The sequence below is a fragment of the Polyergus mexicanus genome, unplaced genomic scaffold, assembly GCF_030449975.1.
Source record: "Polyergus mexicanus isolate NDT 795.1 unplaced genomic scaffold, iyPolMexi1.0 SCAF_19, whole genome shotgun sequence".
Taxonomy (NCBI): Eukaryota; Metazoa; Arthropoda; class Insecta; order Hymenoptera; family Formicidae; genus Polyergus; species Polyergus mexicanus.
The window spans coordinates 5155512-5443869 of NW_027223339.1; the positions used below are offsets into that span (position 1 = coordinate 5155512).

General features: G+C 31.9%; 6 protein-coding genes across 14 annotated transcripts; 3 read left to right on the plus strand and 3 right to left on the minus strand.

The window, feature by feature from the left end:
• The first annotated feature begins 627 nt into the window (after positions 1 to 627).
• Fkbp14 (peptidyl-prolyl cis-trans isomerase Fkb14) lies at positions 628 to 62347 on the plus strand. 2 transcript variants are annotated; one of them, XM_070311108.1, is made up of 4 exons: positions 628 to 1060; positions 55262 to 55425; positions 59682 to 59806; positions 60420 to 62347. In XM_070311108.1, exons 1-4 carry the CDS (start codon positions 825 to 827, stop codon positions 60606 to 60608), a joined length of 714 nt encoding a protein of 237 aa, XP_070167209.1. In that variant the 5' UTR covers positions 628 to 824; the 3' UTR covers positions 60609 to 62347. The 2 variants fall into 2 exon arrangements, with proteins under 2 accessions (XP_070167209.1, XP_070167210.1); XM_070311109.1 differs by having other exon boundaries at positions 785 to 1060; positions 59682 to 59794.
• A 552-nt stretch (positions 62348 to 62899) lies between these two features.
• On the minus strand, positions 62900 to 196780 carry Fhos (Formin homology 2 domain containing). Of its 4 annotated transcripts, XM_070311408.1 has the most exons (20): positions 196537 to 196780; positions 154870 to 154985; positions 106667 to 106725; positions 98385 to 98452; positions 96118 to 96223; positions 91997 to 92507; positions 91184 to 91446; positions 89809 to 89940; positions 89070 to 89406; positions 87187 to 87812; positions 82248 to 82408; positions 81522 to 81704; positions 80214 to 80333; positions 79159 to 79293; positions 78109 to 78251; positions 77266 to 77533; positions 76740 to 76863; positions 72674 to 72835; positions 70046 to 70206; positions 62900 to 64954 (listed from the first exon to the last, which is right to left on the minus strand). In XM_070311408.1, the coding sequence occupies exons 1-20, from the start codon at positions 196708 to 196710 to the stop codon at positions 64940 to 64942; spliced, it is 3864 nt and encodes a 1287-aa protein (XP_070167509.1). In that variant the 5' UTR covers positions 196711 to 196780; the 3' UTR covers positions 62900 to 64939. The 4 variants fall into 4 exon arrangements, with proteins under 4 accessions (XP_070167509.1, XP_070167512.1, XP_070167511.1 ...); XM_070311411.1 differs by lacking the exon at positions 70046 to 70206 and having other exon boundaries at positions 72665 to 72835; positions 82248 to 82406; positions 87188 to 87812; XM_070311410.1 differs by lacking the exon at positions 196537 to 196780 and having other exon boundaries at positions 154877 to 154980.
• A 4155-nt stretch (positions 196781 to 200935) lies between these two features.
• Positions 200936 to 222759, minus strand: LOC138941614 (serine-rich adhesin for platelets). The gene is given in 10 exon segments (XM_070311441.1): positions 200936 to 201120; positions 203530 to 203570; positions 203706 to 203805; positions 204169 to 204388; positions 205004 to 205590; positions 205874 to 207180; positions 207764 to 209069; positions 209341 to 209772; positions 209988 to 210207; positions 222216 to 222759. Coding segments are annotated over 10 exon segments (4419 nt in total). The 5' UTR covers positions 222237 to 222759.
• An 8438-nt stretch (positions 222760 to 231197) lies between these two features.
• LOC138941459 (paramyosin, long form) lies at positions 231198 to 247666 on the plus strand. The gene is made up of 16 exons (XM_070311144.1): positions 231198 to 231603; positions 233034 to 233090; positions 235276 to 235362; positions 235482 to 235648; positions 238340 to 238577; positions 238667 to 238786; positions 238998 to 239147; positions 239286 to 239432; positions 239559 to 239775; positions 240064 to 240191; positions 240521 to 240633; positions 245147 to 245342; positions 245421 to 245549; positions 245751 to 246122; positions 246390 to 246841; positions 247036 to 247666. The coding sequence occupies exons 1-15, from the start codon at positions 231487 to 231489 to the stop codon at positions 246783 to 246785; spliced, it is 2634 nt and encodes an 877-aa protein (XP_070167245.1). The 5' UTR covers positions 231198 to 231486; the 3' UTR covers positions 246786 to 246841; positions 247036 to 247666.
• LOC138941462 (paramyosin, short form) lies at positions 241767 to 245138 on the plus strand. Its single transcript, XM_070311149.1, has 2 exons — positions 241767 to 242489; positions 243988 to 245138. The coding sequence occupies exons 1-2, from the start codon at positions 242172 to 242174 to the stop codon at positions 244576 to 244578; spliced, it is 909 nt and encodes a 302-aa protein (XP_070167250.1). The 5' UTR covers positions 241767 to 242171; the 3' UTR covers positions 244579 to 245138.
• A 263-nt stretch (positions 247667 to 247929) lies between the features above and the next one.
• On the minus strand, positions 247930 to 288012 carry Babo (TGF-beta receptor type-1 babo). 5 transcript variants are annotated; one of them, XR_011448170.1, is made up of 9 exons: positions 286861 to 288012; positions 276663 to 276777; positions 264408 to 264616; positions 258493 to 258726; positions 257405 to 257638; positions 256774 to 257114; positions 255993 to 256232; positions 255541 to 255717; positions 247930 to 255326 (listed from the first exon to the last, which is right to left on the minus strand). XR_011448170.1 is itself a non-coding variant. In XM_070311146.1 (8 exons), exons 1-8 carry the CDS (start codon positions 286943 to 286945, stop codon positions 255595 to 255597), a joined length of 1578 nt encoding a protein of 525 aa, XP_070167247.1. In that variant the 5' UTR covers positions 286946 to 288012; the 3' UTR covers positions 247930 to 255594. The 5 variants fall into 5 exon arrangements, 4 of the variants coding, with proteins under 4 accessions (XP_070167247.1, XP_070167248.1, XP_070167246.1 ...); XM_070311146.1 differs by having other exon boundaries at positions 247930 to 255717; positions 257405 to 257635; XM_070311147.1 differs by lacking the exon at positions 264408 to 264616 and adding an exon at positions 272394 to 272551 and having other exon boundaries at positions 247930 to 255717.
• Between the last annotated feature and the right edge of the window lie 346 nt (positions 288013 to 288358).

Consider the following 288358-nt stretch of genomic DNA (forward strand, 5'->3'; position numbering starts at 1 on the left):
ATTTAATTTACCATCGACACGAATCGGTATGTTTCCTCGATGAACATTCGCTTACACGATAAATCTGTGGAATCTTATCAAAATCGGAGCGTGAGTCGTATTCCTCGTATTGGTAATCGTGCGAGAAAGGGTGAAGAGGGAAAACGGAAGAGAAACGAAAGACGTAACGACGCGCGGAGACAGGGTTGAAGGGATGAAAGGAAACACCCGATCTGATGGGCCAGCGAGGAGGGTACAGCGAGAGGGGGGTGCACAAGCCGCAGACTCTGTGATATGTACCACCGATGGAAGAAAGACAAAGACATCAGGAACGATAAGAACGCGAGAAGGACAAAGCGGTGCAACGTGGCGGCGAGAGAGAAAGCAGGAGGAAAATCAGGTCGGAGCAAGACACGCGACTCCGGGATACAACCGTGAAAGAGAGATGTGGAGCACGCAGCTGGAGAGGAGAGACGGGAGAGAGCGCGATGCGAGATGAAACGAACGAGGAAGGATGATCAAGTGGGAGCTCTCTCTCTCTCTCTCTCTCTCTCTCTCTCTCTCTCTCTCTCTGCGAGCGAGAAGTCGCTAGCGGTACCCAGAGGTGCGGAGAGAGGGAAAAGGACTTTCCCGAGAGGTAGAGACCTACATATTCCGCGAGGCCATTGAGACGGCGCAATGTGACGGCACGGACTCTCCGTCCTCCTCTGGTCCCGCTGCTTCCGTCTCCGTCCTAACCACGGCGCCAGCGCTCGGGGACGGCGGGATGAACGGGGGGAACCGAAGGCGGCTCGCCGGCGTAAAACGCTCCGAGAATTCAGTTGCTCACGAGCATCCGTCGACTGATGAACATGGCCTCTTACACATCGAACAGCGCGAGTGTCGTGCTCGCGATGTGCCGTAACGCTCTTCTCCTCGTGGTAGCGATTGTCGCCCTTAGCGGGGCCGACAATCCCGAAAATGGCCTGAAGGTGGACAAGTTGTACATGCCCGAGGTATGCGATGTCAGATCGAAAAAGGGCGACCAGCTGACCATGCACTACACTGGCACGCTACAGGACGGCAGCAAGTTCGATTCAAGGTCAGTGATATCTGAGCAAAAGCGCGAGCGAATACCTCGTGAGGGGACCGTGAAATCCGAAAAGATTGGTGATTGTGTAATAAGGGATGTGCAAAATAAAACAATTTTTATTTCAATTACGACATTTTTTTATTAACAAGACGCGTTAGTAGTGGATTTGTAGCACAATTAGTGAGAATTGTGGATATCTGTGTTTGGAGAACACGATGATGATGACGTCGAACTAAGCTAAAGTCGTTAATAGCTATGACAAGCCTTTTTACTGTTAATACAATATTCTGCGTGTAATGCAATTTTTTTAACATACATTTTTTCTTTGATAAATTATATTTGCAGATTAATCAGTTTTTAAATGAAACGAATTGCTTATCGCAACAACCGCATAAATAAGCTAAAAATAGATTAATGGAAACAGCTGATGTCACGAGGTATTTAAAACAAAGCGATTAATTTTAATAAGAGCTAGAATTTAATGCTGACAATGAGTATAATATACTCTGATTGTATAGTCAAATATTTAAATTTCATATCTAGTTTTTGAACGATAAAAATAATTCAAAGTAACGAAATTTTCGAAAAATTATTTAATATATTTAACATCTATGAGAAAAATCTTTGTGTTGTGTATAATTAAATTAATAAAAAAATTAGATGGAGTACTTAATAAAAAATATTATCGATAGTAAAAATAATCTAGCAATTCTAACAATTTTATTAAAGTCACTTATTAGTGATGCAATATTCTACCGAATGTGCTTTATTCTTTCTCTATCTAATTATTTTTCAATCTGACTTTTTGCAAAAGTTGATTTGAAGAGTAATTGTTTAAAGTAGCGTTCGCGAAAAAGATCGAATTGACTATTGCAGAATTAACAAAATTTAATTAAAGAAAATTAATTAAAAAGAAATCTTTTATCGTTTTAATACAGTTGATCTATTTCTGATATTTAAATTTAATGGTAATTGTTTTATTATATATTTTATTGGAGTTGAAAAAGAAAGAAAATACAAAAGAGAGTTTAAAAAAAAAAAAAAAAAAAAAAGACAAATTTATTTTTAATTCTTTTTGAATGTATTCTAAACTAGATAAAAAAAGAGTATTCTCAAATGCACAAAGCAGCGTATTCTTGACGACGTCAACAGTGCATAAAGAGAAAGAAAGGAAGAAAGGAAAGAGAAATAGTATGCGAGGCAATTTTTGGGTTAAAGTTTTCAACGTGGACAAGTCTCATTGAAGAACAGGATGATGACGTGTATCATTTCGAGTTTGCGAGTGAGAGCTCTCTCGCCGCGCGAAAGTAACTTCTTAGCATATAATAAGAAGATGTTAGACTGCTCCCAGTTGCCCTGAAGTCATTACTTTCACGGGGAAGTATGCGTGACCGACATAACAAACGCGACGAAATAATATTCGCGTGGTAAGAGGATCGAAATGTGGATAATCGGAAATTTATCACGCCTTATTCACTGGTTAAACAAAGACTTCTGAGAAATACATATTTCAGATAAAGATGTGTGTGTGTGCGTATTTAATTAAAATATAGAATTTTTTTTTTTTTTTTTTTTATGGGAGAAGAAATATTGTTTTTTATCTCGAAGATTTAAAGCGAGTGTATAAGAAGTGGCACGTTAATCCGGTTTGAAAGCAATTCGTCAATAGTACGATAACTCTCACCGATAACTTATCTCTTGAACTTTTTTTAGCCACGTCGATTGTGCTCTAGATCGGATTTGGCATGAGACCTGCTTACGTTCTATACTCGCATTCTGCGAGCTTCTTTTTACGATTAACTACTTGTAGATCTTGAAGCGACAACTCACTGCTTTTGAAAGCGTCGGTGCGGATGAATAAGATATACAATTAAGGAATTACGAAAAGTAGAGAATATTTTATATATCTGAATTTTCTTTGTAAATGTTTGAACATTTTTCAAATAATATTTTTGTAACATACATATTTGGTCGCAAAATATTAAGTTTAGAATGATTCAGAGATATTAATTATCTCTAGACGAATTATCTATTCATATTTTATACAAGAATTAAATTAATGATAATAAACAGTTCTTCTAAATTAATAAAATTAAATAAAATTTAAATTAATCTCATCTTACGTCGCCTTTTGTGTAACAATAATTATAGTCTCAACATTTCTTGCTATCGATTAAAATATTGACACAATAATCTATCTTTTATGATTTTTGTAAGCAAATAAAATCTGTTAGTTGATTAAATTTATTTAGCAAAATATATTTTTAAGATATCGCAGGTCATTCTGTGCTTGATGTCGCGCCGATGCCGATAGAACTATCTGTAACGATAATTGAGATAATGATTAATTCTGAAGCTAAAAATAACGCTAATACCTATAGCAAAAATATGATAAAAGATTAGGCAAATATATTTTTCCAATTAATCTCGATGCAAAGAAAAAAAGATCATGCAGATATCTTTTGCTTTATCAACTGACCGCTTTAAAATTATTTTAATCACAGAGTACATTTTTTTTCTCTTCTTCTTCTCTTTTTTCCCTCTTCTATAACGGATATTAATACAGTAGTGTAATGAATAATGCTTTGTTAAATACGATTTGCACGCCATATTATACTCTTTTTATATAAGCCTGTTTAAAAATATTTCCTGTTCCAAAGAATATCATAATTACATTAAGCAATACTTTGTTAAATATTCTAAAATATTAATATTTCATGCCGTATTCTCATCTCGCATTCCCATATTTTAACATTACTATGACATTTTATACCGAAAGATAATACAATGGAAATATGCATACGTTATTTTAATTATTTTCAATTCGTACGGTTTAATGTGGCATAATGTCACTTTGTTTCAAACGATAAATGCAACGTAACGTAACATAATGTATTATCGATCTATGCACCGACAAGATTCATTACCGATCTTGCACAAAGTCCCCGTTAATGAAACTATCGAGCTAGCAATGGGATCAATTCAACAACGCGTTTACTTTGAAATTGAAAGACTTTCCAAGTATCCATATACATCCACTTCTCAAGTAACTAAATATGGATATTTTTACGATGCATCACAATATATACAATAACCTCCATTCCATAATTCTCCATCTTTCCGAAGAATTAAATATATGGAGAATTAAATACGTATTTATTGAAAATTAACCAAACGATTCATGGATACTAGTGTCAAGTTGACCTCTTTGCAGCGTCTAAATTATTTCTCAACCCGTTATAAATACCGTTAATCGGACAACAGACACCTCGAATCTACAAAATTTGCTGTCTGCAGTCATATGAAAGACAGATGAAAATATCGACAAAATAAAATTAAAAAGTATATTTTCTCTTTTTTAAATGTTGATTTCCATTTTTTAATTGTAAGATATCACTAAATATTAAATTTTTTTTTATTAGCAATGGATTGATAATTATTTAATTTTTTATCTTTCAGAAAGTTACAGAGTAATTTTTTTTCTTGAAAATTATAAATATAAATATATTATAAATTAATTTAATTCTTCCAGTCGCATGTGTTTAACGTTGCCACTCGATATCTTCAATTATAATATATATACATTATATATAAATATGTAATAATATGATGTCCGATATATTTCTTTGACGTTGTTTTTACATCTTTTTATGTAATTTTTTGAAAAACAGATTTTCTCCGGTAACACAAGATGTAAAAATAGTCGAAGAGTTATATCACTTTAATCGCCGGTCCATCGAAAATACCTCTACCGTTTATCGAGATTCTACGTCGATTCGACTGTTTCTTATCGAGGAATTATCGCAATTATTTGTTTATCGCTTTGCATTCCATCCGATCCCATTATTATCTTTTTTACTCGAGGACGCCTTCTACCGCGAGAAAGAGAAGCGTCGTTGGCGAAAACGTTGACTCCATTTGGCACAAGTCTAGTTTGTCCCCAAGGCGGATTCTGCGGTGCCGGAATTTTCCATCGGATCCACTTCCGTGGACGCGAACCGAGTCCTTGCTCGAGTGAATTTTGCGCCCGAAACCATCCCGACGAGACTTTAATGCACTTCGCGAAATTCCTACACCAATTCTACTTCGTCTCGTATCGTATTCTTTTTCCTTCACGATGCGCGAAGTCACGTGCCTCGAAAAAATTTTGTAACCATCTCGTTGCGGATGATGAAAAAAAAAAAAAATACAATTTAATCTAATTTAATTGATGGATTTGAATAATGTTTCATTTATATCTACATAGTTTTAAATAAACTTATTGCGTACATGAGATTGAGAAATAAGAAAAGGTCGATAGAATATATATATAAAAAATAAAGAGTGATTATTTAAATAAAGAGAATATAAAATCGTTAAAAGATTACTGATGATTAAAAATGTACCTACGTCATGTATGAATAAATTATTTTGTACTTGTATTTTTTTTTTTTAAATATGGTTACAAAACAAAGTTAAAAAGTGCTGAAATCTAAATTAAAGGAAAATTTTTTAAATAATTATATTTCTTTTTGAAAATATCAGACTCTAATGCGCAAGAAAGTATGCATTTTTATTGATACAAATACATTTTTCGCTTATAGCGCTCGACATAGTAACCTTAGTCTGTTTTTGAAATATAGTCCTACACAACAGAATATTGCAATTGAGTTTCATCGACAGACGAAAATAAAAGTACTTGTGTTAAAAATGCGAAAAAAAAAACAGTTTCGCAAGTGCACACGCGAATACTATCGGCTGTAGAGAACAGAGACATTTAAACTCGTCGTAGTGAATCGTGCAAACAGCACAAAATGTCAAAATCCATATTTATTTATGACCCGCGCGGGTAAAGAGTGATGCTACATGAAAATATTACGCCATCTTAAAAGACACGTACAACAGGCACATATGCGGGTTTTTTCTAGATTACGTTCTTTTGCACTGCACGAAACGAATGCGGAAATTATACATGCTTGTTGTCGACCAGCATTGAAGATATTACAATAAATTATGATGCGGATATCAAAAAAATATTTATTAATAAATTAGTTATTTGTAGGAACACATGTGCTCTCTCTTTGTGGTTTATACATTATTATTTTTATTTACTTAGATTGATTTAAAGATATATTTGAATTGTAGAGAAAAATAATTAGTCTTCATTAATCAAAAATAGTTATCTCTTCATTAGTCTATTAGTTAATTTTTAAAATCTAGTTACTGTCTTCTTTCTCTCTCTCTCTCTCTCTGTCTTTTTTTATACATATATTATTTGTTTCTGAGTTATGAAGAAATTAATATAAAAATAAAATAATTTCTTTTTGTCATTCTGTTTTCGTGATTTTAATTTTGCTATAGTAATCATATGTTATTGCAAATGTCATTCATAAATTGTTATTTATAAATTGAAGTTGATTTACAATGTATGTAATTATATTGAGAAGTTTTTTTATTTACCATGTATTGTATAGGGTATTCTATGGGAAATTGCTGAAACTAATCAGCTGTCATTTTTAAATGCCTATAGAGAGAGAGCAGGAAATATAAAATATCTTTTAATAGAAAATAGTTGATAATTTTATTTACATTTGAACTGAAGACAGTTGGAGATATCTTTATTATATAATAAATGTTTAATAAAATGCCCAATATTGACAATCTTAATAATATAGTATATTTTAAAGTGCGTACAGAATGGAAACAGAAACCAATCTTTTTTGGAACTGTAACGAACTTCATGTAATATTTCTTTTGTGTTCATTTGTCATTCATCACAAAATAGACTCTATTTTTCAATTATGCATATACAGCATATTTTTAAAATATATATCAAATTGTCGATATTTGGCTTCTTTTATAACTTTATATTAAATGATAAAAATATCTCTGATTGTTTTTAATGTTCCATATGTAAATAAAATTGTCAAATATCTTCTATTAAAAGATGTGATTGAAGAATTGTAGTTTCATTTTCCCTGATTTCTATGTGTTTAAAAATAACAATTAATTGGTCTCTGCAACTTCCTGTGAGACATCGTCATAAAGAAATTTCCTAATATATCTTAGTATACATTAAAATTTTTAGAATTAAATACAAACACACACACACACTTGATTCGATGCATTTGCATTACTTTCCAAAAACTTGTATAAATTTTTATATCTCCGAAAACGGAACATTAGAAACGATTTATGTGTTTATCGCACAATAAATATACGATAACGTTATCAACTATCAAGTATATCTCTATAATTTTAAGAACGATAACTTGTTTGCTTCCGGTATTATATCAGTACTTTATACAATTCGCAATTACGAGAATATATGGAAAATTTAGCATGTTGGCAGAAGCACACAGATACTAGCATATCATGTTCGTTAAAAATACGCTCTCTCTTAAATAAGTGTATTATCACTGATAGCCCGGGAATTTCAGTTATAAGTATAATACTGCAAACAATGAAATCTCACTGTATTTAATAAATAATACGTGGACTGCGGGTCATTGAAGATGTCGAAATTGTGGAGATTCAAAAGAATGATGAATGTGATTAGAAATCGAGACGAAATGTGTTTCCCGAGCTTTATTGTACAATATAACGGTTTCAAGACGACTACTGACTTCGACAAACACATAGTACATAGATTTCAAAATCGCGGTAGCTAAAGATTTGAGTGTGGGAATACCGTTTAATATGTACGCGTATAAATACAAGTGTGTGTGTATATGTAAATGACATCGATGTCAGCAGTTGAAAAAACTAGCGCGAATCCAGATGCTGTCGAAGGCCGTTTAAAGGGAATATAATATAGAAAATTGAGATAAACCGAAGTTTAAAATTCTGACACATACGATAACAATTAAATCTTTCTAGAAATTATTCTAACTGAAACGTGAGAATTATTAAATTATTATAAATTAGAATTTTGTTTAAACACACTAAAAATTATTAATTAGTAGTAGTGACAGATTTTTTAAAATGTTATTGACATAGTTAGTGAATCATAAGATTGAAAAGTAAAGTGTCAATATTTTATTAATTTTTGATAAAATCTTGTCACTGCCTTAATCGATGATATTTTTACTGATTTATTTTAAGAGAATTTTTATTATTTTTATAGAAAATATACAGAATCTCCTAATTTTACAATATATTAATATCAACTTTTTTTTTAATGGGAATCAAAAAGCTTCTCTATCATAATTCTTAAATTTACTATCAATTCTCTTATTTAATTTGCATTAATTAACTTTCAAATAAAATTACGGCGAGATTAAAATAAAAATAAACCGTTGCTGGTATATATATATATATGTCATATTTTTTCAAAGAACAGTTTTTAAAACTTGCCTTTCATAATTTATAAGCTGTCGTACAAAACGTGCGTTTTTAATTAACACTACTGATTAAAGTTTATTCGCGCAAAATTAATTATCAAAGACCGGCAAACAATGTTGCAACAAATGACTTAGCTTTATAGTTGTCAGTCCACCTTAGTCCACCTTAAATTATAATTATAAAAAGATCTCGTACCATTTATTAGTTATTTGTGATAACGACGAAAGTTTAGCATCCAATGAATGAACTTTCCGCGAGAACGAGTCTTTTTGTCTTACGATTACATAACTTCGAGTATTGATCGAATATACGACGCGTACGACACGTTAGCGCTATGAAATACAGACACTTGCTTGCAGACACGTCTCGTGAAGTCAACATTGTGATCAGTGCAACTGATGAATGAGGATGTTTCGAATTGCTTCTACATAACTTCCAGTCGCATTGAAGTTCCTGCTAGATTAACTTTAGAACAAAGTGAGAAAAACTTAACACATTTAACAAGTTGTGACTTGAATGATTAGAAACTTTTCCTTGCTTCCTTGCTTGGTTTTATTATTTTTTTTTTTTTTTTGTATAAAAAATACCACGATGTAACTTTAACAAATAGAATTTAATTGATATATATCTTCCTGTAAAATCATTTTTTTAATAAATTACCTTCTTTTTTAAAACAACTTGCTTTTCTAAAATTTTTTAAATAATACATATTTTAAAATGTTGTATAAATATTATAATAATGTACGTATTATTTATTTGTTACATTTGTAAATAGGAATTAAAAGTAATTTTATTTCTACTTATTAAATGCAAATTGATTAAGTTTATTTATTATAAGTATAAAATGGATGAAATTTTTTGGCTTTTGTTAGATGGGCATTGTTTCTATTTTGTGTGTAATTTTTACTTAAATTTAATTTATATCTTCATTAATCAAATGATACAACTCGATTTTATACGATCAAAATTGACATAAAGTTTATGGAAATTTATTTTGTATTCTCCGGTAGTGTAATATATTGTACGATGTTCTCTCGTAACGCATTTTTAATATGCATACATGTGGTATAGGCTACATCCATATGCGGTTTCCACATATGAAGTAAATGCAAATTACTTGCAATGCCAATATCCGCGTCCGCGATCCGCATTTATGCGCTTTCACCTGGAATTAGAAACCCGTATACGTGTTTTTTTATTGCGACAATTTTTATATTCTGTGAGGGTTCTTTCTAGGAAACATCAACGAGATGGACATATCAACGATATTGTAAATCGAATACATATTATACAGGGTAGTCCCGAACGTTCCAGTCAGACTTTGAGATCTTATAGGAAATTTAATACTGAACAAAAAATTTCCGAACTTGGGTCGAAAGATGCTTCCTTAAGAAGCTATCGCTCAAAAACCTCTGATGCAAAGGAAGAGCGAAAGATGAAAAGAAAATGGAATAAAAAAAAAAAAAAAAAAATGAACCAATAAATTTCTTGAAAAAAACGATAAAAATAAAAAATAAAAATCTTTTTCTTTTATGAATATAAAATAAATTTTTTTAAACTAAAGACGTGAAAAAACTAACTGTTCTCAAAATGTCCCCCCCTACTCAAATACATTTTCGGCATCGAGTAATGACCGATCTAGTCGCTTTACGGATTTTCTCCTGATTCAACTTTAATCGATCTAACAATAAGTAACAAAAGCACTTTTTGTACATTTAAAACTGATTATATCAAAATCTATGGAAGCTACAACAATCATTTTGATCTCATTTGAAAGATAATTTAATTTTCTATAACTTTTGTTTCGGTACTTTTTGTTAAACGACGTACATTTTTCATGATATTTGGAAAAATGTGTAAAATAATTAACGATTTCAGAGGTTTTTGAGCGATAACTTCTTAAGAAAGCTGAAAATTTTTTGTTCAGAATTAAATTTCCTATAAGATCTCAAAGTCTGGCTGGAACGTTCGGGGCCACCCTGTATATAGTTATAGTGTTATTTCTACTGTCTGTTTTTACTACTATTATATATATGCAATATTTTGCAATATCTATCAACGTTAATAAGTAACGCTGTTGTGTAGTGTATATGAATTATCGTTTATCTATGATTATTAATATTGTCGTAAAATTCTTTTGAATAGAATCCTGTTACTGGATTCTTTGGCGGATCAGATTATAACATGTTTCAGATAGATATAAATACTACAATTAAGATACTCTAAGTGTGCAACGCGGTGTGAACACCACATTTCGCGGAGAGATTATCCACTTAAATGGGCAAAGTTGCAATTGCAAAATGACTGTTATAATTACTCTGGACATCGGAGCAATGGCCTTCGAAGGGCCGCGTAGTAGTTAGCGTGCAGAACGAAAGCTTGCGAGAAGGTCGATTGCCTTAGAAGTTGGCCCGTAAGGGCATCGCCTCCGGGGTGCGATAACGATGAAGGTACGATAACGTTATCGTCTTTAACGTCGCTTGTACAACGTGGACAGCCAATCTATCGTCTGTTATTTCCGTTCACGCGCACTCCTAGTATGAGTCGAAATGTCGAAGTGTCGAACGTTCTTTTTTTGCATTTATCGATGATTTCTTTTAGCGATGATGTCATAAACAATCATAAACAGTTATTCTGAATGGACATCGAAGTGAGCCTCGATACTGAACGCTAACATAACTGCAGATAAATGCAAATGTGATTAGCTAATGCTAATCTAGAAAGAAAGCAAATTTTAAGATAAATTATTAGTTACAAAAAATTATAAACGAAAGTAACAATAAAAATAATCGACTTTTTATTTGTTATAAAATTCTTTATAACATATATATCATACGAGTTACCAGAAACGAATTAATAAACAATTTATTTACATATGTATTAACGAAATATGTATTAATAAGTTATTTTCTATAAAAAAAAAGTAATCATATTATTAGTAAAGCTTTTGATATCAAACGCAAATTGAGAATGTTTTATTCTTTAATTGAGAAAGTAATATATGTAACAGAATAATATAAAATCTTAACGCATATTATCTGATCACAATATCAGATGATTAAAAGATGATGTTATATTAACATCGTAGCAATGTGTACAAGATTATATTTCAACCTATAATGTACAATATATTGAAGTATCAATCATAATTATAATTGCTAATTATCTGTTATATTGAAGTGTAAATTGTGTAAAGTATTATTATCGAGCCTGTGACATTTAAATGGTCACAATGAATTCATTATTCAAGCTATAATAACCGGCTTAAAGAGGCAATTTGTGGTCCGAAATGTAGATGTGATATTATACATTTCTATTACTGTCGTATGTACAATATTTATCTACAAACTTTTCGTTACATTATACGTAACCTGTGATACTATCACATCTTTCTCTCTCTCTCTTTAATATTTTTTTCTTTATCTCGTATTTGACATCTTTTCGTTTCATTATTCTTTTCGCATTATTAATCCGTATCATTCGACCGTAGATTTTATGTATTTTAGTTACTAATTATCAATTACATTTTCCATTAAATTATAATCATCATATAAATATGAACTCCAATATAATAATATAGTATTTCGTTACACTCTAATTGCGTACAATAAACGATATTTATTTATGTAAACAATGCAATTGAAAACTAAGATGCAATACTTGAAAATTAATGTATAATATGTTTGAAGATAAATATTTGTTTGAAACCTCAATACGATGCAATAATGCAAAATTAATTAATAATTAAATGATATAATTATATCATGACAAATGTATATTTTACAAAGTTTTAATATGCAAAATTTTACATTTTTTATATTCACATATTATAAATAAATAGCAATATATTATAAATAAATGAGCAATTTTACATTAATTTGAATTAATGTTATAAGAATTTATATTGTTACTTATTCAGATATTAAAAATTTAAATATAATTAAAAATTATTAACAAAAAGATCAACTATTCTATATTTCTATTTACAATAATTATATACAATATGTTACAATATAAAAAAACAAAATAATATAAAACTCAATGTTAAATTTTTATAATACAACCTATATCTATACTATATTATATTTTATTTAAAAAAAGTGTATATATATATATATATATAAAAGTATATATACATATTATGTACATCGTGACAGTTTAATAATGCATTTTAATCGCAAGAAGAGTAAGCCTCGGTTTACACACACATGTATGGAATACAGGATTCATACATAATTTAATAAATGGGTCTTTCTTCGTGGCTGTCCAGCTATTACGCTTTCTCTAGCGCGCGTAAACGGGATTTGTAAATATATAATTTGCCGGTGTGCCAGTGTCTCGGCCGTGACCGAGTTGCTTTTTTCGTTATTAACGGCATCGGAAAGTACTCGATAATGAGTGTGAAATAGCGGATCTCGTTCACGCTCAGGTAGCGCCCACTTGCAACGGCATATCGTGCACATCGCGCGTAATTAGTAAGGTATTTTAGCCGGTAACTGCTCTTTGATGGTGCTCATTTTTTTTTTCTTAAATTTGTTTTTTCTTATTTCAAGAATTTTATCGTATCTATGAGAGATTGTTTCCGTATTGCCGGATTACAAAAGTATTTGCATTTATTGGAACGCGTAACAGCGCGCTGTTTCTTGCTCTTCTATTTTTTGTATTGATTATATCATTCACATATAATGATATTATGCATCTATTTAAGTATATTAAATATTGTCTAAAATATTAATTCTGATATTCATATATCAACAATTATCTTTTACGAACGGATTGAAACGCTTGCAGAATCGGATTAAAAAAAAAAAAAGTAAACACGCAGTCAGAAGATAAAAAGTATATATTCGGCAAGAATATGATGCTAACGGTTTTCGAATGTGATAAGCTGAATGAAAGATATCCGAAATAGAATTCAGATCAAAGCAGAAAAGCAACAACTTCCTCTAGCGTGAAAGATCAAGGGATAATGTACCATAACTCTCTCTCTCTCCCTCTCTCTCTCTCTCTCTCTCTCTCTCTCTCTCTCTCTCTCTCTCTCTCGCTCTTTTTTCTCGTATCGCAACATTGAATAATTTAGAATGTTTCAAATTCTTTTATTCACGATCTAACGCCTTTACTCTCGTCCATTTACTACATTTCAGTTGACTCATAGTATTTTTTGTTGAATCTTTTATTCGGACATGTGACTCAATTTCGGTCCCACAGGAGTCAACTCTAGGTACGAGATGGCTTCCAGGACGATTGCCGAGGGGTATCTGCTATCCTTTTGACAGAAGCGAACGAATATAGTCCTTAATAATTGATATACGACGGCGACCGATTTCGCAAATCAATCGTCGGGTCCTGGCTCGTGAAAAGAAAGATTTATGGAAGGTTACGAGAATGCTTGGTTAACTGTAACTTTATGAAATAATTTTTGAAAAAATTTAATATAATTAGATGTACGGTTTTCATTAAACAAATCAAAGAATGAAAATATTGATGTTTGCTAAAATGCTCTTAATCTACAATAAAATTTATCATAAAAAATAGATTAATGAACATTTTGATACAATAATGACAAAATTACAAAAGAAAAGGAATAATAAATCCTTTACAACAGTATTAGATAATTGTTTATTAAAACAGAAAAAGTGAATGAACAGACAACAATATGGAGCTATCCTGTTTTTTTTTAAACAACATTTAATTAGCGCCAACATCTCGCTCTTCGTTTTGCGAAGTGAGTAGTTTGTGAAAGTCGAGAACCATTGGGAGATGGATAAAAGGGGCAGAAGGACACTGGGGTAACATGGCTACTGGTAGTAAATGTTTTTTCTTTGCGGAAAAACATGCCTAAAGGGATAGCCTGATGTTCCTAAAAACCGCGAAACGAGGGTGAAGCGAAGCGCGTTTCAGCAGGTCATGTTTCTTCTGCGCATACACAAGGGTTCTTGATGAAAATCATATAAAACATAAATTAACCGGTCGATGACGAGCTTACGGCGTGTTACTTTAATATATAATGCAGATGAACTGAAACAGCAAGAACAGTTATTTTCCTGACAAAAGCTTTCTTTGCTCATTATAAAACGATATATTATGAATTATTAAATGCTGCATACAAAAGCGGAAATTAGCTTGTAAATTAACTCACATGTTAATTGTTTATTTACCAATCTACAATAAATATGTTCAAATAGCAAATATTATAATAAATGGAAAGAATTATTTATTGTGCATTTTTTTTTTAGCGCAGAAGATATAAAATGAGTTGTATTACACGACATAAATAATACGAAGTAGCTTAATTAAACACTTAACTATAGATTGTCGAAAAATTATTATTTCCACTCTGCAAATCGTTTTAAGGGGGAACATTAATTATTTGAAAATATTATATGCATTTGTCGTGTAAGAATTTCATATTACAAAATATTACGCACTGCAAAAATGAAAGATATTTTATTTAATTTTTTTTTTGTTTTGTTTACTTTTCTTTATTCTTGTCTTCAGGTTATATGTTTTTATTTTTAATGATTAAAATGACAGAATATATAAATTTCTTGCCTTACAAACAATTAAAATGATAAAAATGTAAAAATTTCTCGCCTTATAAATGACAGTTTGATGAATTTATTATATATTTTTTAAAAAACAATGAAGAGAGAGAAAGAGTGAGAGAGAAAGAGAAATTTTTCTGACTCGACGCTGTTTTTCCACTCATTGTCAATTCAATTTGATCTCGCGTATGTTTGCTTGTAATAATAAATTAAACTCACACATATGTACATAGTTCCTGAATATACAAAAATTAATTGATATTTGAGTTAATTGAAATTTAACGTACAACATTACTTCAAAATACAATATTGATAGTTGACAAAGTCTAAATTTTTTCTCTGGCATATGAAATTTTGAGTATGTGTGTGTGTCAGTGTATATAAATCATTAAATTCAAATTATAACGTTTTATAAATCTCTGACATATTTCTGTGTGATATTCTTTAATCTCATATATTGCGTATGCTGAATAATATTGTATATCACAAAGTTGATGATGTATTCGTGAGAGTAAAAAATAAAACGTACAAAATAAAAAAACTATTGTACTAAAATAAAATTATTCTAGAATATTTCAAAATTTTACAGAATATTGATAAATTTATAAAACTCTCCGGTGAGCTAATAAAATAATATTTAATGCATATTATTTTATCAGAACACACATCCATAGGTTTTAATCTGTATGTTATTATTAAGATACATATTAATTTTTATGCATGCTTTTTTTATGAAAAGAACATTTTATATAAGAAAGCATATGCTGTATTAATAATAACTAATGGTTATAAAAATTGTACAAATATAAGAAAGCCGCTTTACATTTAAAAAATATATTAAAAGTTTGTCGTGTTTCGGAATGCTCTGCATAAAAGCTACTTCAGAGTCATAACATTTTTAATTACCGCGACTTGTTTTCCCGAAACGTAACGTTTCTCCTGTTTTATACAACATTCATTTGCCATCTATGATATATGGCTTATGTTTTTAGACGTCCAATATCGTTTGTCGCATAAACCGCAACAGCGACTTTGATTAATTACGCGCGTTCATTAATTAATGTGCACTTGATGCCGTGGCGTAAGTCAATTAATTAAGTTAACGAGAGAGAACGTAATAAACCGGCTGTATTTGGGGGATGTTTTCGATTAGGATACCTTGTACTGCGTGACAATTGAACGTACGATTAGCATAATGCATGGTCCACTTTTGTATAGTGAAATTGCAATAAGGAGTAAGTAAATGCAAAGTTGTGTTCTAACAAAATTTAAATTTTGTATGTAATTGTTAATAAAATATTTTTTTTACATTTATATAATTTTAATGTATAAATGTATATAATATTTGCGCGCGGACGCGTTTAAAAATAGCATATTATTTAAAAAAATATAAATAAAATAATCTGAATTGTTGTGTTAAATTTAATCTTGTATAAAAGTTATAAAAAATTATAAAATGGAAATGAAACTATTTTTATCTATTTTTTTTTATTATTACCTTTATTTTTACTAATTTTATACTTACGCTTTAAGCATATCACTATTTCTATTTTTACGTCGCTATTTTCTTGCCACTTCTCTCGTTGTATCCCTGTTTATCCCGCAGTCAATTTTGATATTAATAATTTTTATGTGGACGCATGTTCTATTTCATAGAGTTAATCTTCGAGCCTTAAAACCTTTTAACCGCAACGTGCAATAAAAAAAAAAAAAAAGAAAAGATACAGCGTACCTTAAGCGAAATTCCAGAGGGGGAGTCGATGTAAATCCTCCAATACGCTTAAGTAACTCGTGCAATTTTAAAACACTTTTCCCAGGTTGGGACAACGGAAATATGTCTTAATGCCTTCGCGGTACGGCGCAGGGCTCCGAAGGAGTCTCACAAATCACTTGACCCTTCGCGTGGTCGCACGTATATCGCACCGTCGGAATCGCATAAATTTTAGACGCCCCTAGGAAGAGGTTGCACATACGAGAAAATACGGAGGACGGCTTGGAAGGAACTAGCCCCGAGATGCGCGCGTACGGGGGATACGGCTTTCAATTAAGCCGCATTGTTCCATATAAGCCTAACCGCAGTTTCCGCCATTCAACAAGTTAGCTACCGTATGTTGAAGCGGCTGGGTATATTTCTATCATCTCGAGTCTCTCGACGCCGATTTACATCCTCTACGATCTTCTCATTTCAGCTATGCTCATCTAACAAAAACCTATGCAAATCCAGCTAGTTTGCTTGAACAAGGCAATACATTGACTTGTCGAAAAGCAACTTTATCTTGATGCCTTGTCATCAATCTAATTTGTCTATTAAAAATCTGTTTTGCTAGTTTAATTATAATTGCTATCTCTTCCTGTCATGTCTCTTTTTTAAAGACCAACACTAAGATGTACGAAAATATTCCCAGAATAAATGGAAGATAATTACTATGCGCGTGGAAAAATAACCAAGATTTGTTGCAACTCGGAAGCACTTACAATGCTGAAGCATAGGTATTTAACAATAGCGTGAAAAATTATACCGCAAAATTTACAGTAGACACATAAAGAAACATGGATGTGCGAAAGACAACATTCTTGCAGCGCCAAGATATAGATGCTCGAGATCCTTGATATGCAGCACCAGACTCGAGGTACAACGTGATCTCATCACCCTGTAGCTCCCTTCACCTCGCCCAAGAAGCTTTTTCAGTCATAGGGCTGATTACGTGAGAGATACGGACATTCCTCTCTGCACTCTAAAAACAATCCATTTCCTCTCCGAATACAACATCGTATGTCTATTAAATCCCTCGAGGATCTATAATTGTAATTCGCCTCACATATGTTATATTCTACGTGTGTCGAGATCAGTTTTCATTCTGAAAATAAACAGAAAAGAATATTTCTTATATATATATATATATAATATCCTCTAATAATATACATTGAAAAAGATTAATCGCATCAGAATAAATCAATAATAATATTATTTTAGCAATTTTTATATTATTTTGAGGGATAAGATTAAACATGTCATTCAATAGCTTGAAAAACGCGTTATATATGTAATTATAATGACAGCTCTATCAAGCAAGCAATATTCTAAAATGTTTATTATATTCTAATCAAAGATACAGGTAAAAATGTTTTAAATTAATTTAAATTACATAATATATAATATATATAATATTTTATATATCAAGAGACTTTCTACAATCTTGTTTTTTTGCGATCAATAGGCTATGCTCTGTTTTAATTTTAGTAATTTAAAAATGAGTCTTATTAGAAAGATTTTAAATTAAAATAATAGAATCTTACATTATAATTATATTTAGGAGCTATCAATTTCACGAATGTCTCCGCTTATATTCTCTGCTGATCAATTAACGTCTTTTTATGGTATTTATAATTATCTGGAATTTAAGAAAATAGATTTACTAGTATCCAATGAAGAATTGAGTAATGTAATTACCGATTCGATCGATCGCGTTCTTTAAGAATTCTCTCGAGATGAAAGAAGCTCCGCGATTTGGTTTTACAATCAGCATGAGACGAGAGGATAATTCTTTTGGTTTGATCAAATTGTCTTCGTTTCTCAGAAAGATCCTTTCTCCTCCACTTACTTCTCTAGTTAAACCGTGGTCGCGCGAGGAATTTTTCGATAATCGATCGCGACGAGTCGGCGATAGAATAACCATCGAGCCGATTAAGCGGCTTGCCCGTACGCCGAAGAACGATTCTCTTCTTCAATGTTTGGAATGCGCATTGAGTAAAATATAGTTATAGAAACGAAGGAAATCAGTTTTCATTCCCGTTGAAATCATCCTTTGTCATATTGCGAAAGCTCACGGATTGTAAAGAGTTAGTCCAAGTTGTAAGAGCATGTCCGTTTATATAAAGTACACGCCATGCTCTCCGAACACGACGATTAAACTTTAAGGTTTTTCCAACTGAGGAAGTCCTCCGATTTCTGAAGGAAACACATTGTGCTGAAGTAATTTGAAACGCGTTGCACCGTCGCCTGTATACATCCAGATATGACAATGAGAAACGCGAAGATCGAGTAGAGAGAAATGTAATTAAGTAAAAATTGCGCCTTTGATTCAAAAGAGAAATATTAATTGCTTGTTAATTTTTATTGTCTTTTTTATCGTATTGCTTTATGAAATTATTATGATAATGGCATTTATTGATCGCTCAAGAGAACAAAATTGCATTAATCATTTTTTATAATATTAATAAAATAATTACACAGGATGAGATAACGCATAGCAATTAACAACCGCATAATTTAGTCTGAGAAAATTAGTTTTAGCAGTATTTTTTATAAACTCATCTTCTTTTATTATTCATATATACAATATAAGATATTTACAAGAAATTTTTTTCTCTCTACATATTGACATATTGGCACTAGTAATAATACTACCAATTTTTCTTTAGTTTAAAGAAGGACAAATATACAATATAATTGTTTCAATGCGAAAAAAGAATAGACATAAGGTCACATATGACCTTAATTACCAATCCGAAATTTGACACGATTGCATATGCGCATATAATTGAGAGAAAAAAGTTGTTAACTTGACTAAATCCGTTCAACTAATTACTATTTTTTAAATTAAAATACTTAAATATTTAAGTCAAATATACGTCATGTTAGATTCGATATACTGTATTTAACTGAAATACTTAAATAATATTTCGTTTAAAAAATGGAATTAGTTGAACGGATTTAATCAAGTTAACAACCTTTTTGTTTCTCTGTACAATCACGCCAATTTTTGTGGATTTAATTATATATGTATATATATGATTTTATATAATTACATAAGTCTATTTTATTTCCGGGATATTTATTTAATATTTTATTTCTTCTATTTTTTAAGTCCTACAACTGAAATTAATTGTCTGTCTTGTGGCGATATTTATCGTTTTAAATTTGCAATTCCAATATTATACTTTATTCCCTCTTTTCTTTTTATGAAAGGATTACTGTTTTGCCTGAGTTAAAAATGCATTTTAATTACAAGAAATTATTTAGTTTTAATTAATATAAATCGGTTCCAACCATCTCATTTCGTGTGAGATATATGTACGCTCTGCAAGGGACGTATACGAGCGCGTTATGAAAAAAACTTGGAATATTCTTCATTTTGCTAAGCTTCCGCTGCAATTTTTCACGTTGCCCCGGTGTCGAAGTGAGGAACAATGAGCGGACAAGTGGGAATTAGGAGAAAGATTCGGGATGCAAGGGCAGCAAGAAGCAGAGTAGGGAGTGGATATAGATCGATGCGACGATGGGGGCAAGGGATCGATGTTAGGATAAGGTATGGAAGGCCAGTTGAAGGTATGGAAGGAAAAATAGCTCGGATCCGCTGAGTTTGCTCCCATGAGATATCAGCCTTTCGACCTAGCCTATAATGTAATTTTCCGCAACTCATCGATCCTTTGGTGTCTTGTCTAAGTATGTCTAATATATGCCGATGATATATGCGAAACTTGCGGAAAGATTTATTAATCCCCGGTGTGACGTGGTAACATTGTACAACGACGGCTAAAATGAAGAATTATTCTCTTGGCATTGTCAATGTACGATGCAGAAAGCATCTAAAATCAAAATAGCCTTACGTTTATAAAATGAAAACACAGTCGCGTCGGTTATTATAGGAGAGCGTACTAAAAAATATTGCCTTTCATATCCTCTGATATATTTTGAGTAAATTTATTTTAGAATTTTAGAACTCTTCGTGATTTTGCATTAAACTTTGTTTTTCTCACTCGTAAAATGTATTATTTTTTAATTGTAATGAGAAAAAGTATTATTTAGACGTATGCTTTAAAAATTACATTTTTTAAATATTTTTTCACAAATTATGTATATTATTTTAACAAATTATGTATATATAAATTAATATTATATACTATTTCTCTATTTTTCCTTATTTCTCTGATACGCGTATTTATATTATAGTTTACTTTATTTAATCATATTTTTAAAGTTTTAATATTTCTACTACCTTATAATTCGACCAAAACTCACCCACTCAGCTCACCGCGGAGTAGGCATCTTCTCCAGGTGACTTCAGAACTCGCCCGAAATAATTAACGAACCTTGCAAAGAGGCAGCCCGGCCCTTCTCTTTAAGCCCCTCTCGAAATTTAAGCCCGGCACAGCGAACACTTGAAATATTTACCCTCGACGATTTTCGACAGTCTCGTGCGAGTCGTCTGGCGAAGCGGAAACGTAAACGACAAGCTGATTCCGTGGCTGGCTGCAAATGCAGTTTAAATGTTACTGGAAAATTTTGAAGAGTTTTATTCGGATTACGTGTAATGTATTATATATGTAGAACGTGATACTCGTATGGGTTTAATTTAGCTTCTATATATAGATTATTTTGAGTACGCGTTATCGCACATCCGCTATGAGACGATATCGGCGGTTTCCTGGATTGATGAAGAACGGAAAGACCAAAATACGAAATTTTTTTTAAAACATTCTGAAACAAATCAGTTTGCCGTTATATTAGAGATAAAAAAACAACCAAAGTATTCTAGATGCGAATTCGGCAATATAAAAACGAAAAACGCACGAATTTAGAAAGATTTTATTCCGATACAGAAAGAGCATTCGCATCGTCGACTTTATTTATCATTTCCGAAATTTCGCTATATTACATAAAAAAATTATTTTCTCAGAAAATCTCTTTTAAGAATTAACGTGTAATGCGGAATATATCATTTAAGGATTTATACATTTTTTTTTTTTTTTTCTAAATCATCAATTAAAATTCTTGTGAAACTGACATAATTTCCCCGAATAGAAATTTCACATGGTTTTATTTCGTAGAAGAGATAATTCTAGTCATCGGTAAAACAAATATAGGACACCAACATGGTAAATTAAGCGAAACGTATGTACATAGAAAGAATACAGTCTATCCTTCTTATTCGGAGATAATAGAGGAATGCCCCCGACGTGGCCCAAGGAAAACATGAATATCTCATTGTCTTTGTACCATGAATCTGTGAGCTGTTATTTTATCCATAAATATTAACCAATTCATGTTGCATTATGTCTTACAACGACTTTTCGATATTTTCTCTTACAATCTCATATATTGTACTTAGTGGCTGAATTTCACGCTTAGAGATATATCCAGTGTTAAAACGCTCTCATGAAATAGTTCTTTGCACAGAAAAGGCGAGCGACTCGTTTTACGAACCTTTGTGTTTTCCTTTTCTGTCTCGTCGTATTATATACCGCAACTGTTGGTACGATTCTATAAAAAGCGAGAAATGTGTTGAATTTATGTGCTATTTTAATGTAGCTTCAACAGATTACGTATACGCAAGAATTTTTATTTTTAGACAATAAAACGAAAGCATTTATCGATTAAATTTACATATCGATATAAATTATATTATATTGTATATCAGCGGTTTAAGAGAAGAAAAGTATTTTTTAAGTTAATAGCCACAGAATAAGAAAATATTTGGAGAGTTTTATATATTTTTAAGTCCAAATTTACGCATTTGTGTGTGTTTTATCTCCGTAGAAAAGATATAGAAATTATTTGATTCAATTCAATAACGCTTTTTATTTTCCGTTAATAAGGGTAATATTCAAAATAAAAATATCTCACGATTATCAGAAATTGATGATGTTGCGACAACCGTCATTCGTGTAGTCTAACGAAGTGTCTTCATAGAATAATTGCTCGTGAAATAGACACATCAAACTTCCCTCGTATTAATCTACGGGCTGTTGCCCCTTCACGTGTCTTGTAATTTACATTAGATCCATCTTTGTTTCTCCACTTCCGTCGCCGTTCTCGCACGTGCGTGCGAAAAGCACACTCGTCGATGTCTACCTGCAAACTCGGCGATGTCGCGCACCTGTCATGTCGCCGTGTTTACACGGCCGCTTATTCGGAAGTGCCGCAAGTTAGTCGGTTTATAGTCAGCAAACACAACCATCTCGCTTTTATCCGTTATCTTACCAGCGCGAGGACTTTCTCTCACGGCCCGGATGCGTCGTCGTCGACGTCGACGACGACGACGACGATCCTTTCACTCTCGGAGATCGAGCCGTAACTCTCGCGATGCTATCTGCGAAGAAACTTTGAACTTCCGGTAAGATCGGAATTCCTGATGAATCGGGAAAGACGAGACAGTGGATCGAGCGGACTCGTTATCGCGTCCGATACTGTGACGCTATTTAATTAAAAAATGTAACGCCTTGGGAATTGGTGCGCGAAAATTGTGTCTCTCTTTGGTCGCGTGTCGCCGTGCCATCTGAACTTTCTGTCTGAGAAAGGGAAAATGTGAAAGAGAGAGAAACGACAAATTAATGCAACAATTTTGCACTGGAAATTATTATATTAAAGTAGATTGAAGTAAAATCTACGCTCCTTCTTCATATTATTATTTTGTTAATTATGCGTTATTACTTTTTATATTAAAAATATATCATAAGCTTCTAGAAAGTTCATTTCGTTTGCTCGTTTCTAGGAAGTGTTCTAAGATAATATTACTTTCGAGAGAGAAAGTATAGTCATTTATTTGTAACATCTACATATATACAGATGTGCGTCAAATGATTGATTAAGTACACAGTTGCTTTTTTTAAAGTTTGAAGGCGCAATGCTAATAGTTCGATGCTTACAATGTCGAATTTCTATGATGAAAGATACTTGTGTTGGATACTTTATAGTACAGACATATCCGCATTCCGTCATACACTTTCACATTTCTTAATATATACACGTCCCAAGTGGTTCGGTGATGTCATATGCGAAATAAGATTAAGGTCGAACGAGAAAGAAATAACAAACTCTGCTTTCTTCGATTCTAATTTCTCTTTATACATATTGCATATATCTTGTGTATTTTTCGGATGATTAATATATCTGCTTCAAAGAGTACATCTAATGAATTATCACATACTTTCTAATGATTATCGCAGCAATGACAGTTTTCTCTCTCTCTCTTTCTCTTATTATGCGCGTCTTTTTTTTTAAATATATATATATATATATATATAGATTTATATAGATATTTATAAAAATAAATTACAGAAAACGTATACTTATTTTATATCTTAAAATTACGAAATTCTCGAGTGATCTCACGTCTTTTCGATGTATCTAGCAATAAAATTTCTATACGTTTGCTTTGGGCGTAAAAACCGCCGTAGATCCCGGTCGCGGCATCGTTTCGTTCGGTCGGCGTAACGGTGGCTATCTTGATTCGTATTCCAGACCGAAATTCGTACAGTCTCGACAGATCCGTTCGAGCGCACTCGCACTCGAATACGCGGCGTCTCGGTGGGCGAGCGTACGCGCGCGTGTCGGTTCGGGCTGCATATTATATTATCTGGGTCCGGTTCGCTTACTATAACTATAGTATACGACGGTACGTGAACCACAAACACGCGGCTTCATATATCTCGCCTAAGCTGCAGCGAATGCATCGGCGAGCGAAGCGCAGCTACATAGCCGACGCCGTCGCCGCAAGCGCAACGATTCAGTTGGTCGAGGAAAAATGCTGTTGCCGATAAAAAGAATTGCTCCGGATTAATGTGGATTAGTGGCCGTAATTCTTTGCGCCAGCGTCCACGGTTGCTGTATTATTGCGAGAACGCGTCCGTCTGATGGATGTTGCGAGATGGAGCCGCGACGGCTCTTTCGATAGTTTATTCAATCGATCAATTTTTATATGAAAGAAATAAAAGTGTCTTCTCATTTTGCGAAGAAATCAATTTAGATATGTTTGTGTATGTAATTTAAAGAATTGAGTATTATGTCTTATATAATAATCTTCTTAAGACCGATAAATTGTCGATATCTTGTTTACCTATGGCACAAAATACTACTCTATATTCTTTCTCTGGAAAAACTTTACAAGATGCCATCCATCAATTTTAATATTCACTAAACGCAAGTTTTTAGCATTAAAAAAATTGACACAATATAAAGTAAAACTCGATAAGACGTTCGATGTCGTTTGAAGGATTACTTCCATGTTTTACGTAAGGCGTTTAAAATCGATCTCGGACGCGGATTATCCGCTCATGACGGGCACAATGTCTCTTCTCTTCTCTCCTCTCGGCCGGATATCACGATCGAATGCGAGGAAGCGGAGAGAAGAAGAGCGAAGGATTCCAGCCGCGAGACGTCCCGAATTACGTCGCGAGACGGGTTAAATTGACGGGATAACAGGCGATCGTATCTGAAAGCTTAAAGTCTGCCACGAAGTGATTATATAGGTCGGTTATATTCCGATCCCCCTGCCTCCGTTAATAACTCGATCGAAGTTCGGAGCGCGAGGTAAAAGATCGCGCTAACGTAATCCTTAACGAATATCAAGCCAGCTAATTTCGCAAACAGATTTAGATACGCGAAATCGGAAAATTATATTTTATTTAAAACTTATTTTATTTGAAAAAGCTGTAAACATATACACACGCAACATTCAAATATTGATATAAATTTTAATTATTTCGTAAAATGAAATAATTCTTACAAAAAGAGGAGAGAGTGAGAGAAAAATAAACAATTATATGAAAAATTGAGAAATTTGAAATTATTGTACAGAAAAAAAGAGAATTATTATTAATTATATTAGAAAAGTAGCTTGAGAAGTATTACATGGTATGATACGTATAAAAGAAAAATTGTTTTTATAAATATAAAGCAACGAAAGCGAAGGATTGAGTTTTACTGAAAATTCTTACGCGCATGTAATTATCTTCAATTTTTTTATTTTAATCTTTTCCGAGAAAATCTTGGATTATTAGTTTTTCGTGCAGTTTATTCTTGCAGAAAATTACCAGTACAGAAACACAGCACAGAAAAACAGTTTCTGATATTATTTTTTAATTAAACTATTGATTATACACATCTTTTGTAAAAGAAACCCATGTTCATTTGCTTAAGAAACTTGTTTCTCTCTTTCTTTCTTTTTCTTTCTCTCCAAGACATTGTAAAGTTTGAAACTACTTTGATACATTTAACTTCTATAATACAAATCTGTATAGTTGAATTATTTGAAGTTATTATATATATATATTTATATATATTGATATGAGAGAAAGAAAAGTCGAAAGTTTATAATTATATCTTATATAATAAAATAAATAATTAAAAAAGTAAATAAACAATAAAATAAGTAATATTCCTTCATTAATTTTTATTATTATTTTATGTATGCCTCATACATACATAGATATTGTTTTATCAAATCAATTCTTAAACAATAAAAATTACAATTTTTATTCATGATTAAATGAAAAATTAAATTGTATTGAACATAAAATAAATTATGAGTGGAGCGATAAAAATATTTTCACTTCGGAAAAGGGAAATAGTATTTTTCTATTCTATCTTTCTCGGTTTTGCTTTAGAAGCGCTTGTGTTTCTCATACAGAAGAAAATAAATGTTATCGGCCATTCGCATCTCTCTTATTATATTCTCTATTTTACCGCACGCTAATATGTGCTAATATGTACAAATTCAATTTATAAAATGGCATATCTCAGCCAGTCATTTTCTCTGAGAAATCCTCGTCATTGATACGCTTCGCTGCAAAATGTGTCTGTCCTCACATGTGGCATTAAGTGTGTGCCGTTGTTATCAACAACGCAATATATTCGTATCATCTACATTTCCTCGATTTAATATGTGATTTAATGCGCGCCAAACTCGTAACAAGTTTGATCGTTCTGTACAGTTATTGCGTTTATAATATCCATATTAGGTGAATATTACTGCCGATGTCGATAGCGTGCGAAACGATGGATATAAACCGCAACGATATTGTCGCCTTTTGTTCCGATCTGCAAAACGAACGATTAATATTTCCACAAGAGAACCGCAACGAAGAATGTCACACATATCACATCGACGTGATATGTATATTTGCAAATATTCGATGTGAAACATGACGACAAAGTTGCGAAATCGCTTTTGACTATCTCTTGTTGCAGCGATTTTAAATTATTGCCTTTAAAAAGGTGATTAAATATTTTATCTCTTTTTACCTATATGACGTACTATATTTTTTAATGTAATTTGAAAAATTTTATTTTTAACTTATATTCGAGAAAAAGAGAATGTATAAAATTTTTTTATTAATATAATATACGCTTGTAATATAATATTTGCGATTTTTAAATAAACTACGCAATTTTTGTGATGCACGTTTTGTAGAAAAATTTTAATACAATTTATTTTATGAAGAATGCGAATTAGTTAATCTAATAATTTTTATCGTTTTTATTTGCAGGTAAGCATTTCGCAGTTTCAACCAAAACTTTGCTGCGCGAATATATACGTATGTACAATATGTTGAATATTTCAATTCTATATAATTAGCGAAGTAAGAGAATTAGTAAAATTGGCCGGTATTATTAATGTCAACAATGTGATATTTAGCTCTATTACATCGCATATATTACAATGCCGACTACTCTGTGATTCGAATATACATATAATGATTATATATCATTATTGCATATATAATTCTTTCTAAAGATTTGTACAATTTAATTACATTCCAATATTTAACGCACAGTTTATGCACGTGCATCTGCTACTCGTTCATATAAAACATAATGAATACGTTTATATTTATCTTATCCTCTGAGATATTTTTTTTATTTATTATTCTATGTTTCTATATTTTTCGTCGAAAATTTATTTTTTTGTATTTTTAAACACAATTTATAAAAACTATTTTATAAAATATATTTCTAATCTTTTAATTATCGAATTATCGTTAACAGTTATCTAGATTAGCTATAATTATGCAATTGCTTTTTTATAATATATATAAATATTTATATATTTTCTTTAATACGTTATTTACATATATGCCTACAAGGTTCGTATAAAACATAATCCTTTTTTTAATTTCTTTTGTTTAACGATATTTTATGTACCATATACTATACGCTATTTTTATACCATATATTTCTAAAAATTAATTGATTTTCATCTGTGATCATCGAATATCATCGAAGGCTTTTACTTTATAGAAACGTACGCGATATATTTGGTGTTCATCGACGTTTATATAGATGATATAATACTTCATTCTAGTAACGCGTAGATGCGAGATGAAATGGTGCGAGGCATATATCGATCGGTAGAAGAGGTATACCTATATTAGACGATAAACTTCCGTAATAGCATCCGCGCATATGGCGTTATAACTCGAACTTGTTACGTCCGTGTATCGCACGCCGTAGTCGCATCGAAATCTGCAATAGTCAGATACGGAAATAACCCTTCAAACTGGAAACTCGAGTTCGGATTCGATATGTATAAATCTTCTTTGATAATGAATGATAAATATTTAGTTAATATTAATTCTCTTAGAGAAGTGCGACATATTATTGCCTATTATTTGATGGATTTCTTTTCACGTAGTTTTGAAATATTTAATTCTTATTTGTAAGGTTTTATTTGTTTGCGAATATCTTCTCTGCTTCGAGAATATTTTTATGAATCAAAATTGTTTTTTGCCGCTAATGACTTTTAACTTTGTTATTATAATAATATTTTTAATTTGATACGTATCTCAATACAATTTGAAAATCATATATTTTAATAGCTTGTTTTACAAGTTTCACAAAGAACATTTTATCATTTGTAATAATGTTAATTAATATAATTATTTTCAATTATTTTGACACAGGAATTAATTGAGAGATACCATAAAGGATAACGAATATGAAAGATAAAACAAAAAGTACAGTTACTGAATATAATTGTATATACATTAAGGACAAAAAGGGCATTTATGGTCAAACAAAGGCCGCGATTGCGAATGACAAACTCCGCGATACCATCGCCTTCGGCGAAGTTTTCGCGAGCGGCGAAAGATGTAAATGGGATTATTATAGGGCGGAGAAAAGCCGCGAGAAAAGCGAGGATCGAGGAACTGTATATAAAAGCTTTCTGTCATAAATTTTCACGGCATATTATCATGCGCCTTTTCGACGGCTGTCAGTTTACAAGAGCTCGTATCCGCAATGTTTAGCTTTCGAATGTGTGGGCTTGTTATCACGATAGTATCGACAATCCGACGGAATATGATTGAACGAATCCCTCAACTGTCAAAATTCTGTAACTTCTATCTCTGTCTAATAGCGATAAACAATTTTTTTTTTTTTTTTTTTTAAGTTGCTTTTTACGTCACATAATATGAAATTACGTAATAATTTGTTATCTTGAGACGAGAACTAGAAAATGTGATAAAATAAAAATTAATGAAGTGGACTATTCTAAATATTTTTACAAATATTTAATAATGTTCAAGAGATTAGTCAATAGCGAGAAATAGTCTTTTCATAGATTAAATTGGAAATTGTATTTCGATACAGACAGACCGAACTAATCTCATTTAAACTCATCGGAATCGCGGGTACCGGCAGAAACAAAATCAAATTGCCTATTCAGCCGTATCGAATTGTTCCATGCACGGTCGAACGAATTATTATATAGAATAAAACGCCTCAAGTCCCGTACATCGGCGTGGCGTGACGCGTTTTAGTTTCACGTTTCGCAACAAGATAGACGACTGCAAGACGGAAGTAGCTCGTTACGCTCAGCTGATTCCTTAGGTCGGCCTTTGGTCTCAAAGGAAAATCGACTGATCTTCATCATCCTGCTAGTAGACGAACTCGACCAACGATTAATCTCGCGATGAGAAAACTCTTTTCTCAAAGGATACGCAAACGGAGGGGATGAATTGAGAGGTTACTCCGAGGTTTTAAAGGATATGGGATAGAAGTTGCGAAAATGGTTGCATGGTGACGAAAGGAAGTCTGGGAAGGAGCCAACGAGCCGTGGAGAGGTTCGGAAATTATTTTATGAACGCATCGCCAAGCCTGGATTGCTGCCCTCAGGCTCGCGCCCTTGCAACAATGTCGATTATTGGACGCTGATAGGAATAAATTGAAAGAAAACGTTATTATACGCTCGCAACCGGACTTCGCGATTGCATGGCTGCCGATAACTTTGCTTGCTTGCGGTGATTGGAGTCAATCCCGATGTCATCGCGCCAGAAAATTGTAGTGTAAACTTGATAACGTGCATTTAACGTGGAAAGGCTTTGCTATTTTGATTTCACAAAATGTTTCATGTAATCTCAATTTTTTGGTATTTCATGAACACAATCATATTCGCTACAAATTATATAATTAATTTAATGCCGATCTCTTTTTCTTATTGTTAAAAAGACATAAGAAATAGAATGGCATTTTTCAACAATTTTTTAATATTTAATTTTAGAGACATTTATAACACTAATTAACTTAGAGGAAATTGAAATAATCTACCCAAAATTAAATGATGCAGCATTATTATTTTTCGCTGAAACGAAAAATTTGCATATTGGTTAAAACGCAATTCAACGAAAAATTAATATATCAATTTTTTTCGTTATACATTCCAATCACAAGCTATATTTTTATATTTTATGACATGTATAATATACATATGTATGCATACGTATGAATATATTATCGAGAGAGAGGGGCAAGTTGTTTCACTATTTTATATACCTATATATTAAATTAAAAAATAATAATTATTAATGAGATGATTAATAATCAATATTATTATTATTGAGAAATAAAAATTTACAATTTTCTGTCGCAATATAAAAGATTAAAAAGATAAATATCAACATGATAATACCTTCCATTTCTCTTATTCTCAAATTTTAAAAGATTTTAAAAGTATTTTTAAATTCACTTATTTCAAATATGCGCATATTTTACTGTACAGAAAACGCTTTCGTTGCATTTGATTCGATTTCGATTTCGTAATTGAATGCGCGTTGAATATGAAACAAAATATCACTGCTTTCGTATAATTAGGAATTATTGCTTTAATGTCAGCACTATTTCTTGCAAACACGAAGCATATTATTACATGTCTGTATTCCTTAATTGTCTGTTTTGCGATTAATTAAAACAAAATTGATTTGTTAGTAACTTACATTTTTAGCGAAGTAAATTGAATTTTACCCTGACATTAAGATGAATTTTTTATTCTTCTTTTCTAATTGTAACTAAAAATGTAGAAGAAATTGATTTTTTGTTATGCTATCTCTTTTTGATACGCGCGATAGCTATTACTGACGCAATTATTTTCTATTTTTCGACAACAATCTATGATTGTCAAGAACGGTTTTGATATTTAATTAGAACATTGGCTGATATAATCGCATTATTTTTAGAAAAATTGTCTTATTTATTATTTAATGGAGTAACATTTAATTAATATTTGATTAATGATTAACTGCTATTATTAGATAATGCTAGTTATATAATATATAATTGTAGAAACTTTTAAATAATTAAGTATGTGTGATTTTCAATATTAATATAAATAGTCTATTATTTAGCTGGGATAAATTTGGAGCTAAAGCGAATTTTCTCTCTCTCTCTCTCTCTCTCTCTCTCTCCCTCTCCCTTTCTCTCTTGCTCTCTTTCTGCATGAATCGAATCGCGTCGACGAGAAAGCGCAAGAGAAAGTCACAACCTCGACATTGAAGGGCAAGTTGAATTGACATCCTGACACCAATATCACGCGAAGCATATGAACACGATATTATCTTTTGAAGCGTATTTTTAATTTATATATATATGTATATATATATATATATTTTTTTTCTTTATCGGAATTGTAAATGTATATATTTATTTTGAAAAATTTCTTCTATTTAAATATATATTTTTTTTCTAATTGACAAAACTATAAACGTCATATTTATATATTTATTGTAGAATAAAAAAGTATATGTTTTTAATATTGCAACACACAAAAAATATAATAATTATAATAAATATAAGTTTATCGAGTTAATCACAACTCAAATATTAATATCAATTCTTTAACTACAAATAAATATGCATTTATGTTATATTCAGATATAATTCATTCATGTATATATACATATACATATATATAACTGATGGCTTATCGTATGGATCTACTTGCCTCACAATATCTAACTAAATTATCTTTTTTTTTTTTTTTCATATATCACGTTTGTTCGCAATTTCTGTTAAGTTTCGAATTCTTTTCGTTTCTTCGCTACGTAGAAAATTTAGATTTAACATTAACACAATCTTGTTTAGCACAATATACGCTATTGAAAAAATTTTGTTTGAATCCGTCGTCAAAGTTTGTTTAACTAATATAATATATAATATAAAATATTTGTAAAATTTATATAAATATTTTTTGATTAATTTATACACGTGGTATTTACTTGTTGTTAGTAAAAGTTTAATCAAACATGCTTAGCTTCTGTTGAAGTGTTTGAATTTTTATCATTAATTACATTCTATATTTGACAATAAATTTTTACTCTCTACTTCGAACTCTCTCAATTGTCTCAAGCTTTTAATATAGTTTTATCATAATAAAAAAATAATAGTTTACAAATATACATATACAAATCATAAAATATTTTAGTTTTATTTCCCTTATATATATAGGAGAAGGTAGAGTAAAACCGGGTATTTCTGTTTCTTCGTGATAAGTGCTATTGTCCTTGGCCAACTCGTGTTATTGGTTATAGATTGCCATCATTATCTTGAGATGAATCGTGCCCACGTGCAAAACGATATTTCTTTTTTGAAAAAAGTCCAAAACTTTTGGGCCAAAAAATATCGATATCGGGGAAACAATCAAGTCGTCGTGGACTTTTTCTACACAGAGCATCTGTTTCGGTAAATGCAGCATCGTATTCTGTACGTATTAGAGAGTATGTCGCATTAGTTTTGATTGTCACTTTGCCGGAATATACAACCGCTGTGTGTTTGTTACTTTTCTCATATTGGGGCAAAACCGAGTATCTACACATCTCGTATAATAAAAAGAGGAAAAACTGTCATCCTGACTTTGTCTCTTTATGTAAAGCAGTTGGAAATGGAGACTGCCACTCAGAAAAAAAAATCACTAAAAAAAAGATTTTTAAAGTTCCTAAAGTTAAAAAATTATATAAGAAAGTTCTGCAGCAATGTGTAGAGCAAGAAGATATCTTTGTTTGTGATTTTTGTTTATAGAATACATTTTTGTATTGTATTTTGATTAAAATAAATCAAGATTTTGTAATTGCTCGGTGTTTCACATATTTTCAAATGGGTATCCGATTTTATTTTACTGGTGGGACAAAACCGATATTTTGACTTCTTCAAAAAATTCTGTTATCCTTGGTAATTAAATAGTTTTTTCCAACAACTAGCCTTATTTTCTCATAGTTCAAGATCCATTAAGGACTACTAACGGTCAGCAAAATTTTTTGCTCTCTGATTTTTTGTAGAAGGATAAATCCAAAAAGGTTTTACCCTACTTCTCCCTATATAGAATCGTGAATTTAGTATATCTATTTCTCCCTAATTGTTACACGATTGCTAAATTTAGTTGCAGAGTAACATTTCTGGTTCGACGGTCGCAAGCCCCAAGCGATGTGTATACTAACCGCCATCGAATCGAAATTAATTGCGCAAATATAGGCAATACGATATTCACTAGCAAATATAATCAATTTGCTGTGAGACCGCAATGTTCTGACTTGCAGTTTATCGCATCGCAATATCTGGAGTTGGCATGCGGCGCAGCTAGCTATTCTGCGTTTAATCACCGGCAACTTCAAGTCCTTTATACAATTACTATATATTACGAAGCACGCGTACGCTTCTTAACTAAATACTTTAGGTTTAATCAAAGGACATTGTGTCGCGCCCGATAAATGAAAGAACGCCGGGTCGCTTACGAGCGTGATCTAATAAGCTGTATCGCCGGATCGATCTTATATCACATATGCATATTTATTACGTTTATCGCTTAATTATCTACTGTACGTTCATCAATAAAGTCGTTATTGGTATTTTGATTTCCGTTACACGAACATATTTTATAGACTACAATACCTAATTTTAAAGAAGAATAGAATAGAATAAAATAACAATAATGAAATAAAGCAGCAGTGATAGGGTAGTTTATTCGATTCTCGTATCGTACTCTGTACAAAAGAATAAAAATATTTCTTTAAAAAGATATTATTTTTCAGTGCTTAAATATTATAAAGAAAAGCGTAAATATTATAAAAAGAAGAAATGTATGTAAACAAGATATATATGTATAATAGCCTAGTATTAAGATAAATCGCGCGAAAAATATATAATTTGTAATATAATTTATATATAACACGAGTGTGTATTTTATTTTATGTAATTATAAAAAAAACTTTTTTAACACATTATACATATGTAGCTATAATATGATAAAATACATTAAAATAGCACATTTTTGCAACTTCAACTACTCAAAATTGTGGCATTTGCATTAGAATTATATTTAGTATCAAATATTTATTGGAAACAATTTTTTTTTGTTAAATTCTAAATTTACAAGGAATAGGGTCATAGCGTTTTGAGTAGAATGTGACTTTAAAAATTTCAAGCTATCAAGAACAGTTGCAAAGATAATAGCCGATAGCAATTAATAAACAGAAGATAATATTGTATTTATACGGACACTCTATTGATTCGATGTAACGTCATTTGTTCGTGAAAAAGTCAACAGAAAAATGATTTTCAATACTATTTCCAATTATTTTTCAAATAATTTATTTTCAATTATTTTTCAAATTTTCAACCTCGTATTTTTGATTATAGTGCAGTATATACCAAATATGAATATAAATGGTTAAGGAATGAAAAATGTCCTGAAATGTATTTCTTGAGGAAACATCAGCAGGATTCGGTAATGTCCTCCTCTTCTTCAACCTTCCGCTGCTGCAGTTATAGAGTGCAATTCTCGCAAGAAGGAAGAAAAGTAGTAGGACGAAAAGTATGCCGGTCCCGATGCAACTTCTTTCTCAAACTCTTTCGAAATTGCTCGCTTCTGGGATTTACAAAGTTTAAGTCAAATTGACTAAATTATCCGCCGGGAATATTCAACTAAAACATATGAACTGTAGTATAAATTAATACGAGGGTGTGTATCAAAATATTTCTATAAAATTGTTATCATTATGACTAAATTAGAGATTGCAATGTGGATAAGGTAATAAAATATATTCTGATAATATTATTAATAGTTACTGCAATAATTTGAAAAACTTTTTTTCGTTTTGATTTATTAATTAGTGACATTTTGTTTTTGCTAAAAAAGAACGAGGAAAACATTTTTCTATTTATCAAATGTGTCAATAAACGAATATTGTGGTGACGTGTAAATGAAGTTATATTAAGAGAAATCGATTTTTTCACCTTGAGAGATTGCTATCATAGTCGTATCGTTGTACCGTCATGTGTCAGAGTGAATAATGTGCCCGCCCATTGTCTTCTCGTAGATAATCCACGGTCTCGCACCTTCTTTGCAGAGAAACGACGGCAGGTTGGTTAATGACCGAGAAATTATTTCCTTGCTAATTAACGGGGCTGTGAGACTCTCCGGTCTCTCTACTTTCTCTCTCTCTCTCTCTCTCTCTCTCTCTCTCTCTCTCACTGTTTTATTCCTCAGTAGATGGTAGAGCCGGCGATCATAATTAAGACGCGGTAATGCAATAATTTTCGATTCACCAACTTTTAGATACGATTTCGTCGTCGATGCACAAAATCGACATCATGAAAATTAATTTTGATTGCATATTATATTGCGATATATTTTCTCCTTTCTTCTATCACTGCTATCAGTTTTAGAAAAGTTTTTTTATTAATTTCGCTTATATTAATATACAGTTCAAACAACACTATAAATTAGTTAAATTAATTAGTTGTCAAATTTTTGTATGTAACTTTTTTTTTGTTGGTAGAGGATTTAATTTCAAGACAAAATTATAGTTTTTATCATTCTTTTCATTTTTTACAATTTTTTTTTTATTGTTATATCTTTTTTCTGATTTGAAAATTGATTTGTAAGCAAGATTCTATATCCAAGAGGAAATTTAAATTTTAAATTATTATTCTGAAAGGAAGATACTAATTTTATTCAATTTTAATGCTCTACTATCGACTAGTTGGTTATTACCAGATTTTCTTTCTATAAGACACGTGTCATAAATGACAAATTGACAAGTAGAAAAATTAAATTAGTGATAAATCAGAAAGTTGAAGAAATAAATATTAGAGAAATATCGGAACATCATCTTAAAATATCAATTGGGATTAAACTTAGTAGCGACAAATATTGGCTGCGCGAACACAATTGTCGACAGCTTGTAATTCCAGTACTTGCGAGAATTACCAAACAAATGCTATTCCGGAGTGACTCATTAGCAGGCATTAACGTTGTGTTCGTCGAGGAGACAATTGGAAACAAACGAAATCCCTTGAATATCGAGTTCTCCGTTAATGTGTTCAACCGCACCTCTTAGATACTCGAAGCATTCTCTTTTCAGAAGCAACTCTCGTAGTTCAATCGTATTGTGAGTTTAGTTTGTTATTCGTGTTACTTACTATTGCAATAATATCTCGATTTAATTACGTAGATAAAGCTTTTAAGTATATTTCGGCTTAAAAATATTTCTTCATAATTCATTATAATAATTTTTATATGTGAAATAGTATTATTTGTTATAATAAAACCAAGTAATCTTTATTTATGCCGAGCGATAGTGAAGAAACGAGAAACTATTTCTTATTCTTATTGTTACTACTTTCTTTATCTTATAAAATGTAACTTGCAAGAGAGAGAAATAGATCCAATTGATTTAAATCTATCAATCTACGTAAAGTAATTGTATTAAATATTATTTCTCCAGTTACAAATACAGTTAATATTTATAATCTTGTTGATTTATTTTGTGGCAGAAAAAAGACTGATTTAATTCGAAGCGAAATGGAAGATAATAATATATGTATTGCTATCTAATTTATATGTGGACAAAAATTTATATATTCTTCTTTAACATTTATTTTATTTTCTCGAAAATAAATATTATTCACTCGCTACATTTTACTTTCATAATATTAGGTACCAGTTCTCGATAAATGTGTTTCAATGCACTTACATTTTCAATGCACCGCAATTTATTAAAACAATAATATGCTGTAAAATATAAATGATGCTTACAATGCTCGATTAACTTTTTAACTGAATAAATAGTTAACACTGTTTAATGTAAAGAAAGTATCGTGTGTGTGTGTGTGTGTAGATATTGTAGCAATTCGTTGCTATGGTTAATTAATTATTGTACATTATATTAATTAATTGGATTTGGCTTTATTTATTAAATCTGTCAAAATACACTTTGTCATTGCGATTGCAAAGATTGGCCTGTCATGATTGACATTTTCAGCGCTGAAAATGCAAAAAGTAACAATCATAAATACAAAAAAGTAATAATATACAATTTTTTTATACATATATATAAATTCTTTTTAATTTTATATTAATCAATAATAATATAATATAAAAATTTAAAAAAAAAGTAAAGACATGTTCTAATACTGTTAATATTAATTATTTAAATTTTATATTTTTTCTATTAAAATATGTAAATATAAATTTTTTAATATAATATATATATATATATATATATATATATATATGTATATGTCAACGCATACATGTAAGATTCTAAGATCATAATTATTATGGTAAAGTAGAAAACAGATAATTGTAGCGCCTACTGTTTTTTACACGAGTGACAATTTTTTAACATCTCTGTAGGTTTGTGTTTATGCAAAATATAATAAACAATTAAGTGTCATAGAAAACCAGCCAGTAACTTAAGAGTCATTTCTGAAAGTCCGTCAGTGTCCCGAGGGACATATGAAATCTTAATATCCCTTATTACCGTGCTCTTAATTAACGATCCTCGCAAGCTCTCGGATAACATACTTCTCGTTTCAACAGACGAAGACACGGTTACCGTATAATGACACTCCAGACCTAAGTACTTGAAATTTCATGAAGATAACTGTGGATGATATTTTAATGTCTAATAGTCTGAGATAATATATACAAATCATTACATGTTCTGCTTACGTAATACTAATTTCGATTCATTTGCGAGAAAAGCTTCTCATTATCACGCATTACTTCATACATGGAAAGTCCACTTAATAAAGCGCGACTTATTATTAGTTTTCACCTGAGTAAATGTTGATATAAGAAAATACATAATTAACAATGTTTTTAAAATCTATTTTGGATGATGAAAAAATTTGATGCATATACAGTATGTACGAAGAAAAGAAAAAGAAAAAGAGAGAATATCAATAAAAGTCAGATTTTTATGATTATTACAATCGCAAAAACTGCAGTAGATGCAGCTGCGCAGCATCTTACATCCGCGAGCGAGACACTGGGATTTCATAGGGTTGCGTCACGCCCGTCGCCTGTTCCATAGGATATTCCTCGCGAATATTCTCGGGAATTGCAAATGTTTCGCTATCGCTCCTTTCACTCCTTTGAGAACGAAGCAATGCCACTTTTCGCCGAGCTCAAATATGGAAATTTCATATGCGTCAGCTGTACCGTTCCACAGGCGAGGCAAGGACCGCATCTTGTTCATCTCGTAGGATAAATTTGTTTCTCGGTTTATTTCTCGCGCGCGCGTGTATCTTTCAATCAGTCGCGGTTCCCTACGGAACGATTATTATTTCATTAATTCAATTCTCACGGATTTATTAACGTATTGATTTTCTTTCATAACTTGTTTTAAAACGGAAATTTAGAATGTATTAGAAGATAAATTGATAAAATTGTGCAAAATAGAATTATATAATTTATTGCCGCTTATTGTCATTTTATCTTGTAATATTAATTTGTTGCTGATTATATGAAGATTAATGACACGTGATAAATGAGCCAATTAACACCCCTCCCCCTTTCCCCACACACAATCTATAGCGAAAAGAAATTATTTTGAATGCATTTTACAAGTATATTTTATATAAAAATCTTGTTTATTTATAAAAATACGAATTATAAATTTATTATTTTATATATTTTATATAAAATCCATTCTCTTATTCTATTCATATTGAAGGATAATCGTGATGAGACCATTATAACTGCATAGCATGGTGAGAATCAACGGCATTGCATGAGCATTTATATCATAGCGTCTTTAAGGATGCGGAGATCTCATGCGCAGATGGGTGGAGTTTCCATAAAGCGATTTACGAGCGATGCAGATTTACCGCGCGAAATTACGTCCCATGTTTTCCGTGGTTTGCGTTGACTTACGGTGTCTGTGGAATATCATTTTTCCATTTTAAATTATGCCCCGCTATTGTTTCAGACGTACGTGTGCGAAAAATCATGGAGAAATATCACCCATGTTATAGAAATAAAATATCTTTGATACGCGTCGCACGTAAAATTAAATCCAATTAATAAGTAGCTTTTAAATTTTGTTGTATAACAAAATTGGAATCTAAATTTGTATTTTTATTATGTGTCTATGCTTTATATTCTGTTTATTATATATTTTATACTCCATATCTCACATTTCAATAAAAATATTGTTTTAAATAAATTATTTTTTTTTTTTTTTATTATTATTTTGTTGATTATGTATATTTATGATTTATTTAGTTACATATTTTTTATTTTATATACACTAAATAATTTTATAGTAAAGATAAAAGTTTATTAAAAATTATATTTATTTATATAGTTAGACGAAATTATAGTTAAAGTGTCCCTTAAAATATCAATAATAAATTTGTTTAACGAGCCAAAAAGTTATTAATGTAATTTATTGACATTAAAATTGGTAGTTTATACACGGTACGCTACAGTATCTTATCGAAAATAAAAGATTTTAATCCAATTGTCCTTTATGATTGCTGTCCTGCGTAAATAAAAGTTGACAGGATAAAGGTAAAACGAAACTTTTTTTTTACATACGCTACGTTATTACAAGTCATGGAGTATTCGACGTATATGCGCGTATAAATTTTACTTTTCATTGGGCACACGGGAGCGTAACGGCGTCGTTTTCCGGATTATAAATAGCGGCGTCTGCCGACGCGAGCCGGTGGATACCGCGAGCTGGAAAAATGGGAAACGGGAAACGCAGACTTTTGTCGAACAGGTAATAATAATGCACCTAATGGAAACTTTACGTGCTAGTGTTAAAAACAGGTACTGGCCAACGATACCGGGGCTTTTTTTTTTTTTTTTTTTCGTCCACCTTTTTCACAACGACGTCTCGCAACGGCGTGTACTTTATAATGAATGCGGCTGGTACGATGCACCGTGCGAAAGGAAATCCGATAGGGTTTGATGGTAGTTTTCATAACCGTGAAAAATATAAAAGCTGACGATGTATACACAGTCCACGATAATTTATTTTACTAAAGGATTGACCAATATTCTGCGCTATAATTTTATTAAGCTGTAAGACTCTCTTTACAAGCAAGGATTTACTCAAAAAATTTATTATTTACTGTTCAATTATCAAAAACATATATATCAATAGAAGAAGAAAATTAAAACTTTATTTTATTATTTTAAAAATATATTTTTATTTATTAGATAAATCAAATAATTTATTCAATTTTTATAATCCACATTTTGCTATATAAACGAATAAAATAATTTTTATCATTATTCTTTTTCTATTAATATTTTATCAGTTTATTATATTTGTTGTAAAAAGCAATTCAGGAGTTTTAAAGAAATTCATTAATTTTTACAACCTGTATGTAAAAAACTAGATTTTCAACGAAAGATAATAATATGCAAACGCCGAGGCCACATAAATCTCTGCTGTTTTATTCGGTAAAATTATCAACAGACTAAAAATTCTTTGCTTATTCTATTCATGACGAATTTTAAGCAAAATGTATTATTTTAATTCTATACTTGTGTATATATATATATATATGTATATAAGATCTTTGATACGTTTATTCCCCTAAAAAGTTAGTCACATTTCTTCGCGACATTTATTCGCGATTAAATAAAATCCAGAATTTCATAATAAATTTTTTACACAATGTAAAGCAGAAAATAATTTGCGCAATAGAAAGAATAAAACTAACACGAAGCATTGCTAGAATAAAAAATTTTAGTTTCCATGTTTTTAGTTCATTAATATAATATATCTGCTGTATGTAAATATATATATTTAATCTTCCATTTTTGCAATTTAATATATTTCGCATTGCAATTTGCTTGACTAAAAATAATTAACTGATAATAATGATTAACTGAAGTACCTTTAACATATAGATGACACGCGGTTTTATACGGCCGCATTGCGGCTTTCGAACAAGCGAGGCAAACTGATCTCCCTTTCTCTCTCCCCCCCCCCCCTCCTTCCCCCCCCGCCCCGTTTTATTCGCGAAAACGGCGATCGTTTACCGTCCGTTCGTGCCTCGCTCCGGTCAATCCGAGCAAATATAAATTTAATGACGAGATGTGGCGGGAAAGAGAAAATCATGATGGCCAGCGAACGTTGAAATTACGTCGCTCCGTTAGCTTCGTAAAATTGCACCGCTATGTCGTTACGCAGCGAAAAATCGCCGCGATTAGTCCGATATTCGATTGACGATCGTGAAAGTTTAAAAAAAAAATGCACCCGATATTATGGAAATTTGTACAAATTCAGCAATCAGTGTGGCAAAATGTGATATTTCAATATTCTTTCTTAAGATTGCTAATTCTTGTATTGAACATTGAATCTAATAATTATTAATAAATGTCATAATCAATATCTCTTTACGTAATAAATTCTATTTTTTATTTTATATATATATTGTGAGCGCTTTATTTTTAAGAAATTTATTTTAAGAAATTAATTTTTTTATCAGATGGTCATTGTTAGTTTTTATAAAACGTTCTTTTATAAAAAGTTACCATTTTATAAAAAATATTTTTTTCTCTTATAAAATGATTGAATTTACAAAGAGCTTGTGATATATATACAATATAAAAGTATGACCTGTTTCTAAAAATTGCAATCTATGTTCTTTATTTCTGAAACTGAATTTTACATATTTATATGATATGAAAAATATGAAATAGCAGATTATTTTTCTTAAATTATTTGGATATTAAATATAAAACTTTCAATATATTCAAACACATGTGCTCTTATGCAAAATTGCATTTAAATAGCATATAAAATTATTTCTAAATAAATATCTGTTCGTTAATCAAAATACCACTACACTTCACAGTTTTTTCATTCAATTTGGATTATTTAAAGAATTTTGATAAATTAAATTTTATCGAACGTAATCGAAAGCGAAAGAATAACAGTACAGGGTTAAATGCGCAAAACACAGTTACGAGGCATACGCAAGTGAGCTTACATACACTAACACACAATGCGCGCGCTATTGTGTACAAATTAATTTTCCGCTTTTATACCCAGATGTGTCAGATACAGTGCCCGTGGCTGTATCAATAAAAATACTCATGCTTTCAGTAATTAGCCTGTCAGTAGCAGTCGCTGGGTACAGAATAGACTTGACCCGTTTACTATCTAGTAAAATACTTTCCGCTACGTTGTGAAATAACAATCTAGTCGATTTTTCACCGACCGAACAATCGCAGCCATTGTCATCCATGCAGACATTTTTCTCGTTTTACAGTGACCCATGTAACCTATCTTCTTTTTCCTTTTTTTTAATAGACAGCTACGCGTGCATTTTTCGTCGACAATTTTTCATCTATTTTTCCTGCTTTATCCTATCATATTTTACGAATAAGAGTGATATACTCTCTACATTATACACATACGACGCATATTTAGTTATAAATGGCAAATATTCTGAACTTTCTGCATTGTTGGCAAAATTTTTGCGACAGCATTATCGGTTAAAAAATTTATCGCATTTAATGGAATATTTGGAATAGTAATATTTTTTTATCACATGTATAATTTTTAAATTATTTTCTTCTGAGAATTTTATGTGCTAATTATATTTATCATGTAACAAGCGATATAAGGAATATAAAATAGTTCAAGCAATGTTTTTTAATTATAATTTAATTTTTTTGATAAAATAAAGATACAATAGTTAAGACGAGCCTTGAGTTATGTCTTAATAAATAATAGAAATAAAAATTTTTATAACCGTGTTTTATCATACATAACATTTGCAAATTTTCATCCTGCCTTAGCTTGTCACTCGCAATATGCGTAAAAACTTTTGGTCGGTTTCACCAACAGCCTTCTCCTAAGTTTTTCTTAGGTCTCGCTTGTCTCAAGTAAGGGGAAAACTTCTTTTGTCCATTAAAACTGAAAACTTTTGGTAGTCTTATGCGAGCCTTTCAGTGAGACCTATTAGAGACCCGCTAATTCTGTGATTCGAAACTTCATATTCCCTGGCGGACGCAAAGTCCACCTCCTTCCTTATCCTTAAAGAGATAAAGTTTTCAGAAATCCATTACCTTTCTCCTCCCTTACCTAACGCCGATCTGATGCTGCTATGTCTGGATATATCTGCTTGGATGATGTTCCTGATCCCATGAAATGGAATTGCGCCTTTCTGTTTTCAGGAAGATCTCGTTGGAACTCGGACTTTACTCTTACGAGAATTCCTCGACTATGTAATATTAACCATACGTTAAAATCATATTTACTTGGATTAAACTTCGGTATAATGAAGATTATCAAACTCTCAATAATGCGAGCGGTAAGAAACAAGAATTACTTTCTTGATTATAATTTTTCGCCGTGCTCGGCAAAATAGAATTTCTTCTTCAACTGCCTTATTCTTTTATTTCTGCAAAAATTCTGCCCTAAAAATAATAATTACACTGATGGAAAAATAAAAAAGTAGATTTCAAAGAAAAATTATAGAATTATAGACTTGAAAAAGAATTATGGGATTATTCCAGTCAATTGGAATCTATTAAGGTTCCATATTAAATTATAGTTTACTAAACTTATTTTAGCATAACTTTTGAAAAGCTTGCACTTTTCCGCTAACTCGTACAAGTGAAACTTGACGTTTTGAAGTTTCAATTTCACTCAGAATCTTTAATAATTATTTAACTTTATGATTAAATATATTGTGTAAATGAACAATGACAAAATTAATGTTACATTTTATTAATTTAAATTAAGATTATAATATGCACTTTGTTATTCAAGAATTCATAGTCAGTGATAGTTCATATTTTGACCGAGCAACGTGATATGATTTGTGACAAATTTATTTGAAAATTTAATTTGGTGTAGAACCTTATTATAACAAGACATCGTTTGAATCTGACGCTTTTAATAAGTTGCGGCAGTTAGATGAAAACGGATTAAACGATTAGTATAACAGGATTATAGCTCATCGTCTTGACGCGGAAGAAAATGAATCAACACGGGAGAGGGAAAATGGATCAACATGTTGCGAGATGAATTTGTCTCGGTTGCGTGACACCGTTTTCCATGGATGAGCTTTACTCTAGTTTACACGATGCGCAACTCGGACATACGGTCGCGTTAGGATTTCCCATGCGGGGTCTGCATCGCGTTACGTATAGTGCAGCATGAAATATGCAATGCTATCTGCTGTTATCTTTACCGCAACGCCACGACCTATCTGCACTGTATTTTCGAGACCACGATCATCGATCGACGGACACTCCAATCGACTTGTGCCAATCTTAATTTACTTGTGTTTACAATTGTCGCAAGAATGTGTGTATTTTAACGTAATAAATATCGCTAAAGAATTTATTCTAGGGATTCATCGCGATCATTACAATCACATAAGTATTATAAATTTCTTAAAAAATTATAGCGATAATTATATATATATATATATATATATATATATATATTTAGATTAACTCGTGCTTTTTTGTAAATTAAAAATTATTCCTGTAACAAGTAATAAATTAATTCGTATTTTGCATATACTTAAATTTAATTTTATTACTGATTAAGGAATACTTTGCTGTGAGAGACGCGCTTATTTTTGAATCGTAGAAAAATTTTTCATATTTAATTTCTATCCATCGATTTCTCCCCTTCTACGGATCAACGAGATAGACTAAATTCCATGAAAAACATCCAGGCACACATTGCCAATTAAAAAGCCAATTTCCATCAGTGGCCATCTGCCGATCTTTTCGCCGCCAACCATAATGCATTCGTATAAAAGCTTTCGTGTGGCCACCACCAGTCCGAATAGTCAGTTTATCTACAATTCTATTCTACCGCAAGAATTTCCCGAAAAAATTCGATTGGTCCCCTATCCTCTGTATACAGTCGGTCACACAGTCAAGTACAAAGTTAACACGCGTGTACTGTCGTCTCGTCGTCTCTCGTCGTTCTCATAGTCGACTCCGACTGCGCCGGCAAGCCGAGCGATAAATTAAATCGGCGCGTGCATCGGCGCGATGCAATTAACAGCGTTCACAGGGTGCTTGAGTGATCTAACGAGCTCTAGCACATACGCTTCGCGGCACCGACATCGTCGACGACAGCGTCAGCATTGGTGCACGATGATGCATCCCGGGAATCGCCAAATGATTTTTATTTTTTATTTTTTTCTATTTATTTAATTCGTTTTTTTTTTTTTTTTTTTTTTTGGTCAGCGATCGAGAATCGCGACATAAAATGTACGAATTTTTTTTTACACATATATAGAGAGAATGCCATTTATTTCAATGACTACTTTATCAATAAAAAATCGATTTTATCGATAAACAAATATTTATTATTTTGTTTATCATGATCGTTTTATTTCAAACGAAAAATTTGATCTGCACGTTAATATTTTGATGCAATTGGCACTTTCTAAATTGATAATATGTGACAGATAAGAAGAAATCATACTTTTGCTCTCTTTAGCGTTTAAAATTTAGCTTTGATTATTCTGAATATACTCTCAACAAGGCATATTAAGTAAAAATAATATATCAAGTGTTTGATTTTTGGACTATGAGAGCATTTATATATATTTTATAGAAAAAAAAAAATATATATATATATAAATACATGTTATTTAAGAACACACATAATATACAATATATAATCTATTTGAGAAGAAAGCATTTCTCAATCTTCGAGCATAAAGTTTACAGCATCGAACATTAATAGATTAATCATCTCGATAAGACTATCTTCAATCCCAAGTGAGAACTAGATGGCTGCTCGAGCTGGATCGCACGAAAGTCATTTGCGATTCCCAGACGTGCGAGGCGACTCCCTTTTCGTCTAACTTTCGGTCGAAGTCTGGTAGGAGATTTCGGGTTTAGGCGAAGAAGGAAGAACACGTTATCGCCACGGATCTACGGTAACTAGGTTCCCTGTTGGCGCACTTAGGGCGCAACTCGCTGCAGACCACTACCCGACAGTAGTGGCTGTATAGTAGGCGCCAGCAACAGATAAGGGCGCAGTCTATAAATTAATTAGCCTGAGTCTACGGGACTTGAAAGCCGCATGCGCGCGCCAGCAACCTACCTAAATTTGCATTAAGCCACCCCATCGAGCGAACACGCGGAATTTACAGCGAAGCACGACGTCGCGCCTATGCTGCCTTGTAGACGCAACGGCTTTCTATTTAACTTATCAAGAAACCATCCAGAGCTCGCCTTAAAAATTGCATTTAATGAACAATGAAGCTAAAATGTACACATTCTCGTTTGGAAGATAATACGGAAGATAAAAAAGAACGCGGCAATATTCGTTTGAATATTTAGATTTTTATTTAAAGAGAGTATTTTTTATTGTACTTTTGATGTATTTTTATTTTCTTTTTCTTTTTAATGTTAATATATTAATTTTGAGACTTTGCTAAAAATCGAATATAAAGTGATTTGTTTATCATATTTATAAAAAAAAAAAAAAAAAAAAACAGTTTATATGAATATTTTATATTCGTTAAAATAACAAAAGAATTAAAAATATTAAGTCTCATAGATTTAATATGAATATTGCAAATGAGTGAATTTGCTTTAAAATAAATTATAATGATATAACAAGTATATAACTTTTAAAATTTACTCAGTAAAAGAGGAAAACAAAATTACCTAACTTTATTACTTTATAGTTACTCTAGGCTATAAAAAAGCTTAAGCTTTTGCAGAATTTTTTCTCGCTTTATAAGCTATTAAGAAGGGTAAAGCGGGGAAAAAGCTGAAAGCGTAATGGCATAATAAGAAGATTAACTACGAATAATGCCACAAATCTTAACGCATTATACTTTTATATTATATGAAATACTGTGCGCAGGTGTGATAGTAATGTCGAGAAAGAAAACTTTGCGACAAGACGCTCCGACCACTAAGACAATTTCGCGCTGTCTCGAGGGATGCCGTTGCCGTATGACAGTTTCAAAAACACTTCTTAACGAAGACGAGGAAAATAAACTAGTCGGGAAATTGCGCGGCGAGAAGTTGGAGATAAAGATCATTCATTGTTTTTGCGCAAGAATAATATTTCCATGGGAAGAAAAAAAAAGAAAAAGATTTTCTAATCTATTAATTAAATAATAATCCTAATAATACTTTATCGCGGTATTTTATAGGGAAGACATTACTCTCGATTTGACGTAACTGTACCCTTCTGCGTTTTCGCGCAAGTGATGAAAATAAAGAGACAGGTCGCGATAAAATTCCAACAAGAGACGATTCTTTTTCTTTCGACATGCCGAGACGCCGTGTGCGAATAAACGAGCGACGCGGTTTTAACTTAACAATCGAAACACTTTTCGGAAAGAAACTTTTTCAATCCGTACGAAAGTTCATGGTAATTTCCGTAGACGCCGCAGTTGGCGAAATTTCGTCTCGTTTTGAGGAAGCGCGATCAGGTCGTAGAGAAAGCGCCCAGAGGCGGTATCATATCTACCGTGTAACTACTGATCCTTTATGCGAGAGTCAGAATGGCCGTCGAGCCGCCCTTTTGTCGCCCGCGAGAAATTGAAGCGCCGCGGAAGAGGTCTTATGAATATCTTATGAATGCGTATAAGCCGTCGCGCCACGGTATTACACGGTGTCGCCGGTGTCCCGGATAAAGCGCCGCCACTGAAAACTAGCCCTTCTTACTTATCCCACGAGCCCTTGATGGGGCCGCGATCCCGGGGCAACGTTTCCACTTTTTCGCGCATTATACGCCCACGAACAGAAGGAAGGGGGAGTGACGGGGGGAGGGGGGGGGGGAGGGAGGCTAATCTGCATTTAACGCTGCGCCACGGTGGCGACGCTTTTTATCAGGCTGTTTATGCGATATTCCCTCGCATTACGCGAGCAATCAGGAACTAAGGAGAAGAACGATAAATCGCCGACTTAAGCTTTCCGGTTCTTGAGCTTTCAATGACAATGATTGTCGTATAATAAATGTCACAGACGAGATACTATTCTTTATTTCAAAAAATTTGAGATTATCTATTAAAATTATACAGAACATTTTTAAACGCAATCTGACGCGGAATGAAATTTTGCAGATATTTAATTGATTAGAATGCGAGATACATATGTATATCTTTAATAGAATTAAATAATTTAATTTTTTTTTGTGATGTCTCTCAAAAATGTCAATATTGAAGCGATTACTCAACGGCAATAGACGCAAAAAATTGTTTTGTATAAAAAGATTTTGCATATTAATATTTTAACAATTTTTATACAGACATAGGCTATTTAACGAGTTTCCTTTTTTAATAGATAATAGTTGATTTTAATATACGTAAAAAATATATTTTGTAAATTCTGTTACGATGTGAAACCTATAACGATGTTTCGCAGAGGCACTTCCGAATATCAGACCAAGAGCCAGCCAGTGTCGACACTTAATGGTGTAATAAATTCTTACATCGTTGCTCCTTTCTTCACGCGACACTTCAGGCAAGTCACATGAGTGATCGTTAAAATGATGTAACTAAAACCCAAGGGCTTTTGTAAATGAGATATTACACGTAATATCTCATGCATGAGTTATTTGCGATGCGTTCCTTTTTAAGAGCATCTTATTTAAAACGTACTCAAAGAATAATCTAAAAATACTTTTTACTCTAACTTTTTTATTATTTTTTTTTTTTTAATAAAAGATCAAAAATAAATAATAAAATCCTTTTTTTCCAGCGCCGCTTTTCTTTGCTTTTTCAATTATTTAATCTTAATTATTAGAATATATAATATTACAAATTAAAAAATTATAATCTTTACAACATTTACACAGAGTATATAGTCGTACATATATTATATCAATACATACACAATACGTTATTAAAGAATACCGTAATACAATAAGTGGGCGCAATCCCTGAATGAAATCACATGTTAGAAAACAATCGGGGGGAATCTTGCTATCGTCTTAAAAAATAAACTTTCTTTACGTGCACTTTATTGGTGGACAATGGGGGGAGTCGCGTATCGGTGGAAAACATTCCACGATTGCGGAAACAGGGATAAGAATGGATTCCACGAGAGAAACGGGCTTTTTTGTTCGACTACGAGAACGGACCTTTATCAAATACTGAAAGAGAGGACTTCCCCTCTCCTTCCGTTTTCCGCGAGTACACGTCTACGGTGGTGCTCGCACAACGCGGTCTCGATACGTAGAACCTCGCAAAAGTGCTACGCGCGCTACTAGAGAGGAATAAATTTAAATATCGCCGCGGCCCTTTGATATGTTAACGAGAGCCGTCGCGGCGCAAGGGGCGATATTCTTTGATAGCGATTCTTTCCGCCGGCCCTTTTCTCCCCTCTATCTTCTCTTCTGGTTAGTCTTGTCTCTCATCGTCTATACATTTCTGGTTCTCTCTCTCTCTCTCTCTCTCTCTCTCTCTCTCTCTCTATATATATATATATATATATATATATATATATATATATATGCTGTAATCTACCCACCCTATCCTCTGCCTCTCTTTCTCTTTTTTTTTTTGTCTCCTGTTTATCTCTCTATCGTTTTTCTTTTATCTTTCGTTGGAATTCTTGTGTATAGTACGATTTATGTTTTTAGAGAATACCTCGCCCCACCACAAATATATGCAAATACCATCACGAAGGAGAGTTAACTAGTTTTTAACATTCTTGTCTTTTCCTTTTTTCTTTTTGTATCATTAAAAAAAAGCCATTTGCAGCATTGCTTCACCATTTTTTTTATATCTCTATATTTTTTCTTTCAGAGTATTTAAATCGTGTTGGTATTAACTTCTTGATATATATATATATATATATATATATATATATATATATATATATATATCCTTTATATTTATTTCTCGTTATACCTCGGAAAGAAGCTATTTAAATATTTAATTATCTCACCGCGATATACATATATATATATATATATATATATATATATATATATATATATATACACAGGAAAAGCTCACGAAGCGTGCACAAGGATGTTGGGAAAAAGATAACAACGAGATTCGGTCCTGGAATTTTTTAGTTGCCAGAAGTTCTCAGAGCAATTGTTTTGCCCTTTCTTCTCCGTCCTACCATCTTGTTCCTCTTTCCTTCTTGATTTCGTTGTTTCTCTTCTTCGTGTTCGAGCGTTGTTCCTCGCTTGTGACATTTCACGACGATGTCTATTCGCTGTATGTCCAGAACTCGGACGTGCCAGACCTTTCTTCGGTTTCCTTATCCCAGTTCTTGCCTCTGATGTAATTTCAACCCGTGTAATTCATAATTTCCTTGGCACATCAATGCGTCGCCCGTAGCATCTATTTAATTACTTGTTGGGCTCTGGACGGTAGGCATACTTAAAAATGAAAAATCGAGTTACACACACAAGAAAAGAGAGATCCGTTGCTGCGAGACATCCGAAAAATAAATTGGATTCAATTTGGAATCGTGTACTTTTCGACATAAATCTTTCGAATTGAATATTTGCAGTAGTTAATTTGTAGCTTTTTTCATTGTTGCTCTTCATTTATATTATTAGTTATATTAGAATGAGTGTGTAAGATATTTTGCACATTTTATATGCTATTTCTTTATAAATCCTATATTTTTTAATAAATTATATTAAATAATATACTTTTTTTCTCTATTAAAGATACTGATGTTATATAATGATTCAGTAATTAATAAATACACATCAATGATAATCAAAGCGATAAATCTTTAAGAAAAATTTATTCATCTTGCATATACCATACATACTTTTTATAAAAATTATATATATTAGGATGTTATTATTTATTGTTAGTGAAGTCAATAACAAAGATCAGTGTAAAGAGCTATTAAAATACATAGCGATTCATACATACACGCACTCTACAGCTTTTATATTAAAATATTAGTCTATTATTTCAATTTATCGAGCAAACTAAATATGTCAATATCATAAAGCGTAATATATCCAACGGATCTTCCCTCCATCGAACCTGTCGGAATGCATTTCGCCGATGCATCACGAATTACCTTGTAAAATGCAAAAACCGTTGCTAATCCACTGTTGTTACATCGTCGGAATTATGAGCCACTTTGTATCTATGTTGAAATATAATACGATCATTTAATGCAATACTAGATTATTCGCGGTTACGGTATCTTCGAGATATAAATTGATCCAGAGACACGAGTGATATCATAAAGCTCCTATTCATGAAATAATTAATGAAATAATAAACGTGTCTACAACAGCGCGTGATGCTTATTACAACAAAGTAACTAAGTAAATGGACGCCGAGACTGATATCAGAGTCTTGAAGACTATCTCCACACACGTGCAAGATTATCTTTCTCATTTATGATATTTTCCTCAACAGTTTTATTCAGTATTATTATATTGAATAATTATAGAGAGAGAGAATCTCTCAAACAATTCTGAAAATTTATTTCTGACAACTCTGAATTTAATTGGATTCATTGAATTTATTCTATTAATTTGACTCTATTTTATTCTATTAATAAATATCTTACAGGCGAATGACTTACGAGGACATTCTTATCGAATAAAAATATATTCAATATTAAATTTTAATATAACGAAATAATATAAAACTCAGTTTTTGTTAAGATAAATTTCATAAAGAGAATTGACAGCTATTTTAAACTTTATTTGCTAAAGAATAACAATTATATTTTTGTCAAATGCATTTTTAAATGGTTTGGCTTATTCATATATAACCAATATACGGAACGTTCAATTTAATCGCTTGGAAAATGAAAACTACCTCGAAACAGTTAAATAAGCAATATTTCTGCCTGACTGAGAGTAATGTTCGATTTTCATTTCTGTGCAATTTAAACGCTTTACCATCGATACATCGTTATATTAACAATCTGTCGGGTGAAAAACATTGAAATGAAGCAGATAATTATGTTTCGTGGGGATATTTGTGCTATATACTCATTGTCAGTAGCGCGGTATATGAATAATTTGACGCTAGTGTTAATATAATGATATACAAGAAAATGCAGCGTTAACAGCATACGAATAATAATATAATTAATAGTTACGGTTGGAAACATTTTCAGGAGTTAGGAGAAAATTTACAGGAAACTAGACCCTGCACGTATGAACACGAAAAAATTCCCGAATATCTAGAATTACACTCAAATATACCGTCTTATGTAAGAAAAGGATGCTATATAGAAAGATATAATTAGCCGAAATCGACTTTAACACGCCGTTAGACTTATTTAGCAGAATAGAATATAATAGCTTGAATAATAGTAGCCTAAAACTCAATATTATTTGTTGATTTAGCTAGTAAAAATATATATTATAAATATTATATACATGTATTCGTTTGTCATAAATAAAATATAGAGAATTTATGGAGTGTTTCTATATTAATCTTAATATTTTTCAGAGATAAAACAGATACGAATGTGTCTATATCTTATTCTATTCTAAATTTTTGTCTTAAATGTATTGCACTTTATTCCCAAGATTGATCTCGGACTATTACCTGTTATTGTAAATAATTTTTAAATGATGGTTATCAAAACGGATTATTAGCGTTAAAATAAAAAAATATTTAACCTTCTCTTTTTCAAGAGGTAAAACATTATTTTAGCTACTTTCAATCAAAATATTGATGTTTTTTTGCTTAAAAAAGGTCGTATACCATTCGTAAAACAATAATGCCAGGCTGGTATCGTTTACGCTTATGTGCGCTAAAAAAAACTATCGAATTACCGGGGATAGATCCGAGGAAATGTGAAAAAATATTTTTCGACAGAGAGTCGACGCGCGCACACGCGCGTAAAACTTTGTAAAATAATAAAATAATACTGGTCATGTACAACGAGATATATTGATCAGATTGGATCGTAAAATGAAAAATCGAACAGGGTAAACTGCTTTTCGCATAAATATCAGCTATTACAGATGATAATTTTAGATTTGCGTATTGTAAATTAGAGAAAAATATTGAGAAATAAATTAATTATTAATATATTGTAAAAAATGTGCGTTATATAAAAAAAGATTGCGGGGGTCAAAGTGCTACAGAAAAATACGTTATATATATTAATACGGCGGATCACTGAAAAAGTAATCTGCTTTCATGGTGAAGAGACTCGCCTTCGTAGCAAGATAGCCGAAAACCAATAACGCTGAAAATTGACTATATCATCTGTGCTCCAGAATGGCGGGAAAAATGATCGATCCGATGATATTGCGTTCGAAATATTCAATATCGTTTTTCCTACTTGCAGTTAACATGTATCTTGATAAAGTTAAATTGAGCTATACGAAATAGAGTTCAAGAATAAAGAGCTGAATAGAAAAGATCATTCTTAAATATATTGCTAGTAATGATCAGTTTTGAAATGATGAAAACGGCTAATGATCATGATTAAGTTTTAGTGAAAGAGAGGGAGAGAGAAAAAGAGATCTTTAAGATATAAGTATTTTTCTTTTCAAATTTTTACGGTACAGAAACAAATAATAAATAAAAGAGTTACGTAGTGTGGACAATTTATTCAGAAAATATAATGCCTCTCTTTCATTCTTTACGTTCATCCCGAAATGAGAATATTGCATGTAAAGGAAAACAAATGAGCGAAATATTCTCCGCGTATACCTATATTTTTCAGTATAATTTTCTCACATTGCGCGAGCTCATTTTGCCGCAAGTATAAGTAGACGGAGATTATATCAAAGAGAATGTTTAGATTACAAAAAGAGAATCTTTCCTAACTACGTATAATTTTTATATTTTTTCTGCAGAAAGAGTATTCCCCTTAACAAAAAATTTATAATTTATACATATAGTAATGTTTATATATGAATGAAAATAAAAAATAATGAGAGCTTTTTTTATTCTTTCTTTCCTATATTTATATGTATGTATATAAATTTGCAGACACGAATATATAAGAAACGTTTTGTACGAATTCCATCTCTTTCTCCTTCGACATTGCTTATAAAATCATTTAAATTCTCCAATCGCATTCTCATCTACATCTCTTTCATTTTTAAGCTTACATCATTGTCATTTTATGTATATAATTTTTTTCACTTTCTTGAGCTCAATATGTTATCACTCTACACCTGTATTGCTTTGCGTTTATATTTACATTAGCATTCGTGCATGGAATTTTTCACCTGACTTGCATTCAACAGCCAGCGTCAACTTTATCTTACCGGTTCCGCGATATTTCACCAACGCAACGATGGGAATCGTCGATTTTCGCCAAGAACGATCGCCCGAATGTATACTTTCACTCTGTCTTTTCCTCTTTCTCTCTCTCTCTCTCTGTTTCTCTCTTCATTATAGACCTCGACAAATTGACATCTCTAATAACGACCTAAGCCTCTCGGCTTAGCGCGAAATATCGAGCGCGCAGTCGTGCGAGTTGCATTCGGCGCTGGCACAATGGCAAATTCTTGGCGAAAGTTCGCGGTACTGCGAAATGGGTCTCAATTGTTCCGCACGTTTTCCAATTAGTTCGCTGTGACAGTCTTCTCGCGCCGCGTTGCCTTTAACTCTCGACGTGAATAAGTCATCGCGAAACTCGTTTCGACGAGTTCTTTGCTTTGAAATGAGAGATTTTACTATAGTTGGTACGATGTAATTTGAAATGAAGATTAAATACGTTTTATCATGCTTAAAAAGTAACGTCTTTTTATTGCATCTGCTAAGCGTAAGTTTTACGATTACACGGGCAATAGCGCAAAATACTTTTTATTGCATCAAGTATACGTAAATTTTCTCATAATTTATTTTACTAATCTACTTTTGCGAATTTACGATTTTAATGGTATGCCATCCCCGTGATTAATAGTAAGAAATATTGTTAGAAAAATAATATTTGTCTAAGATTTTTCTGAACAGTTATTCTATAGGAGCAATATTTCTACAATTTTTTTTTTTTTTTTATTTGAAATATAAGAGATTATAATTAATACGTCTATGCAGAAAGAAAAACACGTTGACTTTTATGTGGATGGATCTTACAATGTAAGTTTAAATAAAATTGTTTCTCTTTTCTTGTTGTAGCTTGGACAGGGAACAACCATTCACCTTCCAGTTGGGTGTAGGACAAGTCATCAAAGGTTGGGACCAGGGTCTCTTGGACATGTGCGTGGGTGAGAAGAGGAAGTTGACGATACCGCCTGGACTTGGATACGGCGAGAAGGGTGCCGGAAACGTTATTCCTGGTGGTATGCAGTGACACATATTCTGTTATTTGATTTAATATTTACTATTTTAATTTAATATTTGCATGGACATACATGTGTTTATACTGAAATTTTGTGCACGCGTATATAAAATTCTATGCTCAATGTTATAAGATGATATGTGCGTTTAATACATATATCATATTGCTTCGACGAGTGCGCAATGGCCGCATTTTGCTCGAGGCATGTTACTTTCATCATTAATAAAATATTAAACGTCAAGATTATTCAAACAAAAATATATATATATATATATATATATTAGAAATGGCATTTTTTAATCATTGAAATGTCATTTATGAATTAATCCAATCTTATGATTGCTAACGAACAATCAACAATAAAATAAAATCTATTATATTTTCTTATTAATAAAAATTTGCTAAAAGTTTAAAAAAAAGATTTAAAAAATAATCTTACAAATTTTTTACATACATTTAATTAAAATTTTAAAAATTATGTAAAAACTCTTATATATATAAAAGCTATCGTAATCAATATTTGAATATTTATATAATATATGTAAATAATAAAATAATTATTAACTAATAAAACTGTTAATAAAATAATGGTTATAATATAATAACAAATAATAACATAATTGATACATAAATGCCGCGTATATAACGCGCGCTGTAAATTAGGACATGCAAAAAGTACATTTTAATTGCTTATATATAATTACGTTAAAATAATACATATACATATCAATATAATGTATTATATAAATTTTATCAATATGAAAGTTTAGCAGTTTTCAATTTTCTATAATATTTTTTGAAATAAATATAGATACAAAGAGAACATAAAGGTTGTATTGTTTATTTTCGATAAAACTTTACGAGCGGATAAATTTTAATTCAATGCGTATATGTGTATGTATGAATTTTAATTACTAATTTTATTAAAATTTTTTCAATTATTTTTTTGTTATATGAATAAAATTCTAGCGATCTTTTAATTATCTTTATAATCAAAAAAATTCTGCGGGAGAGAAATTAACATAATATTTATTTATATATACGTATATTAAAACAGTTATGAGTAAAAAAATATTTGACATTTTATTAGGAAATTAATTAAATCTTTGTATACTTTCTTTTTATATATTAATATATCATTTTCATGTACGCTATATTATTACAGTAATTTTTCTCGTTATTAAGTAGCAAAAATATAACGGAAAATTAAATTTACAATAAAAATATATAATCTATTGTAGTAATTTATGCCTTTTACTTTGAGCATTTAAATCTCTAATTATTCCCAAACAAATCATTTTGGACATACAAAATTATATAGCGATTGTTTCTTCTTAATTAAATTTTGTTCAAATTTACTCTAAGTATCCATGAATTAATGGCGGATGCTGTAATTTCTTCACATTTTCACATTTGTGACGCAGCCGTCTGTTGCCTCTCTAATTGTACGAGCTCTTCTATCAATCGAAATACGCGCCAATAGGTGTATATTCGCCAATCAACTGGACTGCAACGGTGTACATTGCGATTAAAAGGCGTCACGCTGACATGGACATTTTTCAAATTACACAAGGGATCGTTTTTACGTGCGCGATGAGAGGATTAGGGAAAAATAGAGAACTGACGGAGGAAAGAGGGGAGAAAAAAGGGGAGTACGCTGAACAATATCGGGCAGGTTGATACAAGGGTAGTCGTTAGTAGCGGAATCGAAGTCAAAAATGCAATTGCACGGAAATCCAATAAAGCATCAACCATTAAATTGAGCACTGTTACGCGGCTCTCTGCAACCGGAATCAACAGTGATGAACGATTTACCTCTTTCACAGCGTAGATAAATCGCCCGTTACGCGCCAATCTCTCTACTTATTTGTATTATTTTTTAAATACAAAATCCGCGCGAATTTATTCAAAATCGATACGAACTTTGACTGGCTGAATTGTAATTGTCTCGCAAATCCGTAATTAATGTACTTCAATTGAGGATCGCTATCTGATTATTTTTATATTAATTACACGAGTGCACACAAATATGCATGTATATTGTATATAAACATTAAAACATCTAATAATAATAATATACAAATGAAACATATAATATATAATAATAGATAAATAAAATTAAAGAATATTTAACTTAATATATATGGTAATTAACAAGAAATTATATTTAGTTTCTGTATGTAAATACAATGTAAAAATGAGAAAAAATCAATATACATCTATAAAGATCAATATAGGAAACATACCATCACATAAACGTCGTTCTATAATTTATAACCCTTGTAAAAGGGTTTGTTACATTTTAAACACATGTTACATTTTAAACGCTAACTTTATATGTGTTTCTAAACTATTTGCCGTATCATCATCGTCGAGGTATCCTTGCTTTCATGTAAATAGAAGATGATGATAAAAAAAGGACTAAAGGGGAGGGAAACGAGAATCGAAATAATCCCATTTAAATGCTATCATCTGTCTTTATTTTTCATGTTCAATTTCAACGGCGACAGCGAGCGTTACACCGTCGGTGCATTATTATTCGCCGTATTAATTTCACTCGTTTAAATAGTGAATAATTAAGCGCCATATTTCATTAGGGTCGGCTTAATCGCGACGGGACCATCCATAATTAATGGCTGGACGTGCGCGCGTATGCATTCTCTCTCGCGCCGAACACTTCGTTAGCCCTCCCTTTCCCCAGACGAATTTGCTGGTCATTGTTATTTCAGATATCTATAGATGCCGTTATTGGCGATCAAATTTCCATACGCGACGTTATTAGCGATCGGCCAAATGTATGTATACACGCGATTAATTCTGAGTCGCTTCGCAAGCTTAATCGTAACAATATATATTTTATAACTTCTTTTTGCTATTATTTTGCATGTGCTATTTTTATGATAATATTAAACAGCCAAATGTGTTCATTAATAATCAGTGGTGGAAAAATATATAAGAAGACATATCTCTTTTAAAATAATTACTCTTTAATCTATTACTTTATATGCCTTTAAATTCATCTTTTTTGGATAAAACAAAAACTTACATATAAAGTAAAAATTGTAATATTATAAAATATTCTTTTTAACATTTTGCGCGTACAATTAATTTTCTATTTGTCTTATTATCAAAATCTTTTTATTTATTAAAATTTTCGATACAGCCGTTTATTTTGAATTTGCCTATAAATGCAAAAATGTAATTCTTACATTATTTCTACGAATTATATCCAAAATATTATTGAAATTATATGTTTTGCCGTTGGCATATAACTAATTAAATATCATACGAAGGAGGCAAAAGGCAATCAAGAGCCAGCGCGGTAATTTGTGCGTATGTGTTTTATTATAATTAAATTATATTGGTTCCTTCTTTGGATCATCTTCGGCGCAATTACATAATAAATGAAATATATATTATATCAAAAATGTAATAATAATAATAATACATAGAACAAGAATATGAGTCACTCATGGTGTCAGATAAATGTGTGTGTTGTATAATGGAATTTACGATTTTATTTATAATATTATCTTCTTTTTCTGTTTATCTTTATTGTTCTTATAATTAAAAAAGAGAGCACCTTTTCTTTCAATTAGAGAGGTATTTTCATTCTCACCTTATACATATTTATTTTGCACATGTGTTTCGTACACGTCGATTTGTTCCATTTGTCGTTGCATCGTGCTTGTATTCTTCGTGTATATGAAAACGCGTGAAAAGCTTTATCGCTCGACAGCAGATCGATGCGCCCTAAAAATGATTAACGAGTGCTTGTCATAGATCGAGATTAATAGTATTTCAAAAATGAATAAATCTTTTGATTCATGAACTGGATATCTTGTCGCATCTCGAATTTGTATCACAAAGAGGATTTTCTCGGTGAATTATAGGCATTACAGGCGTGATAATAAAAAATGTTTCAAAATAAAAAAAATTAAATTTTAGTAAAGCGCGAGTAAATAAAATTTAAAAAAGAATTCCTCATATATGTGTAAATTTCGATGAAACAAATATTTTTCTTAAACTTTATAATTTTATTTTAAATCATACTAAGAATGTCACGCGCAAAACAACAGCGCTTAATAAGATATTTTAGATAAAAATATATAATAGACACAGATCTCAAAATGGATGGATTCAAACATGTCAATGATTATTATTCGCCGTCAATAAATAAGCAAGTTTTTTATTGCTACATTTTCATAATTTCTCTACATCACGCAAACTATTAATATAAAAAGTTATTGATTTCAGGTGCTACTCTTACATTCGAGGTTGAGCTCATGAACATTAGCGACTCACCGCCAACTGCTAACGTTTTCAAGGAGATCGATGCCGACAAAGACAACCAGCTGTCCCGCGAGGAGGTGAGAGTAATGGCAAGATCACTTAAAATTTTTTTTATTTGGGCCATTTGTGGTGCTGGTCGTAGAACTACACGCATCCCTCATTTCATAAGCTATTTGTTTTCATTAACTCGACTAAAGTAATATATAGAGTTTTAACGTAATTTATTTGTATTTTAATCATTTCTGTGTGGAGAAAGATAGAATTTCATATTATTGAATAAATTATATTTTCGCGTTTGCATCATATTATATATAATATACATATGATATATAAAAAAATCACAAAAGCTTTATACGATGCCTGCTGCGACACGTTACAATGATTAAAAGCCGCAAATAGTTTTTATGTAGAAATTGAAAAATAAATTGTCTCTCGTATATAAAAATTAAAAAATAAATTTGAGTTTTTTCTTTCGGATAAAACAAGACGATATTTCGTGGTTGTAAAAATAATTCATAGCACATTAATTGTATATAGATCATGATGATTCGCTTTAATTTAATTTACCGCTTATCTTAGAAAAGCTAATAATTATTCATATTAATTTATATTAATCGATATATTTTTTTATATACACTCGCACCGTTTTCAATGTAGCCATTTTAGTTAATTCGTGAATGTGGTGAATTTTTTCTTTTACAGGTAAGCGATTATCTGCGTAAACAGGTGATAGAGGCGGAGCAAGCTGGTGCCGGCGAAAACGAGGATGTAAAGAAAATGCTGGCTGAACATGATAAACTCGTTGAGGAGATCTTCCAGCATGAAGACAAGGACAAGAATGGCTTCATCTCCCACGACGAGTTCAGTGGGCCGAAGCACGATGAGCTCTGAAGTCTTTGTCCCGCGTCATTGCGTCTCCGAGCGCCCGTTGTCGACGTCCTCGTCACTCCTGTCATCGACGATGTCGTCGCGTCCCGCGCCACCACGTGTTCACCTCTGTATAAAATCACCTCTTTGAGTCCCCTCTCGGGGATTCCTGAAGGATCCACTGATCGATCGCCTCGAGGACACGCGTGCTCGAGCTCGCAAAACCAACCGAATTTATCAACAAACTTTTCCAGCTCAGCATCACTGACACTCGCAACGCAAAAGAGACGCGACCTTCGGGAATCTTCGGCTTGTAGAGTCCTACTCGTGTCCTTAATTGCAGGAAACCTTCGGACGTAAACGGATGAGATCAATAACAAAGCTCGAAAATTCGTAAATAGATTTTAAAGCTTTGAAAGAAATTTGAAGAAATCTTCCGAAGCTTCTCGAAAGCTACTCGATGGCACTAAATCCATAATTCGAAGATTTCTTGATTTTTGAATCCTCCGGATGTATGATCCTGAATGGAGGATACGGTTGAACTCGTTTGGAATAGGAACCGCGATGACATCCCGCGAGTCCACCTTATACGCATTGCTCGAGAACCTACAGAGGGGAATCTCGACCGACCTCTGGCATATAATCGCCACTTGAATCTCTCAAATTCTGGCACAACTTACTAGGAACATTTGCAAGTCTTTCATTGTCGCTTAATGATATTTTGCATGTTTCATGGTATTTATTATAAAAGATAAAATTTTATTTTATGACGGTAATAAGATTTCACAAGTTGCGAGCGATATTATTTTAGTTATCTAATTTATTTTCAACAAAGTTACAATTTTTTATAACATTGACTGCATTTATAAATTATTTAAAATAAAGCTTGCGAGGTATATCAATTCTTATCAAATAAAATTGTTAGCGATGAAAAATAAAATACATGCCATTCGCTAATCCGTAAAAACTATAACACATTATAATATGTATCAAATCGAATATAATCGAAAAAATAATTTTTTTAACGATTAATTTAATCTTTTTTTTTTCTCTGTTACGTTCAATCATTTTAAGCTTGCTTCAAAAACATCCATGGCAAAGTTTTCGCGGATATTCCTAGGTAGGCGACATTCCGGCGCAAAACGACGCTATTGTACATTTTAATATGATATTACAATAAAATAAACGAAAAATGCACGAATGTCTGCTCGAGTGTTTGCACGGTCGTGGCGTGAAGTGAAAGGGCTGTGTGTGTTCCGCGTTATATGTATTATATATAAATATAAAGAGAGAAAAAGGAAGAGATTGTGATGACAGAGCGAGAAAAGGTATGATGAAGAAAGTGTTTTTTCTACATGATTATAAATGTTAGCATAATTCAAAGGCATCGACATGGTGCTAAAAATCATACATGCATTCTATCCTGCTCTCTCAATGCTTCCATCAATTCCCTTATCAACCCCTCCCCCTTTCCTACCCCACAATCACAATAATCCCATCCCCCGAAACGACTCCTTGCTCGAGAATTGCTCGCATATTCGCGTTAGGAGACGAAAAGAGGATGACGAAGAAGGAGGGAAACATCCCGAGGATGCGCAGTGGAGATAAATGTGATCGCTCTTTCGCGAGCCTCTCCCTAACGTCGCGCTATCATTATTACATTTTAACTGATACGTTTTTATTACTACATTATATTGTATGTTGTTAAAGTTGGACGAAGGTTAATAATAAATCGTGTGTCTCGAGCACAGTTTGTTATATAACTACCTCTTTCAATTTCTGCATCCCCCGTTTCAATGTTTAATTATGACCTTTCACGTAAAAATCAAATAATTTATATTAGACACATTTCTCCTCGCAATAATATTGTAATTTACGCAAATAAAATATTTTTACACATATATAAGATAATTATAAAATATATATTTTATAATAAATGTTCTCGTGCAACTACCTTAAGTAATGAGATATTATAATTTTAATTATTTCAGATTGTGTTTCCAATATCTGTGCTAGTTAATCTTTGATCATTGATCTCACGCAATTGATAAGAGATTCTCTTTCCCTCTTTCAGATTTTTCTACTCGTTTTTTCCAATTTTATTTTAGACATTGAACTTTTCAATAGACAATTTTGGTAATTATTGATTTTATTGGTTATCTAAAGAATATAAAAATACAAGAATACACAGAATAATTAATTGATTCAAACACTTAATATTAATACACTTACCTTCTATGTTACAGGAGTTCAATAAATTCGGAGATTCTTAAAACGAATAAATCGTATATGAAAAGAAAAGGAAAGGAAGCGCATCAAAATCGTACAAATTCTCACCCGTTTACAATGATTTCACGTTTTATTTTAAGAAGTATTTCCACAGAAAGATTACAATGATTGCGATTACGCGTCTCTACAAAACGCAATAATAAAATGATGATTAAGATATCTAAGTTGCTAGGCGTGTCATGTTGCTAGAATTTTACGTTGTCCAGCATATATTGGTATGTTCGCTATTTGACAGGAATTATTCTAGAATATAGTTATTTCGTAAAATAGCAGAGTTTCTTCGTTCGATCGACGTGAACAAAAGTGTCGATTATTCGAATAGTCGGTCTCAAAAATCGATCAGAAAAATCGAGCAGAAAAATCGATCATAAAAATTCGTCGAGGCACCGTGGTCTTATATATATGATTGTCGAGTCGATTCTGTCGTCCGCAATTCGAGTAAAACCTTCAATTACAATGATATCTAATCGTCGCGCGAATAAGACGCACTTCAACTTCGTGAGTATCGCTACCGAATTGGAAATGATAGATGAATCCGACAATTGGGGTGCTAAGTTGTTGTCGGCGATTTAATTCAAGGAAAGCCCTTGGTACTTCATAGCTACTTATATATCTTAGAAGAAAAACTAGATAATTCACGCTACTTTGCTGCTAATATTAATACCAAATTTTTTCAGATTTATTTTTTCGTGTAGTAAAAATTTTTATACGTAAAGAATTTTTATACGTATATTCCGTTATAAATCTCTACATCAGGGAAGGTAAATTTATCAGAAGAATACGTGCTAATATAACTGTTGTAACTAGTATAAATGTGTATACATATCATGCTAGTATAAATCTATATCATGCTTAAATTCGTCGAATTACCTGAATCGATAAATTCAAAAGATGTTATCATAAAGTACAGTCTCTTCTCGTATCGATATATTATATTTGAACTTACCTTTTTAAGTAATCTTTAAATTTCTTCCATGGCAGTTATCCACATTTAACGGGAATAATAATCTGTTGCATAGCCAGATGCAACACTTTGTCAATTTAAATCATTTGCGACGCATATACACCATCATTTACAAGCATTCTTTTATTAAAAATGCTTTTTATTAGATATGTCCTATTGGGCAACAATACTACGCTTTCTTATACACACAACAATAAGATTATTTTTTCTTCGTTCATTCTGAATTGTTCCTTTCATAATAAATGATATTTCTACTCAAGTTTCTTTCTTTCTATCTCTATGCAAGGTAATAAGATCGGAATCGAATTCAAGTCTCCCGATTATCAGACGATCGGTCTTCTATCATTGAACAACCCAGCACCTCACTCTTTTATTTACTCATTTCTATCACCTCCGATTGAATATAATATATAAAATATTTATATATGTAAATAACGAGGGCGTGTAATTTTCAACGAGAAAATAAGACAACGTAGAAAAAAAATCTACGAAACCGCGTTAAAGTTTTCAGAAATTTTTATACAGAATAAAGAAAATTTCGTAAAATAAAGAAATTTCTCTACAAGACGGAGAGATCATACATAACAAAAAAAATTTATAGAAAGTAAAGAAATTTTTATCGAATCTCCGATACGTGAGAGATACCCTTCTTCGTACGCGAACGACGCGTTAAAAGAAATCCATTCACTTGAATCAATCTTAAGTCTAAATCACTGATTAATATTTGCCTAATTCATGACAGGACGCATTTTTTAAAATTTTTCCTTTACTTATTATTCCATCTCGGTAAGTCGAACGACAAGTGCATACGCGCGAAGTGCACACGGGGCTTAATAAGACTTAACGCGATGTCCAACTCGACGACATGTCACGGAGTCATGTCGTTCGACTTCGGAGTATCCTGATAATAACGAACAGGATCTTATAGCCAAGATCTCGACAGGGGTCGCGATGTTTTCACCAAGGTTCCGCCCCTTCGCCATATCGACGTTCCTTTGTCACGTTCCGTGAGAGCATGTCGTGGCCTTCGGGTATTATCACAGTCAATAGCCCTTGATGTAGGCGGCGATGTGCTTTTTCTCCTCTTCTGAGAGACCGTTCTTTAGCGTCCTACGCACTGAAAGAGAAGGCAACATAGTGGCCGGCGCCAAAAATATTTTCTATTTTATTGTTATATAAGCAAATGTGGTTTAAATCGGTGTAAGTTTTCTTCTTCTTTTGACATACACATTTCTCTAATTACTCATCGTTAATTTACTCTCGTTAATTTACTCATTAAAACAAAGAAATATTTTAGCATTTCGATTTTCCTAAGATTTAAATACTCGACAAATTACTTCACTTGACACCACTTCTGCTTAGAATCTTTCAAAAATAATCATCTATCTCGAAAACTTTCCCCAATTAAAAATTTCCGAGATGAGATAGTAACACATAAAGTCACAATTAAATTTGACAAGCTACTAATGCATTTGCATTGCATTTTGAACTTGACGCCTTTCATACTATTTGCACTCACAGTATTTATAAATTAGCTTTAATACGAAATGACAAAGAATATGAAAAATGAAAAACTTTTTAAGGGCGCACTATTCTCTCATAGAGTGCACGAAATATTTAATAAATAAAAATCAGCAGGTATAAATGCATTATGATCTGTATTGTTCCAAGGAGCATGCTGCAAAAATAAGAAAAAAAAAATGGCTGTGTTATATTTGCAATTATCATCATCGCATGAAGGTCTTTATGTCGATTCATCGTGCATGTAGTATCAAAATAACATTTTTCTGCGTTAACAAATATCTTGTTTATCCGACATAAGATTATTAAATATTAAACTCAACAACGTTCAATTAACGAGCTGCAGATGTTTGCTACAATCTTACGCGTCACCTTGTCCGTAACAAAATTCTTAATCCTCAATAATTGGGTCTATTATTGCAATAGCAACAATTTTTACGCGAATCCTGTAAGAATATATATTTATATCATAGTTCAGTTTTAAATCGTGCATACAAATTTTCTGATTGCCAGTTCTTGATATATGTATATTTTAAATCTCCGTTAAATCTGTTGTAGACCACCCGCGATAATATAATTTACGATAAAAAATTTACAATAATACATTTATAATTTAATCTGCTGTTCTAATATATACATGTTAATATTGGCCATGTATTTCGTAATTACGTACATATAAGCATATATGTTAATTAAGTTTTAATACAGCTAAAAATTTGCACAAATTTTGTTCAGCATAATTAAAATAAAATCTTAATATAAAAAAAATTATTTGACAATTAAAGTATATCAATTATTGATTTTATTGTTTTATATATCGATGGAAATACTAGCATAATCAGTAAATATCGATATACGTATCGGAATTCTATTTATTTGTCACCCATTTTGATCGTATAAATAATTAACTAGCGATTAATTTGCTACTTTGTGGAGATTAATTGATATGATGGTTTGCTTATACATCCAAGTAGTAAACAAACCATTTGAAATACACATCTATGAAAGAAAGCCATTATATATATGTTCCTAGATCTAGGAAATACTGATCGCGTAACAAAGTATTTTGTTTATATACAAATTTCGTTTTTATAAATAGAAAACTAAAAATAAATATATAAAATAAAAAGCATTTATTAAAAATTTTTGTCAAAGCAATATAAAGATATGCGAATTTATATGTAAGACAAAACTTTACTTTAATAAAAAATATGGATTTAAAAATTTGATTCAGAATCATAAAAGGAAGGAGAAACACAATATTTTACTTTATTCCGTAAAATAAATTATAAATTTTTATATTTTTTTTAATTTTATACCAAATACACTTTATAAAAAAATACTGTGATCCAACTCTGTGATAATCCTTTAAATTCATTATTCATTTTAATTATCGTCTCACATATACACATACAGATTTCATATTTTAGAATATTATAGAAATAAATAGTAAAAATTTAAAAAAAAATTATTATTATTATTAGCGTGTGTGTAAAAAAATACGCAATATATGCAAAAATATGAGAAAAATCAATAAATTACCTATTTCATACTACTCGATTCTCATTATGATTAATCTGACTTATTAAAGACGGCAGTAAATTAGCGCATTAGCCGATGATTATGGTTTTATAATTTGTAAATATAGAATCGATAAAACCAACGACCACAACGAACGTGTTCCGAAAGTACCTACTCGAAAATAATGATACTATCACCGCGGACCCTCGATATCGATAATACCAATGTCTTTGATCTGGTATCGTGTAACAAAGGACTCTTTCGACACGATCGCGAACTATCAGAATTGGACGTATATTTTCTTCCTGCGACAATTACCTGCTATCCCTTTGATCGTTCTTGTTATTCTTACAATAGATGCATTTTCCAAAGAGAAAATCGATGTACAGATTATAATTCTCTTTTCTTCATTGTAAGGCTGATAATAATATTTTAACTCGAAATATTTATATCCGTTCGTCGTAAATCAGAAATAAAATTATAACGTAATTAAAATAAATACTCTCACATATGAAATTTTAATAAAATTTATAAATTAACCAGCGTGTTCGTAAAAAGTTATGTAATTTATTATGAATAAAATGAAACAAACGTCACCCTTAACATCCACATAAATATTTTTTTTATAATTAGTGTTGCAAATAATAATTGAAATTGTAAATTATTAAAATGTTAGCAGCGACATTTTGGCCTTTCTACCGTATAAATGATCGAACCGTTATTCTGCCGTCATAAATTTTAATTTTTCCATAAAAGCAACCATATATAATGGATAATAATTTTCTCTCCCCTTCCTCTTTATTGTCTGTCGTTAGAATCGATAAAGCTTCGTGCCGTGTGGCGTTCTAATTTAATGTTGCTCAGTTAAATCGCTCGTGCTTCGACGACTTTACAAACAGAAAATCCGAGAAATGATTATTTGGTGTGTTACGTGGCGTACAGGGGTGTCACGGATATACATAAACGCACGCAATTTGGACGCGTCGTGTCGGTAATGAAATGTAAACCGATTTCACTCAGCGTCCGCTCCAACCAAATATCTTTCCTAGCTTTTGCATGAATTTGATAATAACGGACAAATGCTCATTGTATGAGCAAATGCGATTATTATTCTGCACGGTGATACTAATTAATACCATAATAGCATTATTACAGATTGTCCGCTGTATTAGTAATTAGTCATTGAAGATAATGTACGTATTATGTAAATAACGATTTATAATTGTAAACGTATCTCATAATTCCATTCTTTTTATAAAGTACTTTATAAATATGCGCATAATAATATTTGCAACAATAAAATTAGTCCTCGTGATGTTTGAACTTTTAGTCACCGTAACAGTAATGGTAACAATTTTTAAATTAGTAAATATTAATATCTTAATAAATATTATATTTATTTACCTATTATAAGCTTTGCTAAATATCACAGATTTCTCTTGATTGAATATCAAATATTAAATTTTAATAAATACAGAAACATTTATAATTTCGTGAAATATATTCTAAAAATATTATGGAATAAAAACAAGATATAACTTTTAATAAAATTATTTTTTTTGGATATGAAAGTTATAATTACAGTTTTCATTTTTTCATTTTATGTTTGTTCCGGCAACACGGACAATCTCAATAATGTATAAAATATCAAGCCACAGATTGATAGTTTACGTTCGATATAATGTTAGCGTGGTAATGAAAATCATAGTTTATGCTTAGACGATCGCACATCGATAAATCATTCGGCGCCAATCCAGACATGGCGCATCAATAATTTCGCTAGCTAGCGAATTACTGTATTGCATTGGATCGATGCGAACATTCTGCGAGAGCAAGCACCTTGTGCAGGTCAGATATCGATGTTTCTCAAGTAACGCTAAGAAAATCCAACGTCTTAAGATTGTTAAAAAAATATATTCATTTATTAACCGTTTTCAATAAACTCATCTTAAACACTCTATAGCACATTCAAAAGAAGCATCATTTTTCATTCAAAGATTTTATCTATCTAGAATCCTTTTAGAATCCGATATTTTTTTGGAATATATATAATTATGTTATAATAATCTTCTAACTACAATAAATTCTTAATCTTCTTAATATTTTTTAGAAATTAAATGTAATCTTTTCACATTACATATCGAGATATGAGTTTCTTGAAAGTTATCAAGTATAAGATGAATTGAGATTATACACAACTGATTTCCATAGGAATATTTCGATAAGAGGTAATCAAAGAACAGTCTGCTAAGAAATATATTTATAAATATTCATTGCGTCCATACACACACACACACACACATATATATATATATATATATATACGAGTATGGCAAGAACATTCGTATCGAGCTTTAAATGCAAATAGATGAAAAGCGTTGTGAGTTTATACCAGGCGTCCCAAGTTTTCACGCGAGAAAGACATTCGCATTGCGTAAGTCTCTATTAAGTCAAGAAACTTAGATACCACCGGCTTCGTTTAGGAAGAAAACTTTTTACTTATCCTTCCCTTCTCCTGCCGACGACCTGCCAATTTAGCCTCACTTATGCATATTATAGGAAACTCAAACTGCATAAAGTTCACAAGGCGTATGATCTTAACGTATTCGGTTATCCAAAAGCAAAGTCTCAAAGTTTCCAAATAGCTTCTAGCTTTTCGTAAGAAGTCGTAGAGCATAAATATGCATCCTATTATAATTCGATTTCCAAATAATCAAAGTATATTTTTATGAAACTTGAGATGTATCTTATATATCAATGTATTGTATGAATTCTTTTTAAGAGTATCACATAATTTCATTAAATCACTGAATTTTTTTTATTTCTATCTAATCATTATTTAAATAACATGATTACGCAATTTTAGTTACTTATAAGCTGCACAATTTTTAATTAGAAAATTTTCATTGAATAAAATAAAATACATATACTTTCAAATTAAATCTCTAATTCGGAATAAATTAATTTCAAAAGAATAAATGCGAGTTCATTAAGAATATCACCGATCTTGTCTATTGCGTGTTAATAATTTTATTAATTTATGTATATAAAGTACGAAATTAATATATTAGTAAAACTACCTTAAATGTTAGAAGTAAATGCGTATAATGCATGCCATGCTGGATGAAAAAAGGCCGTAAAGGGAAAACCTTAAAAAGCACTAAACCTTAATCGCAGAGATCACGAAACCTGGGCCCATCAGGGTTGATACCCCTCCGGCGTAGTGTTGTTCTCCCGGGTGCGGGATCGCTTCACTGTCGGACAGAAAGAAGAGAGACGCAAGAACGCTAGGCCACCCCGTTAGCAAGCCGCTGTCGCTAATCTTAACTGAAGTAAAGTTATCAGAGCGTGCCTAATTTTGGGTCGGACTAGTGATTGGAGATGACCGGATTAATGATCGGAGATGAAAGTGAATCGAGACCGTCACCGCAGGAATCTGTATTCCGTGACAGTTCGATCGGAGAAGGATAATCGGGCAAAGGATGAATAAGGAATGGAGGGGAAAAGCAGGATAGATTCTCCACCCCCGAGAAATATCTTTGGATAGTCATTTACAGGCCGAACATGCTGTCGTAGCGACGAATGTTATCTTTTACAGTTAGTTGTTCGTGTCGACTATATGGTATTACTGTGCTTATATAAATTTTATTCCAATCCCATAAATTGTTTCACAATCATTTTTACTATCAAAGCTCCGATTCCTTTTCGAGATTTTAACAACAACAGAAATCTTTATTTCCTCACTTGTTATATATTTATATATAATTTTTCCTTGAACGAATTATATATATTAAATATCTTATTGATTATATTGTGCAAATATCGAGAAATTCGAAATCTCAATACAAAATCAAATGGAAAACCGTTTCCGATTACCGAAATATGATTCGCTTTTGTTAAATACGCCATTTTTCCTCTCAACAATAGCGAAATAAATATATACGTGTTCGATTCATTCGGGCGCGTATTGAACTCGAGCTTATCATAAGTATGGCGGGAGGGAAAGATCGATCAACGCACTCGGCGATCGGATTACGCTGAGATTTACGCGCCATCGGCTCAACGGCAAGGATTATTTCGATTTCCTGCATATCGAGAGATCGATCAACGTCCCGACAAAACAGAAACGTAGAAACGACATAATCTACCGGCATTGTGCGAAGTTACGTTATCTCGACCGGAACGCTGGATTTTCCGTTGTCAAATTTGCGTCCGCACGTATAATACTTTGCCTTCTCAGTAACCATAAATACAATTACCAGCAAAATTTATTTCTGATTGACAAACCAAGCCTGCGCACGTGCGCGTTGTTTATGCATTTTGTACGACGTTTCGTAAAATTTATATGTCAAACTTCAGAAGTACTCATAAATGATTTTTGTGTCAAATTTTTCTCTTGATAAAATTTCAATTTTTTAATTTCAATTACCGAGATGATTAATATTGAGAATATTAGAGAGCTTTAGCTAATTAAGCTAATTAAATTATTTTATTTTAACTAATTGATAATACAAACTGTCTTTTGCAGACCAATTTCAAGTATATTCGAACAAAATTTTATTATCAAGATATTTAACGTGAAAGATTTAAATTTTTTAGCATATCGTATTCTCTTCAATCTCACTTTTCTTTTCTATTTAATTATTATGAATTAAAAAATTCTTTGGAAATTAAAGTAAAAATACAATTATAAAAAAAAATATATATATATATATATCTGAATTTTTAACTTATCTGAAACATTTATGTTCATTTTGTGCACATATGCATTATGCATATGTCTATATGATATTATATCCGTGCTTTTTTCTCTATACAATTACGCCTTATTGTTATTTATAATTTTATGTTATGTATTATATTTACTCTTACCATCTACTTTGAAAACATTCCAAGTCATCTGATCGAAAATTTCCAAATTGGACAGGTATTACATTACTAGATTTTCTATCAATAGCAACAGTACGTTAAGATAGATAAATGAACGCGAATATTGAGACAGAGACACAGAGATCGGTGCTATAATAAAGTGCATAAAAAGAAAAATCGTATCGACGACACACGCACGATCGCATGTTCGATCTAGGGCGTCGACGCCGACATCTCCAAACTTCTCGCTTATCGATCGGCTCCGGTGACCCCACAGCCTCTATTCGTGGACCAACCGTTTTCAATAATGTATACTGCCTACCGGATAATTCAAGGCTCTTGTGGCATCGAAATTTATTGGAAAATTTTACGGTTAGCACCGTATTTCAGTGTTTTCTATTGCCGATGAAACTTCAACAGCAAATTTTCACGTTGCTTGTAAATTTGTTTTATTAAAAATTTATATATTAGAAACTATGTACATATATATATATATATATATAGTGATTGACAAGAAAAGGGACCGTCCCTATTTTGTAAGTTTGTGTTCCAAATATTATAAGGAAATAAAAGAAATTTCTATATTTTTTTTTTTTCGAAAAAACAAAAAATTAATCTGAAGAAAATATTATTTTTTTTTGTCCTATGAATATTAGAATTAAGTTAATAAAGAATTATTTAAGCCAAAGACATTCAAAATTTTCTTATTTTTTTATAATTTTTATATTTAAAATATCATTGCTGGTCGTTGTACGAGGTATTCATATTGTAATTTTACGATAAAATATTTATATCGTTGCATCCACAAATACGCTGTCGTATAGGAATCCGCTACCGATTGATAGATCGATTCCTCGACCAGAGATCGTTCGATAAAGAGGAGAATCTTGGTGCATGGTGCAGGGATCACACTTACAAGACTTACGATCGGCGTGTCTGGTCCTCTTGCGCTCGCGTGGTGTGGTTCTCGTGGCTGGTGCTTTCGTCGCGGTTTTCACCAGAGATTCCAATAGTTCGTCAACGCCATCGGCCAAGTTGCCGTTGGTGCTTTCATCCCTGAGCACTGGACCCAATGCAATTATACGTCCTAAAATAAATTTTTCCTCCTGCTTTGATACTTTCCAAATTTCTTTCAGTAATAATTTCGTCTTCTTAAGATTGCAATTTCCGATATTATTATATGTATATGATCATATAAAATTGGTGTGTCCCATCTACCATACAAATATTAAATGGTTTTTTTTATATAACACCCTGTATGTATATATAATCTTATATAATTGCGTAAAGTTCATTTTCTCTCGGGTCGTCAGAAATTTGAATTTATTACTCCATTCATAAGTTTTGAGTGAATTTTCCTCTTTATAAATCGTTAAAATTTTTATGTATCTTTAAGGATTCCTTTAACAAAATTTTGCTAACAATACAAACTATTGTATGTGCATATAGCGTTATATTATTGGTCTCAGGTGTTATTTTCAGCTATTCTCACAATTCGATGCTATTCGAAGATAAATTTTCTCGTTTATTCATGCAGAATAATGCTCGAAAAGAAAAAAATATTTAACAAAGACAACTCCCTATCTGAAAATCGTGTATCTACAGAATTCGTCTTCCACATCGTCTCACTATTTTATTTTCTACAGTCATCCCGTTCAGTCTGCAGGGCAGTAACTTTGAAACTGTCAAATGCACAGAATTTCTTTTACAGAGCTTCTTTCAAGCTCGTCCCAGAAAAGCTATCATGACGGTAGTTCCACTTTCGATACAAGAGTCGTGGAAAAGAGGACGAGATAGAAAAAGGGTGAGAGGATGATAATAGAATTTTCAGGGACGAAGCAATAAGTAGAAGAAAATGCCCTTAAGTTTCGCTTATTACGCCTTCTTTGATGATCATGGGTCAATCTAAACAATTAATTTCCGTGGTTATTTTACCGTGAGGAATGTTACCAACCCTTTCAAATAGCTTCCTATTCGTTGATCCGATACACGACTTGAGATTAATTTTTGAAGACAATCAATTGAAAATAAGATAAAACCATAAGGTAATAAAATCGCATATCTAATATTGAATTAAATTAAATTAAATATCATTACCTTATATATAAAAAAAATACAATCATTAATTTATTGTATTTATAACTTTGATACCATTTCAATTTTGGAATACTAGCGTGTTGTTAAACAAAATCACAAAATTAAATAAATTTATACTATATTATTATTAATATTATTCTAAAAATTCTTTTGCTTGTAATTTGATTCTTTTCTTCTACGTTTTTTATTAGCACATAAAAAAAATTGCTCTTTAATAAAGATCTTAAACAGATCATCGCAAAAGCGATGACACGTTCGCGACGAATTTTTGGAGAAGAAATAATTTCGAATTTCTTTCATCTATTATCAAAATTTTATCCAGTAAAAACAAAAAAAAATGCTATATATGAAATCAAACAAAAGAGCAAGAATAGAATCTTTAACAGCAGTATGGTTGTCATTGCGTATAAACGAGCAATTTGTTCTTAATATTGTCATATTAGTTAACAAACTATGGAAACAAGTTATCGTCGCACAATTCATAAAATTTTTATAGCTATTAAGACTGCTAAAGTGATCGTCACATCCAGCTGGAAACCCTAGCGCGACTTAGACGGGACGTTTAGATATTTTATGTCGGAGCATGTACGGGAATAAAGGGGAGAAAAGTTATGACGGCTACAGCCGCGGTAATGCACATGAGTGGTTAGGTTTACGAGCCGTACAGGGCTGGTTGGGCATCAACCCTTGTTCGAGTCGGTCCAATTCTCCACGTATCTTTTCTCTAAGGGAGAAGGGAGCAAGAATAAAAATTCCACGTTTCCGCGGTTACAATGTAATATAGTCTTACGAGATTCAGGCGTGTGTCAGAGTCGTTTCTGTTGGATCTTCTTCCCGGAATGGCTTATACGAGGTTTTGCTCATAAGTAATAGGAGTAATAGATCTTTGTATCTTGAGTGGATGGGTCCTCGATCTTAAATTCAATGCTAAATATCTGACTGTTATATTGATTTATCACGATAAGATAGAATCACAATATTTTACATATTTAATAAAAAAATATCTAAAAACTAATAAAAATAAAACATCTTTGTAATATTAAATCAAAATGAAAGTAAATATATTTATAAACGCGAACTAATTAAATCTATACCGTAATTAAATAATAAATAATTAATCTCTAACAATCCATTAATTTTAATGTTCAAGTTTAATTATGCCTTCCGAAAATAATTTCTATCGCTATGAAAGTAGACGAACTTTAGAAATAGACTATAATTTATCATATTGCTTTCTTAATGCGAGAAATATATATTTGCTAATTATATTGAATGAATAAATTTATTTAAGATATATATATGATATAACAGTTGATATATACAGAGAGAATAATTGAAAAAAATCGAGAAGAAAAAATATGAAAAATAATAAGTTTGCGAAGAATATTACGATAAAAATTTTTAACAATGTGTCTAAGAAAATTCTTTCTTCTTGAACAAATTCTAGAAATGAATTTCTCAGAAGCTGTTATTCGCATTGTTATATACTTCTCTCCGCGGCAACTCGAATAACATCTACGTCGCTTCGAATATTCCCCCTAAAAGTTAACTACTTTTACATTCTGCTCTCTTGAGATGATGTTATCATCTTATGTAACGACGTAAAAAGCGTGATAAAAAATGAGCGAAACAAAATTCTACTCAAGTTGAAATTTTTCTCTCAAGAATACGGAATTTATAAAACAACGCTCGATTGTCGAAGGCGGGTCCTGTCTTCTCGCAACGATAATGCTACTTACAACCGAGCTTACATTTACGATTTAATGGCACGATATAAGCAGCCCCCAAACATTTCGCAGTCGCGAATCTCGAGCGAGAAAATTCAAGTCTCATAAAAGGGAAACTCGCCAAGAACGAGAGCCTGTGCTACGAAGATAACGAACGGGGGTTTACGCGCGCCGGTAAGTTTCACGTTCCGCTAAACACGAGAGTAAAGGGAGTGGATCCGCGAACGCGTCGTATAATCACGAGAACGGCGACGCATTTACTTCTCGTTTTCCGGTAATGTCGTCAAATGACCCGGCGCTATCCTTAAATCTTGCCTGCAAGAGCTGCTGCTTAAGGGCGATTTATCTCGCGCACGCCGCCGCCACCGCCGGAGGAGCTGGAACATTACGAAGATGAAGAGAAATCCTCGCACTTTGTTCTTATCCGCGATGGAACAGCCGACGCGGCCACCGCCATTTAGAGTGCGTTATTTTCGCGCGAGTTAAAAGCGACGCCAAATAGAGGGTGGAATACCGTCGTATCGGTGTCGTCTCACGCCGTAATCGCTCGCGGCAATCAAATCTCATTCATCTGATCGCGAAAATTCTCTCTTCGCTCGATTCATAAATACTTTGCTTTGTTATATGCATACAACGCATAAGATATCGTACATTTACTCCAAACACGAAGATCATGCATAAATTGGCGATAAATTTTTCCAACTAAAGCAAACACATATAATGCGCGTATGGATGCTATAATATTATAATATTCGGCACGATTATTTAAAAAATAAATCCGTACACATTATATGTGGACACATTTATATATTCGTCCAGTATACATAATAAAAATTTAAAATATCTTTTGACCAAAATATCGCATTGCGTTCATTGTATTATAATGCGTAATGGAACATGACGGATGGTTAGATTATTTTGATTTAAAATAGCTGTCGTTGCATGTTGCATTTGAAATAGTATTGTGCACTTCAATTTAATTATAGTTTGCTATTGATAATGTAGAATTTTAATTATTGTATATTTATTAGGCAAAATTTACTACGCAAAGAAAGAAAAAAATAAGCCGTATAAAAATATACATATATCAAAATAGAAGGATAAAAAAATCTAGGAAAAAAGAGAGAAAGAGAGAGAGAGAGAGAGAGAGAATCTGACAGAACTCACCGTCTTTCCTTTGTCTTCGCCATGGTAAAGTACCGTGGATACTCTCGACATCTGAAATGTCACTGCCAAGTAGTTGTCTGAGTTCCGCGTCCGCCCGATCCTCTTTTGTACGAAACTTGCCGACCTGCAACAAAACAAGAGATTTCAAACCTGAGAAAATTATGTACAAAATTTTAGGAGAGAATATATACAATATTTTAACGATATAAAAAGTTTATTAAAAATTATTTTTTAAATAAAATATAAAAAAATTATTTTTTCAAATAACAATCTTCACATATTCAAAAATATAATATTAAAAAATTTCATACACAATTGTATAAATAAATGTCAAAAGCTAAGAGAAAAATCTAATTATCTACCTATATATGTTTAAATTAATGTAATTTAATATTGAGACGAAAGATGATTATCTTCAAGACCAAGAGATACTCAACATCAGAGATAAAAGAATAATAAATTTAGCCGATGAGATTTACCAGATTTTTCGACGAAAAATTGATGATACGAAACAAAAATGCCTTACCTCCGTTATCATCTTTCCTCTAGTCTTATTGCGTTCCCGATGATTGGCTTTCTTCTCGAGTTGTTGTATCACTCGCTCCCTAGTGGTTCTGTACTCTAGAGCAAATTCGGATACAACCCTGCAGAACTCGTTCGGCTTAGTGTCTTGTATTCTATGCAATGGTATACCGAGCCACAGGATAAACTTGCGGAAACGATTTATGATACGTCTGTGTACGATATTTAAGACGATTATCCTTTCGGCGCAATCGGCAAGGAAATCAGACATCCTGAGGCACAAAGAGAAAACACTGTATTTTTAAGAGAATGTATATATTATATTTTTACAAGTACTTTTGTGAAATATATCAAAAATAAACTATTAATATAATTATTAATATAATTCTAATAAATTGAGTTTTATCCACTCTAAGCAAATAATACAAAGGTGGAAGAAATATTTTTAATCGATTATTAGAAATATTTTAATTAATTAGAAATATTTTTAATCGATTATTCTAAAATGCATTAAGAAGATAAAGTATTTGACAAATAGCGTAATTAAAGATATCACGAAAGATAAAAAGTGCAAGTCTAGTTGGGAGATTGAAAATGCGATGCGAATGATAACCGGAGGCGGAAAATCCAAGTGAAAAGTCTCGAGGAAGTAGAAAATGTCTTTTCGATAATTAATGAAAGTTCCACTTGGATGGTAGCCAGTTTCGCTAAAAATAAAAGATCTTTCCCGAATTTATCGAACTCGGAACTTCTTACCATAAATGCGAGCGCTCGGAAAGATTCTTAGAAAAAGGGAATCTCAGAAATTGGTTCGCAGACAGGAAAACTCGACGAGGATTATACTCACTTGACCTTCATCATTGTGGAACCATCGTGCTTCGCAATGAGCTTGAGATGGTCCCAAGACGCTTTACACTCGCTCTCGAGTTTTGCGATGTTCGCCGCCAGCTCGTCGAAATCGATTTTCGAGGCTCTCGTTACCGCGCCAATCTGAAAGCAGAACCACATCGGCGATACCGAGAAAGCTATTGCAATTTAATAAATACAAAAGTATAATTTAAAATTGATCTAAACTAATTGCATATCTCTCTCTTTCTCTCTTCATAATAAAATTAATTTTATCATGTAAAAGAAATAATTTCTCTCTTATTTATAATAAAGATAATTTTATCATGTAAAAGAAATAATTCGCGTAAATTATGATGAATTAAAATTAGATGTAACTACAACAAGATCGTTTATATTTTTTTTTTATTTTTATTTTTTAATAAGTATATATGTTCTTTTTTTCAAGACTATATTTTTCACTAATCTCTCTGACATTATTTAATCAAATATTATACGATTATTTAAAAGATAGCATATACATTTAAATCATTTATTATGGAAAAATGCAAGTTGGTGGTAACATATTGAGTCTATCTTGTTAGAATTATCTAAAGCTCTATATTATATCTTACTATATAATTTTTTCATATTTGAAAATATAATTGATATTATACAAAAATAAAATAAATAGTTGCTATTTGTATCATTTAAAATTAGAAGTAAGACAAACAAATTTATTTAATATTAATATGCATTACCGCTATATAAAAATTGACGAAATGTAAAAGAAATATTTAACAGAGAACACGCATATTGTAACAATCGAAACTTTTAATACAGAATCAATCGAGGATTCAATAGAAAGCGATTTAAGAAGAGGTAATTCGAGACTAGAGACTCAAACGACGCAGATAATCGGACAGAATAAAATCACGACAACGCCCTTTGAAAAAGTTTTGCGCACATGAACAAACAAACTTTGTCACGTTTTCGTAAATACGATCCAACTATTGCGACATCTCGACGAAACGTAAAGTTTTCTCAGCTTTCAACTGAAACAGTCTGTCACCTCAGAATAAAGGTCCGTAGAATCCGGAAACTTCTCCATCACCATATGGCAGAGATGATGAAGCAGCGAATGCTTGTGAACTGTATCCTTCACTTCAGGTACTTTGACGAGGTATTCTAGTTGAAAGCCCTTCACCTGAAAAAGGGTGAAATCCTCGTGACACGATACATCGTCGGCAAAATCGCGTGTCTCGTTTCGACACTCATAAATTTCGAGATTTTTGCGCGCGAAAGAAATGGAGCTCTCTTAAAATAATTATAACGATATAATCATAAACGAGACCAAGCATAATTAATTTTTGTCAAGTTTATCAAGTTTATATTAGTTTATGACTTTTGCGAGATAAAAGGCAAATAAAGAATAAAAGAAGATAGTATTGCACCGGAAATAGATTCGATCGATTCTTAAATTTCGTAACGTCACCGTTCTCGCGCAGTCAATAAATATATAACACACTTTCGACGCGATTTTTAAATCACTCACTTCTGTCAGGATCTCGCGTGATGTGATAGTACATTTAAAAATTGTATACATTGATATTTGTTCATTTATATATTATATACAATGCAAATATAAAACATTAGCAACAAGATTTTTAATTTAAGATTTTTCTATAGTATTCGTTTGAAGATCCGTGCAACTTATCAATATAAAATTTTTGTATTACATATATGTATTATGAACATAAAAATTTCATTCATATAATACATATATTCAATTATTAATTCACTGTATCAAAATTTAATTCGATACAAATCTAGCCATCGGAAAATGCGATGAAACTTTTCCAATACAGTGAATATCTCGGCATAACTCTTGCATAAAATTCCAGCGCCGTTCCGGGAATAAATAGCGAGCCGTAATTGCAATAAAACTCCATATTAAATCGAGATTGTTTTCGAAAAAATATGGCAGTCAGCCAAGTGGCACACGAGACATTTCGCTTGGCCAGCAGTTAGAACGAAATTATCGATATGGTCGAGCTTTTAACTGCTACAATTCTGCCGGGACAGATGGATTAAGCGAATATAATTTGGCTGGCATTCAATACCCACCTCATTTCCGTTGAGAAATATCCCGATCGAAAGAAGCGTGCTCAGAATCCCACGGAACGTTTTATTCACACGCAGAGTTTCCATACCCTGCTTCAGATCCATCAAAGGGTCCGCGATTTCCTGAAAAATCACAAAGACCGCCGCGCATTTATTTCTTCGTTTCGCGTATTCGCCCGTTAACGTATCGATTTTTATAATTATGCATACATTGTTGCACATTGGAATTTGTGAGATCGTTAATTCGCGAATTCCAGAAGCGAATTTTAAGCATTCTAACCAGAAGCGAAAAAAATTCAATCATAAAGAGAAAATAATGAGGTCGTATTCTTTCGTAGCGTATACATTTATGAATAATAAATATTAAATATAAATTTTTAAATTTATAATTATTTTTTTACTATTTAAATTTATAACTTTCCAAAAATATTTTTATTAATTTTATCATTATCAATTTTTTAGCAATGCTTTTTTTAAATAATCGGTTTAATTGAGAAATGGAAGAATATCATACATCTTCTCACACATTTCGTGAGCATGCAAGCAGATATAAAAGGAATCGAATGTCCCGATCAGGAGGTATTTCGCACTATGGCTACAGTCGAGCGATACCGAGGAAGCCTGGTCGTCAAGTGACCTTTCTTAGTTCCTGCACAATATCGGAATTCGCGATTTTGTCGTTGGAGAAACGCGCGAGGAACGCTCGTCTAGCTACCGATATCTTCTGACTGCATTGCTAGCATTCCTTCTCATCGTCTTCACGCTCGCGATAAAATACGCGCGCGAAATCGAGAAAAGGAGAAAGAAAGAGAGAAAAAGAAAGAAGCCAATTTAATTATCATGCACACCAATAACCCAGCAAATATAATATCCATTTCAAATCAAAACCGCTGTCGTATCTATAATCTTGTTTGCGCAAACATGTCCCTTTCGAAATTATTGTGCCTCGTAAATAATAGATCAAAGAAACAAAAAACAACAGGAAATTTTGTTTTGTTCTTAAAATTTAAAATTTAATGTATTATCTTCATCGATAAGTCGCTATTTGCGAACACATGCAAAATTATTTAATTGAATAATATTTGGTCAAACAATAATATATTGTATCATTTATTTATCAAAAAATGATAATTATAAAGTTATTGACGAATGTTATGTATAAGTGACTAGTTATAAAATTTAGATTTTCCATGATCGTAAATAATTGTGCAAGAACTGCGATTTTACAAAATCAATAATTCGCGAAACCGACAGGAATTTATTATTAAATTGTAATTATCTACTAGAAGAAACACAAAAATTTTTACTTACTTTCTCAGAATTTTCGAAATCTAGTTTGAACGCCCACAGCTTTAGTCTTGCTGGCAATTCCGAGATGGAGGTCAAAGTCAGAAGAAATTGCTCCGCCGATCCTAAAGGAAGATCAGGATTGGCGGCCTGCGCTTCTTGTATCCTGGATTTTTCTTCCTTAGTGGGCAGCATCGTCAAAAGTTTCTGTCGGGAGGATTTCGCGGCAGGAAGGGAATGAACGAAGAAGAAAAACCAATTGGAAATTAGAGAAATCATAATAAATTGGAAAATTAAGAGATATATAGGAGTGCTTTTCAACTAAATCGTGAAATCGATCGTCAACAGAAATAGGTAAATTCGCAAAGAGCTCTATCGGTCGTAAATTAAAATAGGATCGGTATGTTTCATTTGGACAAACGTTCAATATGCGAAGAAAAATCGAAAAGTAGATTAAGAATATATCTGGGATCAAAATTACGAAATTTAAACAAGGAATAAAAAATAACGATGACCAACTTTGTATGAAAAGTTGTTCGGAATGATAATTTTTATTTCAGCAACAAATATAAAACGTTCGAAATATACCTCGTGCATATGTATCTTTGGTCTTTTTAAGTTAAATACATACAGCTATATATATTTTTTTAATTTTATATAACTTTTTAATAGCTGTCACGAGAGTAATTACTATAAAATAAAATTCAAGGATAAAAAAAAAAAAATAGAAAAAATGTGCAATATTCTCACCTCAATACCCTCTCTATTCATAATTGTAGCATCCATTTTTAAGATCGCAGTTTTAATGGATCTTGGTGGCGGCAGCTTTGTCATACCAATATTGATAGCGTTGGACCTTTTGTGATTCAGTACGATAATCTCCTTGTTCTTGTTCATTTCTTGCTGCTTCTATTTGTCAAGAGCAATAGACAGATCTTCATTTATATCGAAATGTTTACGCATGATATAATTTTAACATTTTTGTTATTAATTCGTAGCACTTGAGATTATTAAGATCAATTAGTATTTATTACCGTGCATCAACAAATACCTCGCTATACAAACATACAGAAAGCTATAAAATATTGGAACACGTTACACAGATTCATGAATATACCTTATATTGTATGTAAAATATAAAATGTACAGAGAACGCTATTAAACGGAATAAATGTATGATAAATGTTTTTATTGAAAATCAGGATATATATAAATATATATCCTGAATTTCAATAAATAAATAAATATATATATATATTTTTTTTTATGTGTGCGCAGGCATGTGTATGAATAACTTTGAATGCTTGCATCAAAAATTGTCCGACTTTATAGATAATGAACTATTGGGACAGTTTTATGCATTCAATACTAATTCAATAACCTGTAACGATAAGTTCGTAAAACTTTTTCTATTATCTTTATAGAAAATCATCCTCCTAAAAAAATCCATAGGTTACATTACACTTATTACAGAAAATATATTCCCAATATGTGTATGAGAAAGAAAATTACGCGAATGTTCATATAGAATAAATACAAATCAAAATGGAGAAAATAAAATATAGAGATTACAGTATTTAATAGATAATTTAAAATAATACTATATTGATATGCAATAAAAAATTTGGAATGTTTTATATATAAAATGCCGGAATTTATATAAATAAATTCAGAGAAAGCGAAATATACATAATACATATGTCCTAAATATTAACTGTAAGTTGAAAGCTACATTTTTATTGCAATGTCAATTGCATCAATCATTTTTTAAATATAAGTCAGTTAATAATATGTGTCAGAAAATCGAAAATAAAATTTAAAAATACAACATCAACATATACTTGCACAGAATTTTAAAAATAAAAAGAAGTGTTATGCAAAACATATATAGACATAAACAAAATATTGATAGACATCGCAAATCGTTTCATCGATTGACGCGGTGTCATTGCATGCCTCAATGAAAACCTAATGAAACAAAAGCAGAAATTGTAATTGCCAATCACCCCATATCGTCACGGCAACGTTAGAAGTAACATCTCCATTAATTGATCCTTAGTAGATTAGCCAATTACGATGAGGAATGTGCACGAGATAACAAACGCAAGAGAGATTTACATCGGTGAAAGTACGCGTAGCAGTCTCTTCGAGGAGTGAAATATATCTCCCACGAAATCTCCATTAATTAATGCATTATTATCGGCATGAGATCGATCATGCCAGATAGCAAAATATACTCGTGAGAAGATCCACTCGAAACACATGCACGTATGTATATTAATAGAATCGCGCGGTAAGTTAAGGAATTAAGACTCACCTCCTGTAAAATTCCGCATGCCATTTCGTTCATTTTTTTTTTTTCGTGCGAGCACCAACAACATTGCCAAGAATACAAGAAGAAGATTAGTCGTATTGCAGTAAACCATCATCACCATCACCAACCCTCTATTATTCGACCATCGTAATAATCGTTATTCATGTCCGTTATCGTAACCGTTATCTTCACGCGATATAGTTACGGTTAATCCGCTACTATTACATTAGCAGATGTTATTGTACAACCCTAATTTAATAATTATATCTCTATGGCCGAATACAAAACTAAAAGCGAAAGTTAATATAAAATAAAAATTTACGTAACTCCTTCAATTTTAATTCACATCTTTCTCTTTATAGAAAAAAAAGTAAAAATATATAAATATATTTTAGAAAATACGTAATATCGTAAAAGAGATAAATATAAAATCATATCAAATATGTATGTATATAATATATTGTATTTAACGTAATAAGATGGCATGATTAAAATTTTGACATTTTGTTTTCATACAAAAAGATCAAATAAAAATATTATTATTCAACTTATTGATTATTATATTTATATTAAATATAATATTTAAAAAATAAGAAAAAGAGAAAATAAGACAAAGAGAGAGAGAGAGAAAAGAGAAAGAGAATTTATATACCAAGAATTAAATTATATAAATTTTTAACAGCGCATTTAAAAAAATCTTGTAATATTTTCTTAAAGGTATTTATATATCTCGTCTTATATTAAAAAATAATTCTGCCTTTTCTCTCTCTATATATATATAACACTTAAGAGTAATAAGTTATCGCTCTAATGTTACAATTCCTCCTTATGTCCCTTCTTATAATTTCAAGTTTCTCTACAACAATCACTACTCTTGTGGCACTGATTTTTCCAACCTTCCTCCCTATTAGAAACATACGGAGTTCATGATTCTGATTTACGACGTCACGAAAGGAGTAATTGTGCACGACATCGTTATTCGCGTCGAAGACGAGTTTCCCTTTTACACCCTTTGTTCCTTCTTACACTTTTGCTTCGTCACCTGCAAACTCGCGATTTTCCTGGCACGCAGCCATTTTTTCGCCCTTTTTTACGGGCGCGTAGGTCGACTGTAATTATCGGTGTGCTAAGGTAGGTTGAAAGGGCGAGGAACAGCGGCGTCGGAAACAACCGGAACAAACCGGAAGAGGAATATCGTGGTGGCTTTCAGTAACGCTCGAAAAATACGCCCAGTCGTACTCATTATCGTACGGTATATCACTTGCTGCAATTTAGTTACGCACGTATACGAATTACACAAGTGAGAGGAAACGAATATAATCGCTTAGTGTAATTAATGCAGCAATTGACGATGGTATTTGCTACTCAATTGCGATGCCAATGAGAGAGAGAGAGAGAGAGAGAAAAGTCGTTTTTAATTATGTTATGTACGTGTGTAACTTTTACAGTGTTATCGTGTGTTCATTCTTCTAAATTTTATTGATTCTCTTCAATCAGAAATAAATTGCTAAGATTAAATGGTTTGTTTAAACAATTGTATAAGTTTAACTGTGACAACTTTGTATTCTAGAATCGATACCCTATTAAATATTAACTTAAAAGTTTATTAATTTATATAGTTTAATTAATATTTATTGGATTTTAAAACTGGTTTACATTAGTCAAATAATCGCTGCATTTAATTACTTTCTTCAATTTTACGGTTAGAAGATATAAAAGACGGATCATGAATATGTATATAAATGAATCAAGAAGCTCGATGCATCGTTCTTAGTTGAGGCATGCATAATTACAGTTAAAGCGGTTTCTTTAAGGTAGAAATAAATGCAGCAGCAGCTGCATAAACAAAAGATGAAGAACGTAATTTGCGACACCAACACCGTGACGAGAAAGGTTAAAACAAGTATACTGCATTTCAGAAGCTATTTTCTTCGACATCCCCGGCACTCAATTACTGATTAACATAATTACAAACTTGGGATCCATTAAGCTTAAATAAAAAGAACTATATAGTTCAACTACTATTATTATCTGTAATCAAAAATCAACTATAAATTCACAAAAAAATTTATTTATCAACTATCTGATATTGCTCAATAAAAATTAATCTAGCTTTTCATAGCACAAATCATTAATAAAGAATTAAATTTGAAGTGTAAGAATTCATAAAAAATTTAATATATAAAGAGAAAAAATTAAAAATACTCTTTACAAAAAATAATTCATTAATATTGTCATAAATATTTCATCGACTAGAAATATAGATAAGACGTTATCAAACAAAATCTAAATAAATCAATCATAAATTAAATCTATTAAAATAAATCGATAATGTCCGATTATTTTAGCTGAATATATTTATGAAAAGAAAGCAATTAACTTTGCAATATAAGATAGACTATACTTTTTGTAAAGCTAATAATATTTTTAATAATATTGAATATATTAAATAATATTTAGTTAAATAATATTTACCGTTAATTAATATCTTTCACTCTAAGATAATATAAAATTTTATCTCGGAAAATCGGGAAATTAGATAGTAGATGTAATTGTTTCATAATTATGCCCAATTAAAACGAATGATAAATTTAACTTCTGTTCATTATGTAACTGTGTCCAATTACGATTTCACGTAGCAATGTACGATAATTAATTTCATTTTTGAATATCATCAAAATTATAAACGATACGATGCGTCTCGAATTGATGCGATACAAAAATATCATCCCCTTTAAACGCATGCAATCCCAAATTGTTGAATCGACAAACATGTAGAGCTCGTGTACATAAGATTGTTGATATACACTTTATGCACGTCGAAATTTTAGTACCATAGAAAGATTCTCCTCTGCCAACCTTGCTTGAATAAAGAGCTAACATTAGCTTTCCCATAAAAACTGACCAATCACAAAATGACTAGTACTAGAAGCAAAACAGTACAAAGCAAAGAAGAAAATGGATTAAATTATAATAAATAATAATTTTATAATACATCATTAATTGTTTCTCTTCTTTGAGAATAAAATTGCGGTTTCTTCGTCAAAATAAACCAAGTACTAAGTCAATACTGTCATTATTATTTGAACAATAAACAACATAAGACATCAAACAAAAAAAAACGCGATAAAAATAAATAACGCGAAATACGCCTTCTGTTTTAAATCCCTATTGAAAATGTCAAAGAATACGTACGAAACTACAATATATAATATATCTCAAGAGGCAACCGAGGTTAGACGCCGTTTAAACAAACATTCGGTCTTTACGTCATTCTCCTCAACTATTCGCTCGATGATGAAATTCACGGTTCGTCGCTCATGTGACGAAAATTATATCAAATCGTAACGGAAATCGAACGTAGAGATTAACTTACCTTAGTGATGAGATCCTTGGCGCGACTCTCGAAAAGGTGCTCGAGTTTCTGCGTGTCGACGGTCACAGGTGACAACTCGTCCCAGATCATCTTGTGTTTGTCGAGCCGTGCAAGTATATTAGGGTCGTCCCGTACCTCCTTCCAGAACAGCTTCACAGTCTTTTTGCTCTTCTTCGCGAGCAACAACGGTTGACTCTTTGGCGCCTCGTTGGTCGGCGGCGGCGGTCTCGAAATCTTTAGGTTGATGCCGAAAGGCAGCGGCGGACCCTGAGGAAGTGGCGGTGGTAGTCTCGCGTTTAACGGCGGTGGCGGAGGTGCCAGAACGTCTCCAGCCGGAGGGGCCATCGGTGGTGGCGGGGGTGGCACACCGTTCGTCACATTAGTGGATCCCAGCACATCGATCTCATCGTCGGAATTCAGATCGGTGAAGTCCAGGTCGCAGAGAGAAAGCGGTCTCTTCAGCTTCTTCACCAGCTCCTCCCAGTGAAGCTCGTTCTCGGATTTTTTCGTCTCCTGCAGCTTGGGCAGATTGTCACCGGTCGGCGACTTCAATACATCCGCTTTTGATTTTGATTTCGCCAGGCCCTCCTTTGCCTTCGAAATCAGCCCGCTCATGTCTCCTATTCTGAAGATACGCGTGAAAAATACTAGATCGTAAAACCGCTTGATATATAATATTTGATGACGTGTGCTACGAGTATACATTTTTCAAATATAGCATAAAATGGAGAGCAAAATCAACATCGGTAACAAAATATGCCCGACATTATTGTTTCACTGAATTATTACGTAAATTAATTGTCTAAATACAGGGATTAAAACCGAGATGACTACAGTTATATTTAACGTTAAACATAGAAATAATCTTCAATCTGATTCTGATGATTAATAATGTAATCACTTGAATTAAATTGCTTGCCATATGATTTAATCTTTCTAAAAATATTCCAACCAATTTTCTTTATATAATTCAATCTGTATCACTGAACACTATATTTAAAGTATATCAATATTTTGCAAATATATATTAATCAATTTTTACATGACTAGATATTTTTATAGCATGACAGAATTTACTCAAGATAAGGCTGATCGATTTTGTTGAAAGTTTCGCATCCGGTAGCGACGGAGAACTAACTTTTATACGAACCGTGCTACTTTTGCAATATCCTGCGTAAAATTAACTCGATGGAACTTCCGACTCGAATATGATAAAGTTTGTGCAACTCTTCCAGCCCTCAAGTACTATTGCTGTTGTCAATATCTCGCGTTATTCTAATACGCTATTTTCAACTTCTACTTGTCATAAAGTGGAATCAACTTTTGCGTTCAAAAACATTTTTTTTAGAAATGCAACAAGGTATTTAAAATTAAGATAAAAATTAATAACACTATTTTCAATTATTTATAACAACAACGTCTAGTAATGGAAATTTATATAAATTTATATTATAGAAAATATCTTCGTAAGTTATAACATAAATATAATAAAATATGATGAAATAATATCAGAGTTGATTTAGTAGAATAGAGTTAATTTTTAGAAGAATGTTATTTTAGTTTCAATATTTAAAGAGTCTCTCGGTTTCGCCCTCTCTTATTGTATAATTATTTTCTTACACATTAATGAAGCTAATATATATTTGAAACTTTTCTATGCAGTTCCACTTCTTTTTATAGTCTCGTTTAATGAAGTTTACACTAAACTTCATTAAACGAGACTATAAAAAGAAGTGGAACTGCATAGAAAAGTTTCAAATATATATTAGCTTCATTAATGTGTAAGAAATAATTCAAATACAAATATAGAATGAAAATGCAAGGAATAAATTAATCGAGCAACATGCATCTAAAATGAAGATTATGCCTTTGCCGAAATTACCTGGAAACTTTCTCCTCCACAGGACTGCTAGGTATAAGATTCTGTGCCGCCAACTTCTGCGTGAGATCCTTGACGGTACCTTCCCTCTTAAGCTGTAGAACCACTCGACGATCCCCATCTTCGTCAGTGTGATTATTCTCGTCGTACTCGACACCTTCGTTGGGACTTTTGCCATACCATGGTTTCTTCTCCTCCGAATCGAGCTTGTTCGCCGCATTCATCAAGGGTGTCAGGTCCTTCCTGCTGTTCGTTCTAGACAACTTGTTCGAGGGAGAATCAGCGTTCCTTTCATACGAGGTACCGTTCGTGTATCGCGGACTGTTCGATGCGAATTGACCTTTAATAGCACACACGATAGAAAGTACTTATTACAATATTAAAATAATATCTCCTTGTACATCTAATTTTGAAAAAACAATGCACGCATCTACATATCATATCTATGTATAATAAGAATTCAAATATGTTTCATTAAATTGGTCTGATAATTTTGAGATAAAAACTTGATTCAAGCAGCGCGAATACGTTTCACAAGAAATTCCCCGCAATTTTATTTTCTAATATATTTACTTTTAAATCGTTTATCTATGTGAATAAATATGTAAAATATGAAATTAAACAAGATTTCTTTCTTCTGTGAGAACGAAAAACATATTATCAATAATAATCGGACACTTAAATGGGAAAATAAGAAAACGATAGCAGAAATATAGCAATTAAATGCTCCATAAATACTCACTTTCTTGATCATCGGTATGACCAAGCGAAGCTCTCATATTTGCGGTAGCTTCTTGTTGCTCTCTAATAAAGCTCCTCTGTCTCTCCGCGCGTTCTCTTCGTCGTCTCAGCGCTGGTGTAACACCAACATCCACTAAAATACGCGATACAATTTTCCATTTTTCATTAAAACAAATCGTATATATACATCTTAATATATATTTAAAAAATCAAATTGGCTTTTTATTATGAATTAAATATAAAAGCAAATTTCTTCAAAATTTAAATTAAATTTAAATTAAATTTTACTTTTCCGCCATTTTTATTGAATAAAAATTGCAGAAATAATATAGTTTATCATAGTAATATAAATGTATAATACATTACTTAAAAGTATAGTCAAATAAAAAAAAAAAAAAAACAATAACATGTACGCGTTCTTCGTAAAAAGATAAATCGCAAGATATTTAACTTATGATATTATATTCGGCCTGGCGTATATTTGATATCTTCAGAAATCTAATGGAACATTTATGCTGACCGCGTATCGCGTCTCCGATGAAATGCGCAAGGGAACTGAAAACCGCAAGATCTCGGTACGCAATTCGCCGATGCGGGAATCATACCCCGTGGGCGTCCAAGTTCGTATTCATCGTGCAATTGAATTGCTAACGAATCAATTTACAATGTACGCGCCAATTGAGATCGTTTGAAGAATTTGGAAAATTATAATCTCTGGATTTTAATATATATTACTTATATTGTATAATTTCAATCTCCGCTGTTATTATAATTTATAATAATTTGTAAAGCATTATTTAAAAAAGCAAAAAGATATTGATTTTACATGTATAACCTTTGTCAGAAAAATCTTTAAATCGACTTTATTATATACATATAAAGCAAAAACACATTTCTGCAGCCAATTTTCGCAGGAGTGTAAAGTAAGTTTATTTCATCATTTTATGTAAACTAAAAATTTTGACATATACAAACTTGCATTATTATTCACTGCGACGATGCCCGGTTAGACTATATAAAGCCAGTAATTTAACCATAACAATAAACAAACAAAAAGTAAACAAAGTTTTTTATGAGGCTTATAACCGAGTTCAGACCTAAAAAAGTTCAAAATTTGCGCAATAGAATATATTTACTTTATTCGTGCAAAAGGAAATAAATGCATTAAATAGTTTATCTACAATAAATTTAATCACAAAACTTTCTCTCCTCTTCCTCCTCTCTCTCTCTCTCTCTCTCTCTCTCTCTCTCTCTCTCTCCCCCTCTTTCTCTTTCTTTCGCAGATAAATATATTGTATTTATATAAGTAGTATATACTTATACGTATAGTTATAACAGAAAAGAGAGAGGGAGAAAGCAGACAGAGAAAGAATTACCTTTATTCTCTTTATAACTGCCGTTGAGCTGAACTTCACCCAGATGACCGTGGGAACTTTGAGAGCTACTTGATTCGTCGTCATCGTCTGGTAAATTGGAGTTCAAGGTGTTGTTCAATGAGCTCACACCCAGAGAATGATTAAGCCGTGGACTTAGACGTGCATTCAAGGACATCGACAAAGGCGAATTACCTGTCGAATGCCTCCGAGATTTTCGTCGTTCGTGAGAATCCACTAAAGACTTTCGGTTCCGTAAAGTCTTTCTGTGAAATCAATGTAGAATATTGTTTTTATCAAATTTCTCATAAAATAGAATATAATATCCCCCCCCCCCCCCAATATAGAGAATGTTCTATCTGATTTATTTTCGATTACACATTTTTTCACAACTTTCCTTCGCGTTAAAAATTTCATCAATACAATATATGTTCTTCTTAAATATCGAATTTTGATTTTTAGATTTGTGAAAAGTCTTAAATTGAAGTTCTGTCAAAATAATATCATTTTAAATCAAATAATATATTTTATTCATTCTCGTCCAAAATTGTAATTTTCTATTAAATATCATTAAATAAAAATAATACGCATTATTCTAAAATTTATTTATAATATATATGTTTCAAAAAAATTGTGCAGCTTCTCTTGAGTGTATAGTCTTCTGTTATAACATAATTATCTTTACTATATTCTTCAAAGAATTATATGTATAATATCTAATATTCATTTATATACGAATCGAGAAACATAAATTTTAGATATAAAGTTATCTATGAATCATATTATATGTTGAACCTATAATATTATTGTACTTACCTTATATTGTCATCTAATTGACGTATCGGCGAACCTCTGTCGCCGTCTTCGTGATGCAGCACTGCCTCATAAATTTGAAACTGCCTGAGCAAATCGAGATCCGTGCCCTGCTTCGACATGTACCTTTGAATGACGCCCTCCATACCTTGCTCCTCGAGGCAGTCTACTTGATCATAATAAGTGTCCTGATCGGGAATGCCGTTCAAGCACTTGTTGATCAATGTCGTCGCGTATATAAGCAACTCCGTATCGGCGGCATCATAATCCTTCAGGAGTTTCATCACGTTAATCCACGGCACCACGCCCCTGGCCTGATCCACCGCCCTGACAGCCCTGACCAACAGCAGACTGTTTGTTTCCACGTATTCCACAAATACAAGCAGCAGCTTCAACGCTGTCTTCACCACCAGCCGAAAACGACTTGCAATTAACGTATACAGCCATTCCACCGTCTGTCCATGTTCCATCACCCCGTTCATGCCGTCGACATACAGCATCACCTGGCCAAGTGCTGCATAAATGCAAACGAGTTGCGAGATTAAACACGAAGGGTTAAATTGTTATAGATAATTCATGTATGAAGAGAAACATGCCTTTAACCATTGTCCGTAAATATAGCTCCCTAATGTGGAATATATATATATATATATATATATATATATATATTCTCGATATCTCGAATATTTTGAGCTTTTACGTTGTTTGGATAGCTACAAAATCCATATTATATATATATATATATATATATATATATATATATATATAATTGTAATATTAGAAAATAAGATCTTTCTCAGCTATATTTCAATCTATTTTAAATATTTTTCGCATTAATCAACGTTTTTTTTATTTCAGATTTTACAACTGTAGATATTGTATCATATAGTCATTTATTTCGCCTTTTAATTCGCTCTGTGGTATTTTGCTATTTTTACTGGAATGCAAAAATATAAATAAAAGAGGAGAATCGATACAAAGATCTCTGCGAATGCAGATATGGGAAGGAAAAATAAAAATACGACCATCGTTGTAGCGGAACGAAATCCATCAATCTCGGAACGAATCGAAACGATGCTGTCTATATATTTTTGCTCTATGCCGCCTCGTTGTTTACAAAACTGATTTCCGGCTCGTCCCCGGGCCGTAGGTAGGTGCGACTGGAATTTAACGTGTAAATTCCGTCAATCATAGTTTTACTCGGGTTTTATTCCACGTGAAATTACGTGATCAAAAACGTGCTTGCGCGCACACGCTGCCGCTTAAAACTCGCATGTTCCAACAAAAGCCCCGTTTGCTGTACTCTAAATAAATTACAACACGCTTGGCATGTAAAATGCGCGAAAAATATGAGGAAAAGCTGTTACGAACACTCATGCTTTGTAGGTAGAATCCGTTTCAACGAAAATTAATTAGAAGCAGCGAGAGAGAAAAAAAATAAGGATCAATTCATGAATAATAATTATAATGAACAATATGCGCAAAACTGAAAAACAAAAAATCTATGTCATTTATGCAATTCAAATTGATTTTACCGTAACAAAATCCTAAATAAAGTAAACCAATTATGTGAGCATTTGTCGAATCAAATTTATAAGTTATTGTCGTAACGTATTGTCCCAAATTCAATTCAACTAAATCGATTTTGTTTGCGAGAATTCTAACAATGTTTAATTCAGGTCAAAATCATGTTATACAAATCATATTACATAAATTGACGTCAGAAATAATATTGATCAACAATCAATAAAATTTTTTTTCACTTTTATATCCTCATGTATGCGTTTTAATCAATATCTAACTAACGAAAATTTAACTCTGCATAATGCAGTTGAGCAAGACAAGTTCGATAAAGATAAGATATATATATATATATTACATGGAACATATATACAGGCTATATGTTCACATATATATATATATATATATATATATATATATATATATATATATATATATCTAATAGAATATCATCAAAATTCTGGTATTCGCACAATCATGCGAATCGCATCAACGACACATTCGTGCCGGCAATGACAATGACGATAAAACGATTTAAGCACGTTTCACCGACACAAACATTAATCCAGTTGTTATCATTACACGAGAATCATAAATTATGACACAGAAAATCTAATTAAAAAATTAGATATAGATTGCAATCAGCGCATATCGGACGTATACTATATATACTCTATTACATATTATATTATAAAGATCTTCAAATGGATCGCCAAATTTAACACATAGTGTCATTTATAATCATGCCGCGACTAATCGAAGAATTTATTATAAAATAAAAAATTATGAATTATAAATAAATGGTTATAATTATTAATTATCAAATTATGCCTGAATATGCATACGATGAATCAGTTTTCTTTCTAAAAAAAAAAAATCCAAAATCATGTTCGCGATTTTAAAATCTTTCTTTATTACATTTTCTACTTAATCTTCCAATTCTCCATTATAGGTACTTTGAGTCTCTTCACACTCTCAGAAAGGATTTCTGATAACGAGATAAAAAATATTCTTGACATATTTAATCGTATCACAACCTTATGCGGTATGAAAATAAAACAATTTTAAAATTAAATCAATAATTCCTTTTCTTCTCTCTCGAATTAAATAAGATTGTCTTACTCTATCTTGAGACGAGAGTAACATATACAAATCTAAGCTTATATATTCTTGCATTTAGAATAACTTGATATTAGCGCCACAATAGTCGGCGCGAAACCGATACGCGGTGGCGTTACTAGGCATTTTATTCTAGATTTAAGAATTTTCCATTTAAGATTAAAATATTCCTTTTTCAATAATAAATATCGATTGTCGCTATATCGATCCTATTTTATGATAGATTGAAGAGTAATAGCGTTAGATACGGAAATCTTTTCTGTGGGTGCATCTTCACGATGTATTTACACCGACACGACGAATACGTCATATAATGTAGAATTAACGTGTTCGCTTACATGTCGGGCCGACAGTTTACGGAGCACTTGAACACGGTGCCCGGGATGCTGCACTCAAAAGGCGCGATCAAAAGACGCTATTCATAATTCGCGACGCATCTCGCGATTTGACAAGTAGTCACGAGCCACACCGTGGCTCCCACGTGTCGGCGCTTTCGTAAACGCGCCGCGTTAACACTTACACGCAATATCGCCTCCCCTCGTCGGGTCTTTTAGACGGTAATATCATCGTCGTCGCGTCTTTCTCGGAAAAGCAAAGACGAGGACCAAGTTGATGCGCCACGCTCGTTAAACGCTGGCTGCATTATTCGCCGCTATTATCTTATCGTTACTCGTGAGATTGCGAGACGGAGTCTATACCCGCGTCTACCACGAAATCTCGACGTGCATACGCCGACAAGGTCGCATGGTTCCCTTAATTTAATTTACGAGGCCGTTTACAGTACGACTTTCCCGCCGACTAATTGGATGCACCGTCTTTATTATGCGGAAGCTACAGAATAATTATCTTTCGCGTTGTTATCGAATTATCCGTAGTGACAAGCTCTATCGCAAGTCACTTACAAGTTAGACAAGTTTTTGAAAATTTGCACGAATTGATAAAAATATCTAACCAAACTTCTATTCTATTAATAAAATGCTTTTGTATCATCCAAGATATGTAATTAAAGACAAATCAAATGTCAAGTAATTATGAGAAAATATTAATATAATTATTGTCTAACTTTTTCAACTATTAAATTAAGCAACAAGTAGTCAGACACATCTTGAATCAAGAACAATAGAAGAAAAAAAATTGTCTTCGAGTAGAGAGCTGAACGCGTACATTTGTTCTTCAATATCTCTTTTATTCAAGAAAGAATATACGCATATTTTTTAAAAACATTTTTTATATACTTGGCCGTTAAAACTTTAAATTTCAAAAATAAAAATATTCTTTTTTATATATACTGCTATTTTTTAAATTATTCCGATCTTATGCTTTCACACAGAAAAGTTCCAGTTCGATTTTAAGTAAATAAACATTTCAATAAAAGAATAATTTAAGCGAGAAAGATGTAGGACTTCTCTTTATCGAATCAGAAGTAGGCATTAGAAAAGTGCAGCTATTCTCCAATTTTATGATTAATGGATAAAGTAACTCACCTCGTAAAATGTAATTTTGATAATTTTGATCAGCTTCACTGCTAACTTTGATAAGACAGGCAAGTCCGTCATTTTGCACGAACTCGTGCACGAGATCCTTGTCCTCCTGGAAAATTGAAATTCGCCATAAGGCTTGATTATAACTTAATGTGGCGACAATATAAATCTATGTTGACGTACTAAATAAGAACAGTTTGCGGAAGTATTTTCCTAAAGATCTGAATGCATTATTGCAGCTAAACATGTTTCTTAATTGTATCAGAACAGAAAGCTTTTAGCCTGCACAACTTGGTAAATTATTGCATTACATTTTAATTAATACATCTGCGTTGCGCGTGTAACTACTTTACATCAAAGTGAAGCGTGAGATAAAATTAATGAAAACAAGAATAATTAAAAGTCTTAAATTTTCATTCATATTTATAGAATATTTCAGAAACAATCTTTGTCTTTTTTTTTTTTTCGATCAACTAAAATTCTCGACTATAATCCTTTCAGACATACCTGAATTTTTTTTATTCTACTTTTCTTAACGCGAACAAGCTTTTCAACAAATTGAGATGTAGGGAATAAACATCTATCCGGAAGAATAACTTAACGCGGCTGCGCGCGCTGATATCCGATCCTGACGGCGGCGTGATTTACCTCTACATTGCCACCTAAGCCCAACCCGTCCCGTCGCAACCGACGTTAAATGGAATTAGTTATGCCGCTCCGGGCGCAAAGTCGCGGGCATAATGGAAAATCTACGAAGTTTGATTAAACCCCCTCGTTTCTCCGAGGGCGCCGCGATGCCGGCGCCGTGGCTCGTTCGCGATCTCGTCGCCAACTTCTATAGTTCGCGTATATATACTTCGGTATATCCCTATGTTTCCCCTCGCCTGCTCAGCTCTACCAATTCTGAGATGGCGGAAGTTTACACGGGACTTAGGCACGACGGTAGATTCGATTAGCTCGGCGGATTAAGAAGCGAAATTGAACTCGTACCGATGCATTTCCTCGATTCCACGTGGCGCGATAGAAACTTGAAATCCGCCGAAAGGAGAATAAGAAAGGGCACACATTCGCGTTCGGAATTCGATGCCTCGTGAAAATAATCACGAAATATATTCATATACGATGTCTCGCGACTGGATTAGATATCGGGTGAACGTGCAATTGATTTTCGCGACGGTAAATTCGATTAGCTGTACGGATTAACGATGGAGGGTGTGCAAGAATACGAGAGATACGTGGAATTCGCGATAGCAATAATCGGAAAGGGGATAGGATCATTAAACGCGTGCAAGATTTAATTAACTCGTCCGATAGCACAAAATTAGTTTGGAATTTCTAATAATCTTGACCTTTGAAATTGCAGATGACAAAAGGAACACGGTTGATAGACAACAATCGTGGATAAACGAGTCATTTAATATATAAGTTAAATCTTAGGAAGTTATAAATTTTAATACATCCCGGGAAAAAAAGGAAAAAGATAGCAACGCATTTCAACTGACATGTTATTCGAAAAACTGTAATACAATCTTCCTCTTGACAAAAGGAATAATATTATCAGGCGGAAGAAAACTGCTCGCGCAGAAAGTGAAACACCGTTACGGGATAACAAAAGGAAAATGATTATTTGATAGAGAACTATGGTTTCCCGCGAGTACAGCAAACTCTTATGTGTTTTCAGGTACTTAAAAATTTAATAACGGTATAATTCTCAGTAGAAGAATAGAGAATCTCTAAGATTTTGAATTAGTTCAATCGTCTTCTCTTATTTTACATTTTCTAATATTTTTCTAATAAAATATTTTTTGCAGTTTAGAAAGTAAAGTAAATATTAATTGAATATGTATACGTAAGAAGCGCACAATCGCACATATTTTCTCCTTTATTTTATAATTATCATTGCGCTTTAATTCAAGATGAAGCAACTTGTTTTTATTTGTGAATAGTTCACCGAAATAAATATTATGATATAAAATCGCCAAATATTTGATCGAAATTTTCATTCTTGGCTATGTCAAGTTTCTCGGAAGAGAAGAAAAGTTCGTGCGTCTTCGACGAAGAGGAGGGGGGAAAAGATGCATTCGCTCTCGACTCGCCATGCAAATATTTACTCGTCGGACAAGTAGTTTCGCGGATGTAAAAATATCCTCCGCTAGACTTGGTCACGCGCCCCGCCACTCATCCATCCTCCTTATCCATCCAACTCCACCGTACACCGTGGCATTCTCTCGCCCCGCTCGCTCTATTCGCATCGCGAATTGTAAACCCACCTGAAAAATCTGCTTGAGGGAGAAGAGAGCCCGTCGCAGCTCGCGGCCCTCGCTGTTCAGCAATTTTTCTGCAACAGACAAGCAACACGCAACCATTTATTATAATAATACCACACTCGCATGCATTGTTGCGCGCGCGTCCAGGTCCGATGGATGGGAGGCCTCTTTCTGCGAGGGTCCCCATTTTCAGATCACGGTACTTAAAGCGCGCCAGTAATGAAGAGGCCGTGTTTACGACAACGGCCTTCTCCATCGGGATCATTCCATGAGATTGCGCAAGCAAGCGCACTGCTAATTTCATATAAATTGCCGTTTCAGATTATTGAATCCATCCCTCGGGCGAGATCAAGAATCTTCGTCGTCAGACGAATTATTTTAGTATCGCCAAACGAAAACCATAGAGTTAATGAAGCGCGATATTAATAATACACCGTAATAGGGAAAATATAAAAATTAATGAAACAGCCGCGCGAATAAGTGATATAATTATTGCAAATTCGCCAAAAGTTATTTATGTTAAAAATTTTCAATTTTATGCGCGTATGAGTTCGTGTATATGTATTCGAATAAAGTATCATTTTAAAATATGACATAAAACAAAGTTTAGAGAGAATTCTGCGTAAAATATATTTTTAATTAGTGTTTTTGGATAAAATTTTGGAATTATTATGTTTTTTTCCATCATATTAGATGAATTTTTATCTATTAACAATTTCTCACGCTAAAATTGTTATTTCATAAACATAATTTTTAATTAACACCCGTAGAAATTTTTCTCAAATAGCAAGACAAAAATATTTTACAATAATTTTTGGCAATTTATCTATAATGAGCTATTGATAATAAATCGCGCGAGTATGCATATATTCAATACATCGCAAAGCCATATTTAACATATTCGAATTCATGATGATCCCATTGTGAACATTATTTACAATTTGATATCTTTTCTTCCCTCTTTCGAATTTATCTGGCGTATTTATCAAACAAACGTCGAGCATCCTGCAATTAAACACGGCACCAGTAATTAAATCCAATGAATTTTTCGCAACGAAATGTCTGTTTTTCTCTTTCGTCATCCGGTGCGCGATCCTCTTCCAATCATAGATTCACGATTCACCGTATTACTAATAATTGAATTCCATTTCATCAGTGGTGCGGCAGAGTAAATTCAATTTGCCGGCCGCGCTGGCGTTTCCTGACTCTCTCCCGCGAAATATCGCGAGTAGTTCGTCAGGACGGTGAAAAAAGGAAGGAATCCTAGCGGAACACGTTATCGTGCGAAAGGGTGGTAACGCCAATTCACCGTGAATATATGCGACGGGAAATTTTCCGGAAACAAGACGAAGCGCGATGAAAAGAAAAAATCGGACGTATTGGGGTACAACGTATTAGAACGTGTAGAAAGTGTAATAGTTTCCGCCTTTGATAAGCGCGCAATTCATTTGTCATCGGCTTCATATTTTATGTATGGTACATACCCATACATCAGGAAATATTAAAAATATAAATATAGCTATCTCTAATTACGCGATATATCCCATCATGTTTTTTATTGTTAGTTCTTCTATTTTCGTTAGAATCAGATTTTTGAAGTTTCGTTCAAAATTGATCAATTTCGACTACAAAACTTAGTTTATCGTTTCAAGATTTTTTAATTTTTCAACACTCGTTATATCGATAGCATACAATGCAAAGTTTAATACTAACTTCAAAATATAAAGATACTTTTTGTTTGCAATTTTTTATGTAATCGTGTCTTTTTTGTTCTCCAGTTAGAGTCACGGTTCGCGGCGTGGCAAACCCAATTCGCGATTTCTTTCGTGGAAAAGGAGGCCCGCATAATCCACGACTATCACGCGATCTTCAAATGCATAATGCATGCAGGTGAGGGATGACCGAAGAAGAAGAGCGATGGGAAGAACGAGCGAAAAGGAGAAAGAAGATAGATATGCAAGCGGAGGTAATTAGGAGTTCGCTGCAGGGTACGCGGAGGAGTTGAGGAGAAGGACGACAGCGAGGAAGAGAGAAGGAGCGACGCGTCTTCTAAGAATAGCGGTCCCAAGGCCCCTGGGGCCCTTGGTCCCTCCGTAATCAGTGACCATATAAGCAAAAGTCCCTGTCTCCTTCCTCGACTCTTTTTGTCCTTGTGTCTCTCTGTCTCCGCGTAGTATCTTCTTTTCGTTGCTAAGCAACTTTGCCAACTGCGCCGTAATGCATCATTGTCACTCATAGATCTTGTTTCATTTAATTTTCACTCGGATCAATGACAGTTTTCAGCATTAAATGACTGCTTACGCAATTTACGTTACCGTAAATGATCTACTACTGACCTATATCCAAAGAGAAAAAATAGAGGGAGAACAGCTTTTATTGCTTCTGACAAGACGTTAATATTCTACGAATTTCAAGTGTGTATATACATTAGTATACTAGATTTCTTCAAAAATGTGTAAATGTCCCTTTGATGATTACAGAATCTTGGAAATAATTTAATAACAATATTTTAATATCATAAAAAGCAAAAAGTTAATCGACCACTGAAGATTCAGGGTGTATTCTCAAAACAGATTTATAAAAAGAAAGAATATATTATATATATATTTCCAAAAGCTTTTGACTAAATGTTTATATCTTTGGAAAACCCAATATATATTCGCAAATATCTAACATCATAGTGATCTAAATTAGTTTCATTCTCCTAAATTTAAAATGCTATTATTTGGTATTATTAGATTAATTGGATCAATTGAAAATGTACAAAAACATAACAATAATATATTTATTTTGTGACAGATGTGTAATGTGATAAGATGTTACATCACGACATTTTGTGGGATATAATAATAGTGCATTAGCACTTTTATCTAGAATTATCAACGTTGTGTATGTAATGGGTGATGCCAATTGGCACATAATGTTACTCTAATGTAAGAACAGTGAGAATAACTAAATAAAGAGCGCATGAAAAAAATAAAAATATCAAAGATGATTAAACTAAAAACTACAAATCTAATATATATCCTGTAATTTATCATATTTTCTGTGATATATTTCCGTATCGCAAAAAAAAAAAAATTATTTGTATAAAAAAAAAGTTTTACTAATCATTATTCGCCTAGATTAACTTTGAAAATCTGATATACGAGTTGAAACTGCAACATATATTATCCAGTATATAACAATAAAAATTATTGAATGGATTTTGCTAAGTTTAATGTTTACCTAAATTGCCATCGTAAATATGTAATAATAAAAAAATTTTATTTTTTCATGAAATTATATTATAAAACAAAAATCATTATAGAATTCTAATCCAAAGAATTATAATTCCAATAAATTCAGGCTGAAAACCATAAACTAAGGACTAGTCCGCTAAGAATTTAAGAAATTCATGAAAATTTTATGATGATACAGTAAGATAATTTAACCCATTTTGCGGACGAACGAATGCAATTGCCAAGTTGCTCGGCGCGAGCGAAATCTGAGTCCGTGTATCGCGTGATATGTGAAAACGCGCTCTCGTAGCACGCTTCGCGTGCTATATAATATATCCAGCTAAGCGGCCAACCGCGAAATATTTGTTCGATCTGTTTGCGAGCGAAATTGAATCGCGGAAATTATCAATCGTGGAATTTCGTGGTCGCTCGATGAATACGCTTCCTCTGCACTGATGTGAGGACGAAAGGCGATTAATATATCGAGCGATGCAATACAATAATAAATTTTCAACAAGAGCCTTATACGGCCGATATAACGATCTATTATTTTAATGTTTAGCAAATGTGCGGTTTAAATAATCGAAATAAATTAATTCCATGCACATTTAACGTCAGTTTCATTTTATTATTTAAAGAGATTATGGTGTTAACAATGAAATCATATATTATACTAGCTATAATTATATATGGCCTAATAATAATATTTAATAAATTCTTCTTTAAAAAATTAATTATATGTATTACAAAATCCCTGTTTGTATCAAATATGTTAAAAAATTACATTAAATATTCCATTAACAATACTATAAAATAAAATATTATAGTTTTGCAAATATTAAACGTTATTAATATTTTTCTAAATGGAAAAATCTCAATATCGTTCTTCGCTCCTATTGTTTTTCGACATATTTTTGTCATTTGAAATAACTTGCATATATCAAAGTATAGAGAAAAGATACAGGATGTTGTGTAAGATAATTTTCATTACTCGCCTTTGGAAGGCAACCACGTTAGGTCATACAAGGAGAAGAAAAAGAAGAAGAAGAAGAAGAAGAAAAGGATCAAAATGAAAAAAGACGGACAAACTTTACGAAGGCCGGAGGTACACGAAGAACCGTTAAAATATGTAAAACGGCACGGTCCACTTTAGCTTGCGCTCCTCCCTCTGCCCTTTTGGAACTTCTTCTTTTTTTTTTTGCTCCTTCGATTATTTTCTCCATCGCCTTCATAGGGTTCAATGAACCAGGACACGATGTACCCAATACAGGTGTACCAACGCGTATAATCATTCGCAAATTTCATTCTTCGTGGTATTCAGCATATTTCATAGAACATTAGCATAAAGAACATTTCAGCAAAATTCTTATTTCCTAGCAAATTTAATATAAAAATCTAAACTCGATCATATATAAAATGCTTTTTGTCCCAACATTAGAATCTAACAAAAAAGGATAGGTTGCTTAAAGATTCAGCTATTAAGAATTTTTTAATTATAAAGAATTTAAAAAATTGCGTTATTATGGTTCTATACAATTAAAAAAGAAAAAATCTATACATCTAATATAACTAGCTTTAAACAGACCTCTTAAAAAGATATTTTATAGTTTAGTTATTAATTGTTTATTGTGAAAAATTTTTTTAATATAATAAATGTGAAGAGAGAAAGATACTCCTTAAATATCAAAGAAAATTTATAGTTAAATAGAGATGCAGATACTCTGCATAATTGTTGCGAGCATCGTGCAACACTTTGCTATGTATAGCGAAACGATGATTCTCGAAATTTTGATTACAATTAGCTCAATTATACAAGCAAAATACGATAGAACGTTAACAAAGCAGTTACCGCCAGAGAACAATACTAACAGCTGAAACAATTCACAAAGTGGGAAATAATTTGCATGGCGCAAAGATGTCAGAGATATCCTCGCTTGTTTTTAAAAAGTTAATATTTGTGTAAGTTATATATATATATATAAATAAGTTTATCTGAACATTTTATAGAAATATTTCTCTTTAACAAAAATAATATTATGATAAAAAAACGTAAATATACATAAAGAATAATAACTTATTAATATATATAAATTGTATTATACAATCAGACATATTTGAACATTATTTTGATATTATAGTTTTCACATATATCAATCATCGTAATAGAACTGATTTAGAGTTTACTCAAATAATAAAGTTAATATAAATTTTTAAAAAGGCAAAAACTTTTAATAGCTTTAATATATTCATTAAATTTATTAAAACGAGTAAAATTACAGCTATAAATTGTTTTTTTAAATATAGAACAATCGAAAAAGAAAATCATATAACATATCTATCTATCGATATCATTACTATACGAGCATCAGTAATTAAAGCGCATGCCAATAATTATTGCAATTCAGGCATAACAAAATTTAATTACAATACTTATCGAAATAATACGTTTCTTACAAAGTCTGTTTATTTTATTTCCCGTGAAATTTATAAAACAACAAATCATCGCTCGCTTATTTAAAAAAGCATGTATTTAATTGAGAAAAAGTACGTATTTAACGAGAAAAAGCGTATAAAATGCAGATACGGTAAGTCTGTGAAATGTAGCTTGAGTTAATTTTCTTGTAATATTTTTAACTCACTAAATCGAAAAAGATATTTAGAAAATTAACAAAGTGCATTTGCTTTCGAGAAGAAAAGTCTGGATATCAAACGTATGCATTGATTTATCATGACATTATAAAAAGGTATTAATGATATTCTATATATATATATATATATATATAGTATATAGAGCGTTAAACATTATCTTTTATATTAAATGTTAAAAATAAAGAGAATTATGCAAATTTTTATTAATTATATTACACTTATATTACTTGTATAGCAATTTATTTCAGCTATATTTTTAAAATTATATGATTCAACAGAGCCATATTAAAACAATTTAATTAAGAATTCCTAAATATTTTCGTAAAATGTAAAATAATTTATAAAGATAGACATAAATATTTAAACATTTTTTAACTATGCAAAGGAAAAAAAAGGAGAGAGATATCATATGACAATAAAAGAATTATATGGAAATATGTATAGACGCTCTTTCTCTCTCTTTATTTGTTATAATTTTAATAAAATTTTTATATTGCTGCTAAGTAAAAAGAATGGAAAGAGTTTTTATTCGACATTATGTGATTAAGTACTGTCTGTCATAGTCGGTGATGGATAGTCGCTGAACTACGATAAAGGATTAGCTTGATTTTCGCAAGTACAGCGTTCCGCACTCAGCGGTATAGTCGTTACTTTGCTAATTATCAACAGGCAACGGAGCTCATTGTTTACGATATTATATATAATTATGTCACAGTGTGTATTTAAAAAAATGGAATTGCATTTTTTTATTTAAAGATGTATTGTAGATGTAATTATACATTCGCTATTCATTGTCCTTGTAACCATTCGCATCATTTACGTCTTTTTACAAAGTTTTGTTCAAAGAACTATTATTAATATTGTAAAAGCTATTATAAATAATGCAATTAAAAAGTTACTTGCATTTTTTAGTAAAAGATTTTAAATATTGTTTTAAAATATCGATATATTATTATATTTTAAAATATTGATTATCTATATAAAAGGATATTAAAACATAGAGAGCTTGTCCGTTTGAAAATTTGTGCTTCTTCACATGCATTGATATAGAAGTATTCTATTATAATAAATTTTTATTTTATGCTTTTATCATTTTTTTATTTTGCCTATATAAATCTTTATTACAAATGCAAAAATAAATTTAAGATATTTTATAAAAACATATTTTATTTTAGAGATTTAAAAAATCTAAAAGATGAAATAGTAAATGTATATGTTAAAATTTTAATTCACGAAATACCTTTTATGCTTATAATGAAAAAATTTTCTAAATTTTTATTAAAAAAATATTAATCTTGAATCAGTTGAAATATTAATTTTAAATTAATTGAAGAATCCATGGTTAAAAATTACGATAAGTTTTAATCACATTATATATATATATATATATAATTTCTATGAATATGTGAATTCCTGTAGCATCTTTTAGAGATTATAATTAAATATACATAAGTATGTTTATTTATCTGAATATCAGGAACGTCATCAATTGAATGCAATGTCAATATGATAATCGGTACAAGTTATACATATTAATGATACATGGTTCGTATATAGATTTAGATCTTTTGAAACTATGGTGTGTTCACTCATAATCATCGATGATCGCATTGTCGCTAAGCCAAAACAAATGATCGTATAATTAAAATACTCTAGTAATGTAAAATTTATTAGTTTTACAGATAATTATAAATTTAAAAATATATTTCGTATAAAATTATTTGATATATTTTAGAATAATGTAGAAAGAAAGAGAGAGAAAAGATTGAAAATATTAATATGTAATTAATGTGTAATTTTTCAACGGAAATATATTCAGATATCACTTTTCCATATATTCCCTTAATTCCCAAGATTAAATATATCTTGATAGTTAAAGAAAATTATACTTCTGCAAAAATATAAATTCAATTTATAATCAACGAATTAATAATATTTTGATTAGATGTATCCACATCATGAATATTAATTAGCAAGAGATTTTTCAATTTTATTCACGTGTTTAATGTAACTCGACATTTTTATATCTTATTTATAAAGAAAATTATTTAAAAATTAGTTAGACGAGACCGTCTGCACATAAAACTTTTTAATGATCAAATCTGTTGTATATACTCATCATCTTATATAATACAAATCTTAATACTTGGTATATACAAGTATCTTATATATATTCATCTGTCTTCATCTACGATTATCAAAACTCGATGTAGCATCAGCGTTACAGTTAGTATAAGATGGCCGTTGTCGGTGAACCGAAACAAGTGACCGAGTAACTAGAACGAGACTCGACCCGATGCTGCCAGTTAAGACTGAAGGAATCAGCGCGCGCGGCCGGCGCGGATGATCCATCCAAGTGGATCGTGGGAGCCCGTCGCGAGATTTAAATCAGGAATTCACGATGGTGGTACTCACCTATGATAGTGTGGACCCTCACGGACAGCTGGGTCCTGAGAATGATCGCGTTCTTCCGGCTGCAACAGAGAGAACAAACAATACCGAACGATTAAAAAATGCCGATTGTTGCGTCGGGTTACGTATTAATATGTAATTAGGGAGGAGAGGAGACACGGGGGAGAGACAGAAGAGGCCTATTGCCCCACTGAAGCGCAACTATTATTCGTCCTGCCGCGGATGGATGCTAATTAATTGCAGCCGCGAATTAATCGCGTTCGGTAATTACATAATTAAAAGCCCGACGACCTCCTTAAATAAACCGCGTACATACGGTGCGAACGTATGAATAAATATATTCTTCTATGATATGCGGCGGATGCTGGATGCGTATTCGAATTTAGATTTACAATCTGCAATTGTAATGCGGTCTTTGTTCTGACGTAATAGAGCATGATAACCCGGTAACGCAGTTATGACGAATTGTTTCTCGAAAGTCAACTAAGTAAATAATAAATTGAAAACTTCTGGAATAGATTATTCTATCGGCGTTCCAGAAATTTTCTATCAAATAATCGAGAAGTGACAAATATATATCACCGTATCATTGTAATAAAGCTCCATGAGCGCACTAAAAATTCGCGCTAAAAGTACACCCTCTAAAAAAATGAACCCTCGTAGATTCCGGTTGATATAAATTTGGCTTCACAGTAATGCTCTTCGATATATAAATTGGGTTAGAGTGGCGCGGCTCCGGCTTCCCCGTGCATACACTTCACCTTGAACGGCGCGAACTTTAAGGCCCTGCGAACCTTCCCACGCCACGTCGCTGAGAAACCACGACCGTATAGACAATGGCTTCTAGAAAAAGAGGGAGAAAAAAAAAGAGGTGACGAAGAATCGTCGTTGGCGCAGCGACCGATGTTGTGCGGTGGCGATGGTGGGCTGCGCGAAGATAGAAAAAAAAAAGAAGTCCAGTATACACTTGTTAATAATGTTTCCGCTCGTTAAATGAGGGAGGCAGAATACGATTACGCGCCCTGAATTTCTCACGAATAATGGCGGCAGGAGCAGTACGTTACAACGAGACAATCTCCTTTGAATGCGCCTACAAAGGGCGTGGATGTAGAGCGCAACAGAGGATCGATTCGAAATACAACAGATCGAGTATACATAATTTATTAAATGTTGTATTACAAAAAATAAAATTAAAACAAATAATTATATTATTTTCAAAAATATAAAAATAATTTAATTTTCACAATTGCGATAAATTATTATAAAAATGAAAAGAATTTGTATTACAATATATAATTTCGTGGAATACATAAATAAAAAAGATGCAGATTAATTCAAAAAATAATTTTAATATTTTTAATATATTTAATTAATTAAATAAGTAAATAAATGTACATGCATTTTTCTACTTAAAAAAAATGCATAATAATTATAATATAACGTAATGTACGTAAAATTTTTATTTTTATTTTTTACCTCAAAAATTGACATGAATATATATTGTAAAACAAATAAAATTATTGAATGTGCTGAGATTTTTAATATCGTACAATATAAAAAATCCAATTTCACACTTCATTATTAGCCTTTTACAAAATTTAATTATACAAGCAAATAATGGCTACAAATGAAGATTCATTAAGAGTATAACACAATGGCTGTGTTCAATAAAATGCATTTAAAAAATTCAAATGTTTCATCAATATTAAGACCATCTAAACTAAAACGAAGAAATGTTAAAATCGTGATTTTTCGTCCCTTTCAACTCCATGCATTGCGAAAATGCTTGTTTGAGAAGAGTCTGTTCGATGCATCGCGTTGAATGATATATCACCGGGCAGCAAAACAAGCAGCCGCCGCAACGCGACGATATTCCAGTGGCAACGACCGCGAAGGGTTAACAAACTCCAAAAGCGGAGGTTGCGCGAATAAATTAAAAATTAAAAAGTTTCAGGCATGGGACCAAGTTCAATGCCGGGTAATATCGGCCGGGTGCGCGTATTCAGATTCCTCGTAAACACCCAGCCGCTATCTTTTGCTCCGACTCATTCGCGATAACATCTTTCATAGAAGCGTAATAACAATTTATTTATGTCACAATAATTAAATACTTGTAATTTAAGGAAACGTGAATTTTAATTTTAACATTTTATTACAATTATCGGCGCCGTATCAAAATTTTATCATTTAAAAAATATATATATATTTAACTGTACAAATAACAAAAAATAGGCATTTTATAGATACAATGAAAATTAAAAATTCTGTTTCTGTTTAACAGAAGAAATTAAAATATTCCAAAATTCAGAAAAATTCGAAAACAGAATCTTATATATATGTATGTAAATGTATATATGTGTGAATTAAATAGATTTTCATATATATTTGCTTTCTATCGATTACAAACAGAAAGCAGTAAAGTGTTCATGAAATCGTCAATATTTTTGCATGCATAAGGGAGTATCTTCTCAAAACGCACATCGTAACTTTCTCGGGAAAACAACGAACGGTATCGCAGATCGCAGGAGGTCACCGAAATCTACTTGAGAGAAGGGCAGGAGAAACTCTCATGCAAATGCGATTTACATCCGACGTGGCTACCGCTAGGTTACGAGCAGCAAGTGCACCCTCGGGAGAACGGGAAAGCGAAGCCGGAGTAACGTTCCCGGCAAATGAAATGCAAAATCCTGGACGGTGCGAACGTTCCGTGAAAACTTGGTCGTCCGTTCCATTGGACGACGAAAGTCTCCCAGGTTCGAAAGGATTTCCAATCTCTCTTAATAGCGCATTAATCGTGATTTCCCGGACGACGAGGGTGGAGAGCGAAATGGCCGTTCCCTTAAATGCGATAACTTTGTCGGCCGACAGTTTTCAATTGGCAAACGACGCACCGATGGTCGGCGAAGTTGTTTCCAATATCTGTTATCGATATTCTCTCCGCCTTTTACTCACGCGCTCTTTAATTCAGAAGTTTGCGCGCCTCGAAGTTCCGGAACACGGAGGAAGGTACGCCGAGAAATCCAACGTCTCGCTCGAGCATGAAATTAAAGATGTTCGTGTTGAGAAGTTCGCGCCAACAGGAAGAACTTGAGCTCACTTGTGTTAATCTTTCATTAATGTACGGGAATTTTAATTGATTATACGATGCAAATACGTTCTTTCTTAAAACAAGATATATTGAATCTCGACATTATACGCTCTCCTATGTACCGTATATCATATAGTCGTATAATGTTGTAAGAAGAAATTCTCTAGATTAATTGTCACACACACATACACACATTAAAGAATATCGATAAAATATGAAAGTTTAAATATATAATAAACTAGATAAAATGTTGAAATATTATATCCAAATTTTAATCGAGTTTAACATATTAAAATTCAACATAATTAGATATTAATAAAGAATAAAAATCTATATATAAATCATATTATTATGTATAATTTAATCTATATATAAATTAATATAATATATACATTTATGGACAACATCACATCTATCAGAATTCTTGTTTTCAATAGTATATATTTTAAAAATAGAAATCCATCATCTGTTTATGTAAAAACGAAGTTCATTGATTTCAAGCGTACCATCGTGCCATTCCCAATGCAAAATTCATGGATCGCGATGAAGATTAATGATAGAGAGATCCACCTGAATCCGTCTGAGAGGAGAGCGAGACGATCGATATTAACCCGCCGCCATCTCCCCCCCGTTTCGTTTATACCTCGATCCCGCAGACGAAAGGGAATCAAATAATCCCGTCGTCTTCTGACGATTTGCACGGCTGATCACGAATCCGCTCTCGACAAGTGCGATTGCGAAACGATTGCGATGCGCGTGGCGAGACTATCTTCGAGTGAGTTTCAAGTACACGGACCGAGTGCTTCCCTCGCAAAGTTATGCAAGAACGAAATAAAGCAACAGTTAAAAGTTGCCAAGAAAGAGACGATTCATCGATTTTGAAAGCGGAAACACATCTCGCTTAAGAGAATAATCCGAGAGCCGCATCGCGAGAAAAAAGTTATTTCACGACAGTTGGTTGAGTCGGTGATTTAACGGAGAAAATTTTTTTCGCCAATTTTCCAGTAATCTATTGTGGGACATGGTAACTTTTGGCAGTAAGTCAAAACAATGAAAAGACAGAGATATGAATATTGTTTATTTTCGTCAATTATCTCATATGATATTTGTAAATTTTGTTGTTATTGCATTAAAATGATGTAATATAGTACAATATATCGAATTTTAACTGCAACAACAAACGCTGCTATATCTTTTTTATTATATTATTTTCATTATTCTCTATACATGTATAAAAAAATTTGTCGAATTTAATTTCTACAATTTCTATAAGAATCGATTTTATATCACGTCGCTCTTACAAACCGCATGTAGTGTTACAAATAAAGTTTAAAATACAACCGATACGAAATCTACGCCGATCTTTTTTCCACCATGTAAAACACCGTCTCCTGTTAACGAGCACTCGAGCAGCTAATATATTCCGGCATATCCACCGAGTCGGTATACGGAAGGGATGAGCGTAAAGTGCGCGCGTGTTGGTCGATTAACGGTTGTACAAATAAAGCTCGTTGGCGATTGCGTAACGATCCTAGAGACGACGCTTAAGGTCAGGTCCCTCTCCCCTGGTCGAGACTATAAATCACTTAGGAATTAACCCCTCTAATTGGTCCGCCAGTATTTAAATCGAACGCACACACGCGATCGTAAATAGGAATGTGGCTGTGCAAACGCGCACATGTCGCGACGAGCGTTTCTCAGATTCTTTTCGCGCGTGTGAATCGAGCTAAACCGAGCAAACCAGGTTGCCGAGTGTTCGCAATTTTCGTAGTTTTCTGGGATCGCGAAGCTAATTAGCGCCTCTAGCCATTCGAAAGAGAAAGAGAGAGAGAGAGAGAGAGAGAAAGGGAGAGAGAATTGCCACCGCTAATGGAAACGACGTCTAAATTAAGGCAATGCATTCCCCAACATTCCCCAACATGATAGAAATCGTGAAGAATTTAGCGTTCGTGACGAGTAACATCGTACAAGAATGAAATTGTACTCGGCAAAAAACACCTCTCGAATAGCAATAAGCAGACACTCGGCTTAATCATTAAAGAGAAACGTGTATAAATATAAAAAGAGAGAAATATTCTAGAGAGAGAATCACACAAGATAATTCAAAGACAATTCAATAATAATTACCATATATGTGTTGTATTTTTATATTAAACATTTTGGTAGATAAATAAATTTCTACGAATGTAAATAGTATATTATTATATTATATTATATCGTATATGAGTTTTATTCTCTTTCGTTAGAATTATGTATTTGAATTGTCGTATTAATTATATTCAAAATTTTATTTGACGATAATATATTTTATGCACTATTGATCAGCAAAATCTCAATGATGATTTATTTGATTTTAAGTGGCTATTTTTTTGATGATTAATAATGACATCCGTGACGCACACAACGATCCCTAATCGATTTTTTAATAGAATATAAATATGGCACTAGTAATTTTAAATTACTTTCGAAAGTTTCTCCTTTTTAAATTAATAATTTAATTAATTTATATATATATATATATATATATAATTTATATAATATATATATGCGACACTAACGGTATCAAATTTTTATTAAATAATATTTAGTTACAATTAACTCAATAATAATAATTGCTTGTTATCTGCGGCCATATAATTTAATATATTAAAAGCCTACAATCTTCTATATTACAATTTTATAACATTTCGATTTAAATTTTTACAAAACAAAGACGTACATATTTCTCAAATGCGTTAGAAAGAGCGGGTTCGAAATTTAGCGTAACTTTAACGAAAGATTAAACAACCGAAAATTCTATCTATCGAAATTAATATGTGAAACTAATATATTTAATCTAATATGTATCCATTAAATATATAGAGATAAATAGTGTATATGGAAAATATTGAAATTTTCATATATCACCAGCATTGTCATCCTAGTCTTGAAATTAAGATAAAAGAAACTGCGTGCAAGCTCGCTCTTCGGGATGCGATCGGGGGTGATCGATGATTGATCGATTTACGTGACAACACGTTTCTGGACGTCGCACAGCGCGAGTATTGGCAAGTATCGGGGTACTCGGGAGGATTCAATGAACCCGAAGGAAAACGAGCGGCTATTCCTTTTCTGCCCTCGCCTCCTAGAAACGGCCGAGTCACGGCTCATGATCGTGCCTCGGACACAAACGATGGACGAAACGCGCGGGAGTGAAAGTCAAGGGGGCCGACAATCGCCGCGGAATGTTATCGAATCATGAACGAGATTCACGAGTACGTTTCGAGGGAATGAACGCGTCGCGTCGGCAACTCCGATTACATTTTGTCACTTACCACATAATTCTCCATCTTTGAAGAAAATTTATATCTAGGATGCTAACGATAATACAGGAAAAAGTTTTCTAAAATCATGATAATTACCATATATTCTAAAGAAATATAGGTAATGTGCATCAGAGGATACGAATTACATCTTATAAAAAGTTTCCACCTTAAGCGCCATTAGATGACATGAAACTTTCAATAATCACGTTAAGTTCTTCTTGGTCAAATGCATTAGACTGTTTACATAATATTATTTGAAGACAGAGGGGAACCACCTTTCATTCTCACCTGAGATTTATCTTTATTTTAAATGAGAGAGTTTATAAACGAGATGTGCTAGAAACACAAATCAATTTATGTAAAATAAAGTCGAATGTTTGTTGACTGGCTAATTGTGGAATCGAAATCAGAAATAGTCATATAAAGGACCGTTAGGGACACGAATATGGTATTAATGAATTATTAATATCGTACAGTACTCAGGCGTGAGAAAAACAGAGTAAGAGGAATCAGTTAGTATATAATATGTTGGATCAAAGTCCACTGTGTGATATCTCGGACACGCATTTCTGGAGAATGTAAATCCTTCATTTACGAAATCGGGATCGACTTCTTTAGAATTGTAATACAGGAAATCCTAAAAGGGAAAGTTTTTGAAGATATCCTGCAACCTTGTTCATTGAATGCAGCAGTTGGATAATTACCGTCTTTCACAATAAAAACTCAATTCTACGAAACAAGTTTACTTCTTTAATTGGCTAAAAATGTTAGATAAATGCAGGCAGAAAAAATATAAAAATAAAATGTATTATAAATTTTTGTCGCACATAAAGTTCGACAATGCGACTCGTGTAATTTTATACGTGGACGTCGATATGATTTACAGATGCTGAATGTATTGCGAAATCAAAAATGTCGATGTATCGGATATATATATATATATATATAGAATCCGACAAATAAATTTTTAAACGATTGATTTATATGCAGAACTTAACGAGATTGTAAACGCGCGAATAGAATGAACGCCACAAATGTCAAAAGTTGTACAAAAATTTTGTATCAATTATAAACCATACGTCAATATTAAATGTATCCTGGTTAAATAAATTTCCGTTATATTCCTGAAATTAGTAATGTGAAATATATCGTATTCTTAAAAATCATGATTTTCGAATCGAATGACACGTAATGTGTGTGCATCAAAAACTACGTTACTTAAGATTACCCAGTTTGGCGCGACATCCGGTATGAATATGTATTTATATGCAAATAAATATACACGAGCATATATACCTTATGTTTCTCTGAGATAAGATATCATTCTTGATAAAGTTCTTATACACACGGCACAATACCGTTTCTTATTCTATACGAAAAATGGCGTGTTATTGAGTCGCAACGCGCACGCTATATGCAACTGCATTGACGGAAAATGCGTCGCGAGTGCGACCGTAAACTGAATTCGTTTTGAGTTCACTGCCGACCGATCTTGCCGAGATACTTCGACGCGATGCGAGGCAACTCATACGCGCTCATACGTCCCAATTATTCAAATGCACCCCCGAACGCGTTGCACCTGTTGCATCCCAGATGCAGATGCATGTTCGAGGCGTCGAATCATCTCGAACATGCCTCTATACATAAATAGCACCGAGAGAAAATTTTTCCCTTTAGTAATAATCTTCGAGCAATTGCTTCTCTCTTCCTCTTTCTTTTTCTTTTTATTTTCTCTGCGGTTTTTCCTTTTCCTAAAATTAAAAATAAGACATAATAATATTGAAATAGAATTTGCGTGATTCAAACATTTAGATTCTTCCGATGCATTACTTATAATCATTTGGAAGAGAGAGAAAGAGAGTTTGCATCTTTCATATATATATAAAATTTATTTATTTTTAAGACGAATAAAAAACCAGGTTTCTCTTAATAAAAATAAAATGCGTTTTAATTTCATAGAAACCCGTGAATCTGTGAGTGAATCTGTCTATAACATTTCTATAAATACAAGATTGATTTGTGTTGACAAATACTATTTCAAATTAAAAATCTTTATAAACTGAATTGCTTCTAAATACTTGGCTAGTTAACTATTGATTTCATTTAGTTTTGATTTTTGATTGTTAATAAAGATTTTTATTTTTTAGAGTTATTTTTTAGAGGAAAATCATTTTTTAGCTTTTTATTTTGTATGAAAATTATTTTTCAAGAAAAAATTTTGTTTAAAGTTATTTTGTAGGGATAGATATTTAACCTTGTCTTGCGTACAAGTTGGGATTTTTTTATATACTTGGCGTATCTTTTTTTTTTTATCTTTGTGAGGTTTTTTTTAGGTAATATATTTATATATATAAAATTTATTTATTTTTAAAACAAATAAATTTATGAAACAAATAATATGGCTGCAAATATATATTTTCTTTAAATTTCCCCAGGTATATTCGGTTATTATACTTTCAAGTCACAGCACATGAATTCACATCTGCTACGAATTTCTAAACTACTCGATTCCACTTTAATAAAGCAGCTCCAATATATCATCCAATATATCATCATATAAAATCCAATATTTTTAGGTGCAAAGTCATCGCAATTTATTGACTAAATTTATATTAATTCTCTTACAATCGCACAAAATTCTTTAAAAAATTATAAAGAATGATAAATAAAATGAAACGTAATTGCTGACATCCAATTTAGTGTTTAATTTCTGTTATTCTTTTGTCAAACCAAATAAACAGAGTCCGATAAAATATAAATGGTATCCTATAAACGATAAAAGTTCAATTACTCCGCATAATTTTTATACAATTTTCAATAGATGTGAATGGATGAACAAAGAAATCCTTATTTAATCGCCACGAAAGTATCCGAAGGCGGTAAAATCGATCGATGTTTACCAATCTGGCGGCATCACGTTGTCGCAATGTCATATCACCGGGATGACCTGGAACCGACGATGCACTCAGCCCAATCTCACTTTCGATCTCGCGAACGCGTTAAGAGAGCACCAGCCCGTGTCGAAGACGACTCGAGAAACGCTCGCGGCGGTGTCGGGGTCTAAGCAACGACTGGGGCTGGTACCGGAATGGCTTCTTGCCGCTTGGTCCCCGGCGTTCGCCACAATAGAAACTAGTGGGAGATCAAAACGCTGAGTGGTCGCTGTGCCCGTGTATGATGCACACTCGCATAAATGTGTACACGCGTATATGTGGGATTTATCATTATCTTTTATAGTACCGTCCGCAATTCGTCAAAATTTTACTTATAAACGGAAACGCACTTCATTTTCATTACGTAAATTATTATTATTACTAAATCGCAAAGCTATTGTATGAATCGATAATTCATTTAAAATGAAAACTAATCTTTTGGAGAAAAATCGTTAGATGATAATTCTTCTAAAAATAATTAATTAGTTATTGGAGTTTTTTCAATGAAAAATTTTTGTCATCAACATCGTATTTCGATGTCATTCCGTCACACAAGATCACGCGAAAAATTATTTTTATTTTTTACAAAATTAATTTTAATTTTATTATAATTAAAAAATTGCATTGCATCGTTTGCGTTATTAGCGTAAGCGGCATTTAATTTATAGAGAATACAAATCTTCTGAATTTATGAAGATTACTGTACCTCGAGAGAAGAATAAGAACGACGATGCGGTGGCGTGTTATGCTTGTGTCCGTGTAGACATGCGAAGACCGACCGGAGTCAGCGACTCACAAGGTAGATCGTACGAGCAAACGACTGTTTTTCTTTTGCGTTTTGATTGTGCCGCGTGTATGCACAATCGTACCCTTGAAACGTACTGCAAGAGTATCGTCTTATTATACACAAAGATTTTCCGATGAAGAAAAATGAAGAGTATATTGCGAGCATTCCACGGTATATCCGCTTTATAATTCTGATGATATAAAAAACGTATCAATGCAATATTTCTAAAGTATACGAGACATAAAAATTCAACGATGATATCCGATTGTATTTAAAATAAAGACTTTCTAAATTTAATTTCAAGTATAGATTCTTCATACTTCCTTTATCTATAAATCTTTTAACAAACCTAAAGAATAAAAGAAAAATAGAAAACAAAGCTTAGTTTGTAAAACTACTAAATTTTAAACCGCTTATTATATAATAATTTTATAACTCAACACAACTATACTAATCATGTTAATCCCATAAAGTCCAATTTTTTTATCCTCACGTCAATCCCAAATACAGCAAAGAATACGTATGTAAAATATATAATATATTCCGATATAAAATAATTTTGCATAATTTCATATTTCATAATTACAATTATTACGATTTCTGAAAGTTGAAAAATCAAATTCATTAAAAATCCATTTCTACTTATTTCTCTGAACAACATTGTATATACCCGCACGTTTCATCGGTAATATAAGCGCGCTAACTAAAACGGCTTATTAACATACTTTAGACAATTGCGAAAAACAGACCTACTGTATTTAGGTTTAGTAGGTATATGCGTTGATCGATGTGTGCTAGCATTTAATTTACTTAACGTGGATATATGCAAGGCATGCACACTACGGTAATTACGCACGCAATTGCACCGGAGGTCCCTTAGGGCACGTCAAGGTCGAGCGATTGCTCAGTCCACTTCAGCATCTTCCCAACAATTTCGCTTTTTCATTCAAGATCACCACCGATCCAACATCGATTGACCGTGAAAGATCTTAGCGGCTAAGAAAACTTGGATTCACGCGAGCATGATATACCGGTGCGAATTCATGGTCGACCGCAATTGTAACTGCTCAGAAACTTCAACCGGATTTCAAACCGCGATTCTAAGAACAATACATTAATACAGTAAAAATAAAATTTTTTTCCATCAAATAAATATATTTTAATTTAATTTTGATTTTTCTACTAAGATCAATGTATACTCCGTTTTCAAAAATGTGTTCTGTTATATTAAATAAATTATTATTTGCACGTAACGAAGATTGTAATTTTTTAAATGAAAACATTTTAATGTAAAAAAGTATTTGATTGAAGATAAATAATTATTTTAAAATAAAGAAAATATATGTCTTTGAAATAAGCGATCAAAAATTGATAAATATTTTTTTAAAGAAAATAATTTACTATAATAAAGATAAAAAACAAATTTTTTTATTTGCAAATAAAAGCATATTTTGCTATTATTTTGCATTTTGCCAATTCAAATATATTCGCCGCTTGATCGAAATAACTAATCCCTTTGCAAGTATTTAAATAAATAATTTTTTTTACATCAAAAACAATTTTTGGGAGATTTAGTGCATTTTTTCGGTGCAATATATCGCTTATATATCTCAAAAAAATTGTAATAATGACAATTGTGCCTATCAATATAGATTAATACAGCGTTGTTACGTGACACGAACTGTACAACAATTTAATAATAACGATGATCCGTAAATTTTCTCTATTTCGTAAACTAAAATGTTACATCTCCGTCGATGAACGCATAGTAACGCAACACTTTTCTCAGAGAAGCTATGTTATTTTCACAGGTGCGATTAACGCTGTCTGCCCGTCCCAAGAACTCTTTACAGACTAGATGATGTTATCCTCCATTCTTATCCCGCGAAAAGAGTATACGTATCTCTGTGGCATACGGTGAATGCGAGGGTGTACGTCGACGGATAAAGCAACTCGTTAATCTCCGGTTGTTAGCCAAGGTGGGGAGATACATATCTCGGGGTTTCTCTTGCAGACGAATGATTCGCCGAGACTACTACTATCGCGGTAACCACCTCGGTTACTCGTTTCATGAGGAAGCGCCAAGTGTAGTCGGGGAAAGAGCTCGCGTATACTACCGCTACAAAGAGCGGGGAAGAATATCATTGTAGAACGTATTTCGACTCGTTAATTATTACGTGGATTTTACATATCCGTATTCTTCGTGATAAACATTTCATCATAGAGAATTATAAAATTAATTTTGAATACTAATAAGATGTCGCTTCATTCTAGATGTATGGCTAATTTTCGATGATTAGTAAGCAAAAAAAAAAAAATATATATAGATATATATATTCGCTTTATAAAGCAGCATTCTCGTGCGCGAAGAAGAGAAGAACGACCTCGCGAACGATCACGCGGTGCTTAGATTTAAAAGATGGAAAAGCCTCGGGGCCTCGCGGATCGCTCGTTCATCGAAACTCTTAACGATTACAAATGACTGCGGTCGTTCGCTTCGTTACGGCCGTATCTTCGGCTCTTGTACATAACTCATACACGAACAACGGAGGCGCACGAATTTCGGGACGTTCTGTTTTTGTTCGTGATGGAACCGAGGCGACGGCTGGTTTCTCTTTACGACTGCCTCGAAACCGATTCAGAATACTAAGAACCTGATAATGCGGGTCGAGAAAACGAGGTTTCGCTTTCAGGAGGTTTTAGCAAGTACGAAAGGAAAGACAATGAGATTCCGCCGACGAGTTCTGTACGAGTATGAGAGTGACTTTTTGTGTCTTACGCTTCGCGCTCAATGAATGAAACCCGCGAAATGACGAGTCAAGGCAATTATCTACTTCTCCAAAGCAAAATAATTTTAAATAATTTTAGTTTAGTATATATATATATATATATACTAAGGGTTTACCGAATAATTCTAATAAGCTAAAGTCTGCGAAAAATAACTTTCACACAATCATTCTTAAAAATATTATTTATAAAAAAATCTCTTCCTTATATATGTTTAAAAAAAATTTAATACTTGCATTTGAAAAGATATATTTAACGGATTAAAGAATAACACAAAAGACAATTATGTGCTAAAATAGAACAGAATTAAATCCTTTATAATAATATAAGACACAACTTCTTTCTACAAAAAATAATTATTTCACGATTGCTTCATTATATTCCATTAGTTATTACAATTAATATTTTATGTTTTATTCTATATTCTAAAGAAGCTATGAAAATGTGATCTTTAAAGGCAGAACGTCGCGACATCGATAAATTTTGATCGCGGTTAATTCCGAATTCACCTAAACTCTCCAAGGATCACAAATGGGCCGGGTAAATCGGATAGAACGTCGCCATGTCCTTATCCGCGTGTCCTCTCGCGTGCCATTTTACCGCGTTTAAGAAACTTCGGTATTCCCCGAGTCCGTTCTTGATAACGCCCATTAATATCAAACTTATTACTACGGGTCGCTCACATTCGCGTCAGCGGTCGTGACAATCCGTGAAAACGATATCCGCTATCGTTGAGCGAATCGAGCCGCGGCCACTTTTCGCAACATCGATGCCGATATTCATCGTTAATTAATCCGCGCTCATACGTTATCCTCTGCGGCACGTTAAAAAGGCGCTTACCCGGCGGCTTATAAAATATGGCGACGCGATGGCAAGGCAATTAATCGAGTTCGGCCGCGTCGTAACGGTAACTAATACGGCGACAATTAATCACGAACCGCCGGTAATCCACGCTCATCGATATCCTCTTTGCGTTATAAATTACTATCTACTAAAATCCACCCCCCCCCCTTTTTTTCCGTACATTTGTCTAATATGTTTTTAGCATGCCTGGCATATTGCGTAATAAAGATAAAAGATTGAACGGCGATAGTTATGTGGGATAAAACATTAATGTTCTTATATGAGGATATATTGTTTGTCACTTTTGTCTTCTTAATTAAATCAATTTTACAGAAATATTAAATAAAAATTAGAGAAGAAAGATCGTGTCGGACAATCGCTCGAGTTCTTTGCTGATAGCTATAAACGCTGTAAAAAAACTGATTCAGTGAAGTTTCAGGCAAAGTATCCGCAGCTTTTTTATAGATACACTATCTGAATCTTCAATTTTCAGACATGCTCTTTTGAAATTTCAGAAAAACGACTTCGACGATTAAGACAAATTGAATGAAATTTTTTTCAGATACCCAGATCTAAAAGTTCGAACAAAAATATGTCTGAATTTTTAGAAAATCTTTTTGCGGTAAAGCTTTATCTAGCGCAAAACTGTTGTATTAATATTACTTATATTGTGGATAAATTTGATTGCAATTTGCATTATTGGTATTTATTTACCATAAATATTCATTCCCGTGTTTTCTTCACTCGATAAACCAACGCGATACTAATAACAAATGCGAGCAACGATACAAATGCAAACGTATATTGATTCTATTTTCCACGAACGAACGGAAGGAACGTGCCTCGCTTGTCGAGTTTCGCATCCCGCTCGCCACCCGGTTCTCGATCGTGCCTTCCGCTATGGACATTGCCTCGCAATGGACAGTCCGTTCATACTCTCACGAACGATTCCAGACATTCCCGACATTGCCACGCCGCGCTATTCTTGGCAGCGTGCTGGCGCATGCAACCGGCGTCTTGCACATCGGTCGCTTCTTCGGCGCTTCCTTCCGGTGCATACAAACAGCTCGGACACGTGGAAGGTGTCAAAAGGGAGACGTTCGTAAGAGACCGAGGATGGACAAGGGGAAAGCATACGCACGTGCGTCACACATGAATCTGTTAACCTCTTGTATTTCGCATCTCGAGATAATTAATATTATTTATATCCAATTATTATAAATATTTTTTTCAATTATATTATATTGTTATAAATATATGTTTTATCGAGAAAGAGATAAATTTTATCGTAACAAAAGATGCTTTTATATATTGTATTATAAAATTGAACTTTTTATTAATCAGACTTCAGTTAATTTCGTTTCAATAATTCGTTTCCTCTAATCAACAATTAAATTTCAAACAGAATTAATTTTAGTTTAAATCACATTTAATAATACAAATATATTCTATCGACATGAAAGTTGCTTTGAACTCTAATTTGATAATTTAATTAAATTTTATCGTTGATGTGTATATAGATTTTACTTTAATAACGATTCTCTTATTTAAGAATCGTACGCAATTTCTAATTGAATTTAGTCGTTTAATGCAATGGCAATATAATGGACAAATTCTATCAGGACAAAGCTAACAAAAAGACTAATGTGAAGATTACGACATATGCTTCACTGTCATCGTGTATTTCTAGAGACGGAGTCTCTCTTTGGTCCACTTGATGATCTTTTACACTAAATTAGCTTTCTCCGATATAAATGTTCGCGTGATGTGGTAAAGAAAAATAATTCCGAGGAGCTCATCATGATCACGTACGAATAAATAGTCACTGTGGACATTAGGGTTCCTCAAACTTTCTATAATGACGGTTGAAGTTGTGAAAAGAAACGGGCTTCTAAGATAAATAGAACTCCTACGCTAACTCTATCATGATTTTCACGACGAATTTAACACAAAGAGAGGACGTTATCTAAATTTTCTCCAAAGGGAGTTTAAACATATAATTTTGAAAATTATGAAAACCTTTTGGAGAATTTTGTTTCCTCGTTTTCGATAGGGCAAGCTGCGAGTAAATTAATATTTTGGTGTACCAGTAGTAAAATATGTAAAACATATGTTTATATTTTTAACTGTAAGTTTCATGAAACTTAATGTATTGTATTTATATAACAAAACAAAAAAAAACTAGGAATGATTTTTATCTTATAATAATTTTTGTAAATATGTAAAAATGTATACAGGGTTAAATAGATTATTTAGCATAAGTATAATTATTAGCTATAATAGCGCATTTCCGATTATGATATTATTTCTTCACATAAAATATTAATGTTAATTATATCATACAATTACATATTTATCATAATAATTACAATTGCACAATCAGATCATTATAGTTGCACAATCAAATCATTACAATTGCAAGAACAGATCATTATAATTGCACGATAATATGGCAACAATGAGCATAATTTCAACACATGTACATAATAATATGATAAATTTCGTAATATCCTTGTTTTTAGAAATGCATTCTATAGAAAATCTGCAGATAACTTTTCTGAGCTAAAATATTAATAAACACATTATTTTCTACTATTTTTTAACTCGATATCTCGTGAATAAAATTTTAAGTTAAATTTTTAATAAATTTTTGTTTTAATCTAGAAATAAATTTTTAAATCATATAAATTTAGTTAAATAAGAAAGCTTTATTAATCATTTGTGCTTTTGACATTTAATTTAGCAAAATCCTATCTCTGATATATTTAATAACTTTAAAGTTATACGTCTTTCTATTCAAGTATTAACAGAAAAAACCATTTTAAATTTTAGAAAAGAATATCTTTTAAAAGTATGATTTGAATTACATAATAAAACAATATCGTAATCAAAATCGACTATAATTAATTAACTCGAATTAGCAATTTTATATTATATCTTATCGCATCTCTGTATTTCTGAAAAAAGAAATATAAGTAATGTTTTTGCTATTTTAAATTTATATTAACGCAACTATCGTAAAGTATACAAAATACTTTGGTGCAGAATAACAGCGTGAATAAAATATTCGTCATTGATGATGCTAACAGATCTCCATTTTTCTTGCAGCCGCAATGCAGCCGCAATGCAGTGGCTCGGTGTTCGTGCAAGCACTGTTTACGACAGTGAGAAACGCCGGACGAATTTGCATGTAACGCAAAGTACTTTTATAGGCTCGATGTGTAGCTTGGTTAAGACATTTCGAAGAAAGTCTCGATGTTTCACACTTTGAAGAATCCATGAACTTCAAAAGCGAAAGAAAAAGAACGGTAATTATTAGATAAAAACAAACAGATAAATAAATACGGAAAGAGAAAGACGAAAAAAAAAGGAAAGTTTTTGTAAGATCAACATTCGAATTTGATACTTCACATTGGCAACACAACCGTTTGTTCAGTCTCTCTCTTTCTCTATTCCTCCAGAGAAAAACAAATATGTTTGTTGTTCCTTTATCTTTCAATGAAAGTCCCGTTTGCAGGAAAGAAATATACGTCCGGCATGATTCAATTGCATGTCGGTTTCGTAAGAATCAAATTAAGGATGTACCATTCTTGTTACCAACTTTCGTAATAACGGAATTGTTTCTTTGTTCGTGAAAAAATGTTAATTTTAGTTCGCTCACAAAATTCGGAGTCTAAACTTAAATTAATTAGTATCCTAAAATGTTTCTCGTCCGCGTTTCTCGTTTTCTCATCGCATAGTTTACATTAAATGCGACTCGAAACTTACATATGTTTCGATTAAATTATTCTAACACTTTATTAATTCAAGAAGAAAAAAATTAATAAAATATATAATATACAAAAAAACATGTAATATATAAAAACTCACACATATGAGAAATATTCTCAAGAATACACACATTAGTCACTTCGTAATTATATAATTGAAAATGAGATAGAAAAACTAAATAGCTCTCTAGCAATTTCAACCACAAATTTTTCAAAACAATAAAATCAACGTTGTCTAAAAAAATTGCATGGCTAATGATAATGCATTTTGTGTAGTGTTCGGTTTTAATTTTAAAATCTTCTAAATAAAACAGTTTGAATTTTTGCAAAAAAAAAATTAATTTAAATCTAGCAAAAAAAAATATATTACCTTCTATTTGCGACTTTTGATAAAATACGAGACTAGCGATGATTTTTTTTTAAATAAAATGATGTAAATGTTTAATATATAAAATATTTTTTTTTATCTTTCTAGCATCTGAAAAAAAAAGAACGCGATTTTTTTATACAGAAAGCAATATAGTGAAAAATAATGGCCGTTCGGGAAATGGCCAGCATCCGTCGATAAGTCGACTCTTGCCTCTCTTCGACGTTCAAATATTTACGATGCCACGTCGGGCGTGTTTGCGAGGTAGCTGCCGATGCGTGGGTGTTTTATTTGCATCGGGTTCGCCGCGCGTTTTCGTCTCGAAAATTCACAAGGCTGTAGTATTCATTCTACTACGTATCGTAACACCAATTTTCACAAAAACGACCGATTTATCTGGGAATCACCATTCTACAGAACATGTTATATTACTGCGGGTATCTGCTCGTGCCTTAAGTTTCCGATCTCTTGTCAGAGAGAATCCTCCAATCAATATTATATATATATATTCACGCGAAAAATTTCCTCGTTATTTCCAATCGATGGAACGACAGATCGTATAACAGATGTAGGAAAAATACGCTTGTTCAAATTTAAAAATAACGACGGCCAGCTTGTTCCATTGTTCTTTTTAAGAAGAGATATGTTTTTTCTTAAAAAAAGTTTTATACAATAATATAGTTTTAATGACACACATATATTATTATCTAATTACGTTATAAATTATGTATAATCAGAGTGAACGAATATATATGCACTAATTATAAATAGAAGTAAATATATGTGATATAATATCAGTCTAATATGTAATATAAATATCAGCTGTTTATATCTATCTTGTTTGAGATCAATTTAATCATGAAATGATATGCATTTAACTATGTAAAAAAATCTAAATATAGAGCCTGTATTTTTTATACACATTCTTCTTCTCATTATATGTACGTCAACATTTGCAACAAGGCGAAATAAAGCATTTGGCGGCTGGTATAATTAAGAAACTTTATACGCAGGAGTAATTAATCATTCGGCTAATGTGCTCCTGGATCAAGTAAAAGCGAGAGAGGCACCGTCTCGCGCCCGATACGCGTTAACGTGTTAACCTACATCCTCGTGTTTTTTTTTTTTTTTCGAAAACGTAGATTTATTATTAGAGCCAATTCGCGTAACGCTTCTTTACCTGTCCGATCGCTTACACGTTCGTTTACACGTAAAGCGAAACGAACGAATTTTACATATAATATTATGTTGAAATAGAATCGAAACTCAAGCTAGATGTGTAAAATATGTTTCCTTGTCATCTTGTAAGTGGTTAAAATTAAAATTTATACAAAAAAATTACTCTTAAATAGATACGAGTTTGCAAAAGTTTTATCAGTGAGAATTCTTCTTAGAAAACAAGATTTTATTACAGCCAATCCAGTTTTCTCTATTTTGCTTTCCGAGAGGGAAACGATAAAAAAAATATTTTAATAAATAAAATATTTCGCTAGTACTTCAAAGTTTGTGATTTCATTTATCGAAATTTTTTTTTTTTTTTTTTTCTATGTTTCGCGGGAAAAATGAACCATGAAAAAATAGATTGGCTCATAGAATTTTGTTTTCTGAAGACAATTTTCAATGATAAAGTTTTCACAAAGGCACATTTAGTTAGGAGGGATTTTTTATAGCGAAGCATTTAAATATGCAATACATTTTGATTGTAACTACTTACAAGATGACAAGCGATCATATATTACCCAATTGCGCTACCAATTATCAAACACCCTGTATATGACCAACACTTGCCATTGAACATGCCTATATGCGAACCTGTATATATACATATACATAGATCGTTCGCGAAAACCAGTTTAACCTCGTGAAAGTATGGTGGAGGCATCGTGAATGAAAACTGGTGCAACTAGCAGCGAGAAGTCCGCGATCCTTCAGGAAATATATTTTCGCACGCATGAGCCGGCCGACGCAGATGACGAAGATGATGAAGATGGAGACGAGAAGAAGGCGAACGAACGGCCGGTTCTCAGCGTCGTTCTGTCCGTGTGACACGTGTACTTCCACGAGAGAAACGAGAGCAGATTCTGCACGATAGCAGACAGATTCGAAGGAGATAATAGAATCATAGTCTCGCGTATCTGTGTGTATATATGTACAGGAAATCGATTTCTCTCTAATTTTTCTTCTTATTTTATATTTTTGTATTATTTTCACTACTTTATATTATTTTATATAAATTATCTATGTAATTTGTAAATCTGTAACATGCTCAGAGGACTTAGTTTGATCTTGAAGTATATTCTACTTGTACTACGTATGTGACATTTAATTTTGATTTGACATTATTTATAATTTTAATTTTGATATTATTTAATTATTAAAAATGATCAAAAATAGTAAAAGTAAATTATAAGAGTGAAAATAAACCTTTCACAATCTTAGTTGAACAATTAATAACGATATTTCCTATCAGATATTAAAAGAGAAATTATGAGAATGAAATAGCGATCGATCAAATTTTGTGCAAAATGAAATAAATCTGGATCGATCAAAAAATTTATGGATAAAAAGAGAATATGAGATTAAAAAGATCAAGTAACTTATATATTTATCTCTTTCTCTTCTTTCTGTCTTTCTCATTTCTCTCTTTTTATCGTTACATATTTGATTTGAGAGGGAGAAAAAAGAGAGAAAGAAAAAAGAGAGAGAGAGAGAGAGAGAGAGAGAGAGTCTGACTATTCTAAAATATTTTTGCTTTATATGTATGTCCGTTGTGCATTCCGGCAGGGATTAAATGAATTATCGTAATAAATTATATTCGTTCCTTCTCTGTTCACATCTATCTTTCACTTTCTCTCTCTCTCTCTCTCTATCTATCCTATCATCCTTTTCTCTCTTTATCTCTGATGTATCTTCTTCCGCTGCCATTTCTCTTCGATGCATTGTGAATACAACTAGCAGGCATTTCTTCCTACTGCCCAGAGTATGAAGGAACAGAAACATTTAGCGCTGCTCCCGTTACGTCGACCTGATATTGTAACAACGCATAACGCGTCAAGATAAAGAGGGAAACTATCGAAGAGTTCCTTCTTAATCGTTTATAAATCTTTCTGTAAATCAATCACATTATATTTTACTTCCCGCGAATTAGCTAACATTCTATTATTATCGGAATTATGCAGGATCGACGCACAGCAAAATTAACAATGAGATAAAAAGAATAATCAATAAAAAAATTATCAATATATTATATTAATAGAAAAATAAATACAAGAATATAAAAAATAACTACAAGCAATAAAAGATTATTATTATCTATCGAAAAGCATAAATAAATGCTTTCATCAAGTAAAAAGACATCCTGTGTTCCTAACATTACCAATATATTTATATATATCAACATATAATATAGCGATCAATTTAAAAAATAGCATTTTAAGAAACAATCGACAAAGCCGAGGATTTTCCGCGATAAAAAAAATCGATTACGAGGAGATGGGAGGTTGTAAATGAGACTTCGTTAAAACGTTCAAGCCGATTTCCGTCGAACGAGCAACAAAAGCAGACTCGAGCTCGCCAAGTCGCAAAAAGCGATCGTCGCCACACGATTTATTCATCGACCGCCGTCGACATTTCTTTCGCACGACGATCTGCTTTCTTGGAGACTTTGACGCGCCGACGAGGACGATCGACTATTAACACCGCACTCTAATCCACAAGTGAAAAACATTGGCGATCGCCTCGTACAAAATGGTTCAATAAATAATATATGTTAATTCAATATATTAAATTTTCTTTTAATTTCTTAAAATTCGATATATTAACTTTTTTTTTTTTTTAGAGAACATATAAAAAACAGAATAGAAAATTAATATCACCTCACCTCTTTCTCACTTTCTCTTTGAGTGTGTGAAATTATTACTATCTGGTATTTCATTAATTTCAAATCGCAAGTGAATATAAATATCTTATCTGGTTGAATGTAAATTTTTTTAAAGAAATTGATAATTTAGAAGACGATTAATGTAATGACGAGAGATAATTACACGCAATACTTGGTGATTTTAATACGTTTCGATTGAGGCAAATGATGCGAGTCGTGTGTGTGTGTCGATGTAAATATCCCAACTCCTTACAGATTTATACGCATGATCGTCGTCGACAGGCATGAAACACGCGGTAGCCAGCGAAGCTGATTGATGATGCGAGATCATAGAGATAATGATTGCGGAAGCCGCTATGGAAACGTATTAAGCACTAATCGGGGAAGAATAATTCTCAGCTTTTCAACGAGACCTTTCCTCGCGCCGCTACTTTACGACTTGAAACTATCCGGTGCAATCGTAATCATGCCACTTTGCGTACCTCTCGCCTGTAGATGCACCAGTAAATTGTATATTTTTAAATAAATTAAATCCACGTAAATAGCTTCAAGCGGCAGTAATGAGAATCGATTACTGCAAGCCGACAAAAGATTTCGTGACTGCGAATGAGCTGTCATTGTATTATCGATTGCATATAAGCATCGCAAATTTGGCATTTAGGTTGTTTTCTCGAGATAAGTTATTTAACAACTATATCCGTTTAAAAGAAAAAGATGATTACGTGCTGTAAAGTTTTTTAGAGGTTTTTGAAATTGCCCCTAAGTAATTATCATAACACAAATTAAGAAATTACTACACCAAAAATAAAATTTTTTTCAATTAAATAAATATATTTTATTACTTTTGATTTTTTTTTTTACTTAAATAAATGTATACTTTGTTTCCAAAAACATTTTGTTATATTAAATAAATTATTATTTGCGTGTAATAAAAGTTATAATTTTTAAAATGAATTATTTAAAATTTTAATATAATAAATATTTATTCGAAGATAAAAAATTATTTATTAAAATAAAGAAAATCTGTGTTATTGATACGAGCAATCAAGAATTAAAAAAATATCCTTTTAAAGGAAGTAAGCTAATATAATAAAGATAAAAAAAAAACAATTTTTTTCATTTGCAAATAAAAACATACTTTGCTTTTATTTTATATATCAATATTTTACTAATTCAAATATATTTTGCTGCTCGATTGAAATAACTAAGTCTTTACAAGTATGTAAATAAATAATTTTTTTAAATAAAAAATAATTTTTTTGGATTTAATATATAATATTTTCCTCAATACGTCTAAGGTGATTTTTATAGAGGATATTTCGCTGTGTATAAAAATTCGATGTTAATAATATAATTTAATTTTTTTCCATGATTTATATAACAAAAGATTTGTTAATAAAGATTTCTTCAATAATATAAGCGTGCAAATTCGAAGCATTTTTCTCCACTATAATAAATATGTTATAAAGAGAGATAGAGGGGATAAAACCGAGAAATAGATTTCCGACAACTGATCGATTCATGGGAGCAACAGGGTGGTTTGCGAGATACGTGAGTGCTTTTAGCTGACCGCACATCGATCGGGTCGCCGATCCGACAGATTCTCCTCGTCGCGCAAGCCGTACTTCATAAGGTCGAAGACGAAGACGAAGTGTGGGAAGCTGCGAGACAGCTCCGCGCACCGCCTCGATAAATCTTTCTTTAATGACGGGCGAACTAATTATTTCTGAAGTGCGCTCTCTTGACACGGTTTCATGCACACTTCCCTCTGGATTCTTCGTAGCATGCGCGTATCACGTTCCAAGTTCCCCGCTCGTTTACCCGATGCACGCCACTTAACAATCGATCATCCGATTCTTACGTCTTCTTCCCGGTCAAAACGCGCATTAAAGTGTAAGCTTAATAGCCGGTTACGCCAGTCTCGGTTACGTGGACGCGCGCCCATCAAAGTTGCGAGATTTATCGAATCGAAAAACAAACCTGAACACGCGCTGTCAAATTCATGTAACACGCTACAGTGCACAATTGATCGATTCATTTAAATGAATTTCATCATTATAGCCGCGTATAACGTGTAATGCAATCAGCGTAACGAGTCAAAATTGATAATCTACACAATAATTAATAACAATAATGGGTGAACGTATGGAAAATGTATTATAAATTAAGCTTTTACAGAGTTTGACTGCGTTTAAAAATTAAAACACAGATATTAATAAACATTGAAGTTTCAATTTGTTAATGCATTCAACAAACCCGTTAAATTGCATTAACAATTACTCTGGAGATAAAAATTGATTCGTGACTAGATCTAATCCTGCGGAAGAATCAACGAACGCGAGAGAATGTATACGGTCAGCTTCTTTCCGGAGTACAAGATATAATGATAAATATAGGCACAGATGCGGAGAACTTTTCACGCGTACGTGAAATTCGACTAATCTATTTATATCTCTCGTAACGTCCTGCTATGAAAACGCGATTGAACAATCATAGCGGGAACGATATTCGTGATAATCATAAATTACCTGCAAACGGGACAAAATTCTCTACCGCAATGCGGAGGACGAAGGGATCCCGGCCTGGTCGCCCTCAGACTAATCATCCTCGAACAAGTAGATCTCTCGATCTCGATCGATCGCGAAAGACACGGCGTGGAAGCGCACCGTGAGCACCCCGAAGAACGACTGACCGATGACGGACAAGGAGCGACGAGTCTTCACCTTTCTCCGTCTTCCTCTCTGCCTGTCTCCGTTTCTCTACTCGTCGTCCGGTCGCTCTCCCCGTTCGTCTGCTCCTGTCGCTCCTTCCTCCGCTCTCGCGCTGTCCCATACTTCAAGAGCGAGTCTTGATTACCACAAAGTATTCAGGTGAGTGGCCCACTTACGGAACAGCCTCTCTCGATAGCGACGTCGGTGCTGGACATGAAACGACGACGGCGACGACGAGGACGATGGCGTCGAAGACGACGACGACGACGATGGTGATCAAGAAGATGAAAATCGGTATGTCAATTTATACCTACCTATCAGTTCTAATAGTCCAGTAGCTACGCTACTTTCAAGATAGCGATATCAAATAAAACAACTTATTGAATTTTCCAACCGTGTCCGATAACAGCATTGGACGCGTTACAAGAAAAAAGAAATTTCCCCGAAGAAATATATAACATAAATGTCATACTTTCATATTGTTAGAATAAGATAGAGAGATGTTTAACATGTAACAGTCCGCCTAATCGACTTCCATGACTAATCGTTTTAATTTCCAAAGAAAAAAACCGACATCTTGTTTTTATATTAATCAAATTATTATTCATTTATGAAAAAAAAAAAAAGATATATTTTTAAATATATGAAAACTATTATATTATATTATTATATAAATTAAAGAAGAATTTATTTTTTATTTCTTTAATAAGTTCGCTAAAAATTAAGCCATCTTTAAAACCTGAGAGAAAAAAATTATACATATATTAAGTTTAAATTTTTATTTTATAAAAAAGTCTTTATAGGGGAGAATTGAAAAAAAAAAAAATTTAAAAGAACGTGTATTTAAAGTTTGAGATTTATTAATGCGGTTTCGACATACATATTTCATTCTTGTCAAAAGTATCTATCGCAAATACATGAGTTTCCATTTTATACTCCAGGAAGAGGCTAGAATAAAACGCCACGCCGCGTTCTGGAAAGGTTTCAGCAACCACTCGTTTACAATGAAAGCCTAGATCGCTATCAGATCTAGGAGGAAACGACGTTTTGCGCACATGGGTATTATCGTGTTTAGCGACGATCGCGGGTGGTCGAATGAACGCATGCACGTATAATCGGCACGTACGATTGCGGCAACGCGAAGCATCGAAACAACAAGGGATCAAATTGCTGATAAGAGCATAAAACGTCATATATCGTAGATCGTAGTTTCCTATAACATCTTTTTTTTTTTTTTTTTTTTTTTTTTTTTTTTTTATTGGGTTTCAATTTCATTATTTGATTTTTGTTATTCCCAAACAACAATGCCGATTATTAATTCCAATCTATATTTAATAACGGATGAGGCGCCCAGAGGTTAAACTTTCAAATGCAATCGATATGTTAAATATTTCTCTTAATTAATTAAAATATATAAAAATAATATTTTTTACCTGCTTCTTACTAGAATATCGGATCAATTAAATATTATTTTTATATTATTTAGTAGTTATATAGAGAGAAGATAATATCGAATAACAAATGAAGAATTATAAAATTTAAATGAAAATACTTCTAAACTTTACAAAAATACAATATTATTATATGTTTTAATAATTTTTCTCAAAGATTCGGAAAATATAATATATTTTTATATAACAATATTGTATCTCCCGTTTCTCTTTTTAACACAAAATAAATTTCGCAAATATGAGATTGTCTGTAATTAATCGAGATAAATGATTAGGCTGAATATAGCACATCGCTGTAACGATAGAGCACGGAGTGGAGGAAGTCAATATGTTTATCAAGCAACCCTGCTCGCGGTATCTCCTTTGTTACATTCATACCTGGTCTTGTTGAAATATCATACACATGTGTACACGCATTTGCACGAACTAGTGCATTTAATATTTATGTGTGTATTGATATATTAATTATATAGAATATCAATTTAGCAAACTATTTATATATAGAATTATTTGTATGACGTCTAGATGTTCGGATAAATCTCAGAAATTTATTTCTCTTTTAACTAAAAATATAATAAACGACCCAACTATTCAATTATTTAATATCAGAATATTTGATATATGAAGAGTTAAATTACATAATATTCTTTTGTCAAAATCTTCTTCTGCGAAAAAAATTCATTAAAATCTCTTTCTTTAGAAAGGCATTCACAACGATGAGTGTCATATATCGATGTTCATCCTATCCTTGTTTGCTTACATCCTACGTACAGTATGTTTACCGTGTGTTGAAAAATTAATACGTGACAGCTGATACGCTTAGCGTCAATCTAATCTCTTTATAGTCTGAGAAATGTTTGCAGATTTTTAAATGGTTTTCCGAAGAAGTCAACTAGCTACTAAATCGTCTTGTTTCTATACATCATATAATGCCATAAAACTAGCTAGTATTCTCTCAAATTGAATCAGTGAGTATTTCACTGATTATAACAGTAAAATTACATTGAAAGATCAGCTGATTGTTCTCAGCGAAAGTTTAATGTTTCTAGTGCTATATTTATAATTGAAATCAATGAATTCTATTTAAAAGAGTAGTATAAATTTGTTCTCTTTCTTTAATTTCTAGAAAAATTTTTATAAGTTATTTATTTCTTTCGATCTACTTTTCTTCACTCTTATCTATAACTCTATTACAAGTTATATAACAATTTTAAATTACACACAAGTTATGTTTAAGTCCATTCTCAATTATATTTCCTAACCCTTATCGTCTGGTATACTCACTTCTTTTCTCTTTCTTCAAAGCATATCATTACTTTGTTTCAACAAGTATCTAAAATACAGCTAAGAACAGATTGTCGCTTACGAGTATACAGTGCAGTAATTGAGTGCGCTTTTAGGTGACAAACTCCGTTTCAAGATAGGACGGTCTGTGTCACAGGTCACAGCGGCCGGTCTCCGTCAGAAGAGCGCAATGTGTCGATAGAGAGATGCCTGCACACGTGGCTCCACGCGAATGCATGTCAGCGTGCAAGTGAGCCGTTTACGGTACTGACCTAGCCTAGAGAGCCCAGGTGAGAGCCGCGCGCTCTCCGAGGGCGTAGATATCGCAATCGACCGCAACGACGAGCGAAGACCTAGAAGATGCTGGTTTCCGCGTGGGAACATGCCGCGGGCGATCACGACGAGATAGAAAAGGGGAAGGGAAAAGGAAAAGACGCGAACGCGAGTATTCTTTCAAGTGTGGACCGATACTTGCTTTCTGCGAATTTGCCTTATTTGCTCAATCTCAATCAAAGTTCAAGCTGTCCGATAACATTGTAAAACAAAACAACGACTTCCATTTGCTCGATTTATTTGCACTCTTAATCGCAAGATACTTTTCTCTTCGCTTCTCTCTCTCTCTCTCTCCTGAGGTATTTTTAAAAGTTTTACGCAATTGATTTATGCAAATCAATTTAATCAATTTAGTTGGACTTTTAAAACGTGTAATTATCCTGAAAAAAGATTATATTGTCGAGCATATTGATTAGCAATTTTAATTTACGATCAATCGCAATTTCTCATTAACCTCCGAATTTCTGTTTACATTAATTATTTACATTAAATTTTCGTCGGCAGAGAGTTTTTCATATTACGCGATTGATTACACAAAATATATTACCGTAATATAAATGTAAATTTATAGAGAAGCTCGCATACATTATTATATAAATATTTCTCTGTAGCATGAGAATTTTCGAAATATCCAGTTAAAAAAGAAATTAAAACTCTCGATTCTTTTAATGTAAAAACCATTCGCTTCTCTATCCATAATCGCGTTTATGTCCTTTAGAACCTGTTTGTTTAGAAGAGCAAACATGCTGTCGATATTGGTATTAGCGTCTAGTTTCGCCACGATAATTAATTTACTCGCGTACTTCGGCGAGCGAGATAAGCGAGATACTTTTACTCGTAGGAAAATCTAAACGGGTGTGCGTTCCTATCCGCGTAATTAGATTACGCGTTAAGATAAGAATACTTATTAACGCGGCGCGAGCGCTTCGGCCTGTCACGATTCTTAATATCGATCTGAAAAGACCTTTGACCAACTTGGAGAGCTCACTCACTCAGAGCTCGCTCGTCCCATCTCCTCGAATAACTTTTTCGAAGAGCAGGTACCGCTGATCGCAGCACCGTTATGCCGATGCGCTTTCCTCCATGCGCCAATGTATATATATATATATATATGCCGTATAATATAGTCATCCAGATACCGGTCGTTCGCGAATGCATACGCTCTCTCGTAAAACGCAGCCATTATGGAAGATCGTTGATGCGGAACAACAGAGTCGATCAGTGTCCGGGAAATATTACGAAATATTACACCGCCGACAGTGAAGTTACCGAATCGAGACTCTCTCGGGAGTTACACGAAAATCTCCGGTAACATTTCTTTAACTCTTTAATCGCGCACGTTATTCCTCTTATACATTGAAATTTTACAAAATTATTAAACAATCGAAATATGAAAAAGTTATAAAATAAACTGCTGATTTTTTTCTAAGTACATCTAAAATTGGTGTTTAGATTCGATAACTTTTTCGCATCGCGCGTCAACCTGATATTATATCTTCCGATTGAATATGATTTTTTCAGAAGCTTAACAACGAATTCAGGACGAAAAGACTTGCAGCGATAAGCAATCGATACACTAGATTTCTAATTTACGCTATACACAATAAATTCACAACATATACTTTTGCTTTATAATATTATAAAGATTTTAATATGTTTAAATTAAACTTTTAAGTTTAATTAAGCAGATATTACATAGCTAAAGAAGGTAAGCTCAAAGATGTGCATAAGAATTATAATAGTTATAATTTATATTATGGGATAATAAAATATTTCTTTATTAGAATAAAAAATTTTTTCTACATCAATATTATGTAAGGAAATAATGTGTCGAACGTTTTTATTAATTATAGATTTATAGATACGATGGAATATCATCGGTACGTCGCCAATTATCAACATCGAGTTCGCACAAGTCCGTTTTATCGCGACGTGATATAAATCGCGATGCGCTCTTCTTCCCATTCCTCCCGTTTTCGCGATTAATCCCATGGGAGAGCACGCTGCGGATGCACGACAGACACAGGCAATAGCGTTTGCGAATCCCGTGGAGAATTTCCAAACACGGTGTCGCACGGATAATGCACGCGCGTGCCTTCGACACGAAGTGTGCGTGCGCGCGAGCGTGTCACCGTTTGATCGCTAACGCAACCAACCGTTGGCGCGTGTGAACGCGCACGACTCGACGCGAGGCCGCGGGCAAACTGACATATCGAGGCGTGTGGTTACATTGTAGATGGGTAATTATATAGAAAGCTGTATCTTCGTAGACTTTTATCGCAATAAAGAAGGCATTCGATATAGTTGCAACTCGAGTTATGCGACTAAGAGGTATTTCTTAAACCGTATTTTGACAGATGGTAATCTCTTCAGTTCCAAAGTATAGTAATGTCAATCGTATTTCATTATGATAACGATTATATTTTTGCGATGCAGATGATTTGACAGCTGAAAAGTTATTGCAAAAGATGTAGGAAAAATAAAATTGTTAAAATTTATCTTTTTTCAATTTAATTGTAAGACGATTATAAGTTTGTCTTTATTGTGAATAAGAAAATAATTTTCAAATATTTATGTTATAACGAGATTTAATCTCCTATTTAGTCTCTTCTTTACATTTCAATTTATTTTAAATAACGCGATATTGTCGGGATAATCTAACGGGAATCTTTCGCTGTCATTACCACGTTTCCAGCAGTTATGGTCTCTAAAAGCGACCTAATCCTGTCAGCGGTTAGAGTGCATTATATGTACTCTGAACGTATAATGGATATCATGTAACACGAACGTGCTTTGGCGACATGCATATAGAGACGAGAATAGGAGGAAGAGAATAAGAAACAGTGAGGGAGAAAGAAAGAAAGAGAATGAAAGAAGGAGAGAGAGGTATGGGTAAAGGATAAGTGATACGAATGGATTCATGAAAGGCTAATGAAGACGTGTCATTGGTTGCCCTGTTCCCAGAATCCCTCGGCTGCGATGATCAGGGTGTATTTAACGACACGATGCCGAGGCATATATAGTCCTTTCGCGAGCTTAATTACCAATTATCTCGAAGATCTCTGATATTGATCGCGAAGGTCCGGCTCGCTTGCTCGCTCGCTCGCTCGCTTCCGACACGATTGCCTTTCTCGCTAGCTGACTTTTTCTCATTCTCTCAGGAGAATGGCGTCGCCGGCTACTTAAATCGCGATTCGACAACATTTGCGTGTACGATACTTGCACGCGATCTATTCAAATTATCTAAAACAAATCGAGTAAAATAGGAGAAGAGGCATGTTATGGCGCAAACCAAACCGCTACCTCGGTCGGGACTTACAAGCGATCGACTTATCTGCAAATTACGGCATGCAATTACCGCAAGATTTTCTATTTCATGGCGCCAAATTTTGATGATAAATAAAATCGTCGTTTATCAAAATCTTTCAAATTTTAATAAAATTAAATATTTAAATACAAAATAAATATCTAGTCTAAATAAATTGCACACATTGTATATAAGAAAAGTTCTGTCCTTTTCCCAGCCATAAAATGACGTTAATTAATCTTGTTTCAAAATATTGATATATCGCGGACATCGTAACAACGTGCACTTAACGCAGGTTATCATCTCGTAATCAATTACCTCCATAAACGAATACAGATCAATAAATCGGGATGTACTTTTGCGAGTAAGACGCAAAGTTCGAGATTCCGATTAGATATTCACGGTAAAATTGATCTAATTCATATACTAAGAGATCAAATGTATCAACGACCTATTACGAAATTACCGAAAAAATTCTCGATATAAGAAAATAAAGTAAAATTGTATTACATAAGGGAACTTAGTATTATTGCAAAGATTAGAACAATACCTGGATAAATCGTCCCAGATAAAATAATTCCGATTTTCGACAAAGTCCGGAAGAGATTATCATATAGAATAGAAAAATTGTAAGCAAAATTGCTGGACTTTCTTCAGAAGAACAAAGTAATTAATACTTTGATTCTTAAATCTTTTAGCAATCTTGTCTAATTCTCGAAAAAGTGACAAAGAGGCAAATATCGTTTCTACGAGAGAATCTCGAATTAGACAAAATATAATTTCAGAACTACTCTTTATAAAAATTTAACAACTATTCTTTATGAAAATTACAAAAATAATCTATATAAAACTATCTATTTGCAGATTTGTGATTAAATAAATATCTCGTCAATTTTATATATTTTTTCGACATTTTGAGATAATGAAGAAACAACAGCTTTTTTTTTTACACGGATCTGTGTCGCAAAATCTTTCACTAACAAATTTCGCGGAGATCAATTCTGCAGAAAGAAATGCCAAAGTATCTTAGCCGGAAGCTTGGAAAAGACAGAGAAAACGCAGTTTTAAACTTGGCAGTAACGCGAATCGCCAAAATGTCGAGATTTCCCTCAGGAGCTTTCGTAATGCGCGGCAATATCGATCATCTCGTCGGTCGTGGTATTCCTCATCATTGTATTAACGCGAATAAGAACCTCCGTATTTCTTTAGCCTTCGGGGAAATGTAATGCCGCAGAAAATAATGAGAGCAACGTTATGGCAGATTGTGAGTATAAATATTTAAAATTGAAATGCATTTAATCCGATCTACGAAAACTATTAAACAGAGAGCTTGTTGTTTTCGCGTAAGAAAATATAAACGTGAGCGGCGCCCACGCTTTTTACATAGATACATATATAGGATACATATACAGGGTGCTCTAAATGAATTAACGAATCCATGAAAATTAAATCGGGAAAAATAAATGATAAAATTGTTTTGCACAATTAATTTTATTTTATATATTCAGACAAATTACTGTATAAATTAATAAAATTAATTAAACAATTATATACATGCGTATACACGCTATAAATAACATGGAAAAATATAATCTAATTAATAAAAAAAATTTCCAAATTCTTAATAGATTTTGTAATTGATATTAAGAACGCCCTGTATATTATCAGTGTCTCGATGTGAGATTTTACGTATTATATTGCAAGGAGCGACTCTGGCATTCTGAAATTCAAGATTTTAGTGAGTCAACTCGCGTACGAACGAAAAAGACCGGGGAGAAAGAAAAAGACCGGGACAACAGGACAGAGACAAAAAGGATCGCGCAAGAATGCTGGATTCTGAATAGCAGAAGAATTATTATACATGATGCACTTCGTATACAGAGTGCTTCAGCAGCAATAGCACACTATTCTCAACTAAAAACTGTGGTTTGTGAAGAAGACAAATGATTTTTATTTCGATCATTCAGGTCTCAATAAATCGAAACAAAGGATTCGTTCTCAAAAGAGGATAATTTACATATAATGTTTCTTTTTCTTAGAAATCTACAAAATATATTCCCACTGTGCATTCTTTCGTCAATATACTATTTTCAATAAAATCCTCAATATAAGTAATAGATAATAAATAATAGATAATGTACTGTTAATTATCTGTTATTTATTATCTATTACTTATTGAAGATTTTATTGAAAATAGTATTATATATTTTCGAAAGAATGCACTGTGGGAATATATTTTGTAGATTTCTAAGAAAAAGAAACATTATCTCTACAAATAATAGATAATAACCATATGACAATTTAATTCCAATAAACTTCATCTTAATATAATTTGAATCAAACTTAATTGCTAAGAGAAGTAATGGTAAATTAAAAAAAATCATAAAAGCAGAAAGAGATTTAATCAAATTCTCGCTAAAGATAAATCAATCTAAGATTATCAAAGAATCTGCAGTTGCGTTGAATCGTGCGCGACTTTTGAAATGTTATGTATATGACCAATGAAACCGCGCATTTTTTTTTCCGGAAAAGCCTTTTTTATACCGGCTTCGTGAAATAGAAGAAAATCGAGCGTTGCATTTTCGCTCGCGGGAATATAACGGAGAGATGGAAAGGGAATGGGCAATGGAGCGGCGGATGGTATAAAAAGGCTCTCTTTTTTGGCCTGGAAACTTGCTTAAACTGCAAGATCAGTTGCACGATCCCGCGTACGTGACACATTTAATTAAAACTCGTAACAGACGCGTACCGCGCGTAACCCGAATTAAAGGCGCGAGTTGCGTTTTCAAGATAATGCCGCCTAACAGTTTCGTCATAATAAATTTAACGAGGCGATGAACATAATTGCTCAAGGTCCGCTTTATGACGATGGAAAAATAACGGGCGGCGCCAAGATCAGAGGCACCGAAATTTAATGAGAATGTTTTGCATATCCAGCTACGTTCGCTAATTGCTTTACGTTATAATGCTACATTTCTCTTATTCCCTTTGGTGATGCGTATCTGTATGTTCATTTAGAAATCTCCTCTCGCAATTTATGTTCGCTTTTGCAAAATTTTTGTTCCGGGAAACGTCTAGTTGCGTTTTCTTAATCCATAATTTAATATAGGAAATGAATAAACAATATATTAAAAATGAGTTTATTTGTGCTAATGATGTTTAATTATATCGAAACGATATATCTCATGTTACAAGTTTTATTATATTATTAACTTTTATTATAATTTATATCATGATCCATCGCTTATCTTGCATGTCGGATTAAGGAATGTTTTCAGAAACGCATAAAATATAGGAAACTACACAGATCGACGCTTTATAAATATTTTATTCCTTTTAATATCGCGAAACATCCTTTGACTGAGAAGCGTAAAAGGCGCCGTAACTTCTCGAGCTATCAATTTCATCGTTCAGCTCTCCATTTCGCGACCATCCAATTAATGAAATCCGTTTTACGGAAGATTTTACTCTCTTTGAGAGTTAGTGAACGGAAAAGAAGCGAGAACTGCAGCAACAAAATAAGAATAAGAAAAATAAAAAAAAGAGCAAGCAGCGAAGTAGCAAAACAAGGAAACTTTGAAATTCTAAAACTTATACGCGAGCAACAATTAATTTAAATTTAAACACAAAATAAGAAAGATATTTCTTTTTATTTTCTTTCTCTTTCATAAAATACTTTGTCCTCTAAAATAGAATTTTATGTAAATATTTAGTCATTAGATATTTGGCTAATATATACCAAAAATGTTAATATCCCACAATAATATCGCGTATATTATCTATAAAATTGTCGATATCTTTAATAAGCTTTTTTTTTATTCAACAAAAGTTTATCTTCATCGCTATATTAGTGAACAAGGTTTCGCTATTGTAACGGACTTTATGGGAAACCGCAAGTCTTTTAATTCTACTATAATATCCCGCGTTTGTCTGGTCATAACTCTTTGGCTTTGCGTAAATCTCAGGATTAAAGATACCGAAAAGACTATGGAGACTGCTCGTTGCTTTATACGACCGCTCGTTGCAGCCTCGTCTTTTCTTGTTGCTATTCTTTTCCAACAACAAAAAAATCACTCTGCTGGATTAGCGAACGGTGATGGCAAAAGGAATATATGTGATAACATAATTTTCGTTAGCAAAAAGAAACGAAAAGCGAATCTTTTTATAAGACAACGCAGTAGTAATATTGTTTTTTTCATCTCAATCACTTTTTTCCTTGACAAGTTTCCTTTTGCAATGATTTGTGAAAGTTGGATAAAAATATTTCTTCTTAAAAATTAATAAATATTTATAAAAATTTTTGTGATAGAAATCCTTACAATATTCTTAACTCTTCTTTGCTGACTTTATCTTTAGTACTGATAAATAATCTAAGAAATTGTTATACGTGTGTATTCTTCTTCTCATGTTTCTTGCAATAGTAGACAAATATTTTAATCGAGTGAATTAATTTATTATTATATTTATAGCCATTGTTCTTAATCGCGCTCTTGTACGATTAAGAACAATGGTTATAAATATAATAATAAATTAATTCACTCGAGTAGAAGTTTTCTACGTCGTACATATAACAAGAAATTTTACAAACTATTAGAGATATGTTGAGATATTGATTAAAGAAAATGCAAACAAACGCGCAAATGCACATGATGCACAGGATACACATAGAATATCAATCACAAGAGAATGCATTTCATACGTAGTCGCTCATCTTCTGGCGAAGCATAAGATCAAGATCGAGATCGAAGTAGAGGGATTTCCACCGCGACCTAAAAGACAAAAATAGATCCTCGCTTGTGTCGACGCGATCAGAATCCACTTCATTTCCACCTTCTTCAGATTTTTCATTTTTCCTCCGACACATAAAGTAGAATAAAAATTAAAATTTCAAAAATTTCAAAATCATAAAAGAATTTTTTGCATCATGACGGATTTTGAAAATAGAAAAATATTACAGTTTAAGGGAAAAAATAGTTATCCCGCCTACATATATAAATGCTTATTGCAAAAGATTTAAGAGAATATTGTTTCTTTATTTTTTTCCGAGATGAGAGAAACAAAAAATTATTGCTATTTTACGAAAAAAATCACCATCAAATTTATACAACACATACGTAAATCTGTGTGATAAGATAAAATCAATTTGACAAATACACTCAAAAAAAATCGTTGCTGCCAATAAATCTAATATACTTGAAGTTTTATAGAGAATTAGCAAAAAAAGTTAATCTTATATATAAATAATTTTTGATCGCATTCAATTCATTAGATTACTTTTTAAAGTTTTTGATTAATTAATATACAATACATTTTGGTCTTTGATACGAAAATATCAAAGCAATATTATTAATTTTATATAAATATATTTTTGATACAAAAGTATTCATAATAAAAATCAAAGAAAATAATTTAAATATTTTTTTTTTTAGTCTCGATAAACGCATATTATTTTTCGTAAAAATTGCGAAAGTTTATGCTCTTTTCATGTTAGAGGGTACTTTATTGTAGAGAGCGCGGTTAAATTCGTCGATCGATCATACAAGGACCGAGTGGTCGTTACTTTCCAAAGAAACATCCTAATAGAAGACTCGACATAAATCGGATATTGAAGACGGTTAAAAATAAAGAGAGATAAAATAAGAAAGATTGAGATAGAATAACTCTTGCAACATAATACAAAGAAGTTTGAAACATTAAAATAATAAATAAAACAGAAGCTTAAAAAAAAGATGAATTTTTCATAATCCAAGAACATTTTTAATCTCTTATTGAATCAAATTTCTAATTCATTCATGACTTGGACTAAACTTTGAAATCTTTTCAATTTGGAACTTAATAATTGAAATTTCAATAGTTATATTTATATAGTTTCTCTAATTTTTTATTATAAAGATTTAGAAGATGCATAAAAAAAAAATAATCAAGTTGATTTCATTGAAATATCCATATTAATAAATAATTCCCCAAGTTAGTAAATAACTTTCACAATTAAAAAACATTTAAAAAACGTATTATTTAACTTTTTGATTATGTTAAAGATTTTTTCTCGGCTGTTCTTATCAAACGAATTTACTAGAAAGGATATAATAATGATATCGCCATCTCGGTTCAAACATGCAACGTATAATAAAGTTTTCCAAACTTTTCATTAATGTGTAAATGTGCATAAGCTTCGTGAGGCTATGCAATGTGTAACGATAACGCCTCGTCAACACATATAAACGTAAAACGATACTAACAAGAGCTTTTTCTCAAACTTGAGAAACATGAGCGCAAAACGATACGCATCAGTGCATTTCCGCGAATATGTACAAACTATCAAATTGACGGAAATTGTATCTCTTTTATACATATACGAAATACACATCGGCCGCAGAAACATGCCGTGCATTCAACGACGACGCACGAGTATCTACGCGAATACGGGGATGTATCTTGGTGCATTCGCGGTCGCATTTGGCCTGCAGTGCTGGCAAGATGCAACCCTTTCGACTATCGCAAAATTAGATAATGTTTAGAGCATAAAGATGGGAATGCAGTGATGTTGTATAGCTTTCTGTAGTTCTCGTTCAAAAACAAAGAATATATTACTTTCAATAAGATTAAAAAATACTTGTTAAGTATATCAAATATATAAAATAATCTATATAAATTGTAAAAAAATTATGTTTCTAATAATAATCGTTAGATTTCTCTAATCAATTGATACAAAAAAATTTATTAAAAAAAAAAAGTGAAAATAAAACCCGATTTCTTTATTACTTCTATTTTTAACCTAGAACAGGTTTTAATATATATATATCATGTGCGCATTTACAAATTATAAATTCATTTGCAATAGACTTTGTTTGTAAAATTAAGTTAGCTACATTTCGCGCGTAATTTAATGATATAATCCCATATAAACAAAATTATATATCGACTTTTGCAAAGGCTTACTAAGCTCAGAGTTGTCGAGAGAAAAAAAAAACTGATAAAATTCTACGATACGATGCGACAAAGTTTCAGAGCAAGATATCGTGAATGGAGCGAGTAGCACTTTTCTTCCTACCGCTTTTGCTTACAACCACGGCCAGATACGCCTCTGTAAAATGCCGCAGCATTATATACATCGAGTTTTATAGAATTTCCTGGAAGGAAATTCTGGAAAAGTTTCAGAACTTCTTACGGTTCGCGATGAGACAGTTTCCTTATTTGAGTTAACCACGCGGAATAGTTAGTCTCACTGCGCACCGTCACTCTTATTTCTTCTGTTGACACTTATCTTTGTACGTCGGATAATTTGATCTATATACGAACCATGTTCTTGATTTATCTCATTTGGCTAATTATTCTTGTGATTTAATTATCATCGTTCTTATAATTATTCTTGAAAAAGCGAAATCGATAAAAAGAATATTTGCACGAGAAGATAAAAATGTTAATTTTTCGTGAAAAATTATTCAGAATAAACTACATCCTCTATATTTAGAAAACAATAAGTTATAAAGTATATTTTCTAATTAATTAAATTCTTTAAATTGAATGTATCTTGTTAATTAAAAGACATTCATAATGCGGAAATACAATACATATGTAAAAAAAATAAATTGTAATTTAAATGATAAAATAAAAAAATTTTTCTTTACATTATTCTTATATCAAATATTGATAAATGTTTAATATTATTTTACTCACGCACTTATAATTTTACTCTTGTCCCGAGGAGAGTATTATAAAATTTATTTACTATGTTAACAGCATATTATATTTTGCCCATAAAATTTCAATTAAGAAAACATTATTTTCTTGGAAAAAAAAAAAGTTAAACTGTTTTTCTTCTCTTTTGAAAATCCGGACAGATGCAGTCGCTTGCATTCCTCTCCCGATGCAGGGTTTCTTGCACGAAATATACGAGTTCTTGTCGTCGACCTTAATCGACCATCACTAATCAAGTATAACTCAAACCGACGCTCCGCGATTTATATCCGCCCCCATGCTACCGGCAACGTCCGATCGCGTTCGAGTCGATCGTAAATTTAATTGTGTAACGATCCAGGCAATGCCTGATCCAGGGGTCTGGCCTCCCTCTCGTCCATTGCGTGGTAACAGCTCGTAATTACTGGCCGATGCGGCGAGCCATTGATCCTGGAGACCATTTGTTTTCAACAGTGTACCTAAATCCGAAAGCTCTCGAGCTTACGTGGCGCGAGCCGATCGCGGAGGTTACGTTCAATCCTCGAGCTTCGAGTCTTTGGGATCACAAGCGATTAAGCTTCTTACAGCTTTCCTTCCTTATCCCGGCTTACGTCCCTTTCGTTCTCGTGGGCAAAATAGATGTAACAAATAAAATTATTACGAACGCACGTTTTTACCTTAAGTTTTACTATTTTTATAAGAAAAACTTGGCTCTTTTTTTAGTAAAAAGTAAAAATTAATGTAATCAATCAATATTTTCTTACAAGATTCAGAAATTATTCTATTAATTTGTATATGTACTAATATAAAATCTTTTAACTAGAGATAACGTGAAATAAATAAAAAATTTATGTTTAACGTTAAACATATAAAATCTTAAAAATTGAAATCTAGACTTCTTGTATAAGTCGTCACAGTTTATTGCTTCAATTGTATGAGACAAATCGGAAGGTATGCGCTTCTATATAAAATACATTTATGCTAACGAGAAAGAACCTAAAAACAGACAGTCTAATACGCGGGCATGATCATAAGTTACGACTAGCCAGACGACTGGACAACCTAGAGTTTACGAGGCAGTGCCTAGGCACCTAACCAGGCAGGAGTTACTTCCACCTGGCAGTAAAAGGAGCAGTTAAAGTGTTTTGAAATATCGCTTAAAGCGCGTCCCGAAGCGAGCTTATGCGCTGGCCGCATACACGAAAGTCCTCTGCCACCCTACACTTTCATCCTTTCGTACCATCCGTGATGGCACGAAACTCCGAGGGTGACTGGGCGTTTCTTAATCGAGGAAATATTTTTCGATTTTCGACGTAGGGCTCGCAGCATGACGTTTTCATTGAACCGCAAATAAATCGATATACAAGAGCGAATTTCTCCCAAATGTGTATCTGTTCGAAAAGCTTTTGGACGTCATTACTGAGCGTATAGAATTCTTTCTGGATATTATAATGAAATAATAATAATTTATCTTGTAGAAAATGCAAGTGGCTATTTTAATACTTAATTGTATCAAATAATATTTACATGTCATTAACAATATTTATTGTATTTATATTTATCGTATTTATATTTCAATTTATTAATCGTATTTATAAAGAGAGAATTTTTTTTTACTTTATATATGAATGTATAAGATTTCTCTCTTCTATAGAAATGGAAAAAAAAAAAAATAACGCGATGCAATCCGGGGAATGTGCTGCAACGTGGTACAACTGGCAATTTGTGGTTCTCCTCCGAGAACCTTGCTCGCGCCATAAGTATCGGATTGGAAGGATAGTGTTTTAAATCCCTAAAATATTACCAAATGTCTATATGTCCGCCGCGAAACTATGATCAGCTGTTCGGCTTTTCTGTGTAAGCAGAAATTTCTTGACATTTCGTGCTAGCCCCAAAATTCTTATCAAGATAATCAAAATGTATTTCCACAATAAAATTATCGTTTTAACTTAAAATTCATGTTTAAAGCACCGAAAAGTAGTTCAGCGTTCAATCATAGAATTAAATGACAAAAAAATTTGTTTTCATAAATTAATCAAGAAAAAATGACAAGTTATATATTTCAACATTATAGAAAAATAATATAAATATTGTATATAATTTAAATATCCCATTAAAGTTTGAAATAGTTAAAACTTTACACGCGGAAGCTATTTTAAAATATATTTAAAAATAATTTAATTAATTATTAATAAGATATATAAAATATTATATAAATATTATTTAATTTTAATTTTTAATTTCCTGAAAACGTTGGCCTAAGATCAACTGATATTATTCTGCTTTCTGCATCTTTTATCGTATAAATTATCAATATTAAATACCATTTATTTAAGATAAATTAAGAGATTAAAGATTAAACATACTTGCTTCAGAATCTTCTCGATACATATCTATATTGGCATGCAATTTTCATCAAAGTCCATTTCAATCAAAGTACAATAAATCTAACAATAAAGCAAACAGGAAATTTCGCTGCTAGTATTGAGTTGTTGAGTATCCTTTTGATCGAAACTTGAGCATCTTTTGTAATGGATACGCGTGTTTTCGAATTTAAAAAAACCGAGCTTAATCTTCCGGCTCATGACGCCTGCATTTGATATTACGTAATAAATTTGCGGATGAGTAATTGAATCAGATATCTCGAGCAACGAGTTTCTCGCGACGCCAATTAAACGTTCACGGTCGAGTCTGATCGTACGATATTACATAAGATTTAAAAGCAGTTATGCGTTTTATGATGGAAGATGGCCGGGGCAACAGTTTAAAACCCTGACCCGAAGAAAATAGATTTCTTCCATATATCCATCACCTTTCTTCCAGCGAACGCACCAATAAACCCACCTTGCGAAATCGTCTATGCCGCTAAACGATAAAGGTAACTCTGCTAGTTTAGAGCCACAATAAGATAATTTTAATAAGATAATTTTTGAAAACAATGGGATATTTGCATCACTTTACTCTATGATTGAAACATTAGAAGATGCATAAAGTTTCAGCGCGCGTATAAAGTTAATTGCAAAATATAGCATAAAATAATTTTGTCTTCATATAAATCAGTAAAATAATTAAACAAAATTCTCACAAATTTTATAGTTTCATACTGCATTTTTATTACGGCATGATTTTATCCCACCTTACAGCATTGTTTCCACAAACTATGCCATATGTATATAGAAATGATATATGCTATATTTATTTATAATAATATGTGCGTTGACTCATTGTCGCTCGGTCTCACTTAACGCCTCCCTGTCTCGCGTACAAACAGATATTTATAAAACGTGAAAACGGCCGGTTGCGAGAGAGGTACGCCCAGCCGAATATCCTGGGAATAGATCTCGAAACCCAGTTATACGATATTTATTCCGAGCCGGGTCGCCAACTGTTCGTAAGCCTTCACTTTTTCGGACAGATAATATCGCGCCTCCCTTCATTAAAAAATATCGCATGTGCAAATGTTACAAAATTTTTGGCCAGTATATTATTTATTAAATAATTTATAAAAAAATCTCTGCGCAGATATATATATATATATATATATATATATATATATGTATAATATATAATTAAATGTGAAAGAGACGTGTGTTAATGTTTTTTTTAAACTGCAATTAATGCAAATTGCAATAAAATATTTACAAAACCAACATACAATACTTCGATATATTGTAATGTAATTTTTTTCATCGTCAAATTCCCCCGAATTGTTTCGCATACAATGGCGTGTTGAACGATCGTAAGTGCAATGCGTAAACTCTATTCTTAAAGCATATGAGTCATCAGTTTTCGAAACGCGCAAGTGACACAGACTCATTAATTTAATCAGCAATGTATACAATTTCGAAGAAAGCAACTGCTTGGAAAAAATCGCAAATTTATGAAAATATCTCGTTATTTTATACATTATAGTAGAATTATTTATATTATTATTTATATTAAGATTTCTTATAGATATTCCTCATAACAATATAATTTACGAGAAACAATAAACATAAAAAATATCACAAAAATACATATTGCAATAAATATTGTATATATATATATATACAATATATTAAATTAATATAAAAAAACTTTTAGTTCTTATATAGTATAATTTTTATAATAATATCTTTAACGTTGTTTTAAAATATACGTATTTAACAGAAATGCAATTTAAAAGCTATTTGCAAAGAAGGAATTATATAAAAAATTAAAAATAAAGTTTAACACATAGAATATTTAATAGTTTAAAAAACAAAGAATGTGATTTCCGAACGAGTTCCGACAATTCAATATAATCGCGTTTAATTTACCTGATATCAATTTATATTACTGATACAAATTTATATTGCTGTTCTAATTGATTTACGTTTCTATCGCTGTCGCTGTTAATAACATTCGTGTCACTGTTCGCTTGACATATGTTAGTCTGCGATGACATTAATGAGGCGATTTATTAGCATAGTTTGCACTGCAGGTCGGGTAAATTGCATGATTCCAGCAAGGCTGATCACTGTTGTCATGTAAAATATCTGTTATCTCAAAAGCAAAGATGACAATGCGAGCCGTCGCATATGGCACCGTATTGCTGTAATATGGCTCGTGTAACTGCTTCGGATGAAATTATTTCATTATACGCAAAAATATGTTTTCACGATAATATGACGAAAGATGATTTCTTACATAAGTTCTACGTTCTAGCTTTCAAGAATGAGATGAGAATAATATATTACTATTATTTAATAATTTTTATATTTGAGCGACAATAGTAAAAAATATATTTATCATTTTTTTCTAAAATTTCTAGAGCAATATTAAAAATTTAATTTAATTTAAAAAAAAATAAAAATTAAATTAAAAATTGTCCAGAATGTTAATGGTAATGTACGATATCGGTGAGCAAAAAGAAGTTAAACTTTGGTCTACCATGCACTGACATGCGAAGAGAATACTTTCAACAAATATGCGTATATATATATCGGACTTTACGATCATTAAGATATATATATATATATACCTTAATGATCGTAAAGTCCAATATGTAGGAAGTTGATTACTCATCGCGATGTCTATAACAAACGTTTAGTGACTTATTGTGCCTGGTTATTGAACCCTTGGGAGAATATCTGTCATTCTCTCTCTCCGCCAACTCTTCTCTTTCATAACGTTTTCTTCCCCCTCACTCGTTATACTCGCAGAGATACATATATACGCTTTCATTGTAATTATGTACCCTCATTATACCTACGCGCATTCAAATAGGTTACGTAGAGTAAGATTTTGTGAAGAAAAAGGAAAAGAGAGAGAGAGACAGTTAAGATGAGAAGGCGCATGAGAGGGAAATGCGATGACATCAAGTTTATTAGGTAAGGTCCGCGGAGACCTCTTTTCAGTTAAGTACGCCGTGCACGGAATGGAGATAAGTTTCGACGTTTCACTAGTATCGTCTACTTTCTCCGGTGGCTGATTAATTTCACTGAAAAAACAAGTCCGTAGATAGGTTTTATTCTCAGGATAAGTACGGATGAAAATAAGTACGATCGCGGTTTTATCTTACTTGCGCGTAGATAAAAGTAAGCAGCGGATTAAATTAAACAAGTAGTTAGGATGATGAATTCTGATAATATAATTATTGATAAAGAGAAATTTGTAATACAAAAAAATATCTTCAAAAATATACAATCTCAATCCGCAACAAAATTTTCTAAATCATACGAGAAGCACACAAAATATACCCCGATTGTCTTTTATACATGTATTCACAATTATAGAAAATATTTTATTTACTTTTTGTATTATTGTATATACTTTAAATATTCTATCGAAGAGCAATGCATTTGTTTTATTGCGATTCTTATAATTATTAAAAATATTATTTTAAGAAAAGACGCTTGCAATCTCTCAGAAATCTTTCCAATTCGTTAACGCAAGGAACTCCCCGTTTATATGCGCCAGACGTAGATGACTGCCTAGAATGCAGATATACGCAAATTAATTTCACCAACGCTCAGAGACGCAACAGCCTGCGTGAGAAATATCGCGGATACGCACACGGTGGTATCTCGTACGCGTGGGTGTACAATTGCCAGGCATTACCGCAAAGAGATAAACGATTTGTTAGCCGCGCGAAAGCTGATCACCTCTCTCCTATCCCAACTGTCTTTTTTTTTCCATATCTGCAAATTACATAAATTCAATCAAAAAATATTTATTCGACAAATTCTTTCAACTACGTGATTATGTACACGCGATCGCAAATATTCGATCTACACAAGCTTCATATGAAAACTGTCATATATTACACTCATCACTTTTTCCGCGGTCGATTTTTGTGCATTGCACGTGCGAGATAATTGTTGCAAAATCCTCGTGGGTGGCTTGTCGTCGTTTGCAATGACAGGCAATTCGCCATGGAGGCAGCAGCTGAGCACGGGCTCTGTAATTTAGCACTTTACGAGCGATCACCAGCCATAACCAGCAGATCCGGAAACAAAGCGTGAATTTTTAAGGCCACTTACGGAAGAAAATCATAAATCGTGTGAGATGAGAAAATTTATGATATTATTTTACCGACTTCTCTCAATTTTATCGTTATTATTTTATAAGTTTTAAATCTATTATCGACAAATTATTTTTGCAAACCATTTTTGCATTTATTTAAAAATATTTAGAGATAAATAAAAATTTGTATATTATATATATATATATATTTAGCGATAATTTAAAAATATTTTATAAATGAGATGGTAAGATATTTATAATTATTACCAGCGTTATATATTTTGGCACGCGATAAATAATTGCAAATGATATTAACATTCTGTAATTACTTCTACCAAATATGAACATAGTCACAATTTACACGACAAATTTACTCGATAAGACTAAAACTCGGTTTCTGTTGCCGGTTTATCGCGTAAACCCAAAATCGCAAAATTTATTTTAACTTGAATACGTATATATGTGTGTGTGTGCTTGAAAGAGGAGAAAATCGAACCACACGAGTGAAGTGGACAGGCGGAGAAAAGAAACGGGTGCGGTGAACGTATGATGTCATTTTGCGGTTCACGGAAATTCCGGGGTTTCAAATATTGGAACACATATCTCTGCAGGCAAACATTTATTTAACTCCCATCCCTCTCCCGACAGTTCTCGTCGTACGAAATCATGGTTCGAAATCGTGATTTCAATCTCCCTACTCATTCACCTTTCCCCTCGCACGATTGCCACGGGTTTATTCGACATTTCGCGCGAACGTGCCTTCGAACGCGCGACACTAACCGACGAAATGCAATCCAATCGAAGGCGACGCATCGAGTACGCACCGATGTAGTGCGTACCGATTAATGGACTGGAAGCGATCTTGTTTCCAATGTGCGTGCGCGCGCACGAGACCAATTCCAATCTTGGTCAATCGCTGCAAAAATAAAGACGTGCGATCACGTTGCATGCGGTGCATCGAAGAAAATAAATCTCGACTCTGATTTAGAATTGCATCTAATTCTTTTAAATTTAAATATCCCAGAAAATAAAACTATTTTCTTCTTTTTTTTTTTTATAAGTAACAAGTAATTATATATTCAATGCATATATACACGTATATTTTCCCTAACATTTTTTTTAGAAAAAATAAGAAAGTGTATAAATAAGAAACACAGGGCTTGACATCAAATGATACCTTTTCGTTTAATGTTAAAATCCCTCCAAAAATGAACTTGTGTAATTATATAAGATCATATATAATTAAATCCGAAATTTTACGCGATATAATATGATCTAGTTATATAGATCTGACTACATACTATATGAAAACAGATCTGGCCAAATATGATTATATAAAGACAGGATCGTATCTTACCAAATTTTGGATATTATTATACGTATATGTCATATAAAATTAGATACGTTATCATATATTATTATATATAATCTTATATAATTATATAAAGCCAATTTTTTCTCGAGCTGAGAACTGCAACGTGTGTAAAGCATTTAAAGAAAATATATTTTTTCTCGCGAATTTTTCCTCTTATTTTCTTCATTTTGATAATATCAAAACACAGATCTTGATAAATAAATTTTCAATGAGCCGCAAGAATATGCTTGCGTGGGAAGGAAAGATGATAAAAATAAAAACGATACGCGCTTCCGCGTTTCTCGATGCCATTGTTCGCTGTCACACGCTCAACGTGGGTGAGCAATCGCGTAGGTTCGAGGAGAATGGAAAGTCACCGAAAAGACACGGATCTCGAAGCTCTCAAAGGAGAACTAAATTTAATGTCGCACTTTACCTCGCCCCTCCTAAGGGAGTTTACCTGCGTTAATACTCAACGAGCACGGTTAGCCTTCATGGCGCTAACGTGAATTCGATACGCAGACCGCAAATATACCGCCGCAGCTTCGCTGTGCATTTTCAACGAAGAAAACCAGCGTCTGGTTTTCTGCATATTTCATTATGCGAATAATCCCGCTACCAGATGTACATAGAATGTCTTGAAGCAACGTTTCAAAGACACGCTTCAAAAGCGCACAATTGTATAATTTTAATTATAATTAAAATTAAATAAAAGCGTTATATAAACTATCTCGTAATCTTATTCAAAAATTATTTAAAAAAATTAAATATCAATTTTAAAGTTCTTTGCAATGCGAAGAATCATAAAAAATATTAAAGAATTATTAGATCATCGCATTATGTATCATAATTATTGCAATTATCGCAATATGCAATATGTAATTCAATCTATTATATTTAACGTAAGATACATAGCAATTTATAAAATATATATCGTAAAATGCAAAACGTGAATTTTTTTTTAAACTTATTTCCCATACAATTGTAATCAAATAAATTATAGTAATTTCGCCGTTGCGGCATTTTAATTAAAAAGTTTTCCTCCGCCTGGCGAAAACACTTTAATGATGGTTCGCAAAATGACGCGCGTGCTTAATGCAGGCTATTCCACTATTTTATTGTCATGGTGTGCATTTAAATTCTGTTTACAAATGATAACTATTCCCTCCGGTGAATGCACTATTTAGAAGAAGATTACCCTGTCCACCTCGGAGATCACACAAACTAAAGCGTTCTAATTACTCGGACTCTCTACCGTGAGTTTTTGCGCGACCACTGATGTATTTAACACGTTACTTCGAAGTGGATCTTCCCTTAACGAGAGAGACTATTCAAAGTACCATCGGCTTTTCTTTCGAGACACGAATCGCGAATATCCCCGCTGTGACAGTGCCGAGAAAACACGTTGTCCTCTTCTCACCTAAATATCCTTCATTACCCTGGTGACTCTAACTTCACGTTTGTCCACCGTATGATTATCCGGAATCCAACCGTAAGGGGCTCGTAAAGATACAGAGATACTATCCCGACAGGATCGACTACAGGTGGCATGCAAGAAAACAACCCTGTCCGGAGGGCAATTGAGCGGGCAGAAATGGCCTCTATCATTATACAATTTAAATAAATTACACAAAACTCTGTTCGGATAATCAGAATAGCTACATATTTATGTACATACTTTCTACTTATGTACAAATACTACATATGCAGATACTTTGAAGAAAATTGTAAAATTTATAGAATAAAATTTCAATATGTAAGTGCGAAAAATGAACAGTTTAAATTTTGATCCTAAATTTCTTGAAATAACCAATAATTGTTATAGATTATGCGCGACACTCACCTCTCACCTTCGTAGAAGCCCTCGAACTCCTCCTGCTGCTCGTTGATGGAGGCCTCGAGGTCCAGATAAGCGCCATAATCTCCGCCCTTGTACAGTTGGAGCGCCGTGTCGTCAAGCTGCAACACAGGTAGCGCATTGCGTTGAGAAACACGTGCTATTTCGCGTGCGTGTTGCCGCTCGTGGCGGTAATCGCATCGCGAAAATTATTGCCGCGCCGATGGCGGTTATTAGCCGTTTTTCGCATAACCGCTGTCCACTTAAGAGCCGCATTCGCAGCAAACGCATAGCCGCTCGTCGAAACGCGAACTCTTCCACAAACTCGCGATCCTTACGGCAGACATGCGCAAGAATCGGTAGGTGAACAAAGAATTCTTACGCAGATCTTTTTCAGAAAATAAATGAAATTCCTCTCACGACAAATAGAAATATATATCATAACATTCTTTAATGTTGTTAAAATAAAATGTTGTCACAAGAAATATTTTCTTGCATTGAAACTTAAGTAAAAAAAAAAAAAGAATAAATAATTTTTAGTTTACAGAGTGCATGAGCAGTTCTATTTCTGCAAGTCTTGCAATATGTAAATTTTATTTCCGATTAACTTTATAAATATCACAATCTATGTAACTCTGAAAGTTTACGCATAGTCATCTTATATCTCTCTAGTTTATATATAGTAATAAAAAGTATATATAGAAAATATATTTCATTATAAATGTATTATATACATATATTTGTTTATTTATTTATTTATTTATTTATATTAAATTATTTAATTATTTAATTGGATTTATTTACTTAGGCTATGTTTCGAGACTTTAGCTTTATTTTCTATCATTTTAATTTATTATTTAATTTTATTTAGTATTTTCATTAAAGAGAGACAGTATAAATTTCGTCACTTTTCCCATATTTGTTTTAATAAAAATAATCCAATAGTTTTTAAATGAGTTATTGTTGCACATAAAATCTATTTCTTTAAAAAAAAAAAACCGATATATTTCAAGAGAGAAATGTTTTTTAAATCGAATAATCGAAATCAAGTTTAGTCAACATTTAGTCAAAATGAACGTTTCTCTCATTGAGAGATCTTCAAAACTTTGGAACAAATTTAATACGGTACGTATGTATAGGAGTCTTACGGGTCAACAATCCGGGCTAATGCGGTTAATCTGCTAAATTTATCTAGGGATCAGTTGGTCCACATACGCGCCGTTTCCATACGAAAGATGATGATCGCTTGGTTTAGAATCAGGTAGTTCTCACCGAAAGAGCCCTCGGCTACATAGCCTCATCTCAAAATATTAAAAATATAAATGAAAATGAGAATATATAATGAAGATATAGCGAGAACATATGCGGAATTTATTTAATGATATAAGATTAATCACGCGAATGATTACGCGTGCTAAATTAAGAACGGCAATAAAGTCTTTTCAAGTTTTATTTTTTGCATTTAAAAAATATATATGGAATAATTTCCGTTTTATCATATATACAAATATATGAAAAATAAATGATATAACAAATATTTTGTTTTGAAAAAAAAATTACGGAAGTAATCTCTATTAGAGAGAGAGATAGATATACTTAATAAAGTTAAGATACCAAGCAGGACGACAAAGGTAATAAATAAGATTAAATGAAAAATCTTATCCTATTATACTTTGGAATTTCGCTATCCTGTTTTTCGCGCTATCGAAGAACAATCATATAGTGATGAAGAGAAGCTGAAATCGTGGAAGCAACAAGTTGGCGCGTTTCTAGTTTTGACGACGCGACACATGTCGCGCGTGAAGAAACGAGTGAATCGCAGCGTCGACAAGGAGCTTCGTAGAATTGCGAATTTGTTGGCCCGACCAAATCAAATTCTTCACGGATGTCGAATTTCCCGGATCGCGATCCACCGTCCCACAATCTTGTTAAATTTCTCGTCGCGAAAGACCGTAAAAATGTAACAGTCGAACGATCGCATCGGCCGACGTAAATCTCGCACGATCTTGCGCCCTCTCGTAACGACCGAATCGACCGGTAATAAATTGCCGGAGGTAAGTAACCCTGATGAGAGAACGACGACTTTTTTTCCGGCGCGTTCTTTTTTTAGGTCGCTTCCTTCTTTCACGAGATCAAGATTCCGTCAGGTCCAGCGCGGCACGCTGCCAGCGGGGAATAACGGTAGGTGCGCGAAAGAACACGCGCGTTTACGTAAAATAAGATGAGAACGAGAGTAATATAGGTAAACGTATTAGAGTTCTGGATATGCCGCAACGAAATTTATCTTTTTTTCATACATCTCTGATACTCTACACTAGTGAATATTGACTGCCGCTCATTTATTACTATATGAGAAATAATCTAATTTGTGAAGAAAATGGATTCGTAGCTAGCGCGACTCTTATAATAAGGATTTCAATATTTGTATAAATATAATACAATATATAATAGATGATTCTTTAGTTTAACAATTAAACGAATTTAATAATAAAGATAAATCTTTTTATATTTCTTTAAATTAAAATGAATTAAATAAAAAGCAATGTAACATTATAAATATTTTATGAAATCTTATATGTTTTAAATATTATATAAAAAATTTGATAAAAAAAAAAATTATTTTAGATTTCCAAGATCATCTTTAAGCCATTTTTCTGTAAGAACAAGAAAGTTAAAGAGAGAACTTTTTACCATTTCTCCTTCAACTCACGAAATATAAAGTCAAAATATTCTTTCTAGTTTTGCCAATCAGCGGGACATATCTTATGTGCACTCGTGTGACTATAGCAGAATATGTGGTAACTTGAGACAAGACCTTTCAACTTAGTACATATGTTTGGGATACAATGTGTATGCGTGCTGAATCACAATAAAGATTTCGGTTTTCTTCTCTCGGTTTCTCCAAACTTACATTGAGTAAAAATAAAATGAGAACAAAATGTTATTTATAGCTCAAACACATCCCCAAGGTATACAGGGTGCCCAGAATTAATAGCAAAAAAAAAGAAGATGCATATTCTACAGATCAAAATAAGATAAAATTGTCCTATAAACACGTGTCCGAAAACGCACCCTTTTTCAGCTAGAGCTTCCTCCCTCAAAGTTTCCCGAAAAAATTCGAATTTTCTGTATACTGTCTAAACTTGGACTTCGAATTTTACGTGGCAAAGAAATTTTACGTTCATTTTTCGTGTCAAAAATTATCTAACTCGAGTTTTTTTCGGGGGAAACTTTGGGGACTGTTTTTACCTTATTTTATCTTATTGTAGAATATGCCTCTTCTTTCTTTGCTATCAATTCTGGGACACTCTGTATACTGCAAATGAAATGCGCATCTCCCAAGTTAGCACGCTTTGCAGCAAATAAAAAGGAATGAAAGAGAAAGGTGATGATCGCATCGCGTTCATCCGTCCAGGTATCATCGCGATACCATCGCCGACGCGAGACGGCAGGGGCGATGGACGGTGCGAATACAATATATACACGTTGTTTTGTGACCTATATTTCTAAAAATCTCGGCTTCAAAATAGTTCGTCGCACTAAGCGCGGTGAGATGACGGTAGTCGCCGCGTTGCGTTGCTTTCCGGTGCAGAAACCGCATGCGGTCAATTACGCAATACGCCCGCATCAGCTTCGAGAGCGTGATCTCTACTCTTTGCACCATCGGAAGAATGCACTATCTTGCAAAACGATTCATGTATTGACGACAGCATACCACGTTCTACGCAACATAATTAGTTTTTCGTTAAATATTCATACTCTGAGTGAATTACTCTAATAGACATATTTATATCTAATCTTTTCATCACATTAAATACCGTTAATACGCTGCATGCGAAAGAAAGGAAAAGGAAAAAAAAAGAGAGAGAGAAAGAGATGCTAGAATTGTTAATTTTATAAACTACTGTGTGTGATTTAATCACGATGTTTCACTAAACTAATATTTAGTCAAATAGTTTTTATTTATTTTTTAAATATCAGTTTTATAAATTTTTTAAAGCTGCGATTTATTATATAAATATAAATAAAACTGGCAAATTAAAGTCATAAGAAAAATGTTATTTTTTTGTATTTTCTAAGAATTTTTGCGTCACGCCTGCGTAAACAGTTGCGATGATTGACAAGGTATAAAGCCGCGGTATTTAGAGCGGTTAACATGTCAATCTTAAACACTATTAGTAAAGCTATTTTTCAACAAGATTTTATAACACGCAAGCCACAAAAAACACCGTCATACATGTAAACATTAGTTTAGCAAGGCTAAACAACTTCTTCTATAGCAAATATTTTTGAGACTTTTCTACATATCACGAAAAAATTAAAAAAATTGAAATTAATTTATATTTAAAAATTTAGAATAAAATATACTTCTCTGTATTACAACGAAAATACACAATTCAAGTATTATAATAAAAAATGTTTTAAATAAAATTTTCACTCAGGATTTCATTTTTTTTGTAAATCACAATAAATTGCAACAATATTTCGTGATTCTTGAATTCTGGTCGGAAAGCTTCAAGCCGTGATCGAGCAACACGTGTTGACGTAACGATTCGAGTAGCGTGTAAACGTCGTCCTTGCACTACGATAGGGTTTTCCTTTTCTCAAGTATATTTCCACGGACATTCTCTCTCGACGTGACGCGCTTGTTCCGCAGGATTTTCCGCCTTTCGCATGACCGTAAATCGCGTTGTTTGCTCAAAGCTCGTCGAGTAAATCGCAAACTCTCCTGTTGTTCGTGTCTTCTCTCCAAGTTTCTATCGGTAGCGAATCTTCTTACACGAATACGTAACGGAAAGAGGAACGCTGATTACAAGTCTGGCAAATCTCGCTGACGTTGCCGAGATAAAATTTAAACGCATTCGTCCGCATTTTAACTGGCGCTACAAGTGAGGAATATCTAGGAATAGACACGATCTTTTTTTGAATGTAAAATAATTTTTTCAATACTAACGGATACATGTCTCATAAATACCGTCTAGAGAAATGTTTGCTTTAGAATTGCACAAAAATTTAAATTTAAAAAACTACTTATTAAAATAAAGCTTTATATCATCTATATATAATTAAATGAGATTAAATATAAATGTATATGGAAAAATAAACATTTGAGATTGTTTAGAGTAAACGTAATAATATTAAATTATAATTGAAAAAAGTAAAATATTAAATATCAAATTACGAAGTAGTTTGGAAATCAAATAATCTCGCAATCTATAATTTCTCACAGCCATTTCACAAGGTTGTCTTTCATCGGAGACAATGTCGTAAACAGGAAGATAGAGCCATTTATCGTGGGATTAATTAAGATGTATTAACATAAGTGTGCTCCTTCTTGTCAAATATAAGACGTACAATCGTGAGAGCTCGGGGTATTCTTATTAATTAATACAATTAAAAATACAATAAAAATAGATCGTGTAGAATATGTCGGAGAGATGGGGAGGATGGAGTATCGCAAGACGAGAGGATAACGAAACCTGAGAGACCTCGAGACAATTAACTGCAACGCCATTCGTGTTCCGGCGAAGTCGTTCTGCTCGACTGTGCGAAACTTTCACGACTACCTTCCATTTTTTTTTTTTTCGCTTTACGTTACATGCCACGAGAGTGAATGCATGCAAATTTATTCGCGAGAAGACAGCTAAAGAAGCAATTCGAAATAAGTTTAAAATAAAATGTTGACGTATATACGTCAGTCTTGCGACGAAGTAAACATCTTGCACGAAATTCGTCAAGCGAGATCAGATAAATTTTATTACGTCTTCTGAAACACGATCGGAAGTCGATAATAATTTAAATAATACAAATTTCTTACATCCTTTATTTATTAATTTTTTTTTCTCATATCTATCTATCATTAAAATGAATTACTTTTAATCAAAAGCATTTATTCAATAAGTACTTCATTGCGTAACGCGATATAATAAAATATGAATAAACGTCAGTATGCGATTAATTCGAAGAATTTCTAGATCGATCAATAATATAATCGCTAATAAGTTTTTTAATTGTTATTGTTTCCTCAAATCTCACATAAATATTCTATGAAAATTTACGTTCTCTCTCTCTTTCTCTCTCTTTCTTGCACGCGAGTATTCTAAAAAAAAATTAGTAAATAAATAATAACACTCTTGAAAATTGTTGTTTACCCAGTTGCACAAGAATGATACAAAAGAAGCCTCAGAGACGACCTTCTAAAAACCTGACATCGATGTAACCGGTTGTATACTAGCGGTCTCACTCTCTCCTTTCCTTCCGCGATTACAGATGATTATAGGCAACCACGTTTGCGATTTCTTGCCTGACAAATACGGCCGTTGTAGCGGCTTGCCCTTTCTTCGGTCCATTCGTTCGAGCAGAGACATCGATTATGGCACAACCGCGTCTCGCTCGGATAAAAAACTATGACCGCGTAAAATACGAACGATACGATCGCGTTTAAAAAAAAATAAAATGTGAAAAAGGCTTAGAGTAACAGACAAAACCCCTGTCGAGTTACACTTATCTAACTAGATATAAAGTCGTAACCAATTAAATCTTTTCGTTAAAATTCTAATTTTTGAACGAAACGAAAAGATCAAAGATACATAAATAAAATTGCATAAATTTCTTTGACAAAAATGTGGGAAAATAGCACAACAAATTTAAATATATTTTATTATTAATTTTTCTAACAATTTATTTAAAACTTTAATATATGTATCTCCAGAGTTTTAATATAGATGTGCAAATTTGCATAATATCAAGTCGAAGAAAAAATAAATATGTTAATTTATTATCAATGTTACTTCATGGTTTTAAATGTGACTTTCAAGATAGTATCGTAAATTTTGCACGTCAGCTTTTTCTCTACTTAATCCTGTTCGATGCCAAATTATCTATGTAATTACTACTAGGATCATTCTCTCTTGCAATTAGATACACATCGCGTTTGTAGCGATCGAATGGCTTAAGAGCGGCTGAATGAGATTCTTCCTTATAACGAGATTCGAGCAACACGCGAAAAGTCATTCGCGAGCAGTTAAACGCATTCCGGTCGCACTCCAGGAAGAGTTCGCAGCGGGCAGACTTCCTACGCGAGAGGCAAAGTATGTGTTTCAGACAAGTCGAGTACGGGGTGTCTTATTGACTGAGTGGCGGGATCGCATCCGATGAAACGGGCCAGCCCTTTCCGCGAAGATGAACACACAAACCGCCGTCTATTTTTAACTTTCCCCAAGACACGGGCGCAGAAAAAATAATCATAGCCGTTGTAGGACTGTATCGACAATGTGGCGAATCGAATTCTCGGCAATGTTCAATCATTCATGAAGTGAAACAGGTTCCATTGAGACCTCCTGTCGAGCGCCTCGCATCGAAATGGAAGCGAATTTATGCGCTTCGGTGCGCGACTCGATATATCACCTACTAAAATTTCCATACGTGTAACGTGTGATTAAAAAAAAAGGAAAGAAACAAATAGAATAACGATTTATATAATGGAATGTTTGGTTTATGCTAACATATCGCTTTCCGCATACATGAATTTATATGAGGCTGTCGAAGTTTCAATATTCTGATAAAGAAGAAATTGATAATCTAATGTTTACATTCAAGCCAGAATGATGACGAGAACATCGAAATATACAATAATATGGAGTAAATATGATGTGCGAGCAGTTCAAAATTACATTAGTAAATTCTCCTAAAACCACGATAATCTCTTTTTTGACATTGCCCGGCAATGAGGAAGGTGTCTACGGTGTCTTTAAACGAGAATCGTTATATGAATTTCGGCCTCCCTCGCTCGAGGATCTCCTTATCGCAAATGACACTCGAAATGGAGATGCGGTAGGAAAAGATAAAGAAATATATAAAAAAGATTTCGGTTGAAAAGACCTCTTCCACGGCAGCCTCTTCTCTTCTACTCCGGAGTGTTTCAACTCGGAGGAGGGTCTCGCTGCGAGAGAATCCCTTGTTCCTATTTCACAGTTTCTTACGCGATAGAGAAAACGCTCTCGAGGGTCATTAGATCTCATCTCGGACATCTTCCTTCGCGCACTTCATCTCTCTATGCAAACTTCTTGAATCTAGTCGTTACCAATCGTATACATTATGACTTTCCATTCATCTTTGTTTTTCGCAAGCGTTTCGATTGACTGCCGACTGTATCCGCTATATCCGTATATTATCACCCTTACTAGAGGTATCTGATTCTCTTGTTTTATTTCGCAAGTCTCGTAAGCATCGATAATTTATAATTTAATTAAATTTGAACGAAAATAAAAAGAACATCTTCTACCAGAAAAATACATCTGACGATCTCTCGTCCAATTTATAAAAAAATTAATTTAAAAAAAATGCATAATTTATGATAGACTGAATTATTCGCTATAGCAATCACAGAGCATTTAAAAATTTCTATGACGATAAAAACAATGTCAATATATATTTTTCTATTATAATCTGATATCTATATATTTTTATTAAATTAACGTTTGTCAGAGTGTTTATATAAATAATATTTCACTAGTTTGTAAAAAATCACGAACTGATAAATAGAAACCGATTGCTTTTGATTCATAGGAGTTTCTAAAATCAATTATTTCAAAATTAAAAGAAACAATTAGCAACATTAAAAAAAAAGCGCAATAAAATAAAAATTCCAGGAAATCCGTTTTTTGACATTATTCATGCTTTCCGAGCAGATGTCGCAGCATGCGAGATGTTTATATAGCTGCAGCAAAGATCGACCAGCCAAAGCGCCAAGTTTTTCAAGAGTCAGCATCCTTGAGATCGGGACGATTCTTTATAGACATTTCAAGGATACTGAGTTCATGAACCCGCGTGATTTCTATCAAAGAAATCGATATTTTTATATTCGTCACGTTGAGCAATCAAATCAAATATTGTATAATATATAAATGTTAACTAAGAGATAAAGTAAAAATTTAGATTTATAAAATTAATTATACATATATTAAAAAGCCCAAACTTTTAATGAAAATTAATTTAAAGTTAGTTTTATGTAATTAACGTGAATTATTGTACTTTATTAACAATGATTTAATAGAACAGTATCATTCCTTATCCAAGATTTTAGACAAATGTCAATAATAATTAATTATTTCTCTCTTTCTCTCAATACTCTTCACAATTACGTCAATATTCTGAAGTTCCTATTTCAATTAATAGTTGTTACCGCTAAAATGTCAAAACCGTACGAACCAATCGCTGATGAAGTTGTTACGAAATGCTGTGTTAATCACTGCGGTTTGTTAAAGTTTCATGGGAACAGGAAACGCGAGAGCTTACTTGAGTTGAGATGATTGAACCATTCTACAAATCAGAGAAATTACTTCTATGTTGGAATTGCGAAAAAAAAGAGAAAGAGAGAGAGAGAGAGAGAGAGAAAGAAAGAGAGAGTAAATTGAAACGCGTGTGCATCGTTGCATTGATACGTGCAAAAAGGAAACAATTTTCCTCCCTTTTCCTATTATGTTCTCTCGATCGTTGTTACCAATAGTGTACAAGAAAAATTATCAAATAAATTAGATAACAAAAAAATTATTTTCCGTTTTAATGTGAAAATAATATAAAGATAATTTAAAAATGGACCTTCGCGTAAAATTCTATTTTCCATTTCTAATATTTCCCGCAGCGCTTTCTAGCGTTGGAGAAAATACACGACAACGTTTTCACATGCTCGATGTTATGTCAATTATATTAATGTCCGTGTAATATCCGTCGAATTTTCTCCGAGCTGAAATTAATTTAAACCTCACGAAAATAGCGCACCATGAAACACACCGACTGATCCTTTATCTCGCTCGAAACGCGCCTTCTCGGCCGTAACGGTTTCCGCAAAAATACCAAAGTACCTATCTTGTACGCTCGCGAATGACCTATCGCTCGCTCCAGTGAAACTTAACAAGATGTACGACGGAAACGCGTTACGCAGCATTCTATTCGAGATAATTATGCAGCAGCGAGATATATGATAATAGTTGCATTACTCTCGGTGTTGCGGCTATTATAGACTCGCATAAAAGAGATAATATACTGCGCATTAAATTTTTTTTCAAAATTAATATTAAGTAGCTAATATTAAGATTACATATTGTACATCCATCGATATAATAATATTTTAATCAACGCTCTTCTTCAGTTTTTATCTAGTTAATGCAATTAATTACATTTTTTTATTAATTCTATTTATATGTTCAATATAGTTGTATTCCCGTTATACACAACAAGACTCAATTTTTGATGTTCGCAAAACGATCCGCTTTGAAAACGCGACTCCAAATTTACAGATTAATAATTTAATGAAATTTTTCTGGCGCGATATGTTTGTAAAAATCATCAAATATATCTCAATCTGAATTTTATATACATTAACGATTCGCAATAAATAAAATAAATAATGATTGCAAACGTCTATTTATACCAATAATAATCTTAACAATTTATTTCTGATTTTTCTAATTTCATCCGATGTGTACGAGATATATAAATTTGCATATCAATAGCATAAAGTTAGTAGAAAGTTGGCATTTTATGATATATATTATTAACAACAGTCACACAATTGCCCGTAATAAAAATATATCTTCATTTCCAATCGATCAATTTTATTCCTTGGAGATAAGATAATCTTTTGACGAAATGTGTTGTAAGTCTACTTAAAAATAAAGGCTCTCTAGATAATGCATTTGTTCTCCTTAACACTTACATAAGAGGGACGTAAAATTACATGGACGCTTTCGAGGCAATTTTCACGATTGCTCGATTAGTGTGCATCGAAGCAGAAGACCCTTCGAAATGACCCAATAAGGAGACCTTCGCTATCCGTATCATCCATTACACGCTCCAAGCAGCGTATCGTTTCATTGCGCGTTCGCATTTGCCGCGCGAGAAAGTAACATATTTTCCGTCGTTTAAAGAAAGTAAAATCTCCTGCAAATCTCGATATGAATCCCCCTATTTTATCGCTGCTCCCCTCGACACCGTGAAATCTGATCGACTCCTCTTACGTTACGTGTCACACGATCTCGTACACCTACAGATTATGACGTGCTTTTATACGTGGACAAATTGGCGCATAAAATCGAAACGATAGTTTAAGAGATTTCGTTTTCTCTTTTTCTCTTTCTAATGTGAGAAACTTTTTTCGCCAAATAATTGTTGATCCTTAAGATCCTCCATTGTCAAACTACAGAATAGCATTTGTCATTATAGCGCAAAACAAAAAATAAATATTAAATTTAAATATCAGTTAATACAAAATATAATTTAGAAAATATTTCTTTTATCGTTATTTCTCTATTTTCATTTGAAGCTAATTTTTTCTGCATGATAAATTAATCAATTGGCATTTTCTTTCACAATTTTCTCAGCATTAAATAATTTGCTAACTAATCTTTATATTAAAATCTTAATAAATCCTAATTTTTGAATAAAAAAATTTAATAATTTAACTATTTAAATAAAAAATATAAATATAAATTAACTAATTTTTTAAATTGTTATAAAAGTAGATTATCAAAAAAAATCAATGTTATTAAAAGATGTCTCAAATTGCCAATATTGTAGAAAAATATATTTAAAATTAGGGGGAGGGCGACGTTATAATTAGCTTTAACTGACACGATAAAACGTTATTATATGAATATAACGCCAGCTTATTAATGATAAAAGCTACATAGTTCGTGATATAAACCGCGATAGAATGATGTAACGCCTTTTACGCGTTCGCGAGCGTAAAAGAAGTTTGCGATTAAGTTACCTGGATAGTCATCGCCTCACTTTAACCAACCATACTACGCAAACTAAGCAAGCCAAGAAACGACAAAAAGATGTAATTACGAGCACATCACACGCATACAAAAGATATCTTGCGTGCATGACGCGTAAATAGTGCCTTAGTAATTTTTTTAGTGCGGAAATAACTAATATATGGACTTTGATATGAGACGACATCTCAATTATGTTGCGAATTTAAAAATTGTTTAACGAAAAGTTAATTTTTCACAACAATAGCGGAAATTATCACAGAAATGATTTTGAAATTGTATGTCATATTATTAGTGTAAACCTGTAGAAAGCTATTAAGAATAGTTAAATAAACATTCATAATTGTATAATGTTTGTTTTTATGTCTGTGATTAAATTAAATTAAATTTAACAATAAATATTCGATTGCAAACATACTATTTTTCTTACAGAAGAGAAAATCATTTTCTTGATATCAGTTACTTTAATATAAATATCTGAATAAGAGTTTAAATAATTATAAATACGAAAGGTAAAAAAAATTAATAAAACCTTTTTAATCAATTGTGAATCATATTATTCATTTCACAAATTGTGAGAAAAGCATACGCATATATGTTTGTGTGTGTGTTTAATTGTTAAAAAAGTGTTTAAAAAAGCTCATCACGCTTTCTATTTTATAAAAATTAACTATCCTGGCTTAATATAATTCAGTAAAAATGTTAATATTTTTACGTCCAACGTATATATCTTTTTATCGCGATACTACTGTGATATACAATTATTTCAGTTATATTTTTTCGAAACACGATCCGATAAGAAAAGTAAATACGATAAATACTTGAAATAAACATATTGTTGCTCTATGGAATTTTCTCAAATGCGATAGCATCTCGAAATAACGAATTTCCTGCCGTCCTCGCAACGCATAGATTGTCCACGTTAAAAATAAACATATATGCGCATAGTATAAAGTAACGTTATTTTTTTTTTTTCAAGAGCACTTTTTTAGCCATGATATGTTATAGAATCTCATTCCGTTTTTAAAGAACTCTCAGTACATTATCTCATATAGTATCATATAGTATCTCTCTCTCTCTCTCTCTCTTTCAGTCTCTCGGTAACAATTCTCTTCTCATCTCTAACGCGATGCCATCTCTGATATCCTTCCGCATTTCGCGCGTGCACGATGCCACGTGTGTGCACATTAATAAACAGAATCGTGCGCTTTCACTGCGATTTGATTGAATCCCTCGTGATCGCAGAGGACTTCGCGGGAAGAATTTATTAACCGCCGGGTATACCAAGGTGAAAATCTACCTTCTCGTGTGCCTGCACGCGCTGATTCGATATACGACGACCCAATTTCGAGAGACAATGCAACGAGACACGTGCACTCGTCGCGTGACCCCGACCGGCCGATTTTCTTCGTTTGCATTTACGTTCCACATATAAAAAGCGATTATTCGGATACTTTTCTCTTTGGATTAGTTTACGTTTCTAAAACTTCTACTTCTTCTCGATTCTTGTATGCAGACAATTGGATACTTTTATGATAAATTCATACCGCGAAATGATTCTAGCTCAAAACTAATTTAATATTTAATATCGTCTACTATAACAATCTTTTTCCTCAATTAAAATGCTAGAAAGATTATATTTTTCAATATACAGAAAAAAACATGTAAAGTGCAATATAGCTAACAATATAGCTAATTCTTTGTAAAATATATAAAGCAGCGAACGCTTTGTGTGTATAACTAATCCATTTTATGTAATAATTAATTTTTTAATGCAAAAGAGCTACTATAAAGTTAAAACAAATTCAGTAAAGAAAGCAACATATTTATGTAAAAAGCCATTCTTCAACATATATAATACACAATGTATCATAAATAAAATATATGTATATACGCATTCTGATATATACAAGCGTCTTTCTACAAAATAAACCTCTTGTAAATCTGCCGTAATATTGCGGCTCAATTACGGTGAAATTCAAATAAAGCGAGAATATATAATTGCGATAACATGAATATAATTATTAACGTTATTAATTAGCGCTAATTAATTTTGCATATTATAATACCGAATTATGTTATTCTACTAATTTCGATTTAACAATTATTTTCCTAAACTTTGTTTATTAAATTCATTTACGTGATAGTCTCGTAATTTATTAAATATATCTTTTTGGATAATCAATAAATAATTAATATTTAGTCAATATTAATCAATAATATCATTTATATCTTAAAATAATTGTTTTTATTAAAAAGCACACTAATTATTTTGGATAATCATTATAATGTCATGACAAGTATTTAATAATATTAATAAAAAGAGATCGTGTCCGCGCATTATACGTATATTTTCTGACAGAAGCGTTTAACCCTTAAACTCTTAGAAGCGTATACGGTTCAAGGTAAGAGCCGTGTCTAGGTATCTGGATCGTTATATCCGACCTTACGTAATGTGCGGTTCGACCATTCGCAACGAACTGCGGGTTATGGTATGCGGTTAGCTATGCGGCAAACTATAGCTGCCTTGTGTCGGCACAGGCAAATTATGGTGCACAAAATACATGAGATGCGTGGAAAAACGAAAGGACAATAAACAGGATTTTAATAAAAAAAACCCAATTTAACTCGACAGTGCAGGAAATAAATTTTTAAATAGATGCAATTTTTCCAGAGATTAAAAAATTAAAGTCAGAATTAAATATCGAAATATTGTAATAAAATTTACAATTTAATAATCAACGAAATATACATGGCTCTATTCAAAACTCAGAAATTATTTAAAAAAATATTACTTATATAATATAATATTTATACAATCTTTTCACAATACACACAGAAATAACTTTGATATAAATATAATTATATATGTGTGGAGCTGGCGTATCATTTCATGGAAACTCAAAAATAATTAAAAGTTTTGGCTTTCAATAATTCTAAAGTTTCTGATAATTTAAAATTTAAACAAATAGATCTGGCCGTTAAATCAAAAAAATTCCTAGTATATACTAAAACGTCAAGTACATGCGATGTTTCATTTTGTGCTTTTATTCCAAAACAGTTCTCGTATAATATTGAGCATATTCTTGCATTTTCTAAAGAGTTCTAATAATTATTCTAGTAATACTAAATAAATTTTTCAAAAAAATATTTAATATTGTTAATGATTAGAATTCTTTAGAAAATGCATAAATGCATAATATGCTTACAACTGTATGAGAATTATAGAATAAATACAATTCTCAAAGATCAGGTATTTTCTTTGGTTTTATGGTCAGAATTATTTGATTAAATTATCAAAAACTGTAGAATTATTCACGCACACACACACAAAATATATAATTCCATCAAATTTTGTAAGAAAAATGCAATTACTAATAAAATAACGTTTATTTTCCTCTTACAAAATATTTCGGATTTATGTTCCAAATATATATACAAACTTTTGATTATAAATATAAATTGCTATAATATTGTACTAGAAAAAATAATTTTATAGACAATATTTCATTAAGGAATGTTAATATTTTTTTTATTATTATATAAATACTTTATAACTATTAAATTTATATTTATATTTCTGATAAATTTCATTTCATTAGATTTTATTTTAAAAGAAAGTTTATTCGATTCTTGCCCATTTGTTACTAAAAGTCAAGATCAGAAATTACAAAGTTAATATTATAAAATAATATAATAATTATTTATAAAAAAAATTAAAGAATATATAAAAATCCAGTTTTATAAAGGAATGTCAATTCTTCCCATGTTTACGTTCCATTTTAAATTAAATACATTGCCTTGGGGCTATTCTTATGCGATTAAAAACATCACCTATGATTAAAAATGCGTGATGTTTTCTTTCCTCTTTCGCTCCAGTCTTCGGATAATACATTTTCACATATGAGTACAGCATTGCGAAGTAATTCGCACTGTTTATAATACGCTTCGTATTCCGCTCGTTATATTTACACGACACACAATGCAGTAATTAGAAGGTTCTTGATACGGTAAAACCGTTATTACGAAAGATATAATTACGTCGCGCCCGCTTTGTACGGGTGTTTCCATTCAGCCAAGAAAATAAGATAAAGTTAGAATCGAGAGTCACATACGTACAAAAGCATCTCGTAGCACTTGTGTACAGCGGCCGCAAAAAAAAAAAAATAATGTGATTATAAGACGTATAATATTATAAAACGAAATATCATAGTTCGAACAATGCAAAGAGCAATTGTCCAATATCTCGTATCGTTAAAGAATTTATAAGTATACCTACATTAATACTTCATTAGTAATATTGTGTTTCAATTATTTGTGCAGAATGCGACTGATAATATAAACGCAATTCAATAGAACAAGATAAAAAGAAGCATGTTATATTCTGAGAATAAATTCTTTAAAGAACTTATAATACGCTTGGCAATTAATAAAAATAAATGCGACACAATGTAAGCGCTTTTATCTTGTTTAATCTTGTCTTAAATTTTGTTTTACTCGATTTATTTGTAAATCGTTTAATATATGTATGCTTATATGAGAAATAAAGCAAATTTATATATATATATATATATATATATATATATATATATATATATATACATCTGTATTATATATTTCAACAAGCCTCTTAACAAAAACCGTTATCTAAAATGGATTTTAAATTGCCATGAAGAAGATATACGAGTACATATATTGACTTTCTTGACACTTAATTTCTAGAAGATAAGATAACATATATCTCGTTGAAAATATATTTGACGCTATAAAAAACGACACTATAATAATCAAGTTAAATTACACATAAAATTCACTTAACACTTGACAGTATCTCGAAGTACTTCTATGTCTTGAATTTGAATTGCCGTCGTAAAAAATACTTATTTCTTACTTTTACTTCTAGTTAAAAAAAAAAAAAAAATTACAAATAAATAAATTTATATATATTTATATTTATATTATGTTTCTACCTCTCCCTCCTCTCTCTCTCTCTCTCTCTCTCTCTCCCTCCTTTTTTCTCTTCCTTATCGTACAACACAATAATTCTCTTTAATGTGTCATAAAATGCCTAACAAGCAAAGAAGGAACTACCCGTACTTTATATCAAGACGCGTGGGACGCGTGTGAATACTAGCGTTAGTTGAACCTCGCCATTCGTTATCCCTAATTAACCGGATCTAGCGTATCGTTAGAGATAGACGAGAAAGATAAATTGATCTTTCCGTGGATAAAATGAGTCGCCCAACGCGATCTTCTATCCGCGTAATGTACGATTCGAATGTTTGTAGCGTGAGGCCATATAAATATTCGGGTAAAGCTGTCAAAGATCGCTCGCAGAAGCCATAAATCGTTGGTTGACAAGGCCGCGAAAACAGTTCGCGAGATTGGATTTCGCGAATTCTAGAACAGCTTAGCGCTGGCGAAAGAAGTTTCTTGACGAAAAGAATGGAAATTGTGAAATATTGCTGTTTGTTGGATTTATGGTAATAAATATGATTGTACGTAGATAGATAAAGAATATAATGGATGCAAACGGAAGAGTCAGAAGATTTAAGATATACGTTTTAAAAGAAATTTTTAGTTTTCTATGCTTTGTAAAAGTCTATGTAATAGTCTAACAATAAAACGTGCTAAGATTATATATATTATAGAAGTGTATATCAAATAAAATCTATAAAAATAAATTATATATATATTAATAATCAAAAAGGAAATTGCAAAAAATTCTGGCAATAAATTCTGAAAAATAAGCTGAAAAATGATAAAAATCTGATAAGGATCAATGTTCTTCTCCTTTTCAAACTTTTCTTTTCTATGCGACATTATTGAATTTGACTACACTTTATCAAAAATATATTACAACAGAGAAAGAATATCATTTTAAAATTTATATGTATCAGATTCATTATATAATAAAAAACCTAAATGTTTCTTTAACGATAAAAAAAAAATTGCTCTGGTCTTTCTACTCATTTTATTCGCAAAGGTTTGCTTTTATATATGACAGATTATGCTAAAAAATTCCCAACCTACTTTATATTCTCCCTCTCAGCTTCTCCTATATTTTTCTATTTATACTGTGAACATTTTCCCTTTCACTATTTCATCGTGACTTATACTTATAACTCTCCAGTTCGTTAAATACTTGAAGGAGGAGTGTCCGAGATTTATATGGCTAAAGCGGATTTAATCGCAAAAATCGCAAGGTCGCACTCGTCGATATCGCTTGTCAACTATGGCGATTATCCGCTTCTTATCCAGCGCTCCACCTTTCCCGCTCAAGCGTTCCGTTTCGAGACGGCAATTACGGTGGAACGAGCGAGCGAGCGAGCAAGCGTATCAAATTCATCATCTTCGCGAACATGCGCGGCTCGCTCTCGCAATTTTGTCGCGAAAAAAACGACGAGAAAGAGCTGGGGAAAAAGGAAAAGCGATCGACGCTCTTGAAAAAAGAAAGATCGCGCGCCTTGAGGCGCCGCTTACGATAATAATTACGAGATCTCCGCGTGACGCGAAATGTATGTTCGATCGTGCGCCGCTTTAAAGATTAATCGCTTCCTCCTTTCCCGCCTCTCGCTATTTTCCATAAGTCTTTTCAGATTTCAGTCCTTTCTGAATAATTCTAGCTTTAACGATCGCGAGAACTAAATCATTATCCTTGTTTAAATCTTCTTTTCTATCTAATATAGCATACAGATCATCGGTGTTATGTTTTAATTTTATATTTTTATAATTACACTTACATTCTTTTTTCTCCATCTCTTTCTGTATACAATATTTATTTATTACTCTAATTTATTTAGTACTAATTTATTTATTATTAATTTTTACTTATCGTTCAATATTTTTAACTTTAAATGCGTATTTATATCTATTTATGTGCTCATTATTTCACGTCATTTTTTTGTTACATATTTATTCTAATAAAAATATTCGTAGAACTAAAAAATATTCTCTCTCTGGCCTTCTATTGAATCCCCTTATAATTTGAAATTATATGTTCGTGATTATATTAAATCGTAAAATGTGTATCGTTTTTTACAAACTCTGATTATTTTTAGAAACGTAAAATAAAATTGGCGGAACGAATCAGTATTTTTATCAAATGCATGCACTTCTAATTGCTAAACATCCCGTATAATCTCATTATTCGCTCTGCCGCCTTATTCCATGTCGCGGTACCAAGTTGTCCTCAGGGTAGTCGCGTCTCAAGACTATTAATATACTCATCTATATCTTTCTATCTATCTGCCATTATTCGAGTCTCAATACCGCGGGCGTATCAGACGCAGCATGAAGAAAATGAATCGAATCGCGAATTATGCCGGTCGATCGAATCAACCAAGCACCCACCACGGCTCGGAGAAGAAACTTTAATGATCGGCCGATCGCCGATTCTCTCGTCGTCAGTTTTGCTCGAGCGAGCGAACGGTATCCTCTTCTTACCTCTCCCTCTCCCTCTCCCTCTCTCTCTCTCTCTATCTCTCTTTTTCTTTCTCTCGCTCTTCTTCTCGCCAGACGGATCTATCGCGTTGGATTATCGATTCGCTCGAGGGTCGTCCTCCAATGAATAAAAGGACGCTCGATGTCCGTCCTTCGTAAGACACTTCAAGCCCTCGTCCTTCGCCATCATTAAACTACGGCTAACGACCCAGTTCCTTTCAGACGCCAGCTGCTACTCACCCGAGCGGCAATTAGTTCCGGCTCGACGTATACGGGGTGTGAGAAAGTTATTCACGAACTGACCTGATACCGATGTTACGAAATGAGGATCGGATAAAAAGACTAATACGTAATTGCATACTGTAGCATATTTGATATGTTTTCGGTATATATGAACAAACCGGTATATATTTTTATCGCATATTCCATAGTTACATAGGTAAGTATACCTATACATTATATTAGACATATACTAGGTACATATATATAAATAAATAAATATATATATATATATATATATATATATACATATATATATATATATATATATATATATATATATATATATATAGATATGTATGTATAATATATATTGTCTTTTTGATTTTTCAACTGAAACTTACTGCTCCAAAATTATCTGTACTAAATTTTATAACTAAAAGTTAAATGTTATAAATTAACTAAAATCCTGATAATATATATATAATTTTTTTAAATTTTTTAATTTAATTTTTTTAATCAATAAATCTTTCTATATATTCAATAATTAAATCAATAATTAAAATAATTAAAAATAAGGATAATGAGAATAATATAATTTTATTTAAAGAAGAGATCAATTTATAATATTGTATAATTGAAAAAAAAATCCTTTTTAAAAACCAATTTAATCTTTAATCTAAAATTCCTTCTTTGTCATTCATGTCATTAATTATAGAATCACCCTAGAGAATTCAATGGTCTCTGTTCGTTGTTTCCGTAACGATTCTTCGTCACACAATCGATAGAATTTAATTAAATCAGATTTAAATTCAAATTAATTTTAAGTTGATGGGCTCTATTTTAATTTCATCAGCTAATCGCAATATAAAATAATTTAGCCATTTAATATCATGACTTTTCTAGACACTTGTCAAATAATATCTATTTTTATAAATAAAAAATAGTTCCATATTCGCAGTATATTATAAATTTACATATTAATGTTTATTATATTATCCTTCCTTCTCTTTAGACACTTATGGAATAAAAAAAATTAGTCTTCACAGATGTTTGACACATATAAATATTTATTCGTATTAAAAGATCTTAAAGATCTTTTATCATTTCTAAATAATAACTTTCAATACGTAATATATCTGACGCAAGGGTCCAAGTGCATGCTAATAAAGGCCAATATACTGATAAGATCAAAAGATTTAGTGCAGAAACGTAATTATTCAAATAAATCTCTGCTAAAAATAAATTGCAAATTTTATATTGATAAAATATATGATGCAAATTTGTCTGCTATATGTAAATTTTTTTTTTATATGTTACTAAAAATATCGATATACTTACATACTTAATTTTCTATTAAAAATTATTTTGTGCAAAAAAAAAAATACACAAATAATAAAATTAAATACTTTGTGAAAACGATTTTCTCTTTTTGTGAGTTACAATATAAATTAATAACTTAAATCGAGTAGAGAGAAAGAGGCAGCAATTAAAATATATTAAAAATACAAACATAACACGATAATATAATTCACCTAAGCTTTCTTTCATCGTACGTACAATCTTTTCTCTTGTTTTATAATCAGCCGAAAAGATTTCAGAGAAATTCCGTCACAACAATGAGGCCGACAGTTTCCCTTCGACTATAAGATAAAGATTCAGGTCGTAAAGATAGAAAATAAACATGGCATGTCGCGCAGTATCATATCTTTGCAAATCTGCAATGAAAAATCGACAGTCTCCGCCTGTGTCATCAGATAGTCGACGATAAATGCGACGAGGAGAAGCGCGAATGTCGAGCTTCCATACGCGAACGGAAACCAAGGATGATCTATAGAGTCAGTATAGAAGACGCAAAGGAGTATTTCATAGCGCCTTTCTATAGGAATATAGATACCCGTAGGCAGAGAGATGTTGCAGCATTCAGATGCGCTGCGCGTCGTGCCGTTAAAATAAGGCTTCCCTCACTCGTAGATATCCGATCGCCACGATCTCGCATGTATGTATACATACAAGGTGTCGGAAAAGATTTGTGTAATGGCTATACGTATTTATCGAAATAATAATTGATACAAATATCGGATATTTATATATTTTTTCAAATTTTTAAGTATCGGATCGTTGCATGTATAAAATGAGATAAATATATTATTATAATTAATGTTGGTAAAAGAGTCTTTTTTTTAATTACCTTATAAAGCAATTTTATTTTGGGGAAAAGCTGTTGCAAAAACACATATTCTTTTTTCCCCCCTCTCTTCAAGTTTTAGATATCGTGTATAATTTTGAATTGTATATTGTGTGTTTCATCAATATGTATAATTAAAATATAGTTATTATAACAATTAAAACTAAAAATACTGCTAAATTAAAAAGATATATATTAAATGTTAGAAAATACGTCAAATAATATTGCAACATAAATATTTCTAAAAATACCTTTTTTTATCGTAAATATAAATTAACTTAATTATTAATTATTAATATCGTAATCAACAATACATATCTCTCTAAAACATAATATCTCTGTGAATAAACTGTGATATTAAATTCCATTGCGAGATCTAATTACAATCCAAGTGATATTCCAACCGGAAATAAATAAGACAAAATAGATCACACGTACTATTAGTCAGTAAGTAACAAAATCCATCCATCCGCAACTATAATTTATTTTTTTATCCCAATAAAATCATGATTATCGAATATCTAGGCTAATTTACTAAAATCGAGAGAACCGCCTCCATCCCTTGTGACGTCCTGATACTTAGTCCGGAAATGCCAAAAGCAATATTAAAGTCATATTCACAAGTGCGCAAAACGCGTCTCGAGAAATAAAAGATTATCTTAATTGCAGGTTTTAACTCAATATGATGCGAATAAATCCCGCGACGAGAAAGAAAAAAAAAAAAACACAAAATTTAAAAAAGAAATTAAAATTATCAAAGTTTTTTTCCTCAATCCTTCATTTAGCTCGTTAAAAGAGAAAGACGTGAATACAATTATACATATGCAAGCTTTTAATTTATCCGTCTAATGATTATTAAGAACATATCATCGCTCTCGAAATTAAGGGGATGGAATTTTCAGATACATACAAAACTATTTTATTGTAGGAAACTTTCTTTCTTTTTTCTCAATGTTTTTTTTTTCTTTCCCAAAATGCTCAAAGTAAATCATGCGGATATTTCATTTTAAGTGCAATGACAAGATTTCGAAGGAAGAAAATAACAAGCTAATATCTTATGTTTTAAAAATTTCATACATTTAATCCGTTAAATTAAAATACGAGAAACAACTTCTCGTGCTGGAGGTCAGAAAAATTTATCAGCCGATGAGATTCGACGCCTTGCGCACATGCGTGGAAAATAAAAGACTTATACCTCGAAAAGCGGGACAAGTTTAGCCTTAGCGAGCAGTAAAGATTCGAGGATCGCTCCTACGCGAATCCCACGAAGTCCTATCACGTATCCAATTTTCCGGAGATCAACCGGCTCGATCCAAGGAGCTTTGGAAATCAGCAAATTGAAACGCGCACCGTTAGCCCGAGATGCCTAGTGTCGCGATGAAGTCGGAGAGCATTGCGCGCCTCTTTGTCAAGCCGAGATAAGTTAAACCATTTTCGAAGAAAATGCTTCGCCAAGATCATTAATTTCAAAATAAGTGAAACTCTTTATCGATTGATTTAATACGAGAGATAAAAATTCATTTGACAAAGTAACAATACTCGATATATATATATTGTATGAATGTAAATGTTTCATTTGCGATAAATTTCACTAATGATTTTGTGACAGGCACTTACTCTTTGTTAAGTTAAAAAAGATAAAAGTTAAAAATATTTATGACATATATTTAACACTTATTTTTCATTCTCTTCTCTGTTTCTCTTTTTTCTATAATATAATTCGTCACCTAAAATGTCAAGTTCTTTATACATATATTTATACAGCTTGACGAAATATGCAGACGCTATCGAAGATATTACGACTAAAATTTCCAAACACACACCTGTATAAATTATCGCCCTTGGACAGCCATCGTTTCACACGTTATGTGTAATACGACATCGAACAACATTCGCCTTGATTCTGTCGATGAAAACTGCAAAAATTGCATTGTCCCAGCCGTCTGCTATCGTATCGATCGTTAAGCCGCAAGATTTCACATCAAAATCGCACATCTGACTGTTTTTGTTTTCCTTCAATCCGTCACACTCGCAAGTCAAAATATATTGGAAAACATTTCATTCTTTTTCTATATTTTTCATCTCTTTATTTCGACAGACGGTCTCTCGTATAACGTAATACACAAATAAAAGAATCAATAGATACGAAGTATAAAAAACCGATATTTACCTATACTCTTGCTATCTCTTTTTCTATAAAGATAAATAACAAAATATAGCATACAGAAGACATATTATTAGATACTTTATATGTATTATTGTTTCTTTTTATTTCTTAAAGATTTTATATCATGTCAAAAAATGTGATATAAATAACGATAAATATATAAGCCGATACTGAAAATTTTAAATTTTAATCACACGCATCAAAATGATTTTTTAACAATATTCTAATTTAAGAGAAATTAATACTAAATATGTAAAAAAATATTTTAAAAAGTTTATACTCCTTATATTCTAGAAAGATATTTAGTTAATATCATTATATTATAAATATATGTAAAAAAAAAAATTATAATTTATAAACGAGTACGCAAAAAGGGAGAGAGAGAGAGAGGGAGAGAGAAAGAAAGAGAGAACAGAATTAAACCAATTTCATATTAATAAAACAAATGGGTGAGTACTTCCTTAGCATGTTTAAATTGAAAAGCGTAAAAATCTAATGATAAAAAAATATAGCGTTTCATATAAATATTATCATATATATATTTTAAAATTATTGTTTAAATTTATTAACTTAAAATAAAATCGTATATTTCAGAAAACCGTATATTCTCAGTGTGATTAGAGAAACTTAAGTTTTCTGTACTTCCTCTGATTAATAACCCGGCAATAAATTTAAGCTTCGAGTGAACACATTTACGCTTCGAGCACATACCGTTAGATTTAATCTTCGTTTTATCTGTACTATGCAATTATGATCTTTACATATTTTCTATAAAATTCTATTTTGTTAATGAGTATTTATACCCTCATATCTCATTTGCAACATTCTTCACAATCTACTAGATAGTCAAAATCTGCCGCGCCTAGACTTATATTCCGTTGTGCAAATCTCTATGGCGGAAATTATTAACATCGCGCTGCTTTATTATCCTTTAAGGTTTAAGGCTTCGTCGTCGACGAGACGTGCGAGTTACTCGAGTTTGCCCCCTGGCAGTGGATTCTCGCGAAGTAAGCCCATAAGGCTTTACGGGATTTAAAAGCACTGACGAAAATGAATAGAACCGCAGACACAGTGGGTGAAGAATGCAAACGAAAGATAGAAAAATATCAATTTTCCACTAAGAAAATTAATTATTGATATTAAAATAAGAAATATGAAAAATAACAATATCTATGGAAAAAATTCATCTCTCATGTATAAAAATATGTTCATTAGCTTCTTAAATTGTAACAGTGTAAAAACGAACTAATTATCTCAATTGCGATATATATATATATACAGCATTATTGTGTGGAATAATTATGTACGCAATTGATATAGATTACACATTAATTGTGAACATGATTAAAAATTTTCTATATGCAAGAATTATATAATTTTTATACTTTATAGTTGTATAATGTAATTATAAATGTATAATTAATCTATATCAATTGCGTGTATGATTAATCCACAGTAATGCAATTAAAAACCAATATACAGCTATATCGACGATAATAAAATACAAAAAATTAGAAAGAGAAAACCTAATATAGTAAATCTGTAATAAAAGAAAAACAGATAGAACAGATGGAAAAAAATAGATGCCGAATGAGAGAATTCAACAATATGACAAAAAAGACAGAATAAAGCGCACTAGGAGGAAGAAAAGAATCAAGGAGACAGAAGCAGAGAGGGAAAAGAAAGAAGATCGAGGATAAACACGAATGATTCTTCCGAAAAGCCGCATGAAAGAGAGGTTGTAACGCGCGTATGTATACGTAAGTACCTATCATGACCTTTTTTTTTGTCAGGGCGTGTTCGTTTTCTTCGACCCTTTGCGCACGCAGGTATGTCCGCGTGCATCGTCGTATCTTCCCTATCGGACGCGCCTATCAGCCAATTAGCAGAAATGAGATCGCAGCCGCAGATTAACGACCCGAACCCGACTCGCGACGCGACATTCGCGGCTCGTTTCTGCAAAGCCGACCACGGATATGATGCGTACCATCGCATCCAAACATCCATTGAGCCAAGACAAACATTGCGTTACACGCACGATGCGCATTAACGTGTAATAACGTACAGTAATGAAAATAAATGAATGCGCAAAATATCTCTAACGTTCAAAAATTATTCCTCTTTTTTCATGGTTTCCTTCAACTTTTAATCGAATTAATTTAGATTATTTCAGATGGATTTCATTTTTCATATTCATCCATGTGTGTGTTATTTGAGTGTTTTAAATATTAAAATAAAATTAAAGCGTTAAAGATATAATAATAATCAGTATTAATCTCGTATTGTTAAATAGATATTTCTGCAAGATCATAAAGGATACGTCATATACGTTCTTAACAGATTAAGTGATAAAGTAGGACGGTCTAAACGCCACGAGAAAACGAGACGAAGATATATGTCGGTTGTTTTCCTGAAACTCATTGCGCACTGCGGATCTATTAACTTTATGAATGCCACCGTACCAGCGATTTAACATGCGAACGGTGAAGCAAACCAAGTTGCATTCTCCTCCGAAATGATTTGCTGGACAGGTAACGATCTGCATAAACCGCATAAACTGAGAACACGCGATATCAATTAGATATTGTCACAATCTTCTATTATAGTACAGCTAACGGTAACACAAAGAATGCGATAAAAATAGAAATACGTAAATAAAAATAACATTTCATAAAAAAAAAACTACTTTATTTCTTCGAGACAGCTAAGATTATAAATTCAAAACATCTATATATGTACGCATTTCGTGTGTAAAAATATATCATTTTTTTTAAATAAAATAACTTCTCCGCTTCGTTGTTAAATTCTTACTTAGACTCCAAATTAATTAATATTGACTTAATAGCATCTTTGATTTATCCGATTATTTCTTGTAATTATCCAATTTATTCGCCACTGTAAACATATAATCACTTAGATTGCTGTCAACATCACCTAGTTTGCTTTATTTTAAATTTCTAATTTTTTTTTTTTTGCTGTTTTACGTTTCTATTCTAGAAAATATTTAATATAACAGTATCTTTTTAATTATTTCTTTTTAAGCATATTTCTTCCTTCTTAAAAATAGGTAAAGCATAAGTACATCTTCTTGCAGCTATGCTTAGCACATTGTTCACGTTTGCAATGCAAATCATTTAAAAACAATTACTATATTTCGAAAGCAGACCCATGTGTTCCGACCGCATTCCTCCGGGGAAAAAAAAAAAATGTTTGTCTCATAGAGGAAATAATACTTTCCGAAAAGGCTGCTTGAAAGCGGACACTTCCAGAAATGAATATAATTTTTGTGATCCCTTGAAATAACGATAAAAAAAAAAAAAAAAAAAAATTTCGAGAAAAATATCTATTTTTTTTACGATTTTGTTCTACAGTATATAAGTAACGTTAAATACGGCGAAACTTAATCGGACAAAATTGAATTCGCGTGTGAATGATGTATACAAAAACATATCGTGTCGTATATGTTGACGAAAGAGCGCAATTTTGTTTGTAATAATTTTATTGCTATAAATTTTTTTGAAACTGAAAATTCCGTTGTATGAGAAATATATGTACATGTATCAAATTTGAATTTATTATTTTAAATTTTAACCAATAAATTGATATATAGATATGAAAATATAAAAGTCAAACAAAGCTTTACGAATTTCTGATAAATTACCCTATATATATCATAAATCTGAAGAGAGAGAGAGAGAGAGAGAGAGAGAGAGAGAGAGAGAGAGAGAGAGAGAGAGAGAGAGAGAGAGACATATAATAATAAGATTGTAAATAAAATTCAGTCTATTTTGTTAAGAATTATTCCCTGATTGAACGCGAAATATTTTAATAAATGTTTCTAGATAGAGAGAGAAAGAGAGAGTATTTCTATTATTAGATAAATAAAAAGAAATAAGCTGAATAAAAAGTCTTTTTCATTACACAAATAAACACAAAAATTTGAATATAACAAAGATAGTATGTGGTTACGATGCAACGAGTTAATGAAACTCGAGGCTCATTAAAGAAAAGTTCTGCTGCGTTACTTCGAAATTGAATTTACTCTCGTTAGGAACGTTCGACTTCGTTTGAACTTCACTAGTACGAAGAACAGTTGCCGAGTCTGGAAGGTTTATTTCTAATGTAAGGCTTTTTTACGAAAAGGATCAGAAGATACGACGAACACGGACGAGTATTTTGACGTATTAGATTGCTTCGGGTTCTCTTCTCTGTTTCCTCGGCATGCCCAAGCATCTCTGACACGAAATCCAAACCAGTTTTCTTCCGGAGACAGGAAGGACGATGCTCTCCGGTCGCACAATTATTTTCTCGATCTCGATACACCCACATACGCGCATGCACCTGTGTGTATCGACGCGTGTGTCGATCTTTGAATTTGTGTTATACTGGGTGTCTTGAAAACATCCTTTGTAACCAGTAAGATTGTTCAATAATTCTTCAGTAATTGTAAAAAAAATCAAATACTTTTTATGCCGCTCAGAAAATTTAGAATCAATTTTGTAATAAACAATTATAAAGTACGTAATAATACGAACCCTTCATTGATTTGCGCATATTCAAAAATAAAACAGAAATTTTTTCTCTATAAAGAAAACAAATTTTTTTCTACAAACTAAAATTTCAATATTATTTTATGATATATAGTTTGTATATATACTTTTTTTTTAGTAGAGAGTTTGTTGCAATTTGATTCCCAAGTTTATATTTCCCCTATTTTAAATATAATTTTAAGCAAAATTTACTTTAAGAGAGATAATCACATTTATATCGCAAAAACTTGTAATGAGAGAAAATAAAATTATATTAATTTCATAAAATTTTCACTAAGAATATTGCAGTCTAACTTTGGTAAAAAATCAATCATTTAAAAAGAAAGCAGTATAGTTAAAAAAAAAACTATATATACGAATATAGCCGGTAGCTAAAGCTTTTAGATACTAACAAAAATATAGCTCAAATTGATGATGCTGTTTGATCAGCATACAAATGGAAGCGATATGAGATGTTTGCACGTGGAAAAAATATAAATAAAAATGTGCAGTATAAAATAAAAGTGAAATCTCGTAGTAACCACGTACATGCGGAGATATACATTTTAACTGTTTCCTGTTTTTTTTTTTTTTTTTTTGCGATGTATGTTGATCGGTAAAGTTAATAAATCATTACTTTCGCTGAAACCGTGTGTAGAAAAATACAAAAATTCGCAACATAATATGGAAACGAACCGCGCGATGGCCGTATTTTAATACATTGTGTGTTCGCGGTTTCGGGAAACACGTTTACGTTCTTACACAACTCATCTTCTTACACAATTTACTCTTATTCTTTTATAAAATACACAAGATAAAAGCAGATAGTCTCGAGAATTTTGCATTTTCTCTCAATCACAAATTGGAAAAAATTTTATTGGTTTTATATATATTTTTTATCTTTAAAATATTATGAGATGACTAAGCTTCAACAAATAAAATATTATTTAAGATTGTGGAAACAATATAAATTCTCTCCACGTTGTTTCCAAAATTTAGTCTCTAAAAATATATTTTATTTTTAAACATCTTGTACAGTAAAAAAATTTTCTATTAATATTATACATATATATTTTTTATAAAATATTTATATATATTTGGTTTTCATTATCATTTTTGTATATATTTCATATAAAATCAATGTAAAAGAGAAAACATGTTTATATGTACATATTTTATAGACTAAAAATAATTTTAATATTAATATATGTGGAAATGAATATGTCATTATTTTATACATATTGATTTAATTAAAATTAAATACGATAGACTAATAAGTGTTATTGCTTCAAGCAGAATATATTCCATCAAGACTTAAAAGCTCTTTGTTATGATCAAATGCCGTGTTTACACAATTAGTTTAGAAATCATTATCATTAGTGAAAAGGGGAGTGAGATAAAGTAATGAACTTGTCGTCGATACGTATTTAATTATCATGCCATTATCCGATTAAACTGTTCGACTCAGTTGGATCCGTCGATCTTTTTTTAGGCGCTCGTCCAATCAATAGATTAATAAAATAACCTTCACATTCAATGTTCGAGAGAATCAAATCGATGAAGATAGACTTGCGGAGCATCTGGAGTCATCGTTTAACAGAATGGAAATTTTATTAGTCTCGACGTCAATATCGTAATGTTGTTATAAATATTATACTGCCTCGCGACAGAGTTTCAAAATGTTCCATTTTCATACAAGTAGATTTAAACATAGAAAAAAAAAAAATTATTAAAAATATTTACTCATTTATTTGTTCGCAATTTGTTGGTGAATTAATCAATGTTTTGGAGAGCGTAACAATGTCGTATTATATTTCGAACTTTGCGTTTATAAATTTGCATTTACGGAGAGATGCAGAATATCAGAATATCGCTCTTTTATGCGTAGCTGCATTTATGCTCGCAGAGAGAACTTTGCCCTCGAGACATAAACCAGTTATATGGAGTCCATTCGTTCGAGATCTATCTCATTCCATCGTTGTAAACGACGTCTCGCGTATCGCAACACGACGCGCATAACGAAAAATTCGCAACGAGATTCGCCCGTATTGTCGTGGAGCTTCGAAGTGCACGACGGCACGCGAATTTATCGTTCCAGTACAGCTGGCGGACGTAGGAATAGAATGATACAGTATCGATTGTTATCGAAGCAATACTCGATAAAGATGTCTTCTCGTTGCCAAACGGCGCAAATACATGCTGATTTGTGTTATTATATTTATATCTAATATCAATACGCGCGCGTATGTTCTGACAAAATATATTTTAAGAGGTTTTCTGAAATAATTTTGAAATATGACGCTATTATATATACGACGTATATAATATGTCATTTTTTATTATTTTATTTAAAAACTAATATAAATATATATTTTTTTAAATTGCTCTGTAATAATTTCTCACAAGTAAGAATTTAAAAAAATACTTAAAAAATATTTATTGTTCCAAATGTGTGAAAAGATATGTAAAAGATTATCGTAAACAATTGTGTTCTTATTACTCCTCATTCACGCAAGAGGATAAAATATTAAAGGAAAAAATTTTCTTATTGTAAATATATATGTATTAATTACTTTCCTCATTTATAATCACAGGTAAATGCGGAAATAATATTGTAAATTTTCAGGATATCTCAAGCTTTCGCGAGTTAGAATCGAAACTCTTGTAAACCACGCTTCAACGCGACGATCTTTATTGCGGGAATAAATCTCTCAATGTTCTGGACTCGCGCAGAATTCACGTATCGAAAATTCCATGCCGGACATACGAGCGTCAAGCAAAAAAGAAGAAAAAGAAGAAGAAAGATCTCACATGAGAAATGTGGATTTCGTACACATAACCGTCAACCGACATCACCGATGGCGCGAATAAACGACGAGATTTCGCAAGTTATTGGAAATGACTATTTCTACTTTCCGCGTGCGTTTCGCGACATAAAGTGTAGGACGTTGATAAAGATGATTTTTAAAGTGTTCAAGAGTTACGAAAAAGTCGGCGAAAGCGACTGTAAAATTATTTTTACGAGTTTTTTATCTAGCGATAGTTTCCTTACACAGCAGTTTAAGGCAATCTCGCGATTTATCTGTTCTTGAATACTGTAAAAGTGCAGATTTCGCAAACAGGTAATAATATTTTTTAGATAAAAAAAAAAAAAAAAGTATATAAATCGAAAGTTTACTAATTTTGTGATAAGATACATTTAAATTAAATAATTATTAAACAACTTCTAGTTCAAATATATGTACATGTATAATAATTCAACAAAACATAATATTTAAAAAAAAATATAAACTCGCGCATGTGGATGTTGTTAAGTACCTGCATAAAAAAAAAAAAAAAAACTTTAGAAACAGATTCGGCTATGATAACTCTTCGCAACGCTAACAATTTGTAAATAATTTTTCTATGTATGATAAAACTTCGTTGTAAAATTATAAATTATCAAAACGTATACGAACAGATCTTACAAATGCATATGAGTGTACAAATATATTTAAATACTAAGAAAAAATCTGACTTACAATATTCATTTCTTATTTTAGTAATAATAATACTTTTAACAATCATAGTTAATTCAATAAAATTTATAATTAAACACTAACACTATTTTCTTTGAACAATCTGAATCTCACATTCGCGGATGATTCGTGCAGGAATTTAGTTACGTAGCGATTATGTAGATGTTTTCGAGGCGCCTTCCTTCAAAATATAAGCTACGCCTCTCGGAAATGCTTTACGAAGGAGTATGTTAAAAAGAACTTAGCTTCGCCTTACAACCGCGTATAAAGCATTCGCGAAGCCGTGAAATTCGGAAATAGAAACTTTATTGCCGGATAATATTGTATAACGCATTCGCAATGTGTTGATAAAATATCAAATCGTTACGTAGATTGTAATTTTACGAATGTGCGAAAAAGGGACAGTTATGATAAAATCAGAATTGATAAAGCGGTTGTTATACAATCGCGTTCTTTCACGTTTTTTTTTTTTTAAATTTCTACTTAAATATATAAAATTATGTAAAACTCTTTTCAAAAAAGATGTGTTCATTAATAAAAATATTTTAGAATACGTATAATATTACATTTTTAAGAAGAGGTTGAATAGATTAGCTTACAGATTTCAAATTATACTCTAAAGAACTTTGAATTTCTGGTAGGAGAATCGTGGATTCTAAATAAATTTCAAATTCGCAGTACAAATTAATTGTAGATTCTTCGCGTTTCTGCATTTTGAGATGATAAAAGTATATTTAATTAAAGTAGAATTAATATTAGATCAAATTAAATAAAGATAATTTATTAGATTTTGTAAATGCCAATTTCAGTCATTAATGTCAATTAACATTAATTGTAAATTGATGAATATTTGAAGAGAGAAAGTGATTTTTTATTATTCTTATAAATTAATATATATAAATAAAATTACTTTGTTATAATATTTAAATAGTTGTAAAGTAAAAAAAAAAGAATAAAGCAAATAATTCAGAGTCTTATCAATATAATTCAAGTTTCGAACAATTCCGTCTTAATCGTCGCGAAAATAAAGATTCTTGTAAATCTAATTATAAGAGAAGAAATTTTTAATCAATTGCGATTGTTGCTTTGTCTAGCGTTGAAATGTTCATACGAATTTAATATTAAAGACGAGAAAAATGTTTAGAATAGCAAAATCAATAGATTTATGACGCGATTATGTAAATGCAGCTACGATCCAAAACATTACGCTGTTAATATCTTCCGGAAGTGCCGGTTTGAAAAGGGTCATTGATCCCCAGATACCGTATAGCATCGCGCGAATAAGGTCGCAAACAGCCACGGCGAAATGTACCAGCCACTCGAGTGCTCTGCACGAAAATCTGTAATTTGCAATCATTTTCGAAACGGTCCCCCTCGACCGCATTTATTCTGATCGTAATCTGTCCATCATCCTCTCGCATTGCCGTATCTTGCTCGCTCTCTGTCGTCGCGATTCATGAATATTAATTTCTTATTCCTAAAATATATAAGTATATAATGCCGTAACGCCTTTATCGCTCGGACGGTCGCACGCATCATTGCACTCGAAAAGAAAAACCTTTCTCGTCCCATCCCAGCAATCTCTGCCCAATCTCTTGCCTCTTCTTTTTTTTCCCCCTGCAATCCTGATCTGGTTTGGGTACCATTTTTTTAGCCACTGGAGCGAGAATTTTTGGCGACATTTATGAACGGCCTTAAATAAGAATATTTTATTGATTCCTTCTGAAGTTTCCCAACATCGGTTCAACTTGTCGAATTAATGCAAGAATAAGCTAATTAATTAAATAACAAAATTATATATGCTAGTTATCATTAATTTTTTTGAATAATAGATCAAATTGAAAGCTACAAAATAATAATTGTAATTAAAAACTTCTTTAAAATTATTAAAACGAGATCTGAAACATAAATCAGTAAAAACTTGAATTTTTAGAAAATAATAAGTTTATGATAACTAGAATCCGTTAATTCAAACTGTAGAATTTCGTGATTGTACATTAAAAAATTGATATATAATAAAATCATTATAAAATATAAAATTTGTAAACCGATTATGCAATTTTAAAATCTACATGATATAAAATTGAAATATAGAATTTTTTATTTTATAATAAACAAACAAAAGTTCAAATTCTCTTAAAATAAATTCCACTCAAAAGTAAACAAAGCAAAGGTTTATTAAATTTCATGTGCCTCTCTATATTTATATTTAAAAAATTAATTTAAATTATATTATAGTTATTATATTATAGTTAAAGAATTTTAAAAAGTTGCTGCAAATCTTATAAAACTTCTGTATTTTATGTAATCTTAAAAAATCACCTTTACAATCAGCAATTTTTGAACCTTAAGATTTGTGGAGTCACAGATCAATAAAATCGAATAAAATACCACAGCGACAGTATTAATGTAATTTTAATAAGCGAGCTTTTACTCCGCGATTTAATCCGAACGCGATATCTTTGCGCGGAGAAACACTCAATCTCTAATTCGTTGTTCGACATGAGACGGAAGACGAGTATATATGCAACACGGAGATTTCATTCCGATCGTGGGTGTATCATCCCGTGTGACAGCGCGGCGCGTAGAATTATAAATTCGTTCCTCGTGCACACCGGCATACCTTTAAAACAAATTCCAGCTCTCCGTCGAGAATTACGACGCCTCTCGTGAATGAAACTGGACACTGCCGTCGTTGTCGTGCGCAAGAGCATTCGTGGCAGAATGCAACAAAGAAGTCTGTACCACTCTCTTCTTGCCTATAACTACGAGAGCCAGCTGACTGTAACTGAGGAGATAGGCAGGCAGGCAGGTAGGTAGGTAGGTAGGTAGGTAGGTAGGTAGGTAGGTAGAGATGTGGGTAGGTAGGTAGGTGAGTTAATAGGAAGGGATCGTCTATCTCAGATGACTCTCAAGTCTCAAGCAGGGACGCGATGTGAAGGAAATAATTCACTGTCAAAATTTTAAAAATCTAAACATCGAAACATCAAGTACCATGGAATTCGAGAAATAAATTGAATAAAAAATTTGTAAATTAATTTTTTTCTCTCTTTCTCTCTCCTTTTCTCTTGTAACATTCGAAATATTATACAACAATTTCCATACATAATATATAATATATTGTATTATTAATTTATTCATAATACTCGAGGAAATTTTAAAAAATTTTATAAATATCTAAAATTAATTAAATATCTAAATCTGTCTTCTTCAACGAATTGAGCAACGAATCTAACATTTTTCATTTAAAAAATTTTATTTTGTATAATATTTTACTTTTCTACGATTCTACTTTTAATAATAAAGATGATTTATTTATATTTTATTAAAATAAATATACACAAGTAATAACATTTTATCGAATTTTTATCAATATTTGTTATAACAAAAAGAGAGAAAAGAGAGTTCTCCACGGAAAACATGTTGTATATAAGATCGTAAAAAAACAAATTTAAATAAATACGGAACCAAATTGATGCAATATTCCTGCTGTAATATGATTAAAAAACATGCTATTTCCGATACAAGTGTGGTATATCTATTATATTTCTTAAGTATATTTTTATAGAGAATCTAACGGAAATAGCAGATTTCCTCACAACGCGGGAAAGGCGTGACTCATTCGTTGTAGACGAGATAAATATACCTGCAGATACATAAATTCAAAGAGTACGCCTTCCTAAATTAATTATATTTTATGTATTAACATGCACACATAATCCATACAGACAACTTCCCTTAATATTTTATTGGTATTAATCGTTAAGCGTTATCTATAAAATCTAAGCTAACCCTAATTAATCTTTATATGCATACGCATGTTAATAAATTTATTATTTTCATTTTTTTTTCTTTCTTTCTTTCTTTTTTTTTTTTTACACGCATACTACGCTCAAGTATTACGAAAAATTCAATACTGTGAGACATGTTTAATTCATGCAATTTTATAGTAAATTGAACACAATTAATGTGTTGATAAAATATATATCTGCGTAAAAAAAAATTTTAATATAATGAAAATGTAAAACATTTTATAATCTATAAATATCAAATGTATTATATTTTTCTACGTAAAATCGATTTTTAAGAATATAATTGTCCATTTTTGTTTTTAACAGTAAAGTTCCGCGAAATTTTTCTCATCGAATATATATTTGCAAGTTACAACTCTTCCGCGAGATTTACATTTCTACTTGACGGAAGGAATCGAAAATGCTATTTTATTACAAATTACTTTCTTTTCGTTACCCTGAAAACTTTTCTGCCTCGTTTCCGCGTGGCGAAAAGTAAACGCAGCATTCTTACCCGTTTGCTTTTCGACAAGTTAACTGTTCGGGATACGTGCGAGCTCAAACTTCAGTGGCAAAGAAAAGCGAACTGCGAAAAAAAGTTATTCACACTTTTCTCGCAGCTTTAGATCCCACTAATGCGAATTCATTCAACGATTCGTGCCTATGCTCGTTTGTATAAGCAACTTAAAGCGGATATCTCGGTCTTTTTATTGCGTACTACATTCTCTCTTATATTCTATCTTTATTTCCTTCCTCGCTAAAATGTTTCAACCCTTTCAAAATTTTTCCCCCCCTCTCTCTCTCTCTCTCTCTATATGTATGTATTAGTATAATGTTCCTTCCCCCCTCCCATCTTTATCATTTTTCCTTATCTATATCCGAGTTTTATTTGTTTCCTGTTTGTCGTTTCTCTCTCTCTCTCTCTCTCTCTCTCTCTCTCTTTCCCTCTCTCTTATTATTTGAACAATTTTTATTGTACAGTAAGTACTGTTATATCAGAAGAGAAACAAACTTCTCGTTTACATAAAAAAACATTAAAAATAATATTTTATGTGCTATCAAGATAATTTTCAACTAATAAAAAATAATCATTATTTTCATACACGCGCAATATACAGGATAAAATATACAATGTTTCGTAATCTCGAACGGATATAATTATTGAGACTTCCAATTATCATTAGAATTAAAGAAATCGTATTGTATTATAAACGGTGTAATGGTATAATGGTATAATTTGAAACGATATTAAAACTCTTTAACGATTTTCGACGCACATTCCCAAATGTGATCTGCGAATTGCCGCAGTTACGAGCTCGAGTGATGTGATTAATTTTTCTGCAGCGGGCGTTGCGGTAACATTAACCGGCAGCATAGAATCGGTTATCAATGATACGTTCCGTTGAATTCGGATAATCTCCCGGCAGACTCGATACCGCAACGATATCAGAGCTCGTTTAAAAAAGCTTCGCGTCCCACGTGATTTATGTTTTTTTTTTCTTCGTGGTATCGTTATTCGATGGCATGACGACAACGATGGTTGCACTTCGCGGTCCATTGCCGATGGCGGAGAATAAGCTGCGCGGCCATCAAACCGAAATTTCTAAAGCTCTCAAGTGTAACGTCGCCCATAAATCGAAATCGTAACTCTCTCCATTACCATTCAATACTGAGGAGAGAAAAAAAAAATAAATCGCGCAAGTTCGATGCGCGATTTTCGTCTAAAAGAGAGCTCCGTTTCTCGTAAAACTTTGCCACGCGTTTCTGTGACGTTAAGTGAAATAGCGGGAAGGAGATGGCCCGTAAAATTAATGATACCACGTCTGAGCGTGAGGTGAGGTGAGAAGAGACGACTTCGTACGATTTCAACAGCTGTTACGGATTAAAGTGAATCGTTAAAATTGGAATAATATTACTCCAATTAGCAATTTCTTAGGAATTGCTTTCAAATAATGTTGAAAAACGTTTTTCAATCATATTTAGTTCTTTTATTTTCCCAATATAATCTATAATAAAGTCATTATATATTAAAATGATTTAATTTAAGATTGATAAAAAGAGAACAGAAAAGAAAATGAAGAAACATTAACATAGTAAAAATGTATTCCAATTTTTTTTTTCCGACAACCACAAAATTTAATTTAGAATTTTAATTATTTGTTTGTAACACGACAAGAATAAATTTGAATTTTTATCTCTCCTGCTATATATTACAGAATGTTATTTTACTGCAATTACATTAATTGAAATTAGCGCATCAATGATATTACGAAAAAGATAATGTATTCTAGACACGTTAAAAATTTACATGATTTGAAGCAAAATCTAAATCTTGCGCTTATAAAAATGCTCAGACGGGATGATCAGACACACCGTTGAAAAGAGTAAAATTGAAGGACGAGTAGCGAAGGAGTTACTCCGCAAGAACTCGCCACTGTCCTCTCGAGATAACCGGTACATCGGCGAGAGATACCCATAGATATATAATACCCAGGCCGTAAACGAACTTTTTATTCTTTCTCCGAGAGAGTAATGCTCCGAAATGTACCGTTACATCGGCGAACTGCCGAAGAAGGGTCCGAAGAGGGCTGGCAGACATTTCACGGGCCGTTCAAACCTTCAAGGTACAAGGAAGAGGATGCGAGAGAGAATTAAAGTGTTACACGGTCTCTGCTTATATCACGTTGATTCGTTACACACGCCTGTTATTCAGTTAATCTTCCGTAATGATGTTTGTCGTTATATAATTTATCGAAATATCGATACCTGATATCAGACATCTGAATTGATTTTCTTTTTGGATTATTTGCTTAATGTAATATTACGTTAAATGAACTAATTTTTGGATTGTTTCATAAATGTGATATTACATTAACTGAGAATAAAAATCTGTTTTAATAAAATTTTTATATTCTACAATATTTTTATGTTATATATACATAAAAAAATATATGTATGCTCTAAAAAAAAGATTTAGTTTCTCATTCATAAATAACAATGTAACGATTTGATTTTTAACGACATAATTACTTCTTCAAGTAAAATTAGATCAAGAAATTAAATATAATTAATTAACAACAAAACTGATGTCGCTGATTATCGCTAAAATATAATCGTCCAAAGGAAATTTTGCGAATACCACTAACTCGAAAGGATTGCATTGCTACAACTGGAGTTTTGAGGAACGTTATGACAGGATACTACAATTGGGTCAGACAATCAGGAAGGTAGCCGGTTGAGGTTTAGCCGACACGATGCAATAGTATTTAGCTGTATACATGGACAATATAATGGCTTTGAAGGGACCGTCCCAGAAACGATGATGGAGCAAACAAAGGAGCCACGTGCCACAATGTGTAACTGGTAGATATTATGTCCTGTGAGATTTGCATCTAATTTCGACAATGTATTAATTAACGAAAATGTAATTTCCTCGACTAAAATTTAATTACATATCAGTATATGCAAATTTTGAGTCGTTAATATTAAATATTTTGTCAAATAAATCTGAAATAAAATTTCTATTAAGTCTATTAAAAATTCTGTGGACGATAAAATTCTGCTTGCATTCGAAGCTTAATTTGTCAAAATATTATAATCGTTAAATAAAAATGTTCTTATATACATCTCAGTATAAATTTTAACAAGAGAAAGATTATGTAAATCAAAAGTTACACACAGATCTGAGAACAATATGCAACAATACGTGCCTTTTGCTACCTAATTTAATTTCTCCCATATTTCGCAAATTATTGTATTTGCAGGCTAAATTACACCAATAACGCTTTGTCGCGCTGTCATCTCTCATATCCATTGTTTCCTATTTTGTTGTTCGTAAATACATATAACAAGTACTCTGCAATTAGTGCGATGTTAACCGGAAGAAACATTATAATTTCATATTTGCATAAATGCTTCTTATGATTATAAGAATTCTTACGAGTATAAAATTGCTTTTGACAGCAATAAAGATTAAGAATTTTAAATATCTTATACATAATATTTATTTTTCATCACTTAAATTATAGACAAGTTTGCCTAAAATGAGACTATAATATTAGATACGCAAAGTTTTAATTTTACTATTTTTTCTTTTCTTCAATATTCTTTATCAAATTCTGTTTTCTAGCTACAACTACGCAATGTTTTTTAATCGCCAATATTGCGAATATTCCAGGAGAATGTTCGATTAAAAGGACCATCCAAACACAATTCATATGAAAGACGTTTGCAAAAGTTATGATTTCCGATATAATGCCAAGAATATATCTCTCCGTTTGGACAATTTTAATAATCAATTTTGTGGACAAAATTGATTATTAAAATTCTAGTTACTTTACAGTTGTTTCAACTAGCGAACGATTGCATAGTTTCAATATCGCTAAATTGTAAAGAAAAAACCTAGTGCGCGTTCTATGAATGATGAATTAAATGTATTGGATAATGGCAAATTGTGTTCTCTATCTTTGCATTTCAAATTTATGTTTTTGTATTTCCAATTGTATGGAAACCGTTTTAGGGTTTGAGAATGTAAGAACTTCAAAATGTTAATAAATTGCAAGCATATAAACACAATGCTATGCTAGAATATATACATACATTTAAGATATTTCACATCTTAAGATAAATTATTATGTTAAGAGAAAAGACAAACGATGCCTGGTACGCGCAAGTATGCTAAGCCGCTTTTAAAAATGATTTCTTTTAATATTTCTATAAATATCACTTTTTAAAAAGTTAAAGTTAAGAAAGAAAAGTTACAAAAATTGGGAAATGTCTATAAATAAAAGCGTACGCGCAGCGCGCGCCTCTGTTGTTCTACTAATACATAAAAAACGCATATTTACATTGTCTTCAACTTTACGTAAAGATATGATGTTATATGAAATGGTAACGAAACGAATACAAATGTACGATTTTCGTATAATTAAAAGAATTTCTTGATTGATATAAGTCTAACGTTACTTGAAATATGATAACGATATTATCAAATCACGCAAAATATGATAACAATATTATCAAATAATAAATACGTAATAATTAAATAATAAATAATAATAAAATAAATAATAACGTTAAATTCAATTCGTATTAATGTTGTACAAGAAAATTCTTCGATAACTGCGATCAATTGAAATGGTGAATAAAGTTCAAGTGCATGCTGAGCATTGCGTTCTAAATGATTAAAAGCACAAATGTTTTGAAAGTCCTTAGACACTTTGCTACAACTAATTAAGTAATCTTAATGTGTATTATAAAACGGGATCTGTGTATGCTAGCTGTATGCAACATGTAAAATTAATTAAAATATATATAAAATTCGCGCGTGATAAATGATGTTTAAAGAGAAATAATTAACTTCTTGATTACAGTTTATATCTCTTGTTTTATAAACTCACTCGTAATAAAGTTTACGTTCTCAATATCTTGATTTGTACTCCCTTGAGTAAGTTCTTCCTTAAGTAATCGAAAGACACGAAAGAAGAAAAAGTGAAAAGTTAGAACGAAAACTTAACTCATTAATGCTAAGCGGCTGAATTAATGGCTGAGCAATCTAATTAATTTGTAAAGCTTTTATCTAAAGCATTTGGATCGAAAAGTTACGAAATCAAAAGGAAATATTGCATATATTTCGTGAGAAATGTACAATCGAAATTAAAAAAGTTTTAATCTTTTAAAAATTTAAAAGTTCGTAACTGATTGCAAATTTTCTAAAATCTAATTGAATTATTATAAACGTTTTTAATATCACAAGACTATTCTTTATAATCTTTCTTCTTACGTATATCTTAATTGCATCGATATTAGAGCACAGGATCATATATGTAGATTGGAATAAAGATTTTTTTTTTAATTTTATATTATTTTTGCATTTAAAAATACGCGTTTCGTAATATAATGTCAAGAGATATTTGACTATCAAACTCGAAGAAAGATAATTACAAACGTTTTTTTGATACGTATTCGTATCTCAGGCACACATTTAATGCAGTACAAGATCGTCGAAATATTGTATTAATAGACCGGAAATAATGACTTACCCTATGTGGTGCCCGTAGAAGCCGATGCACGGCGGCGAGCTGATTGATCAGCGGCAGGGTCGCGCTGAAGGTGTGATCGGGAGGGTTAACATCCGGATAAAGGGTTGGATAACTGAATGGATCGACGTCGTTGAGATACTGCACTTGGCATGTGAAGAACATCTGGCGATACATTTCTTCCCGCCAGCGGGACCGGCCGAAATTATTCGCGATTCTTCGTCCCCCGAAAGAAAAAAAAGAGATAAAATCTACCCCCTCCCCACCCCCACCCACCCACCCTTTTCACGTGCGCACGACAATTGTGTGCGCACGCCGTGACGCACTCACGCGATGCACGAATCGGTTCGATGTACGGCCGATTTATTTCGATTCGATCTGTCGGCTGAAACGAGAAAACATTCCTTTACTCTCTGTCTTCTATTCGCTGCTGATCGCGCTCACCTTTAGTTCTCGCTGAGACCTCGTAACGCGTCAATATATGAATGACAGATCGCTCAAGGTCTAAATGATTCGGGATTCTTTTTAAATTTACTTCCTTAATATTAAAAAGTACATATCTTTATATACGTTTCCGAATACGTGTGATATTATCAGGGATATTTGATCAAAACGGGATTTCGTTCTAACAAAAAGCAAATTATTTACAGATATAAATGTTGTTTATAAATGACGAAAATTATTCGAGACTTCTTAATTAAGATTCAAATAAAACATGACCGCAGTGGAAATATTTAACTATAGCTTGTTCAAATTTTTTTTTTTGCGCTGTTTTTATTATTCTATCTGTTATTATTTTCCTCAACAAAGATGATAACGTGATAACTTGTTACAACTTATGCATTTGTCCAATTATAGGTTCGTCTATTTACTTGTTTTTATTTTCCGAGCAATCTGTCAATCATAGAAAGATTCTTAGGCACACGTAGGAACCGCGACAGAAAAACCAGGTATCAAGAATCATGCCGTGAAAGTGGCAATATTAGAATCATAATTATCTAGGACTGCAATTATCATCGTTAATGCAATCGGTAACCACATCGTTTTCAGGCGATCATTGACCTTCAAGTTTCCTTTCACTCGCTTATCGATTTGTTAAGTCAAAGCAGGAAAATCAGCGAAAATCTCCTCATCCATTCAAGATTATCGTAATTAAAAATTTATTCTGTCTCTTAATATCCTTTTTATATTTTTAAAGATTATGTAAAAACATCATAAACATTTTTTTATAACTTTTTAATCAATAATTTTGCCGCGCATTTTTAGATGATTCAATAAATATAAATTTATTCTATATCATTTAATTATTATTAACTTATTTTCCAAACTTGCAAATAAATATTTCGATAATTAAATTTTGTAAAATAATCGATTTAAAAATTTTTTAAATACGCTATCCCCTGTTTCCCTCTTATCTAAAATGAAAAAAAAATCTGAATTGCCTTCGATCTAGATTATATAGATATAATATAAAAGAGCGCAAAAAAATATAACCGTGAAGATTACTTTGATTACAAAATGATTATCCAAGTATTGGTATCATTCACACATCTGTTAGTAGATCTTATACAAAGTTCGTAGTGGAATGTTGCAGCTACTCAATGTAGTAGAAACTTGCTTGTAGTTGATCGAACTTCAAAAATTTAAATCCTCAGCGCTACGATCTCCGCTGTAACATGTCGCGATTATACCGGGTGCGCGGGAAGAACTTGTTGTAACTTATGAAAAAGCGCATCGCTATACCGGTTCTCACATGTTTACCCTATCATATTACTATGCGTTATTTCTAGTATGAAATTTTTACGTTGCAACAAACAGTCTTTTTCTTTGAAATATACTAAAATGAAGGGAATACTACTATCTCGACCGTAGGTTTTAGTGTTAAAGACTTTGCGCGCCACTATTTTATTTTATAAAGCCAGTAATAATAAATTTGAGAATATAATGTGGAAGCATTGTGAATATCCTGCCATTTTCTTAACGAGATAAAGACTCAATAAAGGGAAGATTATATAAAGAAAAAATTCAGAGTCAACATTTTCTGAGCAATGCAAATCGAATTATGCACTCTCGACGCCTATGCGCAACATAATCTTTATTCATGCATCATGGACTCCCTTACGACATCGTGGTCTCGTAAGAAAATCGGCGCCAGGCGCAAAATAAAATTGCGAGCTGTCATTATTAGTACGTGCCGATCTGTCTCGTCGTTTCGCCTTTACATTGTTCTTATTCGTAAATGAACCAGCACTTCTTCCAACTAAAGAAAGAGACGGAGAAAGGACACAAAGAATGGGCGAGTGTGTGAGAGAAAGAATGACCGAGGAGGAAACAAAGAAAGAGAAATGAACGAAAAGAGAAAAACATAAAGAGAGAGAGAGAGAGAGAGAGAGAAAGTATGAAAGGGAGATGTCGAGAAGAGGAAGGAGAGTTAGAAGGGAAAACGAGTCTGCGCTATACGAATGTACGTAGTTGTGGTCGACGAAAGATTCATGATCGAGATGCAATCGCGTTGCTAGATCGAACTCGCGAGAATTCCCAAACTAGCCTGAATCGACAAATCTGCCTCTCGGAGTGCTATGGTACATTAGTTGCGTTTGCGGATTTTTTTTTGAAGTATTACATTTTGTATTTTTAGTACACGTGTGCGTATACCGCATTCTTTAAATGTTTTCTTTCATAATATCGAATCTCTAAAATTAACATATCAATTTTTAAATATTTTGTTTTGAAATATCTTAGCCTTATACTAATAATATCTCTCGAAATTTGGAACATCTTTAATATATAATTTAATTTTTTCTTTTCTTTTTCTCTTCTCTAAAATATTCCATTATTAAACGAAAAATATTGAGATATTAAGCAACTGCCACTCAAGACTGCAAATCGTTAGAAGAAGATGATAAACGAATTCTCGAGCGGATTCAATAACGCGTCTGTTTCCAAGCGAGTTCCATCGTTGACGATCACGCGAAAATTTCGCACGAGGCACAGGCGAAGGTGAACGACTGAAAAAAAAAGCGTGACGGAGCAGAGAACGTGAACCGGACCTATCGTCTGTACGCGTTAACTAACCTCCGAAATAAATAATATTTCGAGATCGAGATGTGTGACATTCCATAAAATTATTGATCCAGATTTATAAATTAATCATGTAACATCCACGCGAAAATATTTCGATCAGATGAGCCGCGTCTATTGATACGTCAAGCGTAGTGAAGTCTAACTATGTAATACGATACTAACGGTCAATATTGTCGAGAATTGGAAGTTGAAACATTAAAATTACGATTGATCGGTTTATTTACATTCTCTATATCTTATTTAGGTCACAAATATAAAGATAATATTTATTTATGTTACGTTACGTTAAAATCTATTTCGATTAGTTTATATATCGAAAAATAAAATATTTTATTATTATTGACAGCTTTCCAAACAATAATTTATATTTCTACATTTCATTTTTTTCGTAACAAGAAACATCATTGCCGCTGAAAAGTCGGCTATGTATATGTATTTCCATCAAAAAGGTTATTGATACGTGACAACAATGACAAAAAATATTTATGAGCATCTGTTCGAAATATAAAATACACACTTTGTAACGAAAATAAAAGATTATATATCAAATGTAGAGTATTCTAATTTTACATAATGTAAATGTCTTTCTCTGCTTTCTTCTTAGGATGAGACAACCTACGATATTCTTATTTATACATTCACACATTAATAATTATTTCCATATTTATTGTTTAATTCTTTAATCTTTAGTGTGTATATTCAACCTCAACAATACATTTTTCAATCATTTTTAGCAATATGAATTAAAAAAATATATTATCTAGTTGCGTTTTTTATTATTATATATCATATCTAATAATCTTCGCACAATTCATATTTTCTTTGCAATGTCTGCAGTGTTTCGGAATCGAAAATACGTTAAAAGCCTCCTTGATTTAATTGAAGAATTCGAAATATTAAATAGGGTTCCTACGTGCCTTTTATCGTTTACTCGCCCGCTATTATCGAACATGCTTAACCGAAACTGTCGAAATATTTGCGAGTTCCGTTCAATTTTTGTCGTTAACGCGCAAAGAGGGACAAAGCGAAAACGAAAGGCGGGAAAGAAGCGAGCCGGCCTGCGCCGCGCGAAATGAAAGCGCGCGCGCGCACGCGTTTCGGAGCGAGCTTCAGAACGCGGAGTCTGCGCGTCAAATGAAGGGAAGGAACTCACCTTTTGGTCGACACGCGCACTTCCGCCCCGCCGTCTCGATGAATGAAAACGCGCACCTCTTTCGCGCGTGACTGGAACGCACGTGCGCGAATCCGCGACACGAGGGAAGCACACGCGCGCGCGGAACCCGTGGGAGAAAAGAGGATCGAAGGGATGCGATTCAAGTTAGTATACACGTACGTTTATACGCGACACGAAACAACACACCTTACCTCGCGAACGGCCGTCGCGACACTGAACGCGCCGCGGACACCTGTCGCCTTCGGCCGACGGTGCCGCCGCCGCGCGGCTGAACCCCTACCCTCGGCCCTCGGCCCTCTACCCGCGCTCGCAATCGTTTTTGGTAGCACCTTAAATCGTATCGTTGTTCTATTTGAACACGATTTTTATACAATTTATATATATTAGGGTTCGCTATTATACGTTTAAACAAAAACACACATTTACACGTACATTTAATACATCCGTTTATTAGAAACATTTTTCCGAATATACGTGTTTTAAATCTATGGCTTATTGTTAGTATTATACGTTTAAACGAAAATACGTTTACACATACATTTAATACAATACATCCGTTTATAGAAACGTTTTTTTTTTATAATTTTTTTATTTCTATATTAAGTATTTTACTTTTGAATGTACTTTATTGAAATATTTATCATAGATATAATTATGTGGTTGTTAGTTAAAAATTGTAAGAATACATCTATAGAAGAATTTTTTCTCTCATCTTGAACATTTTTTTTTTTTTAATATAAAAAAACGTTTAAGTGTAGTAAAAGCGGGAGAAATATATATACATAATAACGTCAAAATAATATATTCGAAAATAGACGTTTCCAATAAATAAATGTACTAAATATACAAGTAAACGTGTTTTTGTTTAAATATATAATAGTAAGCCTTATGTGTAAACGTTTTCCTGGAAGCGAATGTAAACGGATAAACGTTTCATGATCACATGTATATCCGAAAAATCCCGAATAAAATCAAAGCCCTAATATATCTTTGAGTTTTTGAGAATTTATTTATATGTGATAAATAATTCTCTTCTACGCTTTTTTACACATTCAACGCATTCGCGTATTCATTGTCAGATAAGGAGTTTTTATATAGAGTTGTATAAAATGTTTAGTAATTTTATTTTTGTTATCTTGTCTTTCTAATCTAAAGACTCTTTATTTTATAATCCCTTGATATAAAGAATTCTCCCCCGCTTAAACCTTTTTTTATATATATTTTATTTAAAGAAATATTCTCACATTATTCATAGAATGCACTATATTTTTAAATAGACTACAGATAATATTTCAAAGATTTGGAATATCTTATATACATAGCAAGCAATTTTTTAAAATTTTGATAATATATTTTTTAAAAATTAAGATGATAGTTTTAAATGTAATTTACATTATATATAAAAAATTCTAGCATTAGAAGTAACGGTTAAAGTAAAAATCAAAAACGATTCAAAAACTTACCGTACAAAGGATTATAATCTACCGAAGAGAAAGCAGATATAGAAAATGGCTGAAATAACAATTGGGCAGTGAAAAAATAATCAGCCAGTGCAATATGACAACTATAAGCGCGATATACGTATTATCGACTGTATACTACAAACAAATTCTTATAGTGGGGGGCAGGGGAGCTCACATAGTACAAAAGGTCGTTTCTGAGCCTATAAAAACGTGATGGAGATTCATTATAAAGGATGGTAAAGCTGCCAATTCATAATAGTGGCAAAATATAAATAATTTTTGCATGACAATCGAGCAAAGTGATCAATTAAATAATTATGAATCTTTTCGTTTTACAGAATTGCATTTACATTGCAATATAAATTACGAATTAATCACAAATTAAGACACAATGATTCGCGTAAAATATAATTCTACTATAATAAAATTGGATATTTAAACATTAATGAAAACTGCGACGACATCATAACGAGTGATTATTAACCGAGACGCGATACATGAAGAACGAAGCAAGCACTCAACAAGCAAGACTCCTTTGTTCATTCTGCTTTGTGTGCAATATAAAAAAAAGGTATAGAAGGGTAGGAAGAAGCTTTTTCGTGCATCCCTAGCGAGAAACAATAATGTCGCGCACGCTTTCACGCCTCTTGATCTCATTCATTCTTTCATAAGTCTTTGTTCACAGACTCTTTTCGGTATAGTCGGCGATGCACGCCTATGGACGACTATCAACAAAGATATCGAGATGCGAAAGCAAGAATATTAAAAAGGTAAAACTATAAAAAGCATGTGTTCTCACTATTTTTGGCACGAGACTCCACTTGTTTTAAAGAATATCCGTACTTCGAGCAAAGTAATAAACATTGTTTTATTGATAACTTTATTATAAAAAAATTTGATTCAAGTATAATTTTCTCACTTTTTATGCTCATTTTTACAAAAGCTTAAATACCAAATAAAAAACTAAGTAAAAATTGATTAAGAAAAAACCTAAAAAACAAGAGTATTTCTTTAAAAACTTTCGAAACAGAATTGTACTCTTTTCAATTTAATTCGTATTGTTTATTTTATTATTATTTATCATATTTTATTTAATACAATTTAAAAATTTAATCTATTTGCTTTTTTAATCATTTTCTGTTTACATTTTTAAACTTTCTACTCTGTTATATTAATTTTTTAATTATTTGTTACGTTTTCTATATTTATATATAGACTTTTAATTAAATAAAAGCATTATAGACATCAACATAATGTAAGTTCGCATGACAAAACTTACCGGAATATAGCCATCGGGTTGAATTCTCTTACTGTCACTAAAAAAAGAAGAAAACATAATCATATGCAATGATGTACATTATATATAATTGTTAAATTATTTACAGATATCAAATATATATATATAATTTACAATCTTTAAATTCATACTAAATTATCATTATGAAACATACCGGTTTCTTCGTTGAATCAACGGTGTTTTCGGCGTGCTGTCATGAATAATCACCTGAGTTGCATCTATTTCTTCGCACTCTGAGCTGTTTTCAAAAGAATCTGCAATGACAAATATATATATATATATATATATATATATATATATATATATATTGTATATATATATATTATATTTAATTATTTAAAATATTTTAATATTTTTACATTTTAAATATCCGATTTTGTGCATATTTCAGAGATCTTAGTGCTGTATAGATATTCTCATTTCTCAAATATCGAGTTTACTTTTTGCTCTATTATTATTTTATATTATTAGATAACATGTCTTAGCATTATGGTTTTACAAAGATTTAAGCCAACCCAGTTTGTTGAACATGATTCAATACATCAGACTGATACAATGTAAGCTGGGTACGATAGCATCGATCGTTAAGTGACACTAAATTCATTCTCTCGACTCACCCTCTTCAACGCGTTCCTGTTTACGAACACGGGAGAGAACAGGACTGTGGCATAGGGCAACTGTATCACCGAGCATGTCGTCAATGTCAGTGTGCCGACCAATGAACAATGGCAAGGTGGAGGACCGTTTTCTTGGTGATAACCTTCGAGTTGTCGGCACATTGTCATAAGGTGAATCCCGTCCTCCATAATTGTCCGGCGGGTCAGGTGGATTTTCGATCTGTAAAAGAAATAATGAACTTAAACGTTCTGTAATCTCTGTGATAATTTATGTGAGAATTTGAATAAATCATATGCATTTTATATTTTTAATCGTATCACATTTTTCAAAATACGGATGATAAATGCAGTAATGTAATATATTGTTATACATCAATGTCGATAATATTTTTATATTATTTTTAATATGTAATTATATATATATATATATATATATAAAGATTCAATGATAAATGTTATATTATTTAGACAAATCAAATTATTTATTTTCATCAATCTTTTTATTTTTTCCAACATTAAATTTTAATCGTCTAAAACAATCACATGAAGACAAAAAAATTCTTTTAAATTCAAAGTTTAATTTTGTATGCATCTTTAAAAATAATTCAATACTCATAACAAATTAATTACGAGAAAGTAAAAAAATAATCTAAAAACTTTTATCTTATTATTTAATATAATAATATATAAATAATATCTTATTATTTATTTTATTAATATTATTTTATTAAATCATATATGTGTCATAATCTTATTTTTTTTTTTTTTTTTTTTGGATTACTCCAATCTTTCAGGATCAGAGATTTATGGGATTACATATAATAATTAATTTTACCCCTTCCGGACTCGCGCGATCTCCCAACGGCTCCTCGGATGGTGGTGGCGGAAATTCGATAGGAAATCTAGAAAGATTTTTCTTCACGCGCGTTTCAGGTTCAGGGTTAATGCCGATATCGATCTTCTCGTACGACTCGGAGGAGTCGGAAGTGCTATTGGCAGTTTCCACGGGAATCCTGACGACCCCGTCAGGAACGTTCGAGGAGCTGTCCATCCACCATGCTTTCTCTCCGGATTCAATATGCCGGATCTTTTTAAGCGGCTTTGAAGAATAGAGGCTCTCGTTGTCGACGAAGCCATCAGGTTGGTCGACACTTTGACTATCGGGAGACGCCACAGGGATGACCTCTACGCCCTCCGGAACATTCTCGGGATCATCGCTCATCCACCACGCTCGTTCACCAGATCGCTGATGCCTGATGCGGTTTCGTCGATCGGCTGATCGAAAACTGCCTCGATTGGAACCTCGTCTCGAGACGGGAGATGCCGATGAGGGTGATCTCTTTGTTTCTTCCGCTGGAACATCGTCCAACCACCAGGCACGTTCTCCCGATTCTTGTCTCCAAAATTTGAGCTTACATTTTCCTGCCGACACGTGCGATAAATAAAATAAGAAATATTTGAAGAAACTGTTAAATTAAAAGAATTAAAAATTAAAACAAAAAATATGTAGTATTAAACTTTACGTATCTAAATGTAATTTACTTATCTTACATTAAAATATATAAATTATCAAATTGTATTTATTATAAAATTTTATATTTTTATTATACATAAGTTGCAATATTGTGATGGGACATATTTAAGCTAGATAAATAATATATTATTATCTAAAAATATTTTTACAAATATTTAATAATTAGCTTACCGTCATCCGGTAAGGCTGTGCTAATTGTTGTGTCCTGACTGATATCTTCGTTCCATCGATTATCCTTTTCAATTCCTTCTGGAACGTTATCAGAATTTGAATCCAACCACCATTTCTCTGCAGAAGACTGATGTTGAATTCTCATATTATTTTTTTTTATTTCGTCATTCCTCTCGGAATTAATAAAACTAGGATCTTTTGACAGGCTCTGGTTGATCGATTTCGAAGATGATAGCGACTGTCTTGACTTGTTACAAGCTTCGTAGTTCTCCTCGTTGGAGTCAACCCAATTATCTGATTTACTTGCATCACCTGAATCTTGACTCCTATTCTTAAAAAAATTCGTCACTGGTGCTAGAGCTCTCATCAAAAACGACTTGGCTTCTTCTGTTTTCGCTACACGATCACTTTTCGATCTTGGACTAGATGGTGGCCTGGGTGGTTTCTCCGTCATCAAAGATATCTCATCTGCCGATGATGCCAACACGCTTGTTCTTGATGATCCCGCACTGATCTTGCCTCTCATTTCGAGCGATTTGGGCGATTCTGACGCTCGTTTTCTTCTCCGTTTCAAATCCGACCTGTCTGCATGTTCATCATTATCCTCGCTGCTGGAAGAATTTACGGAAATCGACTGACTACTATTGCTAGAAACAGACGTCTCAGACGGCCTCTTTTTCGTTCCGCAAGGTGACTTTGATTCGTCTCTCGATTCCTTCCATTTCATTGAGCCATTTGAACCGCTCCTTCCGAGCATATGCTTTGATTTTCCCGAAAGAGTCATTAATCTTGATTGACCAGACTTCATCGAAGATTCCGAAGAGACAGCCTGGGGAATGTGTTCCGTGGTCATCTCGGAATTCTTGGAGCTGACGTAGATGGTTCTCTGGCTCTTCTTTCTTCTCGCGCACTTGGAGCGCGGCGTATCGCCGTTCTCCATGTTCAAAGTCGACTTGCGGAAATCTTTGTTCACGTACTTCGCTGCCACGATGCACTTCGATGTGGCAGCGGTCGTAGCATCATTTTTCGGCACAGGTGGTTTGCCGCGCGCGTCCGGCGAACCGCCTTGTCGTAGATTCACTGATGGCGGAACCAAACCGCCGGATGACTTGCCGGACGATGGCGGCGTCGTCGCTTTTATTTTTACACTCTGACTCGTCATCAAACTAGTTGACGACGATTTCGATCTGCCAATTGGCATGTTTACAGGGGATCTATCGGACGAACCGGTCCGCATTATTTGACGCGATATATTCCTCGCCGATCCATTCCTAGATTGCGGTGTCGAACGATTTTGTAAAGAACCGCTTTTAATAAAAATACAATAATTACGTGAAACAATATTTATAAAATACATTTTCTCTTTATTAGATTCTCTAAGGATTCTTGCGGATTTACGATCAATCTATTTGCTCTATATTTCAATGACGGATCATTTTTTTTTATTTTTACGGTAAAAATGTGATAATAACTAAAAGTGTATATATTATATATATAATTTCTTAAAAATTAATTGAGAAAAATAACGTTGTTCTCTCTATTTATGCTCGTAGAAACTTAATTTACGAAAATTTTTTAATTCTTACAACTAACTTGCATACAATATGTAATATATTAGCATATAAGATTATTTTATATTGCTTGTACTTTAACATTAGATATTGCAAAAATTGTGCTTGTTAAAAATTGAAAATTAGCTTGAAATGTGACATAAAAACGTGCAATTAATATTGTAATCATATATTTATATCACAATAAAAATAAGTTAAAATCAATTATATTTTTAAAAGCATAGTTAATATCGTATAATATAAATAATTTCTTTCGCTTGTATGTAATTGCTTATAAGTTATATAAATAATTACTTCATTAGAAAGCAGATTTACATACCTCGATGTAGAATCTTTTCTTTGCGAAATATCACGCTTTTGGGAAATAATTTCTTCATTTTGATTTTGACAATGTCCTTCTACAATTCGAAGAGACTCCTCGGTCTTAGAAGAAGAACTGGTATCAGATTTGGGAGTGGATCCTCTCCTTTCACAGTATGTTTCTCGTTTCGGTGATATTATTTCAGACTTTGAAGAACATTTGAAAATCTTTATTTCGCTCTTTGGCGAACTACGTCCAACCCGCGGAACAGATGGTTTTCTTTGGTTATATTCATGGCACCTGGACACAGAACTTTGTCTGCTATTCCAATCTTCGCGACTACCGTTGCTTTCCTGGGAATCCTCCATTGAATCATCTCTGCGATGAAATGCAACGTTCTGGTTGAAAACTTTGGAGCTATCAGGATTTCCGCTCGTTTCAGTTTTTCGTCCTCCGCAGGAACACTGTTCGCTACCTCGTATTCTACTTTCATTTATTTCTTTATTCGCGCTATGAATATTTTGCGCGTTCGACGATGCATTTGAGTCATTAGACGTTGAATTTTCATTGCTAGTCGTGCATTTTAAACCACTGGGAACTTTCTCGTTTCGATTTTTATTGCTAGAACTATGAGTTTCCTGACTAGAACTCGACGACTCCTTAGTAGCGGATTCATTTCTCGTGGTCGCCGGAATTTCGTTCGTTCTCGTATACGCGAAGCTATTGAATCTACTACTTGAAGAGTTTGCATTAGTGAATCCTCTGGACGAATATATAGATGGACCTCCAATCGAAGTTGTGCCTGATGACGAGTATTTATCCAAATACGTTGACCAGGGTGCTCCGGAGATTCTATTGTTGCCTCCATACCTCGAGAATCTCGATGTTTCTTCCGTTCGATCACATTGCGTCTCTTCGTCCGTGGTATCCGGTAATTTTCGAGCTCTGGTCACTTCCTTCTGATGAACGATACCGATTTCCGCTCGCCTGTTTCTGACATAGGAAGAAGAGGCTGGAGGTGTTGGTGAAGTACTTCTGGTCATCATCGTCAACGTCACAAATTCGCTGTCAGAAAGCTTATTGTTGCTTTCATCCTCTTCCATTCGATTTGAAGTTTTATATGCTTTGTCAGGCATAGTAGCAAGCCTTGACTCCTCTTCGTTTTTCTGGTTAATAGACTTAGTATTAGCGTTTCTGAATCTGTCTGTTGCGGAATAATTTATGGCTGTGGGTATTCGTTCGTTGCTTCGCGATGAGAGAAATCGTGAACCAGCTGTCGATCCAAATCTTGTCGAGATTGTGGTCGAGCTTGATTCAGACGTACCTAAACAGTATAGATTTAAAACTAATTGTTTATTTGTGTCAGTTTTGATGATTAAATAAACGAATAAGAATATTCATTACAATGGAGAAGAATATTCATAATAATATTCTGGAGTTTAAAAATTTTCTACTTTTTTTTTGTTTTTTTTATGAATTACAAAATAATATCTGTAAAGTGAGTCACTAATAATAATAAAATTAAAAAATATCCTCTTTTTATATTTTTGTGATTTATAATACAACATAAATTCTAATAAAACAATCGCACTCACTGGGCGATGCAGCTGAGCGATTATGAGACGACGCTCTTGAATAAATCCTGAAGGAGCTTGTTTTTCCGACACCGACTTCCGGACTGGGTTCGCGTGATGTTTTCCCGGAATTGGAACGTAATCCTCTATAGGAGACTGGCGGATGATCCTTTTCGATTTTGCTGTCGCTGCCATAATTTCGTACGAAACTCGATCCAGAATATGTACCGGATCCGTATCGTGATATTCCTTCGGGCTCTCTGCTCTTCCCTCGCGAAGCCGGTCGGTTATATCTGTCCAACACGGAAGATGGCCTCTCCGATGTTTTGCCAGCTGAAAACGAGTACTTTTCAAAGAGAGACGATCTACTATTAGATAGCGGGCTTTTCACGCTCACGTCTTCAGACGAAGATCTTCCGGAATGTAATCGATTTTTGTCAGCATCTTTGGTATCTGCATAAGAAGAGATAATTTAAAAATAATATTTTGATTTCATTCTAAAAATATAAGTTTTATATATGCATATATATATATATATATACATATATATGTGTGTGTATGTATGTATGTATGTATATATAATTTTCCTTTTAGACTATATGTAAATAATGTAAAAAAATTATCATATACACACAATACATATTATTGTAAAGAAATAGATATCTTACATGAATATTTGAATGTATTTTTGTCTTCAAATTTATCCTTTTTGAGAAAAGCGTTTTCAAAACCATCGAACGCTCGTTCCTTGTTGGCAACACGAGTGGAATTTGATGTTCCTCCAGAATAGGCGCTTCTACAGCTTGCCATATTTTCGCCGGAAGTATTCCTACCGAACGTGTTAGCAATACCGATACCGGTTTTGCTCCGATATGCTCCTGTATTACCCTGCAATCGCAAATAGAAAGAACTATTATTCTAATCTTATAAATTATTAAAAGTAGTATGGAGAGTCAGATATTAATTTAGAGAATTAAAAAAAGGATTAATAAATAATTAAATATAAATTATTTAAATCACACATTAATGATATTATAAATACTACGCACATAACGATCATTTTTAAAGAAATTTCCACTTACGTTAAATAATAATTACTCTTTATTGAAGAGTGTTAAATAATAAACAATATATTATGTGAATTTAATTAATCATATAAGAAATAATTTTTTTAACAATTATACATATAATCAAATATTTTGTCTATAAATATATAAAAATGTTATATAAATATATGTATTTAATATATGTATTTAATACATGTATGTAATTTTGTACAGTATGTAATAATAATAAATTAATATTTGATTGCAATACTGCAAATTAAATCTTCAGTTTTCTCTGATATGTAATTGATACATATTTATTAGAGAGACATGTAGATAATTAATAATTATATATCTTCAATAGAAATATGAAATATTAATCTAATTTTACATAAAATTAAATAAATTGGTGTAAAATTGATTTAATTTAATTATTAAGATAATCGAGTTATGAACTTATGTCCTTCATTTTTTTTGGTAGCTTTCTATCATTAATTACTTAAATCTCTCTTTGATCATAAATAGAATAATGAAATGATGAAATCAACGGATGAGCGGAAAACTATTTCCACGAAGTCTAAAGCAGACTAATAGGCGTCATTCGTGAGTGTGCGAAAACGAAAAACAATAATTTGTATAATTAACATAAATTTGGCGAAATGCCCTAATCTCGAAATAGATGGATCAACCTGGCCCGGGAGTAATAACCTTAGCATTTCTCGCTCGTACAACGGGTGGCACAAATAACAATTTATATTTCTTCAAGTTTTTGAAAAATCAAATTGTTTTCATATCTCATCCCTATAATAATCAATAATTATAAGTAATGTGAAAACTAACCGTGAAAACTAATGTGAAAACTAATTGTGTGGTCTCTGGTTTTAATTTTATCTTTAATTAATTTTAAAATAATGAGAAGCCGCAATAATGCACTTATAGAAAAACTTTCAGTTCATTTTCCCTGCTGCGATGTCTATAAAAAATGTCATTCATTATTATCCTAATAGTATTCGATGCAATAATAGAATTATAATAGTCGTTCTCCTTAATACCGTCAAAATACCCAATCCCGTTATCATGTCTGCGCCGCCGGTATTTAAACTACGAAAAGATGATGTTTAATAACGCATCTCTTTTTAATCGAACAAAAATTTAATTGCCAATTATATAACATCAAGTAAATATTTTGCAATAAAAATTTAATTTGAAATAATAATTATAGAGAAAAAATTAAAACGTATAAAAAAATACAAATTTATTAAAATATCAATCTGTAATACTCACAAGAAATTAGCTTTTTTGCTAGTTTCTATTCAGAAATTTATAGCCGGTATACTTCGGATAGTTTCTGTCCAAAAAATTCTGGCCAGTTTCTGCCTTTTTTCTTTGTAATCAATCATCTTTTATGTAGCAGAAAGAATAAGATAGAAATGGAGAAACGAAGAAGAATAAAAAGAAGAAATTGATACAAGTAGTCTTTGCAAACTTCTTGAGCATGTTACGATCGATCTATTCAATATCGATCAATGATTTATTAATGATTTTAGTTTGCTAATCCGTCAACATCCTTTGACAATAATACATAATTCTCCAATATGATTTTTATTATGATATGTCAACGCATCGAAAGCGATATTGGATCGAGTGAATCTCCCGATACTGCTTATGGAAATAGCTATTTACAACGCTCGTTTCATCGTCAGAAATTGCTATAAGTTACTAGATAAATCGCTCTATTTCCGTCGCACAAGCAATCGGCCTCGTTACGCGTGTTCCCAACAAACTCTTTTTTCTGTCTTTACAAAATGTATGAACGGCAATAGAATGCCTCCATATAGACTTTCCCTCTTATCTCTATCGATGAGATCGAAAATAGTTGCAAACGTGCACGGCTTTCTATCTCTACTGTGGTTTCTTATCTTTTTATAATAACTCGTACGACTTCTATGTTGCTCTTAATGCAACTGCTGCACGGCAAAACAACGCGTTCAAAAATACATTCAATTGCATAAAATACAAATCTATATATTGCAGTCATATTTCTTAATAGCAAGAGTTTTTTTTATAGAAAGTACCAATGATTTCATCATTTTTTCAAATTCATGTTTTAGATATATTTTAATAGAAAGTTATCTTTGCGGTTCTTTTGTTAAATAAAATATAAAATATAATATATATATATTACATTTTAAAATATTATATATTTTATAAAATAGAATTATATATTTTAAAAAAATAGATATGCGCTTTACAAATACTTTATCGGCTTGAAGGATAAATTCCTTAATGGAAAAATTTTAGCTGGAGTATAAAATACGCCAGCGTTAAAACGCTGACAATGCATTTTATACACAAACTTATGTTTGCACAATGATAACCATTCCGCATTGCAAAATCTATATTTGACTGTGCAGATCTATACGCGCAGAAATAAATATAACGGCATATCCGTCCACATTCGGCTCGAAGATTTCGAGTTTACGTGACTACGAGAGCGCAAAAAAAAAAAAAACGGCTATTCAGCCATCAATAAATCTGGCATCATACTATCGCATACAAACGTGCATATACGCACTATTGCATATCATACGGAGTAACTATGTCACTATATGTTGATATTTGCATTTATTTATATCCGGATGCAAATATTGATCGTTGAACATCATCGTTTCCGCGCGTTATATTTCCATGTCTCGATTCTCGAGAATCATATCGAAAAATATTTATACGCAGAGTTATTTTTATTTCTTAATTTTCAAAATTTAAGATTTATGGTAAGTGATGCTTGTATGTAAAATAGAAAATATAGTTTTGTTATTAAGTAGTATAGTACACGTTTTTAGACATATTCATTCCTTTTACTTATATAAAATAAATAGTGAAGTCTGCCTATGTTCTCCCTCCATCTTTTAATATGCGATATTTAATATGTGAAATATTAGATTACTATTTGAAGATAATTAATTATGCTTTTTATATTTCGATTGAACATTTTACTTGATTACCATGCTTGAAGATATTTCTATAAGAAATGATTGTGTATTGAATGGTTGGTCCAGAATATAATACAGGAAGAAAGAGTCTTTACAAAATATTTTTATGGCTCAAATATGTACGAGCTATAAATATTGTAAGTCTTTCTTTTCCGTGACTTAGCATATTATCGCTTCAAATGCTTCACTTATTTAAAGAAGTATTCAAGCTTGCGACACACATAGAGAGACACACAGAGAAGAAGACTGAACGTTTTATTCGCGATGATGCGATGCATTCTCAATGACACTGATGAGGATGTGGGCGACCGATGCATCGTGATATCAGCTTGAGGGGAGGCCAGATAATTGAAGAGTGTCAGCCTGATTTAACCTCTGGCGACTCGGTACATTATTATAATTTATAACGCGCAACCAGCTGTCATAAGCTCGTCGGAACGAGAATGTTGCTTAATTGTATTCTTAAATGGTCAAAACGCCATTGATCCTTCTAGACCACCCGCTAATAAACGATTTCAAAAATATAATCTTTTTTATAATAAGATCAAAGAAATTAAATCTTTATATTGTTAAATTTTTTTACATTTTTTTATAAAATAGAAAAATTTAATAATATTTTTTGCGCTTCGGTATAACTGACAATACTATGTACACAAATATTCAAGCTTTATTTTTAATATTATAGTAGCATATACATATATATATATATATTATATATCCTCATGTACATGTTAATTATTTGTTATTAATTGATTACTTTGCAATTATTATGCAAATTATTTAATATAGAAAGAGTGAATATATATTATCCTTTTCTCCCTCTCCCAACAAGGAAATATGCAGTTTTTACTCAGTTATCTCACCAGAAAGCAAATTAGGTTGTCTACCTCAACGGCGGTCTGTTATTTTACGATTCACACGTTGGGCACATGCCAAGATTTTCGGCATATCGTGATGTGAATCGGGGAAGTAATTTTAGGGAGCTCCGCCACACGTGTGAACACGTGATGATTTCAGAAACAAATTTTGCATAACAGTCATGGTTAACTGCTTTAACGTGCTTAACGTGCTTTTTCGGCATGATGATAGTTAACTCCCTTTTTATATATTATATGAACTACATTTTGTGACACGTATTAAAAGAATGCATTTAAGTTTTGTATTATGTTTGATATTGGAAGAGATCACATGGCGCAAGTGGATAAATTTCCATCATCCACTTTATAGATAGGGGAGCAAAGTATGTAGTTATTAATATCGTAAGAAAATTATAAAAAATTGATTAAAAAACCAAAAATATGCTATAAAAGTACAAAAACTATACCTATCAAATAAATAATTATAAAATCATTGAATACTAAGTATTACATATACAACACATTTTACTACAAAAATTTATATTATTGTATAATATAAAAATGGGAAAGTAGTTTATATTTTTATGTTATAATATTTGAAAAAATACGACCATTTTACTTTATATATTATTCTTAACTTAGGAAGAAAATTATCAATTATGTATGATAACAAAAGTATCATATGCTTTAAAAAAGAAAAATTTATATATACAATTTTAATTTGATAAATAATTTATCACGTCGTAGATCTCTCTTTCTGTTTCTGTCTCTTTCTAAAAATCTGCTTTCGTAGTAAGCTACGGTAGAATATCCGGTGAAATACTTTAACTTGCTTGAAACCTTAGCAGCGCTTAGAAAAAGTGTCAAGCAAAAAGATTCCTTCGCGAGCGAAGTACAGATTGAAGAATGTTAGGGTAAGGGCTCTGACGAGAAAATTGCGACGGCCTCGCCGTGTAATTGGAAAACTTCTGGCACTGTATAAGCTGCCGGAAGTTGCGGCTAAAGCCCCCTGTCCGGTTTCAAAGACGGCCAACTTTTCAGTAGCGTTACGAGCCGATAAATCGCTCATAATTACATTGTCGTTGTTAGATCGTGCGTTCGACGATACAAAGTATAGTTTGTGCTTCTCTATTTAATGTCTTTTAAGATCTAAAATGTTCAAGCACAGTTCTAGAAAACAAAAATATATTACTATGTGTCAATATGCTATGATTCTTCTCTGTAAATATATTTATTAAGTTAAAGCTCTGGTAATATAAAAGAATAAAAAAATAAGAAAGATATCATACATATTTTTCTTGACTAAAAGAATTTTTTAAATTGAAAAAACTTATAACACAATACTATACATAATTAATAATATATCAGAACTATTTCTTGAAACAATATAAATTAAATTATTATACATTAAATTTATTTCTGGCGCCCAGTTTTGTTATTATAAAAAAGTGAAACTTCTATTATACGAGTTTAATTATAAATAAATTTAGTTTTAATTAATATACGTTAAATTCAATATTTCTCATATCAAAGCTGAAAAGGAAAACAAGAAAACAATAATTATAATATATAATTAAAAAAAAAAAAAAAAAAAAAATGAAAAACTGTTTACCCGATTTTATATAAATCTTTGATAAAATAGCTGCAATGAATTAGGTAATAAATGTAAAATCTGGGAAATGATGTATATTCAATTTGCAATCGCATGCAGAAATGAACTGGCTACAATTTCAGCAAAGCCTCGCAAATTAAATTTAACACCGACGAATGCATCATAAATTCTTCCAACTACATGCAAACGTCTATTTGGTCTATCAAACAAATGTATAATATTTTTATTCTTCTCTTGGTATGAAACGCATATTTTTTAAGGATCTTTACTCTTTTTCGCTTTCTTATCATATGCAACTACAATATATAACAAATCATTTATGTAAAATAATTTTTTATTGTCATCGAGATAATAAACCAAACACCACAGACAAAAATATATTATTATACGTTGTAAGTTAACAGAATTAAACACTTTATAAATTAAATACAAATATTATGTATAGTTATTATTTTTATCTTTAACAGTGTTAGCAATTTTGAGCTTAATTTGCTAAGACATTTTACTTTAATTAATTAATTGTTTTTGCGCATAATTTAAAATCTAATAATCCTTTCATATCGTTACAAGAAAAGATTAATTTTCATTCAATTGGCAGCAATTCTTTATTATTATGAATAATTCTTTATAACTAGACGCGATTTGTTAAAAATTTCGCATAGGTAATATCAGAGAAATCGTTAATAAGAATTTTAGTTGGCGAGTGTAAAACTTTTTGCAAGAAATGATTTTATTTTGAATGCAAAAAATTCCTCGCGTAACGAATCGCTGAATATTTGCAGACGCGGGCTTATCGATCCGACACCATACACTAGGTCAACTTAACGCGAGGTGAAATTGGGTTCAATTCCGACAATTGATCCGCGAGATCAGCTGTGTTTGTCAACAACATTGTTGCTCGGCGCGATGCGACGCGTTATTAACAAGACAACGACGTCAAAACAGGGATGCATCGATGCTAGTTCTGGCACGATTCCGAAATACCCAATTTTCACTGGAAGTTTGATGACAAATATTTCGGCAGCTTTGATTCCGCTATCGACTTCAATGAAATAGTTGCGATGTTTGCAACACACATGCTGAACGGTATATAACATGATTCGATCATACAATTCTTTTTCATTGAAAAAAAATATAACATAATAGAACTATAAACACAGTTCACAATTATTTTAACACATTCTCACACTCGTACAACGGTACTATTAGACTGTAATAAAACATTCTGTCTTTTATTTACTATTTTTGAATTTTTTTATATTAAATGCAAGCAAAATTAACTATTTTGAGACGTATTCTTATTTAAGCGCGCTGAAAGAAAAATGTATAATAATTTTAAAAGATAAAGTTTAGCTTTTTATAATAAGAAGGAAAAAAAGAGAGTAAAAGAAATAGAAAAGTTTTAGCATAACTTAAAATACTATAATTATGAAAGAAGAATAACATATATCACGATAAATATAAGTTTACTGATATTGAAAATGCCTTTTAAATCTTTTCTATCATAAATAACAATATTTTATTTTATTTTATTTATAACTTTATTTGCTGTATTATAAAAATAAATGTTAGAAAAGACGCGCTCTGCATTTAACCTTAAGTGGCAAAGCAATTTTTTACTTTAATTGTAAATCGGTGCGCATTTATTTGCATAAAGTATGAATATAAATTCCAACTGTCAGAACTTCATGTATCCTCTGTTCGAAGTTGGTGACAGAGTAAACACGTGATAGTTTTGGCATCAGTTGAAGTTTATGATTAATTCAATGGTATGGTTTATAACTAGTTTCTCTCGTACACATCTGTTTCTTATAATGTGCACATCTGACAGTTCCGCACTCTTCCGAAATCCAGAAAACAAAGTCTGTCTACTTCCGTCGTTACTGATGACAATGAGTGAAAAAGAGCAAATGGACGATGTTTAAATGTAATTGTCGCAAAATCTCGTTTATAACCATCTATGCTCTCACCTTACATGCATTCATTTTTGTTCCGTTCTGTCTGCGAAGTATCTTTATATCTCTCTATTTTAAAGAGAGTATGATAACAAGATTGATGATCAATTTTGCGTTGTATAATTTCTTGATATGCAAAAATAAAATATTTTTGTAGCACTTTCTCATATAAAAATAAAATTATTTATATGTATAATTTTAATTTACAATTTAAACTTTCCGAACGAGATTTCCAAAATAACCTTCTTCATTCGTAATATTTTTTTTCAAGCAATATTTTATTATACATCTTATGATATTCTTAAAAGTCTTTTAACGAAACATCATGAAAATTAAATCCGATGCATTGCAAAAAGTCCGTCTTTCTCAAGTAGATTCGAGTCGCGTGGCGATCAATTCTATTGCGATACAAAACGAATAAAGCAGATATAAAAGAAAACGGAATGGTACGGTCGATTAAAAGCATTCGCACCATTGTTTGCAGTCACGATTGCTCCCCTGAAATGTTCAAAGAAGCCGTTAAATCTAAATTCGCATCTGTCCGGATTTTGCGATTACTTTACCCTGCATCTTCGTTAAAACATTTTAACATATACGAGCTCTCCTAATCTCTCTAAACACATACTATATACAGCAAAATTATTAACATTGTTTCAATTATTTTTCACTTTTAGTCAAATCATCGTTTTTGCCATATTTAATAATCCTTTCTGTCTATTGTCGATGATATAAAGCAGCGAGTTTGAAGATATCTTTTCTTATGCAAAATTAAATAAGTCCAAAACTTAATCCAAAACGTAACTTGAACTTAAACAGCGAGATTATTTTACGAAAACGAATAAAATTAAAATGAAAATAATTTCTATGTATGTTACACATTTTGAACATATAAAATTTACTAGCCATTTTCAAGTTTCAAGCCTAATGCATCTGATGTCTTGTCTAGGAAGTAGAGCACAAACACACGTAGTAAGTCTAAATTTATCCAGAGTTTCGAATGTACCTCGTGTGGTTTACTTATGCTGAGGTTAGTAATTTGATCAGTACAAATGTTACCGTTGTTTTACATGATTTTTGTGAAAAGACAAGAGAGATATATTCATTGATGTATCAACAAGGGGAAAGTATTTTTCACATAAGCGAGTATATTATTTATGCTTGTAAATAAATGAAAAAAATATGCAGAAAATTGAGATGACAGGAATATTAAAAATGATTATTGAAAAAAAGAGAATGCATTAGAAACACATTATACATGACAAAAAAATGCAATTTTTTAAGCGTAATAATTTTGATCTAGTATTTTTATGTTCATATTATATATTGTTGTACCTCTCTGCATTCAATATTCTCGCTTATCAATCTATTCATGGCAATTTTTATATACCAATAATTAAATAAAATATCTAAAAATCTAATAATTTAGTAAAATAAATCAAGAAAACGATACGCAATGTAAAGTAACAATCAATTTTTAAGGAATTGTTAAAGAAGCGATGGTAAAACGTCATTTTATTTTACCTCTTTCAAATATGACATTGTTTAATTAATTTACTTCTTCATTCTTAATTTTAAAATGTTTGCACAATATTTTATTTTTAACATTTTATTTGACTATATAAAATTCTTTTTTCATTCTGAATTAAAAATGTATTGTCATATTAAACCAGTCTACTTTACAGTATATAGTATATATATATATATATATATTTGTTTTCGACAGCAAAAGTAATTCGGGAAAAGTCCACAACAAGTTTCCTGTCTTACGTCTGATACATCGCACAATGTGTTCCGTTCGCGCATTATAGCAAGCAACAGTCATCTGAAAGAACTCGAGAGGAGGACGATTCTTCCTCCGGCCCAAGGGTATACGCTGTTGCATCCAGGTCGCGTACAAAAATCCTTATTGCTCAACGACGGTAAATCTTATGCAGGCTGAAGAGACCTTTCGGGAGTTTTCGGCAGGGAGTCTTGTGCTTATGCGCGACATATACTGTATCAAGCTTGATGCGAATCACTCGTAAGATAAATCTATCTTACGCAGCCCGGTACCATTGAACCGCTTTGAAATTCGACACCCGGTACATCGTCTCCAGCGCCGATCACGGACGTATATATCGAGGGAGAGAAGAAAGCTTTATACACAAATATACGTAGATGCGGGGCGCGGGCAGATGCCGTCTGGGAAAGACCCGGCTAATTTTGCTGGCCGCGTCGCGTCGCGCCGGGACGACCCGCGGTGCTCCGATGCACGAAAATGTTTCTGGGAGGCACGCGGCCAGGGATTCGTACTTGGAAGTCACTAACGATCGCTTCGACCTCCTTCGATAAACGATCGAGCTACGTCCCGGCCGTGCTGGACTTTCTGCCGAGGCGTGATCGATGTTTTATGGCCCGCAGCCGTTCGTAGTCTGACGCGAGTCAGACTGTATCTACTGAATGCACGGGATCATCTTTTCTCATCGCGATATATTTTATATTGCAATAAGGAGATCTGGATGGATTAGTTTGGAAAAATATGTAAAAGCTTTTTTAAAAACTTATATTCTTTAAATATTAAGTAACGTGCTTTTATAATTTTTACTCTTTTCTCACTCGTTTTACTTTGAAAATCCTACGTTGTCGGTAAATACAAAAAATATGCTTATTTTATTTTATATCAAAACTAGAAATATCTGTGCTTTCAAAAATACTACTAAATTTTTTCTTTGTAAATCATTTTCATAATAACATGATTTCTTGAAGAAGAAAAAAAATCTAAACATTTTGCTGAAATTTAATATAACTCGGTCTAAATAATTAAATATACCTACAAATACGTGTATTATCGTATCTCTAAATATGGTCGCCCTTTTGCAGAATTTCATTTTCTCCGTGTTAAATTCTCCACCATGCAACATGGCATAGTCAAGCCGGTGCAATTCTAACGAAACATTCGTGATAAAGGGGAGAATTTAATTGCGAGCTTGCGAGATCTACAATGTTCGCGTTGGAAACACTATGGCATCGCGCCGCTCTGGTTGGAGTTTTAAACTAAAAGTGAAAAACTCAAGGCATGAAAATGTAAACCGGTGTGCAACCAACGACTATAGCACAATAAAACGAACATGCGGCACACGTATGCGAACGTATCGTGGAAAATTGTACATCCAACGTATCGCTCCTCGACAAAAGAATACGTCCGCATTATTGTTATTGAGAGAATTTTTCGATTTAGCGGTATCTCGCGAACAACCAGATTGGTTTGCAGAAGGAATAAGCGAGCATGCGACCTGGACCTTTGAACGATAAAGTTAATGGACTTCATTTACATTGCATAATTGCGACGAAAGCGGAGCCAGCGCTCAAATTATACGCGAGGACCAACGACCAGAACCAACAGCAAAGGTGCCCTTTGAATATTCGGTATGCTTAAAACACTCATTTACACTGTACACGTTACATACATCAGATCCGCGAGACCGAGAAATAATCGCCTCGCTAGATGACGTAAACGCTTAAGAAAAATTATATGATAATATACATTTGATACACTATTGGATGCTATTGATATAAGGAACGCAACATGTGCGTTTAAATCAATTTGTGTCACAATTTATATTTATGATGTATAAATATATTTTAGTCGCATAAAATTAAAATAAAAGTTTTAATAAATGCAAGCAACAATTAAAATAAATTATCTATCAAATATTTTATATAAATTTAATTTACTTTAATTTATTTTTGTATATTGACTTGTGGCCTTTATTATTATATCGTTGCATTTAAAAACTTATTCAAAATATATGCTATTTTATTTTAAATCAAAGTAATAACAATATATGTATAATAATATCGTAATCGTCAAGCATTAGACAAACATATTGGAATATAAGTGATGTTAGATTCCTTATATAATACTAACTCTCTCTCTCTCTCTCTCTGCATACATATAAATTTATCGTAACGATAAATTAAAATCAGTTGGTAGAACCAACTGTTAGAAATTAAAATCGTTATTAATAATCATCTAAACATTTTTTTTACAGCAATATAAGAGAAAAAAATAGCTGAGCAAACTTCACGAATGCAAATCCTGCTATCCATTTCAGTCGATATCTCCACGCAATACGCTACAATTGGAAGCACGTGGTTAAATATCAGTGAACATCACAGAATAAACGAGATTCATCAATTTCATTGATCAAATAGAAATTACGTTCATTCTGATACACGCGTCATCGCGTCGTGCTAATATAGGAACCTGCGGGTATTTTTTCGCGTGATGAATGAAGAATAAAAATACCAGAGATAGAAGACCTCGTAACTTTCAATGCATATTCGCGTATAATATTGCTAACGAAACTGCACGAAAGGTAAATAAACCGATGTTCAAACTAAAGAGATCATTAGACCGGTCTCATCAGCGAATTAACACATAAAGAACTTACGTAGCTCCTATACGATGCCATAAATTCTCTGCCCTTCTCAGGATGGCGAAGAAATCTCAAAAGAAGAAAACAGGTCTCCGGAAACGCTTTCCGGAATCAGCTTCATGAACCACCGTCAATCACAGGAGTAGCCACACCACCGTCAAGCGATTCACCGGCACTAATCGTCCAACTGCGATGTTGAAGCAAACGGGAAGTGACGGGTATCAAGGCCACGGATTACGGAAACGATCGATCGTTTTGCGGAAGACTTCTCCGCGACCTCACGGGAGAGAAAAGTAGCGAGCGAAGCAAAGGCGCTTCGTTTCGAACGAAGCTCGGACCCTGAAGAGCCGGCGACCCGCGAGGCACGTCACAGTCCCTCTTCTTCTCTTTTTCTCTCGCTCTCTTTATCCTTTTCTTCTTAGAGTCTCTCTGCGTTTCCTCTTCTTTCTTCTTCTCGGCTTCCCTTCCGCTGGCTTCGTGGAGTTATAGCGATGAACCGTTCCTTGTCGCACTCTTAGCACTCACTCGAACCCTATTTTAAGAATAGCTTTCTACCTTCTCTGTCTCGCTCTCCGTACGTTTCTGCTTCGTCTTCTGCTTCACCGGCCGCGAGGAAGATGCAACTTTGTGGGGAGAGCCTAGGGACGAGGATAAATCCGCATGCGAGTACATGGAAACGAGATCGCGGTATGACCTGAGTGGTCAATAAAGATGTAGTCGACAGAATAATAACAGAGAAGGAAATTAAAATGTTGAACGTTGTCTGAGCTCAATTTTTCTTGATAAAAATAAACAAATTCAAAATTATAAACATATTTTATTACTTATTTAATTTAATAATTACTAATTCTTTATAAACTTTTTTAAATTATATAATTACGCTACCATAACTTAAAATTTTTATGTTTTATGTTTATGTTTAATGTAAATTTACGTTAATTATTTTATATGTTAATATTTAAGCTTAATTGATAGAAAGAATGTTTCTGATTTTACCTTAGAGATTATAACGATCATTCTCTATACTAATTCATTATTTTTAACTTTAGAAAATTTTTCTTTCATATTTTCATTTTTTCTAAACTCTCCTTTTTTCTAAACATTTTACATCTTCTTCAAACATTTTCTTTTTGTGCATGATTATTAATTATCATATAACTATCTATGTTATACAAAAATTCGACAAGTTTCACACAGAGACGAGAGATCGGACTATTCAAAACTTACAGCTTTAATCATCGGATCTCCAAGAGCTCCCGAACTCTCTCAATGTTCTCAAAGGAAGCAGTTCGCGCACACAGAGAGGTAAAACAAACCACTCGCAAAACTACAGTCATCTTTGTTCAGGAAATGAGAACAACGTTCCACTGACTGGAATGACTGGGAATGGGATGATCTCTTCGTGCGAGGATCTGCAGAACTTCTCAAAAGAGAGAACCCCTTCTGAGAAATCGCGAGCGAGGTATCTCCAAACAGGATTTGCACTGTTACAATTGGAGGGACGTGGCAGAAGGGTAAGAATGAGAGATTTAACGTGATCCGCGGAGAGCTCGGAAAGTTTCGCCGAGTTGATGTAAGAATGTTGATGTAAGATTCTAGTTTGGACAAATTAACTATGAAGATTCCTCTGTAAATTCAAAAAAATTCCCCTAATTCACGCTTCTTGTTTCGTCTAAGTACATGTTTACCTGAAAAAAATTTACTTTTTTATTATTTTATTTACTTCATTAATTTTAAAAACATCATTAAAAAAAAATGCGAAACATTTTACGAAAACTAAGATTCCGTTAACTTCTTATCAAAATAAAAATATACAAGCAATTTGTATTTATTCAATAATCCCTGTTGTAATATAATATTATATTAATTTAAATAAAATATATCTTAAAAAAACCTGTGTGTATATAAAGGAGAAAAAATATAATTATATTTAATAAATAAAATATATATTTCCCTCTTCTTTTTATATTGTTAGTACCTGTATTGAAAATAATTTGATGTATTGACAAAATTAATAAAATTACAATAACGCGATAAAAATTTAAATTTAATAAAATTACGTTTTTTTATTAATATCATACATTTTATATACGATATTTTATAACATTACATCATCTACGAATTCCCTTATGGAACAGAAATAATTTTTTTCTTAACAGAACTTTGCAAGTTAAAATTTTTTTTGAAAGAGTACAAAGAACAAGTTCTTATAATATTTCTATAAACGAGAGCTATTCTTTCTTTTATCAAACTTTGTTTTATGAGAAAAGAAAAAAGCTAAAAGATAAAAATAATTTTATTTTTAAAATTCTATATCTAAAATTATGTTTATATTTACATAGAGTTTAAGTAATATTATATAAAAAATTGTCAGTCACATTAATTCGCTGATAACAATTGAAGAAAAGTAAAAAAATATTGTGAACATTGTATTTGATTAGATATTAAATAGATATTGATTAAGTATATTAGATATTATTTAATATCTAATATTAAAAGCAAATATTTGTAATATATTTAATCGTAGCAATTCGCCAGACTTTGTGCTGCCAACTCACGTGAAACATTAGAATGATATTGTCTTGGCAAATTTCGTGGTCAAATGATAAGTACTGTACTTGAAAAGAAGCCTAACACAAAGTTATCCATGGAGACTGAGACAATCTTTAGTCTCCAAGTTGAGAGCTTTCTAAGTTGGCGGCGCTACAAGAATATCTTCGAAAGCTCCTAAAAACTGAAATCTGATCTAAAGATCAACAAAAAAATAATGTGTCGCTGAATAATAAATGATATATTTTGAATTCATTTTACGATTAAATAGCATAATATACATTTATATATTATCTACGTACATGCCTGTAGAGAATTTTAGATGTTTTTAATAATACTATACAATATATACATACATAGAGAATATATTAAGTAAAGAAGCAATTAAACTACATAAATTAAATATAGATAAAATAAGTCTAATAAAAATAAAATAAAATAGATAAATGAATATATTCGACTTTCTCATTTAGAATTTCTATTATCGAAGAATCTTTTTTACGCTGATATAAAAAAAACTACGCATTCTAATATTTATTTGTGATTTATGTGTATGTGTGTGTGTATGTGTTGCTATAAGAAGATTAATATTATAATAAAGATTATAAAAAATGTAATAGTCTATTAGAGAATATGATGCAAATCTACATTTATGGATCATTAGGATTATTTTCAGATTTCGAAAGTGTTTATATATTTATATCCCCACTGCAGGACACATACTAAAGTGAAAATAGAAAATCAAAGTGAGATTAACACGTGACTGACGAGGAGTTGATATTTTATACGACTTACCCCACTTTCTCAGTGAATATAGAAGAGTATTCTTCAGACAGGAATAGACCAACTTAGTCATCCCGAATTTCTGCGGCAATATTGAAAAGCTTTGGTATGAGTCTTTTGTGGTAATTTTTGGACGATGAGTCGACATGTCATTGTGAATCGTGCGAACGAATACAATAATCGATGAATTAACTTTTTATAAAAAAAAAAAGTAGTACTTTATTTCTAATAATAAAAAACAAAAAATTAATAAAGAATTTAGAAATTAATAAAGGATTGAAAATCATCTTTCATCATTAATATTATATAATGCAAAAGTATTCTATATTTAAATAAAGATCACATTGCAATTTTGACAAGCATAAGATTAATACAGTAATTTTATACGATAAAAATCACATGCACGTTTTATGAGATTGGTTATATTATATTTAGCACAGTTATACGCGATCAAAATTGTAGATTACGTATTAGCGCGCACGACAGCTCAATTTACATCTCAAAAGCGGAGCAGATCATATTGTTTATAGTCACAGAACTATTTTCAGAAGCCATTGTTATTCGGCAGACAAGTTAGTGTTCATCGATGGCCTATATTCTGAATAATTTACGCGTTATGTTGATAATCGTCAAGATTTAACATTGTAAATGTTATGTCAAAAATTTTGTAATAATAATAATTTAGAAATAAATAATAATTAATAATTCCTAATAATCAATATTCATAATAAATTCAAATGTATTTTTATAATCGTAAAATATGGATAAAATAACGTTAAAATAAAGCATATAATTGCATTTAATTTCTCTTTTCTTTTTCGTAAGTACAGTCGCATACATTCCATAATAAATTTAGCAGCTTCATCATTAGTAAGAAATTTCTTCCACCTGTTTTATCCTCTTCCTAAATCTTGAACCAATATGCTCTATAATTATAGAACGATATGCGTATGGCAGGTGCAGAATTGCAAGAAACAGCTGAAAATTATGTTATAATATGAAAAGGGGACGCGATATTAATAAATTGTGTTTTGCATGTCATTTATTGTGTATCGATATTCAGACAACAGACAAAAGAGTTATGTATAGACATTTTCATATAAAATATGAAACTGTTAAAAATAATTTTTGAATACTTGCTTGAGTTTTATATAAGAGCATATAAATATTATACTCTCTTCTAAATAGAATAAGTTTTTCACAATTAATAATAATAGAGAGCCAAAATATATTTAAAAAATACAATTATATCTCTGTTCACACTATACATGATTAAGTGGCAATTGTTATAAAGTGTATAAATTTCATTGGTTGGTTTTGCATATAAATAGTTAGCACATGGTTAGAAAGTCAAGATCTTTCGATATAGTGCATAGAAATTCAACCGAACAAGAGTCGGAAGAAGTTAAATTTAGAAAATTAGGGCAGCGCACTAATTCGGCGACTTGGAAATGATTATTATTTTTTTTTAAGTAAAACTATAAATTCAAGAAGTACAAATTTTGTTGTATTGTTTCTCTTGTATACTATTATATGAATTTGTTAGTTATATCTGACCAATAAATTACACAATCCATACTATGAGCTTCAGATATTTTTGTAATAAACTAATAAATTGATAGTTAGAACATTATATTTGTCAAAAACTTAATTATATTTTAAATTTAATAGAAAAAATATTTAAAATAATAAAAAAATATTTATTCCCAAGAATATTTATTTTGATTATTCTTATAAAAAAAATATTATAAAACGAGAAACATATTGTGCGTGTGTGTAAATGACAAAAATTTTTAATCTCAAAAATTCCTGCATAAAGTACCGATTCTCGTAAACATTGCATATTTAATTTCCACAAGTAGATACTTTCTCGAGTTATTGTTTTCTCTTACTTGACCATTACATGGTCTCTTTTTCTGTAAACAGAATAAACGATATGACCTAATTGGTCTGGATCAATCCTAAGCCGAATATCTCATTAAATGCTATGATAAAATGCAATTGTTAAAATCAATATATTATTTTGAAAGCAAGTTTTGGCAAAATAAGAATATGTGTAAAATTATAGAAAGTGTATTCATAAATTATTAACAAACATTATGCCATAAATGACCGAACGGTATCATTAAGAGAAAGAAAGAGAATAGATAGAGAAGAAGTATTAATAGATTAGAGTAAAAATCAAATTAGATTTACTGATTATTTTAGGAAATAAACAGCTATTATAAATATTTACATATATATATATATAAAATAGCTCTTAATTATGTAAAATATATAAAGATGTGTAAATAAAAAATCCAAAGTTCTTATGACGTTAATCCAAAGCTCTTAACATGTTATGTTTTTTTTCTTTGCCCGCAGAAAAGTTTAAGATTCACATTCGACGGTTAAAAATTATTTAATAAACAACTAAATAAAACAGTCATAATAAAATGCAATTACCAAAAAGTTATGTAAACTAAAATTATGCAAAATAAAAAATATTGAAAAAACCCTCTAAGCCCAATAAAATTTCACGCGCGCGAAAAGAAGAATATATATATGTATACATAAAATAAAATTACTTTACAATAAAAAAAAAAAAATAACGCTTGCTTCTAAATTCCGTATAACGAAAATTTAATTAAAGGAAAACGGGGAATTTTCGAGGAAGAAAAAACGAAGATGCGTCTACTACGCTTGAAAGAGATCGGCAGGAAAGAGGGACAGATGAGAGAGCTATTTTGGCGTTTGGTCTGACGATGTGCCACCTCTTCTCTCTGACACCTGGAATTCTCCACCAGAGCGAGCTACGCATTCAAGAAGGGAGGGTGGTGAAGACTGTAGAAGACGATGAGAAGAACATGCAAGGAAGGGGCCAATCTCAAATTACTTGGTGAGCTCCGGGCTAGGCCGACCAAATATCTTTGCCCACCATCGCCTGGCGACCTTTTATAGACACTCGCGGTAGTGGGGCAAAGTGGGAGGTTGAGAAAATTGTGTGAAAACTGGCAATCCGGCGGAAAAAGAAGAAGCACCCGGAATGGCAGCGCGATCTTGCTCTGACCGGCACCGGAGAATGGATTGGATGAATTTTGATGAAACGTAGACGTTGAAGCAGCACGAAGAAGTCTGTCTTTCGCTCTATCAAATATTGATCGCATTTCTCGCAATCGATACTGTAAAAATAAACAAAATAATATTAACGATAATAACATTGCATTATGGACAAAGATTTAGAAGCGTTAGAACTATGTTTGTCTAAAAGAATAATCACAATTATTTATTAGAAATAAAGTCTTTGTTGTTGTTGTCATTCTTTATTTTATTGCAAATTTATTTTTACGAATTAATAAAGCGCTATTTCATTTTATTTTACGATACGCAAAGGACAATGCAAAAGTAACAAAGTCTTTGCAACAACAAAACCTATTAGACTTGCTTTATTAAATAATAAATGAGAGCTACAATTTGATAAAAGATTATAATAATATAAAATTTCTTGCATAATGCCTTTAATTATTTTAATTATTTATTACGGCTAATCAAGTTCTTTCTATTTAATAAATCGTTCTTAAAAGAAGATTTAAAACATATATATGTAATACTGCTAAGATCAGAAAGAGAACTTCTTTCGCGGTTAAAATCAGAAAGAAAATAAGAGTTTCTTTCATAGGAATTAACAAATAAAATATTTTTTCGATTAAATATTTTTAGCTTTTCTTAAAAGAGACTCGAGCTGTGTTCCAATAAATTACAACTAAATGTGAGCTATAAAGAACAAGCAAAATATTTGTACAAATATATACTCCCGCACGTATACGTATTTTATAATGTCTGCTCTTGTTCTACCAGTATGAGTCATAGATAAATCCAAGATGGATATAAATATTGCGAAATATATTTCACACAAGATATTTTTCGCTATAAGCAGTATTATTTTTCAAAATTTCTTAAATTTGGAATACGAAAACGTTCTCTACTTAATAATTTTCTTTCGATAAAAATCATCATTAAAAATTGACATAATCAAAAATATTTAATTTTTTCTGTGTATTATTATAATGTTAGATATAATAAACATTTATTAAAGAAATTTAATTAAGAAAAAAAATGAAAAATATGAATTGTAAAATGTTACTAATTATTTTCACTACAAAAGTTTAACAAAGTCATGAAATATAATTCGACAATAAGAAATAGAGAATGAAATTGTGGTGTATAAAATCCTAACAATTATTTTAATAAAGAGTATAATAAAAACTTTACTTTAGAAATTTTTTTCTTTAACGATAATATTAAATATTGTTTAGAGTGTAGACGATCTGCACTGATGATATTGCGCATTACTGTAAAATTATTTTAAAATTAAAGTTGAATGTGCGCTAACAATTTTATATCCACTTTAGACAAATGCATCGAAATAAATAATAATGATCATAATGTATGCCACTACCAAATTATTCACAAATAAAACTTTCCAAAAACAACTCTATGTTATTGTGATATGCGTTAGTGACACTGTTCGATAGCTCGACATTTTTCTCTTCCATCGCGCGCATCACTTCTACACTATACTACTTGTAAGTGGATAGATCTCTGAATGAGTCGGCAGCCCATTTCATCGATAGATGAGCGTCCTACTCGACCCTGCGTCTCTTTTCAAGTACACTATACTAAATCGGTTCGGATTAGTTACGACGCAGTTGTATCTACTTGTGCACGAATTCTGGACAAATAATCCCCTTTGGGAATCGCAGATCGCTCGATTTAATTCCGGTGACGCCAAATATGTTGCGATGCGAAATACATAATTCAGGATTAATCAAATAATTATTTCTATAAAATCGTATCTCTATTTTTCTGTCACGTAAATTTCAATGTACAATAACATATATCTTATCACATATTTTTTCATGTTTAAAGAGAAAAAAAAATATATATATATATATATACAATATATAAAGAGAAAAGAGATTTAGTTTCTTTAAATCATAGTTTAAAAATATTTCTATGTAAATAGAAAAAGAAAGCGACCGGAATAAATCATACATTTAAGAATAGAATACTTATATCGTACGTATTTATTTTTTGATAACGAAATATAGTACACGGAGGAGAGTGATGGAAATGCGCGCGCGTGCAAATCTTATGTCACATCTTTCTACATCCATCTAGTTAATATTTAATTCGAATTATATATTAGTTATATTTTTGTATTTATTATACACAACCTTCTCTGATTATAATCAATTATTATACGATACAACCAACAAATTAATTTAAAACATCCAAGTAATTATCATGAGAAATTCTTATTTAATAAATTTAATATTTGAAAATCAAGGAATGTAATATATTCTATTCTAATTTTCGGGAAATAATTCAGGAGAAGCGCTGAAGAACAAATTTCTTGATGGCGAATTTTAAAATTCACGAATAATAAAGTCATTAAGAAGCGACATCCTCTACTCGGCATCTCTTCCACCGTTGTCGGCCAAATCTAAGTCGATTTGGCAACTACCTCTCGACAACGTAGGTGTCTAGTGTCTTGCTTGGTGGTTTCTCCTCGATGATGATGAAGACAACAAGAACGACAGTGATGACGAACTCGTTTGCTGTTCCTGGTGGGGGTTTAGCATCAGTGCGCTTGCGTTGATCATCATTTTGACGAAGCAATGAAGCAGCCGGCGCGCCATACGAACGACGACGGGTCGCGCACTACGAGTAGGGCGCTGGTCGGCTCCGAAACCTCGAAGAGAAGGAAGAAGAAGAAGAAGAACGTGGAAGAAAGTAGAAGTGAACTCGCCAACAATTGAGGCCGAGGCAACTTGACTTAGCGAACAGAAAGACCCTTATTGGTGAAGAGGGTGCTCGAATTGAAGGATACGCGAGACAACTTGAATCTCACAAAGTACGAAAGAAACTAGATCCATTGTCGAAGACAAGCAGAGAAGACAAAGCGAAGAAGATGTCGTCTTCCGCGGTTGCCAAGAGCTCCAAGTACACGTATCGTTCCACGGGTGGTGGTACTGCCGATGTTAGCATCGAATATAGCGCCGACCTAAGCGCTCTCAGCAGACTCGAGGTAGGTCCTGCGAAATAAAAACGCCTCTGATATGTCCTTTCATAGGAGGGAACGACAGTCGAAAGAAAAAGTCTGCTTCTTCAAACGGTCATTACTAAAACTCTTGAATAACGGTTCTTTAATTATACTTTAAATAACTTAAATAAGAAGAAATAATTAATTGAATGAATAATTGATGTAGCTTGTGTTATATCGTCTTTAAAGAACCACCTAAAATTAATTATTGAAAAAAGAGATTCTGCATTGTCAGAAATTTAATCGAACAAAACAAATCCGTATATAAAATTAAAATTTAATTTTAAGAAAAATTTAAATTTGAATTTAGATAATCTGTAAAAACTTGTATTAAATAAAATTCTGATAAAGCAAATTTTAACATTTTACTATTAAGCTATGAGAGAAAGAGAGAGTTTCCTTTATTTTACAAAAATTAGAAATTTTTATATATTTGATGTTGTTGAAAATTTTTATCTAATGTACGAAGAAATTGGATAATTACTTTCCTCTCTGAAAAATGTGAAAGATTGTACTTTAAAGTAAGATAGAGAATTCGAGCAAATGAATAAAATAATATTTTCCAAGCTATTCGATGTACATCGACTAAGCAACGACTAGGTATAATGGCGGCAAGTGAAAGAGGACGACGCATTGACCGACATTCTTCAGCGCTTCCCGAGGAAACGCACAACGATCGCGTCGAATAACTGCTAAGATTTTAATGAACATGAAGCCTGTTAGAGAAGTTTTCGCGTGTCATCGAAACGAAACCATCCGAGATACAGTGATACACGACGGATTCGCGCGTGAACGATGCGGAGCAGTGACCAATCGCGAAGGTAGTGAACCGCGAAAGTTCAGTGACCATAAGGGATGTTAGTGCCAACCCGACGAGAAAGTAAAGTGTACGATCGTTCTGTAGCTATCGGATTGCTCGTGTACAAAAATAGTCGACGAAATATCGGTCTGAAATAACGATCGTGCCAAAGCGTCAGATCGATACCCCCCTTCGAGATACCATCCGACGAGATTCTTTGATGGATCTTTCGGATCTTTTCGGATTTTGCTCCTTTTAAGACGTATCAAGAGAAATATAAGGGAGCGTACAGCCGCATCCACATGACCAAGTAAGAACACTTCTTTATCTCTTGCAAATATAGTTGTGTCTGAATGTTTATCCCGGCGCAATCTAAACATCGGCATACGGCTTTCTTGAAATAATCGAGACGAGTGGCTCGAAGACGCGGCTGAGCAGACGTCGCGATGTCGTTCTCTCCTTCTCCCGAGGACGAATCTATTCGGTGGAGGCTATCCGTCTTTCCGAAATACCGAGCCTCCGCGGTTGGATATTTTCGTCGAGCGATTACGTAAAGCGTCGACCCTCTATAACGGGCGCCGTGATATCCTCTAATCCTTATTGCCTCTCTTTTCAGGACAAAATCCGCCTACTGCAGGATGACCTGGAGTCTGAGAGGGAGCTGCGCCAGAGGGTGAGTTCTATGAATGTCTTTACAGTATCTAAACACTCTTGGCGCTTCTTAATATATCAAACGCAATGGCGGATGCGTGCGCCGTGATATTTCATATCGTGTTTTTCGAGAGATTAATTATATATTTCAATTATATCGAAATAAAATTTTGATATATTTTGTTTTTATTATTTTCTGATTTTATTTTCTGAAAAATGAGACCAAAGGCTAAAGGCTAAAGTACCGAGATAACCATTGCAAATTTATTAGAGTATTGGTTGACGCGCGCTTAAAATATTAAGTAATTGTTTCATTATAACAATATTGAAATGACATTAATTGCTAAAAAGAAATTTTTGAATATGTTTTTTCACACAGAGCGCAATTTGCTCTTCTGATTACATCATGCATATAATAAGCATGATATAATAAGCGTAATCAAAGAGGTAAAACAGGATATAAGACCACTCAAGTATAAATATACTCTCATTGAACGAGAGAATTGAAGATTATATTAAGAAAAATCCCGTTTTTGTGAAAATTCCTATTTTTGGCTACCTATAAACACCAAGATTCACAAAATAATATTAAGAATATCTGCTACCGAAGAGCATCACATTATCTAAACAGAATTACATTTCTTTATCGACAATGCGCTCGTTATCAGGTATCACTAGTTCAGAGATGGAGATGGAAATGAACTGAGGATGCTAATCCATTGCAGAGTGGGGAGCACTAGGTCGAAATGTCCAGCTCTTGAGTTGCGTCTATTTTTAGGAACGCGAAGCTCTTCGGGATCGTTCTCACATTCCTCCGCTGTATCCAACACTGCTTGCCTACTTTTATAAACACTATCGTGTAATCTTCTGAAAAATTTAAGCGATTCCTAAATATCCACGTAAGAAAATTAATATTTTGAAAAATGCTTCTTTAATCTCTCTATTCCTGACAAAAAATTCTTTTTTCATTTAGAAAATTGATTTTTATAGAATTTTTTAAAAATCTGTACATACTTGACGGAATTGTATACTGCGACAACGGAAATTACATTCTTCACTGATAACATTAACACAATCACACGCGTGAAACAAAACGCGCATTTCAGCTTCAAACAAGAAATTAAGTTTTATAAAAACTTCTCGGATTTCATGCGAGTTTAAATTCCACAAAAATCGAATTCCTATGTAACGCACGCTGTAATACTGCGTGACTTGAACGGCTGCCAAAAATTTTCCTCGTGCTTCGAGGCTATAAAATCTGAAAATTCGAGTGACGATTAACACGATATACACTCTTTCATAATGCTTCACATATTTAAAAATTCGTAAAATGTATATATTACGTTTAGAAATTGCAAATGTCTTGAAGGAAATATGCGAAAATTAATGATTAATCTAATTTTTTGTATATATAATATTATGGTTATATAAATATGTAACAATTTAATTTATTTTAATTATATCAAATTAATAAGTTTAATCAGTTAATATATACATAACTCTCATAATAGTCCTAGCAAAACAAAAATTTAATTTCTATACAATATTCAAATTAAATTGTCAATAATAATAATAATAATTCTCTTCCTACTTGTTATATATTTTAAGTGACTTGAACAAAATATTAATAATAAACACATACATACACAATATAACATGTAACATACATCAATATAAAAAAAATTATATTAAATAATTTCACATAAACTGTGTGTATGTGTGATGGTAAAAGCGATATCGTGATTTTATTTTCTCGCAATAAACGCCTCGTTTGTAATATGAAAGTTCCCGATATAGACGTCGCAGTCGAAAATAGATTGTTCTATTCATGATGTAAAGAAACTTGACGTCAAGTTATCGCTAAAGATATCCTAGCAAAATATATATATTACACGAACTTCGATTAAAATATATATAATGACGGTTGTATTCATTATTGAAAGACTAATTTTTAAAGATCTAATTCGCACACGCCAACTTATATAGAGACCAAAAAACATAAAACACGTTTCTTTTCTAAGTTAAAAAAATATTTTGATAATAAAAGTATGTCATTCTATTCATTATAATTTATTTTATTTCAAGAAATATTGTAATTTACTTTTTGTCGTCGATTTTAATTGAAATATTGCTTTAGCTAATCGCTTTTTATCTCCGAGTCAAAAAGATTGTTCAATTTTTTCTTACATGTTATTATAATATTACAGATCGAACGCGAGCGCGCTGACTTAAGCGTGCAAGTCATCCAGCTGTCCGAACGTCTCGAAGAGGCTGAGGGTGGCGCCGAATCTCAAGTAAGTATTTACACCTTACGGAAATATATATAATTCTTTCTTTAGCCCACTTAATAAAAACACTAAAATTAAGTAGCTTGTTTAAATTACTCGTAAATTGAAATGATATTTTTCTGCAGTTCGAGATCAATAAGAAAAGGGACACGGAATTGGCCAAGCTGCGCAAATTACTCGAAGATGTCCATCTCGAGAGCGAGGAGACCGCACATCTGTTGCGCAAAAAACATCAGGAAGTCGTCGTTGATTTTCAAGATCAGATTGACCAGCTTTCGAAAGCACGTGCCAGGTTGGTAACGGAAACCGTGATTGTAATTAATGGAATTCTTCCCATCTCAATTCATTATGAAATCTATACTATTGTACATTAAGAATTAATATAATAATATAGTTTGTTCGATATTTCTATATTTTTTTAAATTATCTGCCTCAGTCACTTAGACATTTTGAATAGCTTAAATTTGATATTTCCATTAGAAAACCGAAATGGCTGACAGAGATCAGAATTCCGAATATTTCAAAAAGTCTAACGGCACATGTATATTCGTAATCGCAAAGCAGCTGCAGGGTAAACATTTGCTAATCTTTCCTTTGAATCCATATAAGCGCGTTGCTCGGGAGCTTCAATAAACATTTGGGAACTGGCCGGAAATTCGGCGCGTAGCAAATAACGATTCCGTGAAGAAGCGTCGTGCGATATTTGGGAAAAGGCAAGACGTTAAAAGGGAGGAGGCGTAATGAGTCACGATATCACGTGGATAATTATAGCGCGGCTCATCGCAAACGAGAGTGAATGTACGTAAGAAGATTTGTGTGAATTATATCAGTCGTATTGGCCATAATCCAAGCCGAGAACGGACTTGCAACTGAAATACACGAAGATTCGGTAGATCGGCACTTATAAACATAATCATCTGTTCGAGACGCCGATTCTGTCGTTTACACAAGGACGTTGATACTTAATTAGACTGCTGATTGTCCGTGACCGTTTTCAGATTTGCTATGATAGCTTTTGATAATTTAATTGAAAAATTTAATAATCAAGTAAAAACGAACCTTCTTTCGAATAATTATTGTCTGAAATGCGAAACTTTGGTTTACAGATGAATTTTCAAACGGTAAATAACTCAAAATATTGTTCTGTCAAATCAAAATAAACTATCATAAAATCACACACACATACGCATATAAAACATATTTTACCAAATATAATTTTTAATTAATGGAGAACGAATTGTATTAAGTAGCATATGTCAAGAAACTTTACTACAAATTTTATTAAAAATTTTAAGTACTCATACTTACAATACATATGTCATCAAATATTGAAGAGACACGTGTAATTTTCTAAAGATTATCTCAAAATAGTTGACATATCATTGCTAAAAATAATACCTATTTCACAGCTGTTACTTTGTTTTAGCCATCCAAACATGCAAGTAGTATCAAATTTGATCGTCCTTTATATTTTGTAGATAGTGATTTCACTGCTAATTATAAATTGTCATCATTACCTACACACGCATCTATGACTTTGGCAAAAGTTTCGAATATTATAAACATAGAAAAAACAATCTACACATTCATTTTCACTGGATACATTTTTCGCGATAATCTTGCATAATAATTTTCAATAATTCAATCTATCGTTATCCATTGTTGCAAATATATTCATAAATTTCCAGATACTTTTCTCAGTTTTGAAATAGACTCAATTATGTCACAAGTATAGCAGCACGCAAAAAAATATATTTTTATTTGTTCGTAGAACAGGAAATAAGAAGGGTGTATTATGTGGGTCTCGATGTAAAACTGCGACACGTAACTCTTTCTCTCTCTTTCTCGGTGCGAAAACACCTTGTCTTTCTCTATCACACGTTTCTCTTTCTCTCTCTCTCTCTCTCTCTTCTTTTTGCTCGCGTGGTTACTTGGCTTATGACTATTTTTAACCGTGCGAGTCGCGCGGTAATCCGCAACCCCAACGTTGGCGCGCCATATTAGTACACGCGACCGGCACAAATCCCCACTATCCCCAAGAATCGACTAACCGATACCTTACATCCTCTTTACACATGTAGGTGTATAGGTCTAATATCGCCTAAATTTTTTTTCACGTGTCCCAAAAAAATAGAATCGCGCGTAATGTTTTTTATCAGTGCATTACGCATAGAAAGTATAAGAAAAGTTTTATTGGTATATAGATATATGTTGTTTTAAGATCTGTATCAATATCATGTAGACTATATATATATATATATTTACTTTTTGAATTTTTTCTTCCATTGTCTAATATTACTGATATATTTTATATATTTTTTAAAATTATTTTTGAGAAGTAATTAAAAAATAGAGAACGCCAAATATATATTTTACGCTTGCTTAAAAGATCGAAATATTATTTAAACATTTCGAAAACATGTGTGTATTTACATATAATATCTTGTGTTTAAACAAATTTGCTCTATTCATATTTTTATTTATTTTAGAAGAAAAGTTTACATATAATAATTTTACATATAAGTGATAATATTATATATGAGTAATAAATATTTAAATTAATCTTTACGAATTTCACTCATTGCTTTCTATAATTTATTAGATTTTCTTGCAAAATGTAAATAATTAAAAAAGTATATTTTTTAATCAGACATTTTATCTATTATTTGTTGGTCTAATTAAAAATATAAAAATAACCTTTCAATATTGAGTTATGATATTCTATGAATATTACAATATATTAATCAGATCGTTAGTTCCCCCTTTGCTAATTAAATTAATTCACAATAAATTCATATTGTGCAACGAGTTTTTTATGATTTTAAAAAGTGCTTTTTGTGTGGAGCTAATTTTTTTCTCTATCATTTTTTAAGTTAAAGACAATTTAAGAAAATCAAAATAATTTCTTCAAATATATAAAGTATCATTTTTTAAGTAAGATCTTAAATAAAATTTTTCTAACAAAGCCATTGTATGATTTCAGAGCTGACAAGGAAAAATCTAAATTCCAGCAAGAAGTGTATGAACTCCTCGCTCAGCTTGACAATGTTAGTAAAGAAAAATTGCTGTCGATTAAAACAGTCGAAAAACTCGAAGTGCACGTATCCGAATTGAACGTCAAGATTGAGGAATTAAACCGTACGATTGTCGACATCACTAGTCACAAAACTCGGCTATCTCAAGAGAATATCGAATTGGTAAAAGAGGTGCAAGATCTCAAGGTAAAGTATTTTATACCTTAATAATGGAGAGCGTGATTATATTTTTCAATTCAGTATAAATCTTGCTAATTACTTGTTTAAAATTTTAGGTAAATATCGAAAATATTACCTACTTGAAAACGCAAATTGTGGGTCAACTCGAGGATGCTCGCCGTCGCCTTGAAGATGAAGAACGCCGTCGTGCATTGGTCGAGGCTTCGCTGCATCAGGTATGAAATTCAACACATTTATTATATACTCAAATTTAACTATTCTTTTAAAAATAGCAACACATCAACATCTATTATTAATACTAATAACATGGTATTTAAATTTCACATATATATATATATATATATATATATATAAATGTATAAATTTCATATTTCATCTTTTTTAAAAAAATGAGATATGTTTACTATTGTTAATGCAAATCGATAGGTTGAGGTGGAATTGGAGTCTGTCCGCGTCCAGCTGGAAGAAGAATCTGAGGCGCGTTTGGACATCGAACGTCAATTAGTCAGGGCCAATGGAGAAGTCTCAGTATGGAGATCGAAATACGAGACCGAAGCTAATGCTCGTGCTGAAGAGGTAATTAACATACTTGTGTTGATAATTATGTCGACTTATAATAATCAATTTAAAATTCACACACACATTAATCTTTTTCACTTCTCTTTTATGATAAAACTCTATGACCTAATAAACTTTTAATGTAATTTTACATAGGTAGAGGAATTACGTCGCAAATATTCCGCGCGCATTCAAGAACAGGAAGAACAAATCGAGACCTTGCTTGTAAAGATTAATAATCTCGAGAAACAGAAATCGCGCTTGCAATCCGAAGTGGAAGTTCTGATCATCGATTTAGAGAAGGTAAGATTCTCTTTCGAGATTCACTGTTAATCCTTTGCTGACGCATCTTTTTTTGAAAAGATATTTTAAATATTATATTTTTCACACGGAAAAATTTTTTATATTCTTATAATTTCTTTTATCAAGGCCAATGGAACTGCTCGCGAACTTCAGAAGCGTGTCGAACATCTCGAGAAAGTCAATATAGAATTAAAGGCTCGTTTGGAGGAATCTCTCGCCATGTACGAGCAAAGCCAGCGCGATTTCCGCAACAAACAACAAGAGCTGCAACGTGTGAACGCCGAACTCGATAAGACCCGCGAATTGAAAGATCAATTGGCCCGTGAAAACAAGAAACTTGGAGGTGATGATTTTCTGATTGAGTTATAACTCAAAATTACAGATAATAATTAATATACATTTTTATAATAGTGCGTTACAAGTAGCTTTACACTCTAAAATGTATTCTTAACAAAACTGAAGTTTCCCTTTATAAAGTAAATAATTCTATTATCCAGTTTCTTTCTTCTTTTCTTTTTTTTGATTGACTAAATAATCTCTTGATAAAACAGAAAAAAATAATTTAAAGATTTAAGTTGTAAAAAAAACTTCTTCAATCGTTATATATTATAACGTATTAATTTTTTTATAGATGATCTTAGCGACGCTAAAAATCAGTTGGCTGACATGAATCGTAGACTCCACGAACTAGAATTAGAACTTCGCCGATTAGAGAATGAACGCGAAGAATTGGCTGCCGCTTACAAGGAAGCTGAAGCAGTAAGTGATCATTTACATTAATAAAGCATAATACTATGCTAACAAAAGCTTCTTTGCGTAAAAGAAGGTATAAGCAAAAAAATATTTATATAGAATTATTAAGACAAACTTAAAAAAATCAAGAAGATATCTTAAAAGAATTTTGTAATCAGATTTGTATCAAGTTTAAATCTTAATTTTCGAGATAGTACTTCAAATTAGCATTTTTAAAATTTATTTTAGAATAAAATAAGTGTGTTTATTAGAAAAATCGAAAAACATGTCTTTATATTAATGTTCTACAAAGATATCATGAGAAAATATTAAATAAAAAAAAATTCTCAACATAGGGCCGCAAAATTGAGGAGCAACGTGCTCAGAGATTGTCAGCCGAATTGAGTCAACTGCGTCACGAGTACGAACGACGTATTGCTGAAAAGGATGAAGAAATCGAAATTATTCGGTAAGTTGTTGAAAATTAATTTGCCGTTTTTATTTGTTTTTCGTATAATTTTCAATAGACATATTAATATTAATTTATTTAGTAGTTTTAACAATTTGTAATTTTTATCTTATTTATTTTATTTTATTTTTTCTTTCCCTTACTAATTTTTGATATCATATCACTAGATTTATGACTATATTTATCATTATATTTATCACTAAATTATATATCACTATATTTTTATATGAATATTATTAAAATTTTTTTCTAGTTAAAGTTACATACTTTTTAGAAAAAAAAAAAAAACTAGTTCTTATTTCTTTTTAATAAGGTTACACGCATATTATTCTAACCTGGGATTAAGAAAAGGAGAATCATTCTTAAAGATTTTAAAATACCAATGTAGTTGTGTTTATATAAAACAAATTGTTTTGTTTACACAAATTTGTGTTTTAATTTTTAATCAGAAATTATATTACACGATCGCCTTCTTAACATTTCAAGTTTTACTGTACATCGATTTAATTGATAATACAAATTGCAAAAAAATGTTGTTACAAAATAAGATATAAATATTAACCATATTATTTTAGATTGTGATATAATCAATTTTATTTTCAATCGACTATCATTTGTTGAATAGTACTATATTATTAGCACATATAATAAATCGTAGTTAAATTTATCGTTACGATTGATCTACACAATTAATCATTATATGTATATATGCTTTCTCATTCGACCTCTAGCTATTTATTCATAAATGACGAAGTTGAAAAATAACATCAATATTAATTATGTTTTGACAATATTTACTACTTTGACATTTTATCAAACTTTCTACCATTGGCATTCACATCATAAGCATTATTTAATTGCAAGATTAAAAAAAAATTTCTGTCTAATCTGTTTTATTATATTAATTCTAAAATCAAATTAAAAGAAGTATAATACGATTTATTATACAATATAAATGATTATTTTATAGATATTTTATGTATTGTTTACACTTTATAAAAGCAAAATTATATGAAGAATAATAATCAAATTATAGTAATTGATTATTATTATTAAATACAATAAGAATATTATAAAGATATAAATAGAAATTTTAATATTATTGAGGGCACATATAGATGATAACTTATACAACAGAACGACACTATTAATAAGTACAGTAAATCTAATTAGTCATGGTCTAATTATTATTGAAAGGCGCTGATTGGTTGTCTCCGATGTGGCAATCACAACGAAAACTATAAAGATACTATCTAACCATCGGCCCAATTTTTGTCGACGGTCCTGTCACAAGAGTGACAGCAGCATCTGTAAACTTGTCCATAAGAATTACGAATATTGTCTCCATAAATCCGTCACGTGACTAAAAGCTTGAAAATCGCAGACAAATATAATCAAAATAAAAAGGAAAAACTCTAACAATTGAGACGACAGTCTAAACGATTTGATACAGCACTTTTCATATTTCTTCACAGACATATTATTCGTATTAAAAAAATAAAAGAACATTGTGTGAATATTTAAAACTTTTACGAAAAATGGCGGGTTACATGCCACCGATTCACATGCCACTGGAGTCAAAATGGCGACATTATCCAACGTACATCTACGATAGAAATTACAGCTACGGTATAAATTACTATCAGCCAATGATCGATTACATAGATACCAAAGAACGCATTGCGAGATCAACTCTGTCAAAATTTGAAAGAAGAATAGAGTTGCCCGAATTACCCTGGTCTGATGGTAGTGTCTTATGGGAAGACAAAAGAGTGCAACCCTATACAAAAGACAATCTCATTAAATACGCGGTCAACGCCGAAGACGAAGCCAGAGATCACCTGTCTCGCTTTAAGGTACGATAATGTAGGAAAAGAGAAAATATTGTTGGTAAATCATTTCGAAAAGGAACTTTTGGGAAATACGAGGCGATCCGTTTTCCGAGTGCCGTGCGACTCGGTGACTGCTTGACCTTTTCGGTTTCTAAATTTGGTGCCGCGGAAGAGGCTGCCTCGTTTCGAGTGATCAAAGACACGTGCGCGGATGCCGTGCGTAATTCGTATCATCATTGACGTTGTTATATTTTCTCGTTTTGCAATTTACTCTTACTTATTCTCTATAATAAAAATATCTGGCATAACGATGCGACATCGAAGTCGTATTTACTTAATTTCTTGTATACCTAAAAATAAAATAATAGCAGACATATAAAGATTAGTCATATTAACAAATTTATTACCTAAAAAAATTTTTTACGATGCTTACACACACGCAAACATAACATTCTTCTTTTAAAACTATAGTTCTACAGTTTAGAGGCTAAAAATAATATTAAATTAACTAAATTTTAATAAAAGTAAATAAATGTGAGAAATTCTATAATTTAAATAAAATAGAATTTATACTAATTTACACTTGTTTACGCGATATTAAATCACTTATAATCGTATCAAGATTGATTGTAATTTTTACATCAGTTAATCTTTGTTATCACTATAGTTAAATAAATAATAAGTATACGAGTATCAAATGTATGTGTGTGTGGCAAATAATATTTTTTGAAATAATACGCACGGAATCTTTTTAATTTTCGTATTTATACTTTCAAATGCAATCGTTTAGACTGTTCCTAATCCGTTATTGTATTAAGTCAACTGCATCACCCATACAATGCAATACATGTCTTGGCTTTGCTAATATTTGGCGATTGAACGTGTTATTTTCTCTAAGAAATGATCATACATTTTCGTCGAACGTGACAGAGCGACGTATCTCTATATTTTTTTTAAATAGAAAAACCTAAATTTATCTGTCTTATAATACAAAGTATATTTAGAAATATAATATAAGAAGAATAGACATTTTCTAGCTCGATATTTTATATAGACGAAACTTTCTTAAATAATTCGTTAAGAAAACTTTCACTTTTACCAATTCAAGGGATCTAACCGAGCTACTAATAAAAATATTGCGGAAGATGCTGCCGAATAGTTTCTTGGCACTTTATTATTTGGATCATTTCTCGCAATCCTGAGCAAGTCCGGGAACGATCTGCCAAGTCGCGGAGTAAAAAATCCATCTCGTGTCTCCCGGACGAAAGGGACACTAGGTATCGGCGATGCATTCAGTGCATTGGCAGTCGCTCTTGAGTCTTTAAAGAGAGTCGGTCGTGAGTGGTGCGAATCTCATTTTCGCATTCTGGACCGCCGTGGCTAAGTTTAGGTGGCTGCGTCGCGTAAGTGCGCGTGCACGACGGAAAACGGTGGCGCCCGATAGACGCTCGTGTAAGAACGGGCAACGTGACGCTGGGCACAAAATTAATGCTGACTATCTATCTACCTGACGTGCCCGAAGATAGCAAATCGTTCGGACTTCAGCCTGGCCAAGACCGTTCACGCCAGTCGCGTAACCAAGGATATTCTGCCACGAACGGGAGAGAACCTAAAGAGATTACCGATGCCGTTGATGTTCGCCAGCGCTCGCGCCCGCAGTGAGGCCAAGCAGATTCAGCAGGAGACGATAAACGATATTAAGATGCAAGCATTGAAGGACGTTCAGGTGATGACTGAAGGACAGGATGTACCGGAGCATGGTAGAAACCTGCGGGGAAAGTCCGCGAGAGCGATAGAATTCCAGTTGATGACAGAGACCCTGAAGAACTTGTCCAAGAGCCAGGAGTTGGCCGACATCCGAAAGTTCCAAAGGGAGACTGTGCATACTTTCTCGGACGATAAAACGCACGCTAGACTGATAGATGAAAGGAACAAGGCTCTGCTCGACGAGGATAAGCTGATGCAACCGCTTGATAGGCTTAGCAAAGAGCTGCGCGGATTTGAGCAGAAATCCAGCAATTATTTTCTCGATAAGAGGTACCGAGATCGGGCAAGGCGAGAGCTTTTAGATAAATGTCGAGGATGCGAGTATTATGTTAAGCGTGCTAGATAGATAAGAGTTGTGTCTTTGCGAGTTCTTGCGGAGAAAGTAGCACGGAAAAATTAAATATCTTAATTCTTAGGAAGATAGAAAATTTTTAGAAATACGTGAAAAATTAAAATAAACGATTTCGATAAGCATTTCATTTTGTATCTAGCAAGAATTTACTTTTATACTCCTTATATTTTAATACTTCCTTGTTCCATACAATTATAATACATATTTTTAATATTAATATTAATTTCCAAAAACAGAAGAATATTTTAAATCAAAGTTGTTATTTTATTTCAAATTATGATTCTCTTAAATAATCGTGCAAAAAATGAAACAGCCAAAAATTAAATCCCAGGTTGGATAAGGTAAATCGATGAAAACTGAGAAATAATATAAAAGTAAGAGAAAATATTAAAAAATCCGGAATTGTTTGAATAATTAAGAATAAGAAGTGTAACTACACTAAAACATTTCTAACGCGATAGAAAAGCTAAAAAAATTTTATCCAGATTATTTAAAATTGTCAATTAAAATTTGGAGGATAACAAAATTATATGAAATGTTTACATCGAATGAAATTGATTAGCAAGCAGACGAGCATTGAAATCGAGCAGCTGAACGCCCGTGTGGTCGAAGCCGAGACGAAATTGAAGACCGAGGTCCAACGCGTAAAGAAGAAGCTGCAAATCCAGATCACCGAGCTCGAATTGTCCCTGGATGTCGCCAACAAGAATAACATTGATCTGCAAAAGACCATCAAGAAGCAATCTCTCACTCTGACTGTAATATCTAAAACTTATATTAGCCAACACGTCGGATATATTGGCGAACGTATCACATTGGATCATCTCGTTTTTCAGGAATTACAAGCTCATTACGATGAAGTGCAGCGTCAATTGCAAGTGACTCTGGACCAACTGGGCATCAGTCAACGCCGCCTCCAATCATTAACGGCCGAGCTCGAGGAAGTTCGCGGTAATTACGAATCTGTAAGTGTATGAGATTTATTTGCTGAATATTGATATGTTGACTTTTTTGAAAAAGATTAATCATATTACAATTATATATAACAATATTGTCGAAAGGTTTAGTTTATCCTTTGGATAAGCAAAGGTACGAACAAACATAACTTATGTAAGCATTATGTAATGGGGCTGTATAAAGTGTAAAATTATATATTATGTCGAAAGGCTCTGCGTGCAAAGAGGACTGTCGAGCAACAATACGAAGAATCGGTCAGCCGCATCAACGAGCTGACCACGATCAATGTAAACATCGCTTCATTAAAGGCTAAACTCGAGCAAGAATTGACTACTTTAGCCGGGGATTACGAAGAGGTCACCAAGGAGTTGAGAGTCAGCGATGAGAGATACCAGAGAGTGCAGAACGAGTTCAAGCATACTGTCGAAATTCTTCATGAGGAACAGGAACGTATTGTCAAGATCGAAGCTATCAAAAAATCGTTGGAGATCGAAGTGAAGAATTTGTCCGTGAGATTGGAAGAGGTTGAGGCCAACGCTATTGTTGGAGGCAAGCGCATCATCAGCAAACTTGAAGCCAGGGTAAGATTTCAAAAATTTTTTTCACGTATTTAAGTTTTTGTAGTTTTTAACATAAATCTGTAACTAATAGTTTTTTTTTTTTTTTTTAATTTATTTTAATATACGATTCGATTTTATGTAATAAAATAAATGTAATATTATGTTGTGTATGTGTATTAAAGCATTTTTTTTAGTTTTCATCAACAGTATTTTGTTGACATGTAAATTCTACGCTTGCAATATGTTAATTATTAATAAATGTCACTTTTATGATAATTCTCGCTATAGATTCGCGATCTGGAACTCGAGTTGGACGAGGAGAAGCGCCGACACACCGAGACTGTGAAAATCTTACGTAAGAAGGAGCGTAACATCAAGGAAGTAATGATCCAAGTTGAGGAGGACTCAAAGAATATTGCCTTACTACAAGAAGCGCTCGATAAATCCAGTCAGAAGGTCAGCATCTACAAGAGGCAGCTGCAGGAGCAGGAGGGCATGTCCCAGCAGAGCGTCAGCAGGGTTCGTCGATTCCAAAGAGAGCTCGAAGCTGCAGAGGATCGTGCCGACACCGCAGAGAGCAACTTGACCCTAATCCGCGCCAAACATCGTAGTTTTGTTACCACTTCAACTGTGCCCGGTTCCCAGGTATACCTTGTCCAAGAAACGAGGCAGGACCTGTCCTAAACCATTATCGTCATCGCCAACATCTTTGCCACTTTGAACGTCGCGTCTTTATAAATGTATGTATAATACAGAGATCACGCATGAGCGTATTTAATGATTATAGAATAATTCAATTTTTTAATCATTTCTAATTAATCGTATAATTGAAAAATGGGATTTATCGACGACTGTATGAAATAAAATAGACAACAAAATTACATTTTTCAATTATTTCTAATCGAAATGAAATTTTCATTCTTATTTTTCACAGGCATCGTGAACACGCCATAACGAAAAAAAAAGACGCGACATCAATCATCATAAGAGCTGAAAGTTTTCACGATGTGTTATTTTCGAGGTATAAAAATTGGAGCAACCAGAATATACGCATAAATATATATATAGAAATGATGCAAGTGCAGTTATCAGCATATAACGACCCGTCATAATAAAAAAAAAAAAAAAAGAAAACGAAAATTGCTTCATCAACGAAACACGCGATACGTCGCAACGAAAATGTTAAAGTAAAGGGAAATTAACGCTCACACTATTTAAGGGATTTGTGCAAAGCATGAAAAACTCGAACTCAAGAATCAATATATCATTCAACTATGCTATGAAAACAATGTTAATAATCTTCTCGTCCCAATTATGTAAGTATAATCGAGCGTAAGGGCAGAGAAAACGGATAAGGAACATGAGAGAAGAGCAATGGCAATTTATGTCATTTCTATTCGCGCGTGTCGCAATTGTATTTAAATGGGATAACTTTAAATCTCTCTATTCTATTATTACATATAGATAGGTAACTATTACCCATATACACAACTCTCACTGTACAACATACCAATAACCTGTGTCAACATTAATTTAATAAATAAAGTGAAACGCGTACGTACGAAGACGTTTGTGTGTTTCATTTCCTATACTTTTCCAATGTACATTATCCTAAAAGACTTTATCAGAAAAGCTTTAATATAATCAATATCTCCACTTAATCATCAAGAGTTTATCTCACATTATATAAATATATAAAAATTATGAAAATATTTCCATATTTTTTTATTATTCCAATTTTATTATAAAGATAACGTACTTCAATTATTAATTGTAAAATATATAAAATGCAAAGAGGAAAGATCCAAGGAATAAACAAAGAGGTACATTAAAGTAAATTTAATTTATATTCGAGCTAATTTTTAATTTTCGGACCACTATGGCGTTTATTAGTAGGATCCGTTTAGAAAAGCCGGATTTGTGAAACCCAAAACGTATGAGAGTTTTTATTTCTAATCGTGTACCTGTAAAATCGTTAAATCTATTTTATCAAATTTTTCTTGCGTTGAATGATTAGAAAAATGTTGCACGATAAAATGCCGATAAATCTCATCTCGTACGTTGGGCTCCAACAATCTCGCGTTTCCAATTACAAATCAGAAGTTAATAATAATTAATAACATTAGGTACGTATATCTATTAACAATATTAAGATTCATCCACACCGCCAGGCACGCTTTATACAGCGGCAGCAATTAATTAATTGATTAAACAAGTCACCGGTTTCTATTTTATAAATCGTAGAAAATTCGATTCTAATGAAAAATGAAGGCGTAAAAAGTTCATTCGCAGAACGACGTATTGTTCGTTCATTATTAACGGAGAAACGTAGAACGATCTCGATAGAGCTGATTGCTGTAATTGAGTCACGAGACATGCGAGATACGATATTGCGATAATTATAGAAAACGGTAACTCATGGGATCATCGGTGCTTTCGCATGTTCGTGACTTGTATTAACACAATAGATCATTTCACTTCGAGAAGAATAAGTATTTCAGTCTTTCGAATATACACCCAATCGAGAAACTTTCTAGCAAAAAATATAATCATAGAAAGCGTTGCTGCTCTCCATATTCTCGTTTTTTAGTTATATTTTTGTAATTTGCGACTTTTATATATTTTATTTTTATTATAATCAATATGCATTCTGCAATATCCGATATTTCAAACAACTCGGCTCGATATAGATTTCATTTCATGATAAATCTCGCTTTGTATTAACGTTGGAACTTTTCGACTTTTTATTTCTTTATTTCTATTATAATATAAGCTGACAACATTTCGCAAATTTCTTCTATTTCAAGATAAACTTTTTACAGCAACAACCTTCTGTGACACAATGGTATATTAATCACGGTATATTTAAAAGCAGATGGAGAAAATAGAAGAGACGCGACATACTCGTTACAAACATTACGAATAATTGCAGAAAAAAAAAAACTATACCATTCACCAACTCACCCACCCATTATTACGGAAATTACAAGTACTCGTTCTATCATTATATATAAGTTGTCGATAAACATTTACACTATTATGTACAGAGTATCATACAATAAAGTGAGAAACACAGAGAGTAAAAACAATAATATAATAATGATGATTAATAAATCATCGATAATAATATTAATATTTTATACATGTGTGTGGGGGGAGGGTGTGTGTGTGTGTGTGTACGCGCGCGTACACACACACATATATATACATCCTCTATCTAACAATAAGCTAATAGCGTAATTCAAAAGAAATAAAGAATTCATCATGAATATAAGCAATTTAATCTTTCCTGTTTTGTGTTTTAATTTTTATTTGCATCAAGTAGCGCGAGAGACTAGCGAAATAATAAATCATAATTTAAGTTAATACTCAAAATGGAGGAGACAATAAATTAGCAAAGTTATAACAAACTTTTCCGATATATTTAAAATTTCACATATAACGCAACTATACTTTTACCTGATTAAACAAATACTCGAAATTATATGTATAATCCATTTAACAAAGTTGTATAAACTGATTTTTTTAATACAAATAACGCTATAAAAACAACACAAAAATTAATAAAACAAGATAAACTACAAATAAAATATTGTAATCATGATTAGACACATTTGTTCAAGATTATGAAGAAAAATATATAGAATAAAAGTTGTTTCTCTAAAAACCTTACAATAATCGTTCAAAATTCGCAACATCTCTTCTAAACCAAATAAAAAATATTTTTGGTCTATAAATCTTCAGCAATCAGCAATGATTATTTATATAATATATAATGCGTAATGTCATCGATTAAAAAATCGCACTGTTCTCATTGAATGATTACATATAATCATTTTTTAATTATAAGACTCAACAATTTGTCATTAGACTAATTACTGTATAATTTTTATCTATCAAAATAAAAATATCTTTTTACAAATAAAAATAAAAGAAATAAAATTTCTTTTCTTCATTGTAAAATAATAAACACCCTACTTATAAATTATAAATAGCGATAAAATGTGGCAAAACGGCTGGTGTTAACATATTGACGATTACTATGTTTTATACATCTAATTTCAGCCGTATTACACAGCAAACAAGACAGAAGTAAAGCAATTAGCATAATATTAATATCGATTCTGTAACTCTCCGATTTTTTTTCTGCCATATATATATAAAATAGGATATCTCTAATATACTTAATATAACTCTTCTCCCCCTAAAATGTATATACACATGCACATAATATATAAAATATCTATAATACACCTAATATAAAGTATCAGGACAATGCGTCTTTCTCCGATAACAAGTTTTTCCTTTTCTCACCGGTAATCATTATAAACACTGGTATCTAAAGCGTAAAATAAAATAGACGGTGAATCGTCTTAAAGGTACCAAGTTTCTTTCCCTCTAGCGGAATCGATACGCGCATTAATTGCGTGTGCAATGTTCTCTTCTAATTTATTGTTACTCTTTTGTACAAGTATGTATGGGGAGGAGGGAGGAAAGTAGGTTTAAACAGTAAGGAAAAGGCAGAGGATGAAATATCATTTGGCAGTTCGGCATTTGTCGGATATAAATCAGACTGTTTGACGGTTTGGCGACCCAGTTGCAATCTCGATAGTACAATTAATTATCAAGAAGAGATCAGGAGTGACATTGATATCGTCGCCCGGAAATATAGCTAGCGATGGATATGAATGTGTGTAAAGAGGAAAAATATCTTTTTAAATAACATTCAAGTAATATATTGACTCGAATTAATATTATGATTCGATTTAGTTTTTGAATCTTCTTTATGTGTTGGATGTATATTTTCTGCCAAATATACGTGTGAATTAAAAGAAATTTGTGTCCTGTAAGGATTTATATTTTGTGATATCTAATCTTTAAGCCTGAAACTTAGATTTAACGTCCATAACACATATGAAACTTTTAACACGCGAGTCTATGTTGAAGATATTTTTCCTTATTTAAGAGCGAATGCAACTCGCTATGGAAATAAAATGTATATTACTATTTTATTTCTTTCTCTCGTTTTAATTAATACTCGGTCAGGTATTGGCACAGAGAGTTGTACTAGCAGTATATGGAAACAGCTGCGGGGGACATATCGAGCTTGCGACGTTTAATCGACAAATCTGTGCACATCGAGAATACACAGTATGTTAAAAACGTCACCGCCATATTTCACCAATGCACGGGCTATCATTATTTACGTATGATAAATTAACTTACATGTTATAACAGGAATGTATTGGAGCGAGCAAAGAAACGAGACTCCGCTTTCGGAGCAATAGTTCGTTAGGACCCGCACGATGTACACGCGTAATATCACCGGTCATTATTATGCTTCCGGTTTGTAGCCGAATTTAAGAAACATTCTTTACATATAAACTTCTGTTTGTTAAGTCTAGTATAAAGTTTAGGATAAAGATCAAGTTCAAAAATTTTCTCAAGAATATAAACCCTCGCCCTCGAGACCTCGTATTTATCTTTAAAAAAAAAAGTTAGGAAATATGTAGAAGATATCTAATTACTTTTAAGACAGCTCAGTCTTACATCTATTTTCGCAATGATTGAAAATATGAGATAGGAAATTATTAAACTGATTTCGAGAGAAATGACAAAATATGAAACGGAATAAAACGAGATACAAGCGAGAAAAGAAAGATAAGATTACAATAGCGATAGAAAAATTAAAGATTTTTGATTCAATAAGATTCGTCTAATATCAATAAATGAAAATCAAATTCAGAACATCGAAAAATCAGCAGCATTATTTTGTCAATCAAAAATAATCGGAAAAAATTGACTTCTAACTTCAAATTAAAAAGCATATAAGCAAAACTATCCTAAGTGTTAGTATATTAGGATCACGATTAACTTGAAGATAAAAGAATAAAAGTGAATGTCTCTGATTTCAATCTTAATTAATCAGTATTTATTAATCGAATATTAATCGAACATTAGATTTTCAGTCTTTTAGTGAATTGCGATCCGCGACGAGCATGTGTCATGTCACTCCATTACAATCGAATCGTGTGATTCGTTGCTTTTGTCTCATCTTACCTGCCAGAAAAAACATTTCCTCAATAATAATGGACGATTTGAGTTTTAGAGATACATTTTATCTATCTATCTCCATTTACATTGAAGTACGGATTGTTCTTAATTTGCAGTTCAAAAATATGTTAAATAATAATAGCGTTGTATACAATTTTTAAACGTATTTGATTACGATAATATTTATAAGAATATATAAAATAATATTAGCAATATTAGCAAAGGTAAAATATACACACGTATGCACGTATCTATTGTACATATACACATATTTAAATACATATATAATTTTTAAAAATTAATAAGAATAATATATTCTTAGAGAAACTGTTAAAATTAATTTTTTTTTTTTTTTTGTTATAGTTACTTTGTTTCTTTATTAAAGAATTTAAAATTTATATATTTATTAAAAGATATGTATGATTTATATTAGAGAGATGGTGGTTCATATTAGATTACATTAGTTACATTAGTAAATTAAGAACTATCTGCACCGATTTATATAAAAAGCTAAATATATATAATATAAAGCACGCGTCCATACACATGAAACTATTGCAACTGGGTCGAAACATTGCGACATGTAAAAACGGAAGAAGAAAATTAGCATGATGTTCAATCAACATCATCGGTAAAAAACAATATAAAAATACGATTATATGCTCGAAGGATCCTCCGTTCTTTCTCCTATAATATAATAATAATTGTAACTTTGCAGACTTTTACTTTGACTATTGGATGACGCAGATTCTTATTTTCCTGTGTTCTCTCTTCTGAATTCTCTTATATTTCACGCAACATTACTCACCTGCTTTCTTTCATTCCAAATAAATCGCTTTCCATATTTCTTTCTCACTTCGTCCAAAGTATACACTATACATTATTACCGATATAATTAATTATTCATGGAAGAAGAGAAGAATCTGCTCTATTCTTCGCGAATAAACAAGTAAGGAGAAACAATCTCTCCTCTTCCTCGTCGATAATTATATCATTATATTTCGCAGTGAAGCATTCTGCGTATGCATATTTGTCACATTCTCTCAATCTTGCAGTGTACCAAATTTATATACCTATCTCGAGCACTACGATTGCTTTTCAACTCACTGAAATACAGCGCATAAATATATATGTGAAGTTTATGTGACACTTTCTTTAGAATCTAAATTAATTTCTTTTTAAATGTATAAAATAGCATTCAGCAGAGCTTTTTTTTAAACCAAAATAACGTATATATTAATACAATTCAATGGAAATAATCAAAAAAACTCTTAAACGTAATTATATCAGAAAAAAACCAACTGAAAATACCTTTTTTTTATTATAACAAAATATTTTTATATTAGTTTATAATAAGAGTAAGAATAAAATTATATTACATAAATTAAAAAATCAATAAATTTTATTTACTTCAAACAAACTGAAGTGCTTTTTACAGATCTTGTCTTGTTTTTGTTATTGAAATTTATTATATGGTACGCCATATTTTTACATTAAAATTTTCTTAATTTTTTCTTGATGCTTCACATATACAACAAGCTATTATAGTATAATCGATTATAAAAAAATCCGTTGTTAAAACTGATATAGCAACATATTTAATAAATTATTTGGAAAAAGCACAAATTATATTTATTTTATTCCAGTTGGTTTCTTCTTGCCTATAACTACGTACGCTCTAATATATTCTTCGTCTAATATATTTAATTAAAATGTTCATCTTCGCTATATTTCATTCCTTTCTTCCTTCCACGCAAAAAAATAAATTTCCGAAAAAATATAGATTTTTCAACGATTCTCTTTTTATCAAATTTGTTTTCTCGCTTCTTCTTCTCTTTTTCATTCTCAGTCCTAGTCCAACTTCAATTTAATTCTCGCACGTTTCTCATGTACTCATGTTCCTTTCATGCCACGATACACGTGCTCTTGAATTTAACTTCAATTTCAATCTTTTTACGTCATAAAAAAAACATACTTCGAAAGTCTCGCTGTATCCCATTGCGCCTCGCATCATCTTTCGTGTGATTACGCAAAAATATTCGTTTTGAGCAAAACATTCGGTTTTGTGTCTACTATACTAAGAGTATAGGATCGATAAGTAAAACCGGACAATGCACCAAAGTTCCACACATAGTTTACACATAAAAAGATGGACATTCTTGTTAACAATCCTGGCAGTTTCTATGTCCAAAATTTTATCGATACACTCTTTCATCGATGAATTTTTTGTTTTCGACAAAAAAGTATATAGGTTAGATTAGATTAGGCTTCATCCAAACTATCCAAATTTAATGAATGCCATCGTCCGTGCCGATTGTTCGGTTTTTCTATCCATCCTATATAATCATTTAAATCGATGAAGTCGGCACTCTTTTCGAAAGGAAGGCAAACCAAAAGATATGCATATTTCTTTTGTAACATGGTGTAAGGTAAATGCTCCCAGTCTCTGCACGCATTGGTAAAATAGCGAATTTCTACCGTAAATTTTCGAAACTAATATAGTAAATTGTTATCCCATTGTAAAGGCCTTTCTTACTCTATTAACGCGTTCAATCGTAGCTGAGGTTGATACGTTTAAATCTCATGTAATATCCCAATGATTATTTCCGATAAGTCGTACTGGTGCGAATGTGTCAAATATATCATTGAAATAATTTATTTACGCGTGACTTGGTGCGAGACATTACCGTGTCTCTTGACAAAATCGCCCAAACAAAAATGAATAGTTCGGTTAATCGAATCGATTATATTCTACTAACGCAAATATGTATAATATATAATTATATATATATATATATATATATATATATATATATATATATACATATGTGTATACATATTAATATATAAATCTATACTCATTAGTATTAATTAATAAACATTGCTATATAATAAATTTGTATATTTCATTATTTATTCATACTCATTAGTATTATTATAATAAATATGCAGCAGAGTGTGCGTGCATGTGTAAATTTGTGCGACGCGAACGATCGCTCGATTAACCGAACGGCGCGATTTTTTATTAATCCGTTCGCTTGAGTGACTAATCATCGGGATTAAAGTAATCAAGTTTTTTTCTTACCGTTTGCTATTAATCGTCCAAATCGACCGATACGCTTGAAAATCCGTTCCATTTTTTCTGCTCACAACTTGCCGCCAACAGCCCAACTGGATTATATCAATTATATTCGTACAATATTCTTACTCGAAAATCGAGATCAATCTCGCATAAAGGAATCCTATAACTATAGTCGGTCTTTTTTTCGTGCTATTCCTCGGATTAACTCTCGGAGAATATCTCTTCACACTATCGAAAGTTCTATTCTATTGCATCGAAGTTTTCGACAGCAACATATCATCAAAATTTTTCACACATACATACCAATCGATTTTTTAGTAACTCTTCCGTTGAAGAGCTTTCCGGTGAAAGCTTAATCTACTTCAGGTCTTCCATTGCGCCATAATTAGCAAGCGATTTCTTGATCCTGAGTGCGGTCAGTCTGGCGGCAGCGTTATGGTACCAACATTCTTTCATTACCTTCGACATTACTTGCAATGCCTAAATAAATAAAACAAATCGTCAATTAATTATCAATTTAATTTTACATCATATAAAGATAATTAATTAATAAGTTCTTTATACATATAGCTATAATGTTAATTGTAGTTTTAAGACGTACGGATAAACATACGTATGCAAATACAAAAAATGATCAATTAAAGATTAAATCAATATGATTTATAATTTATTTTCCTATGCGCAGAATAGTTTTATGGGCAAAGGACTATTTATTTGATGTACATTTAAATTATTTTTTTCGCTTCGATACTTACTTCGATTGACTGCCATCGATTCGGTATCGATGGTCGTTGTCGGTCCATACACACAACTTTCCGCATTTCCTCGATAGTTGGATCGGAAGGCACCAAATCATAAAAGGGCAGCTGATACTCATCGTGAATCCCGCCGACATTGCAACGCCTAGCGATCTCCCAAAGGATCAGGCCGAGCGCGTATACATCGGCCCTCTTGAACGAGTCGAAGTGGTTCATGTTTATCGTCTCTTCAAGAACCTGAAAGCAGAAAACGTTTGCATGCTTACTGAAGAGCTGCTTTCCTGATCGGGTGTGCAGGTCCACTCGAATTATCTTCGCTGATAATTATTATCTTTCCATATATTTTTACCGAAAATTACTTTACTCTCAAGTATTTCTGTCAATAAAAAGAATTATATTATCTAGCTAAAATTATATATAATTTTACTACTGTTTCTCACTTGCTTTAAAAAAAAAGAGAGATAAATTGATGATCAAAATTTTAAAGAATTATGGATGAAATTTTACCTCTAATCCCAGAGTAGTCATTAAAAAATAAATTAAATAATTGGTAAAATATCTCGATAAATAAAACTAATAAAACTAATAAAAATAATAAAAATTCAATGTTCTTATCAGGATAATGTATATTGCCTATCAATATTATTAACTTTTATTAGTATTTATTATTATAGTCGTAATTAAAATTAACTTTTTTTTTGCTTTTCTCGAAAATAGGAAGTATAAATTATACCTAGAATCAAAGAAATAATTTTTTTAACATAATAACGATAATTACCTCAGGCGCCATGTATCGTTTCGTGCCGACTCTGTTGTTGAGCTGAATGTCGACGGTATCCGTGATTACGTCGTGCCTGACGGCTAATCCAAGATCGCCTATGGCGCAGGTACCATTAGTCTTCACAAGAATATTTTTTGACTTCAGGTCCCGATGAGCGATTGCCGGCTTGCCTTGCGTGCCGACTATTTCCATGTGAAGATGCGCCAAGCCGGTAGCGATCGACAAGGCCATCCTTATCATACCGTTCGTGTCGACGGTTGATCTGTTGAGGTAATCGAAGAGCGAGCCCTTCTCGTGATAATCCGTTATCAGCCACAACTGTGTCCACGTACCGTTATCTACCAAAAAAAAAAAAAAAAAAAAAAAAAAAGATTGATCAATCAACGATTTATTCTAGAGATTTAATTTAATTGCTATAGCTTTTAACAGCTGCATAAAGCTTTTAAAAGATGATAAAATATGTAATGAAAATAAATAGAGAACGTTATAAATTCTTTTTAAAATAAATAACAACAAAATATACAACGTTTGACAGACACGTTGTAAAGACATTAAATTACGTTTCTACTTTTTCGAGATTTTACCAAATTTAAATTTAAATGTTGATACAGGAAATGTCCTACAATACCTTTATTATCGGCAGCGATGAAACCTAAAATGTTGTCATGCCTCAACATGACAGTCTGATAAATCTCCGCTTCCCGAAACCAGGATCTCTCTTCCCGCGAACTAAAGATTTTCACGGCGACATTTTCGCCGCGCCAACGACCGCGCCAAACCTCGCCGAAGCGACCCTTTCCGATCGTCTCCACGAGCTGAATCTGGCGCGCTATGCTCCGTTGTACCAGAAGCGGCAGGCCTACTTGAGAGAGGATGGGCATTGGAGAACGTAAATTTCAGTATGATTGAAGATGAGTCACGCGTCGCGTTGTTAGTGGATCATATTTCGAGAGACGAATAAATTAAACACGCATATGCGGCAAACACAACAGCGACTTTATATAAAATATATTAGTAAACAAATCAAACATTATAATGATTTATTGAATTAAATTTTGCGAATTCAATAATCAAAATTTATAAATTTTAATGGCAGAGGCTCATATGCGCGCGTTACATGTTAGTATATAATATTATATCTACGAGACAAGTGTATATTGAATGCGTTTAAGAAAAAAAAATCAATTAAAAAATTTTAAAAATATTATTAAAAAAACAGTATATATTTTTATTCATTATAAATTATTTTATGTATAATTGAAATGGTGTAATTATCAATTATATATTTAACAATCGAGAAATTGATAGAATTAAATATTAAATCACATTTTTTTGCTTATATATAAAATCTCAATAATTTTTTAGAATTACATAAAGTAAATTTATGCAAAAAATTAATATTTTATGTTCACAAGTATAGAGACGCACGCATGTACACAATTTGATATATTTGCTAAGGAAACAGCAAAGATAAATGGCTGTAATCAAGAAGTTATATTTAAAAATCAAGCTCGCCATTTTCAATAACATAAATTGTTTATATTTATTATTTTCTGAATAATTATTGATAAATGTATGCTCTGATATAAAATACTAAGCATATTTCCATGAGATGATTTCTATCAAAGTAACTCCGTGAAGATTGAAAAATTTATCATTGCCTTTCAAAATTATCATTCAATATCGAATGACCAACTTTAATTTAGTTTGACCTACCCGAGCCGCTACCGCTTGTAGTCATCTCCAACATGTCCCTGATGGTGACACCGCCCAGAATCGGCCGATCCGGAGCCTCCAGCGAATCGTCCGGGAAGTGTCTGGCCGGTCTCTTTTTGGTCATGTGTATGTGATAGATGACCATAACGATTACGCAGATCGCGCATATTGGCAGTGCTATCGTCAAGGCCATTTTCCAGGTGACCCACGTCGCATCGTCACCGCTCGACGACACTTTTGGTAAGATATGTCCGATTATTATTTTTCTATGTGGGAAGCATCGACGGAGAAATGTTAATTTCAACCGTGATGCACCATGCTCAAATGACGCCGTATTCCATACGTCATTATGCCAGCGGTATTCAACTCCGTGACACGCATACCCCCGGATGCGTGCCACATACTGTGTCTCAAGGTTCGCGGGCAAATTGCATGGATGCAAAAAATTGTCTCTTAAATGCAGCTCCGTTATGTAATATAGCAAAAAACTTGTGATTCCTCACATGTTGCTCACTTTTGTCAACGTTTACACGGTATTATCTGCGACAAACTATTTTTTTTTTTTTTAAATAAAAAAAGTTGAATACCACTGATTTTAAAAGCAAAAAAACTTCGTAGGAGTATATTGATCGGGATCAGTATTGCATCGTTGATTCGAAAGTAAGCAAGCGCAAGCAGATTTCCAGGAGAGAAAGCCTAAAGATATAGGCGTCCAGCGAAAAGCAAAAACATGCAAAGACAGATATGCAACAAAATGCCAGTAAAATGAAGAGCATGAAGCGATCTCACAGTGTTAATAGCGGTTAAAACAAATACATTCAAGGGGGACTTAATGCGATGGGGACAAGATTTTGAGCAATTTTTATACAAATTATTTCACCAATAACTTGATTCGTAGCTGAACCTCTGACAGAAAAAACCTCTGGCTGAAAAAAAAAATCTGAAATCTATTCAAAAATCGATCGTGTGCACAAACGTACAATTGCGCCTTGATAATTTATCATTATCTTAATTGTTAATTTCAAGTTTGAATTTGATATGGATCTTGCAAGGTAAACCAAGTAAGTTTTTCTAATAATCTTGAGTCTTATATTTTTATAGACTTTTGACAGATATTAATGATACAAACTATGAATGCACAAAAACAATCGTTTATCGCGGTTTTTTATCTTCATTTATGCTCGGAACAGACATGTTTTGTTCACCGAAGGACTGATCGTTAGAATCTCTAAGCGTTAAATTCGTAATAGTAATCTCTTGTTATACGTGATACAACAATGAAATTCTCGTCATGATAGATTACATTGTAGATAAGACGTTTTTTCAACGCGTTTTATCAAGACGTTTGCAGCACGTTGAGCACATACTTGGACTTACCTGTGAGTCGTAAAGTTGAAGAACGCCAAGAACTTCTTTCGAAGCGTACAAATGCTGTTAATCGGTCACTCATTGAAAAACTACACGAACGGTAAGCGAAAATAATGTTGAACAATATTCGAAAGAGCTAATCAAATTGTCACGATATAACATCAAATAAGAAACTATTTAAAAATAATTTGTTTATTTCGATTTATACTAATCCAATATTTAAAATTCACGATATAAAATGAATCAGAAGATTCGCAGATTCCCGAAACAATTAATTTACGAGGAAGTATATTTATAAATATATGTATACGAAATATTTCATAGAGATAAAGCGTAAATATCGTATATTTAGTGTATCTCTCAATAAATTTTGGTGATTTATACAAGGCCAATAAAAATATTTAATATATATGTTTAAAAAATTGCCACGATAATGTTTCATAAGTAAATTTCCGCCAAGAAAGATAATTTTTAAAAACTATGCGCGCATCTAAACTTAATTATATTAATTATAAAACATTTCGTACGTATAAATAATTAAAGCCTATTCGTGCAATATAAATTAATAACTTTTCCCCAAAAAACTCTCTCGTTATTAAAACTCTCAAAAAACCGTTCTTGAGTTAAAATGATTAATGTAGAGACATATCAAGAGATATCACTCCGCAGGATGTAAGGATTGGAAATGATAAAATTCGAATAAATTAAAGCAAACAACTATGGTTCATCGTGGAATCGAACGGCTGGAGAATTCAATTGGTAGGATTATCTGTGAATATGCAGGTAGAATCACGATATAATTGAATATGGATTTCTATGAAGATTTCAATGCGATGTGGCCCAGGCAACATAGCGATTTCACTGATGAATGATCCAACGATGATTTTCCCAAATCATGAGACAATGAGAGATAATATAAGATGTGCACCTTGCTGACATTATAAAAAAGTATCGTTCGCAAAAATACGTCTCTTAAATAAAAACTTTTTGGCTGTTTCGTTGCATAATATTTATAAGTTCTTGCATACAATCAACAGACTCGTAGAAGTGCATGATAATTTATAAGAATCGAAAGATATTTTCCGTATAAAATATTTTGGATATTTTAGCCAACACATACCATATATGACTATAATTAAACATTGATTTCAATAATATTTCTTAATAAAAAAAACGTATTAAAAAATGTTAAATATTAAAATAAAAAAATTCTATTACTACATTTATTCTTTCAAGATTATTTCTTTGTAGTTTAATGCGTGTATTAAAATCACCAAATTTGACAGAGATTTGTTATCATTCTTAAAATATTTCGAACTTCAAAAATATATAATACATGAGAAATATGAGATCGCTTATTAACTAACTAGAACGTCACACATAACTCTTTCATACTCAATTTTTACTTGAATTCATTTAAAAATGAAGATACTTCTTAATGATATATGAAAAACATCAAATATATATAACTATTTTACAAAATTGATAATACATTGATAAACAATGTAATAGATTAATGCGAAAATATCTTTTCCATGTGTGCCGCCGATAAATCCCCATCGAAATTGATTAAACTGCCACGTAAACATCAAATTCCATAAGCGAGCATATAACGCGCGTCTCGTGCCAATATCAAATCCTTGCTGTGGAGATACTTGCCGATAAATGGCCGTATTCGTAAATTTATTGGGACACGTATAATGGATGAATATCGCTTTCAGTCTATTATATCATCCCTTCGTTCAAATCGCGTTGCATACGCTTCGTTACCTTATATTCCCGAGGTCGGACTATTCCATTCGCGCTGGCAAATTGCATCCACGTTCGTCCGTTATTCGCCATCAAAATTTGCTGATATAGATATCAACGATACGTTCTCCACAGAATTCTGTATCTCTCTAATAGTTTCAACTATACAGACCATGTGCAATAACTGACAACTTTGTTTTTTTTATCATCATCGGTCAACTATTAACTGATTCTTTCAGAAAGTAATTCCATTTTCAATTGATTTGAGTTTTATATATATATACACAGATTAATAGTATGCAAATATTTCAATATAGTCAAATAGATCTGGCTTCGCCTTTTATTAAATTTGAATTCATAATCAAAACCTCAAATCAGTAAATTGAATCGGCTTGCATATCGATCAATAACAATTTTGCATATAACACATATCGTTCTCGTATGTGAAATTTTATTTCGCAAAACTTGTCATTTTTAACGAAATATATATTATTGGAAATTTGTTTAATCCTACAATACTAATTATTTATACGATTCGTGTAAATAAATGTTTCAAATAATAAAAACTATATATTATATCACTATAATTCTGTATTATTTAATTTTAAAGAATTTTTAAATATATGCAAAAGTTACAAAGATGTGTTAAAATGACACTGACAAGCGTTTGTGTTCTAAAAAATTAGCATACTCTAGTTACATACAAAATGATAACATGGTCCGAGAGAGGAATGCCCTCGGTGTTTTATCAGATTTTCTCAGCGTTGCAAAATGCATTGGAACACGACCCGTTATTATCTTATCTACACGTAACATATACAGAATAGGAGAGTTATCTGCGTCCCCTCTTTATTATGAACAGGAGATGCACGCGATATATGAGCGTACGATGTAATGATACCGTACATTTACACACATATTTAAAGTCCAGTGTATTAAGTTCTTTTAGCAATGTATATAAAAATAAATAAAATATGTATTTAAATAATTAATTTAACATATATATTATTTCATTCAAATAATAATATTTTTAAATAAGTCATTCTGCGAGTTTTACTTAACGCCAAAATATGTTCAATATGATCAAAATGCGAGACATTTCAGATTTAATACATATTATATATAAAGCGCGCTATATGTATATATATATATATATTTATATAATCTTTTTAAAGACGCTAAAGATAATATGCGCACTGCATGTGCATTGCATAGTTCAAATATATCTTACATTGTGCAACGAAACAGCATCATTCTGTAGCAGCAATAAAATGTCGAATTCTATTGCAGCAAAAACTCGTCCTAAGCGAAAAAAAATACGATAAATGCGATTGCGATAAAGAAAATTGTCGGTCGATGGCAGCCAGTCCGTTCCTTGTCTTGTCAGCTCAGCACAAGCAAGATAAATGGCACGAAAACGTGAAACGTGGGGAATACATAGGAGACAGAACCTGTGTGAAAAGTGCGCGCCCAGACAATTCACAAAAGCGTAGAAAATCGATAATCGTTACCCCCCCCCCTCCCCCCGTTTCCCTCATCATTGTTGCACGCGTGCCTCACCAAGGTCGCCGTCAGAAAAATTCTTTCCCCGTTAATTCGCAATCCAAAAAGGCTTTTCGAAACGAAAAGCTAAAGCGTCGCAATTCGAACAATGACAGATTTACATGTATGATAAAGAGAGAATATATATGTATTTAATTAAAATTTTAGAAATAGTAAAAAATATTAAATTATATTAAATTAATAAAAATAAACTGTAGTAGAGAAAAAAATGCTAAAGAGAGGTAAAAGTATCATAAGATAAAATTAAGAATCTTATAATAATTGTTGTAAAATACTTATTGTCAAAAGAAAAATGTTATACAAAACGTCTATACAAAACAATAAATTAATAAAACGTCATACCGTACGTCTATAGAAAATAATAAATATAAATTTTCCCGGAACATATAAATCTGCCAATAATATTTCAAGTGCCATTGAAATACAATTAGAATCTCAAAAAAAGTTTCGCGGACTGCATTACTTGACAGAATTCAATAGCTTATTTGAATTTATCCTTCTTTCTCGCTTTTTCCGAGAACTCGAAGTCCTTTACTCGTTGTATCACTCTACGCATAAATCAACAGTTTCAATACGTAAGTTGTTATATAAGTTGTTGATGTAACGCGCGCGTTCAAAAGTTACCAAATCATCATATCATGAGACAAGGAAATAGAAAATTTAATATTCAAAAACTTTAATATCGATTATAAAAAATTCGATGTTTCAACAAAATATCGATAAGTTGAACTTTTTTTCCCAAATCTAATTTAAACCGCTTTTATTATTAACACGTTCTTCAATTAAAAAAAAAAAAAAAACGCATTATTAATTTTTTTTTAAACTATTGAGCGGGATTACACGTAATAGCTGCTGTTAGTTATATATCGCTCTGTATCTCGATGAATATTGGATTACCTAATTACAAAACAAGCTATACAAACTATCTATTATTAAAAATATACCAATCAAAAAATTTAAATAATCAGAATAAAAATATTCATTGATAACAACTTATAATATATATATATATATTTACTTTTTTCTTTTGTTTTTTATTAAAAATTTACTTTTTCCGTTTTAAATAGATATTATGTACTGCTTATGAATTTCTTATTATGGATTCCACCATTGAATCCTTTGAATTTATTGACAAGTTTATTTGCACGAGAATCTTTCGGGGAAGTAAACTTTGCGAGCGAAGCAACCTTGGCGAGGAATTTCGCGGCAGCCGCTTTAGCTGCGATTTATTGTACCTCTTTCGAGGTGACTCGCGAAGCGAGAATACGGCTGACCTCTGGACTCGTGAGTGGGAAAGGAGGGCCTTAGATCGCGATTGCAGTAGTCGGAATGATCACAACAGGCGATCACGAATTCGATGTCATCTGGACCGCGTAGCGTACTGTTCGTGGTGCACCAGACCGAGTACTCGGTGTCCGGAAAGAAATTCGTCTTATTGTAACACCTAAGGAAAATAATTTACATGACGAATACTGCCGCGGACCAGACTGCGACGTTCACATCGCCAAAAAGCGTTTTCCGTGTCTGCTGTAAAGATGACGTAACATACTCGTAGAGGTACAGGACAAAACGTTTTAGCGGATTATTGAAGATAAAATTTTACAGTAGAACAGTGTCTAATTGTAAGAAATATACACAAAGACACAGAAATGCTAATGTAGCAGGTCTTTTAAAATTGGTTGAGTATATTATGCGAAATTTAATAAGCTGTAGAAAAGTGATTAGCGTACAGAGATCCGATCGCACCGATCGCCAATTTTAGATTCGATCCTAATTTCATTAGTATTTATATGATAGATAAAAATACTACTTGACGCAACTTAAAATTAAAGTTACAATTTAAAAAGAAAAATATAATTGTGCTATATATAATCCAAGAATTAATTAAACCTATCGATGCAACTAAATCTTAAAAAAAAAAAAAAACCTATATATGTCTAAAAAAAATTTATAAAAGTACCATGAGAGATGAACAATAAGCAACGTTTTAAAAAAAGATCTATATTTCGATAATAATAGTATCTTCTTATTAAAATTTAAATATTAAAAAATTGCGGAACATTTTAAAAATATATATTTTCTTATACATTTCTTACACATAAATATATGTAGACTAATGTGGAAATCGTCAGATGTCTTTAATATATTCTTGGAAAAGTTAAAGAAAGTGTATACACAATGTTTTGTAAAATATGCATCGTAATCCCATAGCATATTAAGTTTAATCTCATAATTTTAAACAAAATTTTTTATCGATATTGATTAGATTGTTATCTTTTCTTTTTCACAACTTAATAATTTGTAAATATTTCGATGACAAATTTTAAATATGTGTCTGAATAAAATTTATTTAAAGTAAACTAAAAAAGTTTATAGAGATAGCAAAACTTTAATTTATTTTAAATAGAATTTACTTGATATTATATATATATATATATACATTTTTCTTAAACATTTCTATAATGATTTTAAGAGATGAATTTTTAAGAAATTAACTTTGTTAAATAAGCTTACTCCAAAAGAGAGTAACAATTATTGTGAAATACACAATTTCAAATTTGTTAAAAACGTCTATAGTTTGATGCAAATTTTACAATACATTTATAATATCGAGATATAATATTGTAACATAGATATAAAAAGTAAATATTTATAAACATTTTATTTTACTACTCTTAAGAAAAGAAGATTATCTTGATATCCTTTAAGTTCTATACTCTTCAAATTACTTTTAAATTTAAAATAGAAATGCTCAAAATTGCATATAAAGAGAAGGCACATAAAGTCAGAAGGCATGCGGAAAAGAAGATAATAGTACCTCGATCTTATTTTACCAAAATTACTATTAATATTCTAGTTTGTATTATAACGAATGAGCTATAAAAGAAATTTGACATGAGATGCGCACTCGTGAAAGATAGATCAATAACGAGATAATACATACTAATGAAAACGATTGCCTTTAATAAGTCTAATATAATTATAATGTTTTTGCTCAAGAATCTCATGTCAAGTTCCTCGATGTTTCTTGACATAATAATGGAGATTAAATCGTCAATATATAATATATTCGTGGGGAAGTTAATAAAAAGAACTACAAGTTTTGCAGAGAGTTTGAGGGTATAACTACGGGAGGCGGGAAAGATATTTACAAAAGCCACCCTTTCTCGCGGGTCACGCTATACCGGGGTTACTACGGAATAGTATTGTCGTTAAAGAGTGCAGAGAAGAGAATTGTGACAACATGCTACCGGTCCTTTCCGAATTTACTCAGAAAAATTTCCGGCGTACGATGGGCTTGTAAGTAAGAAAATACAAGAGAAGATTGCCTTGAAGCAACTACACAAGCTCCGTAGGTGGCAAACATCTCGATCATTTTCCGAATATTACATGAGTAAAACGCATAATGCGTTCACACATTATCTTACCTGTCCAAATTCATTATATCTTGCTCTTTATTTTATTTATTTCATGCTAATCTCGTTATCAACCTGATTTCGCAATTAAAGATTATTTTATTTTATATAAATAAATTTATAAAAATATATAATCAACGTTGGCAATATAAATAGTATGGGCGTACGCTGCTCAGGAAAGAAACGGAGAAAAATGGAAAAGTTTTGAAAACTAATGAAATGCTAAACAATTAATGATCTGTATCATTTGTTACTGCGCGCATAAAACAAAATACAATAGCGTTTAACGTAATGAATATAATAACTATCTAATCTTTCGTGATGCAATATGACAAGAAATAGATATTTCTATTTTTCTATACAATAAAATAATATAATATATTGATTTAATAAAGTGCAATATTCAGTGGTAAGATACGGTAATATTCGTATTTTAATTAATACAAAGAATATCCCATAATTTTTACTTCAATTCTGTATTTTATTTGTTCCAGCGACAACGGGACTATACAATATTCCACTGCGGTTCAAGAAACCGCGATATAAAATAGCCCGGTGGTACGTTACGCTTTATTAAGCGCAATGAACGGCGAACGAGATAGCGCAACACGCATCCGCGAATACGCAAGTAGTGCATCGTGTGTGCACGTTACGCGTTGCAGCGCCGCGAAAGCTTTCCATTCTTCTTCACACAATATATAATACACATGGCGTTATACGGATATAGAAATCTACATAGTGTCTCATAATCATCGGATGATATTTTTAAAAAAACAAAGGCATTTCAATATACAAATTAAAAGGTTTAAAGAAATATACACAAATTAAAAGAGACGCGTTATTCTCGATGAAATCGAATAAAGATATATCGAGTAAACTTTACTATTATAAAATTTTTATTTAAAAAACTTTTAATTGTAAGAATATTTGATATAAAAATTGTATCAAATAAGGAATTCACTAAAGAATCAATTTTTTTTTAAATTAAAATTTTATTAAAAAAATCAATAGATTGATATAATATATTTGTAAGATATCATCAAATGATTTTGATATATTTTATACATATGTACACAGATAACGGTGGTGAGAGCACGACAAAGAGCGTGTAAGAGCAAATTTGAGATAATAGTGCAAAATATAGCCATGTACCATACATTGCTGGAGACCATATATATGTATGTACATGTATGCCTGTGTAACGTACTGTATTATTTCGATTATAAAGAATAACTCACGCGACTTAATTAATCCCTCGACTATACGAAAACGTTCTAACTGATTGAATCGTTTCTATTATATTATCAAATGCTAGAAATAGCTCTAACAATAAGTTGTGAATTGTTTTGCAAAATTAATATTTTCCATTCGTCTTACATCAAATCAATCAAATTTTTATTAGAATAAAAAATTTTTGAATTCATTAATAAAGACTCGTTTATGAGGAAAACAATATTCCTGCTAATCAAAAATAAGTTGATAACAATAATAAAGTTGGCAACAACAATATTTCCTTGATTGTAGAAATTTTTAGGAATGATTAAAATGTTTGTACGTTTATCCTCTGAACTTTAAGTGACCAATAGAGTACACAAAAAAAAAATATATATATATATATATAAAATCCAATAATTCTAAATTCTTTAAATAAACAACGAGAAGAAACGCAATCAAAATTTATTTTTTTTTTAAATAAATTTCAACTTACGGCTATTTAAAAAATACAGATGTTTATTATATTATTCACGTTAGTTATATATAAATAAAATCGATATAATAAAATTAACTAAGAACATAGATATAATAAAATTAAATAAGAATATAGATTTATAAACAAAAGCTTGACGATTTTAGTAGTTGGTAAATTTGCATTACAAAACTATCAGATGATAGAACTACCCCTTTAAATAGTTGCGTGAATTAGGTCAAACTGACATCAAACTTGGGAACAGTTCCCTTGGGCCATGTACGCGATTGTCTTTCATTTCTATTCTTGTTAATTTTAGTTTATTTAACATTCTTATATAGAATATTAAATAAACAATTACAAAATAATTAAATATTTCAATTATAAAATATGTAATTATCACATATCGTCTTCTCCAGCAATGTACTGCTCTCTATTCGTTATACCGATATAGATTGACAATAAGAAACAATTATAAATATTCTGAAATGAAGAGAAATAGTGAGAAAATATATTTACAAATCATATTGCAGAAATAGTATAAAAGAAAAAGAAAAAACAAAAAAGAGAACGAGAGAGGAGAGTTGCAGCAAAAGCCCGTGCCACCTGCAGAGTTTTCGTAACTTCCAGATCTGTTTGGACTATACCTTCTTTGATGCGAGGGTGCAGCGGAGGTTTCAGATCCTGATTGCAAAAATCCTCTTTGCAGCACTCGATGACGAAGCTCGTGTTTCGCGAGTCGCTCGTCATGCAGAAGATGAGCGGCTCGGGCTGCGACGGCGGCAGGTGTCTATTCACGCACCTTCAAGCCGATTTTGCACCAGTTTCAAAAAACGAGAGGGACACTCGGTGTGAGACGCGTTCGCATCAGGGCACGAGATAATCAAGAGAAACATTTCGTGCGGTTTTAAAGTAAAAATTAACGCGAGCGACGATCCGAATATCTCTTTTGTAGCACGACAAAAAATATTAGCGCGCTTTTGAGGCTGCGTTCTGAATACGCCTCCATTTATCGAAATCGATTCTATGCTATTTCATATGATCTGCGAGCACGTTCAATGCTCTATTAACGAAGTAAACATTTACAAGCTGACTCATCGTACAAAATGTCCTTTAGGATTTTATAGATGTATATAATAAATAGTTATGATCTTTAAAAAAATTCTATTTATATGATTTTCTACAGATTTCTGTGTTTCTAGATTTTATATTTTCTCTTGATATTTAAAATTTATCGATATTTCTATTAATTATTTTATCGTGCTACCGAATGTCTCGACAATTTCCCGACATTTAATCAAATTTAATTTACTCGATGACGCCGTTCGACTTCTATCAATTTGCCTATTACATAATGATATTTGCAATTATTAATCTATATCAATTATTATTATTCTCAATATTTTTTATTTTATAAGTTATATTTTGTAAGTGATTAATTTTGTTTGTGTTTTGTAACTACATGACATGATGTATCTGTAAGAGAGATATATATATATGTATATATATATATAATCTCTTACAATTAGTAGTCAAAGTAAAATTGGAGAAAGAGTTTGTATGTGTATATGTGATTGAACAAATTAAATTATATAAATGTACGCTCGCCGATTGACCGCTAATAGAGCGATAATATTGTACGAAATACGCGCCCGTTAAATTATATTTCGTATCACAATTCACACACGGATGCGAATGCTGTCGAGGAAACAGGATCACTGAACAAAAACTTTAGCACAAAATTGAAAGAGAAATACTAAAAAAGAAAAAAAAAACGGGTGAGAAATGCGAGAGAGCGGGGGTTGGAAGTCGGAAGGAGCAAGAGAAATTCGCAACACCGTGCAACTCAACACACTCTCGTGATACCTGACATGTGGGGGTAGCCAGTGAGGTAGCGCATATCTTCCTGATTCCTGAAATTCTGTTACTTCTGTCGGAATGGCTTCGGAACATACAACGGTATGTATAGCGCAGAAGCCCCGCGTCGACTCTCGCGATGCGACTCTTTATCGATCGGGCTTGTTCTATTACAGTAACCCCGACGAACTCGAGTAAGGGACAATCTCGATTCGTCGAGAGAAATGTGAGTCGAATCGCCTGAAACGATCTTCAAAGCAGGCACATCTCGCACATTCTGAACAAACCGAAATCGTCACAGCAAAGAAAATGTGAGTTAGGGACAAACGATGAACACTACGATGCAATATGTGTTAGTCGGAATCTTTCAAACTCTATTATTCTACGAGAAAGCGCAGTATTCCACATAAAATCTTCTTAAAGAATGTGATTCTTTTTAAATCTTTTGTATATCGTTTCAAACAATAAATAGAAAAGATCTCTCTCATTTATCCTAGCACAATATATTTGTAATTTATATTCATATTTACTGTTTAATGTTAAAAAATGCTTTTTTTTTTTAATCTTGTTGATTTAATACGAAGATCATGTTGACAAAATATTATAGACGAATAATTATATAATCACATTCTAAACTAAATATGATTCAATTGCTATTTTATAAACGTATCAAATTAATCGCTATCCTGCTTTCATTTTACATTAGTTTGAATAACAAGATATTTTTTCAAATAAAAAATATCAATATAACTGACTTCATATTTGTCAACTAATTAAAGCTATCTTTACACAAAAAAATATCAATAGTATTACCGAGTTATAATTCCCCCCTAAATGAATTATTATCTTTTTTTAGGTAACGGCTCAACTATTTCTTTTTTCACGTAGGAGCTTGACTATTATTTTAAAAAATGTCAAACAAAACGCAAGTATCTTAATGCTCCAAATAACTCTAGTTTCCTTTTAAAATTTTTTTTCGTATGTATATATGTATATTATATGTATATCGTCGTCGTGCGAGAATTTCATTCGCAACTTATGCAAATCGCATTTCGTCGCGACACGCACGTCAAGGTGAGCCACAACATGTGCCGCGATTTGAACGTCGTCGTCGTGAATCGCATGCGAACTGCCGGACGTGAAATCTCTCGGACAATCGGTCGTCGTGCATATTTTACTGGCGCAAGTGCTCGTTGATTTGCGTCCGATCGCGTGATAATTGATTTCATGGGTCGAGCCTCCGTTAAATCGTATTAGCACGTGTGCCATTAATGCGAGAGCACGTGAAACAAAGTCGAAATCTGCAATGCCATGTTATTAACTGTTCAAGATCATCGTCTCAGAGCTAAGATTGAAGTTCGTCAAATTTATCTTAACACAGAAGATAAAAAATTAATTCATTTTCTATATTCAAATATTAAACAAACATAGTGCCTGCAAAAAAATAACGTGTCCAAAAAATTAAATAAGATAAAACAAGACTGAACGTATAACTAATATCTTTTAATACCACATATATATATATATATATATAATAAAATTCGCAATTCTTTATAATTGCTGTTATTTGGAATTATATAAAAACAATCATGAATATTAAGATTGTAAGAACAACAATCGGCGAATTCTTTCGCAAGTTTTATAAAATTCATGCCTAATATTTGCGCACTCTCATTTCCGATTAAATGCGATTCATACGAGTGGAGAATATATTAAAAATGAATTTCAAAATGACAAATATACTGTACAAGAAAGTCAAAACACAATAACACTTTACTTTACCGAACGCAATTCATAATTCTGTTAGGATGTTCGTCGTTATGTCTGTTTACGCAAGTAATTTCGCAAATATGTGTGTGTGTGTGTGTGTGTGTGTGTGTGCGCGCGCGCGCGCGCATAAATACTTGACGGATTGATATAAACACACAAATATAGAAACATGTGTATGTATGTGTATCTATATATTTATAACGCGCGGTATAATGAAAAAATAGCGATTATACTTTACGCAGGACGTTAAATTTCCAACTTTAAAAAAAAAAAAAAAAAAAACCCACACTGCACAAAAAGTATAATTATGCAATTCCGCTTATGATGACGCTACTCCATTTATTTTTGTTATTTCAAAAGTCACATGCTATCCACTGGATTTTCGTAGGGGTTAGTCCACGTGACAATATGTTATGTATAGGACGGTTACATTGTACACACGTATAGAAAGAGAAAAAGCCCTCGTCGGTCGCGAGCCCTTGAAAGAATACCTGAAGACGACTCGGACGTGTCGGGAGATAATAAAACTGGGTATAAATTCAGGTTGCACAGATCTTTATCGCAGCAGATCCACGAGCGATAGATGCCCGGCTTGCTGTTGCAGAAATGGGGTGCTTCCGGCGGCAGCCAGTTACTTCGGTCAAGGCACCTTTCACAACACCACAATTCTAAAGTTTAATCCGGAAGGCTCGCGTATATCGCTCGACCACATAAGTCGAAGTTACCAAACGTTATCTTTCCTTCATCTATCTACGTGACTATATTAATTGCGCGGATCTATATCTTATCCAATCAATTTATATAATCAAAATTTTTTAAAATATTTATTTTAACTTCTCTCGTCAGGAATACTGATAAAAACACATTTTCTTCTTTTGTCCATTCGAAAGATTAATAATAAATAAATACTTGAATTACATAATTAAAACTATATATATTTTATATGAAACGGTCAAAGGTATATTTTGCGCTCCATTTTACCTTCCTATAAAACAAGTAGAGAAAAGTAACTGTGAATCCACCTTCGATTCTGATCTACTTTCGCTCCATCGACATTCCGTAAAATCTTTCAACGTGTGCGACGTGTGTGAATTCACGCTTAAAAATATTCGCAATACTATCGATAGATTTTGCATTTACGCGATCGCATATATTGTAAAATTGCCTCGTGCTGCTTTCACATTATAGTTGAATCGAGTAATCTCGGTCGCGCTATTTTCAATACGATCTCCGACCGAATTATCTGAATTATCCGTCTGGCGTATCAAACATTTAAAGGGGCCGTCCACATGTCTGCGACCTCGGACGATCGAATTGTCTCGGTCGATCTTGTTCGATTTCGAGAGTAGTAAAGTAAGCCGTTCGAAAAAATCGAGACATTATTAAAATATAAAAAGCGTTATTGAAATATAAATTCAGCTGAGATTCCTCCAGATTATATAATATGTTCGTGAAATTAATAAATATTCAGAGGCGATACGGCGTTTTCGAGACTAATATTATATATACAATTAATATTTAGTGATGCATTTATTAAAAGTAGATAAAATTGGAAATTGAGAATCTATGCAACACAATGACCCGAGTGCACTAGCGAGCAAGTGTTTCTATCCGAGAGAAATGTTGAAGATGTTTCGCGACATTAAATATAATATTAAGCCATATATATTTCAAGAGACATATAACGCATAATTATTTTGGTAAAAGAATTTAAAACTTCACTATTTAAAAAATTTAAAAAGAAACAACACAAAGTAATTAAATTTTATATAGAGTTTTTAAAAGTTATTAAAACAAACTTTCGTATCAGAAAAATATAATTTATATAAAAATTATTTCACATACATATAAATCCTCCATCATATTTATAATATAATAATATTAAATAATATAATGTTTTAGAATAATACGTTTAGTAGAAAAGCAATTTTTCATGCATTAAATCAAGAAAACATTCACAATCGCTATAGTAAGAATAAACTCGGATATCTTAAAATATAATATTGTAAACTAGATAACACGATACATATACACATATATCTAAATTAATGATATTAATTCAATATTAAAATTATCGAATTAAACTTTCAATTTCAAAATATTTATCTAATAATATATCGAAAAACTCCATATCTCACAATATAATTGAGATTATGCATTATCCAGCATTAGACTTTTGTCCTTTGACATGATGAAACCGCGGGAGACATCGTCCATGATAAAAAAAAAAATGTCGATCTTTCACAGAGCGAAGATTGAGTTCATAGCGCGTTTGGCACACGCGCGTTGCGTTATTTTCCCAACTTTTAACCTTTCGATCCTTGCAAATATCGCGAGCTTTTCCAAAGCATAGAATTTAGATAAACACGCTTATATATTATTTCCAAAATTAAAGGTAACGATAGAATTGTTACCTTAATAATAGATGATGGTATAAACAAAATTTGCAAAATTATAAAATCAAAACTTGAACCTATTCATTTTTGACACACAAGTTTGATTAATACTTAATATTAAAGAGTGAGCATGATGTTGGAAAATTTAGATTAGAAGAAGTCTGAATTTAGAATCATTAAGAATGATGAAAAATGGTTTATAGAATAATTTAAAGATGATAATTTAATAGAGAAATTTATAAATCAATATAAAATTGAAACTTATAACATGTATTCTTCATAGTCATATTCTAAAACTGTTCGAAATCAAAGAAAGTTATATCGTGTAATTGTTTTTGTAGAATTATAAATTTCAATTATTCCTCGCTATTGTTTTGATTAGGGAATGAAGGTAAAATATATAAATAGAATTCTATTCTGAATATTTTGTGCAAGCATTAGATTAGAATGTTTCATTTTGCACGAGTATATAAGCATTAGATTTTTATATATGTTATGAGGAACAATGTATAGTTAGATTATAGTATAATTTAATAAAGTAATTATATTCTTCAAATAGAGGAAATTCCTTGTACATCCCATATTTTAAACATTTTATAAAATGCATTGAACTATATATTTGAATAATGCGCTTCTATGTCCAAATAAAAACTCGTTCATTCGAGATGTCTACTTATTTAGCCGATTTATATGAAATAATTGTCGAAAATGCATCGTAAATTTGTTCTCAACAATTTTCATTCAAAACGACAAGATCTCAAAAATGATAGATCTTCAAATTACAAAAGTATCGTCTCATTTGTCAGAACTAGATTGAAACTTGTATATGGCTACCCCCACGTCCGCGAGCAAGAAACTTCCTCGATGTATTCGAGATCGATACCGCAGGGGGAGAAAAGGGAGAGGGAAGGTACCATCGAATTTCGCCCCGTGTTCGCCCTGCGATCGATCGCGACCAGAATTTCCGTACCTCTTAGCAGTTCGAACTCGAAATCTCGCCACGCATCACGTTCGGTAACGTTACCAACGCGACGACCGGCCGACAACAATAATTCGTTTCCGCCGAAACGGGCGCTAATCATGGCCCGGGCGAGAGAGCGGGCTGAAAAACCGACTAAACGTTCATTCGTGGAAACCACGACGAGAGCATCGATCGCGCGTTGAAGCGAAACCACCAAAGGCCATATCGTTTGATATGAAGACTGCGCGGTATTTCTCGCGGATAATGACCTGAATCGCCAAACGCACGAGGCAAATATGTGATAAACGTTACGTAAGGAAACTTTTAAGTAAATACGTGTTTAGTTCATTAATGCATAGCCTTTGCGATCGATCAAATGAAAGAATTTATCTTTCACAAATATTTAATTTAAAACTCGAATGTGTAAACTATAAATTATTATAATAAAAGGATAATAAAGATATGGACACTACTAAACTCTGTTAACTACTATAGAAAGATGGAATTCACAAATACAAAATTAAAAATTTGTACAGTAATTTTTATACATAAATTTGAAATAAATTGTGAGTATAAACCTGGGATCTGTTATAACAAAATAAATTTTAAAATGAGAGAGTGAAATAAGAAAAGTAAATATATCACATAACATTTTTTAAATATTATAAATCACATTTTAAATATAAGTGTGCGTTATGTTTGTGCATAAATTGTAAATAAAGAATAAAATAAATCGAAATTAAGAATAAGATAACAATTAATAATAAAATTGTGTAAATAATAATAATATCATAAAAAAAAGTTTGAGACACAAATGCCTACCTAAACAAATCTGTGAGTTTTGTATTAATGTTGATCAGAATAATCATCCTTTTGCAACGCGAGCCTGAATTGTTCGTTTCATATGATAAACTTACATATATTGATAACGTGAGTGAAGTCGATAACGAATCTGAATCTTATTCTCTGCAAACGCATTAGCTTAGAAAATCTGCACTAACATTAATGTCACTAACCGGTCACTAACAAGCCAGACGCCATAATGATTATCGTCCAATTCATTATGAAACATCAATACAATATGTCCATGTCACACCTTTCTCTCGAAACAAATTCGATTTTCGCAACTCTTAATCAATATAAATTATTTTGTAAATTGTCGTAATAATCACATATCTTAAACAATATAGTGCACTGAAAATTAATAAATTTTAAATAAAAAAACTTATTGAGAAAAATAAACGCAATTTCTCGAACGACAAAAGTTTGCCAATTTCAATCGAATGTTATCCATATAATTGATGGCAAATCTGTCGACAACCGAGAAATGGATCAATGTGTAAAAGGATATTTCGATTTTAAATCGCATACTCGTCAATAAAATCCACGTGCAAATATATTACCTTCGAGCATACGTGATGACGCCATTTTCCAAGCTCGTACTGGCGAAACAATAGCCATCAGTTTCGCACGTGTAATTGGCTCTTAGGCAAATGTCACAAAAGCACTTCAGTAACCCTAAAAACAAAAAGAAATCATTAATTATATAATTTAAACTATTTATATAAATAATATATACAATAATCAGAAAGAAAAAAGATTTTCATTCTTTTATTATCTTAAAATTAAATCGTTTCTAGTGAAAATTTTATTAGGCGCTATTCTTCTTCATAATGTTTCAAATTTTCAAATTTTTAAATATTTCTATAATTAGCAAAATATGTTAATAATATATCCCCTCCCAATCGGCAATGTTAATAATTATAAACGACAGGTTCAATCAAAATTTCCAGCGGATTGTTATCATAACTACATATACTATTGTTATATACACAACTACAATCATATATTAATATCATCAATATTAAAACAATAGTAAAACAAACATTAAAAAGAAAAGTTGTTACTCTATATTATTCTTCGTGCAATTTTATTTGCACCTGCATAACATCTTCATTTTTTTAAATTGATTTTTTTAATTAATTTACAAAATATTACTTTTCAAAATGTTATTTATATTATATTTGATTCTTTTGATTATTAATTTGTGTTTATAAACCATTGTGTGTATTAAAATTATATTATAAAATTATATTGTAAAATTATAATTATACTCTCTCTCGCTCTCTTTCTTTCCGTCTTTCTTTTACAGTTAAGAGATTATAAATATTATATTTAAGGATTTATTTTAAATAAAATACTACCTATAAAGTTAATTTTTTTTTATATATCGTTATTATATTTAATTTTTTATACTAATTATGACTTATGATAATATGATATATAGGATATGATGCAGAGGAGTATCCATATGTAATTATGAATGTAGATAAATTAATATTATCTCATTTTTTTCACCTTTTATAATCTTGCAACTAAACTTATAGATTATTTGATGATATTGAATCCCATAGGTAAAATAAATTTCGCGAAAGGGCGCTTGTATACTTGGGTATGGAATAGAAGAAATATGGAAAGAAATATATATATATATATATATATATATATATATATATATATATATATATATATATATTGTGAAACGCTATATGGCACTTACCACAATTGAGGGACAGTTTATTTTACGATAATATAACATCGTCGTGAAATTCGCAAATATTGATATACAATTTTCAAGATATATTGAATAATTACCAATCGCAATTACATTGAGAGAAAGGGAGAAAGACGGAGATATTCAACAAAGAGAATTTAACATATTTTTATATTTTAAAAACCATTATAGAATTTAAGAATACAAGTTAAAAATCCAAAAATCTAGAAGCCAAAATTTTTTATTCCCAATAGAATCAATATTCAATTTATATTAAAAAAATCAAAAATTTAAAAATCTAACAATCTAAGATAATATAAAAATTTCAGGATCAAGTAATAAAAAAATAACTGCGATTAGAAGAACACAAAAATTCAATAAAGTTCTGACATCAATGTTATGTGATAAACAGACTCATCTCTCTTCATGAATTTACTTGTCACGAAAAAGAGAAAACATGGATAGCGTATAAAAAAATTATAAGTAAAAAGATCTTAGAGTTTGAATGATTACACTTATTATCAAGTATTGCTACTTTTATAAAAGCTAATGCAAACTTGCGTTGCGATAAGCTCATCGAATTTCAATACTATGTCTTAATCTATTATTTTTGACTTGAACAAGAAACTCTAGACGAAAAATTCTAGTTCACGTTCGACAACGATTTAAATATATTAACAATAAGAATCGTAATGTAAAATAAAAGTTCATGAGATATACCGATATTTATTCGCACATATTCCTGTGTATATTGTATAATAGATATTATTGTGAAATAAATATTTAAAAATTTAAAGATAAAAAAAATAAAACAAATAAAACAAATATATTCTTCTCATAAGCATTATACAGACAATAATTTAATAACACCAAAAAATAGTTAGTTATGTCTGTTATTAATTTTATTTGATTGACTTATATATTGATTAAACATAATAGATTAAATAGACTCTGATTCAAGAACCTCATCAAAGTTTCCAATTGCGGATTTAATAGAATGAGTTTAATTCAACTCATTAAAATACGCCTACATTGAATGGCCTCATATTTTTTTTAATTAAAATGTTAAAGAGTCTAAAAAATATTTATATACAATTCGCCGCATACCAATTTCCGTAAAGCTTTGAATATCATATATCCACGATTGCATTATAAATGTTGCACGAAATAAAATACAAACCTTATAAGCTATAATAATTGTTCGTAATACTGTCAAAATTTCGCAATATATCACGAAAAAAAATATGTACTATTATTTATATAAAGAATTAATTTAATTTTGATTTAATTAATTAACAAAACATTGATAGTTTTCATTAAAATTTGCTTTTCTGGCATATATATTGCAAAAATCTGAAACTCTGTACTAAAAATATTATTTTGTTTACACTTTGTTTACAATTCGTATATTAAATAGAAAGTATAAATTATTAATTTCTAACTTTATTAATTAATGCAAAAATTATTGCATAGTTGCATATTATTGTTTGATATAAGTAAAATTCAATCATATTTGTTTTAATAACGATTTAAAAATGTTCAAATAAGTTAATTAAGAATAAGCTTAAAAAATCTATACTGTATATGGTAAATGATAATCATTACTCTATACGATTTTTGCTGTTGTAAATAACATTATTTTGCGATTAACAATAAATACGAATGAAAACTATTTAATGAAAAAAATTAGATTTAGCATCGTAAGTAAAAATTATGCGTATATGTTAATAAGCATATAAATGTTATAATAAATTCATATAAAAAAATTTTAATTCCAATAAAAAAATATGTCATTTTTACGCGTAATTATTATTGATGCATGAATGCGTAATTATATTATTGTATATGCAATACGCATTTTAATTTCATAATTATCAAGTTACGAAGTATGTCACAGTAAGAAAAATAATCTATCGATTAATAATTAATTCAGTATGATGGTAGTGGCATCATTACGCTATTTCTTTCTAGCTCTAATTTACAATTCAACGATTAACGCGAAATAGCCACGATCTCAGTATTCGTAAACCAAGTACGCATAAACATGGAAAAAATAAACAATCATATTTTTACTGAATATTTAGTGTTAGATGCATACTTTACCGAACTTTATATTTGATTTAAATATAAATGACAAATGATAATTAGATAATAAGTTTTAATAAATGTAAGATAAAAAAACATATCAAAGTATGTTCAATTTACGAACACTTCTAATGCGTAATATCGAACGATAGGGAAAAAGATACAAATAATGTTCGCATAATAACACAATTGCTATTATACTCTTTTTTGTATCTATTGTAAATTCTTGACTTAATACAACGGGATTACTTGGAATTCCACTCCAACCGTATGATAAGATTTCTTATAACACGTGCAAATAATATCTGGCATAGATATATACATACAAAATTGAATTTTCCGCTGAAATATAAATTATTCAAAATTAAATGACATTATATAAAAAGTCTTAAGATTGATTTACATTACACATATTTTATACCGTGTATAATTATATTATTTCGTGGAAACTCATAAATAATAAATTAGAACTTTATTTTCAATGATTCTAATGTTCTTAATAGTTCAAACAAATAATTCTTACAGTTAGTCTTTCTCGGATAAAATAAATTAATAAACAAATTATTTAATACTGCTAATAATTAAAACTATTTAGAAGATGCAAAAATATGCTCAATACTATAGACATAGAGGAAAATTGTTTTAAAATAAACAGAACTTTCAAAAATCGATCAGTATTTCAATACTCGTACATGTAAGCGTTTCTTCGTAACTATTTTATTTTAATCAATGTTGTTTGTTTTTAAAAGATAGAACTTTTTCTATAACTCTTGTAAAACTATAAATCTTTGAAAAGCTGACGCAGAATGATCAGGTTGTCTCAAAACATTTTCTTTAATTTAACGACCAGAATTTGTTTGTGCCAAAATTATCAAAAACTTTAGAATTATTGAAAATAAAGCCAAGATTCTTAATTATTTATATGTTTCCACGAAATGATACGCATGCTTTATGCATATCAAAGCTTGCTTTATTTGATACTTAATAAATATATAATTAAATCTCAGCTAATCATTTTCAACTAAAAAAAATCTACAAATCTATTAAATTTTTCTAAATACTATATGAGAATATATATAATATTTTTTTATGATATACCCTATACACTAATTTTTGACGTTTTCTTTTCAAGAAATTCAAGATTCAATTAAGTTTAATTATGTCATATTGAATGTTTGCTTTAAGAGTGAATCGACTGTAAATTATTGTATTAGAAATAACGCATCGTATGTATTGGTTACTCTTTTGGAGCAATTTTATATGTTTTTATTATGATCGTTGGCTCGTTGGCCAAGAGATAAAGAGGTAGAATATTCTTTTCACTACCTTATATCGATCGGAATCGCGTCATTCGACCTATCTCCGTATCTCGCGAGAAAAAATATTATGATTTCGACGTTTTATTGGACAGTAAGGCGACACGTGCGTTAAATATTATCTATGTGTATTGCGACTTCGGTTTATACAAATATCGCGTTGATCGTAGATTACAACCACGAAAACTTACGATAGAGATATATGATGCTGTAAAAAGCACAGCAATGTGTTGCATATACATACACAACCCAAACGCGCACACAAAACATGATGATATTTATCATTTATCACGCGCAAATATATACAATTATTATTCGTTCTATATTCTAACATATCGCAGTATCAATTTATAAACTAAAATTTCATAAAAATAATCAAGCTATATTTTTTAATTATTTTCTTTCATAAATTAAAGAATTATTTATAAAATAAATATTTTATTTTTATGTTTAAAAATTGAAATTATTTAGAGGATGGTGTAATAATTAATAATTAGTAGCGCAATCTTATTATATTAATTTTGATTTGAGAGTTTGAAAATCACGCGAAATAAATTATTTATTAAAAATTTCAAATTAATCAGAAGTTAATCAGATAAGATGTCTTATATATACAAGCTGTCCCAGAATTGCCGCATCATTTGCTAATGGCAAATTCTTGAGATCATTCAGACTTTTTTTTTTTTTTTTTTTTTTTTTTTTTTTTTTTTAGCGAAAATGTTGAGACATCAATAATTATGAAGTTATAAGCGATCCAAAAAGAAAACTAAACTTTTTGGAAAGAGAGAATGGAAATATTATACTAAAACTACATTCTTCAGTTAATTACTGATAGAGTTTACTTAAAAAAATTTTGATTTTAGACTTAATTATAAAGATATATAATAACAAAAATTGGAAACTTGCAAAAAAATGATGACCTGCCTTGATATTTTTGCTTATGAAAAATCGTCTCTAAATGATCATAAGATATGATTAGCAGGCGATTCTGAAACACCCTATATATTTGTAATTTTTAAATTTGGTATTAAGAAATGTTACAAATATTACAAATGTAACATGGAAACATATAAATATACCTATAACGAGAAAAATCAATATATGTCAATACATTTAATCGTGTGTATGTGTTTGTGTACTTTGTGAGAAATAAATAATTTATAAATTTCACTCTTGTTTCTCTCTATTGTTCCTACGTAATCGCTCTTTTAACAATGCTAATACGTCTTCTACGACGGACTTTGCTAATATTTGCATTTACGTGCGCACGGCATTATACTTGTTATACAAACGTGTACGTATGTATGTATTAGAATCTCGTTAACATCGTTGCTTGAAGTAGTAGCGCATAGTCAGTCTTTTCGTCGGATCTACGATCGTTTTATCAAACAACCTGCAAACGCTAATGGTCCGTAAGAATCCACGGAATAATAATATATCGCCGGGACGAAGAAGTAGTCGTGCACGGCGTTTCGTCTATCGGTTGCAGGAACGCCGGAGCGTGTACTGCTTTTTCAATGAGGATTCGAGAGCCCGATTTGCATGCACGACAATTACCAAGCATCAGAGCAAAGCCATCAGTCTTATCGTAAGAGAAGAGGATATAACGAAGATACTGGAGAACAAATAAAGCAAGGAGAAGAAAAGTGTGTATGTGAGAAAGAGAAAGATAGAGAGGAAAAGAGAGAACAAGCTCCTTTTATTATATACATCAACGATATCCATTAAATCGAGTGTTCCGAACGAAATCTTTCTTGTTGCAACAATATAAGACAAATATCAAGTATCTTCTTATGCTACAGTCCAGTTGTTTATGTCAATTCTTATTCGCGCAAACTTTTTTCTCAATCAAAAACGAAAAAGATTCCTCGTTAAAATGATTATGTAATAAGTAAAGGATATATTGATTTAGAGAAAAGCAAGTTGAAATATTTCGGTCATAGTTCTCCCATCTAGATTATGATTACGTAACATTATAGTATAGATTATAAATCAATTTGATTCCAAAAATAAGTAGCTTTATATAATCAATGTTAATGTCAGTAAATTGATATATTTTTTCGAATTATAAGCATATAAACACATGTGCAAGTTTAAAATAATATAATATATATTTTGAATCAATTCAATAACATATTTGAAACGCTATGTAAGCTAATAAATATAAAACAAATTAAATATTTTTCTGTAAAGCATTGAAAAAAATACGACACAAATGAGATAGATATCAGATCCCATATCTTAATTAAATATAAATATGAAGATAAGAACGTAGATGGTAATGATATAAATAAATACATGATGTAAACAAATTTATATGATCGTTAAGTTTGCATTTTAAAAATAATGTTAGTGAAAAAAAATCAGTCCTATCTTAGCCTATGTATTTATGCGAAAATTTTATATTTGTCTAATCTATCGCAATCGATCAAATCTCAAAATCATTAAACATTTTTTCTGAACTCTATCGTAAATTTAAATAATATCTTCGTTGAATGCATCAATGATAAGCAACAGCTTATGGCATTAACAATACAAATTTTTAATGGCGAATTAGAAATTTTTACTTTATTTCATATATCTTTTGATAATTATATACTTAATATATTATATCTACGCTTTACGAAATTGTTAGGATATATATAGTATATCTAAAGTAATTAAATTAAACGTAGACTTCTTGCAAATAAAAATAATATATTATAAATAAGCCTTATTATACGTATATATATATATATATATATATATATATATATATATATATATATATATATATATATAATTACGTCTTGATTAATTAACTTTAATTCTTTTATTCACTTTATTTTAAAGCTCCAAATATATATATAATTAAATATAAAAATAGATTTTACACCAAAAGCGCAATTTTTATTTTGTAAACTATTTTAAAATTGAAAATTTCTCGGTGAGTATAGATTCACAAGTTAGTAATGATAACAATTTGGTAATCTAAAAATATCAGAAGCTATAACGATCGCTCATCCATAATAGAAGAGAATAACAGTTACCCTTGAACAATAAATAGTATAAGCCCGATTGTGCTTACTATCTCTCGAGTCGGAATAAAACATGAAACAGTTATTTAACGGAGTAAATGTCAAGCGAATATAAGAATTATGCATAAGTATCGCGTGGTTCAAACGATTCAAACAATTCAAACGATTATCTATTTTTGAATGTATGCCATGAAAACTGTAAAAAATAAAATAGAATTTTATCCAAATTGCACTGTTCCTCATTGATTTTAGTTCATTTAAAAAAAATAAACAATATACAAAGATATCTATTGTCGAAAATATGCATTTGTCACTGTAGGAGTATAAGCAGTATTATATTCTTCCATAATTTTGTACGAGATTTCATCTATTATAAATTAATGATAAAATTTTACTTTTTTTTTAGTGCTCTTTGATATAAAATTAAAACTGCATATATCGCCATGGATTTTACAACAGTTAAAACAGTTACGATAGTATATTGAGAAGAGAGAATTAAAAAGGAACTGAATGGAGATCAGCTACATCAAAAATTAATAAATCTAATATATTTCGAGATTCATAAATTTAACATTGCACAAAGCATTTTTAGTCTTTAAAAAAATAATAAATAATTTATAAATTAAAGTAAAAAGATTTGCTTTATAGAATAGAATTTAATTTCAAAATAGTAAATATTATTTTATATCGAATTAACTTTTTTATAGTGAATTTTATATAGGGAATCACGAAAATTTTATAGTGACTATACACAAAAATTCATGAAAATAAAGATTTTTAATTCTACGGAACTAATCTTCACTTTAACTCATAAATTAATTATTAATTGCATATTTTAAAAGACTAAAGGTGTGTTTTTTGCGCAATATCAAATTCATGAATCTTAAAATATATTAGATTTATTAACTTTTGACGTAGCTGATCCATCTAGTATAGTCCCTTTTTAAAGCGCATCCCGATGCGTCGCGGATCTTGAAAACGGAGATGCGGAGAACACGAGATGCACAAGCACCGACTGCACCGGTTCACCCTTCCGTATGCTTTTCGGACCTCGTGCAGCAACGAGATTAAACGGCCCTTCTGTACACGAAGGCGCGTTACTTACGCAACGTTATGTGCGCGCCGTCGAAGGGGAGAAAGCGGTAACAGAGAAGAGGAGCGGAGACTGGAACGGGGAAACAGAGGAAGAGGTAGGGACAGCTACAGAGAGAGAGAGAGAGAACGAGTGCGAGACAGAACTCGACAAAAATATAGGAAGAGAGAGAGAGAGAGAGAGAGAGAGAGAGAGAGAGAGAGAAACTTTACACATACACGCATGCAAAAAATATACACATACATACACAGGTAAATAAGATCCGTTCATAAAGCATATCGCGGGGGACAAACAAAAGTGCGTTTAAGAAAAGAGATTCGCCGAAATCATATTGCATCATTTTTATTATTGTATGTGATTTTCTTCGATATTAAGTCTTCAAAAAATTGAATTTTAGATTCTCCATCTTTGATAATTTTGAACACAATTATCTAGTTATGAAGAACATTTCAATACACTATTTAAATATTGGATATGCGTGCCATTTTCACGTCGTATAATCAAATATATATATCAATATTCTCTATAATCATATAAATAAAATTTTATATGTGCTTGTATTCATTTAAATTGAAATAAATTTTCAACATTTTAGTTCGAATTTGATTATACAGATTTTAACAAGCGCTTTATTTTATAATAAATGTATTACAATTTAAAAATATTATATATAATTATTCAAAAATATAGAATTATACTGTTACAATTAGTCAAACAAACACAGCTCTTTTAATAATGCAACCAATATTTATACATATATGTATATTGTATTTTCTCGATATTATATTTTGTAAATATTTTAGTAATTAATCAAGAGAGATATATTAAATATATATTCTTTTATTTATCCTTCCATCTCTATAGTTTAGCATGGATGTATCGTATCTTTAGATAAGAAAGATGTGGTATTTGCTTAATTATGCTGCAAAAATAATTTATTTTGTTTAGAATCATATCAAATATAGCTTCAAGTTCTTTTCATTCTTTTCATTTTAATGCATCATATATGTATATGGTATATTTCTATATAACATAAGCATCATATATCCTGTACAAAATTAATGAATGAATATAGTCGGTATAAGTCATATATATATATATATATATATATATATATTATATACTTATATAATTATTATTATTATATATAATAATAATAATTAGTCATGTATTTTTTTTTTTTTTTAAGTCCGCTGGTACTTTGATCGATCCTGTAATTCAATCAAGTTTTATAAACAAGATTTCGTTGGCAAATTCTATATAAATAATTTACACAACAAAGAGAGAGAGAGAGAAATATTTCCAACTTTCTCCAGAGAATATCATATACTATTATACACATAGGTCATGATAATGAATCATAATTTTTACACATTCTTAGATTTTAGACATTACTATTCACCGATATATACAACTTTCGCCAATCTTATCGTATCCTAAACGCATGTACCGGTGATATACGAGATGCGTAGTGATGACATTTTATGACATCGGGATTTTCATCGATTACGCTTCTAATAGCAAAGGTATACGCACCGTTCACAGGGTACGATGCGTGGAACAAGCAGAGGAGAGCCAGGGCGAGGGAACTCGCCATGCCGCCGTCGCGGACGCCTCTCATCTTCCCCGAGCTTCCGTCGCAGCCGATGGTCCACCGTGACCGATGGTGCTGTCCGCTGTCGCGGATCCGCGAGGGATCGTCGTCCTCGCGGTTCCCGATCGCGGCGACGACAACCGCCGATGTCGATGGTCACGGCTCAACGCCGATCGCGACAGGGTCGCGCGCGTGACTCGCGGGCGGCGACCGCTGACGTCGATCGCGGTATCATCCTCCTCCGGCGATCGCCGTCCGGGGATGAGGCGAGGAGTCGCCCCGCCGACGAGACACTTGTCACCGCGATTGTTGCCGCTGTCGGTGCCGCTGACGCGCGGCGCTCACTCGCATAAGAGCCACTTCCGAGATCGAACGCGGTTTCTAACCGCACCGCACGCACTCACGCACACCGGCTCTTATCGCGCTCAACGTCCTCCGTTTTTCTACGAGCGTTGTATTCTACGAGCTGTGTACGAGCCGTACACGCCGTCTGTGTTCGCATCGCCTGGAGCGAACGTCGATCCAGCGGATAAATCCGCGACACTTTTACAGATCGAAGAACACCGCGAGATTATCTCACCGTATAAACGAAAAGAACGACGATTCTATGGATGCCGGGTGGTTGTTTCGCGACGATTCTTCAAATACTTGTCGCCGTGGTGCGACGTCTCCGTCGCGGAAGATGCGCCGCCATTTTCCTACCGACAGGCCCGGTCTATTGCCCTCCGACGAGCACGCTGAGAAGCCGCTCGCAACACCAAAGGAATATATATATTTTCATTGGTAGAGCTCGCGAAAAGAATATCACTGGTAATCGTGCTTCGTCACGACTCGATCTCGCGGATACGACGTCTCGCCACGTATCATCGTTCTCGTTGTTGGCACTAGTTCCGTAATTTCGGCATAATCTCGACTGTCACGTATTTCGCTCGCTTAAACGACCTTACACGCTACCATCGAACAGCGACTGATACTACCACTACCGCTACTGCTGCGCTACTCGCTAGCTCGCTACTGCCGCCGCTGCCCCCTGGCCCCCTCAACCTTCAGCCGATAGTACTTCGCGAAATATGTCGCTGCCTTCGTTTCAGGGCCGTATATAGCTGCCTGTACACCAGAGTTGTACCGTAGATTTCAAAATTACATTTATATAAATTATTTACATATGATGTTCACAGATTTTTCCATGTAAACTATGTAAAATATTATTAATTAATGTTAGAATGCAAGAAAAACATTATATTATAAAACAGTTTTAATTTATTATATTATATTAATATATATAATAATAATATTTATATATAATGCAATATAATATTTATTTTCTTTTTTTATCAATATAAAATTCAGCTCGTTGAATCTTTTTGTTCGATTGTACGTGGCATCGCAAAATATTAAAATTGTATTATTTAATATTTAAACCATACGCGTAACATGAAT

Bases quoted from the DNA above. Each gene is read 5' to 3' on its own strand.
- Fkbp14 (XM_070311108.1), top strand. From the start codon at position 825: ATGAACATGGCCTCTTACACATCGAACAGCGCGAGTGTCGTGCTCGCG. The intron at 1,061-55,261 runs GTCAGTGATATC...TTCTTGTTGTAG, and splicing joins GGCAGCAAGTTCGATTCAAG to CTTGGACAGGGAACAACCAT. The intron at 55,426-59,681 runs GTATGCAGTGAC...TATTGATTTCAG, and splicing joins CGGAAACGTTATTCCTGGTG to GTGCTACTCTTACATTCGAG.
- Fhos (XM_070311408.1), bottom strand. From the start codon at position 196,710: ATGTATCGCCAGATGTTCTTCACATGCCAAGTGCAGTATCTCAACGAC. The intron at 154,986-196,536 runs GTAAGTCATTAT...CCTGTGTTGCAG, and splicing joins TTCTACGGGCACCACATAGG to CTTGACGACACGGCGCTCCA. The intron at 106,726-154,869 runs GTGAGTGTCGCG...TCTCTGTTGCAG, and splicing joins GGCTTCTACGAAGGTGAGAG to CCGGAAGAACGCGATCATTC.
- LOC138941459 (XM_070311144.1), top strand. From the start codon at position 231,487: ATGTCGTCTTCCGCGGTTGCCAAGAGCTCCAAGTACACGTATCGTTCC. The intron at 238,578-238,666 runs GTAAAGTATTTT...TTAAAATTTTAG, and splicing joins AAGAGGTGCAAGATCTCAAG to GTAAATATCGAAAATATTAC. The intron at 245,343-245,420 runs GTAATATCTAAA...CTCGTTTTTCAG, and splicing joins AGCAATCTCTCACTCTGACT to GAATTACAAGCTCATTACGA.
- LOC138941462 (XM_070311149.1), top strand. From the start codon at position 242,172: ATGGCGGGTTACATGCCACCGATTCACATGCCACTGGAGTCAAAATGG. The intron at 242,490-243,987 runs GTACGATAATGT...ACGTGCCCGAAG, and splicing joins ATCACCTGTCTCGCTTTAAG to ATAGCAAATCGTTCGGACTT.
- Babo (XM_070311145.1), bottom strand. From the start codon at position 286,945: ATGAGAGGCGTCCGCGACGGCGGCATGGCGAGTTCCCTCGCCCTGGCT. The intron at 276,778-286,860 runs GTGCGTATACCT...TTTTGTTTTTAG, and splicing joins CGCATCGTACCCTGTGAACG to GGTTACTGAAGTGCTTTTGT. The intron at 257,639-258,492 runs GTAGGTCAAACT...TCCTCTCTCAAG, and splicing joins TACAAGCGGTAGCGGCTCGG to TAGGCCTGCCGCTTCTGGTA.